At 45.7% G+C, this 274971-nt stretch overlaps 20 protein-coding genes and 1 long non-coding RNA gene across 49 annotated transcripts in view; 10 read left to right on the top strand and 11 right to left on the bottom strand.

Moving 5' to 3' along the window:
- Positions 1-32073: 32073 nt before the first annotated feature.
- Positions 32074-59568, bottom strand: F11r (F11 receptor). Its single transcript, XM_048356912.1, has 10 exons — positions 59400-59568; positions 36658-36726; positions 36383-36490; positions 36027-36173; positions 34448-34650; positions 34186-34288; positions 33968-34075; positions 33717-33729; positions 33145-33193; positions 32074-32990 (listed from the first exon to the last, which is right to left on the bottom strand). The coding sequence occupies exons 1-10, from the start codon at positions 59458-59460 to the stop codon at positions 32955-32957; spliced, it is 897 nt and encodes a 298-aa protein (XP_048212869.1). The 5' UTR covers positions 59461-59568; the 3' UTR covers positions 32074-32954.
- Positions 59569-68669: 9101 nt separating this feature from the next.
- Arhgap30 (Rho GTPase activating protein 30) lies at positions 68670-103486 on the bottom strand. Of its 2 annotated transcripts, XR_007212502.1 has the most exons (13): positions 103117-103486; positions 94807-94909; positions 91070-91214; positions 89557-89639; positions 89298-89405; positions 88297-88424; positions 87394-87568; positions 87211-87314; positions 87058-87135; positions 85892-86293; positions 84658-84923; positions 82528-84565; positions 68670-68681 (listed from the first exon to the last, which is right to left on the bottom strand). XR_007212502.1 is itself a non-coding variant. In XM_048356684.1 (12 exons), the coding sequence occupies exons 1-12, from the start codon at positions 103211-103213 to the stop codon at positions 82967-82969; spliced, it is 3288 nt and encodes a 1095-aa protein (XP_048212641.1). In that variant the 5' UTR covers positions 103214-103486; the 3' UTR covers positions 82223-82966. The 2 variants fall into 2 exon arrangements, 1 of the variants encoding a protein (XP_048212641.1); XM_048356684.1 differs by lacking the exon at positions 68670-68681 and having other exon boundaries at positions 82223-84565.
- Tstd1 (thiosulfate sulfurtransferase like domain containing 1) lies at positions 72876-74372 on the bottom strand. Its single transcript, XM_048356692.1, has 4 exons — positions 74135-74372; positions 73812-73934; positions 73156-73318; positions 72876-73063 (listed from the first exon to the last, which is right to left on the bottom strand). Exons 1-4 carry the CDS (start codon positions 74208-74210, stop codon positions 73012-73014), a joined length of 414 nt encoding a protein of 137 aa, XP_048212649.1. The 5' UTR covers positions 74211-74372; the 3' UTR covers positions 72876-73011.
- Usf1 (upstream transcription factor 1) lies at positions 74501-80931 on the bottom strand. Of its 6 annotated transcripts, none has more exons than XM_048356687.1 (11): positions 80606-80930; positions 78608-78764; positions 77829-77878; positions 77559-77668; positions 77118-77219; positions 76698-76893; positions 76388-76475; positions 76193-76251; positions 75943-76037; positions 75398-75526; positions 74501-75233 (listed from the first exon to the last, which is right to left on the bottom strand). In XM_048356687.1, exons 2-11 carry the CDS (start codon positions 78613-78615, stop codon positions 75144-75146), a joined length of 927 nt encoding a protein of 308 aa, XP_048212644.1. In that variant the 5' UTR covers positions 78616-78764; positions 80606-80930; the 3' UTR covers positions 74501-75143. The 6 variants fall into 6 exon arrangements, with proteins under 6 accessions (XP_048212644.1, XP_048212643.1, XP_048212642.1 ...); XM_048356686.1 differs by having other exon boundaries at positions 77559-77674; positions 80524-80923; XM_048356685.1 differs by having other exon boundaries at positions 77559-77674; positions 80606-80922.
- A 1319-nt stretch (positions 103487-104805) lies between the features above and the next one.
- Nectin4 (nectin cell adhesion molecule 4) lies at positions 104806-125561 on the bottom strand. Of its 2 annotated transcripts, XM_048356837.1 has the most exons (9): positions 125049-125561; positions 115306-115665; positions 111250-111540; positions 110186-110306; positions 108645-108793; positions 108238-108391; positions 107746-107821; positions 107241-107315; positions 104806-106894 (listed from the first exon to the last, which is right to left on the bottom strand). In XM_048356837.1, exons 1-9 carry the CDS (start codon positions 125122-125124, stop codon positions 106670-106672), a joined length of 1527 nt encoding a protein of 508 aa, XP_048212794.1. In that variant the 5' UTR covers positions 125125-125561; the 3' UTR covers positions 104806-106669. The 2 variants fall into 2 exon arrangements, with proteins under 2 accessions (XP_048212794.1, XP_048212795.1); XM_048356838.1 differs by lacking the exon at positions 107241-107315 and having other exon boundaries at positions 125049-125356.
- A 10353-nt stretch (positions 125562-135914) lies between these two features.
- On the top strand, positions 135915-137938 carry Klhdc9 (kelch domain containing 9). 2 transcript variants are annotated; one of them, XM_048358032.1, is made up of 4 exons: positions 135915-136578; positions 136837-136993; positions 137080-137278; positions 137527-137938. In XM_048358032.1, the coding sequence occupies exons 1-4, from the start codon at positions 136052-136054 to the stop codon at positions 137691-137693; spliced, it is 1050 nt and encodes a 349-aa protein (XP_048213989.1). In that variant the 5' UTR covers positions 135915-136051; the 3' UTR covers positions 137694-137938. The 2 variants fall into 2 exon arrangements, with proteins under 2 accessions (XP_048213989.1, XP_048213990.1); XM_048358033.1 differs by lacking the exon at positions 137527-137938 and having other exon boundaries at positions 136837-136998; positions 137066-137234.
- A 51-nt stretch (positions 137939-137989) lies between these two features.
- Pfdn2 (prefoldin subunit 2) lies at positions 137990-148190 on the bottom strand. Of its 2 annotated transcripts, XM_048358045.1 has the most exons (6): positions 148073-148190; positions 140495-140583; positions 140252-140375; positions 139319-139327; positions 139198-139237; positions 137990-138303 (listed from the first exon to the last, which is right to left on the bottom strand). In XM_048358045.1, the coding sequence occupies exons 1-6, from the start codon at positions 148145-148147 to the stop codon at positions 138230-138232; spliced, it is 411 nt and encodes a 136-aa protein (XP_048214002.1). In that variant the 5' UTR covers positions 148148-148190; the 3' UTR covers positions 137990-138229. The 2 variants fall into 2 exon arrangements, with proteins under 2 accessions (XP_048214002.1, XP_048214001.1); XM_048358044.1 differs by lacking the exons at positions 139198-139237; positions 139319-139327 and having other exon boundaries at positions 137990-138287; positions 148073-148189.
- A 17-nt stretch (positions 148191-148207) lies between these two features.
- Nit1 (nitrilase 1) lies at positions 148208-151316 on the top strand. Of its 5 annotated transcripts, none has more exons than XM_048358034.1 (7): positions 148208-148301; positions 148902-148997; positions 149212-149499; positions 149616-149719; positions 149896-150029; positions 150182-150307; positions 150783-151316. In XM_048358034.1, coding segments are annotated over exons 1-7 (1017 nt in total). In that variant the 5' UTR covers positions 148208-148299; the 3' UTR covers positions 151050-151316. The 5 variants fall into 5 exon arrangements, with proteins under 5 accessions (XP_048213991.1, XP_048213993.1, XP_048213994.1 ...); XM_048358036.1 differs by having other exon boundaries at positions 148215-148301; positions 148564-148997; XM_048358037.1 differs by having other exon boundaries at positions 148223-148288.
- Positions 151317-151925: 609 nt separating this feature from the next.
- On the bottom strand, positions 151926-166878 carry Dedd (death effector domain containing). 3 transcript variants are annotated; one of them, XM_048358040.1, is made up of 5 exons: positions 166645-166878; positions 154798-155186; positions 154293-154400; positions 153448-153594; positions 151926-152733 (listed from the first exon to the last, which is right to left on the bottom strand). In XM_048358040.1, exons 2-5 carry the CDS (start codon positions 155120-155122, stop codon positions 152357-152359), a joined length of 957 nt encoding a protein of 318 aa, XP_048213997.1. In that variant the 5' UTR covers positions 155123-155186; positions 166645-166878; the 3' UTR covers positions 151926-152356. The 3 variants fall into 3 exon arrangements, with proteins under 3 accessions (XP_048213997.1, XP_048213999.1, XP_048213998.1); XM_048358042.1 differs by lacking the exon at positions 166645-166878 and adding an exon at positions 166485-166565; XM_048358041.1 differs by lacking the exon at positions 166645-166878 and adding an exon at positions 164871-166176.
- A 345-nt stretch (positions 166879-167223) lies between these two features.
- On the top strand, positions 167224-180788 carry Ufc1 (ubiquitin-fold modifier conjugating enzyme 1). Its single transcript, XM_048358043.1, has 7 exons — positions 167224-167400; positions 176675-176797; positions 178907-178974; positions 179199-179262; positions 179554-179630; positions 180057-180147; positions 180346-180788. Exons 2-7 carry the CDS (start codon positions 176675-176677, stop codon positions 180424-180426), a joined length of 504 nt encoding a protein of 167 aa, XP_048214000.1. The 5' UTR covers positions 167224-167400; the 3' UTR covers positions 180427-180788.
- A 630-nt stretch (positions 180789-181418) lies between these two features.
- Positions 181419-187558, top strand: Usp21 (ubiquitin specific peptidase 21). Its single transcript, XM_048358031.1, has 13 exons — positions 181419-181588; positions 182396-183016; positions 183772-183831; positions 183984-184104; positions 184313-184424; positions 184614-184769; positions 185323-185387; positions 185675-185778; positions 185951-186037; positions 186411-186489; positions 186686-186793; positions 186880-186994; positions 187193-187558. Exons 2-13 carry the CDS (start codon positions 182417-182419, stop codon positions 187281-187283), a joined length of 1698 nt encoding a protein of 565 aa, XP_048213988.1. The 5' UTR covers positions 181419-181588; positions 182396-182416; the 3' UTR covers positions 187284-187558.
- A 782-nt stretch (positions 187559-188340) lies between these two features.
- On the top strand, positions 188341-192148 carry Ppox (protoporphyrinogen oxidase). 4 transcript variants are annotated; one of them, XM_048357010.1, is made up of 13 exons: positions 188341-188487; positions 188719-188813; positions 188922-189056; positions 189187-189302; positions 189459-189591; positions 189893-190037; positions 190155-190345; positions 190985-191045; positions 191153-191271; positions 191349-191459; positions 191559-191708; positions 191838-191880; positions 191964-192148. In XM_048357010.1, exons 2-13 carry the CDS (start codon positions 188727-188729, stop codon positions 192104-192106), a joined length of 1434 nt encoding a protein of 477 aa, XP_048212967.1. In that variant the 5' UTR covers positions 188341-188487; positions 188719-188726; the 3' UTR covers positions 192107-192148. The 4 variants fall into 4 exon arrangements, with proteins under 4 accessions (XP_048212967.1, XP_048212966.1, XP_048212968.1 ...); XM_048357009.1 differs by lacking the exon at positions 188341-188487 and adding an exon at positions 188514-188614; XM_048357011.1 differs by lacking the exons at positions 188341-188487; positions 188719-188813 and having other exon boundaries at positions 188923-189056; positions 189142-189302.
- Positions 192149-192243: 95 nt separating this feature from the next.
- B4galt3 (beta-1,4-galactosyltransferase 3) lies at positions 192244-199149 on the bottom strand. 8 transcript variants are annotated; one of them, XM_048357014.1, is made up of 9 exons: positions 199077-199149; positions 198741-198815; positions 198033-198175; positions 197393-197667; positions 196626-196861; positions 194895-195085; positions 194658-194780; positions 193147-193251; positions 192244-193030 (listed from the first exon to the last, which is right to left on the bottom strand). In XM_048357014.1, exons 4-9 carry the CDS (start codon positions 197652-197654, stop codon positions 192757-192759), a joined length of 1191 nt encoding a protein of 396 aa, XP_048212971.1. In that variant the 5' UTR covers positions 197655-197667; positions 198033-198175; positions 198741-198815; positions 199077-199149; the 3' UTR covers positions 192244-192756. The 8 variants fall into 8 exon arrangements, with proteins under 8 accessions (XP_048212971.1, XP_048212972.1, XP_048212974.1 ...); XM_048357015.1 differs by having other exon boundaries at positions 197393-197690; positions 198034-198175; XM_048357017.1 differs by having other exon boundaries at positions 197393-197690; positions 198033-198107.
- A 10476-nt stretch (positions 199150-209625) lies between these two features.
- Adamts4 (ADAM metallopeptidase with thrombospondin type 1 motif 4) lies at positions 209626-219375 on the bottom strand. The gene is made up of 9 exons (XM_048357629.1): positions 217248-219375; positions 215833-216156; positions 215483-215615; positions 214797-214967; positions 213568-213854; positions 213286-213472; positions 212479-212654; positions 211327-211502; positions 209626-210844 (listed from the first exon to the last, which is right to left on the bottom strand). The coding sequence occupies exons 1-9, from the start codon at positions 217914-217916 to the stop codon at positions 210418-210420; spliced, it is 2550 nt and encodes an 849-aa protein (XP_048213586.1). The 5' UTR covers positions 217917-219375; the 3' UTR covers positions 209626-210417.
- Positions 219376-221968: 2593 nt separating this feature from the next.
- Positions 221969-232678, top strand: Ndufs2 (NADH:ubiquinone oxidoreductase core subunit S2). Its single transcript, XM_048356515.1, has 14 exons — positions 221969-222126; positions 222748-222854; positions 224815-225005; positions 228546-228666; positions 228842-228954; positions 229189-229263; positions 229439-229516; positions 229789-229874; positions 230087-230206; positions 230873-231002; positions 231297-231392; positions 231553-231636; positions 232206-232263; positions 232447-232678. The coding sequence occupies exons 1-14, from the start codon at positions 222032-222034 to the stop codon at positions 232482-232484; spliced, it is 1392 nt and encodes a 463-aa protein (XP_048212472.1). The 5' UTR covers positions 221969-222031; the 3' UTR covers positions 232485-232678.
- A 407-nt stretch (positions 232679-233085) lies between these two features.
- Fcer1g (Fc epsilon receptor Ig) lies at positions 233086-236724 on the top strand. The gene is made up of 5 exons (XM_048356523.1): positions 233086-233242; positions 235302-235393; positions 235554-235589; positions 236005-236025; positions 236374-236724. Exons 1-5 carry the CDS (start codon positions 233194-233196, stop codon positions 236434-236436), a joined length of 261 nt encoding a protein of 86 aa, XP_048212480.1. The 5' UTR covers positions 233086-233193; the 3' UTR covers positions 236437-236724.
- A 4180-nt stretch (positions 236725-240904) lies between these two features.
- Apoa2 (apolipoprotein A2) lies at positions 240905-242134 on the bottom strand. The gene is made up of 4 exons (XM_048356521.1): positions 242066-242134; positions 241847-241933; positions 241453-241585; positions 240905-241126 (listed from the first exon to the last, which is right to left on the bottom strand). The coding sequence occupies exons 2-4, from the start codon at positions 241896-241898 to the stop codon at positions 241006-241008; spliced, it is 306 nt and encodes a 101-aa protein (XP_048212478.1). The 5' UTR covers positions 241899-241933; positions 242066-242134; the 3' UTR covers positions 240905-241005.
- A 2873-nt stretch (positions 242135-245007) lies between these two features.
- Positions 245008-249927, top strand: Tomm40l (translocase of outer mitochondrial membrane 40 like). 3 transcript variants are annotated; one of them, XM_048356520.1, is made up of 10 exons: positions 245008-245128; positions 245450-245599; positions 245882-245949; positions 246226-246318; positions 246624-246725; positions 246847-246952; positions 247514-247636; positions 247751-247827; positions 248071-248173; positions 248308-249927. In XM_048356520.1, exons 2-10 carry the CDS (start codon positions 245485-245487, stop codon positions 248445-248447), a joined length of 927 nt encoding a protein of 308 aa, XP_048212477.1. In that variant the 5' UTR covers positions 245008-245128; positions 245450-245484; the 3' UTR covers positions 248448-249927. The 3 variants fall into 3 exon arrangements, with proteins under 3 accessions (XP_048212477.1, XP_048212475.1, XP_048212476.1); XM_048356518.1 differs by having other exon boundaries at positions 245349-245599; XM_048356519.1 differs by lacking the exon at positions 245008-245128 and having other exon boundaries at positions 245136-245599.
- Positions 249172-255206, bottom strand: Nr1i3 (nuclear receptor subfamily 1 group I member 3). 2 transcript variants are annotated; one of them, XM_048356516.1, is made up of 9 exons: positions 255041-255206; positions 254739-254878; positions 254139-254269; positions 251627-251796; positions 251277-251416; positions 250897-251042; positions 250685-250801; positions 250401-250506; positions 249172-249301 (listed from the first exon to the last, which is right to left on the bottom strand). In XM_048356516.1, exons 2-9 carry the CDS (start codon positions 254843-254845, stop codon positions 249172-249174), a joined length of 1047 nt encoding a protein of 348 aa, XP_048212473.1. In that variant the 5' UTR covers positions 254846-254878; positions 255041-255206. The 2 variants fall into 2 exon arrangements, with proteins under 2 accessions (XP_048212473.1, XP_048212474.1); XM_048356517.1 differs by lacking the exon at positions 255041-255206 and having other exon boundaries at positions 250685-250826; positions 250889-251042; positions 254739-254911.
- Positions 255207-255347: 141 nt separating this feature from the next.
- LOC125359052 lies at positions 255348-257676 on the top strand. Its single transcript, XR_007212478.1, has 3 exons — positions 255348-255431; positions 255544-255548; positions 257453-257676. It is a non-coding gene; the product is annotated as an uncharacterized LOC125359052 (long non-coding RNA).
- Positions 257677-269100: 11424 nt separating this feature from the next.
- The window catches only part of Pcp4l1 (Purkinje cell protein 4 like 1), a 29329-nt gene continuing 23458 nt past the window's right edge, over positions 269101-274971 (top strand). Inside the window, exon 1 of the mRNA XM_048356524.1 lies at positions 269101-269320. Within this exon, the coding sequence (XP_048212481.1) occupies positions 269312-269320 (9 nt within the window). The 5' untranslated portion in view covers positions 269101-269311. The remainder of the gene's footprint in view (positions 269321-274971) is intronic.

Genomic DNA, 274971 nt, shown 5'->3' with positions numbered 1-274971 from the left:
TGTCCTCAGCTCTGGAAAAAAAAAAGATACTTATATTATATTATATTGCAGTTTAAGAATGTATTTTGATACCAAAAAGATTGTCCCATAATAAATGTTTGTTTTATAAAATTTTATTAATATTTATTTGCTACTTTTTCTTGTATATTTATTTAAGAATAACCCTCAATATCAATTTTAAAAATTCCTCTTCAACATACCAAAAATAGATGCTATTAACTTCTAATGACTTCTAATTATCTTCTAATGACATATATATATATATATATATATATACGTACATACACACACTCACACATATATAAAGAGGGCTAGGATGTAGTGCATTGGTAGAGCACTTGCCTAGCATGCTCAAGGTCCTGGGTAAAATTCCCAAAGCAATAAATAAACAAATATATCCTGGATTACTTACTTTTTATACAACTGTTGAACATTTTACTATTTTATTAAATATTTTTTAACAAAATTTTTTTTGTAATAGGATTTTTCTTTGCAGCCCAGACAGGCATTGAACTCACAATCATCCTGCCTCTGTTTCCTAAGTGCTAAGATTACAGGTGTGAACCACCAAAATCAGCTACAAACAAGACTTTAGCTACTAAATATTCAGTTACATAAATTCTTCGTAATTTTGTTAATCATCTCTTCATAATTAAGTCCATTGTTAAATTCCTTCCAAGTTTTCACTATAGTAAATAATGCTGCATCAAACAGTCTTACACATATATCTTTAGTTACACCTGTAATTATTGTTTGAGGCAAATTCCCAGAAGGGAAATTTCTAGGTAAAATAGTATGAATAGTTTTAAGCTGTCTATATTGTCCTTCTGATAACTTGTACTAACTTTTGTTTCCCCTAGCAGTGAATAAAAGAATCTGTTTCTTAAAAACTAGTCAGTGCTAGTGTATCAACAAGGATTATGTTTGGCTGCAAATAACAGAAATCCTTATCATAGTAGCTTAAGTGGGTCAGGGGATTATATAACCATAAAGGAAAATTTCCAGGACTCAAGTGATCCAACCCCTGTCTGGTAAGTGCAAGGCTTTAAATTCAAACCTTAGTGCCACAAACATATGTGTGCAAACATTTAAGAATTTTTTTTTCAAAAGAAATAGGTCAAACATACTACAGACAGCCAAACATCTCCAGGAGAATGTAAGCCAGCCCTCATAGCTGAATATGACACTGCTTTTATGAAATTTTGGAATTGTGAATAAGGAGGTATATATCTGTACTAACCTCATTGAACTGTTATAAAATCCAAAGAGAGATGAGGCACAGCCATTTGTACATCATAACACTGAGAGAACACTGATCATATCTAATTCTTTTTAAGTGTTTGGCTTGCCATCTGTTACTTAATCACAGACAGCATGGCATCAAAGGAAAGCCAGAGCCAGTCCTCCTGAAAATGCTTTGCATCAGATAGCCTTGCAGAGGTGGGAGGAGGACAGCGGGGTGAGGCAAAGAGAAGATCTGGAGAAGCCACTGCTTGCCCAAGATATGTTCTTCATGTAACAAAATGCCTAGTTTTAAGCCAGGCATCTCCATGCTTGGAAGGGTGAAGAGAAGAATCATGAGTTCAAGGCCGTCCTGAGCTGTATAGTAAAAACCTGTTTCAATAAATCAAACAAGGGAGCCAGGAAAGGTGACTCAAGTGGTAGACTATCTGACAAGCAAACCTGAGGTCCTGAATTCAAATCTCCTACCATTAGGAAAAAAAGGGGGGGCAAGGCACTGGTGGTTCACATCTGTAATTCTAGCTACTTGGGGGTAGAAACCTGGAGGACCATGGGACAAGGCTAGCCCAAGCAGAAACCTGATGACCCATTTCAAACACTGGATATAGTGGTGTGTGCAAGTCATTCTAGCTATGTGAGAAACATAAATAGGTGGATGATAGGCCAGGCAAACCAAAAAAAAAGGTGAAGGCAAAAGCCCTAGGAACATGGCTCAAATGATAGAGTGCCTGCCTGGCACATGACACTGAGTTCGATTCCTAATGCCACTCAAAATAAAAATTTTAATTGCCCTGTCCAGGAGTTACCAGTTTGTTCTTAAGTTTATTTTCCTTTACTACAAATTACCATAGCCATGGCAGCCCAAATACCTAGATATTTATCTGGATAAGTGTGTGTGTTATACATATATATGTATATATGTGTGTATTCATTTGTGTATATGTGTATATATATATATATATGTACATATCCAGATAACTATCTCTGTGTTTACACACGGAGAGAGGGAGTTTTAGCAAGAATTTGTTTTAGTATAATGGCTTAAAGAAGGGGTAAATAGAAAAAAGAAATATCTCCTGCTTCCCATACGAGACTGGGAATTAGACTTCCAAAAATTTTAATAGTAGTTCTGCAATATAAAAATTTTTAAAACTAAAGTGAAGCCAGGTGCTGGTGGCTTACGCCTGTAATACTAGCTACTCAGGAAGCTGAGATCTGAGGATTGCAGTTCAAAGCCAGCCAGGGCAGGCAATCTACTGCTAAGTCACATTCCCAGCCCCTTAATTTTTTTATTGTTATTGTAAAGGTGATATGCAGAGGGGTTACAGTTACATAAATCAAGTAATGAGCACATTTCTTTTTGAACAATGTCACCCCTTCCCTTGCTCTCTCCCAGTTTTTCCCTCCAGTCCTCATTTTCTTTTCTTTTGTTGGTTGTGGAGCTTGAACTCAGGGCCTTGGTTCTGTCCATGAACTTCTTTGTGTTCAAGGCTAACACACTACCACTTGAGCCACAGTGCCACTTCCGTTTTTTGAGTGCTTAATTGGAGATAAGAGTCTCATAGGGACTTTTCTGTCCGAGGTTGGCCTTGAACCACAATCCTCAGATCTCAGCCTCCTGAGTAGCTAGGATTACAGGCGTGAGTCACCTGCACCTGGCTTCGTTTTCAAGATAGTATCCAGTGATAGCCACTGCTGAAGTACCCATTCTTTTTTCTCTGATTTTTTATTGTTATTATAAAGATGATGTTCAGAGGGGTTACAGTTACATAACTCAGGTAAAAAGTACATTTCAGCCAGGCGCCAGTGGCTCACGCCTGTAATTCTAGCTACTCAGGAGGCTGAGCACAAAGACAGCTCAGGCAGGAAAGTCTGTAAGACTCTTCTCTCCAATTAACCACCAGAAAACCAGATATGGCACACTGTGGCTCAGGTGCACTAGCCTTGAGCTAAAGAGCTCAAGGACAGTGCCCAGCCCAGAGTTCAAGCCCCAGGACTGACAAAAAAAAAAAAAGAGTACTTTTTTTGGACAATGCCACCCCTTCCCTCACTCTTTCTCAGTTGAAATACCTTAAAGAAAAGGAAATCCAGATCTAAGAGGGCCTGTGAGCAGAACCACCACAAGGAGATGGACCCAGGAATAAAGGCCCAGAAGCAAGAAATGAAGCAAGACAATACAGCAGCCCCATTAGGAGAGCAAACTTTGACCTCCCCTTGGGGAAGTTCCATTTCCTCAATTGTTAAGTAAAGGTAGTAACACCTCTCAAGGGGCTATGGTGAGGATCAGATGGGATGGCTTATGAATAACAGTAAACTCTAAAACACTGCTGTGCTATCATTAACTTCAGTGAAGTTGTGGAACATACCATCTGCTCCCTAGTGCCTCCTCTCAGGCATCAAATAGGACACTCAGCCTACACATACTAAATGAAGAAAACCTCAATTACCTTCTTTATCCAATGGTTCCTTGCTGTAGGAGGATGAAGAGGGATGGGGAGGGAGAGGAACCTGGAGAAGTCCTCCCAAGGCCCTAGACTATCCTCTGAAGTTCAAAAAAGTGTCTGTTTCCAGGAACTGCTTATTGATCTTTACATTTCCTGATTAGTGCCAGACTTTCACCAAGATTGAGTTTGAGATTGGAATTTTTTAAATGTCATACATTGCTGGTAATAAAATGTTAAAGCCTGGCAGTGGTGGTTCATGCCTGTAATCCTACCTACCCCAGGAGACTAAGATCTGAAGGCTGGGGTTCAAAGCCAGCCCAGGCAGGGAAGTCCATGAGACTCTTTTCTCCAATTAACTACCAGAAAACCAGAAGTGGCTCAAAGTGGTAGAACATTAGCCTTGAGCCAAAGGGCTCAAGAACAGCACCTAGGCCCCAAGTTCAAAACCCACAACTGATAAAAAAAAAAAAGCTGCTATTCATTGTTCCATGTACAATGTTTGATCTTTACTAAGAAATTGTAAATTAACTCAAAAAACCAACCATATGGGCTAGGGTATAACTAGTATCAGAGCTCTGCATTGTGTGAGGCCTTGGGATTCCATCCCTAGTTCTGTGGACACAGACACACACAGCCATATACAGAAGATATCATCATTATCTCTCTGTCTGACACACACACACACACACACACACACACACACACACACAGCCATATACAGAAGATATTATTATTATCTCTCTGTCTGCCCCACACACACACAGCTATATACATTAGATATTATTATTATCTCTCTGTCTGCCTCTCTTTTGGCAAACTCACTCAGTTTGAACTCAGAACCCACAACTTGCTAGACAGACATTCTACCACTTAAATCACTGTTTTTTTGCTTTAGTTATTTTTCAGGTAGGATGCTGTGTTTTCAAGTGGGGTCTTGGTCTTTGTTGTGGCCAACCTCAGGCCAAGATCCTACCTATAGTCTCTCATAAAACTGGGATCCCACACAAGCTTATACTACCATACCTAGCTCATTGGTTGAAATAGGACCTTACTAACATTTTTCTTGGGCTGGCCTCTAACCATGAGTCTGCCAGTCTCCACCATCAGAGTAGCTGGCATTACAGGGATAAGCCATTGTTTCCAGATTTTACCATCTCTTCTTCAGGTAAAAGAACTGATGAAACTGGATGTATGAGGCTCACATCTGTAATCCTAGATACTCAGGAGGCTGAGATCTGAGGATCACAATTTGAAGCCATGAGTATATAGCACAGAGTGAGTCCATGTGTAGCATGTATGAGGCTCTGGGTTGGATTCCTGCCACTGGAGTGGGGGGTGGGGGGTGATAGGCAAAAACTAAAGCAGACATCTATCCAAAGAGTGATACACAAATTGCCAATAGGCACTCAAGGAGATGATAAACTCTATTAACTAGGCAAATGCACTTCCAAATTACACTGAAGTCAGATGCTAGTGGCACACATCTATCATAGCTACTCAGAAGGCTGAAATCTGAGGATCATGGTTCAAAGCCAGCCTGGGCAGGAAAGTTTGTGAGACTCTTATCACCAATTAATCACCAAAAAGCCAGAAGTAGATCGATGACTAAAGTAGTAGAATGCTAGCCTTTGAGCGAAAGAGCTCAGTCAGGGACAGCACTAAGACCCTGAGTTCAACTGGCAAAATAAATGAATGAATAATGAATGAATAAACCCTTCATTAAGCCCAGGCAGGCAAATCCATGGGACTATTATCTCCAACTAACTAGCAAAAACAGAGAAATGGAAATCTGGCTCAAGTGATAGAGTACCAGCCCTGAATGAAAAATCTAAGGGAGGGTGTCCAGACCCAGTATCGGCACACGCGCATGCCTGCACACACATGCACGCACGTGTGCGCACGCGTGCACACACACACACACAGCCTACACTCTGATGTCTATTATGAGGCATGGGAATAGGGGTGGGAAATAAAAGAAGAGCTGTGTGCTATGTGGATATAGAGAAACTAGAACATTTGTGCATTGCTGTAGTGATGTAAAAGTGTGCAAACTCTACAGAAAATAGTATGGTAGTTTCCAAAAAATTAAACAGAATTCCCAGCCAGAAACTGTGAGTATTGAAAGGAAGCAGAAAGTCAAACAGATATCTGTATATTCATGTTCATAGAAACATTTTTCACAACAGCTAAAAAACAGAAACCAGCCAAACACTCATCAACAAATGAATAAATAAATAAAATTTGATATGCATTCAATTGAACATTATTTAGACTTTAAAAAGGAAGAAAGCCAGACACAGTGGCTCTAGTCTGTAATCCTAGTTGATTGAGATGCAAGCTAATCCTGTGAAATCTCAGAGAGAAGACTAAGTTTTCCTCAGAGTATGTAGGTCAACGACTTAAGCCAGTGGATTTTTGTTTATTTGTTGTTTTGGAAGAATATTGGATTTTTTTAATATTCAATTTCTTAGTCTTTGGGGAATTGAACCCAGGGTTTTGAGCATGCTAGGCAATTGTATTGCCTCTTAGCTACATTATACATTAAAACATTCCTTTAACAAGTTTTGTTGGCTACCTTCTATGTGTCAGATACTGTGATCAGCACTGAAGATAGATAGAAAAAAAATTTGGTATGAAGGCTCAGTGGTTGTTCTGGGTTCAGTGCCAGAACAAAAAATAAAGAAAGGAAGAAAGAAAAAGAAAAATTGCAAGCAGAACCTTGGCTCCAAATAGTCATTTCAACTCCTTTCCTGTAGAAATACATTATAGGAAAAGAGAGTATTGCTTTTAAAAAGCCAAGCAGGGGTAGGGGCGCAACTCAGTGGTAGGACTCTTTCCTAACATGCTTGAGGCCCTAAATTTCATTACCATAACCACAAAAACTAGCTAAATAAAAATGACATTTAAACAAAAGGTAGTTTAAAAAAAAAACTTTAAAAATCACGAGATTCCTAGCCAGATGCCAGTGGTTCGTGCCTGTAATCCTGGCTACTCGGGAAGCTGAGAAAGGCTGGTTCAAGGCCAGCATGAGCAAAAAAGGTCTTAAGACCTCTCTCAACTCATAGCTAGCACAATGCCATATGCCTATCACTCTAGCTATAGAGGAGATCAGTACAATCATGATTTCAGGCTAGCCTGGACAGAAAACTTCAAAAGACTTCATCATAATAGAAGTTGGGTGGGGTGGCTCACACCTGTCATCCCAGCTTTCAGAAAAAGGCTAAAATAGGCAGATTGGTCCAGGCATGCCCCTGAGCAGGAAGCAAGACCCTATCTCAAAAATATCCAGTGCAAAAAAGAGCTGGAGACATGTCTATGCAGTAGAGCTATAGAGACTCTACTAATTTCAAACCTCAGTATTACCCCCCCCCAAAAAAAATCACTAGATTCTTAACTGACAGCAACAGTCATGTAAAGAAGTGAGAAATATTTTCTCAACCTTCAATCCTATTAAAGTTCACTGGAAGATCATTTAAGCATTTTATCACCAATGCTAATCTCTCCTAACCTAAGAGCTTGCACTTCTCCTACAACATGTTCTGTACACAAGTGTTTACTGACTATTTTCTATGAGTCAGATACCATAATAAGTGCCAGGGCATGAAGAGTAATAAAATATAATTCCTACATTGAAGGAGCTGAGATTTCTCTTCTTAATCACATCATCTAGTTCCCACAACCCAGCTGTCTCCCTAAATTGAATTGAAATAAATCTCCACGCTCTGCTTCCAACACCTTGTAGTAGCTACATGTTATATAAATCTATCTCACACCACCTGAAACAAAAATGGTGGAATTTATTAACCATTTAACTGAGTGGTCTGGCAATAGAGACAGGGTAGGATGAAGTAAGTACAAAGTTCAGGTGAACTTTATCTCCAGCTCTTCTCTCTTCTTCTTCTTCTTCTTCTTCTTCTTCTTCTTCTTCTTCTTCTTCTTCTTCTTCTTCTTCTTCTTCTTCTTCTTCTTTTATCCATTCTTTATTTGTGTACACAGGCTATCTCTCCATATGGTGGGGAGATGAGCCTGTGTTTCCCTGGCTGGGCTTCCCTGGGGAATCTACAGCAATGTCATAATGCAACGCTGTAATGATAGCAAGATTCTACCATCTTCCTGCAGGCAAATATGACAAGCTCTTAACTGAAACTCTTCACTCAACCCTGGTGCCAGAAGGATGCCACAGTGACCACACAGTACTGCACAGATCAGAGCCTCTGATCAAGCTGACCTCTTGGCTCCCACATTTTCCTAACAGAACATCACCACTAGAGTGGGAGAGAGAGGGAGAGGGAGGAAAGGAGGGAAGAAAAAAGAAAGAAAGGGAGGGAGGGAGGGAGGGAGGGAGGGAGGGAGGGAGGGAGGGAGGGAGGGAGGGAGGGAGGAAGAGAGAAAAAAGATTAATGGCCTCCATCCCCATATACTGACCTAAATAAACATATATCTCCAGACCTGTTGAACTCCATTGTAATCACTGTGTGCTAATCTTTTACCTGTAAGACCTGGTGTGGCGTAAACAGGATACAGGCACTCCAGGAAATGCTGACAATCGTAAATTTTAATAGTGATATATAAACCCAAACTGTATCTTTACAACCATTTAAGTTGTTATATCAGTTAAAATTGTACTTGAAGTCTGGCACCAGTGGCTCGCACCTGTAATAGGAGCTACAGAGAGGGGGTTGAAATCAGAGGATCACAGTTAAAAAGCCAACATAGACAGGAAATTCCATGAGACTCTTACCTCCAATTAACTACCAAAAAGCTGTGAGTGGAGCTGTGTCTAACATGGTAGAGCACTTGCCTTGAGCAAAAAACCTTAGGGATAATGCCCGGGCCCTGAGTTCAAGCCCCAGGACTAGCACGAACAAGTGCATGCATGCACACACGCGTGCGCACGCACCCACACACATTGTATTTGAGAGTTTCAGGATATAGCACCTGCTTAAAATGTACACAACCCTTGGTTCAATCCTTAGCACCAGAAGTAGGTAGACTATATTTGAACATTACTTATACAGATCCTTCTGTATACCTTCTAAATTCAGTCATGCTTTCTAAATTCAATTCTCATTATCTTGGCAAAAAACTTTAGGCATAAAACATACCACCTGAGAATGTTTTTATTGCCTATGCCAAGGTGTACCATCCCAAAAACACAAGGCCAAGATTTTCCTTCTATGTGCAGCACATGTGGTAAAGTGTGTAACACTAGTCTAGCAGGATTTGAAAAGGGAATATGAATAAAATCAAGTAAGATTGCATGAATGAACTGATGAATGAAACCACAGTACTTGCTTTGCCTCTTAGTAATTGCAACTCCTCTGCCTCCCTCAGACTTGATTTTCCAGCTGCAAGGAGAGAACAATGCTTATCTTACAGGATTATGAAGATGAATAAGCGAGGGTGTAAGTGAAAGTTCAGCTATAATGCTTTACACAAATCTAATTACTGCCACCTTTGGCATGGACAGCCACACTGCCATTTCCCTAACTGATCACGCTTGCTTCATCCTCACTCTCTGCCACATATCCTGTTCTCATCAGCAAATTACTTTTCAAACGCCTCCAGATTAAAATCACTCTTCAGATGAAAAACCTTGGGCAGCTCCCTTGTGCCTACTCGGCCAGAGAACCTTTAATTATCTGCTTGTAACTTCCCTCTGATCTCTATGACAGTTCCTAGGGCCAATCACACACCAACCTGGCGAGTACACCCGCCATCAGGGCTGTGAGGTCCCAGGCAAAAATTTACCCAGAGATGTCAGGAGTAACAGCATAAAGGGGTGCGTTGAAATGAATCAGGGAGGCGAAATTGAGGCATGGGGTAAAATAAGGACATAAGCCACATGATTTTAGGAGATTGGACTGATTAAATTATGCTGCCTTAACAAACTTCAAAAGTCCAATTAGCAAACAGGTTATGCAAAATCTGCCACTGCAGGTCTGTGTGACTTTCTACAGCAGTTGTGTTCCATGGAGTACAGTGATTGCTCCACAAATCTGTTTGGTTGCAGAAAGGACTTGAATGCCACATCTGAAGGATCACACCGGCTTTTCTTTGCTTTAGTTGGACATTTCAGTGGAATAAATCCATCTTACTCACAGTCCCTGTTGTCCAAAACTAGACAAAGTCCCTCACCCTAGTGCTCTTGTAATTAGGTGCTACCAAACATAGATGTGGTGGACATATTCTAAAGATGTTACCCATGATCTGCCTCTCCCCTATGGACACATACACACTTCCCATCAAGGAGTGGAGTCTATTTCTTTCTCCCTAAAGCTAGGCTGGCTGGGATTTGACCACCTTTGACCAATAGAATACATTGGAAAAGACTCAGGCCTAGCTTAGCGCTTAGGAAATGGTACAATAAGGTGAGGCTGGAAGATCATGATTTAGAGGGTAGCATGAGTTACATAGTGAGACCCTATTAAGAAAACAAAAGACCATGCTGGTGGCTCATGCCTGTAAATCCTACCTACTCAGGGAGCTGAGAGCTAAGGATCTCAATCTGAAGCTACCCTGGGCAGGAAAGTCCATGAGACTCATCTCCAAATAACCACCCCCCAAAAAAACATAAGTGGGGCTGTTACTTAAGTGGTAGAACACTAGCCTTGAGCAAAAAAGCTCAGGGGCAGTGCCCAGATCCTGAGTTCATGCTCTGGGACCAGGCGCATGTGCGGGCACACATGCATGTGCATACATGCACACACACATGCACACGCACACATACCCCTAAAGAAGGACCTGAGTTCAAACCCCAATACCAGCACAAAAAAAAAAAAATTAAAAGTATGGTACCAAGCATGCTGGGGATGTAGAGCTTTGGAGCACAGAAGTAGCTTTGTGGTAGAACACTTCTCTACTAAGCGTGTATAAGGTTCTGGCTTCAATCCCCAGCACCATAAATCAGTAAATAAATATGTTTTGTTTTGTTTTTTTTGCCAGTCTTGGGGTGTGGACTCAGGACCTGAGCACTGTCCCTGGCTTCTTCTTTTTGCTCAAGGCTAGCACTCTACCACTTGAGCCACAGCGCCACTTCTGGCTTTTTCTATATATGTGGTGCTGGGGAATTGAACCCAGGGCTTCATGTATACGAGGTGAGCACTTTACCACTAGGCCATATTCCCAGCCCCAATAAATATGTTTTAAAGAAAATAAAATTATATTTTCTGTTTAGCTTCTTAGAACTCAACCTCCAAGGCATAAGGAAATCCAAACTCTCACTGTCAGGCTGGGGAAAGGGGTGTTGTGTGATGAGACCCTGCAGGTGGAGGATAACCATGAAGAAGAAGGCAGATGGAGGAGAGCTGCAAAGACCTTGCCCAGTTCCCAGCCTAATGCAGTCACATGAGCGACCCAGCTGACAATGTGTTGCTCAGTCAATAAAGACAATGCAGAGAAATAATCCACTTGTCCACCAATTCGAGAAAATGGAAAAAATGTATATATATGGCAGGACTGGGACTGTAGCTCAGTGGTAGGGCCCATGCTTTGTATCTATGAGGCCCTGAATTTGATGCCCAGCACTAAGAAAAGAGAATGTAAGAAAACAGAAAAGGCAAGTTCATGCCAGGTTAAAGCAAGATAGATAGAGGAGGCAATAGAAAAATAATAATTCAAAAAATAGGGCTGGGAATATGGCCTAGTGGCAAGAGTGTTTGCCTCCTATACATGAAGCCCTGGGTTCAATTCCCCAGCACCACATATATAGAAAATGGCCAGAAGTGGTGCTATGGCTCAAGTGGCAGAGTGCTAGCCTTGAGCAAAAAGAAGCCAGGGACAGTGCTCAGGCCCTGAGTCCAAGGCCCAAGACTGGCAAAAAAAAAAAAAAAATTCAGGGCTGGGGATATGGCCTAGTGGCAAGAGTGCTTGTCTCGTATACTTGAAGCCCTGGGTTCAATTCCCCAGCACCACATATACAGAAAATGGCCAGAAGTGGTGCTGTGACTCAAAGTGGCAGAGTGCTAGCCTTGAGCAAAAAGAAGCCAGGGACAGTGCTCAGGCCCTGAGTCCAAGGCCCAGGACTGGCAAAAAAAAAAAATATTAAAAAATATTAAAAGGACCAGACTCAAAAATTAGAACCAAGTTGGGCACTAGTGGCTCACACCTGTAATCCTAGCTACTCAGAAGGCTGAGGTTTGAGGACTGTGGTTCAAAGCCAGCCTGGGCAGAAAAGACCCCATAAGACTCTTACCTCCAATTAACCACTCAAAACCTGGAAGTGGCTCAAAGTGGTAGGACACTAGCTTTGAACAAAAGAGCTCAAGGACAGTGCCCAGACCTTGAGTCAAGCTCCACAACAACAAAAAATTAGGATCACAAAGCAAGCTGAAAAACCAGAGCTGAAAGATACCTCTTTTTCTTTTTCTGTGCCAGTATTAGGACTTGAATTCAGGGCCTCTTGCTCTTAGTTGGCTTTTTCACTTCTATGCTGGTACTCTACCACTTAAGCCACACCTCCACTTCTGACTTTTATTTTTTTTATTAACTGGAGTTAAGAGTCTCATGGATTGAGAGTCTTACCATGCTGGCTTCAGACTGAAATCCTCAGATCTCAGCCCCCTGAATAGCTAGGAATGCAGTCATAAGCTCCTGTTAATTACAAAAATAGAGAAAACTTGGGCACTGGTGTCTCATGCCTGTAATCTTACCTATTCAGGAGGCTGAGATCTGAGGATTATGGTTCAGAGCCAGCCTAGACAGAAAAGTCCTCCTGAAACTCTTACCTCCAATTAACCACTCAAAAACTGGGAAGTGGCACTGTGGCTCACATGGTAGAGAGCTAGCCTTGAACACAGAGAGGCTCAGAGACAGCAGAGCACCCAGGCCCTGAGTTCAAGCCCCACAACTGACAAAAAGATAAATAAAGGGTCTCTGCATTGGCCTTTTCCTTTGAGATGGTAAGAAGCTGTAGAGACAGAAAAGTGAAGGGAATGTGTAGCAAAAGAGAATCTCAAAAGTCATCTATGGTCCCTGTATTAGGTCACATCTCTATGTTTTAGAATAATAAAGAGCACTCATCTTGGCCAATCAGAACCATGGTTTAATAATGATTAAGTGTTGCGAAATGACATGACATGACATGACCACATATGTGCTTGAACACATTCACCCTGCCTCTTGCCACCACTCCCTGGGTCACTGACAGGATACGTTTCCCTCTACTTTTATTCTGTTATACACAAATCATGGCTCAAACTTCTACATTATGAGGCTCTCCTTGTTGTGAGGCACCTTGAAATTCTTTTTGTGCATGGATCTCAAATTCCTGTGATTTTGCATTAAAACTGGGAAACTGTGGAGCCTTCACATGCCTTGTTGAGACAGCATTTGCCTTGCAGGTGTGATTCCTAGATTTGATCCCTAGCTCACACAACCCTAACCCTCACCCACCCACCCCACCCCTGCCAAAAAAACCTAGGTATTAGAATTTGCCACCCCAAATATGCCTCTTAGACTTAAAGATGTATTAAAAATTATGGGAGCCCATTGCTTTGGACTGAACTCCTTTGCTAGGCTGCCAAGAGACCAGATCAACCCCAATAAATGCCACATCAAACCGAAACTTTAAGGAAGCTGATAGACCTCAAAACAGACCAGTTTTTCCTGACAATAAGAGATTCCAACAGCCTGAGTCAGCAAAATAAGGAAGTACCCTGTGCACTAATCCTTACAACAAAGTAACCAGAAGTAGCTCAGGTTACCAGTCAAGTTTCTTCCCCATGTTACTGTTTCCTTGTTACCTCCTGCAGAGCCCACTGTTCTGCCCACTGCCAGCTGTAGCTCTCATTCTGTAGAGTAGAAACTGCCACAGGTCATGACTGGCAAACAGAAGCCAAGAAATTTCTCAATCCAGAGAATGGGAAAAGATGAAGAATTAAAACAAAATTAGTTATAGGTCCCATTGGCCCTGAGAGGAACACAAGGCCTCAACTATGGTAAGGAAGAATTGTATCACTGAGCTAGCCTGTGGGGACTTGTTCTTTTCCTTAGGATGTTTTAACCAGATCATTAGGAGAGACTGCCCTGTAAATAGAGTTTGAGTTACTCTTCTGAAAGGGAAATTCACATTCCCCAGAAGGAAATCTCCATCTGTGGAAAGCTCTTGCACTGGGCAACAGAGAGAGAAAGATAACCAAATCTCTAGACTCTTATCAACTGAGACATTCTGACTTAATCTGTACTGAAACCCTCACTCTTGTTCACCTGCCTTTCGTGGTTTTAGCACCATCCTTAGCCTCCCCACAAGGTCCTTTCTTCGATTCAGTGAAACAGGTACTTACAAGCTGCTTTTGCTGAAAAACACTGACTCCTTCCTTGGGCCTCTGAATTAAAGGAAAGCAGGATAAACACTAGGCATGCAGCCTCCATTTTGTATCTGTCTCCTTTGCTCTGTTAGCCATTCTGTCTTCTGTTTATGTCTTTGTTGCAGTCATTTGGGGATCCAAGAAGGACCAGACTGAGGGATTTACCAGAAACAAAGCTGCCTCCTACAGGGAAAGAACAGTAAAAAGAGCCTCTCTCCCAGATACACTGTAGATGATACCCTTCCTTGATTCCTATTTCCTTCTTAGTTCCAACCTTCCACAGCTACTTCTCCTGGGAGGTAATTAATGGTCACTTCCCAGTTAGGACTTCTCTCTAAGGGTAGATAAAGTCCAAGCCCATGATTAATTAAACAGTACTCTAAGCATTCTCACAGTGAGAACAAAGGAAGGTATTCTTTAGGAGAGGATCACAATAGCTCAATAACTACATGCACATGACCATATAAAATGATGTGTATGGAAATGAACTCCAAGAAATGGAAACAAGAGGTTTTCTTAGTGTACTATTTGCAGTTATTCCTTTTTCCCTTGTCTCCCTTCGGTTTATTCCCTTTTGTCATTGTTTTTATTTCTCTACCCTTTGTCTTGAATATAAGTTTATCTGATATGGGGAGGGGAAGGGGAATCATAGAAATAGTGGGACAAAAGGTGAACCAACTCAGCAGTGATACTCACTAGACACTGTGTTGGAAATGAACTTTACAACTTTGTGAGAAGAGAGGTTGGGAGGGGAAAAAGTGGGAAAAAATGAAGGAAGGGGTGACACTGTTCAAAAAGAAATGTACTCATTACCTGACTTATGTAACTGTAACTGCTCTGTACATTGCCTTTACAATAAAACCTAAGTTAAAAAATAATAAATAAAATAAAATTTAAAAAGAAAAAGTCCAGGCCAGTTCTAATCAAACTGAGACACCTCAGCCATGTCTACTTAGCTGACTTTTGTGCAAGAAACTTCTTCTTAAGGGTTCATGCATACTATCACATCTCATACTTATAATTAAAACCACAGGATGGCAACCTTGTACATGCTAGGATCCCTTCCAAAAACCTGCCAAGACAGAATCTCTCATTTCCCTAAGTTCAGCTACTATCATTACCGTGAACACCTCCCACACATCTAAACTGTAGAAAACTGCAATTTTCTTAACCACATTTGCTCTTGAGCCATCTAGCTCCTCTTTAAGAATGTCCATAAAGATGTACTTTCTCTTCTCTATTGAACTCCTTGCTTTGCCACTTCCCTGTGTGGGTCATGATTCAATTCTTTGTTGGAGACACCCAGAGTTTGGGATCTTCATATCCACCACCACTCACCAGTTACCAGTAACACTGTCTAAAAATAATGATTTTTTTGTTTTTGTTTTTTTGCCTGTCCTGGGTCTTGAACTCAGGGCCTAGGCACTGTCCCTGAGCTTCTTTTGCTCAAGGCTAGTGCTCTACCACTTGAGCCACAGTGCTACTTCCAGCTTTTTCTGTTTATGTGGTGCTGAGGAATCAAACCCAGGGTTTCATACATGCTAGGCAAGCACTCTGCCAGTAAGCCACATTCCCAGCCCCTGGAAATAATGATTCTTATGTAACTAAAACTTACCTGATGAACCTTGAGACAGATCACCTGTGACCTGTCATGTGTATCTGCCACAACACACCTATGATTTTAGGAACACATAACTCTCATTCCCTGCTCCCAATACTCCCTGTTTAACCTAAGGCCAATGTCTATATCCTGGAAGATAGTTGAAAATGTACTGGAGTGCTATCTCCCTATGGCTTCCATGTACAGTACTTTCTCTGTCCTTCACTCTTTATGTGGGCCTGGGGTTGAAAAGCTGGATTTCAGCATCAGATGAAGATGACATTTCAAATAATCTAGCTGGGCACCACTGACTGACTCACACCTGTAATCCTAGCTATTCAGGAGACTGATATCTGAGGATTATGGTTCAAAGACAGCCTAGGCAGGAAAATCTGTGAGACTCTTGTCTCCAACCAATCACCAAAAGAACAAGAAGTGGAGTTGTGGCTCAAATGGCAGACACATTTCCCAGATCCTAAGTTTTGCACCCAGCATCGGCACAAAAATAAAATTAAATAACCTGAATTAAAAATAAGTAAATTAATAAAGAACTTGAACTCAAAGCCTCTCTCTGTCATACATGCACAAAGTACATAGTCATATTTCACTTTCTGAGTTATGTGAGCAGCATGTTGGCTCCTGAAACTCACAGTTTCAGTTTCTTTTTTTTTTTTTTTTTTTTTTGGCCAGTCCTGGGCCTTGGACTCAGGGCCTGAGCACTGTCCCTGGCTTCTTCCCGCTCAAGGCTAGCACTCTGCCACTTGAGCCACAGCGCCGCTTCTGTATATGTGGTGCTGGGGAATCGAACCTAGGGCCTCGTGTATCCGAGGCAGGCACTCTTGCCACTAGGCTATATCCCCAGCCCCTATTTATTTATTTATTTATTTATTTTTGGCCAGTCCTGGTGCTTGGACTCAGGGCCTGAGCACTGTCCCTGGCTTCTTCTTGCTCAAGGCTAGCACTCTGCCACTTGAGCCACAGCGCCACTTCTGGCCATTTTCTATATATGTGGTGCTGGGGAATCGAACCCAGGGGCTCATGTATATGAGGCAAGCACTCTTGCCACTAGGCCATATCCCCAGCCACAGTTTCAGTTTCTAAGTTACTTTTTATGAGTTTCTATGGCTCCTCACCACCCTAAAATACTAAATGAAAATTTTCAAAAATAATTCTTGAGTGTCAAATGATATGCAGTTCTGAGTAGCATGGTGAAATCTCACCCCATCCTGCTTCTTTTTTTTTCTTCAAATTTTTATTATCAAACTCATGTACAGAGAGGTTACCCATCATGCTTCTTTCCGACAGAACCTGTAGCATTCACTCTATGTATACCACCTGCCTTGGGTTATTTAGCTATTGTCTAGATGGGCAGGGTGAGGCAGGATAGATGAGGGGAAATGAGACATGGTGAATAATTGCCAGAAATTCAAAATCTCAAGCTTAAAGCAATACAAGAGATATTCATCCACCTACTTCCCTTAAGACGAAGGGACCAAAGTCATTTTAGGAGAAAAGGAGGCAGGATAAAATAGGGGAAATGAGGTCTAGTGAAGGCAATTCAGAAACCAGATAGTGGGCTGGGAATGTGGCCTGGTGGTAGAGTGCTTTCCTAGCATGCATGAAACCCTGGGTTCAGTTACTCAGTACCACATAAACAGAAAAGGCCAAATGTGGCGCTGTGGTTCAAGTGGCAGAGTGCTAGCCTTGAGCAAAAGAAGTTCAGAGACAGTGCCCAGTGCCATCAAGCCCCAGCACTGACAAGAAAGAAAGAAAGAAAGAAAGAAAGAAAGAAAGAAAGAAAGAAAGAAAGAAAGAAAGAAACCAGGTAGTTAAAAACAGAAGCGCCACCTATGCTCCAAAGAAAAGCAACAAGATGTATCCCTTTCTGAGAGATGCATTTCTCACCCCAAGAATTAACTTTGGCAAAATGTATGTCTTCCGGAGAGAAAGGCTCCCCAAAAAACATGAGCAACTTCCTACCAAAAATGTCGACAACAGGTCACCTTCCTCATCTCAAGGACAAGCATCTGTTTTATGGCAGGATGCATTCTTACCTGGAAGAAATGCCCCGAAACATCCAGAAACTTAGAAAGTGTAACACTGGGAATGATTAGAGCACAACTTTGAAGTCAGACCTCCTGCCTTTACCACACACCCCTGATGCCAAAGAGCTGTGTCTCTCCTTTAGAACACCCACACTCTGTTGAAGTGTATCTCTGCCATTCTGTTTGTCTGTTTGTCTGCATGCATACTTGCTTGTTCATTTGCCTAGTCAATAAAGCTCTGCTACATTTTCTTACCATTGTGATATATCCAGAAATTCTTATTCAGCAATCAAAGTCAAGGACCCTAAATAAAGAGTCCCCACTTTTAGAGGGAAACTTCACGTACCTGCCCCCGCAGCTGGTGACAAGAGCAATTATGGTGTTGTTACAGTGCACAGACTCACTGACTGACACACATGGAAGCCAATACTATGGTGACCACACCCACCAGAAAGCAAATACTTGGGAGACAGGAGACTAAAGTTAGTCAGAAGAAAACCATTTTACAAAGGCCAGCACCATGGAAAGATGCCAGGAGGCTCTCGTCCCTCAAAAGACCATCTTTCAGAACTCATATATGAGAAAGAGCTTCTATTAGGAGAGAAAAAAGTATAGGAATAAGTAGGTAGGAAGACCATGTGCCGGACTAAGACCATGGGGTCTCAGTCATCTAGAACACATGGCTTTTTCTCTCACCTCCCTTACTCCACCCCCCCTCCCCTCCCCTTTTTTCCCTTCACCTCTCCTCTTCTTTCTCCTGGCCAAATAATTAAAATGGATCTCAACCTCCTAGGTCTAATTCCTGAAATTCTTTAGACACTTTTCTGCAAGCTAAACATCATAGTGGTTTGCATTCTTTGTGTTACTTGACATCCAAAATTGCAGTACTGGAAGAGAATTACACATTCTGATCTTATCTGAAAGCCACCAGATGTGAGAGGTGCTATAATTCTAAAGAAAGATTATTGGCTGTGGGTGTTTTCTCTCATGGGGAAAAACATGGCCTTCGTGGGTCCTGGCCTCTGTTATGTCACAGACTATACCACTCAAAAGGCCAGAATGTAGTATTGTATTTCTTTTTTGTTCAATGATGTTTTAAAATTATCAAACGCATCAGCCAACCAGAGATGAAAGAACTGAATGTCACAGAATAGGCTAAACTGTCTGCTCTCAAGTCTTTATTACAGTTGGTTTTCATCTTACAAATGTTTTAGTGTGTGTGTGTGTGTGTGTGTGTGTGTGTGTGTGTGTGTGTGTGCTGGTACTGGGGCTTAACTCAAGTCCTAGCTACTATTCCTTAGCCTTTTCACTCAAAGTTTGTCCTCTACCACTTGAGCTACTACTTCATTTCTAGCCTTTTGGTGGTTAATTGGAGATATAAGTCTTACAGACTTTCCTGCCTAGGCTGGCTCTGAACCACAATCCAATGCCCGGCTCAAGTTAAAATTGTGAAACACTATTTCTCTTTCCTACCTACACCAAATATAGCAGGATATTAAAGTCATTTAAAAAAAATTCTGGGGCTGGGAGTGTGGCTTAGTGGTAGAGTACTTGCCTAGCATGCATGAAGTCCTAGGTTTAATTCCTCAGTACCACATACCAGAAAAAGCCAGACGTGACACTGTGGCTCAAGTGGTAGAGTGCTAGCCTTGAGCAAAAGATGCTTAGGGACAGTGTCCAGGCCGAGTTCAAGTCCCAGGACTGGCAAAAAAAAAAAATCTACTTAATGGGGCTGGGAATATGGCCTAGTGGCAAGAGTGCCTCATATACATGAAGCCCTGGGTTCAATTCCCCAGCACCACATATATAGAAAAAGCCAGAAGTGGCACTGTGGCTCAAGTGGTAGAGTGCTAGCCTTGAGCAAAAAGAAGCCAGGGACAGTCAGTGCTCAGGCCCTGAGTCCAAGACTCAAGACTGGCAAAAAAAAAATCTATTTAAGGAAACATTGCTTGAATGTCCTGTGATTTCTGATCAATTTGTGTAGATATTCTTGCTACCAATAATTGCTGCCAGATTAGTCCTTTACTCTCTTGAAATTGTGGAACCAATAACAAGAAATATCAGTAGAGCTGTGAAGCAGATTTTTATTCTTGGCAAAGATTAGAAGAAGTGGGAGGTAAACAAGCTAACCAGTGTCTCAACTCTTGGGGGCAGGGGGTGGGGGTTACAGATCTAGAATAGAAGCAATGGGAAAGTGAGGGAAGAATATAAAGAAGAGAAATATTAGTGACTTTTCTGGGAATGGGTGAGGATTTTCCAGGAAAATGGGCCCAGCCTACTTCTGCTCCTTTTATGGCTTTCTATGACAATTATCAACAGTCAAGGCACCGGAGGGTATGTCATTTGGCATGCAGATGGAATTAGAACTTTACCTGAAGAGGAACTTCTAGCCTCCAGATATTTTGTCTGCCAAGATAAATAGGTCACCTACACAACACTCAAGGTAACAATCTTATTTTCCTAAGAAAGTGGTTTTTGTTTCTTATACTCTCTTTTTACCTAAATGACATTTTTCACATAGATCTCATAGAATGGATGCTATTTTATGTTCTCTCCTCTCTGTTTCTCTCTGTCTCTCTTTGTCTTTGAAACAGGGTCTCACTCTGGATCCTTGGCTGACTTGAAACTTGCTATTGAAATATGGATACTGGGTCTAACTGATGCCATCTTGGCAACATGGCAGATGATAGGGAATTGGGTCTAACCTGCACCATCTTGGCTTCTTGGTGGATGAAGGTGAAGTCCCACCCCCAGGTAATCAGTGTGTCTGAATTCCTAGAGGCAGGAGCAGGGACTTGGACAATAGGTTATTGGGCCAGTCCTGTGCCATGAACTTACAAAACTCTCGAGCTCCCTGTGACCCTGCCCTAACCATGACCCTATTTAGGCCCTGACAAGCTCAGCTGCCATTTTGTGCCATGCCTCATGTTTCCTGACACTCCTCAAGTCACCATGGCATTCCTCTTCAGCATTCCATTAGAGTTGATCAGATTTGCTGGTATTGTTGGTGTGCTTTTTCTTTGCTTTACTACCCTCATGTCTCAATTTTCTAACAGTGTTAAGTGTATTCAAGGCTGTAAGTTTTCTAGGGACATGTGTCTAGCTGCAGTTGCTGGCTTTCTAATAAAGACTCCTGATTCAACCTCTCAAAATGTGGCTTCTCTTGCTGGGGATATAGCCTAGTGGCAAGAGTGCCTGCCTCGGATACACAAGGCCCTAGGTTCGATTCCCCAGCACCACATATACAGAAAACGGCCAGAAGCGGCGCTGTGGCTCAAGTGGCAGAGTGCTAGCCTTGAGCGGGAAGAAGCCAGGGACAGTGCTTAGGCCCTGAGTCCAAGGCCCAGGACTGGCCAAAAAAAAAAAAAAAAAAAAAATGTGGCTTCTCTTTATCTCGTGATGATATTCCCATATAATACTGTGTAGGCTCACTTTGAATTTGGGATCCTTCTGCCTCAACTTTCTGAGTGCTGAGATTACAGGCTTTCACCACCACACTTGGCTTGCATTTTCCTTTTACTTAATAAGTATACAGTTTTGTCAAGAGTAAGACTATGTCAATGATGAATGGAAATATGGAGTAGCATCTAGATTATTTTTCCTGTACAAGTGAAAAGCATTCTCAGCAGGCTTCTTCCTGCAGTGGTATCAGTCCACTGGAGCTGCTATAACAAAACACAACAGACTCAGTGACTTCAACACCAATGACGGTTACTTTCTCATTTTCTCACTTTCTCTGGAAACTGTTGTTCAAGGTGTGGGCAGTTTGGGATCTCTGAGGCCGCTCTCCCTAGTTTGTAGCTGGGAACTTTCCTGTGCCTGCCAGTATTTGGCCCTTGATCTATATTGATAACTCTACCATACTGAATCAGAACTCACCGTAGTGACCTCACTTAACCTAACAAACTCCCTAAAGGGCCTAGCTCCAAATGTAGTCACATTTGAAGGTGCTGCTAGAGGTAGAACTGATAGGGATCCATAGAAAAGCAGTCAGGGAATTGAGGCCTAATCAACTTCAGATGACAGGACAAGCTGATAAATTTAAACCTGCCTGACAACTAAATGGGGGCAGAGGTCTACAAAAGAATGAAGAAATAAGACACCTGTTAAGTAAGATCAAAAGAGTGAAGAAATAAGGACTGGACACAAAGTATTTGGTGCCACAACCTTATATGGAACAGAAGGGAAACCTACCAGCCAGAAAGCCATCGTCAAGGACTCTTGTTTCTCCCTACTCAACCCAAGATCAATCTTTGTGATGAGGAAGATGGCGCAAGATGGATTGAAGTGTTGTTTCTCTAAGATCTCAGAGTCAGCTTACTGATTAAGTCTCCACCTGCTTACAATAATCTATTCAGTTTCTATTTCCCCAATGCTGTGTTGTTTTCCCAGTGTGATGTACAAATTCCTGCCCCAGTTGCAACAGTCTCATTACACTCCTTCTCCAAATGTGACACCCCCCCCCCCGGCCAATTACTGTAGTCCACCTAACACCTTCACCACACCTCCTTCTCTGAACTGATTCTACTCCCCAAATTCCCATGGTCCATGTAATGTGACCCATGTGACTGCCCATGTGACCCATGGAACTACCCCATACAATTTTGTTTAAATTCTGTCCACACCTGTGCCACGGGCCAGCCGCAGCAGTCGACAGGGTACCAAGAAGGAGTGTGGAGTCAGCTCAGGAGTGAGAGACGCAGAGTCAAAAGTGATGTAGTTAGTCTCTGGCCCAAATAGCTCAGAGGTCTTTATTTATACTATTTTTAAGCAGCAAAATGGTTACATAAAAGCATCTATTTTTTAAAGCAAGTATCTTTCATACATGACTCCAAGGTTTTTTTTTTATTTTCCAGTAAACTCTAATCAATCGTTTGCATATTGCTCAGCTGTCTATATTATTTTAACATATCCTGTCTGACTAGGCATTGGGTTTCTAACCACAATAAAGCTTCCATCAGAGGTGTGAAACATGTCTTTATCTTAAAGCTTGCAGTTTCTGCATTACTTTTTCTTTATCCTGCCAAATGCCAAGTGAATTAACCAAATATTTAACATGGTTAGTAATTGTAAAATCTCAAAGAGTTTCTCTCTTTTTGTAATTGTGTTTTAAAATTATCCTTTTACTTTACTGTCAGGTTTAAGATAGGCATAAGTACACCTTTTTTTTGTGGATATTCTCCTGCACACATTTCCTTCTTTAAGCACTATTGTTACTGTTTATCCATTATTCCTTTTTATATTAAGTCATTTGTGCACCATGGCTTTCCAAACCACCTTATTCTCTCCCAAATAGAAAGATTTGTGCATCTCACTGTTTTGCCATTAATCCTAACTTCCCTTTTTCCCTCATAGTCATAATATCCTGTTCAAAATCTTTCCAGGCTAGATGTGGTCAACAACCTAACTGCTGCTCCTGTGGGGGCCTTCCAAATCCTACTTCCTATCATATATGCCTCATAGAAGGGTCCCCCTATGGTGGGAATTAATGGTTTCTCCTTTGTGGACAGGGTTGTTGGGCTCCAAATACCAAGTCCAAATTTTGGGATTTAAAATGGTTTTTCTAGCCCTTAAAGCTAGGGGCATGGGAGGCTTATTGGACTCTGGGTCTTTCTCTTCATCACTAATAGATTTCTTTCTAAGTTGCTCATATAGCTCTCTTGCAGGTTTTTCCCCTTGCAGCAATCCTACGCTGTAACAGCTGCCATTTCCCCCACTGGTGAGGACGTAGTTATTTTTGTGTCTGTCACATAGTCATGCACTTTCTTCTCTACAATGCCCTTATCTCCCAGAAAATATGTTACAAATACAAATATACTAACTATAAAGCATGTCTTTAGCAACGCAAGGAGAAGTAGGAGAAGCAAACGCAGTCTCCACCCCGGGCCTTGCCTATGAGGCTTTTCCTCCCCCAGATCCATGTCAAACGATGGAAGGTGACTGGAGGCTCCTCAACACCAGTCCACTGCCGTTCCCTCCATTCGTGCTTGGAACAGCCCGGCAGGTCTGTCCCCCAATAAAGCCTTGGGCCGGTATTGGTTGCTCACCTCTCATTTCTTAGTCTCCCTGTAGCCTACCTGTGCTACATGCTCTTATTCTCTGCCATGTTTCTTTCCTAATAAACTTTCCTATTGCTTTTTAAATATTTTTATTGTCAAGGTATATGTAAGGTAGTGAGTATATTTCTTACCAAACTTTTTACCCCCTCTCTCATTTTTCTCCCACCTTCACTTCAGCCCCAGTTCCCCTTCTCCTATCACTTTTACTTATGTCTGAGTCTTGATTGAATTCTTCTCTTGCCAGACAGAAGAACCTGAGGTCACATTAATTGCCCTAAGTTTCTGATAAAGAACTTTAACATAAGGATTTATGAAGAATTCATGCTATAATGATGGTTTCAGTGATAAAATTTGCTACAACCTTGTATATATGAAAGGGAGAGAAAGAAACAAAGGAAGGAAGGAAGGAAGGAAGGAAGGAAGGAAGGAAGGAAGGAAGGAAGGAAGGAAGGAAGGAAGGAAGGAAGGGGAGGGAGGGAGGGAGGGAGGGAGGGAGGGAGGGGGAGAGCAAAGAGAAAAAGAGGAAGAGGAAATAAGAGGGAATTTTCCTCTTCTTTGTACTTTCCACCAAAGGACATTGGAAGAGGGTACTCCTTAACCTCATTAAAACTTGTTACTGTCCTCTCCCTTCCCCCGTATTTTCTATCACCCTGCTCCCTTACTCACCAGGATCCAATAATTGGGTGGACCACATCACCCAATAAAGGGCATTTCGTGAACTGTCACTGATTCTGGCTCAGCTCTCCATAATTCTGCATCTCAAAGTTCAGTCTGGGGGAGCTCTAAGGCAGGAGGACTGAGCATGGGGGTGTTGTGTCAGAAGGGCCAAGCTGACCAAGCCTGGGTTCTCAGGGCGGTGCAGGCTGGGGGTGCTGAGTACTTCCAGCGCTGCCACCGCCTCCCTTTGCCCCCTTTCCTGCCTGAGTCTTGAGGGAGCCTCCCTCTCATCCCTGGGAGATGGCACCTCCACATACTTTAACAATCTCCTCCAGGATTAGCTATGCAGCCTCCAAGAGCGAACAACCACCAGGGGTCCCCCTTTCTGCAGCCAAAGCAATGCGCAGCTAGGCTACACCCCAGAGCGTCCGCGTTCTTTCCCGGAAGGCCTGCCTGGCACAGGTGGGCGCAAGTTAGGGGCGAAGGGGCCAGCCTGAGCCCCAGGAGTGAGCACGGTGAGAAGTGAGCTCTCCATTTTCACAAACTTCAGCTCTAGAACCTGCTTTGGGGTGTGCCTCTCTCCTTCTTAGAGGTATTTTTAGTTGGAAGGAATTGACAGACATTAAAACTCTGTGGTTGCTGTAAGTTCTATTATTGGTCTTATTATTGTAGGGACTCAAACTGCCGTGGCTGCCGCTTTCCCTCATTGGCTAGCGCGCCCCGACGGAGCCACGCCCCCAGCCCCAAGCCGCTGTAAATTCTCTTCTCCTATCTCCACACTGCTTCTGACAAAGGATATCCAATTTTTTCTGCATTATTTTGTTGGTTAAGTTTGTTGTGAACTCTAAGAAGAGTTAATTCCTCCTTTTTAAATTGTTATTATAAAAAGTGATGTACAGAAGGGTTACAGTTACATACATCAGAAAGAGTACATTTCTTTTTGGACAATGTCACCGTTTCCCTCTCCCAGTTTTTTCCTCCCAACCCCACCCACACGTTATATAATTCAACAATGTCTTTGTTGCATTGTTTACCCTTTGTCCCTCCATTCCTGTGCCTCCTCTTACTCTCCCAAAGACAGATAAATGAACAAGACAAAAAGAAAAGACAACAGCAAAGAAAGACCTCCAGTTTCCATTTCCTACAGAACTTCATTTGAAATTCATTTTTGAAGCAGAATAGCTAGATTGGTGGACAAGGAAATTAAAATAAAATTTAAAAGCATAGTCATGTTGAAGCAAAGTAGATGAGACAGAAAATCTGTGTGTGTGTGTGTGTGTGTGTGTGTGTGTGTGTGCATGTGTGTCTACATGCATGTAGTGGCTTGAACTCAGGACCTGTGTGCTGTCTCTTAGCTTCTATGCTCAAGGTTGGTGCTCTACCACTTGAGCCACAGCTCCATTTCTGGCTTTTAGTGGTAATTGGAGTTAAGAGTCTCATGGACTTTTCTACCTGGGCTGTCTTCAAACTACGATCCTCAGAGCTCAGCCTCCTGAGTAGTAGAAGTACAGGAAGGAGCCACCAGTGCCCAGCCAAAAATAGCTTTTAAGCCACCTCTCACAGTGATAATGGCAGAGTTCTTGCCTAGCAAATGTAAGGTCCTGAGCTCAAGCCCCAATATAACCCAAAGAAAGGGAAAAAGGAAAAATGGGAGGAAAAAGAAGCTATTTCAAATCAAATACTAGAGATTTCCCTTGTCAAAATTTACAGTTGTACAGAATTTCATTGGGACATATCATAGTTAACTAAATCCATTTGCCATGTTTTATTTAGCTTCTACTATGTTGTGATTGTAAATAATCCTGCAACTAAATACCTTTGTGAGCATGTATTCTCATGTTGTTAGAGGTATATATCTTCAGGGCAAATACCTAGACGAGAGCTTGCCAGGTCAAATGTTGAATGTGTATGTAGTTTTGTTAAGATACTGCCAAATGGCCTTCCATCAGTTACATCTTTTTGTATTCCTTCCAACAATATGAGAATGCTTGTTTCTCTTACAGCCTTGGCAACAAGAATGATTCCCAAGTTTTTGAATTCCTGCCAATCAGATATGTGAGGTTATTTTTAACCCCTCATATTTAAGGAGCACCAGTAACTCCTGTTGAAAAAAAAAATCCCATGCCAGAGAGGTCTAGCACCACCTGGTGGTAGAGCATCTAAGTTGCCAGAAAAAAAAAATACCCTTTCTTCACAACTGTGCCTTTGTTTCTGATACTAGGTTGGAGGGACGGGGGGGGGGGGGTTAACAAGCATGTATGTGTACATATGTGTGTGTGCACCTGTTCTGGGGCTATAACTCAGGGCCTAGGTGCAGCCCCTTAACTTTAATTCAAGGCTAGTGCTCTACAACTTGAGCCACAGCTCTACTTTCTGCCTTTTGCTGGCTAATTGGAGAAAAGCATCTCATGGGCTTTCCTGCTGGCTGGCTTCAAATTGCAGTCCTTGGAGCTCAGCTTCTTGAAGAGCTAGAATTACAGGCATGAGCCACCTCTGCTACTGGGATTTGAATTCAGGGACTGGCACTACTATTCTACTAGAGCCACACCTCCAGCCACCTGCAGCTATGTCTTTGTGTTGATTTTCACTTACCTACTAAATTTGCAAACAAATCAACACTGTATCACCTCTTTTCTTTGGGTTGTACTATGACATTCCAAATTTGATGAAATGATGTTTTTTGCCTTGTCTGTGGAGGTCTACTGCAGGTTAGTCCAAAACAATGACTTTATGTCACAAACCCAGCCCGCAATTCCTGAATTCCAAATGAATACATTTATTTTGAACATTTGATTTGTTAGATTTTAGTACCAACAGGCTGGATAACAGCCTGGTGTTGACCAGACACTGAGTCCACCTTACCCCTCAGGTCCTTCCCCCTTCCAAGTGATAAGACCTTCACTCCTGCCTTTCTCCTAGACCAAGTCCTACTGCTCTCCTTTTCTGCAGCTATGACCAGCTAACTGGGGAGAGCACAAGTTTGTGAGACAAGTCTACTCAGCTAGAAAGACTTCCTGTGTGAAATGTAGGCAGTCCTCCTTAAGTAGTATCTGCATGCACACACACGCTTGGTGGGGCTTGAACTCAGGCCTGATGCACTGTCACTCCAGGCTGGCCCTCTACCACTTGAGCCAACACTGGCATTTTAATGGTTAACTGAAGACAAAAGAATCTTGCACTGGTCAGCCTGAGCTGGCTTCAAACTTTGATCCTCAGACCTCAGCCCTTCAAGTAGATGGGATTACAGGAGTGAACTACTGGTACCTGGCTTGGTCCATATTCTAATTTTCAAGTATTTAGACTTCTGTCTGGTGTTTTCTCTTGCTTTAGTCTTTTTTTTTTTAAGCTCCCTTTACTATTCAGATCACTTCTTCTGAGCTTGTTTATTATAGTCTTAACACTTGACATCTAAGGAAGAACTTAATGCCATCAACAGTATACTTTGTGTGGCAATTCTACATCATTTCTACTTTACATTAGTCGACCCAAACGCAGAATATTAGACTAAGAGCTCTGGAATCATTTCCACCTATCAAGATCTTTTTGAATTCTTGTTCTATAAATTGACGTCAGTCTCCCCATCTTCTTGTCACCCACAAATATGATGTGCTTTCTGGTTTCATCTGACAAAAATGCACTGTTTGTCCTTTATTCCAGAAGATGGCACTCATAGGCCCTCTAATCTGTTTTATTTTTCTTTTGTGGTGTTGGGAACCCTAAGGCTTTCTGCACACTAGGTAAAGGATCTCTCACTAAGCTACCTGGTGTCTTGGGCCCTCCATTTTGTCAAGAGCCTCATGTTTCATAGTCTGACTTGTAGATCCTAGGTTGGCAGACTCAAGTGAGAAAACCCTATTATTCTCAAAGTCCGCCCTCAAGCATTCTCACACCCATCTCTTTCAGGTCCCTCCTCTTCCTGTTCTCTTCCCATTCATGGGTGTTGAGCAAGACACCAGGTATCTAGCTTCTCCTCCCCAGCAGTCGTAATTCCAGATCTACCACTTGCCTACTATCCACACCACGAACTTGGGCAAGTTCCTTAGCATTTGTGCCTTTTTCCTATCTGAGAAGTAGGGTTACAAGTAGCAGTAGCAGTGCCTGGTATGTTAATGTTTGATTAAAAGAAAAAAGTTCCATCTTATTTTATTGTATCAAAGGGGGTAATAGAGTAGAGGAACTTGAGAACTAAAGTTGCTTGCTTACTAAATGCTTTTGAAGTTTAAGCTAAGATTTGTTTTAGTATAATAGACCCAAGTAAAGAGAAATAGGGGGAAAATGTTGCTCCCCCTAAAAGACCACCAAGAATTTTCTGATATAAATTGTGTTGTTTTGCCCTTCCTTCATCTTATTTATTTTTGGTTGGTTGTCCCATTTATTTATTCCCAGTGCTAGGGCTTGAACTTGGGGCCTTATACTCTCACTTGGCATATTTTCACTCAAGGCCAGCACTCTATCATGTGAGCCATACCTCCAAGTCTGGCTTTTTGGTGGTTAACTAGATAAGTCTCACACTTTCCTGCTTCTGTTGGCTTCCAACTATCATCCTCTCTCAGCCTCTTGAGTGGCTATTACAGACATGAGCCATGGGACCTGGTCATTCGTCTACTTTATGAAGCTGTTCTCATACACCACAGAACACTGTCCTCTCCTTGACAGTAGAGCTATTTCCCTCCACTTCCCCTCTCTCTGGCCTTCTCCTATTCTCACAAAACAGAAGCTGCAACGTTGTGCAGACCAGTTCTAGATATTCAGAGTAAGAGCATAGGTTGGGAGGGACATGCATGTGATGGGGATTTTCATTTTTCTTTCTTTTTCCTGGGGATCAAACCGAAGGCCTCACAACATTACTACTAGGCAGGCACTCTAGCACTGAATTAGACTACAACATTGGATGTGTTCATGTGATTTGTCACAATTATTACATCAAACTACCACACTAAAAAAAATAAAAGCCCTACATCCTTAACATCATTGTTTTATTCCAGATCATAGCAAGTTCTTGTCTCCAGGTAAATAACAATATCCATGAAATTCTTCCCTATCCTCCTCCATTCCATTCCCAAACATTCCTTTAACATATAATTTCTGAGTAGTTACCATGAAAGCACAAGCCAATGAAAGAAATAGCTAAATAAAAATGTTAATTTCAAAGCTGAGCAGGATGGTACATTCCTGCAATCCCAGAATTGGGAGGCTAAGGTACAAAGATCTAGAATTTGAGGACAGCCTTGGCTATGTGGTGAGATCCTGTCTCAAAAAAAAAAAAAAATACACATGTACAAACAAGTGCTGGTGACTCATGCCTGTAACATTATATACTCTGGAGGCTGAGATCTGAGGATTGTGGCTTAAAGCCATTCCAGGCAGTAAAGTCTATGAGACTCTATTTCCAGTTTACCACTAAAAGAGCCAAAAGTGGAACTGTAGTTCAAGTGGTAGAATACCAGCCTTTAGAGAAAAAGCTAAGGGATAGCACCTAGGCCCTGAGTTCAAGCCTTAGAACGCTCTCTCACTCACAAGTACACAAAAGTGGATGGATATATTGAAAGATATCCTAATCTCAATTTTTATAACTGTGAAGATTTTGAATGTCAAATCATCCTAAGAGCCCCGACTCTCTTAGTGTAGAACCTTATGATGTATAAATAAATTCACTTCTAAAAATAATTGGTGAATTTATCCAAAAAGAAATGTACTCGTGAGCCAGGCACTGGTGGCTCACTCCTGTAATCCTAGCTACTCAGGAGGCTGAGATCTGAGGATTGCAGTTCAAAGCCAGACTGGACAGGAAAGTCTATGAGACTCTTACCTCCAATTAACCACTAGAAAAACGGAACTGGTGCTGTGGTGCAAAGTGGTAGAGTGCTAGCCTGGAGCAAAAACAGCATCTGAGTTCCTTTGGGGAGTTAATCAAGCTGCACGACCAACAAAAGGAAAAAAAGAAATGTGTTATTTACTTAACTTATATAATTGTAACCCTTCTGTACATCACCTTTATAATAACAATTCTAAAAATTGAGGGGGAAGCAGTAACACTTTGGGTAGGGAAGGGAGGGAAAAACTGAAGAGAGTAAGGGAAGGGGTGACATTATCCAAAAAGAAATGTACTCATTTCCTGACTTACGTAACTGTAATTTGTCTGTGCATCATCTTAATAATAAATAAGCATTTACTACAAAACTTTCTTTCTGACATTTGAAAATGAAAGTCAACATGGTATTTCCCAATTCCAAGGCTATTATCTGACATACTCATCAAAAGTGGCTGAGTGACAAACTATTCTCCAGTCTACAGGAGCCATAAATCACTCATCCTCGGGGCCTTTAATCTCTCTGTTTCACCTTGTACTCCAACCCTAACACAGAACTGTAAACATTAAAAATCTCAGTCTTGGGCGTGGCTTAGTAGTAGAGTGCTTGCTTAGCATGCATGAAGCTCTGGGTTCAATTCCTCAGTACCACATAAACAGAAAAAGTCAGAAGTGGCGCTGTGGCTCAAGTGGTAGAGTGCTAGCCTTGAGCAAAAGCAGCTCAGGGACAGTGCCCAGGCCCTGAGCTTATGCCTCAGGACTGGCAAAAAAAAATAAATCTGTCTCACTGAACAGCTTTAAGTCCATGTGGATGTTATTATTGCCTCTGGGGGGGGGAAGTACTGGTGTGTGTCCTTCAACTAATGGTTTTATTCTTTCTTCCTTTTTAGATCCTTGATAGAAAACATAATTCAGTTAGGAATATTTAGGTAGGAATTCAAAATATGTCAAAATGGAATCTAGCATCTTCCAAAGTAATAAGCAAAGTCAAACACAGAACTCCCTTATTTGCCTTCTTGCTAGTTATTTAGCCTGGGTACTGGGCATGTTAGTACACACTTGTAATCCCAATACTAGGAAGGGTAAGGAAGGAGAATCATGAGTTCAAGGCCAGCTTGAGCTAGTGATGAGACCCTGCCTCAAAATAGATAGATTTGAGGAAATATGGTAGATGGAAAACTGAAATTTAAAGACACAAAAGGGTCCAAATGGGGAAACAAAAAGCAATGATAATCAGGCTAATATTGCCTACTCTAAACTACAATTAAAGTAATTCTTCAAATGTGAACACCCCCCCGCCCCCCGCAACTGCTGTCAATATAGCAGTTTCTTCTATGGTCACTGGACAGGAGGGGAGGCACTTTCTCTTTTCACTTGGTGGTATGGGCCAAGCAGAACCCCTAAGTATCTTAGGTGCCATCTTGCAGCAGAAGAAGGCCTGGCCTCGCCTCAGGAGGCTCTGGAATAAGCGTCTGAAGTCTAGAAGCCCTGCCTTGAGTAACAACCGAGAAGAAGCTAGGCACTGGTGGCCCACGCCTATAATTCTAGCTATAGAAAAGCCAGCCCAGAAAGGAAAGTCTGTGAGACTCTTATCTCCCCAAACCACCAAAAAGCCAGAACTAGAGCTACGGCTCAAGTGGTAAAGCGCTAGCATTCAGCACTTGAGCCACAACTCCCGCTTTCAGGTTTTTTTGGTGGTTAACTGGAGCTAAGAATCTCACAGACCTTACTGCCTGTTCTGGCTTCAAATTGTGATCCTCAAACCACTAATCAGCTTCCTGATTAGTTAGAATTACAGATGAGCCACTAGCACTTAGGAAGATATTTCCTTGTCTGTACAATAAAGGAACCTAAGAGACCTCCAGAAACCTCATTTCCCCACACACATTTCCCCCCACACAAAAGAAAGCTTTGACAAACCAAGTTTTTATTTATTTCCAGCAACATCCAGATAATACAAACACACAGAAACTCAATCTCATCAAAGAGGTAAGCCCTCCAACATACAACCCAATTTCAGCTATGACCACACATACACGCGCGTATACACACACGCACACAAACACTCACTTCACCACTCACACAGCTCAGCAAAGAGCCAAGAATAATACATACATCCCCACAGGCCTGCAGACATGTGCGAAGGATCTGCCTAGCTGCTTCAGCCAAGGGAAGGCTGATGGCTACTCCAGCTTTTTCTTGACTTGAGTGGTTTGAAATCTTTGCTCCTCATCTCCTGAATGCTTGACGGTGCTTTCCCATGTTCCTATGTACAGTCTGCTTGTGCTCAGGAGGATGGGGCAGAAGGTTCCTCGTGGTGCTCTTCATGGAGAGATGGAAGAGTGGGCTCCAGAGATGGAAGAGACAGTGTTGTCACCCAACTCTTCAGCCGCTCTTCTCTGCAGACCCCACTGGAGAATAGCCCGGACACCAGTCCTCATTACAGAAGGAGAGAGCCTAGTAATTAGGCTCAAACTCCTTATTCAACAGCCACTCACTACAGACCAAGTAGTGGTTTTCTCACTGTCTGCAGGCACACCCAGAACTCCTGCTTGATCCCACGCAGAGATGGGGGATGGGCGTTCTGAACAAGTCTCAGACCACTCAGCAGTGGCAAAAAGAAGGAAGGCACGCATTGCTGATGTTATTAAGAAAATCACATCCTAACTAAGACAAAGTGGGGATGGGGTTCTAAATAAAGGACACTGGAGGCATCCTGTGAAGGCACTGACATCAGGGGCCCGAGTCCAGTAGCACCTGAGTGTGACCAGCAGAGATGAGCTGAACCGGGTCACACCAGGAAGGATGAGGTCTGTTTGAATTCCCCCTGGGGAAATAAGAAAATACCCAGTTAACTCAATAGTGCTCTTTAGCTAATAAACCAAAAAAAAAAACAAAAAAAAAAACCCACATATAATAAACACAGCCTAAAAACTCTGGCTTTAGACAAGGCCTCCCTTCCCCAGGGCAAGCAAACTCACATCACTTCGAGCAGTCGGTTGGCTGTAAATCACCTTCTTAGTGGAAGCCCTGTGGACAAGCCAGGAGATGGAGGTGCTTAGACTCCTAGGTGTTCATTAACCCCGCCTTGTCAATCCTAGAGGCCAGAACTAAGAACTTTGGTAAAAGTTAAAGAGTGCTCGGTAGGAAAAGTGTGAGTAGAGGAAGACAACACAAGCTCAGGGTCAACAAGAAGAGAAATCCAGCTGGGTGCTAATGGCTCATGCCTATAACCCTAGCTACTCAAGGAGGCTGAGATACGATGATCCAAGTTCAAAGCCAACTTAGGCAGACAAGACTAGAGAGAGATTCTAATCTCTAATTAACCAGCAAGAAGCCAGAAGCAAAGCTATGGGTTCAAGTGGTAGAGTATCAGCCTTGAGCAAAAAAAGCTGAGGGATAGAACCCAGTCCCTGAGTTCAAGCCCCGGTACAGCAAGAAAAAAGAAAAAGAATAGAAATCAGCTCCACTTCCAACCCCCCCTCACCCCCGACACAGTTTCAAACCAGGCATCCATGTTCTTCAAAGAACCCCAGGGTAGCAGCTCACTCACCCTTTTTTTGCTCCTGAAAGAGAAAAAAAAAGAGACCATGTATTTTGGCAGGGTAGAATACATCATTGCATGAGTGGGTGGGAAACCGAATGACGGCACTTAATACAGACTTGATCAAGTCATCTGTGCTCCCTGGGAAGAGGGGGCCAGCACACAGGGCATAGTGTCAGAGTGCATATTCAGATGAACCCACAAACCATGCCCTGAACTGGGGTCAATACAAAGGAAAGCCTCCAAGGGCAAATACTTACTATAAAAGTAGCCTCGGCTGTAGGCAAACCAGATGCCAAAAATCAAGACTCCAAGGAGAATCAGTGTCACTAGGACAGCTGCCACAATGCCCCCCACATTCAGTTCCACTGTGAGACACAAACAAGACATCAGGGCCCTGGATGCCAGTGGCAGGATGAAAAGCAATCCCAATGCCACCCCAGCTCTGAGTTCAAGTTCCTGCCACACTGTCTCTCACCAGCTTCCATGTGTGCGGTATCCGACAGCATGGCCACCCCGTAGCCATTGCGTGCCTCACACTTGTATTCTCCAGTATCAGAGGCCGTTACAGGATCAAAGATCTGGAGGGAAAGAAAACAAATAGGCTTTTTGCTTAAAGAAGCCAAGTATCTATCTTTTATGTCTCCTAACCCTAAGTCCAAGTTCATTTGGCTGCTTGTTCCTCCTCCCCACCTTCAGGGACTCTAAATGTATGCCTTCCACCTTCCCTTCATTCATACCAGCTCCCCTGTGTCAGGATTCATGGTGTAGGAGGAGTTGCTGAAGGCACGGTTCTGGGTGGGATCCACAGGCATCTGTATCCCATTCCGGAACCAGTAGTATTGAGAAGGTGGGGATCCATCTTGTTCTGAGCAGGTCAGCACAGCCCGGTTCCCAATGGTGGCAGAGGAGGGGATGTCTATTGTAGGCTTGGACGGAGGCACTAGGGAGAGAAGGAAAGAAGGCACTGAACACATGGGCAAAGAGGGTCACATGAGTGTAAGTCACAGACTAAGATAACACCATATTTAATGAGCTCTAAAAATCTATCCAAGCTGGCGGTGGCTCATGCCTGTAAACCTAGCTACTCAGGAGGAGGACATCTGAAGATCATGGTTCAAAGCCAGGCAGGCAGGAAAATCCATAAGACTCTCATCTCCAATTAACCACCAGAAAACCAGAAGTGGCATTGTGGCTCAAATAGTAGAGCCTTGAACTGAAGAGCTCAGGGACAGTGCCCAGGCCCAGAGTTTAAGCCCCATGACTGACAAAATAAATAAATAGAATAAAATAATTTTATTTTAATCCATCTAGTCAGCTAGATGCTGGTGACTAAAACCTATAATCCTAAATACTCAGGAAGCTGAGATCTGAGGATCACAGTTCCAAGCCAGTCTGGGCAGGAAAGTCCATTAGACTTAGCTCCAATAAACTACTCAGCATCTCCAATAAACTTCTCAGAAAAAGCCAAGTGGCTCTATGGCTCAAGTGGTAGAGCATTAGCCGTAAACAAAAGGATCTCAGGGTCAGCGCCCAGGCCTTAAGTTCAATCTTCAGGACCAACACACACACACACACACACACACACACACACACACACACACACACAAATCGATCCACCCTCCCACCCCACTTTCTTTCTTTCTTTCTTTCTCTTTCTTTCTTTCTTTCTTTCTTTTTTTTTCTTGGTGCCAGTACTAGGGCTTAAACTCAGGGCCTGGGCACTATCCCCAAACTTCTTCTCACAAGGCTAGTGCTCTACTCTATGAGCCACAGCTCCACTTCTGGCTTGTTGGTGATTAATTGAAGATGAAAGTATCACTGATTTACCTGTCTGGGCTGGCTTCAAACAATGATCCTCAGATGACAGCCTGCTTAGTGTTTGGGATTACAGGCATGCAGCTAAGCATTTACTTGTCCTTACTCCTTAGTTCCCAATTGCCCAGGCTGTCACTCCCTGTCTGCTGGCTCTGCAAGCATTCTCACCATCAATAAGCTCTAAGCCTAGCGAAGTCTGCTACAAGTTGGCAGTGCTGGGGTTTGAACTCGGTGCTCTTCACTTGCTCAGCTTGCTTGCTTAGCAGGTGCTTTACCATTTGACCCAAGTCTTCAGCCTAGCTTTATGCTGGTTATTCTGGAGATGGAGTCATATAGACTTTTCTGCCCAGGCTGGATTTGAACTGCTTGAACTACAATCCACCAGATCTCAGACTGAGTATCTAGAATCTTAGGCATGAGCCACCAGCACCCAGCTGCTATGGATATTTTTTCAAGAAAGCAACCCCATTTAGGCCCACACAGAAGTCAGATGATACCTACCAACTACAAGGAGCTGGATGGTGACTTCCCCGTAGTTATTGCCATTGTCTTCAGTGACCATACAAGTATACATCCCACTGTCTTCCCGGGTCACAGATTTGAAGGTGATGCCACTTGGTGAGAAGGTAACTCGGTCCTCATAGGACGCTATCAGAAGGAAGCAGAGGCAAAGCCAGGGTGAACTAGAAAGCTAAGAGGTGCTGCTGAAAGTGACACCCAAGGTACAGGAGTGTTCCCCCCATCCCCTGCATAGAAAGTGAATGGGAAGGTGGTGGAGCCCTGAGCAGCCAGGGTGTGTGCTTTACCCCTGGAATTCAGGTGAGGACAATGGCCACATAGTCTGGAGGGAAACTTACCTGTGATCTTGCTGTTATAGCAAATGAGCCTGGTGGTATCACCTTGGACAAACTTCCACTCCACTCGAGGATTGGAGAACCCGGAGTAGGAGCAGGACAACTTGACGGCTGTCCAAAGGATCAAAAATGAGAGGGAGGAAGGAGCAGCGCACACCCCAGGCTGGGCTGCAGGTTCTTCCTGCCCCCTCCCCTCACGGGTCTGGGATCTGCTTGCCCTCACATCCACATCCACCCTGGCCCACCCTGCCCGCCCTCCGCAGTCCCACCCCACTCACAGTTATTCTGAGGAACTCGAACTAAAGTTTCAGAAGTGTACACTGTACCCTTGCCGAGCACCAGGGGATCTGCAGAAAAGAAAAAAGAATCCCATCAAAAGGGGACAGAGACCACCATAGAAAGGGAACAGACCCAGTGAAAGGGGCTGAAATCCTAAGGTGAAGAAAGAGCAGAGCCCTTCCCAGCTTAGTTCTCACTCTCTCTGGCTGTTATCCTAAAAATATTCTTAAAATGGATTTGGACCAAGGGTGAACAAAGGCAGCAGTGGTACCCATTAGACACTATGCTGAAAAAAAATGACTATACCTGTGGGTGGGGACAGGAGACAGTGAGGGAAGGGGTGATGTCCAAAAAGACATGTACTCAATGTACTCATTCCTGACTCATGGGACTGTAACCCCCTATACATCACCTTTACAATTACAATTCAAAAATAAAAAAATTTTTAAAGTGTTTGGTTGTGGGGCACTGAAGCCAGTCAGGGCAGGAAAGTCCATGAGACTTTTTTTTTTTTTTTTGCCAGTCCTGGGGCTTGAACTCAGGTCCTGAGCACTGTCTCTGGCTTCTTTTTGTTCAAGGCTAGTGCTCTACCACTTGAGCCACAGCCCCACTTCTGGCTTTTTCTGTTTATGTGGTACTGAGGAATCAAACCCAGGGCTCCATGCATGCTAGGCAAGCACTCTACAGCTAAGCCACATTCCCAGCCCCTCCATGAGACTTTTATCTCCAAGTAACCAGCAAAAAACAGTGGTTCAAGTAATAGAGCACTAGCCTTGAGTGGAAAAGCTAAGGGGAAGCCAGAAATGGTGGGACAAAGGGTGTACTAAAGTCAGCAGTGATACTTACTAAACACTGTGTTGAAAATGAACTTGGGAAAGAGTGGAATCATTAGGGAAAAAACTGGGAGAAAAGGAAAGAGGAGGTGACACTGTTCAAAAAGAAATGTACTCAATACCTGACTTACGTAACTGTAACCCCTCTGTACATCACATTTACAATAAAAATTTAAAAATAAAAAAACCCCAAAAAGTGTTACAGTAGTATGGCAGACCAATATTACTATCAATGGAAACAAGACATTGCTTTCAAATTTGCATTCTTTCATTTTTGCATTGTTTTCCTCTATAGCTCCAATAATCGAATTAAATTCCCATTTGTTCAAGGACAGCTTCCAGAAAGACATTTCATGGTTTCGAGAAAGCTTCTCAACAAGACTGCAGCCACTAGTTAAGACAGCCTTGGAAGGAAGCCAACAAGCTGAAGGCAAGATGAGGAGGGGAGGGGAGGACCTGTAATGAGGATAATAATAATTCTTGACATCTGTGGAACATTTGGTGCTTTTTAAAGAATTTTCACATATATTACATTTTGTTGATCCTTGGAACAAGCAGGACAAGTATTATCCTAATGTCATACAAAGAACTGAGAACAAAGGAAGTAAAGAAATGCACTAAGATCGCATAGCTGGCTCTGAGCTGGAGCTTGGATCATCACATTGGAATCTCCTACCTTGCCTCATATACATGAAGCCCTGGGTTCGATTCCTCAGCACCACATATATAGAAAAAAGCCGGAAGTGGCTCTGTGGCTCAAGAGGTAGAGTGCTAGCCTTGAGCAAAAAGAAGCCAGGGACAGTGCTCAGGCCCTGAGTCCACACCCCAGGACTGGCAACAAAAACAAAAACAAAAACAAAAAAACCCAAAAGGAGAATGAAGGTGGTATGGGATAGGGGCAAACAGCGAGAGTCAGAGGGCCAAATAAGTAATGGGGGATAGGCTTCAAGAAGTACAGAAAAAAAAAAAAACACAGAAGACAGAATGACACTGAGGCAGAAGAGGCCCAAATCTACCAAACTAAGATTAGTGATAGAAGTCAGCACCGAGGCTCACATCTACAATCACAGATAAAGGAAGCCGAGATCCAGAGGATCACAGCTCAAGTCCAGTCTAGGCAGTAAGCTGGGAGCAGTGGCAAGCACCTGTAGTCCTAGCTATGAGCATAGGAGTCTAAAATAATAGGATCACAGTGCAGACCAGGTACCAGGGCAAAATCACCAAAGATCTAAGAGATAATACAGTAATAGCTGTATTATATCTGCTATAGTAATAGCTGAAGGCCCTGCAGTTCAAAATCCCAGTACCAGTCAGGCATCAGAGGTTCAAGCTTGTAATCCTAGCTACTCAGGAGGCTAAGACCCAGAGGACTGAGTCTGGAAACAAGCCCAAGCAGAAAAGTCTGAAAGATTCCATCTTCAGTTAACCAGCAAAATGCTAGACTGGGGGCTCAAGTAGTAGAGTGAGCACCAGCTATCAACAAGAAAATGGAGGGAGAGTTTAGGATGTTGAGTTCAGGCTCTGGTACACATTCACCCCCACACACACACATACACACACACTCAATTTTACAATCACTTGATAGTGCTATAAATGTACACTTAGAGAATTTCCTCAAAGGCTGGGAATGTGGCTTGGTGGAAGAATGCTTGCCTAGCATGCATGAAGCCCTGGGTTCGATTCCTCAGCACTGCATACACAGAAAAAGCCAGAAGTGGTGCTGTGGCTCAAGTGGTAGAGTACTAGCCTTGAGCAAAAAGAAGCCAGAGACAGTACTCAGGCCCTGAGTTCAAGCCCCAGGACTGGCAAGAAAAATAAAAAGAAATGCCTCAAATTTAGATCAACTTTATGAAGTATGATTTTAATTGTAGATTTAAATAAATGCATAAACATGTATAATGCAAGTACACCTGTTAAATTCAAGAAAAATTTATTTTGTTTCAATTTTTACATAACTGAATATAGTCTATAGTCCCTAGGGGCCCTGAGGCTCTTCTTCATTTGAAATGTGATATAAATGGTCTCCAAAGTCCTTTAGCTTTCCTCCCCACCCCTCTTGGCACTGCTGTTTAGAGAATGCTTTTATGTATATTTATTTGTGTTAGTTGATATAACTATGAATTAGTCCAGATAAGCACTTTTTCTTTTTGTTAGTCATGGGGCTTGAACTCAGGGCCTGGGCACTGTTCCTGAGCTCTTGTGCTCAAGGCTCTACCACTTTGAGCCACAGCATCACTTTCCAGCTTTTGAGTGGCTAATCGTAGATAAGAGTCTCACCAAGACTTTTCTACCAGGGCCAGCTTTGAACCACGATCCTCAGCCTTCTGAGTAGCTAGGATTACAGGTATGAAAAAACAGCAACACTATTTCTCAGAAAGACCACTGATTTAGTAGAGATAAACTATTAATAAAATGTTACACTTGGGCTGGGGCTTAGTGGTAGAGTGCTTGCCTAGCATGCATGAAGCCCTCAGTACCACATAAACAGAAAAAGCCAGAAGTGGCACTGTGGCTCAAGTGGTAAAGTGCTAGCCTTGAGAAAAGGAAGCTCAGGAACAATGCTCTGACCCTGAATTCAAGCCCCAGGACTGGCAAAAAAAAAAAAAAGTTACTCTTAAGCCAGGCACCAGATTGGCTCACTGAGGATTATTGTTCCAAGCTAGTCCAGGCAGGAAAGTCCATGAGAATTTTAACTACAGTTAAAACACCAAAAATCCAGAAGTGGAGCTGTGGCTCAAGAGGAAGAGCAACTAGCCTTTTGCAAAAAAGTTCAGGACAGTGCTCAGGGCTGGAGTTTAAGCCCCAGGACCAGCACACACACTCTTAAAAATCAGGTTCAAGCTGGGCACTGGTGGTTCACTCCTATAATCCTAGCTACTCAGGAAGCTGAAATCTGAGAATCCAGGTTCAAAGCCCAGACAGGAAAGTCCATGAGACTCTTATCTCCAATTAGCCACCAGAAAACCAGAAGTGGCTCTGTAGCTCAAGTGGTAGAGTAGTAGCCTTGAGCTGAGGAGCTCAGGGACAGCACCAAGGCCAAGAGTTCAAGCCCCATGACTGACCAAAACAAAAAAAAAATCAGGTTCATTTTTGAGAGTGGAGGAAAGGGGTGACATTGTCCAAAAAGAAATGCACTCTTTACCTGACTTATGTAACTGTAACCCCTCTGTACATCACCTTTATAATAACAATGACTTTTTTTTAATTTGCAATTTGGTCAGGTGCCAGTAGCTCACACCTTTAATCCTAGCTGCTCAAGGGCTCAGATCTGAGGATCCTGGTTCAAAGCCAGCCAGGACAAACAAGCCCCCCCCCCCCCCAAATTGAAAGACTCTTATCCCTAGTTAGCCAGAAAAAAGCCAGGAATAGAAGTGTGGCTCAAGTGGTAGAACACCAGTCTTGAGAGAAAAAGCAAAAGGACAGAACCTAGGCCCTAAATTCAAGCCCAAGTACACGTACACAAATGTATATACACACACACACACACAGACACACACACATTTTGCAATTTGTATCTTGTGTGCACTATGATACTTGAAGCAGACTTCTCTTTAGGAATGAAAGACTTCCTGCCCCAGTGGCTGGGAGACTTGCCAAAAGAAGGCTCCCAGCTATGGGCCCTCAGTGAGGAGAGGCAGAACTTTGTTGTCTACAGGTATAGCCAAAACTCAATGTTCTATCTATGGAGGAAAATGTGAACTGGAAAGTCCCAGTTGTGTCTGCCAGCCTGGGACAATTCTGTTGAGCCTCTCCACAGCACCTAGTGGGCTAAGCTGAGGCTCTATTTGGGGCTACTGTGCATCTCAATCTCTCCCTCTGCCTACCTTTGTTTTCCTCTTCTCCTTTCCACAGGTACAGATCGGAGAGTGCTGCCTAATACATGTCTTGTCCGATAATTGATATCTCAGAGTAAGCTTCCCAAGAGCCCAAGCCCAACCTGTGACATCACCCAAATAAAGAGCAACATCTAATTAAACTAAGAACTAGCTTCTGAAGTACGCACTCATAAATCACAATGTAGAAATTTTATGGTTAGTCCTCTATTTCTCCTGACTTTGCCCCTAAAGTTCTTTTTTTAGTCCTCTGAGATCATCCTATGTAAAAACACATTCAGGAATTAAGAGCTGGGCTACAGACACATTCCTCTTCTCACTAATCCCAACTCTCATTACCTAACCTACTCTGGCCTATAAAAAATACAAGGACCTTCACCTCACTATCCACCCACCTCCACCTGAGGCAAGACTTCCTGTCTGCTGTGGCCCACCAGACCAATGCTCAAAAGCATCCTGTGACTATCATATCACCCCATGAGTCACAGCCTTCTTCCTAATTCACACCACAGCCATTCTGGACCACCCTCCCCTTCTCATTCCTGAACACACTTCTGTAACCAGAGTGCCTAAACTCAGATCCTAGCTCTGTGTGACCAAGGCAGGCCACTGAGCCAATTTGAACCCAATTTGTCCATCTAGAGATGACAACCATTCCTACATCCAAGTGAGGGTTAAACAAATTAACACAAATAAAATGCTTAGAACAGCCTGATCAATAGCAGCACCAAATAAGTGTAATCTTTTCTTTTATTGTGCCACTACAGAGACTTGAACTCAGGGCCTACCACTCTTTCTTGGCTTTTTTGCTCAAGGTTGGTGCTCTATCACATGAGCCACAGCTTCACTTTCCAGGTTTTTGCTGGTTAATTGGAAATAAGAGTTTCACAACCTTTTTTGCACAGCTGGCTTGAAACAAGATCCTCAGATCCTAGCGAGGATTACAAGTGTAAGCCACCATTGGCTGGCTATACTTTATTATCATCATCATCTACTTCTAGGCCTTTCTGTATATATATATATTTCTCATTTTTACTTTGAAGTTTTAATAACTTTTTTTTGGCACTAATGGAGCTTGAACTCAGGGCCTCAAGCTTGTTAGGTGTGGACTCTACCATTTAGACCAGACTCCTAGCCCTTCACCAAGATGTCTACATAAATAATAATATCGGAAGCATTCACTCCAGCCCACCAAACAGCCCCTCCTCTGACATCGTAATTGCCTCAAGAAGGCTGAGTTTCCTAGAGATTCTTTATGATTCTGTGGTTTATGGAAAGTGAGGGACTCTCCTTCCTGGAAAACCATTTATATGAGAGGAGCCTCTTTTCCTGCCCATTCTCCTCATTGATTTTATGTATTTTCCCTAGTTTCATAATACTCCCTTGTGGTGAACTCAGACCTATATTTGCTATATTATACAGACACATACAATGTCTTACTAATGCACATGTTAAACCAAAATAGAAGGAAATTTCATCTTTTCTACTGACTTATATTTTTTTTTATTTATTGTTGGTCATGGGCTTGAACTTGGCTGGACACTGTCCCTGAGTTCTTCAGCTCAAGGCTAGCACTCTACCATTTGAGCAAGAGTACCACTTCCAGTTTTCTGGTGGTTAATTGGAGGTAAGAGTCTCACGGACTTTCCTGCCCTTCCTGGGCTGGCTTTGAACCGCGATCCTCAGATCTCAGCCTCCTGAATAGCTAGGATTACAAACGTGAGCCACCGGCGTCCGGCTCACTTTTTTTTGCATTGAGTTGTGTGTGTGTGTGTGTGTGTGTGTGTGTGTGTGTGTGTGCACATGCATAGATGTGCATTCATGTGTGTACTGGGGCTTGAGGTCAGAACGTGGTACTCTCCATTATTTTTTCCACTCAGAGCTCAACCTCTACCACTTGAGACATAGCTCCACTTCTAGCTTTTTGCTGGTTAATTGGAGGTAAGGACTCACAGACTTGGAACTCTGATACCTAGATCTCAGCCTCTGGATTACCTAGGATTACAGGTAAGAACTGCTAGTGCCCAGCTGTTGGGGCCTTTTTTATTTGTGTTGTTTTGGGGTGTTTTTTGTGTGGTTTTTTTTTCCTGCCAGTCCTGGGCCTTGGGCTCAGGGCCTGAGCACTGTCCCTGGCTTCTTTTTGCTCAAGGCTAGCACTCTACCACTTGAGCCACAGCACCACTTCTGGCCATTTTCTATATACGTGGTGCTGAGGAATGGAACCCAGGGCTTCATGTATGTAAGGCAAGCATTCTTGCCACTAGGCCATATTCCCAGCCTACAATGGGTTCTTGAGTGCATTCTCCCCCTTTTCTCTTCATTCACCTGCCCCTTTACAATTGACCCCACCCCATCCCTTCCAAGTACCCACTTCCTGGTGTTTTATTTTGCTGAACTTTGATTTTTGCCATTCTAAGGAATTACACTATTTGAGATCTTTCTGAATCTACCATATTTCAGTTAATACATTTGTATACACTTGTATACCACCCAATGTATTTACTTATAAGTTTATAAGCTAAATCTAGCTTCCACCTATAAGGGAAATATGCATCCTTTGACTCTCTAAGCCTAACTTACTTCACTTAACATAATTTTTCCAGGTCTTATCAGTCTTTCTAATGGAAGAGGTAAAATCCCATTGTGTATATATACCACATTTTCTTGACGCATTCATCCACTAAGGGGCATCTAGGCTGATTCCATACCTTCCCTATGGCCAATAGTGCTGTAATAAACATGGTTGTGCTTGTGGTTTTACTGTATCTCAGTTTGTAATCTTTTGAGTAAATGCCCATGTATGGAATCGCTAGATCATAAGGCAGTTTTATGTTTATAGTTTTTTGAGGAACCTCCACACTGCTTTCCAGAGTAGTTGAACATGTTCACATTCCTATCAACAAAGTATTAGGGTTTCCTTTTGATTGCATCCTGGCCAGCATCTGTTATTGTTTGTTTTCTTGATAATGGCCATTCTAATTGTATCACTTCTATTTTGGGGGGAGGGAGAGCAGGTTAACTGGGGCTTGCACTGAGAGCCTTGCACACTCACTTGGCTTTTTATCCAAGGCTCGGCACTCTACCACTTGGACCATGTGAGAGACCAAAAATCCAAGCTGTGAGACAAGAAAGGTTTGGTAGTTTGGAAGGCCTTCTCCCAACATACTCTCGGAACACTGAGAGTTTCCTGGAAAGGTCAATCAGTCCTGGCTTAATGGGAATTCAGGTTTCTATCCTGGGTGTCGGTTAATTCCACCATAAACTGTGAGGGAGCTTGGGGGTAGACTAAGGTGTATGCAAATTGTTACTGTTTAGCTCTGGTGCCCAAGATGAGGAAGTCCTCTACCACTTGTATACAAAATATTGTCACATGTTGATGTTTACAACTTACTCTCTGAACATAGTTCCCTATATGAAACCAATAAAAACCTTGGTGAATGGAACCTTAGGATCTGAAGCTGGCAGAGGGCTAAAGGTCCCCTGTACCCCAAACCTCAATTCCACATTCCGGTCTCCATTACTGCCTTGCTCTTGGTCACAGTAGGTTATGGGACAGGTGACTGGTTGCAACAGAGCCATAACTCTACTTCTGGCTTTTTGCTGTTATACAAAGATAAGAATCTCAGTGCTGGGAGCTGGTGACTCATGCCTGTAATCTTAGCTACACCACAGGCTGAGATCTGAGGAAGCCAGACAGAGTAGGGCAGGAAAGTCTCACAAGATTCATCTCCAGGGCTGGGAATATGGCCTAGTGGCAAGAGTGCTTGCCCCGTATACATGAAGCCCTGGGTTCGATTCCCAAGCACCACATATACAGAAAATGGCCACAAGGGGCGCTGTGACTCAAGTGGCAGAGTGCTAGCCTTGAGCAAAAAGAAGCCAGGGACAGTGCTCAGGCCCTGAGTCCAAGGCCCAGGACTGGCAAAAAAAAAAAAAAAAGATTCATCTCCAATTAACCACACGGAGATGGGGCTGTAGCTCAAAGTGGTAGAGCTAGCCTTGAGCAAGAGATCAGGGACTCAGCCCTTGAGTTCAAGCCCCACAACTGACCAAAAAGAAAAAAAAAGTCTCAAGGACATTTTTGACTTAGCTGGCTTCAAATGCAATCCTCAGATCTCAGACTCCAGAGTAGCTAGGATTACAGACATGAGCCACCATGGCCAGTCACCCCATTTTCTTAACTGCTGAGGCAGACAGCAGTTAAGACACTTGCGGAATGACAATGAGTTGGTAGAGATTCAAACCAATACAGCCTGACTGTAGAGTCTTTTGCCACACTAAGGCCTTCCTACTGTAAAATTAAATGCTTTTTTCCCCCAATAAACTAAGAAAGTCCTAGCACTAGCTGGCCTGTGATGAACTTACCATTTTCTCACCCAGTCTACTGTTGCAATTTACATTACACAATACAAAAGTACTTGCACTGCCCTGAAAAGATGGCTATTTCACAATCTCAGCCTCAGTTCTGTTATTTCTGTGGTGGAGCACACTTTTCCCCTCTTTATCAGGCTGGTGCCTCTTCATCCAAATTATTTTCTGGGAAATGAACTACCACACCCCAGTCCTCACCCAGACAGTTTAAGGTTCTTTCCTGGACTCTCATTATCCCAAGCAAAACACTGTGAAAGCACTTCCCACATTACAATGACATCATTGTAAATGCATACGTCTTCCCTACCAGACAAAAAACCTCCAGGGAACAGAAATCATGTGTTCTTTATTATTCTAAGTACACAACCCTTAGCATAATGTGTAGTACAGGCTGACATGCTATAAATGTTTGCTGATCCATGTAGAATATTAACAAAGCAGGTCACAGCAGACTATCTACTTTAATATCTACTTGTTAAGATCTATCCAAAGATAAATTCAATTTTTAAACTGATGGATGAAGCATGGTCCAATGCAGAAAAAATAATCTGATTTAAAGACCAATTTCCTTAAAATTCTAATAGTCTCAGAGAGAGAAAAAGAGAGAAAGAAGGAGAGCGAGAGCAAGAGAGAGTGAGAGAGAGAGAAGGTGCAAGGTTTGAATTCAGGGCCTGGGCCTGTCCTTGAGCTTTTTTGTTCTAGACTAGCTAGCATTCTACCATTTGAACCACACCTACACTTCTAGCTTTTGGGGTAGTTAATTGGCAATAAGAGGGGCTGGGGATATGGCCTAGTGGCAAGAGTGCTTGCCTCATATACATGAGGCCCTGGGTTCGATTCCCCAGCACCACATATACAGAAAATGGCCAGAAGTGGCGCTGTGGCTCAAGTGGCAGAGTGCTAGCCTTGAGCAAAAAGAAGCCAGGGACAGTGCTCAGGCCCTGAGTCCAAGGCCCAGGACTGGCCAAAAAAAAAAAAATTGGCAATAAGAGTCTTGTGGGTTTTCCTGCCCCAGCTGGTTTCAAACCAAAATCCTCAGATCTCAGCCTCCGCAGTAGCTATTGTTAGCATTTCCCTAGCCTCAGGTCCTCAGCTCCTCCCAGTAGCCCCCAGATCCACCCATACCTAATGAGCCACTCCTACTCACTACCTACTTCCCCTTTACCCCCAGAGAGAGAAGCTGCCACCTGGATAAGGTGCAGACGCCATGTAGCTCCCTCTCCCGCCATGTAGCTCCCTCTCCCGTGGGAACTATGGCCCCACTAATAAACCTCCTTATGAACCTTCTTCTCCTGTCTGTGATTATCTCCACATGGTCCTCTGAGATGGCCGGGACCTATCCTTTCAGCTATGTTACAGGCAAGAATCACCAGTGTCCAGCTCCAGCATCTTTTTCTTCCCTCCATCATCTTTTTATAACTGTTCAAAGTTTATTTCCAGAAAAAAAAAATTATAGCCAGGCACTAGTGGCTCACACCTGTAATCCTAGCTACTCAGGAGGCCGAGATCTGAGGATCACAGTTCGAATACAGCCCAGGCAGGAGAGTCTGTGAGACTCTTATCTCCAATTAAACACCAGAAAATCAGAAGTGGTACTGTGGCTCAAGTGGTAGAACACTAACCTTGAGCAAAACTGATCAGGGAGAGCACCCAAGCCACCTAAGTTTAAGTTCCATGTCTGACCAAAAAAAAAAAAAAAAAAAAGGTTCTATTGATCCTTTCAAACTTAGTTTTATAACATTTTCTAACTGATTTTACATTTGCTTGCTTTAAAACAAAATTTAAGGGCCAGGAGTTTGGCCTACTGGTAGAGGGCTTGCCTAGCATGCACAAAGCCCTGGGTTCGATTCCTTGGTACCACAATTACAGGAAAAAACAGAAGTGGCACTGTGGCTCAAGTGGTAGAGTGCTAGCCTTAAGCAAAAAGAGCTCCAGGACAGTGCCCAGGCCCTGAGTTCAAGCCCCAGGACTGGCAATTCCCACTTGTTATTTTGTTAGGTATCTTTTATGACAGCAACATTTTATTTATTTATTTATTTATTTGCCAGTCCTGGGCCTTGGACTCAGTGCCTGAGCACTGTCCCTGGCTTCTTTTTGCTCAAGGCTAGTACTCTGCCACTTGAGCCACAGCGCCCCTTCCAGCCGTTTTTGATATATGTGGTGCTGGGGAATCGAACCTAGAGCTTCATGTATACGAGGCAAGCACTCTTGCCACTAGGCCATATTCCCAGCCCCCCCACTTGTTATTTTGTAAACGAGGTGATCTCTGCTCCTAAAACCTGACGGTAGGTGTTAGATGTATAATGTTAAGGCTGCTTTTCTGCATACAGGATGATTGTGCACAAACAACTATAGACCTCTAGAAGAGGGAACAGGGTCAAAAGTCAGGGAAAAAAAAAAAAAGCCAGGTAATGACTGGCAACCATTCATACCAATAATCCTAGCTGGTCAGTCAGGAAGCTGAGTCATTCAAAGCCAGCCTAGGCAGACAAATCTATGAGGCTCTTGTCTGCAATTAACCACCAACAAGCCAGAAGTAGAAGTGTGGCTCAAGTGGTAGAAAGCCAGGCTTGGGCAGAAAAGCCAAGCAAGAATACCAGGCCCTGAGTTCAAGCCCAAGTTACTGGAGCATGCGCACACATATACACAAAAGAAAGAAATGGACAAGTGGGGAGAAAGCACTAAAGCAAGTTCTAATGATGGTAACAAAAATTAGGAGCAAGCTATGATAGTCTGTACCAAGTCAATAGGAAGAAAGGATAGGAGTTGGGGAAGGGTTGGGGAAACCCATCAAGGACTCAGAGTAGTCACAGCACCACTTGGCCACTTAAGAGAAAAGCCAGTGCCAATAATAAGGTTTTTTTGTTTTGTTTTGTTTTTGCCAGTCCTGGGCTTGGACTCAGGGCCTGAGCACTGTCCCTGGCTTCTTTTTGCTCAAGGCTAACACTCTGCCACTTGAGCTACAGCGCCACTTCTGGCCGTTTTCTATATATGTGGTGCTGGGGAATCGATATCAGGGCTTCATGTATGTGAAGCAAGCACTCTTGCCACTAGGCCATATTCCCAGCCTGCCAATAATAAGTTTTATCATACTCATTAACTTGGAATTTCAAAACATAAAAACTTTTGCCCTCTTATCTCCAAAGCTCATGTCTGCATCCTTGATAAAGTTCTATTTGCTAGTAAAACTGATGGCTTATACTTGTAATCCTAGCTACTTGGGAGCTAAGAACAGGAGGATCATGATTTGAGGCCACTCTAGGCAGAAAAGCCCATGAGACTCCATCTCAGCAGAAGAAACTGGCCATGGTGCTAGGTGTGAGAACCAAGAAAGAGTGTAGCCCCCCAAACTCCTAGAAACAATAGGGCTTGTAATATTGCACTGTATCAGAGTTTACTCTTAGCTTCTATAATTCTATTTTGGTGACTCCATGCTAGAGGGCTGTACCCCAACCCGTGAGACTAGGTCCGCATGGTTTGACATTTAAAAATATATGTCATCCTTGTTCCTCTCTGTAAATAGGAAGCAACCATAGTAATGTATTGTGAAAACGATCATAGTAATAGGTTATAAAAATAACCATATTAGGTAGGTAGAAAAATGCCATGGTGACCTGTCAGTTTGGTTCACTTATGACTGAGTACTGGATTGTTTTAGCCCACTCATGCTTGCTTAGTTGATATTAGGGAAACATGATAACAATTGTTAAAATTGATATTAGGTCAGCCTGACTGCAAAATTCTGCTTCTGTAAACCACTTGCTTAACCCACTTACGACTTGCTCTTCCCCCTGCGTTAACCCCCTGCATCTTTGTTACATGACCACCTGCTGTAGAATGCATGGCTTCTACCTTTAAAAACCCAGCCCTGCAGTGGCTCATTGCTGTTCTTTACCATCCCAATGGTGGAGAGCAGATGTGCACACACAGATGATGATGATGATGATGATGATGATGATGATGATGATGATGATGAAAAAGATTCTTAGCCCAATTGACTAAGTGCTGGTTATTTGATTGTCATGAGTTAGAGTTCTGGGTGACCAGGATACTACACCATGTACCTATCATCCTAGCTATGACAGGAAGCTTAAAATAGGCACATTAAAGTCCTGGCATAGCCAGGCACCAGTGACTCCCACTTGTAAGCCAACCTGAGCAGAAAAGTATACTAGACTCCATCACGCCAATTAGCCAGCAAAAAGCTGGATTAGTAGTATGGCTCAAGAGGTAGAGTACTACTAGAAGAACAAAGCAAGCCAGTTCAAAGCCTGGAAATCAGATGAGTAAGAGCAGGGCTAGGGATGTGACTTAGTGGTAGAGTGCTTGCCTAGCATATATGAGGCCCTAGGTTTGATTCCTTGGTACCACAGAAACAAAAATACATAAAAGTAATGGGCTGGGAACATGGCTTAGTGGTAGAGTGTTGCCTAGCATGCATGAAGCCCTGGGTTCAATTCCTCAGTACAACATAAACAGAAAAAGCTGGAAGTGGCGCTGTGGCTCAAGTGATAGAGTGCTAGCCTTGAGCAAAAGAAAAAGAAGCTCAGAGATAGTAGCCAGGCCCTGAGTTCAAGCTCCAAGACTTGTGAAAAAAATAAAACAGATGAGTAAGAGCAAGGCCCTGAGTTCAAACATGATCATAACAAAAGGCATGATGACGGACTCATCTCCAATTAACCAGCAAAAAGCTGGAAGTGGATGGGGCAGGGAAGGTGGCTTAGTGGGTAGAGTGCTTGCCTAGCATGCATGAGGCCCTGGATTCGATTCTTCAGCACCACATATCCAACTAGAGTCAAGTTAAAAAAAAAAGGCTGGAAGTGGAGATACAGCTCAAGTAGTAGAGTACCAGCCTTGAATGAAAAAGCTAAGGAATAAGCAGCTAGGCCCTGAGTTCAAGCCCAATACCAGCACACACAAAAAGTAAACAGAAGGCATGAGAAAATGTCTGCATAATGAAAGGATCAACACAAGCCTTGAGGACCAGTACAAAGATTGCATCACACCCTTAATTCATCATATCTTCATTCCAACCACACATTACTGAGTGTGCCCAAGGAAATCATTGAATAATGACAGCAAACATGGTTTGTGGGTTTTTTTAATACTCACTACATATACTACTACAAGGCCTGTAGACATGTACGTCCTTTTAAATCTTGCAAAATACGGTAATATAGATACTAAGTTTGCTTTCATCTTACATATGAGTTAATAGATCACAGATGTTTAATGATTTGCTCAAGGTCACAAAGCTAGTAGATGGCAGAGTTAAGATTGTAATTAACCTAATCTACTTCCAGTATGTGATACTATATCAACTATCACAACTATGCCAAAACTAATAATACATAATGCCTTTCTCTTTTTAGCCTTAAGCTTTAAGTGGAAACATTCCCAAACATCTGAGAGAAAACATCCTAAAATGGCTTCTTTTATTTGTTCCCAATTGGCAGTCAGGAGCAGTACCCATGTGACACTTTATGATGAAATGATCATGATCATGTGAACAATAATCATTTCATCAAGCTTTACTCATAAGCTGTTGCAATACTTTCCCTTTACCTTACTATATCCCTATAGTTAAGTGGTTTTACTTGCTGGGCACCAGTAGCTCATGCCTGTAATCTTTGCTACTCAGGAGGCTGAGTTCTGAGGATCGTGGTTCAAAGCTAGCCCAAGTAGACAAATCCAAGAGACTCCTTTCTTCAAATAACAACCAAAAGGCCGGAAGTGGAGCTGTGGCTCAAGTGGTAGAATACTAGCCTTGAGCAAAAAAGCACAGGGACAGGCCCTGAGTTCAAGCCCCAGGACTGGCACGCATGTGCACACGCACACACACGAACTTTAAAGGTGAAATTAGGTAACAAGTGAGTAAGAAATGTGAGGTTATGACATCATCAAGATATTAGAGAGGCCTGGCATGAGCTCCAAAGGATAGAGGATTTAGGAAGCCTAAAGAAATCTTTATCAAGACATCATTTCAACAAATAAGCCAAATTTAATAGTTCATGCCTATACTTGCAGCTATGTGAGAGGCATAGGTAGGAGGAACACAGTCCAAGGCTCGCCCTAAGCACAGTCATGAGATCCTATGAGGAAAAACAATGAACTAGAGCAAAAAAGAACTACAGGTATGATTCAAGTGGTAGCAAATGTGAGGAGGGAAAAAAAAAGATCAGGAGCTGGTGGCTCACACCTGTAATCCTAGCTACTCAGGAGGTTGGGATCTACAGATCATGATCCAAAACCAGCCCAGGCAGGAACATCCATAAGACTCTTCAATTAACACCAGAAAACCAAAAGTGGCACTGTGGCTCAAAATGGTAGAGGGCTAACTTGAGCAAAGCTCAAGGACAGTTCTCAGGTCCTGAGTTCAAGCCCCACAACCAACAAAACAAACACAAAAATTCTGGAGAGCATATGTGAGTCTGATAAATTACAAGAAGAAAATGGGCAAAAGGAAGGCTGGGAATATGGCCTAGTGGCAAGAGTGCTTGCCTCATATACATGAAGCCCTGGGTTCGATTCCTCAGCACCACATATATAGAAAATGGCCAGAAGTGGCACTGTGGCTCAAGGGGCCGAGTGCTAGCCTTGAGTAAAAAGAAGCCAGGGACAGTGCTCAGGCCCTGAGTCCAAGCCCCAGGACTGACAAAAAAAAGAAAAAAGAAAGAAAAGAAAAGAAAAAGAAAATGGGCAGAAGGAAACCAGAGCCTAAGATAGTTTAGATGCTAAATGAGACCAACAATAAAAGGCAGAGGGAACCACTCAGGGGTGGGAGTACATAGAAGAGAAAATGAGTTTGAAAAAGAAAAGGGGGGATAGCAAGAAAATAAATCAGTAAAAATAACCACAAGGAATGAACAGCTAAATCATGTTTTCACAAGAGGCAAGACAGGTTTTCAAAAGAGAGTTGGTAGTGCACACTCCTTCCCCCTTCTTCAGGAAATACATGCCAAGATGTTCCACGAAGGCTTGAACCCTCAGACAGGGTTCACTGCACCCTATGTGTACTGTGTTTCCTCCTATACATACCTATGATCAAGTGTAATGTATAAATTAAAAACAAAAGGTTCACACCAGGCAGGTATGGAGGTGCACACCTCTAATTCCAGCACCTGGGAGGCAGACAGGCAGGAGGACCACAACCCAAGCCACATAATGAGACCCTGTCTCAACAAACAACAACAACAACAAAAAAAAAAAAAACCAGTAACTCATAATAAATGAGAACAATCTTAGCAATATACTATAATAAAAGTTTTTTCAGACTCATAGTGCTAGGAATGAGCTCCATAAAATTCATAGTGGCATATACCTTCAATCCTAGCTACTTGGGAGGCAGAGATCAAGAGAATCAAAGTTCAAGGACAGCGCCAGCAAAAAAAAAAAAAGAAAAAAGGAAGCTTTCAAAGTTGGGCATCAGTAGCTCACACCTATAATACTAGCTACTCTGGAGGCTCAGATCAGAGGATGGTGGTCCAAGGCCAGTGCAGATATATGTGTGTGTGTGTGTGTGTGTGTGTGTGTGCGTGCGCGCGCACGCGCACAAGACTCCACCTCTAATTAATAAGCAAAATGCCAGACTGGAGGCACAAGTGATAGAGTACCCGTCTGGCAAGCAAAAGCAAAGGCCCTGAGTTCAAGCCCCAGTACTGGGGAAGAAAACATGGAACCAAGAATAAGAAAACTATCCTATCAATCTGTAGTGCTGATATAATTCCTGGAAAACATTACGTATTTGAATATTTTTTTTAAAAAACGCATGTGGGGCTGGGAATACTCGCCTTGTATACATGAAGCCCTGGGTTCGATTCCTCAGCACCACATATATAGAAAACGGCCAGAAGTGGTGCTGTGGCTCAAGTGGCAGAGTACTAGCCTTGAGCAAAAAGAAGCCAGGGACAGTACTCAGGCCCTGAGTTCAAGGCCCAGGACTGGCAACAAAAACAAAACCAAACAAATAAAAAACTGCATGTGGCAAACTGTATTTTTCAAAATGATCATGTCAGACAGGGAGCATAGCTCAAATGGTAGAGCACTTGCCTGGAAACCATGAGGCCCTAGATCCAACCCTACCACTGGACAAAGGAGGGGTGGGTCATGCTTAGCCATGCATGTCTCCCCTCCTACATGCTTTAGAACTGAAAGGGAGACTAAATTCCCTCCCCTTGAAATTGAGGGCAGCAGGCTCCTGTGACTGCCAAAGAGGAGCAGCAGGAGTCACATAGACACAGAACACTCATATTAGTGTCTGATACACACTTTACCTTTCTTTTTCTTTTCTTTCCTTTTTTTAGCACAGACTCTCACTATGTAGCCCAGGCTGACCTGGAACTCAGATCCTCCAGCCTCAGACTCCTGGGTGCTAGGATACAGGTCTGAACCACTATGCCCAGCTTCAAAGTTACTTTCTTCCCCTGTATGCTCCCAAAACCTTTTGTGCCTTTTTCTTCTTTTGCCTCCCTCCCTCCCTTCCTTCTTTCCTTCCTTTTTGTGGCACTACTGGGGTTTGAACAAGACCTTGCACTTGCTAGGCAGGCATTTTTACCACTTGAATCACCCACATCCCCTGCCCTTTTTGCTTTGGTTATTTCTTTGGATAGCGTCCTCCATTTTGCCTGACCTGCACTGTAATCCATCTACTATGCCTCCCACTTACCAAGGACCATAAATTAGGCCTTAGTAAGTAAGATATGCTAATTTATCTCACAAGCTTTGGCCCATGCAATGTTAATCCTGCAATCTCTGCTGATGCTACAGGTGTGGCCTGCCACACCTTGCCTCATTTGGTGCTTTCTTGACAGACTTTGGCACTGCTCTGCATTCCACTCAGGGAACATATCTGGAGTTCCATAGGGATCTGAGAAATCACAGCATGGAATCCTCCCCAGCTCTTAGCTTGCACTTGCTTCACTAAACCTGTCCCCCTGACCCACACTGAGGTACTACTGGAAAAGGGGATCACAAAGGCTTGGAGACCTCCAGCACTGAACACAACCCACCAACAACTATGCCCTGGTTCCAACCCACAACAGAAAAGCTTCTTCCTTCCACCCTTTGTTTTCTCTGTATATCCTGTTAACAATTTGAATTTTCCTTAAGTTGCTTCTGCACTATGAGTTTGTTTGAACTTTTTTTTTTTTAATTAGGAAGGAAGGAAAAGGAGGGAAGCCAGCTAAGCAACTTCTTGGTTTTCACTAAGAATGGTATCCAAGTTTCCTATCCCGGTATATGAACTTGAGAGAACCCTTCCAACTGTAAAAGGCTCCCAAACCCACTAGCTTCCTATACCCAGTTTACCTACATGCTTTTACCAATACTCCAGCCTTCTCAGCTTCTGGCCCACAGCTGACTTTCACTGCAACCCCAAATCCCCAGCACAGTGCTTAGAATGGTCTGTGACATTAACAAATGAATTTGACATTACAACCATTCCCTGGACCTAAGGCTCCCATTTGCCCAGGCTCACCCATTCCTCCCTACCATATAACCCCCAGACTAAACCAAGCCCTATGGTTAGTTTACTGGTCTTAGTAAAGACCAGGAGACAATTAGGCCTAGGGAAGAGCCACAGCCGGGAGACACTTTCTGGACAATGGAATGGATCAGATACAGAACGTGCCTGTGAGTCCAACACCAGGCTGGACCATGTTTAAACAGCCACCATTGTGTTGGGTACACTCGGAGTGCAGGCAATGGAGCTGGCTGGGCCCTGTAACATGGTCAGCTAAAGGCTGTACAATAGAACAGGAGGGCTTTCACTTAGTCCCAACCTCCTGTTCCCTCAGCAGACTTTCCAGTTCTACCTGCTCAGCCCCCTCCCCGCATCTCCCCATTGCAAGGGAAGGTCATGCCTTCCCGCCCAGGCCTCACTCCAGGGACCTGGCATCAAACTTCCTGCTAGCCAGCTGCTTCCTCCTGTCCTACCCCCACACTGAAAAACAAATGACACCAGCTGGACTTTAGACAGAAACCCTGCTTATCGGGAATTCCCAGGCAGATGAAGTCTGGGTTTTCAGTGCCTGGAAAACCACAATATTGGCCACTCACACTGCTTCCCACAACCTTCTCACAGTGCAGAAAAAGTTCTTCCTCAATTTATCTTTGCCCTGGAACCCCGGAAAAAGGGAGTCAGTTTGAGTACAGAGATCCACCCCCAAGTTAATATTGAAAAGCAAGCTACTATTTCCTAATCTATCACAGAATGCGTAATATTTCAGTCTACCTTCAGGTAAAGTGTAGGTTGACACCTACCATGTCTATGAGTTGCCCTTTTGAACTCCAGCTGATTGGGGGACAGGGCTGTTAGAGTGAGTCTAAGGCTATAAGTCCTAAAATACCAGCATGAAAAACCTCCAGGATATGTTAGGGAAAATAAACAAGACACAATCTAATATATACACACACTTCCTGGTGTATAAAAAGAGAGAGGGAGGGCTGGGAATATGGCTTACTGGTAGAGTGCTTCCCTAACACGCTGAAGCCCTGGGTTTGATTCCTCAGTCACACACACACACACACACACACACACACACACACACACACACACACAGAAAAAGCCGGAAGTGGCACTGTGGCTCAAGTGGTAGAGTGCTAGCCTTGAGCAAGAGAAGAACAGGGACAGTGCCCAAGCCCTGAATTCAAGCCCCAGGACTGGCAAAAATAAATAAGGAAACTCTGTGTGTGTGTGTGTGTGTGTGTGTGTGTGTGTGTCTGTGTGTCTGTGTGTGTGTGTCTGTGTGTGTGTGTGATGTAACTGTACAGCAAAACACTCATCACAAAGGAGCTAAGGACTGAGGTAAACCCATTTCAGAGCCAAGAGAAACCTGCTGGAATCCCATCAGCACTCATTTCCGCCTTCCAGCGGTGCCACTCACTAGTTTCTAGCTCCAAGGGAACAATTACTTTGTGGAAGTAAAGGGAATGAAAGTAAAGGTGACTCACTCATCTGTCCTTTTGGTGGCAAGTCTCAAGATAGAAATGTTTCAAAGAGATTGAGTCAGAAACAGCAGGAAACACCAGGACTCAAGACTGAGAAACCCCACAGGTAAGTAAGGGAAGCAGTGAAAAGGTCAAGGTCCCAACCTGGGTTTGCCTTCCTTATGGTTATGAAAGTTAACCCATCTATCCACTAGCCACTGCATCTGTGCTAAGTAGAAATGCCTCTCCTGGCTGGGAGACAGCTGAACACTCTCTGTGTCTCTCTCTCATCCCCATACTGTGTTCTCACTTGGCTTTTTCCACTCAAGGATAGTGCTATATCATTTGAACCTTCTCTTCTGACATTTTGCTAGTTAATTAAAATTAAAGTGTCTCATGTACTTTTCTGCTGTGGCTGGCCCAAACCTTGATCTTGAAATCTCAGCCTCATGAGGAGCTAGGATTACAGGCATGAGCCACCAGCACCTGCCAGTATAGGGTCTTAGGTACAGATGTACTGTGGCTGACTAGTTTCATCTTTCCAAGTCCAAGTCTCCCAGTATGTCCTCCAATCTGGTGTGGACCCCTCCTCAATGACGTCAGAGCCCAATATGAAGGGCAGTCCTGAAGGGAAGGAAGAACACATGGGCAGCTTGTACATGCTTCACACTCAAAGCTTAAGAACGAGCTTCCACTCCTTCACTCTGCCATTTGGAACCTTCCTGCTTCCTCTGACCTGCTCTTTTGAGGACAGTATTCTTCCATCCTCACAAAATCCAAAGCTACCCAGCAATAACCTCTTCCTGAATATGGGATGTAGCTATTATCCCCATTGATCCTTATGACCAGAACAAGACAAGTATTATTACTTCTGTTTTATAGACGAAGAGACTAGCAACTAGCCCAAAGTCATAAACAAGGCAAATAAGGGAGACTCCAGTTGGGATGTCCTGACTCCCATTTCCATCCTCATTTGCACTAACCAAATCACTCCTCTTGTCTACAATTTAAAAGCTTCAAGGCCCTCTATAGCATGGTCATGTCACTTCCTCTGGACCCATTGTCTTTGCTGATCCTAAATCACTTCGGGATCCCTCTCAATTATTCTTTCTTGAGTCTTCAGTATGGAATACCACATGGGGCCAGAACATGACCAAGAGTGTCACTAGTACTTTTAAGATTTCGGCAGAAGAAAAATAGGCAAAGTAGGAAAAAAAAAAAAAAAGGGAAACTGAGGAAAGTGGGAAATGGATAGATAGAATGAAAAGGAAAAGTGAAAAGGAGGCAGAATCTGGTGTGAAAGAAAAAGAATTAAATGGCAAGACAATAGATTCTGAAGCAAATGGTTCTTGCGCCACAGTGTGCCTGAGACACTGGATCCAGGTGTAGAAACAAAAAAGAGAAGCAAAAAGCAAAGATAATCATAAAGGGGGAAGCACAGAAAATAGGGGGGGAAGAAAAGGCTTAGTTTCCAGGTTCCACCCTCTTGTCAGACAGGAAAAGTCATTTCCCTTCTTTAGACCCATTTCCTTATCTGGACAATACAGAGCATTTTAACTGCCGGTGGTCTAGTCCACTCCCAAGTATTTGTTTTTGTGTTAAGGGTCAAAGGAATGGCCTATTTGGGGTAAGGAATCTCCTTCTGCATTTCAAAAAAACACCACAAAATGAAGTGCCTTTCTAAGACACCAATGTTGATGGAATCCTAAAATAAAAACTGGAAGGGAAGCAGATTCACATAGAACACATTCTGTCACAACTATCCACTAAAGTGTGTGTACAAACAGTTCAGAATCAGACATAGCATGAAATCACCAGAAAATTAGACAGATAAATATACAGGTGCTGACACAGGTTGACTAAGGCCCAAACCAACTTTCCACACTCAGCCCCACACAAACACACCTAGAGCCACAGGCATGCCCCAGCAAGTGAGCCTCATTGTTCTATGGGAAAGGGAGTTTACAGAGGAAACAAGAAGTCCCATGCCCAGCCAGGGGGAGGGCAGGATTCTGGCTCTGAGGAAAGTCCAGCTAACTAATAGACCCATCCTCCCCTGGGGAAGAGTCACTGGGTCAACAACATTTCTTAAGGACTCCTCGGTCGTCATTCCAGAAAAGGAATTTTGAATTCTACTGTCGGGAGAAATTCCAGTTTCATTCCACTTCAGACTTTGCACCTGGCCACTTTGCCCAGAGCAAACCGGGGCACCCCAGAGATCCAAAGAAGCAAGAGACCCCACTTTGCAAAAGCCAGGGAAGATTTCCACCCCATCTCCCACCCCCACTCCCCACCAGCTTCCTCGGGCAATCCCTCAGGAGCCAGGAAAACTAAAGGGCGAGAGGCTCTGGCTGGCTCCTCTGGGTGGTCGGAGGGGCATGATGCCGGTCCCCAGATGGTGTGGAGGGGGGTGGAGTAGGCAGATGTGAGAAGGGTCCCAGCGCTCACGCCAGTAGTTGAAAGACTGGAACCAGCCCACCCCAGTTATTTTTGGTGTGTGTGCTAAAGGAGGGTAGCCCACTTTCGCAGGAGAGTTAGCTCCGGGTGTAAAGGGGGGGAGGGGGTCGCAAGTCACGGCGTGGGGGAGGGGAGCCAGCGACTCTCCCAGGCTGGGGGGAGGGGAAGGAATGGAAAGGAAAGATCCTAGGCAGGGGTGGAAGAGGACTGTGAGGGTGAGGCTGGTAGGACTTCTGGACTCCTCCCCACCCGCGGGCCTGGAGCCTGGGGTGCGCCTTCCTCCCACCTCGGACCTGACCTACTGGAACTCTGGGAACTTACACAGGATCATTGAAGTGAAGAAAAGGAACTGATTCCTCCCAGCTTTCGTCTGGGTCCCCATCACGATCAGATCCCGACAGGAAAAACAGCCGCCCGTGCCCTGGGAACCAGACAGCTTAACAACCTGCAGCGCCCGGACTAAAACTCCAGCCACCAGGTCTAGCCCCTCCCGGACCCTCCCTCTTCATCCGATTGGTCTGTTCTCTACCCTGTGCACATTCTGACGGGTTAAGAGAGCCGCCCATCAATTGAGTGAATCACCGCAGCCAGGTGCAGCCCTTCCCCTTACTCTTCACTGGGTCAGATCAACGCCTTTCCTGGATGCAGGCCTCCAATTGGCCCAGAAGACTGTCGCGTAGGGAAACGAATTCCTCACCTTAGGCAGGTAAGGGCTCCTTATTGGGCGGGTGGAGGCCCTAACGTAGGGACGTCGTGACTGGTTGGGTTCTAATCTGAAAAGCTGCCGACTGTACCACGCTAGGAGGAGGTTAGGAAAGGTTCTTGGGATGGGAATCTGCCTTGAGCCCTTAACTCGGAGTTGCTCTGGGGCCCACTGACCACCCTTCCCCGAGGGCCCTTTCTGGTTCCCAGGAAAACCTCATCCTCGACCTTATCTGAAAGCTCTCTTAGGGCCTTATCTGAGATCCTTATCTGAAAGCCTTATCTGAAAGCGCTGGAGGCGCGAATGTATGGAAAGTGTGAGACCGCAGCGTCGGGAGGAGATCCCTGCCCCCTACCACGAAACCCCAAACAGGACTGTCTGCACTGTAAATCCCAAACTGGACAGTTTGGACAATAAATCCCCAACCTGACAGGGCAAAGAAATTCCAAAGAAGAGTATCACACTAGAATGTATGGAAACCTAAAACGTCCCACATTCCCCGCACCTTGTTTCTCCGACCCTGCTCTGACCTCTGCAGCCAGGATTGAAGCCCGTCCCGGTTCTCTGCCTTCTTTCTCTACTTTTGTCCTCTTGATCTTTCTTAAAACACCTCGGGCCGTGGGACTCACTCATACTTCGCAGGTTGTGTTTTGTATCGTTTGTTTGATTAGAAATTGCTTGGTCCATTGCCTAGCCAGTGAAAAACACACATTATTATAAGAAGGTGGAAAGATACCCGGACAATACCGCCAAACCGGGTTCTCTGTCCACCCCACGAGCAACTTTTAAGGACTTTGAGAGAGCTGTGGGAGAGGAGGAAAGATCAACCACAGGGAAAGGAGCGCTCAAATCCTGAGTAGAAAAGGCTCAATTGTGTTAATTCAAGAACTTAATAGACGTACACACAACACACCCAGATAAGAGAAACTGATGTATACATGCTCTACAAACATCCCTAGCAGGTGGTGACTAAGTCCTATACACATATCTGATCTGCTAGCAGAGCCGTAAATGTCAGAATTATTTTTCTTCTCACTGTGACTAATGGTTAGGTACTGAGGATGACTCCTTTTTTTCTAGAGATAATGTTGCTATCCATGTTTACTGCTAATATTTATGTCATTAGACCCTTTGTGATTGAAATTTATGATCAGCATGTGTAGCTTCTATTTTACAGTAATTGTAATTATGCAAGTAAAAGTATACTCAAGTTGCTTGTGGAAAAAACTTATCATTGCAAGTGGAAACGTCACAATTTTTCATGGGGATGCAGGTACTAGGACTTGAACACCTCCTCTCGTGCTCCCAATAAAGCTTGTGCTCTACCATTTGAGCTACACCTCCACATTAAGCCTTTTGGTAGTTAATTGGAGATAAGAATCACAGACTTCTGCTTAGGCTAGCTTCAAACTAGAACCCTTCCTAGCCTCCTGAGAAGCTAGAATTACAGGCATGAGCCACCAGTCCTCTACTGAAAGGACACACTTTTGTCAAAAGGATGATTTCTGTTTAGCCTCTTTCACCTTTGTCATAATTCACATTTCATTCCTTGTTTACATCTCATGAGCCAAAATCCCACATCTGGTTCCGCCCAATTTAAAGCAGTGTTTATCAATCGATGATTGAGTGCTATAGAGAAATACAAATAAGTATAAAACACAGTCCCTGATGTCTGTTTACAACCTACTTCCACAGGAACCGAGACCTAAGTTAGGTAAAGGGAGAGGAAAGGAGGAGGGGAGGGGAGAGAAGGGAGGGGAGGGGAGAGAAGTGGTAGACAGATGAGAGGGGAAGGATGGGTAGTCATAATATTCAATGTACATATAAAAATGGAACCAGGTAACTTGAAGAGATGGGTGAGCTTCAGAAAAATGAGGGAGAGGGCTGGGGATATAGCCTAGTGGCAAGAGTGCCTGCCTCGGATACACGAGGCCCTAGGTTCGATTCCCCAGCACCACATACACAGAAAACGGCCAGAAGCGGCGCTGTGGCTCAAGTGGCAGAGTGCTAGCCTTGAGCGGGAAGAAGCCAGGGACAGTGCTCAGGCCCTGAGTCCAAGGCCCAGGACTGGCCAAAAAAAAAAATGAGGGAGAATAATGGAAGGGATGACATTGATCAAGAAATATATTGCACTCATAATATGTTGAACTGAAACCCCTTTGTACAACTAGAGATAATTTTAAAAATAAATTCTGGACCTGACTTATGTAACTGCACATCTTATCTATAATGTCAATAAAAAGGTAACAAATAAATAAATTTTAGAAAAAGAATAGAGGAGAGAAGAGCTTGGAAAAGGGCTCAATCATTGTAGACTGTAATTGTCAAAAGAAAAAAGAAAGAAACCTTCAAGATATGATAACCTGAAGAGGGCCTTAAAGAAACCCTAAGATTAGTAAAATTTTGACACCACTTAAGCAGTTAGAGCATTTGCACAGCACATCCCAGGCCCAAGATTTCAAATCCCAGGACTGAAAGATAAGTAATATATACAAGAAAAAGAAAAAAAGGAAAAGGAAAGAAACTCTCCTAAGATTGACCACATATTTTAGGTAGGAATCATCTTAGAGATCATTGGTGTCAACTTCTCAGTACTCTATGATAGATTTTTTTTTTTTTTTTAGTTTTGGTTGATTGGGTTTGTTTATTTTGAGATATGGTTTGACTGTATGGTAGGCTTAGCCTTCCAAATGCAAGTGCTAGAATTACAGACATGCACCATCACTCTCAGCTGGGTGTAACTTTTCCTTTGTTGTTCCAGGGCTGGGGATTGAACCCAGTAATCCTAGCTCCTCAAAAGGCTGAGATCTGAAGGTCATGATTTGGAGGCATCCCAGGGAAAGCAATCTGAGCAACACTTTATCTCTAGTGTGTGTGTGTGTGTGTGTGTCTGCGCACACATGCGTGTGCGCGCGTGCCAGTATTAGAGGTTAAACTCACGTTCAACCTTGGCTTTATCCAATCAAGGCTGGTGCTCTACCACTTCAGCCACAATTCTACTTGCCACTTTTTTTTTCTGCTGGTCCTGAGGCTTGAACCCAGGGCTCGGGCGCTGTCCATGAGCCTCTCCATGCTCAAAGCTAGTGCTCTACCATTTGAGCCACAGCACCACTTCTGGCTTTTTTGATAGTTTATTGAAGATAAGGATCTCATGGGGACTTTTCTACCTCAGCTGGCTTCAAACCAAGATCCTCAGCTCTTAACCTCCTGAGTAACTAGGATTACAGGCATGCGCCACCAGCACCTAGCTCACTTCACTCTTTTTAACTGGTGATAAGAATGTCATGAATTTTCCTGCCCAGACTGGCTTCAAACTGTGCTCCTTAGATCTCAGCCTACAGAGTAGTTAGGACCACAGATATGAGCCACCAGGCACCTGGCTCCTGTCTTCTATAGTCCTTTGAGAACGTAGAGTTTATCTGCAATGTAGCTAATTCTAGAAGGAATTATTCAACATCCCAGTTTTTTTAATAATGGGAGAGAGAGAGAGAGAGAGAGAGAGAGAGAGCACTCAGAGACATTCAGTCACCTTAACAAGGGGGAAGTGTGGTACAGTTGGTAGATTTGCTTGTGGGGAGATGATGGAAATTCAGTCTTGTTTCTAGTTTTTTCTTTCTTTATCACCCCTTCTACCACCACCCACTTTTGGCAGTGCTGGGGTTGAACTCAGGCTTGGTTCTTTCTAGGCAGGTGCTCTGCCTTTGAGCCATATCTTCAGCCCAGTGCGATTGCTTCTGTTCTCAGTGGAGAATGAAGTAAAGCAAGAAGCTAGAGATGCAGAGGGGAGAAGTAGAGGCTGAAAAGCAAAACACTAGGAAAGTATATTATGTATTTTGGACATAAACTTGAAGACATACCAATCAAACCAATGTGAATTTTATGCCAGCTGTTTAACCACAAGGATAGAGTTCAGTTGTGTTTGACCATCAGGCAATGGAGAACTTCAAGAATACTAAAGAAATAGACAAGAGAATGCCATTTGATTCATTCTCCCTATGCCTTCCAGAGCTTCTTTTTGCTAATATAAGCAATTACAAGAATAAGCTGGGTGCTGGTGGCTCACACCTGTAATCCTTAGCTACTCAGGAGGCTGAAATCTGAAGATCGTGGTTCATAGCTAGCTGGGGCAGAAAAGTCCCCATGAGACTCTTACCTCCAATAAATCACTCAAAAACTAGAAGTGGTGCTGTAGCTCAAATGGTAAAGCACTAGCCTTGAGCACAAAGAGGCTCAGGGACACAGCTCCCAGGCCCTGAGTTCAAGTTTCACAACCAACAAAAAGAAGAAGAAGAAGAAGAATATATCCAGGGCCAAGTGTAATCCTAGTCTGTAATCCTAGCTTCTCAGGAGGCTGAGATCTTAGGATCAAGCTTGAAGCCAGCCTGGGCATAAAAGCCTGACTTTTACCTCCAATTAACCAGCAAAAAGCAAGAAGTGGCCCAAGTGCTATGTCACCAGCCTTGACTGAAAAAGCCAAGTGAGACCACAAGGCACTGAGTTCAAGTGCCAGTACCAGCGCACACGTGCGCACACACACGCACACACACACACACCTTTCTTTTACAGAAGAGGTGGCATACTGTTTTCTTTAACCTCACAAACTCAAAGTATGTCTTAAAGCTCTTACATGAGGGGGCTGGGAATATGGCCTAGTGGTAAAATGCTCATCTCGTATACATGAAGCCCTGGGTTCAATTCCTCAGCACCACATATATAGAAAAAGCCGGAAGTGGCGCTGTGGCTCAAGTGGCAAAGTGCTAGCCTTGAGCAAAAAGAAGCCAGAGATAGTGCTCAGGCCCTGAGTTCAAGCCCCAGGACTGGCAGAAAAAAAAAAAAAAAGATCTTACATGAGGACATAAAGCTTCCTCATTCTTTTTTTTCTTCCCTGTGGGGCTTGAACTCAGAGCCTGTGTGCTGTCCTCGAGCTTTTTCACTCAAGTCTAACACTCTACCATTTTGAGCCACAATGCCACTTCTGGTTATCTGGTGGTTAATTGAAGATAAGAGTCTCGTGGGGGCTGTGAAGGTGGCTTAGTGGTAGATTGCTTCCTAGTATGCATGAAGCCTTGGGTTCAATTCCTCAGTATCACATAAACAGAAAAAGCCAGAAGTGGTGCCGTGGCTCAAGTGGTAGAGTGCTTGCCTTGAGCAAAAGGAACTCGGGGACAGGCTGGCATTGAACTTACTTTGTAGCCCAGACTGGTTTCAAATTCATGATCCTCCTGCTTATAGAAATATATCACCCAGCATGGCTGAACAATTTATAATCTGAATACTATCTTTTCATATGCTTTGCTTGTTTATCTTTATTGACATATAAATTAGTCAGCTTTTGTTTTATAATAAAATGCCTGGCACAGACTAGTTATGCAGAAGAGATTTATTTAGCTACCAAAAAGCATAGTGCTTGCATCTCAATTCTAGTGAGAGCCTTCACACATCATAGTAGTGGGCAAAGGTAGGAACAGATGCAACCAGGATGCATCTCAAGACTAAGTAGGGATAGGTTTCCTTATATTTTATTATTTTCTTTTATTGGTCATGGGACTTGAACTCAGGGCTTGGGCACTGGCTCTTAGCTTGTCCATTCAAGGCTATCACGCTGGTTTTCTGGTAGCTAATTGGAGATGAGTTGGTTTCATGGTTTGTGCCCCGGCTAGCTTCAAATCACAATCCTCACATCTCAGTCTCTTGAGTAGTTAGGATTATATACATTAGCCACCAGTGCCTGGTGGCCTCCTCCTTTTATAACAACCATTCCTGAGAACCACCAAGTGGTACAAGAGAACTACCTAATCCCCTTTGAGGGCCCCCAGTGACCTCCTACCTGGTTCCATACATTAATTATACAGAATGAGTTTTATTATTTTATTATGGCATTTTCATACATATGTATATAATGTCCAGTGTCATATTCACATCCCTTTTGTTACTCATTACTCTCCTGTATTCTCTCCCACATTGTCTCTGTGTCTCTCTCTCTCTCTCTCTCTCTCTCTCTCTCTCTCTCTCTCTCTCTCTCTCTCTCTCTCTCTCCCTGTCTCTGCAGTGCTGGGGTTTGATCTGGGGCCTCAAGATTGCAAGGAAGGTGCTTTACAGCTGATCCATACTTCTATCCTTTTCCTACCCCCACCTCTTCTTACAGGTCCACACAGCCTCCCAATACTGTCACCCTGATGACCAAATCTCCAAGACAGAGACTTGTGGGAGATACCAAAATCATAACCTAACCATCGCAAAATAGCTTTCTTTTTCTTTTTTTTAAAATCCATTTTCAAGTTTTTATATAGTCAAGAACTTAGTCTGACATGTATCATGAGTTGAAAATTGCTTCCCAGTGTGCTGTTTTTCCTTTGACCCTGTGGCATGTAAAAAAGAGAGGCATGCATGCACTGTAGAGAAGACCTGGTTTGTTTCATATGTTAATCAGCCTTTCTTTTAATGGCTTCTAAATTTTGGATCATAGTTAGAAATATTTCCACCAAAGCCAGACACCGGTAGTTCACACCTGTAACCCTAGATACTCAAGGTTGAGATCTGAGGATCAATGTTCAACACCAGCCCAGGCAGGGAAGTCCATGAGACTTCTGTTTTGTTTTATTTTGTTTTTTTTGCCAGTCCTGGTGCTTGAACTCAGGGCCTGAGCACTGTCCCTGGCTTCTTTTTGCTCAAGGCTAGCACTCTGCCACTTGAGCCACAGTGCCACTTCTGGCTTTTTTCTATATATGTGGTACTGAGGAATCGAACCCAGGGCTTCATGTATAGGAGACGAGCATTTTTCCACTAGGCCATATTCCCAGCCCCTCCATGAGACTTTTTATCTCCAATAAACTACCAGAAAACTGGAAGTAGGCTCAAAGTGATAAAGTACTAGCCTTGAGAGAAAAAGCTCAGGGATAACACCCAGGCCCTGAGTTCAAGCCCCATGACAGACCAAAAAAAAAAAAAAAAAGGAATACCTTCACCATTATTTTTTGCCAGTCCTGGGGCTTGAACTCAGGGGCCTGGGCCCAGGTCCAAAGTTCAAGCTCCAGGAGAAAACACACACACACACACACACACACACACACACACACACACACACGAGATCTATCCAGAAATGAGCATAACAGTTCTAAATTTGTATACATTTAATAATGTAGTCTCTTAATATAAAAACAGTAAAACAAGGGCTGGGGATATGGCCTAGTGGCAAGAGTGCTCACCTCATATACATGAAGCCCTGGGTTTAATTCCCCAGCACCATATATACAGAAAATGGCCAGAGGTGGCACTGTGGCTCAAGTGGCAGAGTGCTAGCCTTGAGCAAAAAGAAGGCAGTGCTCAAGCCCTGAGTCCAAGCCCCAGGACTGGCCAAAAAAAAAAAAAAAAAAAAATGTACTCATTACTTGGCTTGTGTAACTGTAACCCCTCAGTATATCGCCTCCATAATAACATTGTGTGTGTGTGTGTGTGTGTGTGTGTGTGTGTGTGTGCCAGTTGTGGAGCTTGAACTCAGGGCCTGCTTATTTTCCTCAAGGCTAGCATTCTACCATTAGAGCCACAGTGCAAACTCCCAGCTTTATCTATTAATGTGGTACTGAGGAATTGAACCCAGGGCTTCATGCACACTACGCAAGCAATCTACCTACCACTAAGCTACATTCTCAGCCCTATAATAACAATTTTTTTTTTTTTTTTTGGCCAGTCCTGGGCCTTGGACTCAGGGCCTGAGCACTGTCCCTGGCTTCCTTTTGCTCAAGGCTAGCACTCTGCCACTTGAGCCACAGCGCCACTTCTGGCCGTTTTCTATATATGTGGTGCTGGGGAATCGAACCCAGGGCCTCATGTATACGAGGCAGGCTCTCTTGCCACTAGGCCATATCCCCAGCCCCAGTATAATAACAAAATTTTTAAAAGCAAACTAAAAAAACAGAAGGGATAGTTGAAATACCTCGCAAGGAAGTGGTGCTGTGGCTCAAGTGTTACAGCACTTGCCTTGAGCTGAAGAGCTCAGGGACAGTGGCCAGGCCCAGAGTTCAAGCCCTAAAACCACAAACAACAACAACAACAACAAAAACCCAACAAAGTACCTCATAGAGGTGACCTCTGCTACATGTTCCCTGACTTACCTTTCTCTTTCCACAATAACATGGTTCAGGAGTATTATTTACAATTTTCTCCCTTCTATACCTACTGCCTGCCTCCTACATGTCAGAGTCTAGTTTCATTGTTTGCCATATAACAATAAAATAAGGCTTAAATATGGCTCAAGCCTATCACAGTCAAAGCCCTGAGTCCAAACCCTGGTACTTCTGGGAGCTTATGGCTCATGCCTATAATCCTAAACTACTCAGGAAGCTTAGATCTAAGGATCATGGTTCAAAGCCAGCTTTAGCAGAAAAGTCCAGGAAACTATTGTCTCTAATAATCAGCAAAAAGCCAAAAGTAGAGTTGTGGATCAAGTGATTGAGCACTAGCCTTGAGTACAAAAGTTCAGGGACAGCACCCCAGGCCCTGAGATTAAGCACCAGGACATGTACAAAAACAGAAAAAAAGAAAAAGCCAAACAGCATAGAAGGGCCCAGATTTCAAGCTCGAGTACCAGTACACACATGCATGCGCATGCGTGCATGTGCACACGCACGCACGCACACACACACACACACACACACACTCATTCTCATTTTCTTCTATTTTTTTCTTGCCTCAGCCTCCTAAATTCCGGGATTGCAAGTATATGCCACCATGCCCAGCTAGGCCCTCTCATTCTAAAGTGGAATGCAAATTATAATAGAGTCTAATAAGTTCTACAATAGAGGCATGTGCTTTAGTCAAGGTTGTATATGTTGTGTCCTTCATGGAATCCAGTTATATAATTCTATCTGCTATTTTTCTCCCTTCTCCTTGAATCTAAAAACCTTCTCAAAGAAAACAGCAATTCTCCTGCCAAATACATTCTTGCAATTCTTGTGAAATTTAGAGGGTATAAAGGACTGGAAGCTTCCCAAGCAGAGGAAATGATGAGTGAAGGCCTTGGATCAGAAAGGAATAGATTTGCTTTGCACAAAAAGGAGTAAAGACACTAAGGAAACCAGCCTGGGGAGGGCTGGCATGGGAGGAAAGAGTGCGAAGAGGGTAGCTGACACCAAATCTAGATTGCTCAAATGGCCAGGCTGAGACTAGGGCTTCAACCCCTGGGCAACAAGGACCTATTGTAAATTATCAACTCTGACTGATAAGATAAAAATGTTATTTTAAGATTGGGCTGGCAGCATTGCTTCGGAAAGGCTGGAAGATTCTGAAGGTTAGAAGGCTAGTGAGGCCCAATGAAGGTCTACTGAGAAGTCATGTTCAAGGGACTGGCAGTGGGAAACTAAAAGCCAGTTTCTGCCTTTATGGCAGTCACAATCAACTGGGAGAGACAAATGTAACAGGTATGATGTTTGGGTGTATAGTAAACACCATAAATACAGTAGAGTGAGGGGGGAAACCAACTCGGTATGGAAAGTAAGGCAGAAGATGGCAAGGTAAGTAAGCCATGCCTGCTGTAGTAGTTAGCTATGAGGAAAGGGAAAAAGAACTATTAAGGGCGAGGTAATGGATTGGAACCACCGATGGAGATTACAAACCAAATAGTTAATGAGGGAGAAAAAAGAATGTTCTGTCAACAATGATAAGAGGGCATGGTTATGTTGTGGGTCAGGTTCTAGGATTCTCTAACTCTCCTCTGTAAAACTGGAAGAAGCAAAAGGAGATGTTGACAGGCCAGAAAGAAGACTAGAAAACAAATTTTTGTTGATAGGAGATAGAAAACAGAGTGCTAGAAGCCAGGTGTAGTTGTGTACCTCTGTGATCCCAACCCTCCTGATAGGAGATCATGAGTTTGAGGCCTTTAGTAGTGAGACTGTCTCAAAACAAACAAGCAAGCAAACAAAAAGTGTTTGCTCAGGAAGGAGTAGGGTTGTGAGCAGGGATTGGGGGGGGGGGGGGTCTGGGGGAAAGTAAAGGAAGGGGTGAAATTGTCCAAAAAAAGAAATTACCTGACTTATAAAATGGTTGTCCCTCTGTACAAGACCTTAATAATTACAATAAAATTATTTTTAAGAAAAAAAAGAAAGGGAGTAGGGGTGGAATTGACTGCAAAGAGCAACTAGAAAAGAATTTTGAAGCTATGTGTGGTGGAATATTAGGATGCTAAGGCAAGAGGTAACTTCAGGCAGCCTGTGCTATATAGTAAAACCCAGACCCCCACACACACAAAAAAAAAAGACAGAAAGAAAGGATGGAAGGAAGAAAGAAAGAAAGAAAAGGTGAAAGAGGATTAGAGCGAAAAAAGGAAAAATCACTGAAGTTTCTGCTTGAGGTCTTGTTTAAGGAAGTAGTAACAAATATGCATTCTCAAAATTCACTATAGTAAAGCCGGTCATGGTGTCACACACCAGTAATCCTAGCACTCTTGATAGACTGAGGCAGGAGGATCACATTGGAATTGATCTTGGCCTACATAGCAAGACTCTGAGTTGAAGTGGGGCTTTGGCTCAAGTGGTAGAGCACTAGCCTTGAACACAAAGAGAGGCTCAGGGACATTGCCCAAACCCTGAGTTCAAGCCTTACAACTGACCAAAAAAAAAAGCCAACAACAAAAAAGGACAACAAAGGGAAAAAAGACAATGTTAATAAACAGACAACACCAGAACAAACAAACTTACATACATACACACATACTTACATACATATATATACATGTATGTATGTGTGTATGTGTGTGTTTTGAGCCATTACTGGCACTTGAACTCAAAGCCATGCAGTTTTACTCAGCTTTTTTTTTTTTTGCCAGTCCTGGGGCTTGAACTCAGGGCCCGAGTACTGTCCCTGGCCTCTTTTTGCTCAAAGCTAGCACTCTTCCACTTGAGCCAAAGCACCACTTCTGGCCGTTTTCTATATATGTGGTGCTGAGGAATCGAACCCAGGGCTTCATGTATACAAGGCAAGCACTCTTGCCACTAGGCCATATTCCCAGCCCTTACTCAGCTTTTTCCTCTTGAGCTTCTACTACTTGAGCCTCCATACCTTCAATTCCAGTTTTCTGCTAGTTAATTGGAGATAAGAGTCTCACAGACTTGTCTGCCTGGGATGGCCTTGAACTGAGATCCTCAGATCTCAGCATCCTGAGTAACTAGGGTTGTAGACATGAGCCACTGACACCCAATGAGGCTAGAAGCTGGAGACCCTAGGTGAGTGGACCACGTTTACAGATATGAGCTAGAATATAGCGGCTGAGACGATGGCTGTCTGCAGCCTAGAAGGCAGAGAGATAAGGAGAGAAAAAGCACGAAATGCAGAAAATATTTAAAAGAACTTGTGGAAACACTTAAAAAGTCAGAATTGTATCCTGAGTATCTAGGATTGCATGTATGAGCCACTGGTGCCTGGCTAGCCCTTGTTTTTCTTTCATTCAATTTTGTAATTGTTATTATAAATATAATATATGATGGGGTTACATTTCCATAAGTCAGGTAATGGGTACGTTTCTTTTTGGACAATATCACCCCTTCCTTCTCTCCCAGTTTTTCCTAACTAAATTTTGTAAAATAGGGTATAGAATCAGACAAGTGTTGATAAAAACACAGACCTGTTTAAAGTCCTTAGGAAGGGGTTCTCACACCTGCAATCCACATGGCTTCTGCATCATTAAGTCTCCTCACCTACAGACCTGGAGTTGCCTTTTCATTTCAACTCAATGACAGAAAGTGAGATTAAGGGTGAGGAGTTTTAGGTCATCTGGAATAGAGATGGGGAACCTTCCTTTTTCTGCCAAGGAAAATTGGTTATTTATAACATTATTCAAGGGCCATATTGAATTCATTACTATAGACATACAGCCACGAGTGGCCAACAAGTAGCTTACAAGAATCACGTCTATTCAGTCAAGTACCAAATGATTTCTTGAGTCATCTATAGCCTTCATGCCAGATGTTGCCACCTCTAGTCTAGAGAAATAAATGGCCACCTTTTTCTGTAAAGAGACAGTCCATCAGACTCTTATCTCCATTTAACCACCAGAAATGCTGCTGTGACTCAAAGTGGTAGAGCACTAACCTTGAGCTGAAGAGCTCAGAGACAGTGAGTGCCCAGGTCCCGAGTTCAAGCCCCATGACTGACTAAACAAACAGGGGCTGGGAATATGGCCCAGTGGCAAGAGTGCTCACCTCGCATACATGAAGCCCTGGGTTCGATTCCTCAGCACCACATATATAGAAAATGGCCAGAAGTCGCGCTGTGGCTCAAGTGGTAGAGTGCTAGCCTTGAGCAAAAAGAAGCCAGGGACAGTACTCAGGCCCTGAGTCCAAGGCCCAGAACTGGCAAAAACAAACAAACAAATAAATGAGCCACTTAGTAGAAACTTTGGGCTTTCAAGGGCATACAACCTGTCTCAAATAATCTTCCATTTCTGCACAAAAGCAGCCATGAGGAGCTGGGGATATGGCCTACTGGTAGAGTGCTTGCCTTGCATACATGAAGCCCTGGGTTCGACTCCTCAGCACCATATATATAGAAAAAAGCCAGAAGTGCCACTGTGGCTCAAGTGGCAGAGTGCTGGCCTTAAGCAAAAAGAAGCCAGAGACTGTGCTCAGGCCCTGAGTTCAAGCCCCAGGACTGGAAAAAAAAAAAAAAGCAGCCATGAATAGCATATAAAGTTTATGACACAGCTGGGAACAGTTTGCTGACCTCTTTTTCTTGCTTCTGACTGCATACTAAAACCACTGGGCAGGCCCATAAAATTATAGATGCCAAAGCTTCCTCCAGCCCTCACCTCCAATTCTGAGTTCTAAACCTCAAGATATCCCCACTCCCTTGTCTGTCTCCCAAGTAGCTGGGACTACATGCTACAACCCCCAGGTCCAAGCTTTTTTTTTAAACTATTTAGTGCTTCTGCTTGGTATCTGGACAGAAAAATCTTTCTGGAAGGCAATTGTGGTTGCTCAGGAAATTGCTAGAACTGGGGATGGAGAGAAATTAATGCTGGAAGGATAAATGACCCAAGGCTGAATGGAAGTTTAGATTGCCATTAGCAACATCTTTGATCCCCCTGACAAATGAAGAGCTTCCCATATTTTAATTAAATGCTCTTTATTTGATGCTCTTATGTGTAAGACACTATAAAGAACTGCCCAACCCAACAAGTCAGCCCTACCACCTGTAGTTAAGGTGGCTAATGGAAGTCGGGGACAATCAGCAAATCACCTTCTACCTGTCATTCTCAGACCATTCTTTGTAGGCCCCCACATAGTTTCGAGCTCTGTGAAGAAAAAGAGGGAAGAGGGAGGTGAGGAATAGATAGGTCCAGTAGGCAGTCCCTACTCACTTCCCTGCTAGTAAGGCTGCCCATACCCTATGTATCCAAGGCCCTGGGCCAGCTGCGTGGCCTGGAAGCCCCGCTTGCCCATCTGGCAGAAGAAAACAAGATTCTCATCTTCCAGCTTGGGCTTCTCCTCTAAGTACAAAGCCTGGAAAGTAGCTGGGTCCATCCGCAGAGCACTTTCCAACTCAGACACTGGGAGAAGATAAAATGGAAAGTGAGTTGTGGGGCTTTTAGGTTACGAAGTTGGGCCAAAAAGAGCTGTGAAACAAATCTCCAGGGTGGGGGGGGCCCAAAAAGGATAAGGTGACTACCTCCCACATCCATCCCAGCCTTTAGGACAAACAGCCTCCTTATGCAGGAAGTCAGCCAAATAATGTGAGCCACTTCCTGAGTCCAGAGGAGGGGGAAGGGATACAAACCAGGGCATCTAGCTCCAGAGATTAAGCATAAACTTCTGCAAGGCTGCCCCTCTCCTCACCACCTGCTTCTCCCCAAACTGGACAGGCCAGTTCTGCTGCCAAGATCAGCCTGTCATCAGCCCTTTTCTAGGAAAGCCGAGTTCTGGCTGCAGGGAAAGTGGGGTCTGGGTAACCAATGCCCTCCCCAGACCATCCTAAGGGAGGGCCCATTAGCTAGGTCCATCATGGCCGTGTGTGTGAGTGCACACGGATTCTTGCTCTCATACCAGGGATGTTGAGGGCGCCTGGGATGGTCCCAGCCGCTGCCTCCTCCCGAGATCGCACGTCGATGAGCCTGGCCCGGCCCGAGGCTAGGAGTAAACGGAGTTCAGGGAGCGAGACTGTGGGCACTGAAGAGGGTACACAGAACTTCAGAGAGGGACTAGGAAAGGGGACGTGCTGCCACCATGCCCCTTAGCAGGCAGCACTCCAGTCCCAGCTGTGTTGGGCATAACATCAACCACGCCTCTCCACTCCTCCCTCCACATACACCCCATTCACGCCCCTCCGAAAGCAGCCCAGGACCATGTCCTAGGTCTCTATCAGGTACCTCCAGTCATGGTGCGCACAGCAATTCTGAGTCCCAGGAATGCGGAGCCAACCCGCATGCTCAGTGCCCGCAACATCTCCCTTTCCCTCTCTAAGCCTCAGACCGGAACCGGAAGCAAAGGCACCGCCTCCCCCACTGCCCCACCGCACCTGTTGATTATGTTTCTAACACCAACCCACAGAATAAAACCTTAGAATTGCCTAAGACTGTCCAATGTGGGCCAGAAACGACGCACAGGTGCGGAGACTCAGGGTAATGAGTATAGGAGCAGTACCCCACCCTTAAGATAGCCTTATTGGTCAAAGAGTAAAAGGGCTTTCTCACTTTCAAGCCGGCACACAAAAGGAAGAAAGACTAAGACAACCATGGCTTGGAACAATTTTACTTAAAAAAAAAAAAAAAAAAAAAAAAGGAAGAAAGAAGAAAGAGCCACCCCCATCGGGGAAAGGCCCCAAGTGGGCCCCTGCCTGTTGTTCTCCCTGGCTTCAGAGACTTCTGCATAGGCCACAGCTGTTTGCTAGCCCAACTCTTCACAGAACAGCAGCCACTGTTAAGCATCCTTCCCCTACTTCTTGATTAAGTCTGCTCCCCACAGCCCTCCGATGCAATCTGAACCTCAAGCCCCAGCGAAAGGAAGAATCAATGGAAGCGCCAGAGTCCTGGGGCAAGCCAGAATGTCACCTGTCCACAGACCTCTCTGTTGGGCACACTACAAGAGCACAGGGCAGGCCCCCACTTCAGTGTGTCCAGTATCCATCATGGAGACAAGCCTGTGTGTTGTGCAGGAGGAACCCAGAGCCCAGGGACTGCATGGTGGCACAGGCAAGGCTGGAGGTGCATGTCCACACTGTGTCACACCACTGGCAGGCTGCCACACCACAGGGCCTTGGTTCAAACACATGCCTTCTGACTCCCCCAGTCCTATGCCAGAGGCAGGCAGCGAAGGAAAGGGGCGCTGTTGTTCCTGGGCTATCTGCAGTTCTCAGGCCCAAAGCCCCTGAGTCCCCAGTTAGTTGCTGTCATTCTTGATGACAACCTCTAATCCATGGTGCCGTAACTGAGCTCGGAGCAGCAGATTCTTGTTTTTAAGATCTTCCACCTGGACAAAGGAAAGTGGTAGTCAGGGGAATGGTACTGCCAAGCTGCTGAACTTAATCACATTTACTAGTAAGGAGGCAAGGGTGAAGTGCTCTCTACAGAATCCCAAACTGGGTCAGTGAACACAGGGTGGGCAAGGGGCCTATACTGGGTTAAAAGACTGACCTGCTGCCGAAGGACATCATTGTCCAGCTGCAGCTGATCTAGCCCTTGCAGTTCTTCAGACAACCGATGGTTACTCTGCCGAAGTTCCTGAATATAATCACAGGCTTTGGACAGAATTCCACCTTTACTCTGTAAGCAAAGTCAACATAGTTAAGTACTAAGTGGTAAGATATCAAGCTTGCTCTCCAAAAGTACATTCACACTTTAGATCTCATTTCCCTTCTGGATGGTGAGGTAACATCTCCCAAAAATATGGGAACCACAGAAAGAAATGAAAAGACTGGGCCAAGAGGAGTCTCAGTGCTAGAGCAACTGCCTTGAAAGATAAATCCTTGAGCTCAAACCCCAGTACCATAACCTCAGAGAGAGGGGTGGGGATGGAGAGAGGAAGAGAGGGAGAGAGGGAAAGAGGGAGAGGAAGGGGGAGAAGGGGGGGAGAGAAAGATGAAGACTACCACACATGACCCCACTCTCTACCATTTCTGGAACCAATACCAGGAGACAAAATTCAGGCCTCCTGCCCACTACCAGGGTCTTTCCATGACCTGGCCAGACTTGGTGCTCTCCATAGAGCAGTCTGGGATGATCTTGGACAGTTGCACAATCCAGTTGTTGATTTTGTCTCGGCGGCGGCGCTCCACTGTGGGCAAAGTAGAGGACAAACAAGGTGACAAACAAGTGAAAACACAGGCCCCAGAGTAAATTGACCAATGACAAATGCTTCTTCCCTCACACAGCATTGCTATCTCCAAAACTACTAGGCAGCTTTTGGCTTCACACCTGCATAGTACCTACCTTCATTATGCTGAGCTCTGCGTTTCTCATCCCGAGTTGTCCGGGGAGCTTCTGATTTCCTGACAACAGAGCCCAGGGTAGCCAGAGTGAACAAAGTTCAAAAAGTAAAACTGGAGTTTGGGTTGAGGAATTACCTAAGATTTAGCAGGTATTAAGATCACTCATGGTAAGTGAGAAAAAGCAAGGGTCACTCACGGGGAATAAGGGTGGGTCCTGGGGGCAATTGAGCGCTGGCTCCCTCCCTGCAATACTTCTTGTGGTGACATCATCACAAAGAACTGACCTGTGAATATGTGGAGTGGGTTCTGTCAAAACTGGGGACAAGGAACCTCACCAAGTCCCTGGGACCCTTCACTGAAAAGAACATGCTCCTCCCTCCTGCTAATAGGGCAGCCCCAGACTCATTGTATGCCCAGATCTTAGCCATAACTAAGGGTCATGTGGGTCATGGCCTTCAGCCATGTCCCACAGCCCCTCCAAGGAATATCCTCATGCAATAGCTCACCAGTGCTGGGAGGAGTTGCCTGCCCCAGGAGGGCCTCTGAGCCCTGGGTAGTAACAACAGCAGCTGTACTCCCAGATGTGGCGCCCCCTGCCCCATCTCCCACTGCCGTGCTGGGGAAGTAAGTGTAGTGCGTCTCAGCAGCTGAGCCCTCAGTGTCAACTGCATCATCACTGGTAAATGCACCCTGGATCACCGCCTGGGAAGGGGAAAAAAAACAGACACTTCTTTCCTTGGTTTCACTCTGCAGGAGAACCTTCCAGACAGAGGAGGAAAAGAAAAACTTTCAGAAAGAGAAAGCTTAGTGCCTTTGGTCAAGGCAGCCCAAGAGGCCTCACCACTTCTAGTTTTACCCCCATCCTATTGGTTCCCTTCTTCCTCTCGCTCAAAGCTCTAGTCTCCACCCCACCCATGCCCTGGTACCTGGGTCATGGATTGAGTGGCAGGGTAGCCACTGATGGCACCAGTGCCCTCAGTCTGGCCATCCAGCTGCCCCTCAGACACCTGGATCACCCTGTACATCACCTAGAAGCAGACAGGAAAGGGGCAGGGTGGGCAGGGAAAGATAGAAGAAAAGAATAAATGCTGAGAATTCTAGGGACACTCATTGTTTCACTTGAATTGAGTGCCCAAACCAAAGTCCTTCAGAGACACAGATTCAACCATTCTCCCTTCCTTCCCCATACTGAGGCTTCAGAATTACACCCCACCAATCTCTCCTCCAAACATCCTAATATCCCTCCACCCCAATAGTCCACATTTTCACCTCATGCTCCAAGCCAGGTCTCCCCAACACATGTTCAAATACCTCCCTCAGTCCCAACCCCAGATTAACACCTGCAGCCACCTGGCCCCCTCCCTTACCTGGCCCCCATTCTCAGTTCGGAAGACGTACTTGACGTTGGGGTCAGGGAAGGTGGCAGCTGACTGGATACTAGCGATTGCTACACTGGTTGGGTCTTCCCCAGTAGCCACTGCACCTTAAAAGAACCACAGAAAGCCTGTGACTTTACTGCCTTTCCCCCTCTCTTTTCCTTGCATGTCATTTAGAAGAAACATGATGCAGAGTAGATTGGCTGGTCAAGGAGGGATGCCATGACGGGCTCTTGGTTTTGGTCCTGGCTCAATATTCACCTTCCTGAATCTGCACTGTCCCCTCTTCCGTTTCAGCTGTTTTCTGCTGCCTGTTTGTGACAAAAAAATAAAATAAAATGAAATAAAATAAAATAAAGGGGGAAGGAGGAAAGGAGGGATAGGGGCTGATTGGAACATATTGTTAGCATGTGTAGAAATGTAACAATTAAATTCTGCTCTGTTCAACTACTGCGAGCTAATTAAAAAAAAAATTTTTTTTTTTTTTTTTTTGGCCAGTCCTGGGGCTTGGACTCAGGGCCTGAGCACTGTCCCTGGCTTCTTTTTTTTTGCTCAAGGCTAGCACTCTGCCACTTGAGCCACAGTGCCACTTCTGGCCATTTTCTGTATATGTGGTGCTGGGGAATTGAACCCAGGACCTAATGTATATGAGGCAAGCACTCTTGCCACTAGGCCATATCCCCAGCCCCTAATTAAAATATTAAATTAAAAAAAGAAAAAAGATGTGACTTAGAAATCACTGGTCCAGTAACATATGGCTCCCAAACAGATTTTGGGTTAGGTTAAAATACAACTAGTATTCACTGAGTGTTTACCACATACATAGGCACTAAGCCATAAGTACTTAACATGCACTACTTTAATACTAATAACTAATATTTCCCCCATTTTATACATGAGGAAGACAAATCACACAGCTGTTAAGTGATGGAGCTGGGACCTGATCCAGTCTACTTGGCTCCAGAGCTAGTACTCCTAGCTACTTTGCATTCGCCCAGGCCACCCCTTTCCCATGCTACACTCTAAGCTCTATCACTTACCCCTTCATCTCTCTGAGAGGGGGCACATCCAAGGAAGTAGTCCTTCTACGGAGGTCTTCGTATCTCCTGTCTCACAGTCCTGGTTGCTAAGTTCTTGTAGAAATCTCAGCTTTTGCAGCAGGTCTAGGGAACTGAATGGTTTCCCTGGTTCTAGAACCTAGACTCCATGAAGACAGAGCCAAGAAAAGAATACAATCATCTAAACGGGACAATTGTCTCCTCTTGTTCCGATACTGCAGGATAGGCCTAAAGCAACTCTACAAATAGTTCTTTGTCCTCTATTATCACTCCAAATCCTGGTGAACAGGGAATAACTATACTAAGAAACAACATATTTTTGATGGATTATTATGGCTACTATGAATTATTAGTAAAATTATAATGATCTGTCATAACAGCAACTTCATGGGGATTAGGAAGGAACCATGTTTGACCACGAGTATAAAAAAACTCAGGGTCGTGAACACTGATTTTTCTTCCATCTTCTCAGATACAGTACAGCAAGCAATCTCTGGTCTCCAATCTAGGAAAGGAGAACTTGGAAGTTCATTGCCACGCAGAAACTATCCCTAATCACAAAACCTAGACTTTAGCCTCTGTGCCTTATACTACTGACAGGGCTCTTGTTTGGGATATATAGGATTTGTTATAACATCACATGTTAAAGACACTAAAACCTCTGCAAAACATATTCTGGCCCTCTTTATTTTAATTCATCTAGCTTTCCTGTAGAGCAATATAGTTGCTAAAAATGTTGCCATGACAACTGTGACTGAGCCTCAGGAGGAAGGGAAAAAACTCTAAGCTCATGGTACAGAAGTAGAAAAGACAATGGGAGAGAAATCCATGTACAAGATACCTGCCTCAGGTCCCTGACCGTATACAGGAAAGGAAGAAAAAAGAAAAGAAAGGGCTAGGCGGACGAACGCCTTCTAAACAAGCACTACAACGCAGTAAAATTATCCCAACCCGGAAGGAATAATCTTTTTTTGTGAGGTCTTTTCTACATAAGGTTCTCCAAACCGTTCTTACCTCAGGAAAATCTGAAGTAGATAAAGCTAGGCCAAGCCGGTGGCCAAGGAAAACGACAACATAAATAAGGAACTAAAAGTGAAACCGCCCATGGGAAGTAACGCTGCAAGGTGATCCCAGCCCCTAAGAGGAAGTAGTATCTATATTTGGGGACCACTTAGGTGGCCACCTCCGTGCTCATCAAGGCTGGCCCCACAGCATGCAGGGGAGCAGAGGGAGGGAGGCCGCGCGTGGGGGTGGCGGGGGTGGCGGGAGGGGAGTAATGAAAGACGAGGCACCGAAGGCAGCTTCTACCGCCCACAGCTGTCAGCCGGACGCAGCCTCCGAGGCCCCCCAGCACTGGGGCCAGACGACTTACTTAAACCTTAGCTGGCTATCCGGAAGCATTTCCTGAGCACGAAGAATGTGACATAGAAACCGGGAGGGGATGTTGTGTTTTGCACGCTCAAGCAAGGACAGCGAGCCCAGCAAGTGCCCTGGCTAAGTCTGGACACAAAGGGGAGATGGAAATCAAGTGTGAAAGAATCCGGGGCGCCCGGCCCTGGCCTGAGCATGAGGCGTCTCCCGGGCAGGCCCACTGACCAGTAAGTCCTCCCGGAGCGGAGAGCCCCCCGACCGGCCGCACGAGCTGGGGAGCCCGCCCCGTGACCCCGGCGGCCCCGCCGCGCCTGCCCCGCGCCCCAGCTGCTCCGCTGAGGAGGCAGGAGTGGACGGACGTCCGAGGCTGAGGGGCCCGGGGCTGCGGCCCGGCGCGGCGCAGGGCGGGAGGGCGGCGGGGGAAGCGCCCCGGCTCCCGGAGCGAGGTCGGCCCACAAAGCGGGCCAGGCACTCCCCCATCCCCAAAACAAAGGCTTCCTCCCCGCCACCCCCAGGAATTCCCTAACCTGAAAAGCTGGGACAAAACCCAGACGGCTCCGCCTCGGTGGTTCTCAGCGTGTCCAGACTCCTGTCGGGCCCGACACTCACCCGTCAAGGCCGCTTCAGCTACAGATTTGCCCTGACTGCGTTCTCCCTCTCCGGACCGGAGAATCGCCATAGACAGCTGCTCATGCGCACTCGCGAACGGAGGCCATGTTGGTGAGGGGCGGAAGTGCCTCTCGACTAGACCCGCCTACTCCTGATCTCTGAGCTGCCCCACTTCCGCTCGCTCCTTCTTGATCCCGGCTGAAAGACTACTAGGTTACAAACACTAACCTGGAGGTTATTACTCAAGTTTCAGCTAGAACAAGAAGGGGGAAAAAAGACAGACTTTTTCTTCCATCTTGTGTTAGGACAGTCCTTTTATGGTTATAGAAAAAGGGAGTAAGAAAAGCCAACTTCGAGATCAAGGGAGGCACGGGGGACGGGGACGCCATCTTTAAGAAGGGATACTTGGAAGCCATCTTGGATCAGGGCATCATTTTGAAAGGTTTCAATGTGAAGATGAAGATACATTATAGCACGAGTAGATCTAAACATGTTTCTTTGTTACTAGCATCAGCAGTTACTCATCCAAAGACCCTTGAGCTTCCAGTCTTTTTTCCTAGGCTCACATTTTTTGAAGGATCTGGATTCACATTCTTTTCATATAGGATCTACTCTTAATGGGTTTGGAGTCATATCGAATTTTAAGTATTCAGACTCCAGGGCCATTCAAACCCTGCTTTCAAACCTACTTCTCTTCTTTCTTTTAAATTAGCATACATTAGTTTACAAGGGGGGGATTCATTGTGAACATTGCCACACATTTGCATTTTTTTTTGGCCAGTCCTGGGCCTTGGACTCAGGGCCTGAGCACTGTCCCTGGCTTCTTCCCGCTCAAGGCTGGCACTCTGCCACTTGAGCCACAGCGCCGCTTCTGGCCGTTTTCTGTATATGTGGTGCTGGGGAATCGAACCTAGGGCCTCGTGTATCCGAGGCAGGCAGTCTTGCCACTAGGCTATATCCCCAGCCCACATTTGCACATTTTTTGGCAAGCATTTTTACTTAATTGAGCCTTTGTTTTCTCATCTGTGAAAGGGAGATATTACCAACTCTACTGAATTTGTTGTGCCAAGTCGCAAGACCACCCCCAAGAAGACCACCGAGATTTAGACACTCCGAAATGCAAAAGCAAGGCAAGGCTTTATTTAACGAGCTGCCAACTCGGGCCTCGTCCTACCCACCGACACAGCGGAGGTTAGGAGGGAGCCCCGAGCTGTGATTACACAGGGCTTATAAAGGCAAAGAACAAGGTTACAACAATCAGCTGTGCAAGCAAGATTAGAACACAGGTACAAATCTGATTGGCTCAGGGTTCGATTCTAAAATGGGGTTCACGTGGTGGGGCCTGACTTCAAAGTCTGGCACCTCAAATTTGTATGGAGGTTAAATAATACCAAGTGCAATTTTTATGCACTTGGAAGCCTAACCCAGTTCCTAACACAAATGAGCATTATGTAAATATGTTTCTCTTCCCCATTTCCTAACCACCATGAACCCAGCTCTAGTTTCTACCCACAGGTCGCCATGACAACAGCTGAGGAAGAGCACCCAAACAAGGAGATAGAAAAAACAAAAACAGAACATTATCACTCAAGATGTTAATAATAAGTCCCCACACTATTTAAATGTAAAAATACAACTTTTATTCTGACACAACCACTTTTACTAGGGTGAGACATATGATCCCAGCTTGTATGGCTAAGCAGTGCCTCTACCTGAGTGAGGTCATTACCTTTTCTAAAATGAAACCAAGTTATTCCAAAGGAAAAAGGAAAGGCCAAGATTTATATAAGAACCTCTTTTGCAAGGTGCTTGGAGGCAAAGGGTGGGACTAGCCTCTTCAACAAACACCCAGGGCTGTCATGAGCTATGTGTTTCTCCTAATCTAGAGCTAAGATGGTCAGGAGGTTTGCAGGGGTCTAAACAGAACAAGGATGTAAACTTCTGTAAGTATTCATGTAATGCAAGGCTCTGTTATGGTCCTGTGTTTCCCACTTCTATCATGGGCTCCTATGAAGAGAGGGCCTCAGAAGAGGGCAGGCACTTGATTGGAATTCCCCATCCATTATTCATTCTGAGAAACCTCCTAAGTTTTCTGCCTACCCTATGTCCCTTTGACCACAATTTATGGGCATAAGAGCTCATTGGCTTTCTTGGGAATCTCCTGTATGAGATAAGTGCTTCTGTCTGAGACAAGCTCAGATGGACCCACCCAGGCAGTGACTCCTATAGTCAAAAAAAGGAAGTAACTTAGGGAGCAGGGGTTTGCTGCAATTGCTCAGGTTGCAGAAGAGACAGCTAGTGTGGGACCCCAGAGATCTACCATAACTTACTGGTACCCTTTGCCCAGTACTTTGATCTTAATCACAGTTCCTCACCTTTCCCCACATTAGCCTGTGTTTCAAATGCATATGATCGGCGCTGGGGGGACAAAAGGGAGACAGGGGGCTGGGGTTCTCTAGGGGGTAAACTAAGCCTACTCCGGGATCCAGACTCTTCTGTGCCTTCAGGTGGTAGTTCCAGACCGCTAAGAGGCAGAGGAGAATGGGCAGGGATCAGGCTACAGGGCGCCGTTCTGGGGATGAGGTTATAGTTCCCACCCCCAGTACAGGTCTGGGTCCTCCGAACTCCCTGAGCTTCAGTCTTCTGGCGGTCTCGGGCCAGTGCCACAGCAGCATCAAAGGAAAGACTGCCTCCATTCCTCCAAGCCCGGGAACCCCGAGCTCTTTCCCCAAGAGTTCCATCAAGCCGGCCAGGCCTTGGACATGGGTTTGCAGGTGCCACATGGATCTTACTACTCATTGCACTGGGCATCTTGGCAAACTGAGGCTTAGGGGGCACTACAGGCACGGAGCGGACCTGCTGGACCTGAACCAAAGTAGAAGCCAGGCGCATGCCCACACCACCAGCTAAGCTAAAGGGACAGGGAATCAGATCACAGCATTGAGGAATGGGTTGTCCTTCATGCTCCATCTCCTCTGGCTGTAGAACTGCCTGTTCCATCTCAGAAGAATGTGTGTTGACCTCTTTGGCACCATCAACCTCCAAGGACTCTACACCTGGCTCTTCAGAGAGGGCTCTCTCTCTTAAATTGTTCTCTCCAGCCCTTTGATCTCCTTCAGACCCATCTCTACTTTCTCTTTTCTGACTGACCTCCCCTTCTCTTTCAGCTGCTTCTTCTGGGCTTCTGTTGTCTTCATCATGTCCTTGGTCATTGCTTGCCTTGTCGTTCCCATTCTCCTTGTGTCCTTGGATCTCATCCTTCCTGCCTCCCTCTGCCTCTTGTTTGTCAATAACTTCCCAATTCTCTTCAGCAACCAGATATTTCTGGACCCCATACTCTGGGTCCCTTCCAGTTTCCACTGGAACTTCCTGTCCTCCTTGCTTATCTTCTCTCTCACTGTCCCTTTCCTTCTCCTTGTCTGTATTCTGTTCTCTTCTTGGCTCTTCTACACCCTTAGCTGTCTCTATACTTTCAACTTCCTGATCTTTAGGCTTCTCTTCTGTGACCTCTATCTCTTCCTTACTCTCTTCATCTAAACTGACCATCATCTCTTGGCTTCCTCCAGCCTCCTCTCCTTCATCAGTCTCTACATCTTCCATCTCAGTCTCTGGAATTCCCTCAGTCTTTTTCCTGTTGTGCAATCCACTTCCAGGCTCAGCCTCCTTATCCTCCCCACCCTCCCAGGATGCCCATTCTTCTTCAGATTGTCCTGGAGCTTGTCTTCCACAACCTGCTGCCTCTTCCTCCAGACTCCCTGTACTCTCCTGAGTTGGAGGTTTGGGCTCCAGAAGGGGACTTAGATCATCATAGGCACTCAAGAAGACTTCCTCCCCATTTTCCTCCTCTACATCAGGCCTAGGGCCAACAGAGTCCACGGAACAGCAGCTGGGAGCTAGGACATATGGTGCATCATCCAGAGACAGGTCATCCAAGGGTGGCTCCACAGAGAACTCCTCCACCTGTGAATACAGCATTGTGGCTCAGGACCAGGTAGCCATGCCTACCTTTTGGATTCCATATCACCCTCAAACCCAGCATAGCACCTTCTTACCTGAGACCCAACTCCCAGGAGCTCCTCCAGGTAGCCCATCCCAGAGTCTTCCTCTCCAGGAGAGAAGGATGCTCCTGCTGCTTCTCCTTTGGCCATCATCCCATCCTCTGCCCCCACCCACTCAGGCTCTGAGATGCTCAAGTCCTCTAGGAAGGAGAAGGAATCCTGCACCTCCTGGGACAAGGAGTCCTCCAAGGCAGGAGTCATGTCCACTGTGCCTGGGTCAGCCAGAGGACCTGGAGCTGGTCTTGCCTCTGATTTCTGATCTGTTGAGAGAGAAGTAGTCCTGGAAATACAAAAGTCAAAGCCAGCCCTGCTGTCTTCCTATGCAGCTCTTCCTAGCATTGATATGATAATGGCCCAATATTCTCAACATAGATAATCCACAGGGCTCATTTTCTCAAACCAATATCCCTATCTACTGGCTTATAGCTACATATATTGAGTATTGGCTAAGTGCCAATCACTGTACTCTACATTTTCCAATGGATTTTCTTACTTTCCCTACAAAATATAATGTTGTATCAGGTATTGGCCTCATTTTACATCGAATGTAATTGAGGGTCATAAAGATTAAGCAATTTATCTAGAGTCATCCTGTTAATAGTTGTCCCAACCAAAATTTGAACCCAAGTCTAGTTAACTCCATAGCCCATGTTGTTATCCTCTATCATATGTTTCCTCAGGACTTCTTGTTAATAATACTTTGGGAACAGGAATCAGAGGAAAAGATCAGGTCCAAGCTCTACCTATTTCTACCTAAATTGATAGCAAATTACTTAACCTAGTCTTAGACTCCACCGCTAAGTATCACAACAGTACCTATGCCATAAGATTATGAGAAAATGTGTTCCCTTGGCACACAGTAAGCCTTCAGTAAGTTTTAGTTGTTAGTATTAATGTTACAACAATTATTGCCATCATTTATCAGATAATCCCAAACTGTCCTGATTGAGTCCCTGCTAGCTACATCTGACACAGACCCCTATGCTTGGGGACATCAGTGAGATGAAGGCTGTTAGAGAGCCTTCTGTCTGTGGGCTTCACACAACCTGAAAAGATTACTAGATTCAGCAACCCTAAGTCCAGGGAAGAAGCTGAATCCCAGATCCTCCCCACCCCCCAAATCCTAATGACTGAAGCCTATGACCCTCCCAGGCTGTACCTCAGCATCATAACTTCAACCTAAAATTCTAGCTCCCTTTCTAGTTCTGGATAATTCCTGAGTCCTCACCTGGGGGGCCAGGACCAAGGCCAGGACCAGGGCCAGGACCAGAGGCAGGGCTTGGTCGGGGCTGTAGGGCTGGGCATTCAAGGCCACGAGTGAGCCTGGCCAAGGAGACATTAGAGATGATGTTTGGAGGCATGCTGAGGATAGAGGTGATGTGCGATGGGAGGTTGATATTGTAAGGTTCTGAGATGTGGACACCAACACAGCGCTCTGCACGGCTGCTGCCTCCAGCCCGGATGGCTGATCGCCCAGCCTGTGGTGTGCCTGGTTCAGAGTTCTTGCCACCCAGTGCTTCTACTTCAGATTCCTGTTCACCCTCAGCTGCCTCCATAGAATCATTTTCCAAGCTCTCAGATAGCAGTGAGTCAGGCTGGGAACAACTGGAGCCCACCAGTCCCTCTGGCCCTGTGGAAGAGAGGAAGAAAGCCAGGTAGTCAATAGCCTCAGGTGCAAGGGGCCTAGACTCCTCAGGGAGCCTCTATGGAATGCTTTCTGATTTCTTGGGCCTCAGAGACAGACAATCTGGAAGACACCAAGCCAATTTCTCTTGGCTACTACTCAAATCCTCTAACCCAGCTAACAGATCAAAGTTCACCCCATTATGCATACTTAGGGAACCCCCTTTCTCCCTGCAGATATGATCAGTTGTCATCACTACCATATATATACACAGCCCACACAGTCTCTTCATATACACTCATGAACATTAAAGAACATAAAATAAATAAATAAGTAAACACCCATGAACATATCTATAGAATACACAATAGATCCATCACTGTAAACTTGGCATCTATTAATGTGGCTGACATATAATGGGTATTCCTTAAATATATTTTTTATTTTATTGAAAATCCTGGGGCTTGAACTCAGGGCCTGGACACTATCCTTGAGCTCTTATTGCTCAAGGCTACCATTCTACCACTTGAGCCACAGCACCACTTCTGGTTTTTCCTTTGTATAGGGTACCAAGGAATTGAACCCAGGGCTTCATGCATGCTAAGCACCACTAGCCAAACTCCTGGCCCATACTTAAATATTTTTGAAATAACTGACCACACACACACACACACACACACACACACTAGTTATTGACATACACAAGCCTATGCTGTTGCTTTCACAGCACATATGGGAATACACCCCCAGGAGCACACGCCTATACTTACCATCATTGGCTCCAGCTGCAGCACTCAATGAGTCCATACTCTTGGCTGGCCGCAGAGTCCCTTTAGTGGATTTGTCCTCTGTAAGACAGGCATGTGTGTAGAACCAGGGTCTTGCACCTCTTTGGCAGAATTCCCCCATGTCTCAAGACTTACCCCTGTCTTCAGCCCCCCGTGGAAGTTTACGCTTTGTTTCATGGCCAGAGCGACCCAGATTGAAGATAGATCTCCACTTTCTGACCTTCAAAGATCCCTTCCTCCTGCAAATGATGGAGAAATAATTGATAATGAGAACCTGGTGGTCAGCACAGAAATAGAAGACCCTAGAAGAGATCTTACTTGTGTTCTGCAATCTCGATGATAGTATGGTATGGCCGTATCTGTGGGGGCCCATCACCAGCCTGCAGAACACTAGGCAGGGGGTAGGGTAGAGACCTGGGCATGAGATCCTCAGGGCTGCCTGACACTCGGGCTCCTGGAAGACACTGCCATCCGATCTCCACCTCTCCATCACCTAGAAACAGAAAATGAACTGACTAGCTAAGAGAGGACATCAGGTACCAAACCCTTCATCTTTTCTCACCAGTTACCAAGCATAGTAGTTTGTATACCTGGTATATATTCAGAAGTGCCTGGAGATAGTCTCTCCTTGTCCAGTTCCTCAAGAGGTGTTCTCATGAACAAAGAGGACCAGGATATTCCAGGACTTTGGCCTGGTGGTCTGGGGATGCGTATGAGCCTTGGGAGCTGGGTTATGATTCAGAAGTCAAGCTGTGCCCTGGACTGACAGCAGAAGAAGCCTGCACTCAAGTTCTGGCTGCATTATTATCTTTCCAGAGCCCCCATAACTTTTTTTTTTTTTGGTTGGTCATGGGGCTTGAACTCAGGGCCTATGTGCTGTCCCTGAGCTTTTTTGCTCAAGGATAGCACTCTGCCACTTTGAGCCACAGCACCACTTCTGGTTTCCTGCTGGTTAATTGGAGATAAGAGTCTTATGGACCTTCCTGCTAGCTTCCAACCTCAATATTTAGATCTCAGCCTCTGAGTAGCTAGGATTACAGGTGTGAGATACCAGCACCTGACTTTCCAGAGCCTTTTCTACATGATCATTACCAATAGCTCTCTATGGGACTATTTACCCATCAGAAAACTTGGAAAGCCAAAGTAGTTGATCTTTGAGGCTCTCTTTAATTCTGACATGATACCCCAGAGTGGTGATTTGTGGGTAGGCAGGACACTGACCAGAGAGGGCAGCACCTCCAAAGAGCTGGTCCACATGGGTGAGGATGAACTCGACGACAATGGACTGCACACGCACCTCCATGAAGGCTGCTGTCCCATTGAAGCCTGAAGCCTCGATGTCTTTAGACCTGTGGAGTTGAAGAGTTATTCTCCCCCAAGTCCCACCACACTTTTCAATCTAAACTATTCCTACAATAGTTCCATTCTCCCACTTGCTGGTCTTTAACTCCATCTCCACATCTTAAGTTGTGGGTGTGATTGAAGTTTCAAAAGCCATGTCCTGCTGAGCACCAATGCCTCATGTCTGTAATCCTAGTTAGTCAGGGGGCTGACATCTGAGGATCATGGTTCAAAGCCATCCAAGGCAGAAAACCTCATGAGACTCTTATCTCCAGTTAACCAGAAAAAAAAAAAAACTGGAAGTAGAAATGTGACTTAAGTTGCAATGTGCCATCCTTGAGCCAAAAAAAGCTAAGGTACAGAGCCTAGGCCCCAAGTTCAAGCCCCAGCAGCAGTACAAAAAAGAAAAAGGCCTCTTCTTCTAGGAAGCCATCTCAGACATAGTCCTTAGGAATAATCTCTGCTTTCTTTGTATACTTCCTTTTACTGAGATACAGGGCAGGCTATGAGAATGGTTTACTTCATAGTGTTTTGTACATGTGTGACACACAGCTAGGTTCTCCACTAGATTATAAGACATTTATTTGCTCAACAAATATTTGGCAAGGACCTATCATGTCTGACCCCTAAGCTCAGCTACAATGTAGAAAAACACAAAGGCCTTGTCCTCAGGGACTTATCTCAGAGAAGGCTCAAATGTGTGATCCCCATCCCACTCAATGGGAATTCGGAACCTCCTTTACTCAGTGAGTTTCACAAGACTTCCCTACACCCCTCTCCAGTGTAGCCACACAGCCACACCCATCCTGCTACATCTTGCTACAGTGAGATTAGGCTAATCTTTCCCAGCCTTCCTGCCCACTCCTCATACACACACCCACCTCAGCAGGTTGGGGGCCCATACGATGGCCAAGTTGCGGGCATGCATGTTGGTCTGGGCACTGAATGAGGCCATGTACACCAAGTGTCTCATGAGGAACTCCAGAGTTCTGTAGAAAGAAGGACGGGAATGCACAGGGAATACCTGGGGCTGGAGTCAGACTGGGACCTGGTGGCTGGCAGGGAGATGAGCAAGGCTCTAGTACAGAGATTGGCTAATAGGCTGGGATGGGATGGGAAAATAGGAAGAGCTCTACTTACCTGTAGTTTGGAGCAGGGAGTTCTCGAAGCACCTCAAGGATCTTGACCAAGCGTTCAGGTTCTAATTGCACTGCCACAGACTCCTGATTGCAGTCAGGGGCACAGAGTCAATAATGGAACTCCACTCCACACCCCTCCTCCTCAGAACCCCAAGCTCAATAAACCCTTAGGAATCATCTTTGCTGTACTCCACACTGCCTCCACCTGGATCTTCAGGGCATAGAAAAGAGAGAGCTCATGCCTTAGCACAGGTTTGTACTCCAAGGAGACGGAGCCAGAAGGATTTGAATTCAGGGCTTCATATAAAAAAAAAAACTCTCTTAATATAAATAAATTAATTCATTTTAAAAGGGGGTCCTGGGGCATGTAGCTTAGTTGTAAGTGCTTGCCTAGTATGTGCAAAGCCCTGAGTTCAATCCTTAGAACTGGCCAAAAGAGAGAGAGAGGGGAGGAGAAGGAAGAGGACGGGGGCGGGGGGGGGGGAGGAGTTTAAAATTTGAAGCCCCAAAAGATAGCAGCTGAATCTTGGTTATACCACTTACTAGTTTTATGACTTTGGGGGATTTAATGTCGCTCCCTGCCTCAGTGCCCTCACTTGGTGTGGCTCTGGCGGAGGGACACCTCAGTGGTCCCACCCTACAGGTGTCCCAAAGCCCCCAGACTTGCTTCAAGGTGTTCAGGAAGGCCTACATCTACCCAGGCTAGCCTTCATGAACTTGAGAAGTGCTGCTGCTGTTCAAATTCTCTAAATAGTGTTGTGCTCAATTAAATACCTTAAAAGAAAAGAAAAAGCAGAGTTTTGCTATGTTGTCCAGACCAGTTACAAACTCCTGGATTCACGCAATCTCTTTGTTTCAGCCTCCCAAGTAGCTGGGACCTATTTTTAAAATGTTACTTATAGGGAAAGCAAAGGAAGGGGTGACATTGTCAAAAAAAAGGAAAATGGGCTCATTACCTGACTTATGAAATGGTAACCCCTCTGTACAACACTTTAATAATAACAATAAAATTATATATAAAAGAACAAAAGTACAATTTTTAAAAAGCATTACTCAGTTCAGGATACAATTTTCATCTTGTGTTTTATGGTGCAAAAGCTGTCTGACATACAATTACAGTTAATGGAGGAGTTGCCTAGAAAAACTAGCAATTTTCAAAAAAGTGTAGGGAAGCAATTTCTTAAGTGTGAGGAAGCTCTGGTCTAGGTACTTTCCAAAGCCTGCCAGCTCTGACAATCTGGCCTCTCCCTCCCCAAGTCTTCCCACCACACTGTGTGCTGTCTGTAGGGCTTAGGGGTAGAACCCAGACAAGGCAGAATGAAGAGAGGAGGGACAGGGTGGGTGTGGGGTCACAGAGTTTTAGGAGAGAAGGGCTCTTTCCCTCAGTAATGCTTTACTGTGGCCCCGCTTGTTCAGAATCCCTAAGATTACAGCTGTTCTATGTTATGTCTGGATGTCGGACAGGAGTGGCTGTCCCTGAGCCCCATCTCCCACCCCTCTGTCCCTCAACTCACAGCAAATTTGTCATAGAGTCGGTAAGTGAGCAGGGGATCTGGCAGTTCTCTGAAATAGGCCTTGCACAAGGAAGAGACGCAATGAATGTCCTGGAGGAAAACATCCCGTCGCAGGTCTGGCTTCCGCTCTGCCTCAAACTCCTGCCTGGGGAGGTGCAGCGTAGTCAGGAGTGGTAGAGAGAGGGTCAGGGGCATTATGGGAAGAAGTGGGAGCTATAAAGATGAGCTTCAGACAGGGTTATTGATCAACATGTGTGGAACTGAAGGAGAATGTTTGGCTACAAATATACACATACATATATGTGGGTGTACATATATGTATATGTGCTTAAATATGACACCAAGAGCACAAGCAAGAAAAACAATTGATAAATTGAACATCCAACCAACCTTGAACAAAAAAATCCAAGCAAGAATGTGAGGCTTTGAGTTTAAGTCCTAGTACTGGTATGCGCATGCCAAGCGCGCACGCACACACACAGACACACAGACACACAGACACAGTGAAGACACCCACAGAATGGGAGGCAATATTTAACAATCATATGTCTGAGTAGAGTCTAGTATTCAGGACATTTAAAGAACTTTCCTTGTAACTCAACATTGAAAAATAAACAAAAAGAAACACCAAGCTGGGGATGGTGCAAACCTATAAATCCAGAACTTGGGAAGCTAAGGCAGGAAAATTGTGGGTTTGAGATCAGCCTGGCCTATATAAGGAGACTCTATCTCAAAAAGCCAAAAACAGTTTTCCCCTAGTGAGCAAAGGATTTAAATGGCATTTGTCTAAAGAAGAAATACAAATGGGCTTATTAGCCCATGAAAAGATATTCCATATCATTAGCTCCTAGGAAGACAAAAGTATAAGTCGCAACAAAGTATCATATCATTAGCTACTAGGGACTATAAAATGCAAATCACAATGAGGTATCAGTTCACACCCACTAGGATGGCTACAAATCAAAAAGATATAGTAACAACTGTTGGCAGGGATGTGGAGAAACTGGAAATTTTGTATCAGCTGACTCAGACATAAATGATACAGCTGTTACAGAAAAAGCAGGCAGTTACTTAGAAAGTTCAGCACAAAGTTACCATGTGATCCAGCTTTTCTACTCAGAGGTATATACTCCGAAGAACTGAAAATAAATGTCACAAAAACTTGTGCATGTTTGTAGAGGGATTATTCTAATAGCTAAATTGTAGAGACAAGCCAGGTAGCCATCAACTAATGACTGTAACTATACAATGGGATAGTATTCAGCCAGAGAAAAATGGAAGGCTGGGAACATGGCTCAAGTAGTAGAGCACCTGCCTAGAAAGTGGGAATCCCTGAATCTGAACCCCAGTATCCCCAGTATCATCTTTTTTTCTTTTTTTTTTCTTTTTTTGCCAGTCCTGGGCCTTGGACTCAGGGCCTGAGCACTGTCCCTGGCTTCTTTTTGCTCAAGGCTAGCACTCTGCCACTTGAGCCACAGCTCCACTTCTGGCCATTTTCCAAATATGTGGCACTGGGGAATCGAACCCAGGGCTTTATGTATACAAGGCAAGCACTCTTGCTACTAGGCCATATTCCCAGCCCCCTAGTATCACCTTCAAAGGGAGGGAAAGAGGGAAACAGGGAAGGAGATAAAAAGGGAAAGGAGGGAGGGGAGAGGGAGGGGGTAGAAGGGAGGAGGGAGAGAAGAAATGCTGGTGCGTGTTACACCACACATAAACCTTAGGACTGGGGTGTGGCTCAAGTGCTAGAGTGCCTGCCGAACAAGCTTGAGCTTCAGTCCAATCTGTAGCTAGCAAAACAACAACAAAAACCCCAACAAACATGAACCTTGAGAAAAACTTTCTAAGAGAGTTAGATGTACAAATGTACATATTATATCATTTCCATGAAATCTCCAAAATAGACAAGTCTTTAGAAACAGAAAGTCGATTAATGGTTTCCCAGAACTAGAAGGGAAATGAATTCAGTTACTGCTAATGGCTACAGGGTTTCTTTTGGAGATACTGAAATATTTTGGAATTTGATAGTGGTGACGCTGGAACAATATTGTGAATATATTTTTTTAAGCCCACTGACTTGTACTTTTTCTTTCTCCAGTACTGAGGTTTGAACTTAAGATCTTGAATTTGCAGGCAGTTACCCCAGTCCGTTTTTGCTGTAGGTATTTTTTTGAAAAGTGGTTCCATTTTGTTCCTTGATCCTCTTACAAAGGCCTCTTATGTAGCATGCATGGCAATGCTGTTTTTATTGACTGAGATGAGATGGGTGTCTTACAAACTTTTTGCCCAAGCTGGCTTCAAACCATTATCTTCCCAATCTCAAAAAATTAGGATTACAGGAATAAGCCACTATTGGCTTGACTTGTAATTTTTTGCTTAGTTTGTGTTCATTTGTCTTTTGTTATATGCTGGTACTGGAGCTTGAGTTCAAGGTCTGGATAACATCTCTGTCTATTCCCTCAAAGCTGGTCCTCTACTGCTAGAACTGCAGCCCCACTTCCGGCTTTTTTTTTTTTTTTTAGTGTGGGGAGTAGTTAATTGAAGATACAAATCTTAGGGACTTTCCTGCATGGGCTGACTTTGAACCACAAACCTCAGATCTCAGTTTCCTGAATAGCTAAGCTTATAAACATAAGCTGACACTACCCAGATGTTTTGTTTAATTTCTTTAGTTTGTTGGAGGTATTGATTTTGAACTCAGGCCTTGAACTTATTCAGCTTGCTTGCTCAGCTGGCACTCTACCACTTGAACTATGCCCCCAATCCTGCTTTTCACTGATTATTTTGTAGATGGAGTCTTATAGACATTTTTGTCTGGCTAGCTTTGAATCTTGATCCTCCAGATCTCAGCCTCCTGAGTAACAAGGATTGCAGGTGTGACTTGTAAGTTCTTAGCTTGACTTTATTTTTTATTTTTGCCAGTCCTGTGGCTTGAATGAAGGGCCTGAGCACTGTCTCTGGCTTCTTTTTGCTCAAAACTAGAACTCTACCACTTTGGCCATTTCTGGGTTTTTCTGTATATGTGGTGCTGAGGAATCGAACTCAGGGCTTCATGTATGCTACGCAAGCACTCTACCACTAAGCCACATTCTGAGCCCTATTTTTAATTTTAATTAAATTAATTAAATTTTTTTTTGCGGGCCTGAGACTTGAACTCTGGGCCTGGGACCTCTCCCTAAGCTTTTATGCTCAAGGCTAGTACTCTACAACTTGTGCTACATCTCCACTTCTGTCTGTGTGTGTGTGTGTGTGTGTGTGTGTGTGTGTAATTGGAAATAAGAATCTCTTGGACTTTTTATCTCCAGCTGACTTCAAATAGCAATCTTCAAATCTCAGCCTCCTGAGTAACTAGGATGACAGGCATGAGCCATCAGTGCCTGACTTTGACTTATATATTTTTAAATGATGAATGTTCGGGCTGGAGATATGGATCAGGTGGTAGAATGCTTGCCTAGCAAGTGCAAGTCCCTTAGTTTGAACCCCACTATCATCAAATAAGGGTGGTTATGTATATGTGGGAGTGGAATGGTCTATGTGGTACTCTGTGTTGGGAGAGTAGAGCCTGCGATTTCCCCTTTGCCTGAGGAGACATTAGCACCCCTCCCTTGAACAATATCTAGCATCCTGCTTCCTTTTGCCCCTTCACCTCCCTCTTCTCTGCTCTCCCCAGCATCTCTTATTGTGGGTCTTTTGGCTCCCTGATCTCTAAGCCACAGAGCCCTCCCACTCTGACTCACCGGAGCTTCTGGATGTTAGAAGAGACCCCTGAGAGGCGGTAGATCCCGTCCACTACTCCATATTCCTCCACAAACTCTGCACAGCTCCTTAGAACCTGGGGTACTAGGGACAGACATAGGCAAAGAAAAAAAAATCAGCAAGTTTGAGAGGCTAGAAACTATAGAGGGTCTGAAAAATATGTGTCATGGAAGAGGGTTCAGGGAAATTGAGGGCAAAGCTTATGGAATAAAGCTTGTCAGCAAGGTTATTGCAAAGCCGTCAACTCAGTTGCCAATCTCTGAACAGCATCTCTTACCCCTTTGGTCCTAGAGCATAGGCATAAACCCCTGCAGTGCCTCTTCACATTGCCCATTCCTTCCAGTTCTGCACTTTTAGAACTGAAATTTGTCTTCTGTAATTACTCGTTGCTACTCCAGAATTTTTTTTGTTTTGTTTTTTTGCCAGTCCTGGGGCTTGGATTCAGGTCCTGAGCATTGTCCCTGGCTTCTTTTTTTTGCTCAAGGCTAGTGCTCTACCACTTGAGCCACAGTGCCACTTCTGGCCATTTTCTGTATATGTGGTGCTAGGGAATTGAACCCAGGGCTTCATGTATACAAGGCAAGCACTCTTGCCACTAGGCCATATTCCCAGCCCTACTCCAGAATTTTTAAAGGGGACAGCAATCTGGGAAGGCAAGGTCAAGGACTGGTCCTCAAAGTGCATTTATATAACTAGTGTTCTACTTAAAATGAAAGAATATTAGTTCTCCCAATCAAAATGGGCCAAACTGAAAGGAATAATTCTGAGGCACCCCCACCCCAAATTAGGTAAGAAAGCTGTGGCTATTTGTTCTAACAGGAAAGTACAAGACATAGTGTCGACCTTCAAATGGATCAATTCAGAGGAGAAACATGTGTGACCAGCACTATGTGAACTACTGTAAGCATGTGCTATTATTTAGTCTTGTAAATTATATCTTCTAGTCACATTTTATGAAAAGGAAAACTAAGACTCAAGAAAGAAATAGCTGAGCCAGTAGTTCATGCCTGTAATCCTAGCTACTTAGTAGGCTGAGATCTTAAGATTACCAGACAAGAAATTCCTTGTGATTCTTGTCTCCAATTAACCACCAGAAGAAAGCTGGAAGGGGAGATGTAGGTCAAGTAGTAGAGCATTAGCCTTGAGCACCAAAACCTCAGGGATGGTGCTCAGACCAAGAGTTAAAGTCCCAGGACTAACACCAAAAAAGAGGAGGGGCTGGGAATGTGGCTTAGTGGTGGAGTGCTTGCAGAGCACGTGAGAAGCCCTGGGTTCCTCAGTACCACATAAACAGAAAAAGCCAGAGGTGAGGCTGTGGATCAAGTGGTAGAGTGCTAGCCTTGAGCAAAAAGTGAGCTCAGAGACAGTGCCCAGACCCTGAGTTCAAGTCACAGGATTGGCAAAAAAAAAAAAAAAGAAAGAAAGGAGGCAAAGGAAAAGGGGGGAGGGGAGGAATACTGTCCCGCAGTATACAGCTAGAGCCAGGATTCAAATCCAAGAGTGAATAAAGCTCTGTTCTCTCTCCTGACCCTCTCTGTAAGCTCCTTAAGGACAAGATCAAAATGTGCTTCATCTTTGTGTTCCTCATTTCTGACACGTGTCAGACGTGACAGAGCTTCCAAAACAGTAGTGGAATCCTAGCTCCAAAAGGTCACGTAGTTACTGTTCCAATCACTTCCTGCTTTAAAGCTTTTCTTACACAATACACACCTAGCCCCACCCTACCCAAATATGCATTGCTTCCTTTACAGATAAGGAATAAAATAGAAACTCTTCAGCCAAGCACTGGTGGCCCATGCTAGCTACTCAGGAGGCTGAGACCTAAGTATCCCAGTTCAAAACTAGCCCAGGCAAGAAAGTCCACGAGATGCTTATCTCAAATTAACCACCACCCCCCCAAAAGGAAGATAGAGCTGTGGCTCAAGTAGTAGAGTGCCAGCCTTGAGCCGAAAAGCTAAGGGGTAGTGCTCAAGTTCTGAGTTCAAGCCCAAGTACTAGCAAAAAATCAAAACAAAGCAAAACCCTCCTCTGTCTGATATATAAGAACTAGATCCAGCTGCCATACAATTCTCAGCTCTAGTCAATTCCTTGACAAATCCTGCACTCCAGCCTTCTGCAAGTCCATGAAACCACTGGCCATTACTGTCAATTGTATTGACTGGAGGTGTGGTTCAAGTGGAAGAGTGCCAGTAGTGAGCAAGCAAGCCAAGCAAGAGCTCTAGACCCTGAGTTCAAACTCTGGTAATGGCGGGGAGAGGGAAGGGGACATAATTTTGTTTCTGGGTTTTATTTTGTTTTTGAGAAAAAGTCTTGCTAGGCAGCACAGGTTGTCCTAGAACTAAATATGTAGACCAACATGGCTTCAAACTCAAAATCCTCCGACCTTACCTCCCAAGTGATGGGATTACAGATATGGTTTATGGAGCCCAGAAACATTAGCTCTTAGGAGTGGATTAAATCTATGTGACTGAGGAGAGAGTGTCCATACAGAAACATGCTCATCACTTACACTCATCATCACTGTAACCCTTCTGTATATCACCTTTATAATAATAAAAATTTTCAGAAGAGCCTGGGAATGTGGTTTGGTGGCAGAATGCTTGCCTAGCATGCATGAAGCCCTGGGTTTGATTCTTCAGTACCATATAAACAGGAAAGGCTGGAAGTGGCACTGTGGCTCAAGTGGTAGAGTGCTAGCCTTGAGCAAAAGAAGCCAGGGACAGTTCCCAGGCCCCGAGTTCAAGCTCCAGGACTGGCAAAACATTTTTTTAGAATAAAATTTTTAAAGTATATAAAATCTTGTGGGACTGGATTATGTCTCCCAAGAATGGGTTGTTATAAGTAAGGCCACACCAGGCACTTGGTATCTTCTTTATGCAGCTATGTCCTTTTCCAGTTTCCTAACATGATTTCACCAGGGGGCCCTTGTAAGGATGCTAGAACTGCTATTTGGACCCTCCATCCACTAGAACTGTGAACCAAATAAACTTCTTTACATTGTAAGTTATTCAGTCCAGGTATTTTGCTCTAAATGGCCTAACAGCCAGGGACCTGTAGCTCACAGCTATAATCCTAGCTACTCAGGAGGCTAGGGTCTGATGACCCAGGTTTGAAGCCAGTTACCCAGTAAAGACTGTGGATTCTTATTTCCAATTAATCACCAAAAGCCAAAAGTGGGTCTGTGGCTCAAGTGGTAGAGGGTTAGCCTTCAGCAAACAAAAGCTTAGAGACAGCTCCCAGCCCCAATTTCAGCCCCAATTTCAAGCCCCAGGACTAACACCAAAAGTAAGATAAAATGAAATAAAAATAGACTAAGACACTTACAATGCCTTTCCCCCCTGACTCTGCCTGGTAAACTCCTATGCATTCTTCAAAAAATATCTCAAACATCAACTCTTCATTGGGCACAGTGGTATATACTGTAGTCCTAGCTACTTAACAGACAGAAGTAATAGATTCATTTGAGCCCAGGAGTTTAGGACTTTCCAGGGCAACATTATGAGACAAGACATTAAAGAAAACAAAATATCTCAAAGAAAACAAAACATCATCTCTTAATTCTGATCCTTTGCTTATAGTTCCCACAGTTACTTGGCTTTATGTTTTATACCACTTAATATACTTCGTTATAATTAGTTTCTTTAGCACCTACACCTCCTGACAATGAGTTGCACCCTCGAAGTAGTTGGCACAGAAATGAAATAGACCAGGTACTCAATAAATATTAAAAGACTTGGTGAATTAAGCCAGGTGCTTGGGGGTCATGTGTGTAATCCTACTTACTTATGATGCTAAGACCCGGAGGACAAAGGTTTCAAGCCAGTCCAGGCAGAAAAGTCTATAAGATTCCATATCCAAAGTAACCAGCAAAAAGTCAAGTTAAGAGGTGTGGATCAAATGGTAGAGTGCCAGCTGAGCAGGCAAGCAAGCTGAGGTAGAATGTTAGGAGCCATACAAGAGAGAAAAAGAAAAAGCTGGTGTTAGTGGCTCATGCCTGTTATCCTAGCCTCTCAGAAGGCTGAGATCTGAGAATCACAGTTCAAAGCCAGCTCAACAGGAAATTCCATGACACTCTTATCTCCAATTAAGTGCCAGAAAACCAGAAGTGGCACTGTGGCTCAAAGTGATAGAGCCCTAGCCTTGAACAAAAAAGCTCAGAGACAGTTCAAGCTCTATGACCAAAAAAAAAGACAGTGAATTGATCAGTTATAAGAATCACTAACATCCCTTGGAGATTTAGTAAAGAATATTGTTTATTGCCTATGATAAAATTTTGGTTCCTATTAACTGGGACTCACCAGAGAAATCCCTCTCATGTGTCAGAGTAAGAAAAGGCTGTTTCTTCTAAATTACGTATCTTTTTCTTATAGGTCTTATGAATGTTGAATTATTAAACTTACCTTTTAAAGCTCTAAAAAGTTCAGAGCTCATCTCTAGGAACTACACAGAACCACCTGATATGTGTGTGTGTGTGTGTGTGTGTGTGTGTGTGTGTGTGTGTGTGTATTTCTAGGTGCTGATCTGGATTTCCACTCAGTTTAATTTCTTCAGATTTTTATGGGGGGAGGGACAGGGGAGGGACTAGTACTCGGGCATGAACTCATGGCCTTAGTGTTGTCCCTAAGCTTTTTTGCCCACACATGGCTCTCTACCTGTTGAGCTAAAGCTCCACCTCCAACTTTTTGTTGTTGTTGTTTTGTTTTGTTTTATTTTAATTTTTGCCAGTCATTGGGGCTTGGACTCAGGGCCTGAGCACTGTCCCTGGCTTCCTTTTTGCTCAAAACTAGCACTCTACCACTTGAGCCACAGCACCACTTCCAGCCTTTTCTGTTTATGTGGTGCTGAGGAATCAAACCCAGGGCTTCATGCATGCAAGGCAAGCACTCTACTGCTAAACCATATTGCCAGCCCTACCCCCAGCTTTTTAGTGGTTAATTGGAGACAAAAGTCTCACAGACCTAAAATCATAATCCTCCAATCTCAGCCTCCTGAGTAGCTAGTATTACAGGCATGAGCTATGGGTACCTGGCTTTCACCACTATTTTACAGTTCTTATCATATGACCTAGCTTTCAGACCCTTCACACACCTACCCATCACAGCCAGACTTAAGTGAGGCAAGAACAGCATGGAGGATGCAAATTTAAGTAAGTCCTCACTGTCAAGACTGTGTGAGTGCTAACAGCATACACATCTGGTCCTGACAGGGAGCATCTTCTTTAGAGTAAGTCACCTGACGCACAGCATGACCTGAGTGAGTGGTTTTTTTAAACTTTGCACCTTCATCTCCTTTCTTTCCTCACTCTGCTCCCAGTTCACAGTCCAAGCCCTCAGTATCTGCTTTCATGTGCCAGGATCTCTCTGCCTTCAGGTTCTTAGCACGGAATGCATAGCTCCAACAGGCCCTCCTTGTTGCTCCTCTACCTTGAGTACCTAAAGCTATATCAACTCTTTTGACAACTATATTACTCTGCTAACTCATATATGGTCAGTCATTACCTAAACCCTAAGTCTTTGTCACAGGAGCAACAACCAAATCAGATCTTTCCTTGTCACTTGATTTTGGACCTCCAGAATCATCTTTTTTTCTTTTCTTTTTGTGTTTGAACTCAAGGCCTCATGCTTTGCTAGCTTGCTTGCTTAGCTGGCACTCTACTACCTGAGCCATGCCTCCAGCTCAACTTTTTTGTCAGTCCTGGGGCTTGAACTCTGGGCCTCGGTGTTATCCCTGAGTTCTTTTTGCCCAAGACTAGCACTCCACCACTTTGAGCCACTGTGCCACTTTCAGTTTTCTGGTGGTTAATTGGAGATAAGAGTCTCATAGACTTTCCTGCCTGAACTGGCCTTGAACCACGATCCTCAGATCTCAGCCTTGAGTAGTTAGGATTACAGGTATGAGCCACCATCACCTGGCTCAGCTCAGCTTTTTGATGATTATTTTGGAGATACAGTCTCATAGACTCTCTGGCCAGGCTGGCTTTGAACCAAGATCCTCCAGGTCTCAGCCTCCAGAGTAGCTAGCTTTACAGTATGAGTCATAAGTACCCAGCTGAGAATTGACTTGCAATGATCACTGCAAGGGCTTAAGGAGTCAACCATAAAAGGAAATGAACCAGGAGATGGGGGAAAAGATAAGAGAGTAGTCAGCAAAATGGGAGAGTTGGGAGGATATAGATCAGAGAGATGAGGTCAGAGATATGTTAGAGATGAACAAAGTTGGAGTGATGGAGTCAACAAAAAAAAAGACACCAAGGATATGGGCCTGGTAGTAAGGAGGAGGATCTAAAGCTTAGGGACCTGATGAAAAGCAAAAGCTCAATGCCTCTGGTACTTAAGAAAGAAAGAGGGGCTGGGGATATGGCTTAGTGGCAAGAGTTCTTGCCTCGTATACTTGAAGCCCTGGCTTTAATTCCCCAGCACCACACATACAGAAAACGGCCAGAAGTGGCGCTGTGGCTCAAGTGGCCGAGTGCTAGCCTTGAGCAAAAAGAAGCCAGGAACAGTGCTCAGGCCCTGAGTCCAAGTCCCAGGACTGGCCCAAAAAAAAAAGAAAGAAAGTCATTTTGGGGCAAAGAACTTGGAGAGAAGGCTGAGATGGAGCAAGGTGAGGATGGGGGAAGTCAAAAGGATCAGGGAGTATCAGTGCATCAGCAATCGATCTCCCTGGTCTGGGCTTCCATTTTCTTGCTGGGTCTTGGGCTAAAGAGAGAAGTCATTACCAACTTCTGTGTATCCTACCACTTCCCACCTCTCTGTATCAGGAACTATGGGAGAAAGGGCTGTATCTAGCACTTCAACTCTAGTACACAAAATCTATCCCTCCATCCATAGACTCAGATGAAGTTCTAGTGAGGGGTGAGGTTCTTCTCACTCACTCTAGAGTTCACCTGGGATCATGATCCAGCAATCACATGTTTATCCCTTCTGAAGAGCATGTACTTTACCTGCTAGGAATGCAGATGGTGGCCAGGAGGGTCATAAGGAGTGGGGTCTGGACTGTTTGTGGGTCCCTGTGTTTCCAAGATAGCACTGGAGATGGGAGCCACAGGAAAGGACAGTGCCAAGATGAGGAGGCTGGACTGAGAATTGCCGAGAGCTAAGAGAATAGCATCCATTAAATCATCAAGTCCTTGGCCAAGAATCATCATGAAGAGAAGAATCAATGTAAAGAAGCCCTCTGAGACAGCCATGTCAAGTCCACTTGGCCCAATGAGAAGCAGAAGGTGCAAAGCAACCATCTCAGCTGTTTAACACTATGTTCTTTGGGGCCTAGACCTTTCCTTCATAGAGGCCAGTGAAGATGGGAGCCTTCTGGAGGGAGAGAAAAGGGGAAGGAGATATCTGGCGATGCTAGGGCGGGCCTAAGAGCAGGAAGTGAGCTGGGAACCACCATCACCCTCCCTCTACTGTAAGCATCACAGCCAGAACAGAGAAGGGGACAAAGAGGAAATGACAGATTGGGTGGGGAGGGCTGGAGCTGGGGGGATAATTATGCCCTTCTCTGTAAGGACCTTGGTATTTCAAAACCAAACTGGGCTGGATAGTCAATATACCCAATGTTTTTGAGTGACTGTTGATGGCAGAAACAGTAGTAAAGCCCAGTGTCGTACCTGGTTCTGCAGGCTTCCAAGCCCACTCCAAGGCAGCTGAGGGAACTCCGCTGTCCTCATACCCACCCTCCTTTGCAACTCCCCCCTCCCTCCGCTTCAAATCCAACCTGAAGCCAGCTCTCTCAATCACCACATGTCCCCCTGTTTTAGCAGCTTTTCTCCTAGCCCTTCACCTTAAACCTCTATCTCCTCTGCAGAGAGACTGAAGGCCATCTCCACCACCCCACAATCTCTTCTGGGCCAGATGGTAGAGGGGCCAGGTCCTTGGTCCTGGGTGCTCTTCTCCAGCTAGGATGCCTCCTTCATCCCCCAAACTCCATCTTCAGACCTCCTAGGGCCTCTTCTGTCTCCTTCATTCATACCCAGGACAGTCTACTATCCCTTCAGCCACTCCTCTCTTGACCGTATCACTTCCTCCCTCTCCCGTCCCCAGTCACTTCTATCTACCTCTCCTAAGTTTCCAGACTCTCCATCTTCTCCCCTCAGTGCTCACATTCTCATCCCCTCAGCCACCTATCCCCCGAGAAGTTACACAAGGGAGCCACTCTTTCTTCTTTGGGGCACATTTCCTGTCTAGTGACCCTAGGCCAACTAGAAGTTGCTTCCGCCCATCAGACCAGATCAGACTGGAGAAGCATGGTGCCCACCCACACCCACCACAGCTCCGAGTTGGATTCCTTACCCTCCTGGCCCGAGTGCTGCAGGTGATCCTGCAGGTCACACCCAAACACCCGTTCCTTGTTATTGCCCTTCTTCTTGCCTTTCTGCCGAGACTTCATGGCCGGAGCCCCAGGATTCTGGCCTAGCCGCCTCTGTCTCCTGAGACCTTTGCCCTAGTAGGCCCCCATGGGATCCCAGCCAGATGGCTGTGGGGGCCTGGCCTGAGCCCAGTGAGAGGGAAGGGCTCCACACTGGGGGTTGAGGGTGGCCTGGGCAACCGGCAGCAACTCAACTCCAGCCTCTGGGGCCCCAGCCACACGGAAGTGGCTATAAAGAGGAAGCTATGAGGACCCTGGCATGAAGCTGTGTCTCGTGGCCCGGCCAGGCACTCGCCCTTCTAGCCTCGCTCAACTCCCAGGGGGCAGGAAGCTGTGCAGCTCCTCAAACCCACTTCCTGTTAGAGCATCTTTGCAACCACAGAGCCTGGGGTGGGGGAGGTACTGACACTCACATCCTCATCCATTCTGGGACTTCATTCATTGGTCAAAGGAAGGTGATGTCAGAGCTTTGGGGTGGGACAATGGTGCCTGGGGCATGATCAGGTAACCAAAAACCAGAATTCTTGGGTCCAACAAGGAGACCTGTGGTGCCTGGGAGCAGGGTGGAGCAGAGTTAAGCAAAGCAGACCCAGGAGGAAAATACCAGGTCTCTGGTGGGATGAACTAGTCTCAACCAAGCCACACTGAGCCTCGGTTTTCACCCACTTGAAAATGAAGGATGCAGACTAAATGATTTAGTCTTCTAGCTCTAACAATCTGTAGAACTCATTTAACTGGAGTTTCAGTTTCTTTATCTAAAAATAAAAGCATATTGCTGTTTACTTCACACATAGCTCTCGGTAGAGGGGGCAATACTGGGGCTTGAACTCATGACCTGGGTTCCTTAGTTTTCACTCAAAGTTAACAGTCTACCACTTGAGCCATAGTTCCACTTGCTGCTTTTTGTTAATTAATTAGAAATCAGGGTCTCATGGATTTTTCCAACCTAAGTTGGCTGTGAACTATGATCCTCAGATCTCAGCTTCCTGAGTAGTTAGGATTACAGGCATGAGACACTGACACCCAGCTCAACAAATCACTTTTTGTGTTTCTCCAATAAAATAAAGGACTTCTGATACTTTCTGAACTAAAGCTTCGTTTCTCCCAGAAGAGAGCAATGCTTTTTTTTTTTTTTTTTTTTGCCAGTCCTGGGGCTTGGACTCAGGGCCTGAGCACTGTCCCTGGCTTCTTTTTTTTTTTTTTTTTTTTTTTTTGCTCAAGGCTAGCACTCTGCCACTTGAGCCACAGCGCCACTTCTGGCTGTTTTCTGTATATGTAGTGCTGGGTAATTGAACCCAGGGTTTCATATATCAGAGGCAAGCACTCTTTGCCACTAGGCCATATCCCCAGCCCCTTAGCAATGCACTTCTACCCCCAGTGCCCTCAGATCAATGAAGACCTTCTGGAAACTGTTCTTCCCCCTTTTCCTTCCCTGACATGCTCGGGAGCACAAGCAGGTTAAGTATGGAGACAGAACACATGGTACCCTGGGCTAATACATTCAAAGGCAAGACAGGAACCAGACAGAACAGGTTTTGTCTGTTTATTTAAAAACAGAATAACATTTTATGTACAAATATGCACATATTTACACAAAATGTACATACTAGGATCTTAGATCTTTGGGTTCCACAAAGACCTTGGTTGGCTGGGGAACAGAATCAGAAAGCCTGTCTTTCAGTTCATAAATCCAGCAGATTTCAGCTCATGCAGGATTTAGGCACTAAATATCACTATTCTGGCTGATTAGATTTGGGTAGGCCAAAGAAAAATAAACATCTAACCCCAGCCTCTACCCAGAGAAATGGCCAGAAGAACTCCAAATGAATGATTTGGAAATTCCTGGGAAAAGGAGACATCCTCACCCCTACACCTCCTTCCCCTCACCTGAACTCCTACTGTCCCTTGATCTGTGATCAGTACCCTCTCTCCCCTATGCCACAATTCCAGAAGTCCTTTTCACCAACTCCCCAAGGGACCACAAACAAGTATGAATACATGTGAGAGCCTGGAAATCCAAGCTGTGAGACCCCAAAAGTGTTGGAAGTTTGGAATGCTTTCTCCCAACATACTCTGAGTTTCTTAGAAAGGTCAATCGTCCAGATTTAAAGGGAACTCAGACTTCTATCCTGGGTGTGGGCTAACTGTGTGGAAGCCTGAGGGTAGACTTAAGTTTATGCAAATGCTAAACTATTTACTGTTTCACTCTCCTTCCAAAATAAGAAAGTCACCTACTACTTGTGTACAAAACATTGTCACATATAGAAGTTTGTACCTTACTTCCTAGCACAAGACCAACAAAAGCCTTGATTTAATGGAGCCTTGGGATCTGAAGCTGGAGGAAGGATAAAGGTCCCCTGGCACCCCAAACCTCAGTTCCACCGTCCAGTCTCCATTATTACATTGCTCCCAGTTGTGGCAGATTAAGGAGCATGCAGTGGCGGGTTGCAACAAATAACAACTAAAAATCAGATGAAGTTAGGGAAAGGAGTCACTTCAGCCAAGCACCTTCCCTGTCCTCCCTTAGGTCAAGAGGCTCACATCACTGGTTCCAGATTCTTCTAGCTATCAGGCTCACTCCCAAGGGGCTTCCTGGATGAAGATGTTTTAGAAGAAGGAACATCTTTCATAACCATAGGAATCAATCCATGGGTTGAAGTGTTGAAGTCTTGCTTTGCTGAAAGCCTATGTAGGCTGGCCTTGCTTAAGCAAACCAAGTACAAGCCAGATAAACCAAAAGTTGTTCTGTTTTGTTTCAGTCTCTCATTAAGGGAGTCAGAATAGTACTCTGAACGCTCCTGGTGAAGATTTATTTACAGAAACTATATACATGCAGCAGGCCCACCAGCCACCAGAGGGCGGAGGGCTTCTTGTGTAACAGTCCAAGCTACCCCTGGGTGGCAGCTCCACATGCCCCGCAGCTCCCAAGTGGTGAGAATCTTGCTCCCCCACTTTGGAGGCCAGATTCCAGCTCCAGCTATGCCCGCACACCTGGATCTGGCCCACAGTCTCCACCTCTCATCTCCAATTTCTGCATCACTAATACTGCTCTGGGGTCTGAGAAAAATACCTGCACTTGCAGGCAGAGGTCACACACAGCCACGCGGCATACAAACCAAAGCCTGACAGTGTTCCATACGCAGCCATCCAAATCCTGTCACACACACACACCACCACTCATTCAGACTGTAACATGACAGTATGATATACACTATGGACAGTTACCCTCTCCCATACACACACAGCAAACATTCAAACACAAATACATGCACATAGTGACCTGCACACATGATGGGAGGTGATCAAAGAGTAGGGCACTCCCGATGAACAGAAGGGTTGGAGAAAAAGGTTGAGCAGTCAGTGGAGTGGGAAGCATCTTCCTCAAGAAATATAGGCATTTAAGGAGGTTCCCCAAGATGAGCTGAAATCCCCATGTCAGCAGAAGGAGCCAGGCCGAGGGAGGGAGGCAGGCCTGGGTCAGACCAGGTGCCCCCGCCCATTGATGTAGATGCCATTGCCGGTGGGCTTGGCTCGAAGGGTCCCATTCTCCTGAACAAAATGGTTCATGGCCTGTTTGATGCCTTCATCACGATCTTCCTCCTCCTCTCCCCGCCCAGAACCTGGAGAGAGCAGCTCAGTCTGTGTTTCTATCTCCCTCACTGTGGTCAGCGTGGAGTAACTGCGACCTTCAGGCTCTTCACTCTGGAGACCAAGGGCAAAGGACAAGTCAGGAACCAAGACAGGGCAGTCAGACACAGACACAGTGGGGTATGACTGGGTAATGATGGGGTCAGAGGTCAGGCAAAGCAGGGGTGTGATTGTTGCAAAGGCATAGGGGCTTAGAGATCAGGGGCCAGGAATTTGTGTTAGGCTTGGGGAAGGGTAAATAAAAATGGAAGGCAAGCAAGAGGTGCAGGGATGAGCCACATTAACCAGGGCTGAGGCTCGAGGGACTGGTAGTTAAGGGGGCTGCTGACACACCACATCTAGGACCAGGAGTGGGGCCTAAGGAGATTGGTGGGGACACCGGTGGGGCCGGGGGCCTCACCATCACAGAGCAGCTACTGTTGTCCTTGAGACTATCAGGGTGGCCCTCGGCTCTCAGCCCTACACTCTCCTCCGGCTGCAGGCCCAGGACATGGGGGAGGAGTTAGAACAGAGCTCAGCCTCTTCCCTCAGCCTCTTTATCTCATACCCTCCACCAGCCTCCTCCTTAGTCACTTTACCCCCAACCCCACAAGCCCATTCTCTCCCTAACACAAATATCCTCATTCCCCCACCCCAATCCCACCCTGACACCAGAGCTAATGGTAGATTCACAGAGCAGCTGCCAGGCCAGAGCTAAAGGAGGCCTTCAGAGGAACTGTAGCAGACCCAAAGTAGCTACATGCCTCCACCCCCCCCCCACACCCCTCACCCCCCAAGCCCTGGCCCCAGCCCAGCCCCAGCTATGACTCATGATCAGCCAGATTCAGTGGACAACTGTGCTCCTGGTCTGCAGAGGAGTCCAGGCACAAGAAAACCCCACACATGCACCCAACCTTGGCACACACCTGGCTCCTGGGATCTGAGTGATGGGAATGCAGTCTCCGGATGGAGTTCTCCCGGGTCAAGGTCAACTCTTCTTCACTGGGAAAGACACCCCTTGTCAGGAGTTGAGGGTAGTGGTAGCCTCCCAGGGTAAGCCCAGCCTGGCTAAGCCTATGTGAAGTGGCTGGAGGGTGTAGGTGGCTGAACGGAACTAGCCCTGCAAGTGTAGGTGTGTGACTGTAGATGGCAGTGTGGCCAAGAAGCATGTGTGTCAGTGTGCAGAGTAGGTGAAACCAGGATTTGTGATCCTCATTCAAGCAGTATGGTTCCCTCCACCCAGCTATGGTCCCAGAAGCCTCTCTCACTTCCCAAGACTCTAACCCCCTCTGTTCTGTAAGCTCTTCAATAGGAGCTAGCTCCTCTCTTTTCATTCTGCTCAGTGCTAGCTCACCTCCAGTTTGCTTCCTCCTCATTCCCAGCTCAGTCTTACCTCCCCCAGAGCAGCCAGTACTCACTATTTCTGGGTCATCTGCTGGGCCTTGCGCCGATGGTATCGGGACATGAGTACCACCACCACTACCAGGAGGCAGAACAGGAGTGCGGCGATCACACCCACCACCACCACTGAGGCCGACACTAGGTCCACCTGCTGCCCTGGGTCCTGAGGGTCTGCTGGAGACAGGCCACTGTTTGAGGTCCATGTCCAGATCTCTGATCCACCCTCGATTACATCCCATTCCCCACACCCCCACCATCCACTTAACTTGAACTCTGTAAACTATACCAACCAACACCCCTGAATAAATACTTCCCAAATTCCTTCTGCCAGTCTTGCCTTCTGTTGCCTTCCCCCACACCCCTGTCTCTGTCCCCCCACCCCCAGCTCTGGGTCCAGGGCCAAGATCCCTTGTCTTTGACTTACCAAGAACATCCACAGTGACCTGAGAAGCCCTCGAGGAGAACTCATTGCTGACATGGCAAACGTAGATGCCACTGTGCTCGGTAGTCAACTGGGGAAAGCCCAGAGTGTCCCCTTCCACTCGCACCCCACTGGGCAGAGGCCCATCCAGCCTAGAGGACAGGGAAGCTGAAGGGTGCCGACTGGGGCGGCTGAGGCTGCCACCACCCAACATGCCTGAGCAGATATCCACCCCCCCTCCCACATGACGTCACCCAGAGCCGCCGGCTGTTCCCACGGTGCCCCACCCTCCCCCAGACAGGTCTAGGCAGAGGCCCCTTCTCCCTGCTTCCCTGCCTGACCCGGGCACCCCCACACACATTCGGGGAAGATCCACACGCGTGCCATCCCACATGCTCCCAAAAGGCATCACGTCATCCCTCACTGGGTACCAGATATACACGCTATAAAGTCCACACAATAGACCGCTGTGCTCCTAGCTGGGCTCCGAGGCACTAAGAAAATGTGACTGTCTGCTTCAACATCCAAGATGCCGCAGGACAGCGATAGGAACCTAGCCTCAGGTACAAGCCACACACATTGCTCATGTGTCCACATGTAAGAACATGTCTATCACATACATGTGGACTCTAACTCTCCCTGAGTCTTTGGACATCTCAGAGCCTGGAAAAAAGCCAAGGACTCTTGAGGGAACTGACAGAAGTGCGTGGGTGTTTTTGAGGTGCTCGCAATATTGCGGTTACAGGAGTGTTGGTGTAGCAATATATACAGTCATCTGTCTTTTTGTCTCATGCATTTTTGGGATTTACATCAATCTATGAAATAGTAACAATTGAAAAATTAGGGGAGAAACCAAAATTGTATCCGTTTATTCTCTATCAGCAACCATGTGGCTGGATACTGGTGGCTCACGCTTGTAATTCTAGCTGCTTAAGAGGTTGAGATCTGAGGACCAAAGTTTAAAAACAGCCCTGGCAGGAAAGTCTATGAGACTGCAATTAACCAGCAAAAAGCTGGAAGTGCAGGCATGACTCAAGTGGTAGAGTGCCAGTCTTGAGCAAAAAAGCTAAGGGAGAGCATGAGGCCCTGAGTTCAACCCTAGTGTGGGCACAAACATAAGGAATTAATTAAAAACATCTATCCTAGATTCTCTTAGACAAGCCAATATTTGATTTGGTTTGGTTTGGTTTGGGGCCAGTCCTGAGGGCTTGGAACTCAGCGCCTGAGCGCTGCTCCTGGCTTCTTTTTGCTCAAGGCTAGCACTCTACCTCTTGAGCCACAGCACCACTTCTGGCTTTTTCTGTGTATGTGGTGCTGAGGAATCGAACCTAGGCCTTCATGCATGCTAGGCAAGCACTCTATCGCTAAGCCACATTCTCAGCCCCAAGCCAATATTCAGTAACCATATATTTTTTGTACTAGTCTGAACAGTACCCTAACTTATCGAGAGTCCAGAACATATAGGCCCAGACCATAGTAAGTACATCCTGGCCTTGAGAGGGAAGGACCCTAGTCCTAGGCTAGCCCCTCCCACAGACTCTTACCGTGTCCAGTTGTATGAAGGAGGCGGCTGCCCTTCACTCAGGCACTTGAGCATAGCTCCTTCTCTGCCAACTTGCCACAGCTTTTGGTCCTCAAGGCCCCTCACAGAGGCCTCAGTAAGAACTAGGATGGGAGGTGGGAGGGAAAAACCAGTGAATGATGCCATTAATCATGTGGTTCCTCAAGGGTTTCCCACAGTCCCTGCTGCACCCTGCCAAAACAGCCTCCCTTTGCCCTTCACCATCCTACTCATCCGCTACTAAACCTAGCCTGGGCCCCCTCATGGATAGCTCTTGGCCATGTGGTTCCCTCTTCTCTCTAAGACAAGTCTATATTGATTTATTTGTGCCACGGACCCACAGTTACCTCAGGGTTAATGATGTGTCACACTTTTTCTGGGTCTTCTCTGGTGTCCAGCATAGCACTAGTCATAGAACAGGTGCTCAATAAATGGTGCTGGATTCTTTGAAGACTTAATAATCCCAGTAGTTCATTTGTTTCTTTAGTAAACATTTGTTGAAGACCTACTTTGTGCCAAATGCTAGCATAATTTCAGCATGAAGTCTAATGCTAGGAATACAGGAGCTCTATAACCATAGCCTATGATTTAAGCTCTGTGTGAGATGCTTTGCATTCATGGCTGTTAATTCCCATCAAAATCCTGTAAAGTTGATATAATTACACTCATTTTGCTGATGAAGAAAATGAAGCCTAACAAGATTAAATAACAGCTGGTAAACAGCCGAATACGGGCTTGTCCCAAGTCTGTTGCTAAACCCTAAACTACGTAATTTGCAAAATGCTTTCAATTCCATGTTGATAGTTGATTCGTCCAACAATGCTGTGAAGCAAGACCTTCTCCTCTGTAAAGACAGAGAGAGTGAAGCACAATGATTTGCCAAAGTCATCTGACATGGAGCTCCAGGTCTTCTAACTTTAGATTACTGCCTTCTTGAGCACTATAGCTTCCAGGACCCAGGTGGTCAGCCTAGCATGGCTCAGGGTCACAGGGTGTCTCTACAGTTCTTTCGGAACCCAGGGAAAGCATAGGCATTCAAGTACTTACAGGCCACTTGAAGGGTATGAGTGATCCTTTGGTTTTGGAGCAGGCCAGGGTGGGACACCACGCAGGTAAGTGGCTGCCCGTTCATGCTGCGACTAGGCACCAGGTGGAACTCTGATGTGACTGCAGCTGAGCGGGAGTGCTTGAAGGAGCGGCTGGATGTTGTGCCTTTGACCTCTGTGTCCCAGGTCACATTGGGGGCAGGGCTACCCTCAGCAGTACAGGAAGCTGCCAACGTCAGACCCTGGCCCTCTTCTAGTGGTGGACCGGGATTCAGTGAGGGCAAGGGAGGCACTGTGGATGGGGAAGGCGAGGAGGTCACAGATCTGCACAACCTCGGTCAGAAGGCCCCACTCAATCCCCTTTTCTTCTGTTTTTTGTTTGTTTGTTTGTTTGTTTGTTTTTGTTTCCCCCCTCGATAAAGGCACCAGGCAAGTTAGAATTTCAGTCAGGCACCAGTGGTTCATACCTGAAATCCTAGCTACTCAGGAGGCTGAGATCTGAGGATGGCAATTTAAAGCTTGCCTTAGCAGAAAAGCCCGTGACACTCTTTATCACCAATTAACCAGCAAAAAGCCAGGATGTGAAGGTATGGCTTAAGTGGCAGAGTGCCAGCCTTGTGTGAAAAAACTAAGCAAGAGTGTCATGCCCTGAGTTCAAGTCTCAGTACTGATATGTATATACACACACATACATACACACACACACACACACACACACACACACAGAATTAGAATTTCATGTGTGCTAGGAAAATGGAGGAGAAAGGAAGGAAACAGGGTGGACTCAATCTTCCACAGATGAGGACTGTTTATTGAAGAACAGCAAGTGGCAGCAACCTTCCCATGGGATCGGAGGTGTGCAAGGAGGTAAGGTTGCAGTTGGGCTTTGGTGGGGTCTGAGCAAGGACACAGAGGTTACTTGAGTTCAATATAGGAGAGGTGACTGCAGGTGTGGGCAGAGAATAGGGTAAGTATAATGATAACTGACTCCCTTATCCAAGGTCTCAAGCTTTTTAATGTTCAAACAACTATCTGGCTTGCCTTGATGGTTTGACCTCAGCCAGTTCCCAGTTCTCTGTTCAATCTCTTAATCCTTTCCTGGTCTCACAGCTTGGCCTCAGAGTTCCCTACAAGTTAGGCCCACAGTGGAATGTTTAGGTTGGATTGCCTTGCCTGCATCAAGCCTGTCCGTGCATACCTGGTATTTTGCCTGACATCCATAGGCCCCTGGGATAATAGGGTAGGGGTCAATCCTTCAATGTGACTTTTGTCCATTGTTTAAATGTTTTACAGTGGCATGGGTCATTTTTTTTTAAAAAATAAAAATAATGAAGTAATTTAAAAACAAATTAGATTTTATCTACGTAATAATAACAGCCACCATTTAGTAAGCACTTACCATGTGTCACCTATTACATTAAATACTTTACAAATGTTATCTCATTTAATTCTGTCAACATACCAGTGAGGTGGGTATTATTATCTCTGTTTTTCAGAGGAGGAAACTAAAGCTCAGGAAGGATAAATGACTTGTTCCAGGTCATCAGTTTTATAATGATAAAGCCTAGATTCACACTCAGGGTTGTTTCTTTTTGTCATTGTTGTATGCATGTGCATTTTTTTTCCAGTCCTGGGGCTTGAACTCAGGGCTTCAGCACTGTCCCTGAGTGAGCTTTTTTTGCTTAAGGCTATCACTCTACCACTTGAGCCACAGTGCCACTTCTGGCTTTTTCTGTTTATGTGCTACTGAGGAATCATGCATGCTAAGCAAGCACTCTACCACTAAGCCACATTCCCAGCCCATGTGTTAATTTTTTTGGTTTTGTTTTGGGGTTTGTTGGGTTTTTTGTTTGTTTGTTTGTTTGTTTGCCAGTTCTGGGGCTTGAACTCAGGGCCTGAGCACTGTCCCTGGCTTCTTTTTGCTCAAGGCTAGCACCGTACCACTTGAGCCATAGCACCACTTCTGGCTTTTTTCTATATATGTGGTGCTGAGGAATCGAACCCAGGGCTTCATGTATGAGAGGCAAGCACTCTATCACTAGGCCACATGCCCAGCCCCCATGTGTTAATTTTTTTTTTTTTTTGGCCAGTTCTAGGCCATGAACTCAGGGCCTGAGCACTGTCCCTGGCTTCTTTTTTGCTCAAGGCTAGCACTCTGCCACTTGAGCCACATCGCCACTTCTGGCCATTTTCTGTATATGTGGTGCTGAGGAATCAAACCCAGGGCCTCATGTATACGAGGCAAGCATCTTGCCACTAGGCCATATTCCCAGCCCCCATGTGTTAATTTTTGAGATAAGCCCATGTAGCCCACAGCAGCCTCAAAGTCTCCATTCTCTTATCCCTGTTTCCTGAGATTATAGGCAAACATCACTGTATCCAGCTATTTTACACTCAAGGTTTTTTGTTTGTTTGTTTTGTTTTGTTTTGGCCAGTCCAGGGGCTTAAACTCAGGGCCTGGGCATTGTCTCTGGCTTCTTTTTGTTCAAGGCTAGCACTCTACCACTTGAGCTACAGCACCAACAGCTTTTTCTGTTTATGTGGTGCTGAGGAATTGAATCCATGCTTCATGCATGCTAGGCAAGCACTCCACTGCTAAGCCACATTCCCAGCCCTCAAGTTGTTGGGGTTTTTTTCCTGCTCCCATCTGATGCTACTAACTTACATGGGACAAAGGGAAACTATAAAGGCCTTTTATTCTAACTTTAAAATGGAAAAGATAGCAAGGCGCTGATGGCTCATGCCTTAACTCTACTTAGGAGGCTGAGATCTGAGGGTCAAGGTTGAAGGCAGCCTGGACAGGAAAGTCTCTAAGATTCTTGTCTCCAATTAACCACTAAAACTCTGGAAGGGAAGCTGAGGCAGCAGCAACCTTGAGCAAAACAGCCAAGTGAAAGGCCCTGAGATCAAGCCCCAGGTACAGGCACACACAAAAAGAGGAAAAGACAACCAGACCACGTGCACCCTTAGTCCAAAGTAGAGGCATTTAAGACCTCAAATCCCATTCACTGAAGGTCCAACAACAAAGAAGGTATTAGCCTAGTTGGTCATGTATGACCACACTACAGGACAAAGCCTGATGTGCCCATAGGAGCCCTACGTTTTAAACCACTCATCCCAGGATGAGGATGGAGGCATTGGATTACATTTTTGGTGGAACTTGGAAAACAGACTTGGGTGGAGAATAACGTAGATAGTCAAGACTTTAAACGACTGTGAGGCAAAAGAGAGACTAAGCTAATGCTCTATTGCTTGAAAGAACAAAATGAACACAGAGAAGGGCTGAGAATGTGGTTTAGTGCTTGCCTAGCATGCATGAAGACAGAAGAATTTAGCTCATCATTTTTTAGGTTACCTGTACAGAATTCATATGTGTGTGTATACTACTAGTACTGGGTCTTGAACTCAAGAAACTCAGGACCTAGGAGCTGTCCCTTAGCATTTTTTGCTTTTTTTTTTTTTTCTTTGCCAATCCTGGGGCTTGAACTCAGGGCCTGGGCACTGTCCCTGAGCTTCTTTTGCTCAAAGCTAGCATTTTGCCACTTGAGCTATAGTGCCACTTCTGGCTTTATCTGATTATGTGATAGTGAGGAATCAAACCCAGGGCTTCATACATGCTAAGCAAGCACTCTACTGAGAAGTCACATTCTCAGCCCCCTTAGCTTTTTTGCTTCAGGATGGTGCTCTGTCACTTGAGCCACAGCTCTAATTCTGGGTTCTTGTTTTTTCTTTTGTTTTGATTGCTGGTTAATTGTGATTTCTCAGCCATTCCTGCCCCAGCTGGCCACAATTCTCAGATCTCAGCCTCCTGAGTAGCTAGGATTACAGGTGCGAGTTCCCAGCCTCAGAATTTCTGATCAGGTGGGAGGATGAACTGCAGGGTCCTTTCTCACCCCTGCAGGACCCCATCTGCCTCTGTCCCATCTATCTCCATTGACCCATGTCTGCTCCTTCTGCCTCCAGTCTCTCCCTCGAACCCCCCATAGCCCAGCTCAGGGTAGCTTGGCACACCCAGCAGCCCCCCCCCCACCACCGTGCCCACCCCCATCCCACTTACCTAGTACTCGGAGCCGCAGCTGCGCTTGGAAGCTGCCCGAAGGGAAGGTGCTGACTCGGCACTGGTACTCGCCCTCGTCCCCCTGTACGGCGTTGCGCAGGAGCACGGAGCCGTCCAGAGGGTCCCGTGGGGGCGGTGGTTGCTCCACGCGGCCCTTGTAGGCTGCGCTCACGTGAAGTCCATACTCAGAGTTCAGTAGTGCCAGCTCCCGAGTGCCCTCGTTCGCGTCCACTCGAGCCCAGGCCACCTGCCCGACTCGCTCCTCCGGGTCTCCACGGTAGAAGCATGGCAGCTTTGCATCCTGGCCTAGCACGACGGTCACCAATTCGGAGGTCTCCAGCTCACCTGCGAGAGACCGGCCTGCAGGGGGGCAGACAAGAGCAGCCAGGATGAGGGGCTGGGGCCAGAGCAGGGGGGGTCACTTTCATAAGGGTAATGACAGCCAAGGCAGCCGGAACTCGGGGAGCATTTTATGCTTGCAAAGCGCATTCTCTTCATTACCTCATTAGATCCACAAAACATTCCCAAGAGGTAGGCGTTATTATCGCCATTTAGCAGATGAGGAAACTGAGACCCAGGGAGAGGAAGTGGCTTGCCTAAGGCCACACGGAGGATTTATGGAAGATCACACCCTCTTCCAGTCCAGGATTGTATCTTGAGCTGTGGCAGGTGGGAGGCTATAACAAAACCAGAGACCCAGCCTCTGCCCTTGGGGAGCTCCTAGTCCTCAGGGAAATGGAATTTAGACACACAGAAACCAGAAAAACCATGGATACACTTTCACAGGAGGCTCAACCTGCTGAAAGGATAAAACAGAATGCTGCCAAGAAGTGTGGCAGGAAGCGCCCATAAGATTTCAGGACTGGTGGTATCTGGGATGGGGCACATAGAGTGGGAAGGGTCCATCCCAGGAGGCGCTTTAGAACATTCTTTTCATGACTTGAAGATGAGAGACCTAGATTCCCAGAGAGATGGCGGTATTCCATGTGGGAGGAATGGCATGAACTGAGGCTCAGAGGCAGGAATGAGCAAGTCACTGAAGATAGAAAGGGCCCAGGTCAGAGGTCCAGAGAGATGAGGTCAGTGTAGACACAATGAAGGGTCAGAATGGTGAGCCAGAATCAGAGGACCAAAAGTGAATGAGCAATATGAAGCTTTCAAGGATTTTGGAATCAGATATATCCCATCACACAACCTTATCTGGATCCACTCCCTTCCCTCATGGAACCTGAGGTCTGTTCAGGAGAAAGAGATAGAGACAGATGTGAAAACATGCAACAATGACTTTTCTTCCATTTTCATTGTTTGGCAAAGGATCCCAGCTGGCCTCAAACTTGGAATCCTTTTGCCTCAGCATCCCAAGAACCGAGATTACAGACATGTGCTACCACACCAGGCTTACAATGATGGTTTCTGATGTAATGCATTGCTAGCCAGTTGTGAAATGGGGTGGCCAATTGTGGAATAGGGCAGACATTTGGGGTCCCAAGTCATGTAGGTGGGCCTTATACTTATGTTGAGTAGGATTGGGAACTTGGAGAAACCTAGAAAGACATTCCAAGCCAGGCACCGGTGGCTCATACCTTATAATCCTAGCTACCTTGTAATCCTAAATTGAGGTCTGAGAATGTGAAGCCAGCCCAGGCAGACAAATCAGAGAGACTACTCAATTAACCAGCAAAAAGCCTGGAGTAGAAATGTGGTTTAAGTGGTAGAGCACCAGCCTTGAGCTGGGAAAAGCCAAGGGAGAGCTCAAGGCCCCAATTTCAAGCCCATGATTGGCACACATGCATACACACACACACACACACACACACACACACACACACACACACACACAGAGTCCAGGCTCTAGGTATAGGATCAAAGTGAGTAAAGTAAGGAAGTGGAGAGGTTGGCTAGGTCAGGAAGCAGAGAGTAGAGGACCTGTTAGGAAAAGAACCCAATCTAAGGCAGGTTGTATGTGTGTTGAGCAGGAGTGGAAAATATGGCTGGGGTAGGGTGGGGCCAAATGGCTCAGGGCCTTCCATGCCAGGCAAAGGAATTCAGATCTGGTCAAGAGGAAATGGAGAGTCATAGAAGGTGTTTTTTTTTTTTTTTCTTTGCCAGTCCTGGGGCTTGGACTCAGGGCCTGAACACTGTCCCTGGCTTCCTTTTGCTCAAGGTTAGCACTCTACCACTTGAGCCACAGCGCCACTTCTGGCTTTTTCTGTTTATGTGGTGCTGAGGAATTGAACCCAGGGCTTCACGCATGCTAGGCAAGCACTCTACTGCTAAACCATATTCCCAGCCCCTCATAGAAGGTTCTTTAGCCAATGACTGGAGTGAGGCAAGTGGCAGCATGCAGTTTGATCAGAAAGGAAGCAAATCGAGGCCCAGAAAGTCATCAAGAAACTGCAGCTGCAGCCCTGGCATAATGGTACTGGGACAGAGAGGAGGGAATGGCTCCTGGGGGAAATTTGATTGGGATTTTGGTCATTGACTATAGAGAAGGAGAGAGATGAAGAATCAGGAAAACTCAAGGACAACTAGATTTCCAGGATGGGTCACTTTGGGGTGGGCAATCAGGGTCTGAGGAAACTCATGGTAGAGAAGAACTCGACATCAAATCATAGGGCCAGGGATTAGGTAAGAGTGGAAGGAAGGGTGTTTGGGGTCACAAGAGCTCCTTGCTTTGGAATGTATATTCCAGCAACTCCCAATGGGTTGTAGTTAGTCCCGGCCTCTGCACAGTACCTTACACACCCTGTTATTCCTCACCTTTGCTCACATTGTACCCCTGCCTGGAATGCCCTCCTCCCTATGTCTAGTAGCTCCTACTCATCATTGTCTGGAGAACTCCTACTCATGTCTTAATACTCTGTGTAGACATCACTTCCTCCTAGAGTCCTCCCTCCCTGCCCCACCTTAGACAGTCTTGGGTGTCCCTCTGTTCTCCTCTAATACCCTGCTTCCCCCCCCCCCCATCATAGAACTTTAACCCATAGATGGTGTTTGCTATTTTCTTGTCTGCCTCCTCCACTAGATTGAGCCCCATAAGAGTGAAAACTGGATCACACATCACCTGTGGAAGCATGATTTCTGATTTCATGCTCAGTGGTGTGTGGTCTCCATTATTGATGCTCAATGAATGTTTATTCCCTGAACAATGAAGGAATGAGGGAGATGGCAGAAGAAGAAAAAGAGAGAATGAGAAGGAATGGTCAGTCCTTGGTAAGTGGAAAAGGAGGGTATTAATGTGGCAACCTTGTGGTGGAGGAAAGATAGGCTAGCTTTTTGGGTTCACTGCCAAAAGAATCATCTCTTAACTAGACAGAGGAAGAAAGGAGTGATTGAAAGAGGTAGGCACATAGCCTTGGTAGAAACTGAAGCTTGGAGTGGAGCAATGAGTTCCACCGAGGCAAAAGAAGGGTCCTGTGGTCCTGCTGCAAAAAGTAGAAGAAGGGAGGATACAGCTAGTAGCTGGGAGGGCCCAGACTGGACAGGACAGACCTGCAGGGCTAGATACCATGGCCCTGACCTGCCTAAGCTGATGTTGGTCCCACCCAGCCCAGCCTGGGAGTCCAGCTTACCACCTGCACCCTTCCCAGGCACCTCCTTCTGGTCCTAAAGGGAGCAGGGCTGCTACAGAAGGGTTTGAGGTAGAGGCTCTCCAGTAAACCATCTGCTCCAAATTCGTGTATCCACTGGGCACTGGTGGCTCACACCTGTAATCCTAGCTATTCAAAGAGTCTCACAGACTCTTATCCCCAGTTAACCACCAAAAAGCTGGAAGTGGAGCTGTGGCTCAAGTGGTAGAGCCTTGGGCAAAAGAGTTCAGGAACAGCACCCAAGGTCTGAACTCAAGCCCCATGACTGGCACAAAAAATAAATAATTAACAACAACTAATACTGGCATCCATGTAGGTTACAGAGATCTGGAGCCCAGCCCCATGGGGACCACTCAAGTCCTTCTAAGGACGATTTCTGAGAAAATGTCAGGTGACATACTTCTCATCTGCAACTATCCCTCTACTTGCCAACAAATGAACTGTATTCTCCTCTCAAAAAGAAAAAGGAAAACAGAAATACTTCTCAGTACACAGCAGGAATTGGGGTATCTGGCATATGCAAGCCCCAATCCTCCACATCTCTACCTACAAGTCCAGGATCCCCACTTCCAAAGGACAAGCCCAAGCTTCATAGAATGAGAAACCCAACAAAACAGGAAAATCTCTCTTGGATCTCTCCCCCATTTTCCTAAACCCACTATTCAGAAAGAGCATCTATGACTGAGGCCACACCCTCCTCCAATCCTCTACAGTTGTCCCCTAAGCTGCACAATAAGAAAAGAGAAACTCGAGGTCTAGTGTCCTCTGCCGGGTCTACATGGACCCAGGAAGCCTGGCTCCCAGGCCAGGGCAGGCCAGGACTGCCTCCTCCTCTCCCCCACCCAGTGCCTGCCTGGCGTCAGCATGATGATGTCACCAGACTGAAGGAGACACACCGCCTGCCTGGTGAGGTCACCCTGCGGGCATGTGGTAGCCAGGCCAGGCCAAGCCCACGGACCCTTCTGCTACAAATTGTTTGCTGAGGCTGGTGGACTCTAACAAGCTGGGCACTCCTCCCGTGACTCGCCTTACCCCTCCTCCCAGGAGCACCAGGACGCTGGTCAAGAGCCTTGGTGACTCAGAAGCCGCCACACAGCAGCAGGCCTAGCCACAGCCGCCACCACCTTGCGCAAGGGAAAGAACAGGCCTGACTGGCCAGACGGGATCCCTGCCCTCAGCCTCCCCCACCCCTTGCCAGGCCCCTTCAGGCCTCTTTGGGGCCCTTCCCTTTGTGTACCCCGCCCGCTCCCCAGACAGGCCCTCCATTCCTGGCTTGGGCTGGCTGGTTGGACCCCACCCTGTACCTGAGTCCCTATTTTACTTTCTGTGTAGAGCCTGGCCTCTGGTCTCAGGAGAAACTGAGGCTGGCACCTGCAGACACCCAACCAGTCAGTATTTGGGGATGGGAGGAAAGAGCGCCTTTCTTTATGAGGGGCGTTTATCCACTGGCATCCTCTGCTGGCACCTACAGGGGTTCACGTAGGGGTGCTAGAGGGGAGAAAGGAGTAAAGATGAGTCCTGTGTCTCCATGTGTGGGCGTGCTTGAATGAGGACCTGGCCAGTCTTTCGAGTACACATGCATGTGAGATTGTCTCCTTTCCTCCCATGAGCTTGGGGGTGTTTCATGTCTTATCTTCAGGGGAGTTTATGTACTTACTTTTCTATGCCTAGAGGGAAGACCTGTGTGTTGCTATGTGTGAACATGGATGCATGCACCATTGCATGTGTGTCTCACACCCTCTGTGTGCAAGGTGTGCATTCCTGTCCTGCAGAACTCTGCATGCATAGTAACTATGTTCATGTTGTTTATCTTGGCTTCCGCGTGTGTGTATCTTGACTGCTCTTGGTCAGTGGCCTATGGCTCGGAGCCTTTGCTTGTATCGAGAGCATTGCTTGTGCACCCTTCCTCTCCTCACCCTGAGACTTGAGGGCAGATCATCTCAGGCTCAACATGGAGGTACCCAGAGATGAGGTCACTGCCCCTCCAGGTGATGGGAAATTGCCACCAAGCCTCCTCCACAGAACAAAACAAAAACTCCCTCTCTTCGGCTCCTCAGGTTCCTACAAAGGGAATCCCTTCCCACCCACCCCACCAACCACACCCTTGGGCCCCCTAGCACCTCTGGCCCCCCAAGGAGGCCTCTCCCTGGGAATCTGTCAGGACTCTGTTGCTTGCCACCACCAGAAAAACCAGCTCTAGCTCCAGGCCTGGGGTAAGGGCTGTCTGGTATGGGGTGGCGGGGAGTAGAGGGAGTAGCAGTCTGCCTGGGCCCAAGGGGAGGGGTCTAAATATGTAGGGTCTCATTCTCCTTTGTTAACTCTTACCTTCCCTTACTCATGGCATCAGCTACACCAGAAAGGGCTAGAATGTGTGGGTAGTTCAGTATAGGAAACATCCTGAGTGAGAAGGACCTAAGCACTCCATCCAGGACATCATTAACAACCCAGCCAACCCCTTTTGGTCCCCCCTTGTTGCCACAACCTTGACCTTTGACTTTGAAATCCAGAAGACTCCATCTGCCTTCATCTAGCTCCCTCACTTACCCCACATTGTCCTAAGCCCCCTAGCTTAGTGAGAGCTTCCCAACCCGGGCAAAGCGCCCACCCGCAGATTAGTGTCTGAGGAGGGGGGCCACACCAATGAGAGACAGATAGAGAGAGAGAGAGGAGCACAATGGGGGAGGACAGGCCTTGAGGCATCCAGCTTTGGCCCAGACACAGCTCCCAGCAGAGATAAGCCCCCTAAACCCCCCCTGGAGCCAGTCTGAGCCCCGCTGAGTCACCATAACAGCCACACTGTGGGTGGGAGACCCAGAATTCAGCTTCTCTCAAACTCCTGAGATCCTCTCACCTCTTATTTTGTCTTCCCCCTCCCCACTCTGACCAACTCTGCCCCACCCCAAATCACAGCCTTAACCCCAGCTCTCAGGACATAAGAGTTTTAAGTGGAAGTTGGGGCCAGCCAAAAAACTATGGGAAAATCTCTTGAGGTCATAGACCCCCTGGTGGCTTCTGTTTCAGGGAAAGTGTGATCCCCCTGTCTTCCCTCAGCCTCAAGCTTTCCTCTAAGAGGCAGGGAGCTGAGTCCTTTCTGGTACCTCTACTCCCCTCTCTCCCCTCTCCCCTTGCTCCTTTTTCTTATGCTTGAACTCGAGGGGAGGTGGGGGAGCCTGGGTGCTGTCCCTTGGCTTCTTTTGTTCAAGGCTAGTGCTCTATTACTTGGGTCACACATTCACTTTGCTTTTTTTGGTGGTGAATTGGAGATAAGAGTCTCACAGACTTTCCTGTTTAGGCTGGCTTCAAATCATGATCCTCAGATCTCAACCTCCTGAGTAACTAGGATGACAGGGGACAGCCCCATGCGTTCAGCTCCTCTATTGCTCTCTTGACTCAGTTCTCCACCTTATCCCCATCCCTTCCTTCTGCCTAGACTTTGTGGTCAATTCAAGAGCATATGTTAGAGACCGGAAGATTCTGAGGCTGTGGTCCAGAAGATGGACCGTGTCAAGTTCATCAACTGCTATCTCTGTGGCTGAGGATTTTTTCAGCACCCTGGAACACTAGGACGAAACCAGGGTCACTGGGGCCAAGGACTTCAGGTTCTAGTTCTCACCACTTGGGCAGTGTAGCAAACCTCTCTTTCTGGCTTCTCTGGATTTGGGTTGGTACTACAGGAAAGGGCCTGCCCCCCTCTGTAATCAGGAGTAGAAAAGCAAGGATGGGGCTCCTCCCTTTTTAGGAAACCAACCTCAGAAAGAAAAGTGGTGGTAAGTCTCGTAAGACAGAGCTCAGAATTCAAAGAACAGATCACCTCGGGTTCTGCAGGGCTCTCTGGGTCCATACAAAGAACTAGAGACTAAGATCCTACTGGAGAGTATTTTTCAGATTTGGGTCCCTCAGCCCCAAGGCAGAAGATGGGGGAGGGAGAAGGGATGGGACCTCACCCGGAAACTCAACCCATTAAGGAGAGACAAAGAGCTGTGGTGTTCAAGGCACCTCCCCAGACTGGGCTTCTCTCCCTGTCAGGGGTGGGGCAGGGCCTTGGAGCTCAGATCTCTAAGGATCCAGAAATTGGTTGGGGGAGATCTGTGTGAATTTACAGTAGGGCCTGGGAGGCAGTATCCTGGAGAACAGAGTCCTTTCAGCTGTTCTAAATCTCGACCCTATGGGCTGGACAATCAAAGAGTTATAGTATTTCAGAACCAGAAACTCTGAAGAGACTACCTAGTAGTAGTTCTTGGTCTACTGAAGATGACTTTCTTAGTTGCACAAAGCCACCTAACAAATTAATAACAGTAATGGGATCAGTACCCAAGGCTGTGTTCAGATACATGAAATATTCCAGGATCCCAGAACCACTAAGAAGATGCTTTACACACAGAGGAGACAGAATGGGGGTGGGACCATCTGATGCTTAGGCTGAGAACCTGAGATTTTAGTCACAATGGATCCTGGAGAGAAGCTCTCAGCTCTGTGCAGGTTGTGCCAACAGCAGAAGAAGTAAAGTGGTGCCTTGCAAAGTAACAGCTTCCTGAGCAACCCTGGATCCAGACTTTCCTCTCCCAAAGCTCCTCTCTGTCAGGCCCTGAGTGAAGTAAGGGGTAATTTCCCTAAGTAGAAGGGGGGCTCATTTACCCTTGGTTGTACTTCTCCTGGAAAGAAGTGCTCCATTATGGAAAAGGAAAGTAGGGATCAGGTCTTACTCCCCATTGCACTACCAGCACCTAGTACTCTAGTTGTCCCTGGCTGTGCATTCAATTATTCTATTCTTTAATGAATGAGGAATCAGGAGATTAAGACAACTAACCCTGGTCATGCTTCTAACACTGAGTAATCTTGCAGATCTCAGCTGCCTATCTGTTTCTCTGTTTTCCCATCTGGAAAACAAAGGAGTTGGAATGGTGATCTCTTTGATCCCTTCCAAGTCCTGAGACAGCATGATTCCATTCTTCAGGTGTGGGTAGATCCTACAGGAAAGTGCCTGCTGGGTTCCTTAGCTGAACAGACAGGCCCCACCCTCTTAGCAAGTAAGAAGGGCTGTCTGGAAGAATGAGAATAGGAGACAGGAAGATGGTGAAATGGCAAAGGTAGGAGTTCGGTATTCTGACACTGGAAGCTAGGCTGATGACCGTTCCATTTAATGACCAGAATGAGGGTAGCCACTGGGTCCTGCCAGTGCCTTGAGAATCGCAGCAAGGTGCTACCAGACAACAGGCTTGCTACTGACCTGGGATTGAGGATCTGATTTTTCTGTCCAGATAGGCCCTCCATCTTCCCAAGGAGAAAGATTCCTCATTGCCTGGAAATAGCCTACAACATCCCATCATGGTCTCATCATACACATATGTGCATTATCTTCTTCACTGTGAAGATTACAAATCCCTATAATTTATATCTGCTCTCTATACATTAGATAGGCAGGAAGTAAAGTGTACTCCAAAGCATTTAACTGGCAAAAAAGGGGGATAGAAGAGGAACAAAGAAAGATCATGCCCTATCTAGAAGGAACCCTTCCCTAAGCCCCTAGCCATTTAAATAACCCCTATAGCTACTGTGACATCTAATTGTGTGTGTGCCCAGGGAAAGAGGCCAGAGCAACAGGCATTCTCAGCTTTCCCGTAATCTGCCAACTGGCACTTGAGTCTTGATGCCCTAGAATATCTTGAAAAGAAGAGAAAGAGAAAGACATGCCCACCCACTCCCAGGACTCAGACTTCCTGCACCTGATGGCTGCCGAGACAGCTCAACCCTGAGTCAGCCCCAGCCCTAGGGAGTCCTTCTGGAGTCCAGCAAGGGAAGCCAAGGAGCCTCCTGTACCCCTGGGGGAGAGCAAGGTCCTTCAGTTCCATCTCTCTGCCCACTGGGTCACTGTATCTATTCTCCCATAGTTAGCCCTAGGCCTAGGCAATGCTTTGGCAAAGACAGTTAGGGACCCTAACATGAGTAGCCTGCCTGGAGGCTGAGATAGGAGCTGACAGGGAAGAGCTACGCTTCATCTCATAGATGGAGCAGGAGAAAGAGATTGGCTTCTCTCTCTAGAGCTCAAGGAAGTAGAATGCTTGTGTGTATGTGTGTGTGCATGCATGTTTGTCTGTGGCGTCTGTCCTGGGTTGGGCTCAGAAGCAAGGTCCTGATAGTTCAGGCAAATCCTACCTGTAAAGGATGTCAGGAACAGCAGCAGCAGCCAGGCTTCAGGCCCCCACATCTCGGCTCCCAGGGACAGGGGCATTGGTTGAAAGGCAGACCTGCCAGTGGTTCTGAAGTTCCACCAGTTCTCCCTGGGAGCCGCCTCTAGAGCTGGATCAGGCACTGACCCAGAAGGCAAGAAGCCTTGGAGCTCTGGGCACTGGTACCTGCTATCCTGCTTCGGCCTCCACTAGGGGAACCTGGCCCCGCTGTACCCACCCAGCCGTGGCTACCCCAAGAAGCCGTGATCGGGAGCGCCGAGCTCCCCCAGAGCTGCTTCCCACGCCGTGGCCAACAACGAAGGCAGAAACCTGGGAACCTGCTCAGCAGGTCAGAACAGGTGCGTCTCCGGGGGCTGGGCCTGGCACAGAGAGGAGTCTCCGCAGCCACCGCCCCCACGGCCTGGGCTAGCTAATGGGCGCCAGGGAGGGAGGGAAGGAGGGAAGGACCTGGGTGGGAGCCTAGGATCCCATCCTCAGCTCTGAGCTTTATCTGCAAGTGTGTGTGGAAGGGACTGTAAAGGGAGAGGCAAGGGTGGGGGGTTGGGAGGACCAGAGTGTCTTAAAGAGGGAGGCACCAGGCCTGGCCAGGATCAACAGGGGCAAGGCTCTGGTGGGTGGAAAGGAACCCAAGTATCTCACACCCCAATCAGGCTTGATGCTTCCTGAGAGATTTGACCAATTCCCTGATCTCCTAAAGGGGCCCACCTTTTTTTTTTTTTTTTTTTTTTTTGCTGGTCCTAGGGCTTAAACTCATAGCTTGGACACTATCCCTGAGCCTTTCTGTGCTCAAAGCTAGCACTCTACCACTTAAGCCACAGTGTCACTACCGGCTTTTTCTGTTTATGTGGTGCTGAGGAATCCAACCCAGGGCTTCATGCATGCTAGGCAAGCACTAAACACTCTACCACTAAGCCACATTCCCAACCTGGGGTCTACCTTTTGAACCCCAGAATCAGAAAAGGACCAGGACTGAAGAAGATCTTGCCCTGATAGCCCATGTATTTCTTTTTTCAGAGACTTAGGAAACACACAACACAGTATCATGGTTTGCTCAGACACCTGTATCCCTGAGGCAGAGTTCTAGTTCAAAGACCCCTGAGAAAGAACCTAAAGCAATTCTTTTTTGCCTTATTCATGTATAGGTTAGCCAAAGGGCTCTCCAAAAAGAATAAGGCCTAGGGCTGAGAATGTGGCTTGCCTAGCATGCATGAAGCCCTGGGTTCAACTCCTCAGTATCACCTAAACAGAAAAAGCCAGAAGTGGGGCTGTGGCTCAAGTGGTAGAGCTCTAGCCTTGAGCACAGAGAGGCTCAGGGACAGAGCCCAAGCCCTGAGTTCAAGTCCCAGGACCAGAAAAAAGAAAGAAGAAGGCCTATAGATTCCTGGCTTCCCTTTCATAGCTCTGTCTCTTCAACACCTTACACCTTGTTATCTGGCTAGTAATACCAAAAGAGTATTGGCATAACCAGAGTGTAAGGGTTTTTCTGTTTTGTTTTTGGATTTTTTTTTCTCCCCTCATTTTACTCTAGGGTGATGGAGCAGACCACAGGTCTGAACTTTGCAAGGACAATCTTGATTTCAAACACTGTGTCACTGAACTCCTATAAGTATATTTCTAGTTATCCAACCATGTGTTTCCATTTTGGATAACACAAAACCTTATTGACCTACCTGAGATAGCCAGAGGAAGGGGGTATATTCTGAACTTCCCAAAAACTTAGTGAAGAGCAAGATCTCTGGTACAACTTAAACAAATAAACAACACACATATACACACACAAACAAACAAAAACAGGTAAATGCTGGGTGTGGTGACTCAAGCCTGTAAGCCTTGCTACTTGGAAGGTAGAGATAAGGACAGATCAAGGCCAGCTAAAGGAACAAATTTTCTCAACTAATGGCTAGGTATAGTGGCACACTCCTATTATTCCAGCTATAGGTGAAGCAAAATGGTTGGGCACTGTTATGTACATCTGTCATCCCTAGTGACATGAAGAAACACAAGTCGGAAGACCACAACCTGGGCTGGCCTTGGCATAAAGTCAGACCCTATCTTGAAACTAACCAACATGGAAGTGGAGATGTGGATCAAGTGGTAGAACACCAGCCTTGAGTGAAAAAGCCAAGCAACAGTGTAAGACCTTGGGGCTGGGAATATGGTCTAGTGGCAAGAATGCTTGCTTCTTATACGTGAAGCCCTAGGTTCAATTCCTCAGTACCACATATATAGAAAAGGCCAGAAGTGGCGCTGTGGCTCAAGTTGGCAGAGTGCTAGCATTGAGCAAAAAGAAGCCAGGGACAGTAGTGCTCAGGCCCTGAGTTCAACCCCAGGATTGCGAAAAAAAAGAGAGAGACCTTGAGTTCAATTCTCAAAAAAAGAAAAAAGAAAAGAAAAGAAAGGAGGAAAGAGATGGAAAGGGAGAAAAGAGAAGAGGTGGAAGAGAAAGACAAGAAAGCAGGCAAATCTAAAGACAGATGTGGAAAAAGAAGTGAGGGAAAGTAACTAGGACCTTGTGCATACAAGCTCTGTAATACTGAGCCACATCCTCAGCCCCTTACCTTCAAATCTTATTCATCTTTCAAAAGAAACCTCAAATGCCACATCTCCCATGAAGTCTTCTGGGCTCCTCCCACTCAAAATTAATCTTTCTCTCTTCTATTCTTCCTCAGCCCTTGCTAGTCCTTTTATTATAGCTTATGCACTCATAATTTGTGCACATCTTATCTGCTTAATTAAATTGTAAGCTTTAATTCAAGAAACATTGATTGAAGCCTGCTGTGTGCCAGGGATTCAGTAAATGTGTTAAATTGAGGGACAGGACAAGAACTCCTTGAAAGCTGGGTTTGTTTTATAATCTTGTCTCAATCATTCATGCTAGGACAGTTTACAGCACCTAATGGGAACTTAATGCATTTTTGTTGAAAGCCTAAATTTCTGAATAAATGAGTGCCAGTATGGAGAAAGTGGTAAGATTGGGTCAGAAGGTAGAAATCCCAACTGATTGTGTTTCTGTCCTGAACCTAGGTTATGATGTAGACTTTAGTCCTGCCTCTAGACAATGACCCCATCTCTGGCACTAAATTCCAACTCTCAGCAGTGACCATGGCAATGACCTCTTCTTGAAGGGCTATTTCCTGCAAGCCAGGGGCATATTCAAGGGCCAGGCTGGATGCCAAAGCTGCCAAGTTTCTCTCCACCCCCACTTTGGCAAACCCCTTCCCCTCTTCGATTCAGATCCCCACCTGTGCCAGAGAAACAGCCCCACCCCGATGCTGCTTTGAGATCCAGTGGGGCAGGGGTGGGGTAGGGCCGGGGGAAAAGGAGGGGAGCATCCTGTGTTATAATTATAATTATCACACCTTGGATCCTATCACCTGCTTTCAGAGGAGCTCTTTTCCTTCCCACGGATTCACCCCTCCAGGTACAGGAAACCATAGGAGAAACTGAGGCATGGGGATGAGAAAGCAATTGGATCACAAGCTGAGTATTCAGTTGCTTTGGCGTTTCCATTCACAATATACTCCTTCAAAATGCTATCAATCAGAGTGTTTCATCCCAAATCTAGGAATATGAAACACTAAAGGCAAGTAGAACTCACCAGACGTAGTATGAAGAGGTAGTATAGCCATACCCACGACTTTATGAGTATATTCAAATCCTGGTAAACACCACAGCCTTGAAATGGAGGCTAAGTCCACCATTGAGAGTGAATACAAGGGTCAGACAGCCAATCGGGTCTTCGATTAAGCTAGAGATCTCTCTTCATCAAACAATTTTTTTTTGTCAGTTGTGCAGTTGTAGGGCTTGAACTTAGGGTCTGGGCACTGTCCCTGAGCCTCTTTTTGCTCAATGCTAATGCTCTACCACTTGAGCCACAGTACCACTTCTACTTTTTGAGTGGTTTATTGGAGATAAGAGTCTCACAGACTTTCCTGCCTAAGTTGGCTTCCAACCAGGATCCTCAGATCCTAGCCTCCTGAATGGCTAGGATTATAGGTATGAGCCACCAGCACCTGGGAAACAAATTTGTGTGGGGGGGGGGGGGTGTGCGCGTGTGCACCAGTTCTGGGGCTTGAACTCAGGGCCTGAGTTCAAGGTCAGGACTCTGACCTTTTGTGCTCAAGGCTAGCACTCCACCACTTGAGCAACAGCTCCACTTCTGCCTTTTCAGTGGTCAATTGAATATAAGTCTCACAGACTTTCCTGCCCTGGCTAGCTTCGAACTGTTATTCTCAGATCTCAGCCTCCTTAGTGTGGATTACAGGCATGAACCACTGGTACATGACATTTAACACATTTCATGGCCTAAATCTCTCTGTGTCCTCATTCCCTCAATCCTATATGCCTTGCAGGATACTCCAGGGAACCAGGCCTTTCCTATCCTGTTTCTGGGATGAAGCCTAGGGAAGCAAAATTCCAGATCAGGGTTCTGGAAGAAAATTGGTTGAGGAACTTTTCTAGAGTAGTGTCTGATATCCTGGGCTCAGTTCTTTCTTCTAAACTGAATTGCAATTCTCTTCATGCCTCACTACCTACCCTCCTCCCACCCACATTCTGGGCCTTGAGAATGGTAACAATTCAAGCCACAGTGGCATCTTTAGCATGTATATGTTTCTGTCTGGCATCACTGTTTGCATGCCTACATGTGTGCATTCATTCAGCAGGTATTTCATGAGTACCACATTGTGTCAGGCTCAAGGGAAATGATGGAGATATAGGACACATGGCACCTGCCCTCAAGTAGCACTCAACTAGAAGTCAGACACATAAAGAACTGTAATGCACTATATCCCAATCACCTGTATTTACTATGTATCTCTCCATGTAAACATTATGGATAAGCATGGGGCTGCTCTGTGTGCATAACTGCAAATGCTCATTATTTGAATGTGTCCAAGCATCCGCTTAAACCCATCTCTGTCTCCATGACAGGATGCACACCTAAGTCAAACCGGTTGGAGTGGGTTGTGCAGGAATTTTTGTTTGTGTCAATGGGACTTGAAGTGAGTCAGGGAGGGACAAGAATGGGTGGAGTGGAGTGGGGGAGAAGAGTGAGAGTGAGGGTCAGATTGAGTGAGCGGGGGAGGGAGGGAGTGGGTCAAGGTGGGAAGGGCCTAGGGGTGGGGTGTCATCAGAAGGATGGATTAGGGGCAAGAGTAAATAAGAGAGCTCCTTAGTGAGTAATATCTTGTTTACAGTAAGGTCTCAGGTCAGAGAATAGTTACCTGCTGCCCAAGAGACCCTTGGGCTTTGGGAGAGAGAAGGATGAATAATAAATCAGAACGCAACTAGTTAGGAGCATGGGTGTGGATGAAATGGTTGTGATCCATTTCTGTTCATCCAGTCTCTCACTGTGATAAGCTGTAAATAAATTGCTCATTGCCTTGGTTCCTGCAGAAAGGTATTGGGGAGATAACTGACAAGGTGAGAGATGACTGATATGGAAACTTGATTCCATCCCTAGGACTGACGCCACAGCAGACAGATTCACATTCACTCCTATTACTTCTCCCTAGGACATTCCCGCCCACGGAGATGTCAGGCAAGGCCTTATACAGAAAACAGGTACTGCAACAGATTCTCCCCCTCTGAGTAGTATTTCTTTTTTTTCCTTGTATATATATATTTGCCAGTCCTATGGTTTGAACTCAGGGCCTGGGCACTGTCCTTGAGCTTCTTTTGCTCAAGGCTAGCACTCTACCACTTGAACCACAGCACCACTTCCAGCTTTTTCTGTTTATGTGGTACTGAGGAATTGAACTCAGGGCTTCATGCATGCTAGGCAAGTACTCTACCACTAAGCTACATTCCCAGTCCCTGAATAACATTTCTTTTGCTCTCCTCCACTGGAGTTTCACTGTGCCCAGTATTAGGATGGTAACATCTTGTTTTCCAGGATATTCCATGTGCAGTGTTGTTCTGTTCTGCCAATCCTGCAAGCCCATTGGTTCCCCAATACCCAGCCCCATCCTTTAATGACAACAATGTTTCCTGGTTGCCTAACAACATCCCTTCCAGCTCAAGGGGCTGGGTTTGCTCATTCCTAGAGGGTTCTAAAGCTAGAGTGAGCCGTTCAGAAGAAGAAGGGGCTGCACAGAAGGTATGTTTGGATTATTTCTCAATAGGCCCAGTTGTGTGCAGAGCTCCTCCTCCTTGTTCTCACCAAGTTTCTATAAACACACCACCACTAAATCAGGGACCAAAACAAGAGTTAAGAGACAAAAGCCTTTGTTATATTTCCCTGTGTCTCTGAGAGGGCTGGCACTTTTAGAAAGCTCTTGGAAGGGCTGGGAAGATGGCCTAGTGGCAAGAGTGCTTGACTCCTATACATGAAACCCTGGGTTCGATTCCCCAGCACCACATATATAAAAGATGGCCAGAAGTGGCGCTGTGGCTCAAGTGGCAGAGTGCTAGCCTTGAGCAAAAAGAAGCCAGGGACAGTGCTCAGGCCCTGAGTCCAAGGCCCAGGACTGGTACCATACAAGAGTAAAAGCCCTCCTGGGACTCTCAATCCTTCAAGTGATGACATTTGTGGCATAGATGCAGCAATGAAAAAAGGTAAGTGGGGGGTCCTAGGGTGAGGTAATGAGGTAATGGATTCCACTAAGGGCCTCAGGCTCTGATTGCCTCCATTCTACCTGTCCCCACACCCAACCACAGGAAGAGGAACCACAGAGATTCTCCCTGTTGGGCAATAAAGTTGCAGACCCCAGAAGTCACCCTGACCCACCTTCCTGCTTCACCTTGAAGATTTCCCAAGCTTCAGTTTCTCCTTTAGTTCCAAAAGTGGTATAAAAGAAGGGAAGCCAGGCTGAAGATGTGGCTTAGTGGTAGAGTGCTTGCCTAGCATGCATGAAATCCTGGGTTCAATTCCTCAGTAGTACATTCAAGTGGTAGAGTGCTAGCCTTGAACAAAAGAAGCTCAGGGACAGTGCCCAGGCCCTGAGTTCAAGCAAAAAGGGTGGGGGAGGGAAGCCAGGTGCCAGTGGTTCATTCCTTTAATCCTAGCTACTCAAGAAGCTGGGACCTGAGGATTTCAGTTCAAAGCTAACCAGGACAGAAAAAAATCTGTGAGATTCTTATCTCCAATTAACCAGCAAAAAGCTGGAAGTAGAGGTTATAGCTCAAGTGGTAGAGCATCAGTATTGAGAAAAAAAAAACTAAAAGAGATAAGCTGAGTGCTAGTGGTTCATGTCTATAATACTAGCTACTCAGGAGGCTGAAACCTAAGGATGATGGTTTGAAGCCAGCTCAGGCAGGAAAGTCCATAAGACTCAACTCTAATAAACTACCAAAAAGCTGAAAGTGGAGCTGTGGCTCAAGTAGTCGAGGACTAGCCTTCATCAAAAGAAGCTTAGGGACAGCACACAGGCCCTGATTTCAAGCCCCAGGACCAGCACCAAAAAACAAAACAAACAAAAATCCACCCCCAAACAGTATAAAAGTCCATGATAATTAGCAAGGCCTGAAGCACTTGTCCATACACTATAAGGAAAGGATAGAAGAACAAAGACTGCATCAACCTTTTCTTGCCAATATACTTCTGTTCCTGAGTTCAGGCCTCCATGCACTGAGGTCTCAAGGGAAACTGCTCCTCTCTGAAACTTGCTCAAGTCCACATCAATAATCAAGACTTAGACTTTACCCACTACTACTATAGTTCTAGAATGCACCTAAAGAGAAGTGTAACCACTCCTGGAAAGAGCCAAAACTCCTTGCTGGAAAGTCAATGGGGGTAGGGGTTGGGTGGGAAGGCCAATAACTTAGAGAGAGAAAAACACAAATTAGAAACAGTGAGAAACAGATGGCAACTTAGAGAAAGAAAAATACATTTAAAAAAATCCCAAATCCAAAACAACAACAAAAAAACCCCAGCCAATCATGGGGACTCATATCTGTAATCTCAACCCCTTCTCAGGCTGAGGTGGAAGAATTACAAATTTGAAGGCGACCTGGGCTATATGGCAAGTTCCATGCTGGCCAAAGCTATGTATGACGCAAGTATGAGTCTAGCCTGGATAACTTAGTGTGTGTGTGTGTGTGTGTGTGTGTGTGTGTGTATAATATATATATATATATATATATATATATATATATATATACAGTATGTATGTTAAAAAAAAAAGAACTAGTGAGGGCTGGGAATATGGCCTAGTGGTAGAGTGCTTGCCTCATATACATAGGCCCTGGGTTCGATTCCTCAGCACCACATATATAGAAAAAACCAGAAGTGGCACTGTGGCTCAAGTGGTAGAGTGCTAGCCTTGAGCAAAAAGAAGCCAAGGGCAGTGCTCAGGCCCTGAGTTCAAGCCCCAGGACCGGCAAAAATAAAAAAAGAACTAGTGATATGTTCAAGGGGTACAGTACCCACCTTTTCCAAAATATGGGTTTTTGTCATGCTAATCAGAGGAGGTATCAGTTCTATGCATCCTCCCCTCCCCCCCCCCAATCTAGAATTAGCATAGCAATGGATAGCCACCTGTTGCTTCCAGAAGAATGGAGGAGGTACAGAACTGGAGGGATTGTGTGAGGTACCATGTCTAGGTAAGCTCTCTACTGTAAAGGACTCAAAGACAAGAGTCAAAACTGGAAGGAAAAGGAACATAATGCTGGGAGAAAAGCTAAAAGACCCCTGGAGTGGAGAGTTCCTATTTCTCTTGAGTAGAGGCAGGAAATAAGAAACTGTCTGAACAGCCAAAAACAAGTAAAAGCAAGAACCCAAAATGGGTACTTGAGCAATAAATTTTATCAAAATGACCCCATCACCCAAGCAGCTCCTTACCTCCTCCTAAGAGTATGTCAGATCTCAAGTCTAGCTGTTGGGAGGTGAGCCAATAGGAAACTTTAGGGAAAATACTGGCTTTCAGATTTCAGTCAAGCAAATTAGAAGTTAGTTGGATTTTGTTTGTTTGCTTGCTTAAGGGATTAAAAAAAAAAAACATGATCTTGAAAAACTGAGGATCTTTGCTATAAGAGGAAGGGAAAACTAATTTGGTGTGAAAAGATATTTGAGGCTATTGCTGAATCTCAGCTCTAAGATTCAAGTGAGGAACAACCATTCAGTTACCAGACTGTGGTTAACAATTTTGCCTTTTTGTTGTTGTTGGTGGTGGTTGTAGGGCTTGAAGTCAGGGCCTGGGTGCTGCCCCTGAGCCTTGTTGTTGTCAAGGCTAGCTCTACCACTTGAGCCACAGCACCACTTCGAGCTTTTTCTGAGTAGTTTATTGGAAAGAGTCCCGTGGGGACTTTCCTGCCTGGGCTAGCTTCAAACCACAGCCCTCAGACCTCAGCCTCCTGAGTAGCTAGGATTACAGGCATGAGCCACTGGCACCCAGCTCAGTTGTGCCTTCTTGCCCATACCCTCTTCATTCTGTTTTCTCTGAAGACCCAGTTGGAATGAGGAAGGGGAAAGCTCTGCTATGCTGTTAGCCCTCTGAATCACAGCCCATTTCTACTGAAGTCTTGGCCACTCTCTATGACCTCAATTTCTCAGGTCTAATGAGGAGCAAGTCCAAGTATAGAAACCAGAGGCAAAAGGAACAGTCACCCTTCCCACTTACAGTCCAGCTCTTCGGCACACATATCCTATTTCTGCCCCACCCCAGCTGGCCAGGGGTAGAAATATGTCTGCATTTCTTCCTGCAGCTGAAGCTAATCAGCCTGGATCTAGGCCTCTTGACTTTTCACTTGCTCTTGGAGGGACAGAGTTAAGAAGTTCACGGTCCTGGCTTGGATAAAACGGAGGGACAGCAATCTGTTTTTCTCACCCTTACCCCACTTCACCTCAACTAGCTTCTAAGGCTGGGCAGCTTCTGCCCTGCACTTTATCAGAAGAAACTCCCTACATCCTTAAGCCTAAATTACAGATGCCATAATGCCTCCATTTCTTTGTGTTATGTGAGCCTAACAAGACAGGATACAACTTTAATTTTTTTTTTTCTCTTTCTAGGTATCCTTCAACTCAACCAAGAGAAAGCATGTATGTGGCATGCAAACACACACCCCCTGTGTAAGTGTAGGCTGAGATCACACCCTGAAAAACTGGATTATACTACCCTCTAGTGGCTAGAGCTAAAAGTGCTCTCCCAGTCCGAACCTTTGAGGCCTATACTACCGGAAAGCCTAATCTAAGGGATGAAGTGATAGCACTTTCACTTTTTTTTTTCCTCTCTCAGTCGTGGGGCTTGAACTCTTGGCCTGGGCTCTGTCCTTGATCTCTTCAGCTCAAGGCAAGTACTCCATCACTTGAGCCACAGCGCCATTTCCGGTTTTCTGGTGGTTTTTGAACCACGATCCTCAGACCTGAGCCTCCTGAGTAGCTAGGATTACAGGCGTGAGCCACCAGCGCCCGGCGCGACAACGCTTTTTGCAAATGAAAAAGCAAAGGATGTCCAGAGCGAGAAAGACAGTTGAGGCTACAGGAAAGGCTACAGACTCCAAGGCCGCTGTGTGGTCCATTTCCACTTCCTCACCCTGATTTGTCTCTGCTTCCTACCTCTCCCCAGGGGAAGTTCGTCCAAGTTAGAAACCCTGGAGCCCTGCTTAGAGCAACACCCTCACCTCAGTTGTCAAGAACACAAATTGGCTGGCAGCTGAGATAACAGAAGCTCTTCTGAGGAACAGGCTTCGCTCTCATTTTCTGAGCTTAGCAATGTTTTCAGATTTTTATTGGCTGCGCACATCCCCCTTAGTTTGGGTGTGGACAATAATCTACCGTGTGTGATTCAGGGTAGCAATCCAGGACTCCCGTCTCCACGGTAACCGGTGCTTTGCGACCTTCCGTTTGCAACGGTCGTGCTGCATTGGTTGCTCGGCAACAGCTTGAGGCAGTGATGGTGGGGTGGAGCCAGGCTGCTGTTCTGGAGGGGGAGGTTCGCAGGGAAGCCCACTGAAGGCAAGGTACCTGGCCTGGCATTTAGGGGTGAGCCTCAGGACGCAAACCCTGCTGCCCCACTCCTCCAGGGGCCCATGGCAGTGGCGGTGCCTTCGGGTCGGGTGGGGGGCTCGGGCTGGGCCTGGAGGCCAGTGGCGCGGGACGAGCTTCTGGCTCGGGCCTTCCATTCATGCACCGAACTGCAGGGACGGTTCTATCTGGTAGGGGGTCTCCTAGCAGGAGGAGCGAGGGAGCCCAGCAGCGATACTGTGATTTTCGACCCGGCTGGTGGCCAGGCCGTGCGACTGGAAGCCCCGGGCGGCCCCCCGCGCAGTCACCATGATGCGGCACCCGTGGGCGGGCGTTGGCTTTGTGTGGTGGGCGGCTGGGACGGGTCGCGCCGCTTGACCACAGTGGCCGCACTGGACACAGAGCGCGGAGAATGGGAGGCCTGGACAGCCTCCTCCAGCAACTGCCCCCCTGCTGGCCTCAGCAGCCACACCTGCACTCGCCTCTCGGATGGAGAACTGCGGGTGGCCGGCCGGGAGGGGGGAGTCCGAACTCAGCGACGCTATGGAAGTATCTACTCGTTAAAGCTGAATCCTGGCGCCCGCACCTATTGGTATGGCACCCCCTTGCCAAAACATCTCACCCTCCTTTCGTCTACACTTTTGAAAAGCAGAAGCTAAAAATGTTTTCAGGCAGTTGATCTACATCCTTCTTCCCAGAATCCACCACGGTCGGTCTAAGAGATGAACTCTATTACCCTCCCGGTGATCTCCCCCATGACCTGCTTTTTATCTTCAGCAAGGGATGTGGGAGAAGGGCAATACATTTCCCAGAACCTAACACTCAGTCCTGAATTTCTGCATATCCACAGCTACAAGGAAGAAGGCCATACAGTTTCTCGCTCAGGTCACTGTGCTGCCCTGCTTCAAACGGCTGGGCCCCACCCAGGGCATCAGCTATTGCTCTTTGGGGGTTGCAACTCAACTGAACCAGAAGTAGCTGGACGATGGAATCATGGGAAGATTAAGGTATTAGTATTCCTAACTTGCTAGTGTGAAAGGGTGCTGAAATTGTGATTACCAAATCCCTTCATGCAATTCTTTCTTTCTCCAAGGAGGAATCATCAGCTGCTCCTCACCTAACCGAACAACTTGCAAAGCTTGTAAGCAGCGGGCAGGGATCCCGGCAGGGACCACAGGGATTGCGGCATCATTCATGTTCTGTAGTGGGGCCTTTTGCTGTGCTATTTGGTGGAGAAAGTCTAACTAAAGCCAGAGACACCGTCTGCAATGACCTCTACATCTATGATACCCGTGAGAGCTAGAAAATTGGTTGAAGGGGGGCGGGGAGGCATGGTGGGAGACAGAACCTAAAGACTGTAGAACAAGTAAATCCGGGCAAGGGAAAAGGAAGTATTGAACACAAGCTAAATGAGTACACAGAATATTAAACATCTGGAGAAATCCAGAAATCAAATGAAAAAAATGGGCATTTGGTCATGTGAGTGCCATGGGTGAAAGTATGTCCACCTCAATAACCAACATCCACCCCTACCCAACAGGCAAGTCTCCTTCTCTGTGGTTCCACTTTCCCTGTGCAGACCGTGGACTGAAACGGATGGGCCATCGCACCTGCCTTTGGAATGATCAACTTTACCTGGTTGGGGGTTTTGGTGAGGATGGCAGAACAGCTAGCCCACAGGTTTGCATCCTGGACCTCTTAATATAAACAATAGTGTCCAGTCATACCTCCAAGCCTCTGTTTTGTTGCAATCCCATAAGGCATTATCAGAGCTATCAATCTCACTTCAAATGCTTATTAAATTTCAAATTGAGCGTCAACATTTATCTGAATCTTTTAGGGGGGAAGATAGCAAATAAATAGAGATCTTTATTTGCAAGGAAAGGACAAAGTATGGATTTTTTCTGATATTGTGAGCTGTGAACCTGGTGAACACAAAACCCACATGTTCTTCCCCTGAAACAATTTCCACCCCTAAGTAGGAGAAAGTTCCAGGCTACAGCTAACCATTCTGACCAAAACATTTAATTAACAAAAAAATATTACAATAGTAGAGAAAATAATAATAATAACAATAAAGAGAAGTGGGAGTCAGGGTAAAAATAAATGCAGAGGCCTTGGTTCCTAGGAGACCAATACTCCAGCTGAGCTGGCCTTAGCCCCAGACCCTTCTGAGGTTTCCTTGGCTGCTGGCTTCTCATCTTCCCCCATAAGACGAATGTTGTGTTTTTCCCGGAATTCATTTAGTTCTTTTCCCTTTGCCTGAAGTTGCTGTGACAATGTCTCAATGATCTTCTGTATCTAGAGGGCAAGGAACAGAGATTAAATAATGATATAAAGTCTCCCTCCCCACCCCCTAGAATAACTAGGGTTGGGGGATATGAAGAGATGACATTTCTAACTTTACCTATGAGGAAAATTAATAGTGGAGTCCAGGCACTAATGGGATTCCTTTCTGAGAACAATGATTTATAAAACTTAAGACACGTAGGAATCATGTGTGCTGCTTATTTTTAAAACCTTACCTCTAAGGCTCTGACTCAATGGATTCAGGAGAGTCCAGAAAGTTGCACTTAAAACTAGTTCCTCTCAGTCAGGCACTGTTGGTTCACACCTGTAACCCTAGCTACTCAGGAGGCTGAGTTTTAAGGATTGCAGTTCAAAGCTAGCATGGGCAGTAAAATCTGTGAGACTCATTCCTCCTATTAACCACAAAAAGCCAGAGGTGGAGCTATGGGTCAAGTGGTAGAGTGCTAACTTGACCACAAAAAAAGCTCAGGGATAGGCTGGGAATAGAGCTTGCCTTGCATGCATGAAGCCCTGGGTTCAATTCCTCACCACCATATAAACAGAAAAAGCTGGAAGAGGCACTGTGGCTCAAGAGGTAGAGTGCTAGCCTTGAGCAAAAAGAAGCCAGGGACAGTACTCAGGCCCTGAGTCCAAGCCCCAGGACTGACAAAATTTTTTTTAAAAATAAAAAAAACTTAGGGACAGAGTCTAGCCCCGGAGTTCAAACCCTAGGACTGGGGAAAAACAAAACTAGTTTCTTCTCTACAGTCTGTACTTTCACTTCTAAATAAATTTGCTGTCTGCTTAAAATAAGTAATAAAATACAACTAGTTCTTGATCTGAACATATAGCTTAGTGGGAGCATAGCATGTATAAGATCCTAAGTTTGATCTCCACGTGACTTTATATATATATATATATATATTTGGTGGTGGTACTAGGGTTTGAACTCTGGCCTCACCCTTGCTAAGTAGGAGCTCTACAATTTGAGCCACTCCACTAGCACTTATTTGCGTTGGTTATTTTCAGTCTTGTTTTATGACTGGACTGGCCTGGACTGAGATCCTATTTGTGTCTTATCACTAGGATGGCATGTATATGCCATTGTACCCAACCATTATGCTTACTCTATAACTTAGGATGACAGGCATGTATGACTAGGCCCCAGCCATTGGTTGAAGTCTTGAATGCTTCCTCTTTAAAAAAAAAAAATTGCTCAGCCTGGCCTCAAGTCACAATCCCCTGTTCTTTAGCTCCTCGCCCTAGATGACCATCTGGCTCTTCATGTTATTTCTGTGTGTGTGCATGTACGTGTGTGTGTGTGTGTGTGTGTATTTGCTCCACGGTTACATTACTACTTAGGCCATGCCTTCAGCAGGGTTTCTTGCCAGTTATTTTGGAGGTGGAGTCACATAGACTTTTCTGCAGAATAGCCAGGATTACAGGCATGAGCCATTGATGGCTACTTCAGGTAATTTTTTAATTTTTTTTTTTGCCAGTCCTGGGGCCTGAACTCAGGGCTTGAGCACTGTCCCTGGCTTCTTTTTGCTCAAGGCTAGCACTCTACCACTTGAGCCACAGCGCCACTTCTGGCTTTTTCTATATATGTGGTGCTGAGGAATCGAACCCTGGGCCTCATGTATATGAGGCAAGCACTCTACCACTAGGCCATATTCCCAGCCCTTACTTCAGGTAATTTTGATGTAGGTATCAATAGGCTATGTGAGAAAGACTGCTCTATCCCTCACCAAATCAACCACATCAAAGAGACCCTGGAGGGGCATATACCCAACGACTCCTTGTTCAAGAAGTTGGATTTGGCATAGTGTAAAGGGCTTAGATTTACAGGCTATTTATATTATCTTTGATATAGGTTTCCATACAGATTTTCTTGTGTCATATTCCTTATATCTCTGTCCACCACTTCTTCCTTATCCTTTGTCACCCAAAGCCTCTACTCAGGGAATCTTGCTTACCTGTTCCTTGTTATTCTCTAAGGCAGGCAGCACCTCTTTGACAGTCCGCTCTACCAGCACACCTCCAACCATGCGGAAGCACTTCCGAGTTTCATCAACTTCTTTCAGTGTATCAATCACTAAGCTGGGGTAGGAGGACAAGACAGGAAAGACATCAGAACTCAGTTTCACTCTACTGTAACCCTCCCTCACAAAATGGCCCATGCAACCTTTCTATTGTTTGTTTTTCTCTGATTTTCTCACCTATGCTCATTCAACTCCATCTCCAGCTCAGCTGCTTTGGAAGCCAGGCCCCGTTGCTCCTGCCGAAGGCGATTGAAGCCAGCAATTACCTAAGAAGATATGAGAGATGAGAAAGTGGAAATAACAGAGTACTGACAACACACGAGGGTGGCAGGTTTTACAAAGGCACATTAGTGAATGCATACCTACCTTGGAAAAGGAGAACACAACTTCATAATTTCTTCTTTTGGTTTGTAAGGAATTCCATTCTATAATAAGCAAATGCTGAATGCCTACTATGTGTGAGATATTTACTAGGCACTAGAGGTATACAACAGAATAGATTTGGCCTCTGGCTTATAGCTTGTATTTTTTTATAAAGAAGAGCTGGGAATGTAGTTTAGTGGTATAACACTTTCTGGCATGTAGAATGCCCTATGTTAAATCCCTAGCACTACAAACCAACCAACCAACCAACCAACGTTGGGTTACAGAGCCATTGTAGTACCTACAGGGAAGCCTAAGCTTGTAGACTTTCAGGGATGTAAGAAAGGGCCTTATAATGAGTAGTTTGGTGCTAGAGCATAGCTCAGTAGTAGAAAGCAGGTTTAGTATTCTAGAAGTAATGAGTTCAATCAATACAAGAGTAATCCTAACTCAGTTATGTTTAGTATTCCATCTTTGGGGAACTGCAACTCCTTACTTGTGGGGGGAGGAGGGGAGTTGGGAAGACAGAAGGCCATAGGTTAAGTATGCACTCTTCCACTAAGTTAGAAGTCACAGCCAAAAGTCTTGCTAACAATAACAGCTTAATAACATTAAGATCAATAACATCTTGTTTTCTCCATTCTTTTTTTTTTTTTTTTTTTTTGATGGTACCAGTCCTGGGGCTTGAACTCAGGGCCTGGGCACTGTATCAGCTTTTTTGCTCAAGACTAGTATTCTACTATGTGAGTCACTTCTGGCTTTTTGGCAGTTAACTAGAGATACGAGTTTCAAGGACTTTCCTGAGCAGACTAGCTTTGAACTGCGATCCTCAGATATCAGCCTCCTGAGCAGCTAGGATAACACAGGTATAAGCCACCCCAGTACCCAAGCTTCCTCTGCTTCTTGAGTGGCTGGGATTATAGGAAGGTAGTACCCTGCCTGGTTCCAACCCACTTCATATTGTCTTGTCTGTAATAACTAAACTATTGGTCATCCAATTATCCTATCAAAGATTTTCAATGTTCTTCTACCTATCTGCATAATCTATCTGCCTTTTTTTAGTTTTCAGTCTTCTTGAAACTCTTTTTAGTAGTATAGTAAAATAGAAAGAACTCAAACTTGTTTTTATCTAAATTCTACTCCCAGTATTGCTGCTGTGACTCAGTTACTTCTTTATTTTCTTCATTTATAAAAAGAACTAATATACAACAGGACAGTTTCTAAGCACTGATATTACTGTTGATGTGATAACAATATCTGAAATGTAGAAGTGGTGACAGAACTAGAAACTGAATACAAACTAAAAGTTTTGAAATAATGCTGAAAAAAGATTATTCCAATAGAGCTCGATAGTACATATCTATAATTCCAACACTTCAAACAGAGGGGGATCACAAGTTCCAGACCAGCTGGGTTACAAAGCAAAACTATGCAAGGAAAAAAAAAAAGACTGAACTGCCATATTGCCATTAATAGCATTTTAGGCCATTCTACTGAGGGCTTAAAAAATGACAAGATGACTAGGAAGCCTAGAACTCTGGAATTTCTCAGAGATGACTTAAGTAGTTCTAAGTAGAATATCAGAAAGAGGACTGGAGGTTTGGCTCAGTGTTACAGGGCTTGACCTGGATTCAGTTCTCAGCAACTCCATTCCTTCCCCCAATCCCCTCAAAAACAAACAAACAAAAAAAAAAAACACACACACACAAAAGAGAATAATGGCAGAATGATAGAAATAAAAGATGTAAAGGTCATTTTGATGAGGTCTAAGACATAAAGATTATAACCTACATCAAGTAGCTCATGCTTGTAGTTCTGACTAATTATGAGGCTGGAAATCAGAAAGATCATGAACAAGATCAGCTCAGGCAAAAAAATAAAAAGGACGGACATAGTGGCATGCACCTGTCATTCCAGTTGCTTGAGGTGCACAAATAGGAAGATGGAGATCCAGGTAAAGCAAAAAAATGAGTCCCTTAAAAAAAAAAAAAAAAAAAAAAAAGACTGGAACCAGGTACCAGTGGGCTCATGCCTGTAATCCTAGCTACTCAGGAGGCTGAAATCTGAGGATCCTGGTTCAAAACCAGCATGGGCAGAAAAGTCTGTGAGATTCTTACCTCAAATTAACCACAAAAAGCTAGGCGTAGGGACTGGGAATATGGCCCAGTGGTAAAGTGCTTGCCTTGTATACATGAAGCCCTGAGTTCGATTCCTCAGCGCCACATATATAGGAAAAGCCAGAAGTGGCGCTGTGGCTCAAGAGTGCTAGCCTTGAACATAAAGAAGCCAGGGACAGTGCTCAGGCCCTGAGTTCAAGCCCCAGGACTGGCAAAACAAAAGCCAGGAGTAGAACTGTGGGTCAAATGGTAGAGTGCTAGACTTGAGCATAAAAGTTTAGGGATAGCTCCAAGGCCCAGAGTTCAAGCTCCAGGACTGGAAAAAAGAAGGCTGAAGCATGGCTCAAGTGGTAGAGCACCTACCTAGCAAGTTCAAGGCTCTGAGTTCAAATCCCACAACAACCAGAAACAGAGTGAAAACATGTCAAAAAATGAGGCCATGGGCTGGGAATATGGCCTAGTGGTAAAGTCCTTGCCTCGTATGCCTGAAGCCCTGGGTTCGATTCCCCAAGCACCACATATATAGAAAAAGCCAGAAGTGGCGCGGTGGCTCAAGAGGCAGAGTGCTAGCCTTGAGCAAAAAGAAGCTAGGGACAGTGGTCAGGCCCTGAGTTCAAGCCCCAGTACTGGCAACAAAAGCAAAAAATGAGGCCAAGCAACTATATGCCAACAAGCTTGTGTTAGTACAGGTAACAGGTAGGTGCTACTCATCATACAAGAGAAAAATGACTCTGCAAACATTTCATATATTTTAGAAGTTGAACCTGCCATCACAGGTTCAGAATACTAAGTTTTTTGTTGTTGTTTTTTGTTTTTGTTTTACCAGTCCTGGAGCTTGAACTCAGGGCCTGAGCACTGTCCCTGGCCTCTTTTTGCTCAAGGCTAGCACTCTGCCACTTGAGCCACAGCACCACTTCTGGCCTTTTGTTTTGTTTTGTTTTTTGTTGCCAGTCCTGGGGCGTGGACTCAGGGCCTGAGCACTGTCCCTGGCTTCTTTTTGCTCAAGGCTAGTACTCTACCTCTTGAGCCACAGCTCCACTTGTGGCTTTTTCCTATATATGTGGTGCTGAGGAATCCAACCCAGGGCTTCATTATACGAGGCGAGCACTTTACCACTAGGCCATATTCCCAGCCCCTGGCCTTTTTTTATATCACTGCCTAGGGCCGCCTCCTGCCTAATCCCTGCATCCCACAAGCTCTACCTATGGCTCAGATAGCTTCATATACGGTTGTACTGCAGTTCGAGAGGGCACAAGCAGTACCTTGGCAGTGTCCACACCCTTGTAGGGCTAATTCTGCAATTGAGCTGGAAAGGCATATGTGCCTCTGCCTAAATTAAAAGGATGCAATATTTCTGTCCAGGCAGAAACTTGCTGTAGGGGTAGAGCTGCCACTGAGACACTGTCCCACAAGCAGTCATCATGATCCCTGAATAGTAGAGCAGCATAGTGTGCAATATCTGCCTGGTGAAAGTGTCAGAAACCAGTGTGCAATCTAACCCAGAAACACAAAGCATGGACAGATGCCACTGATGCCATAGAGGTGGGACTACCCAATGTTTCGAAGGTCTAATCTCCACTCTAGAGTTTCCAGAAGTTACACATGGGAGTAAAAAATATGAAATCTTAAAATTTAATTGGACATGGACAGGCTCTTTTCATTTTATAGGCTCAAAAATGAGACTAAGTTTTTGAATTCACGTTAAAACAAGTTAAGACTTTGGGACTATTTGGGACAGCATAATTGCATTTTGTATCATAAAAACCTGAATTTTAGAAGGGTTGAAAAGTTTGTTCCCTCTGAAACTCATGTTGAACTTTCTTTGTGTGTGTGAGTCAGTAACCAGGGCTTGAACTCTTTCTTGCTCACAGCTGGTTAATTGGAAATAGAATCTTTTTGGTGTTTTTTTTTAAATTGGTCATTCCTGGGGCTTGAACTCAGGGTCTGGGTACTGTCCCTGAGCTTCTTTTGCTCAAGGCTAGTGCTCTACCACTTAAGCCACAATGCCACTTCTGACTTTTTCTGTGTATGTGGTGCTGAGGAATCAAACCCAGGGCTTCATATATGCAAGGCAAGCACTCTACCACTAAGCCACATTCCCAGCCCTGGAAATAGAATCTTACAGACTTTTCTGTCTGGGCTGGCTCTGAACCTCTATTCTCCAAGTCTGACTCTACAGAGTAGGATTACAGGTATGAGTCACTAGCACCTGACCTCATGTTGAACTTTGACTGCTATTGTGGCAGGACTTTTAAAAGATGAGTAGCATACTGGTAATCAATGAAGATGAAGCAAGAAGATCATGACTTTGAGGGCTACCTGGGCTATACTTTCAGAACTAGAAGGGGGATCAAGTGGTAGACTGCCAACCATGAGTGAAAAGGCTGAGAGTTTGAGGCTCTGAGTTCAAGTGCCAGTACCAGCACGCACAAAGGTAGAGAAGACAGGGACTAGGCCATAGTACCATTCTTGTAGGAATGGGTTAGTTGTCATGAGAACAGGAAATTTGACTGTTCCTTGTGTGTTCTTCCTTCTTCAAGTGCTTACTTGCCCTTTCACCTTCTGCCATATAACGATGCCACTGCTAGATGATGCATGAAACTCCTAACCTTCAGAACCTGAGCCAAATTCTTTCCCTTATAAATTACCTAGCATCTGGTATTTTATAGCAACAGAAGATGGATATAATCACACACACACACATTAAGGTGGTACAGGGGGCCTTTCAAAGAGATACACTCCTAAAGAGTAAAAATACTACTTTTATGGTAGGATTATGGCTAATTTATTTCCTACATTTTATTATCTCCTTGTTCTCTACACTTCTTACAATAAAATGGGGTGAGTTCTTTTTTTGTTTTGTTTTTTTTTTTCACTTATGCAGCTTGAACTCTGGGCCTGGGAGCTGTCCCTGAGCTCTTCAGCTCAAGGCTAGCGCTCTATACTTGAGCCACAGCACCTTTTCGGGTTTTCTGGTGGTTAATTGGAGATAAGTCTCCCGGACTTTCCTCCCCTGGCTGGCTTGAAACCGTGATCCTCAGATCTCAGCCTTCAAAGAGTTACGATTAAAGGTGTAAGCCACTGGTGCCCAGCCAAATATATTGGGGTGTTTTTTTCTTTTTGGTAACAAGAAAACAATAATATTATATATGTATGTATGTGTATGTGTATATATATATATATATATATATATCATGTGTGACTCCCTTACTGTTTACACTTAAAAAGCCCCAAGGGACTGCGATTGTGGCTTAGTGGTAGAGTGCTTGCCTAGTATGCATCAGGCCCTGGGTTCAATTCCTCGGAACCACCTAAACAACAACAACAAAAAGCCCCAAATTCTTTGCCACATACTCAAAGACTTCTATGACCATATTTAACTTGCTTTAAGAACCACATCTAGCCTTGAGCTGAAGAGCTCAGGAACAGTGCCCTGGCCCAGAGTTCAAGCCAACAACAACAACAACAACAAAAAGGAACCATGTCTTTTAAGTGAAGTAAGCCAAGCTCAGAGACAAACAGCGCATGTTTTCTCTCCTATGAGAAGCTAGATCTAATATACATTAGAACATGGTAAATTATACAGGACTCTAGACATTCACACACAGTTAGACCAAAGGAGGATATTCCTAGGCAAGAAACACAATAGTGAAATGCCTATATGCATCTGATTGTGTAAAACAGCATTTATTGAAATGAATTCTAGGAAATGGAAACCCAGGTGTGTTTTTTTCTTTGTTACTGTTTTTTTTCTTTTTGTGTTGTTCACTTATCTGTTTTTAGGAAAATAAGGGTGGCACAGAAATGGAGGGACAAAGGATGAACAAATGCAGCAGTGGTACTCACTAGACACTATGTTGCAAATGAACTATTCAACCTGTGGGTGGGAATGGGAGGGAAAAACTGGGAGAAGGGGTGACATTGTCCAAAAAGAAATCATTACTTGATTTCTGTAGCTGTAACCTCTCTGTCACCTTTATAATAATAATTTTGAAAAGGTCATGGAAAAGAAAAATACTCCGTTCTACCTTATGTTTTAGCTAAATCAATCAGTTGCTAAACTTCATGTCAATCTATGCTTTCCCCCATCTCTTCCTTTTCTTGTGTGCCAATACCGGTTCCCTCATCTCTTCCTCTTCCTTTTCTTATGTGGGCGGCAATACAGGGACTTGAGTTCAAGAGCTTGAGCTTTTTCACTCAAGACTGTTATAGCTGGAGCCAAAGCTTTACTTCTGGCTTTTTGCTAGTTATCTGAAGAGTCTCATGGACTTCCTGCTCAGGCTGGCTTTGAACTGTGATGCCCTTGAATCTGAGCCCTTTCAATAGCTAGGATAACAGGTGACAATAATCCACACCCAGCCCACACTATGCTCTTTGACAGTAGCATTTTAGAACTCCATATGCATATACCTTTGCATGTATTAATTGCTCAACAAACAACAGATAAATATATCTATAATTAAAATAACTGTTGTCCAACTTTCTTTCCCCCGGTGGCAGGAATGAAAGCGAAGATTTCGGGCACGCTAGCAATCAATCTACCAAGGGCCTATACCTCATCGGTTTTCAGTTCTATTATGTAAATTTATCCACACTGACCCCACGATTAACAATCCACATCTACCATACTACTAAGGGCTTTCTGGTTCATTTGTCAGATGTTTCCCAACATTAAGGAACTGAGGGAAAAGAAAATGCGGGTTAGAAAAGGGTTGGGGGGGGGGGGTCTCTCAAGAAGCGTAATGACTCCTGAACAACAACAAAAAAACTATGCAGACCACCACATAACTGGTCGAGTATGTGAGTCACGTGGCTCTGCAGAATGTCGGCGATTGTCAACGTGGTTTCAGGTCACGTTAACGGACCACACGGGGCCAGCTCCCAGAGTCGTTATTAGCTGCCATGTCCAACTCGGCCCGGTTTAAGGTGCTGAGGAGAGGTAAGGGAACGACGACCCATCTCCCTTCAGACCTGGGCGGCGGGTTCCCTGTCTCCCAGAGCCTTTCCCACACGTGGGTTCCCCCAACACCCAGGGGCGTGACTCACACTTACCTCCCCCCCTACACACACACACACACACACACACACACACACACACACACCGGCCTATTCCGCCACCAACCTCCCCACCCCCGGGCTTCGTCAAGGATCCTCCCCCTCGGAGCGGCCACGCAAATGTGACTCTGGAGTAAAGACCAGCACAAGTCACAAGTCCCCTTTCTCGCCTCGACTCCAGACCCAGTAAGGTGCCCATCTTCAACTCTCGACTCCTCACCTGCTCGGCCGACACCGCCCCCTTGCCCGCACCGCTCCCGCCGCTCTTGCCGAGTCGACCGCTGCCGTCCGCCATCTTCGCCGCCTGCTGGGTTTCCGGTCTGCGCAGAGCAGGCCCGCCTTGCGTCACATCCGGTCTTGTAGTCACCGCCCACTCGCCCGGGTGACTGGCTTCAGGCTGTTCTGCGCCGCGGATCGGATCCTGCGAATGCTTTGGGTTGTATCTTCATGTAGGACCTGCTCTCTATCCCTCCGGTTGCGGTGATATCCACCTGCTGTGCTTTGATTTGTGCAACAGAGATTTCCCCCCACCGCAGGGAGAGACGGGGAAAGAATGGTTGGGGGGCGGAATGGGTTAGGAGGGGGGAGTCGCAGGTTGGGATCGGGTCATGTGTCCCCCCATGTCCATGTTGTGGGGCGAGAGGGGGCTACGAACAAGGATGAGCCTCAGAGATTTTGATGTAAGCGAGAATATATGCTTCGAGTCAATAGGACTGTGCGAGTGCACCGTCGAGAAGACAGGCGTAGGGAAACGAGGAAAGTTACCAAAGGTGACTTTTGAACTGCGGAAACGTTTGGCCGAGGGAAGGGCTTCAGTTTATTGTAAGATCGCTTATAAGTTGAGATATTCAGACGCCGAGCGTTGTCCTTTCCCCCTTAGTCCACATTATGATTTTCTCTCCCTACCCCTTAATTAGTAAGTTATTTTTGACACTTTAGGGGTGGGAGGGCAGAGCCCTGATTCTCCCTCAAAATGAAGGGAAAAGTCACAGAATCCTAGAAAATTATTGCTTGAAGGGCTTGGTGTCCTGATTTCTCACCTTCCTCAGGCTGGGCTTTACCACCAGGCCTTCTCACCAACTCCTGTCCCTTCTGTGTCCTGGATTCCGGATACCTCGACTCTCAGTACTTTGTGCTCAGCCCAGGTAACATTTTGCTTTGTTTTCAGTGCCTAGCACATAGTAAATGCTCTATCTTTGTTAACTAGATAGTAGGAAACAAAGGTGTTAGCCATCACAGAACAGTTAAAAGAGCCCCAGTAGCTCTGTGTTAGTATGCCGAATCGGGGCAAAATAGAAGTCCAACTTCCCGCCTCTCCATTTGAGGCCCTATCATTAAACTTGGGTCTCTCCATGCTAGGAAATTTGAGAATCTTGCCTGTGTCATTCATAGGCCCAGAGCCATGGCTATCTCCAGTTCCTCCTGGGAGCTGCCCCTGGTGGCTGTGTGCCAGGTAACATCAACACCAGACAAGCAACAGAACTTTAAAACATGTGCTGAGCTGGTTCGAGAAGCTGCCAGATTGGGTGCTTGCCTGGCTTTCCTGCCGGAGGCATTTGACTTCATTGCTCGGGACCCTACAGAGACACTCCATCTTTCTGAGCCACTGGATGGGAACCTTTTGAGCCAATATACCCAGCTTGCCAGGTATCAGGAAGTTTGGGGGAGAGGCAAAATCTTTGTTGAACACTGTTGCTGGGTTGCCAGATATAAGGGTAGAGCCTTGAGACAAGTTGTCAGTGTCCCCTCCTCCCTTTCACCAGGGAATGTGGACTCTGGCTGTCCTTGGGTGGTTTCCATGAGCGAGGCCAAGACTGGGAACAGACAAAGAAAATCTACAATTGTCATGTGCTTCTAAACAACAAGGGTAAGATGTCTTAAGCCCTGTAGTTTGCCTCTTCCAGGCTCTTCCTTCTAAACTCAAGATTCCCAGAATTGTTCTCTACTCTTATTTCCTTAGCATGTTTTATCTCCCCCACCCCCAGGAGAAGAGCTAAGCCTGGCTTCTAGTGTACTTGCACTCATTTCTTCTCCATCTTCTAGGATCAGTAGTAGCCACTTACAGGAAGACACATCTGTGTGATGTAGAGATTCCAGGACAGGGGCCTATGCGTGAAAGCAACTCTACCATGCCTGGGCCTAGTCTTGAGTCACCTATCAGCACACCAGCAGGCAAGGTGGGAATTGGAAAAGGATGAAAATGGGAGAGGAAAAAGAGGGGAGTAGGAATATCCTGTGTGGAGGATAGAAAACCCTGACTGGGATACTGGAGGTAATAGAACTATGACAATGAGGACAGGGAGTCTAAGTAGGCTGTTTTTCATTTCAGATTGGTCTAGCTATCTGTTATGACATGCGGTTCCCCGAACTTTCTCTGGCATTGGCTCAAGCCGGAGCAGAAATACTTACCTATCCTTCAGCTTTTGGATCTGTTACAGGCCCAGCCCACTGGGAGGTAAGAGGATGCCTCTTCAAAACCTAAGGGCAGCCAGGCACTGGTGGTTCATGCCTGTAATCCTAGCTACTTAGGAGGCTGACATCTGAGGATCCCAGTTCAAAGCCAGCCTAGGCAGAAAAGTCTTAATCTCCAATTAACCACCAGAAAACCGGAAATGGAGCTGTAGCTCAAAGTGGTAGAGCACTAGCCTTGAGCACAAGAAGCTCAGGGACAGTGGCCAAGCACTGACTTCAAGCCTCATGACCCACAAGCTTTAACCTCATTCTCTCATTCCGTCCAGTTGATTTTCCTCCCACCTAGTGGGAAAATTAATTCCCCAGATAGTTGCCATTCATAGTCATTAATGTAATTTGTTCCCTAATAGTAATTTGTTACCAAAATGGTCACAATAGGCAAATCTGTGGTACCAACTTCCTGTTGCTTCTCCAGTAGTTGTCCCATGTACTCGAGTGACCAAACATCTCATCCTCAGGTATTACTGCGGGCACGTGCCATTGAAACCCAGTGCTATGTGGTAGCAGCAGCACAGTGTGGACGCCATCATGAGTCAAGAGCAAGTTATGGCCACAGCATGGTGGTGGATCCCTGGGGAACGGTGGTGGCCCGCTGTTCTGAGGGGCCAGGCCTCTGTCTTGCCCGAATCAACCTCAACTATCTGCGACAGATACGCCAACATCTGCCTGTGTTCCAGCATCGCAGGCCTGACCTCTATGGCAATCTGGGTTACCCACTGTCTTAAGGTTTTTGACTTGAGACCTCTATTGTGAGGTGGTGCTGCTATGATTTGTAGGCAGGACCCAAACACAGCTCCCCTCAATCAGAGAACCTTAAGCCATCTTAGTAGAACACAAACTCAACTTCTTGAGAAGGAAAACTTTGAGCTGAGCTCAGATTTCAGTTTCAGAAAAGTGTAATTTTATATAGTCACTGTTTATTTCATGAAAACTGAAAAGTTATGCTGAGGGCTGAGCAGCACTGGAATTGTAAAAATAATAATCACAATGTCTGTGTCTGGACATCTCTTTTGGGAGCTGGAAGGGTGGTATTGTACCTGCTGTACAAGGTCCAGTTCTAGGTCTCCTGGCTCACTCAACATGCCTCCCTACCTAAAAAAAGAAAAAGTGCAACACTCAGTGCATTTCCTAGCCCCATTCTCCCAAGTATGAGAGTGGGAATAGGGGTAGAGGAGGGAGAAGGGAAAAAGGAGGAATTGATACTGAATTATTTTACTTTCTCTTATAGTGCCCTTTGCCCAAGCCAGAAGCAGAAGGGCTTGAACATAGTGTCACACTCCCCCTTCCCCTGTTCAGAGGGAGTGTATTTTAGTCAGCAGCTTTTACTCCATCCACTGTATGGAACCCATCACAGATGGGAGGGATATGCTGACCTTAATCCTCTTATCTGTTACTTCCTTGAAGAGGGTTTGACAGAGAGGAAAAAGGAAGAAACCATACCAGGCAGCAGTTGCAAGCCATGGAATGGAGGAAAGGCAGAGAGGAGCAGCACCAGAGGCCAGGAGAGAGTGGAAAGGGCCACAGCTTGTTTAAAAAAAAAAAATTCTGTAATTTGGAAGAAGGTGGTAATTGATTTCCAAAATACACTTTAGAGTCCCACCTTCCACACAGCTTCCTTACTCACAGCCCTTTGGTTTTTCAGACAAAATTTTAAGAGCCCTCTTAAAGCCAGAAGTATTGAATACCCCCTCAATGCACCCAAAAGCAGTGTTGACTTCAATCCCTTACAAAGACTATGATCTATAGACTTGGCTTCTCCCTATACATTTGTCTTACGGCTCAGTGGTAAGGTGGCTGTAGAGACGCACATTAGGGGATAAGTGGAAACAGGAAATAGGGGAAGCCCAGGCACATGGGTGCAGGGAGGGGTGGGGAACACCACTTCCACTTTCCTTTGTCTTTTCCTTTAAAAAGAAAAAAAAAAGGCAGGGGTGTGATTGGTTGGAAGGGTAGAGAACAAACCCCAGAACAGTATATAAGCTCCAGAGGTGGGTGTTGGGAACAGTCCCCAGAGAAGTGAGGAGGGGAAAGGTCAGGGCAGTGCTTGAAGCATCAAGTTCCTCAGGAGTTTCTGTCGGCCCAGCTCATAGTCCTCCTCGTCCACATTCACCAGCAGCTTGATGGCTTCATGGCCCACAGCTTGCTTGAGGGAGTCTGTGATGAAGACACCTTTAAGTGCCTCTAATAATGAGCCATTGATGTAGTCGCGCCAGAATGCGTCGAGGTAGGTGAGCTCAGAGAACTTGATGTCACAGATGATGGAGCCCAGGTCCCGGGACTTGAGGATAGTGTTGGCCTGGTTAAAGCGCTCAAATTGGCGCTCAAGTGGGTCCTGCTTGTTAGAGAAGACATTGCCCTGCAGAGCAGTTTCATGTTGGCAGTATTCAGCCCGAACCCGCAGTCTGATGTCTGTGATAGGAACAGAAGAGGTTACAGTGGGGAATGAGTTTACAATTCATATTTGAAAATCTGGAAAGAACAGCAAAGTAGCAGTCTATTGTCAGCTCCTCTGTTTCCCAGAACTAGCTAATTCTACCCCACCCCCAACACACACACACACCCGTCCTGGGCCTTGAACTCTGGGCACTGTCCCTAATTTCCTTTTGCTCAAGGATAGCACTCTACCACTTGAGCTACAACACCACTTCTGGCTTTTTCTGTGATTAATTGGAGGTAAGAGTCTCATGGACTTTCTTGCCTGGGCTGGTTTTGAACCACAACCCTCAGATCTCAGCCTCCTGAGTCCCTAGGACTATAGGCATGAGCCACCAACACCCAGCTTAGTTTTAGTTTGTTTGTTTTTTAATGCATCTCTGAATTCCTGTGTGAATTCAGGAGGTTCCCTTAAATGGGATGTATCTGGGTCAGCCCTATTCCCATCACTCACAACCAACACTTTCATAGTAAGAAATATTTTCCTAATTAACAAGTAAGTTCATTTTAATACTCTACCATCCTATATCAGCATCCCACAATGAAGGAATCTTCCCAGCAACTATAAACTATTCAACTTTACTTTGCAAACACAAAGAACCTGGCACTGAATAGCACAGACTATCCAGTGTCCTGGCAATTTGTATTTTCTCTCAGGCCTACACCTCTGAAACCCTTGAACTTCCTCACCACACGTCTGCTTTTCCTTGGGATCTGGTGTCACTGACTTCCGGCGTTTTCGCTGGCTCCCAAGTGTAGCTCTCCCTCTGGCTGGCCGCTTACTACACATCTGAGGACCCGAAGTGGGACAGCACACCACAGGATAGTGGGGAGGCACTAATCAGAAGGCAAAATGGGAGAAAACAGTAGAGTAAAAGCAAAAATCCAAATACTTCTCTTGGAATTCAGACTTAGCTCTAAAAGTGGTATCAATAATGTGGCAACCTCAGGCTTGGGATTGGTTTAGTGGAGAACAGTACTTGCCTAGCATTCATGAGGACCTGGGTTTGATCCCCAGCATCACACATATACACACACACAAAAAAGCTGTGCTAGCCTGGCCCAGTCACTCACACCTGCAACCCTAGCTACTCAGGAGGCTGAGATTTGAGAATCACAATTCAAAACCATTGAGGACAGGAAAGTCTGTGAGACTCTTATCTCCAATAAGCCACTAAAAAAAAAAAAAAAAAGCCAGAAGTGGAGTTGCTCAAGTGGTAGAGTGCTAGCCTTGAACTGTTAAAAGTTCAGAGATAGCACCCAGGCACCAAAAAAAAAAAGCTGTGCCTGATGTGCTAGACTGCAAGTTCATGGCCAGCCTGGGCTATAGCAAGACTATCATGAGACAAAACGTGACCTGAAAGGAGGACACAATGTGAGAACAAAGACCAGACTTAGGGGAAGCACTAACACTTCACCTGATTTTTTTTTTTTTTTTGTGGTAGATAAGGGGAAACAACATCCATTCATTCACTTAAGCTTGGTAAGCCAGAAATGCTTGATTATAAACACTTGTAATAATAGTATCTTCTTACCTGTTTTAGAGGGCTGGGGAGACCTTGGTTCTGGATCACTGAGGGTTCTAGGGGTCACATAGCGAATGGATGTCTCCTCCAGATACTTGTCTACAAGATCAGGGCACACTGTAGGGGAATAAAGAGTCATTCAAGAGAAAAAATACAGGGCTGGGAATGTGGTTTAGTGGTAGAGTGCTTGCCTAGCATGCATGAAGCCCTGGGTTTGATTCCTCAGTACCATATAAACAAAAAAGCCAGAAGTAGAGCTATGACTCAAGTAGTCGAGTGCTAGCCTTGAGGAAAAGAAGCTCAGGGACAGTGCCCGGGCCCTGAGTTCAAGCTCCAGGACTGGCAAAAAAAAAGAAAGGAAAATACACCCCTTTTCTCACAAGGCCTCGTAACTTATTCTCCTAAGTACTCTTCAGGGTTAAGGCCTCCTCCCTCTTAAATTCCTATGCTGTTCACTTCTGGTCTCTCCTAACTGTATCTTGATTCAAGTCCCCAGACCCCAATAAGCCCATACCAGCCCGTCTCTTCTTGAGGGTGACATAGGGTAGCAGATCATGGCGAGTGATGATGCGCAGCAGCTGCAGCACCTGGCGAAAGTTACTCTCATCACAGCGGCCCTGGCGCTCCAATGCCAATAAGAAGTCACGTCCATTTCGGATGAGTCCACGTTCGTGGTCATCAATAACATCAACAAAGAGAAAGGAAAGCACTCGTACATCTCTGTGTGTCAGGTGTGTGCCCACAATGTCAAACATACGGTGCAGGCTATAGAGCCCATGCTCCTGTTCACCACGCTCTTCTGGCCACACCTGGCTTGCCTGTCGTTTTAGGCCCGCCATGCTGGGGGCTCAGGGACAGAATCCTTTCCAGAATCCCTGCTCAGCAGATGCAATCCCCAGGATACTGTAAGGACAGAATGAGAAGTTTAGAGACACTCATTGATGGCAACTAGTCTAATCCCAATATTCCCAACATGATGCCTGACACAGTTCACTGCTTAGTACACGCTTGTTAAGTACTTTTAATTTTTTGCCAATCCTGGGGCTTGAATGTAGGACCTAGGCACTGTCCCTGAGATTTTTGCTCAAAGCTAGCACTTTACCACTTGAGCCACCTCCAACTTTATGGAAGCTCATTGGAGATAGTCTCACATACTTTCTTGCCCAGGCTGGCTTTGAACAGTGATACTCAGATCTCAGACTAATTAGCTAGGATTACAGGCATGGGCCACTGACACCTGGCAATACTTTTTTTTTTTTTTTGCCAGTCCTGGGGCTTAAACTCAGGGCCTGAGCACTGTCCCTGTCTTCTTTTTGCTCAAGGCTGTAGCACTCTGCCACTTGAGCCACAGCGCCACTTCCGGCTTTTGCTATATATGTGGTGCTGAGGAATTGAACCCAGGGCTTCATGTATACGAGGTGAGCATTTCCACTAGGCCATATTCCCAGCCCCCGAGGCAATACTTTTAAAGTATTAATGTATTGCATGGCACTCAAGGCTGGTGCTTTACCACTTCAGCCACACCTCTACTTCTGGCTTTTTGCTGGTTCACTGGAGATAAAGAGTCTTACAGGCTTTCCTGCCCAGGATTGACTTTGAACCTTAATCCTGAGATCTCAGCCTCCTGAGTAGCTAGGATTATAGGTATGAGCCACTGGCGCCTGGCTTTAAAGTGTACATTTAACAAAACAAACCATAGCCAGGTGCCCGTGGCTCATACCTGTAATCCTAATGATTCAGGAGGCTGAGATCTGAGCCAGCCAGTGTAGAAAGTCCCCTTGAGACTCTTATCTCCAATTAATCACTCAGAAACCAGAAGAGGAGCGGAGGCTCAAAATGGCAGAGCACCAGCCTTAAGCAAAAAGAACTTGGGGACAAAACCCAGGCCAAGTTCAAGTCCCACAACCAAAACAACAAGAACACCCTAAAACTCTCCATACTCAACAAATAATTCCATACTCAACAAATAATTCTCGAATTCTAGATTCTACTGGAGAAATACAGACATTTCCCCTAAATGAAAACACTGTATGCAATTTCAGGCTACACATTCAGACAAAGTTGCCATTACATATAACCTTAATTGGCTCCTCGTGCCCCAAAACACTTTATGTGGTCCCTTGGAAATTGTTATTCTTGGGCTGGGGATATAGCCTAGTGGCAAGAGTGCCTGCCTCGGATACACGAGGCCCTAGGTTCGATTCCCCAGCACCACATATACAGAAAACGGCCAGAAGCGGCGCTGTGGCTCAAGTGGCAGAGTAGCTGCTAGCCTTGAGTGGGAAGAAGCCAGGGACAGTGCTCAGGCCCTGAGTCCAAGGCCCAGGACTGGCCAAAAAAAACCCCAAAAATTGTTATTCTCCCCTTCAGCCAGTTATTTCTTTTTTTTGGGGGGGGGGGGAGGGGGGGGGGCCAGTCCTGGGCCTTAAACTGAGGGCCTGAGCACTGTCCCTGGCTTCTCTTTGCTCAAGGCTAGCACTCTACCACTTGAGCCACAGCGCCACTTCTGGCCCTTTCTACATATGTGGTGCTGAGGAATAAAACCCAGGGCTTCATGTATACGAGGCAAGCACTCTTGCCACTAGGCCACATTCCCAGCCCCTAGTTCATTTCTTAACTCCACGCAAAATTGGAAGAATTAGAGAATTCACTCTTTTAATATAGAGCTGAATTGGATGAATTTAGGGAAAAACAGTAGGGAAACAAAATATTTAGTAAGAAATACTTTAGATTCTGTATTATTAATTAGTTGTTCAGCTGAGAGTTTGAGCAAGTCACTTAACTTCAAAGTCTCAGTGCCCTTATCTATAAAGCAGAGATGGAAATATCTACTTTCATAGTTGTAAGAATCCAATGAGTGAGCTAAGATGGGTCACACCTGTAATCCTAATGACTCAGAAGGTATGAGCTGAGGATCAAGGTTTAAACCCAGTCCAGGCGGAAAAGTCAAGACTTTTACTGCCAACTTACTGGCAAAAAGCCCGAAGTGGAGGTGTGGCTCAAGTGGTAGGGTACCAGCTTCATGTGAAAAAGCCAAGGAAGAGTGCCAGGCCCTGAATTCAAGCCCCAATACTAGCACACGCACAGACGTGCATTTGCAGGCACACACAAATACAGCTTATAAATATTCTTATCCTGTTTCCAAGACTCATCCCTCTAAAATCTATCCTTGTTTTTCTTACAATCCAACCAATCCCAGAAACAAAACTGCTCAGAGGTTAACTAATAATACTCAACAAAAATTTGCAGGGGGGCTGGGAATATGGCCTAGTGGCAAGGGTGCTTGCCTTGCATACATGAAGCCCTGAGTTCAATTCCCCAGCACCACATATATAGAAAACGGCCAGAAGTGGCACTGTCGCTCAAGTGGCAGAGTGCTAGCCTTGAGCAAAAAGAAGCCAGGGACAGTGCTCAGGCCCTGAGTCCAAGCCCAGGACTGGCAAAAAAAAAAAATAATAATAATTTGCAGGGGGCTGGGAATATGGCCTAGTGGCAAGAGTTCTTGCCTCATATACATGAAGCCCTGGGTTCGATTCCTAGGCACCACATATATAGAAAAGGGCAGAAGTGGTGCTGTCGCTCAAGTGGCAGAGTACTAGCCTTGAACAAAAAGAAGCAAGGGACAGTGCTCAGGCCCTGAGTCCAAGCTCTAGGACTGGCCAAAATTTTAAATTTAAATTTAAAAAATTGCAGGTTAAGGGCTGGGAATATGGCCTAGTGGCAAGAGAGCTTGCTTCATATACATGAAGCCCTAGGTTCGATTCCTCAGCACCACATATATAGAAAATGGCCAGAAGTGGCGCTGTGGCTCAAGTGGCAGAGTGCTAGCCTTGAGCAAAAGGAAGCCAGGGACAGTGCTCAGGCCCTGAGTTCAAGGCCCAGGACTGGCAAAAATAAAATAAAATTTAAAAAATCGCAGGTTAAAATCAACACTAAATTCCTACACTGAGTATTCTTTTTTTTTTTTGCCAGTCCTGGGCCTTGGACTCCGGGCCTGAGCACTGTCCCTGGCTTCTCTTTGCTCAAGGCTAGCACTCTGCCACTTGAGTCACAGCGCCACTTCTGGCCATTTTCTGTATATGTGGTGCTGGGGAATTGAACCCAGGGCTTCAAGTATATGAGGCAAGCGCTCTTGCCACTAGGCCATATCCCCAGCCCTACACTGAGTATTCTTATTCTATGCTGTAGCCTCAATATCTCCACACCATTTGGATATACCAATACCTTCCTCATGGATGTAATTTACCAAGCCCTAGTCAAGAAACAACCACAGCTTATATTCATTTCATAACTTGGCATGAGTCACAAAGTTCTTCCATCATCTTATGTAGTGTTAATGACCAGCCATCAACCAAGTGTTCAGTCTAACCATTTTCTCCCTTACTGTATTCATACTTAATGTCCTATGAGATGGTACCACCCAAATACTGTTCTCTCCTCTGATGGCAACCTCTAATCATCCAATCAATTCTAAATTACTGATGCTACCATAAATTCTATTTATCTCTCTTCCTTCCTCCCTTCGTCCCTTCCTCCATCCCTCCCTCCCTCCCTTCCTTCCTTTCCCAGTCCTGGGGCTTGAACTCAGGGCCTGGGCACTATCCCTGAGCTTCTTTGCTCAAGGCTAGCCCTCTACCACTTAAGCTACAGTGCCACTTCCAACTTTATGTGGTAATGAGGAATTGAACCCAGGGCTTCTTGCATGCTAGAAATGCACTCTACCACTAAGCCACATTCCCAGCCTAAATATTCCTTAAATGTATCCTCTTTTCATCACCATTGTTCAGATTCTAGTAACTGTTCCTAGTACTATTCGCCTCACTTAAGAGTTCTCCCTAGCATCAATCTTTTTTGAAAGCAGCACAGGTTGTTTGAACTCAGGGCTTCTAGAAACACTACTAAGCCATGCCTCCGGGTTTTCATTTGTTTGTTTTTGAGATAGGGTTTAATTATATAAACCAAGTTGTGTTTTTTTCATTCCTCCTGCCTCAGCCTCTTACTATTCTGGGATTACAGACAAATGCCACCAACCTTAACCCCACCTACATCCCTGTCCCATATCTACTCATAAAATGCACAACTGGAGCTGTGGATTCAGTCTCTGCAGTAGGATGCTTTCCTATTATATACCAAATTGTAGATTCAGTCCCTAGCACCACAACAGTAAAACTGAAATACCCACATCACTTTCCTGTCTAAGACCAATCTCTAGCGCTCTCTGTGTAAGAATACTAAATGTTGTATACTGCATACCCAGCATCCCAAGATTAGCCCATTTTTCAATGTCCCCTCCTAACACATCCCACTTTTTACTCTTTATCATTATCGGTTTTATTTTCTAATATTGCCAGTTTGTTTATAGTTCACACACATCATAGAATTCACCTCTCTCTCTCTCTCTCTATCATTATTATTTTTTTTTTTTTGCCAGTCCTGGGGCTTGGACTCAGGGCCTGAGGACTGTCCCTGAGCTTCCCTTTGCTCAAGGCTAGTGCTCTATCAATTGAGCCACAGCACCACTTCTGGGTTTTTCTGTTTATGTGGTGCTAAAGAATCGAACCCATGGCTTCATGCATGCTAGGCAAGCACTCTACCGCTAAGCCACATTCCCAGCCCCCTACAGTTCACTTTTCTACACCTTTCTTCAGGCTATTCCCTTTGTCTGAATGTCCCTCTCCTGTATTCCACACCCCCATAACCACCCTTTTTCAGATAGCCAACTCCTATTCATCCTGCAAGTCAGCTCAGATGCTGTCTTCAAAGTGCAATTCTCTACACCCCACAAGGCTGGGTTAAGTTGTGCTCTTGTGGAACCCTGTGCATATTGCCTTTGTATCAGTATACTAAAATTACTTATTTATCATCCCACTAAATCCTGTATAATGTATGGGGATGGACTTATTTATCTTCATCGTCAAATTTATCTTCATATTCCTAGTAGTGGATACATCTTGTACTTAAAGAACTATTGTTGAACCGAGTTTCATCTCCAAGAGATCACCACAATAATTTAAAAACAAATTCACGGAAGTCTAATAGTGGCAAGACCACAGTAAAAACAGACATATGGCTAGGTGCTGGTGGCTCACGACTATAATCCTAACTAACTACTCAGGAGGATGAGATCTGAGGATCACTGTTCAAAGCCAACTCAGGCATGAAAGTCTGTAAGATTCTTTATCTCCAATTCACCACCCCAAAACCAGAAGTGGAGGGGCTGGGAATATGGCCTAGTAGCAAGAGAGCTTGCCTCGTATACATTAGGCCCTGGGTTCGATTCCCCAGCACCACATATACAGAAAACGGCCAGAAGTGGCGCTGTGGCTCAAGTGGCAGAGTGCTAGCCTTGAGCAAAAGGAAGCCAGGGACAGTGCTCAGGCCCTGAGTCAGGACTGGCCAAAAAAAACAACAATAAAAAAAACAAAACCAGAAGTGGAGCTGTGCCTCAAAGTGTTAGAGCACTATCCTTGAGCTCAGGGACAGTGCCCAGGCCCTTAGTTCAAGCCCCATGACAAAAAAACAAACAAATAAAAAAGACCTGATACATGTTGCCATGCATATAACTATCCAGAGGTATCTCAACCAGAGAACTACATATACCAGATGTTCAGCGAACTTGAGATGGAAGCACAGAGACATGCCTCCTTTCAAAAGGGGAGGTCTACCTTGAAATCACTCAACTCAGACCATGGGTTCTGATATGTGAAAAGGAAATATAACCCATAACCCACAGATGGTTTTGTTTTGGTGCTGGGACTGGGGCTTGAGCTCAGGAATTGGGCTCTCCCTTGGCTTTTTCACTCAAGGCCAACACTCTGCCACATGAACCACAGCACCAGCTCTTAGTTAACTGGAGATAAGTCTTTTGGATTTGTCTGCCAGGGCTAGTTGTGAATGGAGATCCTTAGATCTTAAGACTCCTGAGTGCTAGGATTATAGACATGAGCCACCAGTGCTAAAAAGGAAATAAACCAAATATAGTTTTGGGAACCCAGATACTCTGTGCAAAGCATGGGAAATAGTTTGGAAAACACCTTTTCAGCTACACTGGATTTTCCCCATATCGAATCTCTCTCACTTTTATCCACTGCTGCCACTGAGTACCAATGGAGGTGCTAAAGGAAAATAACTCATAGCAGGCAACACATAGTAGGCAACAAGAGAAAACTGAGCTTTCTAAGAGCAATAATCTGGAAAGATTGTTTTTTTCCTAGCACTAGGTCTTGAATTCTTTGGGGTTGTGTGCGTGCGTGCGTGTTTGTGTTTATGTGTGTGTGTGTGTGTGTGTGTGTTTTGCCAGTCCTGGGGCTTGGACTCCGGGCCTAGGCACTGTCCCTGGCTTCTTTTTAATCAAGGCCTGCACTCTACTTAAGCCACAGTACCACTTCCGATGTTTTCTGTTTATGTGGTGCTGAGGAATCAAACCCAGGGCTTCATACATGCTAGGCAAGCACTCTACCACTACGACACATTCCCAGCCATAGGGCCTTGAATTGTTGCCCAGCTTTTTTGCTCACAGATGGTACTCTACCACTTGGGCCACACCTCTAGTTCCAGCTTTTTTGCTGGTTAATTGGACATAAAGAGTTTCAAAGATTTGCCTGCCCTGGCTAGCTCCAATCCTCAATCCTTGCTTTTCAGCCTCCTGAGTAGCTAGGATTATAGGCATGATCCACTAGTGCCAGCTGCAGTCACTTGATTGTGATGCCTATACAGAGGGGGGTTCCAGCATGTAATGAAGGAAGGGGTGCTCCTAAATATCCCATAATGTATAGTTCCCCCAAAAATTATCTGGCCCAAAAGATCAATAATGCTGAGGATGAGAAACCCTCTTCTGGGTGGAACATGATGAAGGGTCAAAAGTGAAAGAATGAATGTCACTTTCCACATGGGTCTGGAGAAGGAAGATGTTAGGTCTTTCTAACCTAAACCCATCAAACAATCTTCCAGAAGAAAGGCCAGTCAAACATAGGTTCATTCAACTAGCACAAAGGAATTCCATCTCATTCCAGCCTTGGGGTCCAGAATCACCTGCAGCTGAGATTCAGGTGAACAGCAGTGGTAAGCACACACTTCCTTCTGGCCCATCCCAGGAGGTCTACTTTGACCTAGTTCATTCCAGAGTTCTATGGAAATAAGACTGCTCCTAAGCCTCTGAGCCTTTTTTCTTCTTCCTGCTTTTCTTTTCTCCCTCTTTTGATGGTATTGAGAAATTAAACTCAGAATTCTCAGAGCCATTTACCTGAAACTAATAGACTCTTCCTTGTGAATCTACTAGTCAAGACTTCTATGCTGCTTATTCAATGAAACCAAACAAGCAGAAGTAGCTTGTTGGCTGGGGATATGGCCTAGTGGCAAGAGTGCCTGCCTCATATACTTGAGGCCCTGGGTTCGATTCCCCAGCACCACATATACAGAAAATGGCCAGAAGTGGTGCTGTGGCTCAAGTGGCAGAGTGCTACCCTTGAGCAAAAAGAAGCCAGGGACAGTGAGTGCTCAGGCCGTGAGTCCAAGCCCCAGGACTGGCCAAAAAAAAAAAGAAAAGAAGTAGCTTGTTAGTATGCCAGCTACTGAGGAAGCTGAGATCTGGGGAAGATGGTTCAAAGCCTGCCTAGGAAGGAAGCCCATGAGACCACTAAAAAGCAGAAAATGGAGCTGTGCCTCAAGTGGTACGGTGCTAATTTTAAGCCAAAAAAAACCCAAAAAAAACTCTGGGACAGTGCCCAGGCCCCACTGGCACACATGCACATACAAACACAAAAGCAAGCAAAAGCAAAAGTTTCCCGAGGCCAGTTCTTGAGAGAAATATCAGGAGGCTGTCATCCAAGCTAATAAGCATCCCTCCCCACTTAATTATCATCTAGGACTGGGAGTAAACTCATTCAGCAACCCCAGATGGGGGTTCTAGAAATCTTTCAGATTTCTAGACCAATTTCCTCTTAAAACAAGTAAAGCAAGTAAAGCAGTAAAGCAAGGAAGCCTAAAATATAGTAATCCTCGATTATCAGTATTCAAGTTGTAAGAATGTTCTCCTCTAAACAAAAGAATAGAAATAAGCAGTCCTGGTATCTCCAACGCTGCCAGATACTAAAAGACAAACACTATAGTAAACAGTGTCTAAATCTCACTGGATGGTTTGCCTGTACTTGAGATATTAACATATGAGTTTCTTCTCTGTAATTTCATAACAATATTTATTTGGGGGCTGGGGATATAGCCTAGTGGCAAGAGTGCCTGCCTCGGATACACGAGGCCCTAGGGTCGATTCCCCAGCACCACATATACAGAAAACGGCCAGAAGCGGCGCTGTGGCTCAGGTGGCAGAGTGCTAGCCTTGAGCGGGAAGAAGCCAGGGACAGTGCTCAGGCCCTGAGTCCAAGGCCCAGGACTGGCCAAAAAAAAAAAAAAAAAAAAAAAAAAAAACAATATTTATTTGAATAAATTTATGTATTTTGTGGAATTCTAATGGGATTTTGTTATTGTTGTTTTCCTTTAGAAAACTCTAAAGTAGGGGCTAGGAATGTGGCTTAGTGGTAGAGTGCTTGCCTAGCACTGCATGAAGCCCTGGGTTTGATTCCTCAGTACCACATACACAGAAAAGCTGCACATACACAGAAGTCTGCACTGTGGCTCAAGTGGTAGAGTGCTAGCTTTGAGCAAAAGAACCTCAGGGGCAGTGCCTAGGCCCTGAGTTCAAACCCCAGGACTGGCAAAAAAAGAAAGAAAAGTCTATGTTATTAGCTAAGTGCCAGTGAGAATCTATTTGTACCCATAGATTTCTTCCTGACTGGACATTCTCTGTTGAGTTTCCAAGATCAAGCAGTACAGTATCAACTCATCCAGAAGTGATAACTGTAACTTTTTGAGGTACTCTTTCTCAGTTCTGATGACAACTTGAAGAAATTTTAAAAATATATATGTCTTGAAATTAAAATGGTGGTCTAGTTTCTTCCTAACAAGGTATCTGTATCTCCATAAGAGAAACTAAACATATTTCACACTCAGAAATATTTAGAGGAAAGTCAGGTGGAAGAACTTAAGGAGTGATGTCTTAAAACTGCAAGTGAAAAAAACCACATGGAAAATCTTAAAGATAGCTAAGAGTATAGAGTGTGTCACACTAGGACTGGGAAAAGGTAAAAAAAAAAAAAAAGATCTGGAAGTCAGAGTTACAACGTATGTATTCAAAAGATTCCAGGAACTCTAAACCATTGAGAGAGTAAAGCTTCCAATGGAATGAAGGTGCGTGCCTCTTCTAACCTCCACCTGCATCATTTACTACACAATGTACAAGACTACAACTTTCCATATGTTAAAAATGTTAGAGCAAAGAAGACTGAACAATAACAAACTAAAGCTAGGAACTTCTAAGACACCCAGTTTCCGCTCTCTTTTCTCTCCTCTCCAGTTACCCAAAGAGATCAACTGCAACATATCTTAATGCACTCAAAATGGGTGAATGAAGACTCATTTTTTCTGGCATCTACCCCATTACTGAACTCAAACCCAATACATTTCTCATGCTATTTCCCTTCCATCCTATTGTTTACAAATACTTTTTAAAAATATACAAACTTCCAGACTTACCTCTGCAAGAAACTTAATTTCCCAAGTCTCTTCCTAGCACAAGTTTCAAAGCCAGCAGAAAAACAAAAATAAAGGGGGAAGTCAAACTTCAAGTTTTATTTTAAACCTCGAGGGCCCACAGTTAGTCATTCTCAGTGGCAAAAAATTCAGAGAGAAGCCTGAAGCTTCACACTGATCCACTCCAAGCTAAACATGGGAATCCACCCACAACACAATCCCCAAGTTTCCCTACCTCTCAACAAGCCATTTAACAAATAATATCAACTCCAAGAATTTCCAGTCTCAACAACTGATGGCAAGAAAGACCTTTGTCCCAGAGTCAATAATTTCTGGAAAACCCTTTGTCACCTAATACTGTCTCACTTTCCTTAGGTACTAATTCCATCTATTTTGTTACAATGCTAAGGCTGACTTTCATCATCAGAGGGTACTGAGTGGGAGGAAAGTGAGTGCAGCTAAAGAAAGCACTTTTTCCCCATCATTTCTCTTATGACAGCAGAACTTACTACTTAGACCACGAAAACAAAATACACACTGGGGCAGCATCCACTCACACATTTCAGTAAAGTTATTTTTCATTGACCTTCTTTCTCCTAGCCCTTAAAACGTTAAAAAAAAAAAAAAAGAAGAAGGATCTGTAAACTAAAGCATTTAATTAGCCTGTCTTAGCTGCCAGCCTGTTTTCCTCCTGAGACTTCCAGAGCCTCTACCTTGGTATATAAGATTCCCAAATAGCCATGATTCTTTTCCCAGTCTTGTGTTGCTAACTGCTACAAACCAGAAAAGTCCTTTACTCCTTAACACCAGTTTCCCTGTTCTCCCTTTTGTAACCAGGAAGAAAAAAGGGGGGGGAGGGGGAGCAGTAAGCTAGAGAGCTTTTTGGAAAGCAAATCTAGTTGAACCTTCATTCAACCCCAATTCTCCAAACCCACATGATCATTCCTTCTGCCCTTCCCACCCCATTAAAAGCTAAGGGCCTGGCAAATAGAATTGGCTGCAACTGATGCTGCTTAACTCTGCTCCCTCCTTCCTTTCCACCCGGGAAAGGGAAACCCCCGAGCCCTCATCACCGGGTGCAGCTCCACTTGTCCTCCCTGCCATCCCATTCCCCTTCCTCCCAAACTTTCCTCCCAGGCTCCCACTTTCTCCCTTCCCTCGTCACACCGGCACACTCTCTCGCTCCATTCCTCTAAACCTTCCTGCCTTGCCTCCTTCCATCCAAATTCTTCCCGAGGCCCTTCCCCCTCCCACTTCCAATTTTAACACTTTTAAAACCTCCCTCCACGAAACGTCTTTCAGTCCCAGTCTCACCTTCTCCCACCTCGTCACAACAGCCTCGCCAGAGTCCCGTCCTCCCTCCAGCCACGCACCCACGAGCCCCTTCCCCTTCACACCCCCAGCTCCTCGCTCGGACTCCGGCCCCAGCCCCTTTCCATTCGCCAGATCGCAGCCCCACTGCCCACACCTCGGCCCTCTCCGGAGACCTCTGGCCTGGTCCAGCCGGGCCCTTGTTTACGCCCCTCCCCGTACCCCGACTCCCCCGTCCGGACCCCTGCCCTCTCCCGCAGTTGCCATCTCCCCTGCACGCCCCCCTCGGCGGCTCCCTGCCCCCACCTCGCCGCGTCCCGTCACCTCCCTCTCTGGAGGTTCTCAGGCTGGACGTCGCCACCGCCTCCCCCTCCACTTTCCTTCCCCAAGCCCTTTGCGGCCCCGCCCGGCCCCGCCCCGTCCCGCTCGACTCCCCCTCCCCACCCCGGCCGCCCCGCTGCCTCACTCTCGGCTCAGGCTCGGCGCCGCCATGTTGGATCCATCCGCGCCGCTCGCTCTCCCGGGCCTGTGTGTCTCCCGGCGTCGCATCCGGGCTCCGGCCGCCGCTGCCGCCGCCGCTGCCGCCGCGGGCGTGGGGGAGGGGAGAGGCGGGCGGGGGCGGCCGCGTCCTGAGCAGCGCCTCCCGGAACCCGGCCGGTTAGTGGCGGCTTCGAGACCATAGTGAGGCATGAGTCGGAGTAGCCATGCTAGGTGAGGGCAGCCGGGCAGCGACATTAAGCGGGCAGTGGGTAGCTTCACTTGGGGAAGAGAGAACGGGGATTGGCAGCCATCTTGCTTTGGGGCAAGCTGGCAACGCAGGTTTTCCTTAACGACGGCTCGGGGAGGGGGAGGTAATATGGAGCTGGGGGTGGAGGGAGGGAAGCATTCTTCGCTGTGTAAGCGGCGGTGGCGTCAGAGCTGCCCGATGGCGACTTCCAGACCCACTGAGATACTGGGAAGGCAGCCATGATGCATGAGGGCGGAATAGCGCGGGCGTCGGATTGGCTCGTGAACCTGGGTGAAAGTTCAAAATCTGGATTTGACCTTTGCTCTGAGCTTCCTGGTCACCCGGACATTCCGTAAACGCGGACCCGGGCGCCGAAAGCGCTTCCCCGACCGTCTCCCTTGGAAGTCATTCCTCCGGCGTTTGCCTTCGGAACACCGACTTCCTGCAGGAAGTGTCGCCCGAGCCGAATCGCCCTGGGAATCGGATTGGGCTGGGGTGAGGGTGGCGGGGCGCGGCGGGTGGCGGGGTTCGCCGTCACCCGGTGGAGCTGTCAACCGCCAGGTGTTGAGGAGGTAATGCTTCTGGCCTGAGAGCATAGGGAGGGGCCTGATTGCGCAAAGCCTTGTAAATTGATTTTGTCCCGAGGGCAGTGAAGAGGCTTTTGAAGGGTCTAAACTGTGGTGTGAACAATTATATTTGCATTCTAGAAAGATCCCTGCTGCTGGCTTGGCGCGGCTGTGGGGCGCGGGCGTGTTGGCGCGCGCCGGTCAGTCCTGTTACTCCGGCTTGGGAAAAGTGGGGGAAGCGGATGGAGTGTTGTTGAGAGGTGCGGGCTTAGCATATGTAAAGGTCTTAGGTGCAGCCCCCGGAGAGCGAGACCGCAAAGTGGAGGATGGGATGGGAAGGACAGAGTTTAGAGATGAGGACAGTTGTAAAGCTTGTATCCAGGGAAGAGACGTGATGTGTACCTTCCAAAATGGGGGGTGCGGATAGCGAGATCGATTGGATTAGGGAATAGGAACATTATGGCATGGACAACTGGGCCTTACGGATGCTATTTCCTCTAGTCTGGGGGAAGATAATGGTCTTAGGGTGCCTGTGGAATGTCCAGTGGGCAAGTGAATGTTAAATGATGTGTATAGGGGACGCGAAAGGTTTTAGGTGTGTCTGTGTGCACCTAGCTAGCTGTAGAAGCCGTCAAAGTGGGTAAGATGGCCTAGAGAGCAGGATATATATAGCATGGCATAAGGGAAAGAAACTGAAAAGAGGACTGAGAATGAGCAGGCAAAAAGAAAACTAGACGGAGCCGGGCAATCACGATCATGGCTCACGCCTGTAATCCTAGCTACTCTGGAGGCTGAGATCTGAGGATTGAGTCAAAGCCAGCCCAGGCGGTAAAATCTTCCAGACTCTTAACTCCAATTAACCACCAGAAAACCGGAAGTGGCCCTGTGGCTCAAATGGTAAAGCATTAGTATTTGAGGGACCGGGTGGGGGTGGGAATCAGGGACATTGCCCAGGCCCTAAGTTCAAGCCCTGTGACCACCACCACTAACAACAAAAAGTTCTAGTAAGGAAGAATAGAGAATGCTTAGAAGCAGAATACAGGCATCAGGGAGAGCTGAATGACTTCCAAGAACTAGTGAGATGCTTTTTCAGCTCAGAAGGGATAGGAAGTGATGTAAAGACATGTGACACTTCTAGTAACACAGTCTACATGAGGTTCCCTGTCTCCTCTGCTGCAGCCAAGTCTAATTGCTAACTGCCTCCACTTCCTGGACTCTAATTCTCAACTACCTGTAATTCCACTTACTGCTCCTGTTTTTATTCTCTAATCAATACACTACATCTGCATCTGTGTCAACTCTGCATGCACATTGCTCCTCAGCTTCACCAGAATTGATACATTCTTACACCAAATATTCTCTTAAGGAAGTATTCTATTACATAAACTTGAGGGTAGGGATGGAATGGAAGGGAGAAAATGGAGAACAGTGAGTGGAAGGGGTGATCCTGATCAAGATGAGTTGTACTCAACCTGACTTACAGAATTGTAACCTTTGTACTATTAGTAGATAACAGTTTGAATAAAGAAAAATGTGTTCTGTGTTGAGGCTGGAGGTGTGTCTCAAATGGTAGAGTTACTTGCCAGGAGCCTGTGGGTCACGCCTATAATCCTAGCTACTCAGGAGGCTGAGATCTGAGGATCGAGGTTCAAAGCCAGCCCAGGCAGGAAAATCTGTGAGACTTATCTCCAGTTAACCACCAGAAAATGAAGAGGTTCTATGGCTCAAGTGGTAGAGCACTAGCCTTGAGCTGAAGAGCTCAGGGATGGCGCCCAGGCCTAGAATTCAAGCCCCATGACCGACAACAAATAAAAGTTAAAGTACTTGACCAATATGCCCCAAGTCCCTGGGTTTGATCCCCAGCACCCCCCCCCCCATAGGTATTTAGATCTAGGCTGGCAGAATGGCTCAAGTACTAAAGTCCCTGCCTAGCAAACATGAGACCTTGAGTTTAAACCCTGTACCACACAAAAAAACAAACACCACTAATCTATATCCTATTAGCAGCCTATTGAGGGCCTCTACTACTTGGTTCCCACTAACTCTTAACTCCTCTAGTTACTAATTTAGAAACCAAGCATCATACTGGAACCTCCACATCCAGTATGATGCCTGGGTTCATACCTAGTCATAATCCCTATTGGTGTATTCTGGAGCCTGAATAGAAATAGAAAAGCCATTCATTTGCTGAATCCTAGTAGTCTGCCATCCAAAAGTCCTCAATCCAGCTCTGACCCTCACTAATGTGACTTGGGAATTTCCTTAACCTAAGTTTTTCTCATCTGTGAAAAGGGAAATGTGACACCTCTTGATAATTGTTTCTTGTACATGTGTGCCCATGTGCATACACGTGCATTCATGCTTACGTTTGTTCATGCACATGGTCATACTAGGGCTTAAACTCAAGGCTTGACACTCTTGCTTGGCTTTTCACTCTAGGCTGGCCCTCTACCATTTGAACTACTCTCCTCCCACCTTAAATTTTTTCTAGTTAAGAGGAGATAAGAGCCTTAGGGAGTTTTCTGCCTGGGATGACTTTTAATTTCAATTCTCAGATTTTAGCCTTCTTTATCATTACAGGCATAAGCTACTGGCACCCAGCAGCTTTGATCATTGTTCTAATTATTATATTAAGTAATGTATATGAGATGTTATAGCTGGGTGCCAGTGTCTCACACCTGTACTCCTAGCTACTCGGGAGGCTGAGATCTGAAGACTGGGGTTCTAAGCCAGTGCGGGCAGAAAAGTCCCTATCAGGGCTGGGAATGTGCCTTAGTGGTAGAGTGCTTACCTAGCATGTATGAAGCCCTGGATTCGGTTCCCCAGTACCACATAAACAGAAAAAGCCTGAAGTGAAGCTGTGACTCAAGTGGTGGGTTCTAGCCTTGAGCAAAAGAAGCTCAGGGACAGAGCCCAGGCCCTGAGTTCAACTCCCAGGACCAGGAAAAAAGAAATGTTACTGCAGACCTTAGTGCTTGGTAAATATTACTTAATATTTATTTTATAAATACATAACAGATTGACCAAGTTTCAGCAAAATAGCAGGCTCTCTACTGCCCTCATGTGGACAACTTTTTCCAAGTCACTGGTTTTTTAATTGGTCTCAGCAAATCCATATTAGCTCATTTTTCTTTGGTTCAATTAAGTAAAAATGTCCTCTACCTTTCTCAAATAACATCAGAAAAACTTAATTTTTTTGTAAATAAGATACACCATATGCCTTTCTCTAAATGGCATATAGATTCTTCAAGTCTGTTAATCTGGTAAGGCTAGCAAGAAAGGTCATTTATTCATTTGTTTCAATGAATGTTAAGCATTTACTAATGACTGGGACTGTGATAGATATAAGATAAAACACAGTGGAACAAAACAGATGGACGAATAGGCGCTATTGGTTCATACTTATAATCCTTGCTACTCAGGAGTCTGAGATCTGAGGATCCTGGTTCAAAGCTACCTTGGGCAGGAAAGCCCATGAGACTTATCGCCAGTTAACCACCAGAAACCCAGAAGTATAATTGTGGCTCAAAGTGGTAAAGTGCTAGCCTTGAACAAAAGAGCTTAGGGACAGTGTCTAGGCCCTGAGTTCAAGCCCAAGACACCACCAACAACAACAAAAACAGATGGTCCACATCTTTATGGAACCTATGGTTCGTGGATTGACAATTACTAAGGAAATAAAGCAGCAAATATAATTCTAAGTTGAGATAGTTGTTATAAAGGAAATAACACTATGACAGGAAAAAATGAGTGATGAGAGAGAAAGTTGCACTTGAGGAGGTAAAATGGAGTCTGCAGCCCAGACGATGAAGAAGCCATCATTCTGGTAAGTAGAAGGAATATTCTTGGCTGAGTGAAAGATAACTTTAGAAAGTCCTAAAGAAGCAAAAGGATTACAACTTGGGAGGACTAAATTATAATGGAATGAACAATCGGAAGGGCTTCTGGTCTTTTTTTTTTTTTTATCTCACAACCTACAATTGGTCTTTAATAACCATTTAGAATTTTACTAAGAATTAGTAACATTAGTTATTGGTTTCCAGAATTCATGATGAGGAACTTTCCTCGTTGAAAATATGGGCATTTGCATTGTTTTGGTTTTCTCAGATTATATGAAGGGGATACAACCTAATAGTTCTGATTTCTGGAATTCTGTGTGTCCAAGCCCATGACTCTAAATTCATTTAAAACACTTGAGTCCTGAAAGTTTTTGATTTTTTTGCTGGGCTTTAAGCTTGGGGTCTTAAGCTTACAAACAGGCACTCTACCTCTTGAGCCATACCTGGCCTTTTTTTGTTTTAGTTATTTTTCAGGCAGTGTGTCATGGTTTGCCCTTCATAGCCTCCGACCACAATCCTACATACAGCCTCCCATCTTGCTGGGATCACAGGCATGCTTCCCATGTAGCTAGTATTATAGGTGTGAGCCACCACCCATGGCCCTAAAGTACAATATTTTGTGTGTCTGCCAGTCCAGGGACTTAGACTCAGGGCTTGAACACTGTCCCTGAGGCTTTTTTACAATCTCAAGGATTGCCAGGTGTCAGTGGGTCATACCTGTAATCCTAGCTACCCGGGAGGTCGAGATCTGAGGATCACAGTTCAGAGCCAGACAGGGCAGGAAAGTCTGTGAGACTCTTATCTCCAATTAGCCACCAGAATACTGGAAGTGGTGCTGTGGCTCAAGTGGCAGAATGATAGCCTTGAGCTGAAGAGCTTAGGGACAGCATCTAGGCCCAGAATTCAAACCCCAGAACCCGTACCAAAAAAAAAAAACAAAAAACAAATAAAAATTAAACACAGTGTCCATAGTTTCAAAGTCTCCCTCAAAGAGTCCTGTGCACAGTCAGCCTATTAAAGACAGGGAATTGAACTGTTCATATATGTTCTTGAAGCTTTACTGTGCTTGATACTAGTCTCTCCTTGTGTTTTTCAGAAACAGATTCAATAATGACTACTCTCACCCCACCCCACTAACCTCTCAGATCCCTAGTGTTGATTTCATATTGGCCTGGAGATGGTATAAAGGCATATTGGTTGATTAAGGATATGTCTTCTAAAGCAAGATTATGCTTGGAATTGAATACCAAGCCTATCATAGTTACTGAGTGATAGGGCTTCTTCTCTTTGAACCTCAAGGTGCTTCAGTTGTTTCAAATGCAGTTGAAATAATAAAAGTAAGCTGAGCACTGGTGGCTCATGCCTGTAATCCTAGCTACTCAGGAAACTAAGATCTGAGGATCATGGCTCCAAGCCAGCCTGAGCAGAAAAGTCCCCATGAGACTCTTATCTCCACTTAACCACTGGAAAACTGGAAGTGGCGCTGTGGCTCATCATGGTAGAGCGCTGGCCTTGAGCAAAGTGCTTAGGGACATTGCTCAGGCCCCAAGTTCAAGTCTCACAACTGACAAATAACAGAATAATGAAAGTATCCACACTAGAGCTGTTAGCAGTATTCACGCTGCTACTCTATGTAAAATGTAAAACAGTGCCTAGTCCCTAGTTACCACTTTATAAATTTTAGTATTGTTTTCTTTACCAAGTGATTCTAATTCCCATAGCATTGTGAATCCAATTCCCATAGCATTACAAAGACTAACCTATAATTTACAGTAATTCTTTGTTGAAGTCTCCAGGATAATTAAAGACATTAACAAGAACAAAAAATTCCAATTGGCTCCTCATCACACTGAAAGAGGGGCTCAGCAGTGGCTGTTTTCTCTAATCCATAATCTTTTTCTTTAATGCAGTATTTATTTCTCTTTCAGTCCCAATTGCTGCCCTTTCCATGATGATTGATGATAGGACTTTCAACTATTTTCAGGGGCTTTGACATACATTCAAGTGTACCACTTCACCAAATGACAGGAATATCATAAACATCTGCTTATAAGTGAACTCTTCCTCTGAAAAAAGGAAAAGGTGAACCTTTGCCTTTTAGCGTTTTTAATTTTACCTTCTGATCTCCCCTGAGAATTACTTTAAAACAACAAGTTAAACTCACTACTTAAAAATAAACACTCTTAGCTAGGCATATGGGACACATCCCATAATCACAGTACTCAGGAGGCACAGGCTAGAGCATCATGAGTTTGAAGCCAATATGGACTACACAGTGAGTTCAAAACCAAATTGGGCTACCTGTCAAAATAACCAAAACTAACAAAAAACATGTTTTTCTAGGAAAAACATGAGTTGGTGGCTCACACCTGTGATTCTAGCCTAGACTCAGGAGACTGAGATCTGAGGAATGTGGTTTGAAGCCAGCCCAGGCAGGAAAGTTTGTGAGACTCGTATCGCCAATCAACTACAAAAAAATAAGCCAGAAGTAAAGCTCTGGCTTAAGTGGTAGCCTGCTAGTTTTGAACAAAAGAAGCTCAGAGACATCACCCAGGCCCTGAGTTCAAGCTCCAGGACTGGCAAAAAAAAACAAAAGAACTAATGACATTTATTTGAATGTCATCCCCAAATCCTGTTATATAAATTATGGCATTACAGTAATTCCATGTTATTTTCCTTTTAATAGTGAGAAAATGCACAGTTAAAGTAACTGTACAGTGTTATGACATAAATGATAAAACCTCATTCTAAATTTCTTTACTCTGAACCATACCACAGTGGCCACACCTAAAATGAAATAAATCTTTATCCTGAGACATGATTTTCAGGAGTAATAGTAGAAAGCTTTGTCTTAGCTGTATCTAATATCTATATCTGGTGGGCTTTGAACTCAGGATCTTGTACTTGGTAGGCAGGTGCTCTACCATTTGAGCTACACCATAGCCTCAATAACCACTGTTTTGTTTTGTCAGTCCTAGAGACTGGCCTCAGGGCCTGAGCACTGTCCTTGAGCTTCCCTTTGCTCAAGGCTAGCTAGCACTTTACCTCTTGAGCCACAGCGCCACTTCCAGCTTTTTCTGCTTATGTGGTGCCGAGGAATCCAACCTAGGGCTTCATGCATGCTAGGCAAGCACTCTACCACTAAGGTACATTCCCAGCCCCAGCCACTGTTTTGTTTTTGCCAGTCTTGAGGCTTGAACTCAGATGTCCTTAGCTTTTTTTTTTTTTTTGCCTAGACCTTGGATTCAGGGCCTGAGCACTGTCCCTGGCTTCTTTTTGCTCAAGGCTAGCACTCTGCCACTTGAGCCATAGCACCACTTCTGGCCATTTTCTATATATGTAGTGCTGGGGAATTGAACTCAGGGCTTCATGTATACGAGGCAAGCACTCTTGCCACTAGGCCATATTCCCAACCCCATCCTTGGCTTTTTTTTTTTTTTTTTTTTTTTGCTCAAAGCTAGCACTCTACCACTTGAGCAACTATACCACTCCAGCCTTTTCTGTTTATGTGGTGCTGAGGAATCAAACCCAGGGCTTTGTGCATGCAAGGCAAGCACTCTACTGTTAAGACATATTCCCAGCCCCTATAGCCACTGTTTTTATGAAAGAGATGTATATAACATCCTGATAAATTACATGACCTCCTGATAAATGACAAAACCCATACTATCATCTCAAGAGAAAAAGGCATTAAACAAATATTTATGACTTTTTTTTTGGTCAGTCAGAGGGCTTGAACTCTAGGCTTGGATGCTATCCCTCAGCAATTTTGCTCAAGGCCAGTACTCTACTACTTTAAGCCATAGCACCACTTCTGGTTTTCTGATGTTTAACTGGAGGTCTCATGGACTTTCCTACCTTGGCTGGCTTTGAACCGTGATCCTCAGATCTCAGGCCTCCTAAGGATTACAGACATGAGCCACTAGAGTCTGCCCATTAATGATTTTTTAAAAATTCTCAACATAAAAACACACAAAAAAAAAATACAGTTAAAAAAAAAAACCCCAACCAGGGGGCTGGGGATATAGCCTAGTGGCAAGCGTGCCTGCGTGCCTGCCTGCCTCGGATACACGAGGCCCTAGGTTCGATTCCCCAGCACCACATATACAGAAAACGGCCAGCAGCGGCGCTGTGGCTCAAGTGGCAGAGTGCTAGCCTTGAGCGGGAAGAAGCCAGGGACAGTGCTCAGGCCCTGAGTCCAAGGTCCAAGACTGGCCAAAAAAAAAAAAAAAAAAAAAAAACCCAACCAGGGCTGGGATGTAGCTCAGTGGCAAAGCGCTTGCCTAGCAAGTGCAACGTCCTGGGTTCGATCCCCAGTAACAAAAAAACACACACACAAAAAAAATACAGTTAAAAAAAAAATTCTCAACATACAAGGAATTAATGGGATCTTCCTCAATGGAAAGAGGTTATTTCTTTCTGTATAAAATAACACCCTCCCCACAAGTGGGTAACTTGAATGGAGGGAAGGAATGTCATCGTATTTGATATATACACTATGTAGAAAATGAAATACGCAACCTTTGGGCAGGGACAGGAGAGGGAAAATAAGAGAGAAGGAGGCGGTAACATCCAAGGATCAGTGAATTGTAAGCCCTTTGTACAACTCCTGTTTTGTGGCCAGTCCTGGGGTTGAACTCAGGGCCTGAGCACTGTCCCTGGCTTCTTTTTGCTCAAGGCTAGCACTCTGCCACTTGAGCCACAGCGCCACTTCTGGCTTTTTTCTATATATGTGGTGCTGAGGAATCGAACCCAGGGCTTCATGTATATGAGGCAAGCACTCCTGCCACTAGGCCACATCCCCAGGCCCCCTTTGTACAACTCCTTAATGATAATAATAATATAAACCAAGGGTCTAACTTGAAAAAAAAATTATCCCCCCTTCTCGGCCAGTTTCTTTCCCCTCTCCCTCCTTCTGTGGGTAGTCCTGACTTGAACTCAGAGCCTGTGCCCGAGGCTAGTGCTCTACCACTTGAGCCACAGCGCCACTTCTGGCTTCTGGGTAGTTGGTTGGAGACGGGAGCTAGGATTACAGGCGTGAGCCTCCTGTGCTGGTTTCGTGATAGGATTTTCTGAGATTGCTTCTCTGAGCATGAACGGAAGTCACTCTACGAATTATCTCTCTGGTGATTTAGTGGTAGAAGCCGTGTTCAGGAAGGAACATTCTGTTTCTTTTCTATTCTTTCCCACGCACACGCAAGCGGGTGGCAAATCTGTCTCTGCTACAAGAAAATAGAGAACATTCACTGAAGTTTAAAAAAAAAAACAACGGAACTCTTCACCTTCCCACAGTAAAGATGGCGGCGCCCTGAGTGTAAGTGGCTATAGCGCCACTTCCGCATTTCTCTTCTGCCCTGGACAAAGATGGCGGACGAGGCCACCCGGCGGGTCGTGTCTGAAATTCCGGTGCTGAAGACTAACGCCGGACCTCGAGATCGGGAGTTGTGGGTGCAGCGACTCAAGGAGGAATACCAGTCCCTTATCCGGGTCAGTTGTGCTCCTGTGGTCAACTGCGTTGCCAAAGGAGCTGCGGGGAGTCGGGTGTCCTCGGGAATAGTCTCCGGGTGGAAGCCGTTTCCGGTTTTTAAATGTAACATAAATGTAAAGGCATGAAACGTTTGTGGGGCTGGGGGGATTGTGGAGTAGTAATGATGGGGAGGAGGCAGAGTTCACTTTAAAATTATACCAACGCTTGACCTTGTGCGCAGAACCAGCAGTGTTTGAGGGTTACATCTCCCTGGAAGGTGACGTGTCTTTTGGGCTCCAGGTGTATGCTGTAGTGGATGTACCGGAGGTGGTTAAAAATACTCAGGTCCTAAGTACTAGCGCATCTCTGCCCCCTACTTCACCCTTCACGAAAGAGCTGCATGTTAGGGCTGTACTTTTTAAGATGTTAGTTGTAGAGGGTGGAGCTCGTAGTTAAGAAATGAGCCATCTTCTTGACAAATTGACTATGGAAAGAGAAGAAAATTTATCTTTGTAGTGGCCCTGCATTTATATATCACCCCTAGAACCTGGAGAGGGATACAAGGCCAAAAAAGGTGGCTCCTCCCTAGGTAAAGAAACATCATTATACAGTGTTAGTGGAATAGGTAGGGTGTTTACACAGCAAAAAGCGATACCTAGATCAGCTTGTGTTTGGTCAGGAAGGCTTCGTAGAAGTGGTTACCCTTGAGACATGAGGATAAACATAAATTTGCCTGATATAAGAGTAGGAAAGGGCTGGGAATGTGACTTAGCGGCAGAGTTCTTGCCTAGCATGCATGAAGCCCTGGGTTCGATTCCTCAGCACCACATAAACAGAAAAAGCCAGAAGTGGAGCTGTGTCTCAAAAGTAGAGTGCTAGCCTTGGGCAAAGGAAGCCAGGGACAGTGCTCAGGCCCTGAGTCCCAAACCCCAGGACTGGCAAAAAAAAGGAAAAAAAAGTAGGAAAAAATACTCAAGGCACTAAGACATGCTAGCAAAGGCATGTAAACTAGTAACAATATGGTGTGTATAAACAAAGCATTAAGTGTGGGGCAGGGAGTGGTAAATAGGCTGGGGAAAAGGTTTGAAAACTTGAGTGTTATTGTGAAGCTTTGGGATACCTTTAAAGGATTTTAAGCAGGAGGAATGGTTAAGGTTTGGGTTTAAATCATTCACAATGGCATTAGAGAGAAAAATATAATCAACAGGGAGGGATAAAAGCTTGAAGGTAGGAGACAAGCTAAGAGATTGCCATTAATCCTAGTGCAAGATGGTTATCTAAACTAGGCAGTTGTAATGGGGACAGAAAGGAGAGTTACAGAAGATAAAATCAGCAGAACATGAAGAATTTCTTGGGTAAAGGCGAGGGAATATGAAAGATTATTGTCCAGCTTTTGGTTTGGGTGACACAACCACCTGAGACTGAATATGCAAAAAGACAACAAGGGGCTGGGAATATAGCTCAGTGGTAGAGTGCTTTCCTGGCATGCATGAAGCCCTGGGTTCAAATACTCAGTACCACATACACAGAAAAAGTCAGAAGCAGCATTGTAGCTCAAGTGGCAGAGAGCCTGGAGCAAAAGAAGCTCAACAAAAGAAGTTAGGCCCTAAGCTCAAGCCCCAGGGCTGTCAAAAAAAAGACAAGGAGGTCTGAAGAAATAGTATAAATTCCAGGTCAAAGTGCTGTGTTTCAGTTAGACAAAGGCAAAAGTTTGAACTTACAGTTTAATACTCAAGCATTAAGTTCTAATACAAGATCTGAACTAAAGATAAAGACTTGGGAATCGTTAATGCCTGGGTGCTAATGGAAACTAGCACTACTAGGGCTTCTCCAGGAAAGGAATAGCCATAAAACAAATTATGAGATCAGTGCAGACATTAAGGGAAGTGAGAAAAGAACCCAGAAAATATTGCTCAAAATTTTGTGTCTGCTAAGCTGGGTGGAACCCAGGCATTCTATTCACTGCAGACAAGCCCCAACTTACCACTGTCACCTTTTCTTCTGCTTTGCTTATATCAGAAAATTGGATAAACATGCTAAGAAAGAAAGTAATCACATTTTGCTTCCAAAGGGAGTGGGCTTCCCTTAGCCTTGATTCCCTCCTCACATATCTCATTTTTTGCTTTCAGTATGTGGAGAACAACAAGAACGCAGACAATGATTGGTTTCGACTGGAGTCCAACAAGGAAGGGACCCGGTAGGCAGACCCTCCTGGGAGTTTTGAAGTGGAAGCCTTACCTGGCTTCAACAATTTGGCTTCCCAAAGCCCATGGCCAGAGCTGCCATGCATTGTGTTACTACATCTACTTTCATAGCTCTAGTGCTACCCCATAACTCTTATAGTTTAGAGGCCTTAACCAAGACTTCATTTAAGTATGAGGAGAATGGGATAATTGGAGTAAGGTTTCATCTTTGTTACAGGTGGTTTGGAAAATGCTGGTACATCCATGACCTCCTCAAATATGAGTTTGACATCGAGTTTGACGTGAGTGTGATGGAGTGGGAAATATGAAGGTTAGTAGAAGGGGCTAAATTAGGTGATTGTTAACCAGCTAACCTGTCTTGATGGATACAAAGAAAACTTTAAAATGGGTAGGGCAAGCTGTTTGAAGCCAGCAAATGTTATTACTAGTCTCTTTGTCCAGAATGCTGACATGTACATACTGTTTCGGAAGTTTGCTAAACATTTTAGTTCACCAAAGAAATGTGTATTTGATTAGATTAGTTCCTTTCTATTCTGATTCTCTGTTTTATGAAAGCTTTATAATTCCCCCAGATTCCTATCACGTATCCCACTACTGCTCCAGAAATTGCAGTACCTGAGCTCGATGGAAAAACAGCAAAGATGTACAGGTAGGACAGAAAAGATGAGAAAGAACTTCAGGGAATAACTCAAGAGGCAGACAATTTTCCCAAAGTATGCTGCCTTCCCTCTACCAAGCCTGAACATAGCACTTGGCTAACTTTCTTCTTAGTTGTTCTTTATTTTTTTCCTCCAGTCATGGGGCTTGAACTCAGGGCCTGAGCTCTTTCACTTGTGTCTAAGAGTCTACCACTTTGAGCCATAGCGCCACTTCCAATTTTCTGTTAGTTAACAGGACATCACAGTCTCACAGACTTTCCTGCCTGAGTTGGATTTAAACCATAGCCTCAGATCTCAGCCCCCTGAGTAGCTAGGATTACAGGCATGGACCTACTAATTTTCCTGTGCTTTTAATAGTCTATTGGACATTATGATAAAATTTGCATTTCAACATCTTCCCCTTGTCCTTCTCATAGGGGTGGCAAAATATGCCTGACTGATCACTTCAAACCTTTGTGGGCCAGGAATGTGCCCAAGTTTGGACTAGCTCATCTCATGGCTCTTGGGGTAAGTTTTGTATATTTGGTATATGAGGTGTAGAGGGAGTGTTCAGCTCTTGAGCAGTACAAGAAAAGTAGCTAAGATTAAACAAGGAATAAGAGTGTTGTTCCTTGGACATGTTCTCCCAGGATCTCTCCAGGAAGGAGTTTCTGATGGAACAAGAGGCATTGATGGGGTGGTAATAGGCTCTCCCTTGTATTGCAGCTGGGTCCATGGCTGGCAGTGGAAATCCCTGATCTGATTCAGAAAGGCGTGATCCAGCACAAAGAGAAATGCAACCAATGAAGGATCAAGTCACTGAGACAGGACAAAAGGACCTTTGTCCCTCAGGCTGTCTGTGTTCCTGTTTTCTTGTGCATCACTTTTTCTCATTTGGCTGCCTTCCCCTCCCCCCCCCCAATTCTGGTGGTTAGGAAGAAGCTGCAACAGACATTGCTGTGGCTAAAACCCAACAAGTGTTGCCACTGAGTTTCTACATTAGGATGCACAGGGTGGGGAAAGATTTGAGTCTTCAAACACCAAGAGACAGTTTATATCCCTTCCCCCATGGAAACCTCAGTCTTGCAGGCATAGGTGTAATTGACAATGAGTGCATAGCCTTTTTGGTTTCTGGAGACAACCCATCAATAAAAGCTGCTTCCTGTCATTGCCTGTGGTTCTCATTGGTGGCTATCTTGGTGAGCAGGCTTACACCGGAGCCACATGAACTACATTGGTTGGGAGGAAGGAACAAACGGATGCCTCTTGGTTAGGAACTGCAGTGTCAATGAAAGAAAATCTGACTGCTCTATGTGCTGCTGCTGCCATCTGCCTTTGTCCTTTAGTAGTGAGCCAAACTCTACTGTTTGAGCCTGTTTGGAGCTTGAACAATAGTTTGGCAGGTCTAGCATTTCCTACCCTCGAAGGATCCTCCCTTCTCTCTGCTCTCCACTGGTCTGCAGGCAGGACCTAGGCCTGCAGCTTGTCGCGCTGGCATCCCAACGGGCTGTGAAGGATCTGTGCTGCAAACCTCTCGGCCACTCTTCGGTTGTCAGATCTACGTCCCTATGTGCCACAGGACGGATGTCAGGAGCCCAGCCCTGAAGGATTTGCTTTGGAGCTTTGGTTTAAAGACCACCCTGGGAAGGGCTGGGAACTAGCGGTTCTAAAGTTGGCTGCGTTTCCATGGTGTCGGCCGTGGAGCCGTGGGGGCGGGCTCACGCAAGCGCCGAGGAGGTGGGTGGGAGGAGTCTGAGCGTGGGTGCGCAGGCGCTTTGAAAGACGGCGAAGCCGGTGGCCAGTGGCCGGGCGGGACCAACAAAGATGGCGGCGGCCCTTGCGGCGGGAGCGACCTGGGAAACAGCTGCGGCTAAAGCTGCAGCCGGGCCCGCGGGGGGGCTGCACGGGGGCATGAGGGGGTGGCCTTGAGCGGGAGCCTGGCCTCCCCCGCCGCCTCGCCGGGGGACAGGTACGGGCAGGGGTGCTGTGGCGGGGTGGGGTGGCTGAGCGGAGGGAGAACTGCTCCAGACCCCAGAGGGCTTCTTCGTAAAAGCCTAGGCTCGCGGGCCAGCAGGGCCTGGGAGAACTGGGCTGGAGGAGCGGCGTTCCCACACCGCCGGGAATAAGCCGCCGGACCCGTAGCCAATCAGCGGCCTTGGCCTTTCTGCCCTCGAGGGGGGCGGATCCGGGTAGAGCCTTGCTGTGGTGGGAGAGGTGCAGAGATTAGGGGTCAAGGAATTATTCGTCCTCTCTCCCTGGCTGTTGCCCCCTTGAGTCCCAAGACCATGAGAGAGCTCGGAGGTGGGGGAGGGAATGGATTGCAAATTACCCATTCAGTCCCCTTCATTTTCAGCACTTAGGGCCAGTGCTTTGAGATTGAAATACTGTCTTTGGGGTTGTTATCCTTGCATCTACACTTCTGTTTGACCACAAGTCCAGGGCACATCGTACTTGACTAGCTGACCCTTGTTACGAGTTTATGTATTACAAAGATAGCTGAGATTGTGACTGTCCATCACTGGCTTGTCAGTGTATTTTACAGGGAGGAAATGGGGGGGGGGGTGCTAGAAAGGGTCAAAGTCATTAGCTACTATCGTTCATTTATTGAAGAAAAGCTAAGCATTTTCTTTGTGCTAAGCATTTATGCTAGATACCAGAGATACAATAACTGACGTGATAGATATATTCTTTCCTGCAAAAGATATAGTAGCTAGTATGGTGGGTCTAGGGTCTTGCCTCCATCCAGAACTCGAATGCTGACCCTCTCTTTTCTCAGTTCCAGCCTGCAGTGTCCACAATGCCCCAGGCTTCTGAGCACCGCCTGGGCCGGACCCGAGAGCCACCTATCAATGTCCAGCCTCGAGTGGGATCCAAGCTACCATTTGCTCCCAGGGCCCGCAGCAAGGAGCGGCGCAGCCCAGCTCCTGGATCAAACCCCATGTTACGACCTCTGCCTCCCCGGCCAGGTCCCCCGGATGAACGGCTCAAGAAACTGGAGCTTGGACGGGGACGGACCTCATGCCCTCGTCCCAGAGGGCCCCTTCGGGCAGACCATGGGGTTCCCCTGCCTGGTTCACCACCCCCAACAGTGGCCCTGCCTCTCCCATCCCGGACCAACTTAGCCCGTTCCAAGTCTGTGAGCAGTGGGGACCTGCGGCCAATGGGGATTGCCTTGGGAGGGCACCGTGGCACTGGAGACCTGGGGGCTGCACTGAGTCGATTAGCACTCCGACCTGAGCCACCCACTCTGAGGCGTAGCACTTCTCTTCGTCGTCTTGGGGGCTTTCCTGGACCCCCTACCCTGCTCAGCATACGGACAGAGCCTCCTCCGTCTCATGGCTCCTTCCACATGATATCTGCCCGACCCTCTGAGCCTTTCTACTCTGATGACAAGATGGTGAGGACTTGCCAGCACACATGTCTTTCCATATTCATGTACCTCCATGCCTCCAGTTTTCTTGACATAATGGCTTTTCTGCCCCCCCCCCCCAATTCCTCATTACACCAGTGGGTTGTCTTTTCTCCCTTATTTTGGGGGCTTTTTAGCCCCTTTTCTGGGTTGTCTGTGAGTCCCCATCTGGGTGTGCCATTTCAGTCCCTAGGGGATTAACTTGACTATTTAGAATTCTTTGGGTCTCCCAGGCCCTTCCTTTCCCTTACTGTACCTTCTCTCCTAGGACTCTGCCTAGGCCTAATTAATCTCTGGAGCTGAAGAAGGGAGGGCTCAGAACATCTGAGCTAATGTGGTTGCCCATTTCCTGAGCTAAGTGAGCTAGGCTGATCGCAGTTGCAGCCAGCAGGAGAGGGTGCAGGAAAGGGCCACGGGGGCCGGAGGGGGCTTTGGGGGCAGCAAGGTGGGGGTAGGGAGTAGCTGGGCAACCATGCCAGTGCTTGGGGAGTTGCCCCTGGAGCTGCAACGCCGGCTAGCTGGGCAGAGGAGTAAGTGGGGGATAGGTGTGACAGCCATGGCTGAGTCGGTGGTACACTCAGCTGTGATGGGCTTACTGCTTATGGCCAGCGAGGTAGGAAGACCAATGAGGGAAAGGGGAGAGTTTGGGCAGATATGGGGTAGGGGAGGTAGTGAGCAGCATGCTACTGTAAAGTGCCAGGTAGGGTATATGGGAACCTGCTGACTGTATTCTGACTTTCCAGGCTCATCACACACTGCTTCTGGGCTCTGGTCATGTTGGTCTCCGAAATCTAGGAAATACAGTAAGCCATTTCCTTGGCCTTCCTCTGTAAAAGGAATACGAGATGGTGCTGGGAGTGGGGAGAAACTGTATATTTGGGGAAGGCACGTAAAAGGAGAGACTCCCTGGGCACTTGTCCGGAGAGATAACTGCAATGTCTCCACTGCTTCCTAGTGCTTCCTGAACGCTGTGCTACAGTGTTTAAGCAGCACCCGGCCTCTTCGAGACTTCTGTCTGAGAAGAGACTACCGGCAAGAGGTGCCTGGAGGAGGCCGAGCCCAAGAGCTTACTGAAGGTGGGTTGACAGTTCCTGCTCCCCTGTTGCCTATCCCCTGACCCCTTCCTTGGAGGTGCATCTGCCTGTGTGTATGGCTCCAAACCCTTCTATCTGACAGGCATTTTCTTAGCATCTCCTTTTCTAGAGATTGTTTACTGCTGAGCTTCCTCTTGCTTGCCTTGCAGACATTAACCTTTGTTTCCCTTCCCCACTTCCACCCCAACAGCTTTTGCAGATGTGATTGGTGCTCTCTGGCACCCTGACTCCTGTGAAGCTGTGAATCCTACTCGATTCCGAGCGGTCTTCCAGAAATATGTTCCCTCCTTCTCTGGATACAGGTGGGAGAGCTGGAGCATATGTTTTCTCTCTTACTATGTCTTGGGGTAGGGCCAGGCAGGAGCCCTGGTAGCATTGTTCTGAACCTGGAGATGTTTTCCATCTAGGAGGTAGGGACACGTGTCTGAGCAGAGGACAGTGTTTGTAGACTGAGAGGGGGACAGTTGTCTATATTATCTGTCTGGCTACAGCCAGCAGGATGCCCAAGAGTTCCTGAAGCTTCTCATGGAGCGGCTACACCTTGAAATCAACCGACGAGGCCGCCGGGCTCCACCAATTCTGACCAATGGTCCAGCTCCTTCTCCACCTCGCCGAGGAGGGGCTCTGCTAGAAGAATCTGAGTTAAGGTAATGGTTGCCCCCTATCCCTTTTTTTTCCAGTCATCCTTCAAGAACAAAGCTAGTCAACATTGGAGATGTACGGTCTGTTGAAACACTTGAGCATAGAAACTGGTTTGAGAAGCAGTATAGAAGCCGAAGAAAGCAAGGAGGAGGAGGGAAGCTGGGGTGTACAGATGGAGGCAGAAGACAGTGCTAAGGATTTTATCAAATCAAGGGAGAGGGATAATTAATGTGCAATAAAGTACACAAAAAAAGGCTTGAAGCCAAGTGGAGAAACAGTATGTTCTTCCCTGTGTACATTCCTTTTTCTCTCACTTTGAATTTTCCTAGATGGTTTCCTGAAGCATTACTACTTTGACTTTAGAAAAATAGGGAAGGGGATTTGGTAGTTCATTAGAACAATTGCCTATCAAGTGCAAAGCCCTGAGTTCAGTCCTTAGCTCTGCACAAAACAAGGGTATCCGATGAGTGGGATATAAGTACTGATCTTGTCAGGAGTATTGGGGTTGCCCAATTCTGTGTCTCATGAATGTTCCTCACTTCCCTTGATCGGTGGTAGTGATGATGACCGAGCCAACCTAATGTGGAAGCGTTACCTGGAGCGAGAAGACAGCAAGATTGTGGGTATGGAATGGGTGAAACAATGGGGAAAGTAAGAGTGTGTGTCTATGTGTGTGTGTGTGTGTGTGTGTGTCTGTGTGTGTGTATGTGGTTTAGGAGATAAAAAACAATTATACTATCAAGGAGAATAGGAAAAAGAATGGATGATGATTGTGGAATGGTGTGGAGAGTTTGGTAGAAGTTTTGTTGATAAAGGAGGGTCAAGCAAAGGGATGGAAAGAGACAGGATTCCAAAAAAGCATCTCTCGCATCCAGTAATGACTTTTTTCTGTCCTTTTGCTTCTGCCTAGACTTGTTTGTGGGCCAGTTGAAAAGCTGTCTCAAGTGCCAGGCCTGTGGGTATCGCTCCACAACCTTCGAGGTTTTTTGTGACCTGTCCCTGCCCATCCCCAAGGTGGGATTCTAGAGGATTCTGGGGGAACATAGGTTATATGGCCAAACCTTACCAACCTCCAGAGTGTGGGTGGGGATGCTCTGGGTCTCTAGAGCAGAACTGAAGCCTGGGTTGATTAAGAAGAGCTGGAAATTCAGAATGTGCTGACCCTTACTTACACTTTCCCCCCCAGAAAGGATTTGCTGGGGGCAAAGTGTCTCTGCGGGATTGTTTCAGCCTTTTCACCAAGGAAGAAGAGCTAGAATCGGAAAATGCCCCAGTATGTAGAGGTTCACAAGGGATATAATAAGGGTGGGAGACCTGGGTGAAACCTTATATAAATAAAAGGGTGGGATATAAATAAAAGGAATGTGGCTTAGTGGTAGAGTGCTTGCCTAGCATGCATGAAGCCCTGGGCTCGATTCCTCAGTACCACATAAAAAGAAAAAGCCAGAAGTGATGCTGTGACTCAAGTGGTAGAGTGCTAGCCTTGAGCAAAATGAAGCCAAGGACAGTGCCCAGGCCCTGAGTTCAAACCCCGGGACTGGCAAAAAAAAAGGGGGGGGCGGGGGCGGGTTATACATGTTTTCTCAGTATGGGGAACAATTAGGTGTTTAGGTTTGTGCTGGAAACTTTACTTGGTATTTATTTAGGTATGTGACCGATGTCGGCAGAAAACGCGAAGCACCAAAAAGTTGACAGTACAAAGATTCCCCAGAATCCTTGTGCTCCATATCCTAATCTTCAAATTCTTATTTCTCTGAAGATATCTCCCATACATTCTTTCTTCACATTCATTGAGTTTTCCTTGGGAAAAGGCAGCCACCCTATCTTTCCCTACCATCTCCTGGTGTGTTTTGGGGGGAGGGAAGAGATCATATATTTATAGAGATGCTCTACTCTTAAGTGCTCCTTAACCAGGGATTAGATCTGAACCGATTTTCCACTTCCCGAGGCTCCATCAAGAAAAGTTCAGTAGGTGTCGACTTCCCACTGCAGCGACTGAGCCTAGGGGACTTTGCCAGTGACAAAGCCGGTGAGTCTGGTGGGTAAGCCCTAAAGAGCCTCAGGAAGGTGGAGCACAGCTCTGATTGTGGCAATTGATAATTTCTAATTCCACAGGAAGCCCTGTATACCAACTGTATGCCCTTTGCAACCACTCGGGCAGCGTCCATTATGGCCACTACACAGCCCTGTGCCGGTGTCAGACTGGTTGGCATGTCTACAATGACTCTCGGTGAGAACAGCCTCCCAGTCAACTGTCCCACTTCACTGCAGCCCTGACTCTTTCCCCTTTTATGCTAGCACCAGGAGCACAGAGTGCCTAGTAAAGGAGAAGTGTTGGTCTCTCCTGATGGCTTCCTCCGAAGTTGCATCTGGGGGGGAGAAAGGGATATACAGAGATGACCACAACTTCTTTCCTATCTCTTTCTAGTGTCTCCCCTGTCAGTGAAAATCAGGTGGCATCCAGTGAGGGCTACGTGCTGTTCTATCAACTGATGCAGGAGCCACCCCGGTGCCTGTGACATCCCCTTCAGCCCTGGCACCTGTGAAACCCTCTCAACACCCTTAAGTCCCAAGGCTCCCCATTTACCTCAGAGACGTCTATTTTTGTGTCTTTTTAATCGGGGAGGGGGAGGAGGTGGTTGTAGCTCTCATTATTTTTTTTATTAAAAGGTATCCTACCTGGAGGCTCCCTTGTCTCCCAACCCCATGTACAGAGCTCACCAGGCCCATGCCGTGTACAGCCCCCAGGCCCTCTGCAGTCTCACTTTTTTGTGAATAAATTTGTTAAGAAAAAGTGATGTCGTTTATTTATATTTGTGTTTAGGGATTGCAGAACAGAACTGGGTCTAGTGGAGTCTTTGTAAGACTGGTTCCATCTCTGAGCAGGTGGGGGCGCTATCATTCGGTGGGCAGTGGGGAGGGGTGCTGACAAGTAGGATGCCCAAACAGTGAAGATTATGGGAGAAGGAAGGCTAACTTGAGTCATGAAGCTGCGGGGACGCAGAAACTATAGAGTGCGAGCACTGGTGTGCCGAGTTTTGCCAGAGATGGGGGCTGCCCCTCGAGGGTGCGACACCCGAGAACCCCTGTTGACAAACATTGGGTACGTTGCCGGGCGTCCCTAGTTCCCGTAGGCCCCGTCTGTTGCTAACACCAAGGAGCTGTTTATGGAGCAGCCTCCCCGCGGACTGGCCTCCAGTGTCCCGATCTGCTCTCCCTACAACCAAAGCTCCCGGGGCCCTCCCTCCAGGGCTCTAACCCTAGCTGGGCTCAGGAAACTTGAGCTGGGGAATGCAGACTCCCGGAATCAGTCTTGCATGCAGTCAAACTGGGAAGACAGTGGCGGCTACGGGGATTCACTCATACTTGGCACCCAACTGGTTAATCTGCTCTACAGATTGACTCTTAGCTTTTACGGTGGCTCCGCCCCATAGGGTCACTGCCAGTTCAGCATTTTCATTGGTGAATGTGATCCGGGACTTTCCAGGACCCGCCAATCCAGAAGCAGGAATGAAAGGCTTTGGCACGTGCCGCGGGAGTAGAGTGGACGGCGAGCGGGAGAGACCGCTAGGGCTGGGGGCGGGGGTAAAGCACTGGCTGAGCTCCTTCCCCTCCCGAGTGCCGGAAACCCAACTCCTCCGAATTCTAGCCTGCTGTGGCCCCGTGATCCTGCCCCAGGCAGATAGCGTGGGCGGGGCCCTTATCTGCAAACTCTGGAACCAGGCCTCAGCTTCTACTTCCTTTTCTCTCATTTTCTCTCTTCCCCAGCTCCCGGGTGGGTGCTGGCTTCTGGGTGAAGAACATTAATCTGCCAACACTGACTTGCTCTGCCTTAGTTTCCCCTAAATCAGTGAGTGGCGGACCGAGGCGGGCCGAAGGAACGGGGAACTCCCCCAACTTCTGAAGCTGAGGATACCATGTGATCTGATGGTTCGCGTCCTGCTCTTTCTCCAGGCTTTCCAATGGGCCGGACGGTGGTGGTGCTTGGTGGAGGTATCAGTGGCTTGGCTGCCAGTTACCACCTGAGTCGAGCCCCCTGTCCCCCTAAGGTGAGTACCCTATTCATACCAGAGGTAGTAGCATCCTTTAACACTCTTACATTTCCAGCAAAAGCTGGAGGAACACACCTCTTCAGTGTCTCTCCCCTTTGTCGCCAGGTGGTTCTAGTGGAGGGCAGCAAGCGTTTAGGAGGCTGGATCCGCTCAATCCGAGGGCCTGATGGTGCCATCTTTGAACTTGGACCTCGGGGAATTAGGCCTGCTGGAGCCCTGGGCGCCCGGACCCTGCTCCTGGTGAGCGACTTGTGGGGTTTGTAGGGAAGGTTGCAGAAAGGACTTCCACAAAATGGGGTAGATTTGAGGGGAGTATGTGGTTCAGCTTTTTCCTTAGTTTCTCCTCTTCCCGATGACATGTGAAGAGCAGGTTTCTGAGCTTGGCCTGGACTCAGAAGTGTTGCCTGTTCGCGGAGACCATCCAGCTGCCCGGAACAGGTTCCTGTATGTTGATGGCGCCCTGCACCCTCTACCCACTGGCCTCAGGTAACAAGACCCTCCTACTGTAATCCATTCTTAAATCCTTTCCATTTCTTCATCCCTGTCAGTCAGCCTTCCCAGCAAAAGGGGGCCAAATGAATGAAAATGACCGCCTGGAGTTGGGAAGGTAATTTTCTCTTCATTATGCCTTCCTCCATGCAGGGGGCTACTCCGCCCTTCACCCCCCTTCTCCAAACCTCTGTTTTGGGCTGGGCTGAGGGATTTGATGAAGCCCAGGGGCAAAGAGCCTGATGAGACTGTGCACAGTTTTGCCCAGCGCCGCCTTGGACCTGAGGTGACACTACTCAGAGGCCTCAAACCTCTCCCCTTGAACCAGCTGCAGAGCCCCTTCCTCACACTTACCCCCAAGGGTTCTTCTGTATTATTTCATGATCCCTCTTCATATCACTGGAATCTCCAGAAGTTAGTATTGAGAGTTAAAACAAATGCTTTCTCCTCTTTCTTAGTCTTCTGTTAAGAGTAGGAAGACCCCGAACTTAAGCCCTCCCCCCACCAGCATTCCCTACCAACAAAAGGGGCAATGGTAATTGGTGTAGTTTATTCCTTGACCTTTCATTCCCAATCTCACCCTTAAGGTGGCATCTCTAGCTATGGACAGTCTCTGCCGTGGAGTATTTGCAGGCAACAGCCGTGAGCTTAGCATCAGGTCCTGCTTTCCCAGTCTCTTTCAAGCTGAGCAAACCCATCGTTCTGTAATACTGGGCCTCCTGCTGGGGGCAGGTAAGGAGAGGATTGGTTTAAAGTTATTAAGGTCTGCCAAATTGAAGGGCTGGGCTGGTGGGGGTAGGGGTAGGAGGAGTTGCATTATCTTGATGTTCTTTGCTTCCTCCTCTGCAGGTCAGAGGCCACAGCTGGACTCAGCACTTGTTCGCCAGGCTCGTGCTGAACGCTGGAGCCAGTGGTCACTTCGTGGAGGGCTGGAGATGTTGCCTCAGGCTCTTGACACCCATCTGACTGGTAGAGGGGTCAGTGTTCTCAGAGGCCAGCCAGTCAGTGGGCTCAGCCTCCAGGCAGAAGGGCGCTGGAAGGTAGGTGACCCCTCTGGAGGGTAATGAACCCATGTTATTCTTACCATCACTGTCTTAAGTCGTTTAATCAGGCCAGGGCTGATAGCACTAGTTCCTCATTGTTTTTAAGCCTTTAGAAGTTAAGGCATTCTCAAAGTTCTGAGGCCTTATTTGTGCACCTTCTTCAAATACCCCAAGGTACAAATCTTACAATAGTAGTAGTACTTGTGCATAGCTCAAGAATAGGGAAAGAGGGGCTGGGGATATAGCCTAGTGGCAAGAGTGCCTGCCTCGGATACACGAGGCCCTAGGTTCGATTCCCCAGCACCACATATGCAGAAAACGGCCAGAAGCGGCGCTGTGGCTCAAGTGGCAGAGTGCTAGCCTTGAGCGGGAAGAAGCCAGGGACAGTGCTCAGGCCCTGAGTCCAAGGCCCAGGACTGGCCAAAAAAAAAAAAAAAAAAAAAAAGAATAGGGAAAGAACCAACCTGAGTGAACATTCCAAACTACTCATTAATGATTTTTGTGTACATGATATTCTCTCCAACACCCTATCTTTCCTATCACTTGGGTTCCGAGGAAATTGACAGTGAAGAAGCAAGTCCCATGTTACTCATGAAGTTCTCATTATTACTCTTTCAAATATCCTCATCCTCCCAGGTGTATCTAGGGGACAGCAGTCTGGAGGCTGACCACATTATTAGCGCCATTCCAGCTTCAGGTAATGGCTGATCCCATCATCTCCCCAATCATTAAGAATGAGTATAATCCTCAAGAGAGCTGACAAAACTAGGAATGTATCTTGAATCAGTCCTGTCTGGTCTTCAGTGCTCAGCAAGCTGCTTCCTGCTGAGGCTGAACCACTGGCTCGTGTCCTAAGTACCATCACTGCTGTGTCTGTAGCCGTAGTGAATCTACAGTACCAAGGAGCGCATCTACCTGTCCAGGTATGACACTGAGAGGAATGGGAAATGGGCTCTGCTGGAACCCTTCCCTTCTAATATGCAGATTTCTTTCTTCCCAGGGATTTGGACATTTGGTGCCATCCTCAGAAGACTCGAGTGTCCTGGGAATTGTGTATGACTCAGTTGCATTCCCAGAGCAAGATGGGAAACCCTCAGGCCTCAGAGTGACTGTGAGAAGAGGATACTTTGCCTAGTGGGATTTTCAAAGGGCTCCTCTATGCCCCAGTGTAGACAAGACCAGACTGGTCAGTGCTATGTTCCCTTCGTAGGTCATGTTGGGAGGTTCCTGGTTACAGAAGCTGGAGGCTAGTGGCTGTGTCTTATCTCAGGAGCTGTTCCAACGGCAGGCACAGGAAGCAGCTGCAACACAACTGGGACTTAAGGACCCACCAAGTCACTGTTTGGTCCATCTACACAAAGTGAGTTGAGAAAAATTTCCATAATTTCTCCACTGTAGAACTTAAAAGGAGGGACTGGTAATATTTATGATGTCAACCAAGGCCTGATAAATCAGGAATGAATTTTCTCTGCATCTTCTTTCTCCTCAGCACTGCATCCCCCAGTACACATTAGGCCACTGGCAAAAACTGGGTAAGTTGAGAATACAATTGGGCAGAAGAAAGCTAAGTAAATCGGACCCAAGCTGTAACATTCCTTTGGTCCTTTCCTTCCAGAGTCAGCCATGCAATTCCTGACTGCTCGGAAGTTGCCACTAACTCTGGCTGGAGCCTCCTATGAGGGAGTTGCTGTCAATGACTGTATAGAGAGTGGGCGCCAGGCAGCAGTCACTGTCCTGGGCACAGAGCCCAACAGCTGATCACCGACTTCCACTCATGGAAATAAACGTTGCTGGAGCTGAGCTTGCTCTCACTGTTCTTTCACCTATAAGCATGAGGGTAGAGATGGGATCCAAGAAGATAAAGTGTGCCTGTGATGCAGAAAGCAAAAGCAGAAGCGAGACAAAGTCCTTTATTAGAAAATATATCAAAATCCTGGCCCTCTGAGCCAGGACCAGAAGAGGGAGCTACTCCAACACTTGGCATAAAGTGCCCAGAGAAGGGCTTCCTTCACCAGACAGCTTCCTTGGAACCATAAATAGAATAAATATTCACAGAGGTCCCAGGGGAAGCCAGATCACTCTTCTTGGAAGTGATCTCTATGGAAGAGGAAGGGGCTTGGGACCCAGCCCTGCTCCTACCCCAGGGACAAGGGACTCCCAGGAGTCATCACATAAAATCATGACATCAAGAATTCACAGTCATAAGCTCTGGCAGGTGGCCCTAGAAAAAGGGACTGCCAAGTCTAGAGGAGCCCAGCTCCAGTCCAGCAGTGAAGAGAGGCCCCTGGCCCCTAGCATAGCACTAGAGCTCAGTTCTCCCACACTTCTCTGAGAGGAGTGAGGAGCTGAGGGTGGGGAGAATACAATCCCTTTGATTCAGTTTCATGATTAAGGTGGGCAAGGAGGAGTCAGTGTGAACCACGGGGGACTGTGTGGTTGGCAGTAGGCAGAGGGCCAGGCCTAGCTGGGGGCCGGCGCTGCAGCATCTCTTGACGGAAGGCTTGGGAGGAACCAGGTGGGTAACGAGGACCAGAGGGAGCACGAGGACCCCGGGGATCAGTCCCAATGTCTGCTGTGACATTTGTATACAGAGGACCCAGCTCTCGAGCCAGCAATCTGTATGTCAGTGAGTTCATTCCATCTTGTGTCCAGGAATTCTGGGTACGGACCAGGAGGTCAAATCTGAGGGTTAGAAGTTGGAAACTAAGACGCAGAAAGGAATAGACAGGAATCTGAACTCTTTGGGGGTAAGAAGTTTCCTGAGAATACAGTAAAAATTCCCAGGTAGCTCTCCCTACCTGTGGGGATTTTCCTCATTGCCCTTATCTCCTCGGTGCTTCACCATCTTATAGTGTCCCACAGATGTGGGAGGCCGAGAGATCTTCATACCAGCCAGACGCACCCTAAAGGAAAAGTGAGAGGCTCTTGGAGGATCCGGCATGGAGGAAAGCTTCTGGCAAGTGTATAAAAAAAGCCAGCAAAGAAGGGGCAGCATGTTTCTGTACACAAAGAACAATGACTACTGGTTAAAGCAAAACATTTTAAAGTGCCATATAGAGAAGGCAGGAGAAAATCAAACAGGAAGAAGGATATAGATGAAGGGAATGTAAAAGCTCCATATATCCAAATTGGCAGGGCCCAGAGCCAGGCACCCTGGGGCCTTTTTTTTTTTTTTTGGCCAGTCCTGGGCCTTGGACTCAGGGCCTAAGCACTGTCCCTGGCTTCTTTTTGCTCAAGGCTAGCACTCTACCACTTGAGCCACAGCGCTACTTCTGGCCATTTTCTATATACGTGGTGCTGGGGAATTGAACCCAGGGTTTCATGTATACAAGGCGAGCACTCTTGCCACTAGGCCATATTCCCAGCCCCACCCCGGGACATTTAAACAATTGTTAGAGAGTTTGGTTTGTATCTACTATGTTTGCTTCTCTCAGGACTTGCTCTTGCCGTCTGAGAAGGACAGGAAAAAGAGCCATTTTGTCAAAAGGATAGGACATGATTGGGAGTTGCAGTTCCAAACTCGGCACATTTCCCCCCCATTTTTGGTGCCAAGAACCAAACCTAGGATCTTGCACATGCTAAGCACACACTCTACCACCGAGCTGAACAGACCAGTAATTCATACTTAGAATTAAAGGCTATAACACCTCTATAACACCTCTCCCTAGTAGCACATCATTTCTTGTGTGTGTTTTTCATGGACACAAGTAATCAGGACTTTAAATCCTAATACTGACAGACAAAAGCAAGGAGTAAAGATAGCCTAGGAAGAAACTGAAAGAATATGTGCATTTGGAATTTGCTGAGTACTTTACATGCCCACATCCCCAAAAAGATGAGAATCCACAGATTCCCAATCCCAGTGGATACAACAGAGGCAATAAATCCAGCATGCCAAGCCTGGTATTCACACCACATATAAAACTGGGTCAAATGACGCTGAAGGTCAGAATGTTTCACACGCTAAAAAATGAGTTGGTATCATGCCAATGGCACTGGCCAGTTTTTTTTTTTCAAGTGGTCTGGCTACATGGAGCAGATCCTCTATCCTCATAGGAGTATCAGGATGCAAGCCTATCAGATGGCAGGACTAAACCAGTCCCTAAGACATTCTCCAGCCCTGGAAACCCATGACAATATTTCCTATAGCTAACTAGGTCTAGAAAAATAACATGACAGAATGAACAGAAAGCAGCACACAAAGCCTGACCTGAGTAGACTAAAAAAGACTAAGGGAAAGGAATATGCCCAACGTAGGACAAAAAGACTAGCCAGGGATAGGGACAAAAGCAGTAGCAGGAAATCTGACCTGGTAGCAATGTCGTCGTCCTCACCACCCCAGCCCCAGTATTCATTGGGGAAGCCATTCATCTTCAGGTATTGGTCAGGAGTGAGCGCTGAGACCCCTCCAAAGTACTGAGGGTATGGAAGGCTAGGGAGAGAAAGATCCTTGCAATGCACAAATCTTGGAGACATCCCTACCCATAACCCCTGGGCTCTCCTTCCATCATCTCCACACTTCCCAGAACCCTTCCATGCCCTCTACCTGTATCCAAACTTGTTCATGGCAACAGCTACATGGCGGGGTCCCCGGGGGTCACACACATACAGATTGTGGTCATTTTCTGGCAGGAGATCTACATCATGCAAGAACAGACAGTCCCACTCTTCGTCACGAAGGGCCTCCCGCACCCCAACGTTCAGTAGCTTTGCCCTGTTAAATGTTCCATTTCCAGCCTAGAAGAGAATGGACAAGGACTATAGACAGCATGGATGAGCAGGATCTGAAGTATAAACATGCAAAGGGGAGTCTATGTGGAATGAAAGGCAAGGAAAGTAAAGAGAAAGACAAACTATCTTTTTCATTTAGCTAGTCAAAATTATTTTTTTGCATGTCAGCATATGCTTGACATTTAGGTGCTGCTGTTTTAGCATTTCATAACAATCATGTAGAAAGTGTGGTATATTATCTGCTGGCTGGGAATGTGGCTTACTGGTAGAATGCTTGCCTAGCATGCATGAAGCCCTGGGATTGATTCTTCAGTACTGTATAAACAGAAAAGGCTGGAAGTGGCATTGTGGTTCAAATGGTGGAGTACCAGTCTTGAGTAAAAGAAGTTCAGAGACAGTGTCCAAGCCCTGAGTTTAAGTCCCAAGACTGAGGGGGGGGGGGGGCGGTGCGTGGTAATATTATCTGTTGTTTCTTGCCTTTATTTTAGAGGGGTTAAATAATCTTTTCCTTTTTTGGTAGTACTGGAATTTGAACTTGACTTCATGCTAGGCAGGTACTCTGCCACTTGAACCGTGCCTCTATCCTTTTTCACTTTATTTTTTTAGATAAAGTCTCACATTATTTGCCCAGGCCACCCTGGACCACAATCCTCCTATTTGTTTATTTATTTATTTACTTATTTAGGTTGGTCATGTGGCTTAAACTCTGGGCCTAGGTATTGTCCCTGAGCTCTTCAGCTCAAGGCTAGTGCTCTAACACTTTGAGCCACAGGACCACTTCCACAATCCTCCTATTTATAACTCAAACACAACTGGGATTACAAACCTGCACCACTATTCCCAGGTGATACAATAAGGGTTTTGATAACTTTTTGCCCACTCTGGCCTTAAACCTTGATCCTCCTGATCTCTGCCTCCCAAGCAGCTGAGATTACAGGCATGAGCCTCCAAGCCTAGCTTAAAGGGTTAAATACCTTGCTCACCCTTCTGTATAACACCTTAGTAACAACAATGAAATTATATTTTAAAATACCTTGTTTAATGTCACACATGACACAAGTTATAGAGTTAGAATTTTAGCCCTCTGCCAGATTCCAAATTTGCATAAGCCACTAAACAAAAGAAAAATCATAGATGACATGGGACATTGAGAGGAAAAAACCTTAAACAGAATAAGGAGAACAAGGAAGAACAAGGCCAGGGGCTTTACTTCCCACTCTGCCCTCTTAACAATGATTCTGGGTACCCAATAGGTGAGAGTGAAGTGGCATTTATTTGCAGCTTCTTAACATGAAAGAAAGAGTAAGGTGCAGGGGCTGAGATTATGATCTATTGGTAAAGTGCTTGCCTCATATACATGAAGCCCTAGGTTCGATTCCTCAGCACCACATACATAGAAAAAGCTGGAGGTGGCGCTGTGGCTCAAGTGGTAGAGTGCTAGCCTTGAGCAAAAAGAAGCCAGTGACAGTGCTCGGGCCCTGACTGAGCAAACAACAAAAGAGGACTGGCAAAAAAAGCAAAAGAGAAAGGTGTACATGGAAAGTACCTGGTGGATGACATAGATGCCATAAGCAAGCTGCTGGCGCTGCAGGAAGGGGTGTAAATGGTAGAGCAGCAGACGAAGGTGGTGCTCCCGGGCACGATGGGGCACAATAATGGCTGTTCGGGAGCGGGGTTCACACCCTGCAGGGCGGTACCGGCCCCCTGGTTCCACCCGGGGATTCCGCTCTACAATCTCTGCTAGTGATGGCACTGGGCTAAAGGATACCGACACAGGGCCCACTGTTGGGAAAGGAATGATAAGTTCAGGCGGATTGGAGGGAAAAGGTGAAAAGAATGAACAGTAGGGCCTGGGAATACATCTGGCCCTGACACTCTGGCCCTGAGCTTAGATTCCCCCAGGGCTCATTCAGAAACTTCACAAGCTTTGGGTTTCCTCTTATTGAGACAGCTGCTCAAAGCCTGGAAGGAGCAGACTACTCACATGACATACCTTCTGAATTAAGGGTTCTACAACTTTCTGGTTTGAAGCTAAAGTTGGGAGAGGAAGAGAACATGGCTTCCAACTAGCTAATTAAGCCAGGGTGCATCTACAAAGGGAATAATTCCTAGCCTGAGGCAGGAAAAACCCATAAATAAGCAAGCAATAGAAGACTGTGACTCAAATCAGAGCCTAAACTCTAATTCAGAATCCATTCTTTCTCTACCTCAGCCCAATTTCAGCGTACATTAATCTACATCCCACTCTGTGACTGTCCAATATACCCTGCCCTCTATACCTTGTCATTTCTTTCAACTTCCTTTTGTACTCACCTAAAAGAGGAGACCGTTCAGGACAGTAGGGCAGAGCTTGAGGAACTAGAGGACCCCCTGGGGCTACAGGGGCCCCAGGCAGATGACTGAGGTTACTGTAGACATCCCGGGGATGAGAATAGTCAAATGTTGGCCCCTGATCTCTGCCAAATAGGGCACTAAGACTTCGGAAGCCCCCTAGTGACAGGTACATCATGACAGCCAGCTGGGAGCCCACAAGCAGGGCCAGGGTACAGGGCCTCTCCAGCAGCCTCCGCAACATCCTGACTTGAGGTCTGAGGAGGGAGAGAGGAGAGTTCTGGGAGGAGGCAAGAAGACAGCGAGCCAGCAGGGAGATTAGCAGGTCAGAAATGAAGAGGGTGCCAGGGCACACCGGCAAAACAGGCAGAGAACAAAGTCATAGAAATAAACACACAGGTGTACAATCAGTCACACAAGGAAAGGAAATACCTAGAATGTAACCACCAGTAGCTCAAACACCTGTCACTTCCAGCCTGTTTCATTTCCATACACCCCCCCAATCACTCCTACCATCTATACTCAGTCCCCACCCCTAAGAATTCTTTCATCATTTAAGTTCCATGTCCATCTCACAAGTCTCTGATGTCCCTCCAGTCTTAAAGAGGGGAAGAAGACTCACCTAGGTTCAAGCTGTCTTCTTCCGGACAGTGGGGGCTCCAGGGGGTTCCGGGGGTACACCGATGTGAGGCATTATCTAGAATTGGAAATGTCACAAAGGAGAGGGAGGCTCCATCCAGCTCCTCATAGCAAATCTGGTACCAGCTGGAACAGAAGTGGTCAAGGATAGTCAGACACGTGCATGTAGAAATCAATGTTCGGATGGCTGGGGGTGTGGTTTAAGTGGTATAGTACCTAATTCGAACCCCAGCATCACCACACACAAAACAATAATAAATCGAGACAAAACTAGTTTTCCCTCAGGGGAAGTGAGGGAAAGTGTTTGGAAAGAAGAGGAGTGCAGAAGACACTAGTTACTGGGCCTTTCTTCCCTGGCTACTCTGGAATGAGTGTGACTGTGTGGGGTCGGTACTTAACCCCCAATCGCAATAGAACGGATTCGTTTTAGGAAGTGGGAACAGTACAGCAAGTAGGGGTGTTATTTCCCCCCACCCTGAAAACCCGTTGAAGAGACAAGACAGTCATGACAGGACCTTGGAGTGGCCTCAGGAGAAGTCAGGGCGAAGTAGGAGACAGGCTCTTTCTGGTCTTCACGAGCCAGGGAGCTTGCTCGGCAGGTGCAGGGAGCGTGACCACCTGGGAGCTACAAGCCGACAGCCCCTAAGGGCTGTCGGGAGCAGGGCGGGGGGGGGAGGGGGGCGTCCTTTACCTTTCTACCTTTCCAGGTTCGAATGCGGGTGGGGAGGAGGGCGCCTGCCGGTCAGGGGTGCCTGCGCGGACTCACCTGGAGGGGCGTGGCCAGAGATGTTCAGGGGGATTAGCACCCCGTTCTTTCGGAGCACGCCCATTTCATCCCTCTCCCTCCGACCCCTCCTCCCTTGCCTGGCCCTGCAAAATGAGCCCGCCCGGCCCCCATCCACCCTTCTACGCGGGACCCCCATCCCCATTCAAGCTTTTCTCTAGCTTTACCCCAAACTTCTCACCTCTCGACCACCCGAGCCGTTCTCCCAGGCTTCTCCCCCCTCACGGTCCTCAGTTTACATACCTGGTGGGTTTCCAGTCGTCACCGCCGCCCCGACAGCCGGGCAGGAACAGCGGCCGCCATCTTGGAAGCGGGCGCCACGGGGCGTGGCCTTGCGTCACGGAGGAGGGCTCTGGGGGCGTGGCCAGGCCGGGGGAGCGCTGCCTGCAGCAGGTCCCAGCCGGAGTGCGGCCGGGGTTCCAGGATCCCACCTCTCAGATAACGACAGCAGTTCAAATCCTCCTTTTGCGCTAGGACTGAAGCTAGAGTTTCTGCTGCTTCCGACGACCTCACTCACCCCAGGGAGTAGGCTGAGCCCTTCTCCTGAGTGTTATTGGCGCCCCCTGCAACCTATTGTACCATTTTATTTTATTTTTATTTTTGTCAGTCGTAGGGTTTGAACTCTGGGCCTGGCTGCTGTCCCTGAGTTCTTCGGCTCAAGGCTAGTGCTCTACCACTTGAGCCACAGCGCCATCTCCATTTTTTTTTTCTGGTGGTTAATTGGAGATTAGAGTCTCACAGACTTCCCTGCCCTGGCTGGCTTTGAACCGCCATCCTTCGAGTAGCTAGGTAGTGCCATTTTAAATCACGATTCTTTCACGCTCAGGCTACAGGGTTGCCGACTACCGTAGCACAACTTTGTATCCCCATGCTTAAAATGGACACAGTTAGTAAAACAGAAATGTTGAGTGTGGAGAGAAACACAGTATCTGCTTTAATGGAAGACTGTGTTTCCATAGATATTGGCATAAAACGGAAGCTACATTATGTGTGATTGTTTCTCCATGGCTTCCTCTCCCGCTAGCATATACATGTGTGTATGTATGTATATATATGTGTGTGTGTATGTGTGTACGTATACACACACACACACACACATCTCCACCAAAAAGCCAGAAGTGACTTGAGCTGTGGCTCAAAAGGTAGAGTGCCAGCCTTGAGTAAAAAACCTAAGTGAGGGCTGGGAATGTGGCCTAGTGGCAAGAGCGCTTGCCTCGTATACATGAAGCCTGGGTTCGATTCCTCAGTACCACATATATAGAAGTGGCACTGTGGCTCAAGTGGCAGAGTGCTAGCCTTGAGCAAAAAGAAGCCAGGGACAGTGCTCAGGCCCTGAGGCCAAGGCCCAGGACTGACAAAAAAAAAAAAAAAAAAAGCTAAGTGACAGTGCCCAGGTCCTGAGTTAAAGCCTCAGTAAACGCAGCATCAAAAAAAACCAAAAAAAGTAATTGTTCATGCTGAGGAAACAATAAGAGACCTGAATTACTCAGTGTCTACCCCAGAAAGTTCATGGTCTCTTGTGCGTGTGTGAAGGAAGGAAAAGATGTAAATCATGTAGTGTGATAAATATGATAACCCAGAAATGACACCTCATTCATACGTGGCAATTCCCGGAAGGCTTTCTAAAAATAGCAACGAGCTAATGGGCAAACCTGCCTATAATAAGTCATGCTTTATACGATTCTGTTTTTAGTGAGTTTAGTGAGAATTGTTTTATAATTCATATGGATAAATAATCTGCATACAAATTATTTCCTGTCTGGAATAGGTCCACTTCCTCCTTCCTAATTTGAGGAGAAAAATAACTCCATATTCTTATTCATTTTTGTATTTCTAATCTGTAAATGTGTGTGTTCTCTATTTTGTTTTATGTCAGTGATATTTGACAGTTCCTTCACAAGTAAACATGCATTCAGTTCTTTCTTCCTAAACAAACTTTAGACAGGCTCCTCTTTTTTTTTTTGCCAGTCCTGGGGTTTGGACTCAGGGCCTGAGCACTGTCCCTGGCTTCTTTTTGCTCAAGGCTAGCACTCTGCCACTAGAGCCACAGTGCTACTTCTGGTCATTTTCTCTATATGTGGTGCTGGGGAATTGAACCCAGGGCTTCATGTATGGGAGGCAAGCACTCTTGCCACTAGGCCATATTCCCAGCACCTTAGCCCTCTTTTTAACTAGATCATATCCTTGAGTCCTACCTTTGGCTTGCTTAGACACTGTTAGCAAGAATCCTGCCAAACCAGATAAGCAGGAGCCTCTCTTCTCTTCCCGCCCCACCCCTTGTTATCTGGTCACTCTTTTCCAGCCTTCAGCAAGAATTCTGTTAAGTCTGTTTAGCAAGAATCCTTCTACCCTAGATGTAATTTTCCTTCCATAGCTAGACTCTTTATTGTCTAATCCCCACTGTCCTTACCTATCAGAATTTGAGTTTGTTGGGTCTTCTGCTTTCCCCTCTTCTTCTTCCTTCTCCCCCAATAGTGTGTGTGTGTGTGTGTGTGTGTGTGTGTGTGTGTGTGTGTGTGTGTGTGTGTGTGCTGGTCCTGGGGCTTGAACTCAAGGTCTGGGTGCTGTCTCTGAGCTTCTTGTGTTCAGGATTAGTGCCCTACCACTTTAAGCCACAGCTCCATTTGTTTGATTTTGGTTTTTGCCAGTCCTGGGCCTTGGACTCAGGGCCTGAGCACTATCCCTGGCTTCTTTTTGCTCAAGGCTAGCACTCTACCACTTGAGACACAGCGCCACTTCTGGCCTTTTTGTATATATATGGTGCTGAGGAATCGAACCCAGGGCTTCATATATATAAGGCAAGCACTCTTGCCACTAGGCCATATTCCCAGCCCCATTTCCAGCTTTTTGGTAGTTAATTGGAGATAAGAATTTCATGGACTTTCCTGCCTGGACTGGCTTTGAGTTATGATACTCACTCAGATCTTCACCTCCTGAGTAGCCAAGATGACAGGTATGAGGCACCAATGCCAGCTCTTTTAAAGTCTTTCTTACTATTTTTTTTTTTTTTTTGGCCAGTCCTGGGCCTTGGACTCAGGGCCTGAGCACTGTCCCTGGCTTCTTCCCGCTCAAGGCTAGCACTCTGCCACTTGAGCCACAGCGCCGCTTCTGTATATGTGGTGCTGGGGAATCGAACCTAGGGCCTCGCGTATCCGAGGCACTCTTGCCACTAGGCTATATCCCCAGCCCCCTTTCCTACTATTTTAACAGCTGTCTGAATAAGTTCTTTAGAAATACGATGATGATGATGATGATGATGATGATGATGATGATGATGATGATGTTAAGCTGGGCATAATTGCATGCACTTGTAACTACTTGTAAGGAGGGTCAGGAGTTCCAGGCCAGCCTGGGATATATAGTGAGACCCTATCTCAACTAACACACACACACACACACACACACACACACACACACACACACACCAGAAAAGAATAACAACAAAAGAACATGATTAGGAGTGAATCAATTTCTTGGACTTTGGTTCTGAGTTGGAAGAGATGTTACAAAAAGTTGTGATTGGAGATGTGGCTCAGTTGGTAGAGTGCTAGCCAATGAGTGAATCTATCAGCTACCCAGTTTGTTTTGTTTTGTTTTGTTGCCAGTCCTGGGGCTTGAACTCAGGGCCTGAGCACTATCCCTGGCTTCTTTTTGCTCAAGGACAGCACTCTACCACTTGAGCCACAGTGCCACTTCCAGCTTTTTCTATATATGTGGTGCTGAGGAATGGAATCCAGGGCTTCATGTATACAAAGTGAGCACTTTACCACTAGGCCATATTCCCAGCCCTCAGGTACCCAGTTTGAGCCCTGGTCTCAAACCAAAAAAAAAAAAAAAAAAAAAAGTGAAGAGTTGGAAGAGGGGATAAAAGGCTTTGTTACAAAAGGAGAGAAAGAAGGTTAAGTCATAATTTTTACCTTTTTCTGAAAATTATCTTTTTGGGAGGGGTCTCAACCTAAGGCCTTATGCTCATGTGTGGCTTTTTCACTCAAAGCTAGCACTCTACAACTTGATCTTTCTGGCCTTTTGCTGGTTAATCATAGTCTCATCATAGTCTCTTGTACTTTTCTTCTCCTTGGGCTGATTTCAAACCTCATTCCTCAGATCTCTCAGCCTCCTGAGTAGCTAGGATTACAGGCATGTGCCACCAGCACCCATCAGCTATTCTCTTTTAATAGATGACCATTGTTCTAAGTAGAGGAAACCATCTGGAAATGAGAGGTATGGCTTAAGTGATAAGACCTTGGGTTCAATTCTGACTATCTGAAAAGAAGAGAGAGAGGGAGGGTGGGGATCTGAAAATGAGAAAGAACTTAGAAAATTTGGCTAGACAACAGAATGAGCCTGTATGCATAAATACCCTGTTCAACCACACCACCAAACCAACAAACAAATAAATGAGTTTGGTTTTTATCCCAAGGACAAGAAGGTGTTAAAATTTTCTGAACTGGAGTGCTGTAATCAGAACTTCCTTCCTGTGGAAATCTGGATTATTGTAACATTTTTTTTTATCTCAGAGATAGAAAGAGATACTTTAAAAACTTTTGGGAGAAGGCTGGGAATGTGGCTTAGGGGTAGAGTGATTTACTACTGAGTTCGAAGCCCTGGGTTCGATTCCTTAGCACCACATAAACAGGAAGTGGTGCTGTGGCTGAAGAGATAGAGTGCTAGCCTTGAGCAAAAAGAAGCCAGGGACAATGCTCAGTTCCTGAGTCTAAGCCCCAGGACTGGCAAAAAAACAAAAAACAAAAAAAACCCCACAACTTTTGGGAGGCAAACAGGACTTGATGACTGGATGTGCTAAATTGCTGAGTTAGAGGACTCTAAGATGACTATTGGATTTCTTTCTTGGATCTATAGATAGTAGTGCTTTTGTTGGTTGCTGCTGTGATTCAAACCCAGGGCCTTGGGTGTGCTAGGTAAGCACTCTACCACTGTGCTACATCTCCCCAATGGTGCTATTTAATGAGAAACAAAACTTTGGAAGAGCGACATTTATGAGGAGAAGTAGAGACAACAACATGTGGACTTAATGAGTTTGAGGTAACTGTGGAGACTCAAAGTGAGATAATACTGGGTTTGAATGCAATACCAGCTTTAAAACACATTTGCTTTGTGACTGAGCAATATGCTCCCTGGGTTTCAACTATAAAGTGAGTCTCATCCTAAGAGGTTTTAGATAATTATCAAGAACTATAGAAAAGTCCTAGCAGGCAGCAGCAGATCTTCAACACATCTAAACGGCTAGCACACAATGCAAACTGAGTAAAAGCTCTGATTTGTAAAGGAACTTAATTGTAGAAGTAAAGACAGATCATGTACAGAGATCAATGAAATATGGTTCTCCCACAGGGCAACAACAGGAAGCCTTAAAATATGTGGATCACAGCTTGGGGTGGGAAACAAGACTTGATCCTAAAAATAACCAGTGGAAAAAGAGAACTGGAGGCTTTGCTCAGTATCCCTCCAGCCAAGGCAGCACAAGGCCTTGTGTTCAAACCCCTAGTTCAACCAAAAAATTCTCAACCATAATCTTTGTTCTTTTGTTTTTTTGAGACAGTCTACCTGTATAGCCCAAGCTGGTCTTGAACTCACCATCCTCCTGCCTCCTGTCTCCATGTCCCAAGTGCTAGGATTCCAGGCATGCATCACCACACCTAGTTTTTGACCCTCACTTTCTTCTGTAAATTCTCTGAGGACAGGATCTGTATATTCCCTATTAGTCCCTGAATGTAACCAAGGATATTTGGACCAAATTTGACAAAAATTTCATTTTAGACCTGACTTAGACAGTTCCTTGGTATCATTTTTTTTTTTTTTTTGACTAAGGGAAAGAGAATCAGCACACACTGACCACTTTGGAAGGCAGAGACCATACCAAGCCTTTCCACTGTGATATGTTTTAACAACCTCACCCAAAGTCAGATAGTAACCCAATTTTCAGATGAGAAAAGCAAGATTCACAGAGATCGTGACTTGAGTAAATCATTACACGTAAGTGAACAGTGTCCTTCCCAAAAGTATGATTACATCAGTTTACAACCCAATGTTGTGTGTGTGTGTGCGTGTGTGTGAGCAGCTGTCTCTAGTGTTTATTTTCATCTGCATTGTAAAGAGAGTTTGCTGGTATGCCTCAATGAAGTTGGATGTAAATATAAAATGTGTGTTACTGTTTGTGTGGGTTTATGGGGCCTGTTGCTAGTTGTCCAAAGTCTATAAGGATGCTTAAACCTACTTCCTCCCCTCCCTTTCCTTCCCAAAGCTATGTAACTACTCTGGGCCTGTCCCCATATAAGGCTGTGTCTGGGGAAGTTGTTCAGTATTGTTGTTCCCCCTTCTCCTCTGAACCCCCCCTCCTAACATCCCCTGCCCTGCCCCCTTTCTGAATGTTTTTAGAACTGGTGGTTTCCTCCAGCTGTCAGCTGGTTACTCTTGCTGCCAATGATTTTGGCTACTTCCCAGCAACATTCAATGGAGAAGGTATTTGATTGGCTTAGAAGCATCCTCTTAGCCAATAGAATATAAATACATTAAAATCCATTTACTTGCCTCTTCCTCCCCCACAAGCCCTGACCAATGAGATGCTGCTGTTGTTATTTTCTCACTTACTGACAATTTGGTATTTTAGAAAACAAAATACTATAGTACTATGTAGAGATTAAAGAAATGAGACTAGAAGTGGAGTAGAAACATCAATACCCATTCCACCGTAGTCTCCAGAAACCCTGGCTCTCCCATCTCCATCCATAAAAGTAGTGGTGGAACAAATGCCTAGATTCCCTCTGCTCTAACCATGGAAGCAGAGAATTTCAGAGGCCAGACGAATATAAAGAAATGGGCCAGAGCTGGGAATATGGCCTAGTGGCAAGAGTGCTTGCCTCATATACATGAAGCCCTGGGTTCGATTCCCCAGCACCACATATATAGAGAACGGCCAGCAGTGGCGCTGTGGCTCAAGTGGCAGAGTGCTAGCCTTGAGCAAAAACAAGCCAGGGGCAGTGCTCAGACCCTGAGTCCAAGGCCCAGGACTGGCAAAAAAAAGAAAGAAAGAAGGAAAGAAAGAAAGGAAGGAAGGAAGGAAGGAAGAAAGGAAGGAAGAAAGAAAGAAAGAAAGAAAGAAAGAAAGAAAGAAAGAAAGAAAGAAAGAAAGAAAGAAAGAAAGAAAGAAAGAAAGAAAGAAAGGGGCCAGGCCAGATGTTGGTGGCTCAATCCTATAATCCTAGCTACTCAGGAAGAGGCTGAGATCTGAGGATCATAGTTCAAAACCAGCTCAGGCAGGAAAGTCCATGAGACTCTTAACTCTAATTAACTGCCAAAAAATCGGAAGTGGTACTGTGGTTCAAGTGATAGAGCACTAGCCTTGAGCTAAAGAGCTCAGGGACAGTGCCTGGGCCTAGAGTTCAAGCCCCAGGACTGACCAAAGGAAAAAAAAAAAAAAAAAAAAGGAAATGGGCCCAATTCCATCAGTTTCAGTCTCTTTCCTCAACTCTAACATACTTTCATACATAACACATGCCATCTCATAAAGTGGTAGTACAAACTCTGCTTTAACTTCTCTAAGGAGACGCTTACTCCTTTGTCAATCACTGATGCTTTTATCTTGTTTTATTTTTCCTTTCTTCTGGTGCTATCACTGGGCTTTACACTCAGGACATCACACTTTCATTTGGTCTTTTCTGCTCAAGGCTGGCAACACTCTGCTCCTTGAGTCTCCCCTCCACTTGCAGTGTTTGCTGGTTAATTGGAGATAAGAAGCTCAGGGATCTTTCTACCCACGTTGTCTTTGAACAGTGAACCTCAGATCTCAGCTACTTGATTAAGTAGCATTATAAATATAAGCTACCAATGTTAGGCTTACTACTGCTGCCTTCTCCTCCTTCCCTGCCCCGGCTCTTCTTTACACCTTTAAGACCAGATTCTCAGATTCACTGCCTCCTTTCTTCCTGGTTCCTGTTCTTGCTCATTTGTATACCTCATGAAGGCTAGTAAATTGGGGAGCAGAGCTCATCTTGGTTCTTTCAGGAAGGTAAGAAGGTTTGGTTTTTTTTAGGAGGGGGGTGTTATTTTGTTATTTATTTATTTATTTATTTATTTTGCTAGTCCTGGGGCCTGAACGCAGGGCCTGAGCACTGTCCCTGGCTTCTTTTTGCTCAAGGCTAGCACTCTACCACTTGAGCCACAGCACCACTTCTGTCTTTTTCTATATATGTGGTGCTGCGGAATCGAGCCCAGGGCTTCATGTATACAAGGCAAGCACTCTACCATTAGGCCGTGTTCCCAGCCTGTAAGAAGGTTCTTGTAGCCCCAGGAAGAACTTGTTGGAATCTTGACTTTGAGGTATTATGTGCAGCCATATCTTGGGTCTGGGAGGGGGAGATCATTCTAGAAAGGAGTCAGCCTTTACCTCAGGGCTGAGATACTCATAATAAGTTCTCTTTGAAGAGCTAGCTTTTTTCTGCACCCCCTTTCACTGTATGCTCCCAGCAACTAATATATACATCTGATCACAGGTAGCTTCTAAGCTCAGTCTCTTTCTGGGGGGGAAAAAAAATCTTTGTCAGTAATAATTCTTTCTGGTGAGCAAAACTGTTCTTCTTAAGATCAAATATATATGGAAATGATTTATAAAGTGTGAATTGCCAAGAGCATTAAAGAAACTTGAAAAGAGCTATCTTAATTACTTGCTCCTTAGGACTCAACCAAGTGTCACCCTCCTTAACTCTGATAGTCCATTAATTCTAGGGCCCAATCTCTGAAGTTCATTTTGCCCTTATTTTATTATTCCTTGTATTGTCTCATTGTTTCGCATTGGGGGAAGAGTGTACAACCTCCTCCTGAATGCAATCGGTTTACTTGCCTCCATAATGACTTGTCATTAAGCTTGCCATGAGCTCTGCTTACTGTACCATGAGCTCATACTACTAAGGTCCATAACCGTATTAGTCATGGCCCCATTCTGCTATCTAGATTAAGCAGTTGGATGTCACTCTGGCCTCATTCCACTCTGATCCTATCTCCTCCAGCCTGGTTTTAGGAAGGCCACAGGACATACCAGGGGTCAAGCACAAGAATGGAGACACGTATACCAGAGAGAGGTGTGTGGATAATTCTTTGCTTACTGATAAAAAGGGAGCAGACACTGTTCTGGGTGGTGTAAAGTACGGGCACTGTGTAAGGATTTGCCTGGTTTAGAACTTGATTAGTTCCAGAGCATGTAGCACACATAAATGCTACAACCTGTACATCTGCCTTTTTGCTCCCTAAGCCCTTCTGTACAACCAACTTACCCATATTTGACATCCCAGGAGGGGCTACATTGGAAAAGTCAGTTCTCTTTGGTTCTCACATTCTCCCTTCTTTTATCACTGCCTCCATATTTGGCCTGTTCCTTAGTTACGAGTGGTCTTTCTGCTTCTGCCCCTCAAAACTCCAACTTTTTACAGGCTCTCCCCAGCCTGTTTGTACCTCCTTGTGCTACCTATGACACACATGCAGGATTCCTCAGGCTCTGTGTGTGTGTGTGTGCGCGCGCGTGTGCATGCACTCTGGTCCCAGAGCTTGAAATCAGGGCCTGGAGGCTGATCCTGAGTTTTGTGCTCCAGTTGAGCAACAGCTCCACTTCCAGATTTTTCTGGTTAATTGGAGATAAAAGTCTCATGGATTTTCCTGCTGAGCTGGCTTAGAACCTTAATCCTCAGATCTCAGCTTCCTGTGTATCTAGGATTCTAGTTACAAGCCACTGGGGCTGGCTGCACAGGTATATTTTCAAGCAAAACCTTCTTCTCACACAAAAACGTAGGGCTATTCTAGAGCCCTACTCTCTTTCCTGTATTCTGCCACCACTGAACACCTGGCTCCCCTCACCTCAGACCTTTCTTCCTTGCTTCCTCTACATGCCTCTCCCCAACCCACATCCTGTTCTTCTTGAACTTCATTCAAATTTTACCTCTTGAACTAAATCTGCTGGGTTTACATTGGTTGATTTTAGAGACCTTGCCCTAGTCACTCCCTAGTCATAAAGCTAACTGCTTACCATCTCAAAATATTAAAACTTTGGCTCTCAGAACAACTCTGTGGGAACAGATACTATTAGTCTCATTTAAGAGGCTACAACAATGACTTACCCAGCACCACCCAGTAAATAAGATGCTGAATATCAGCTTAAATTCAGACCCCTCAGCTTTTGTTCCAGGGCTCTTTCTACAACAGTCTTCTCCAACCCCTTTTGACAATCAGTCTTAAACCTATCAACAAAGCACTTGTTTGTATTAAAGTAGTTGCTCTTGTTTTTTCTTTTCTTTTTTCTTTCCTTCTTTTTCTGTCTTTTTTTTTTCCAGTCCTGCGGCCTGAACTCAAGGCCTGAGCATTGTCCTTGGCTTCATTTTGCTCAAGGCTAGCACTCTACCACTTGAGTCACAGCACCACTTCTGGATTTTCCTATATATGTGGTGCTGAGGAATCAAACCCAGGACCTCATGTATGCGAGGCAAGCACTTTACCACTAGGCCATATTCCCAGCCTGCTCTTATTTTTACACCTCCATGTTCTTGTCAACTAGGCTTGCCTAGCATTTTTGTGTCTCCTTCATGTGATTGGCAGCCTACAGAGGAGAGGGAGATAATTTCCTTTCTCTGGTAGCCCCTTCAGAATCCAGGAAGAGTTCTGTCAAAGGAACTGAGCCTAGAGGTAAGGTAGATAATCCTTACTTGGATCTTTGACACCTTTAAGTGCAGTGCAGACCTAATGAAGGGTGGGTGGAGATGATAATAACCAAGAGCAGCACCCATTTGTTGTGCACTTATGGAGTGCTAGTTCTTTATTTACATCATTCAGTCCTTATAACCACAAATTCCTAAGCGAGATACTATTACTAGCAAATTAGAAAACATACTCAGAGATATGGAGCCAAGGTGCAATCCACATCTGTCTGACTCCAAAAGGAGAATATAAATAACATAATTCAATTTATATTTTAAAAAGTGATAATTCCTCACTCCCTGAAGGCCCTGCCTACCCTTGACTCTCCCTTTCCCAGTAAATTTTATTCACAGAAAGGAGAGCAAGGCAAGTTGTACCTCATTCATAAGTAGTTTCTCGCTCTTTCTCTCATACACACACACACACACACACACACACACACACACACACACACCCCACTTATGCTTATCATTCTCTCCCTAGACTTCCTAGCCAGGGTGGGACTATAAGGGGTAGGAATCCATTTTCCTAGGACTCTAGTCCTTATCCCCTTCCCAGGTGCTAAATAAAAATGAATAAATATTAAATACAAATGGGGCTCAGGACCCATCCTCCTCTCCCCCTCCTTCCTGTGACCCGCAGGGCCGAGGGGGCAGTTTACATTGGGGACTGTCTCCTAGCCCCTTCCATCCACCAACCCATCACTGCCTCTCTGGGCAGGAAACCTGGGCAGGGCCAGCCTGCTCTTTAGGACAGAGAGGAATGGCGGGACTCATTCCCAGCACTCCTCACTGTATCTGAGTCTGAGGCAGCTGCAGAAGCCCCCTCATTCTCCCTGCTAAGTTTGAGGCCCGGGTGCCCAGAAAGGGCATCCGGGATGGAGGGGTTATTTCCTGCCTGCCCAGGGGCGCCGCCGAAGTATCTCCAGGATCTGTGCTCGTCGGTGCTGCCAGTCCTGGGGTGGAGGACGTGGCGTTGAAAGGGCTGGCCGGGGAACAAAGAAGCTATATCGGACCCGTGCATTCTGTGCATTACCAGCTACCAGGACTTGCAGCATCAAAGGCTGAGCCAGCGGCCCATGGCCTGACAGTGTCTCAGAGGCCGCAGTGGCCCCACTGTAGCGCAGGCTGACTGCCCCAGGCAGTACCACGTCTGTGGCTGAGGGCATCAGTGTGTATTCACCATTAAGAGCATAGGAGCCATCTTCGAGCTTCAGGGCCAGGTAGATGCTCCGGACACTAGGGCCCCCCTGCTGGCGAACAAGGATATGGGTGGCTCCAGCAGGAATAGTGACCACACTATTGTATCCATACCTGTGCAGAAAAAGTAGATAAGGCACTTAGCATCTCCTGAATCTCTCCTTCCCTCCAGCTTTGTGCTGTGTTTGATGTGTGTGTGTGTGTGTGTGTGTGTGTGTGTGTGTGTGTGTCTATCTCCTCAAACCTAGGTTGAACTGTACAGCCCAGATCACAGCTACATGCAAATGTGCCCTTTTCCTTCCTATCACTGGATATTTATTTACATTTTTACCTCTTATTGAAGTGCCCTTCTAGCCCCCCCCCCCACTTCCTAGTGCCTGTTTAATTTCTACTCTTCTAGTTCAGGGGTCATCTCACAAGAGGTCTCCCCTGATACCCATAGGGGCTCTCTCACCCCACCCTGTGCCACCTTTGGCTGAACATACGGGACAGTTTACTGTCTAATCATCCATCTCCCTTCTGGACTAGAAATAATGTTGAGTCACATCTGTATCCCTAGGATCCAGAAAAGCACCCAGAAAAATAAATGTAGTAACCTGAATTTTCGGAAGGTGCCTGACTGCTTGCTGCAGCCAGAACCATCCCCACCACACACCATACACTTGTCAAACTTCTTTTTGGAGCCAATGATGTGGTCGCAGCCAGCATGGATGCAGCGGCCCTGGACACAGACTGAGGTGCTGTCTGGGGAGCAGGGGGTCCCATCTACTACCTGAGGAAAAGAGAAGGGGAACTGTAAAAGGATTCTTCCTAAGGCAGGAGGGCTTGGTAAACTAAACAGATGCAGGTCTGCTCAGGGAAAGGGAGTCAGAAAAGATGGATAAGAGATGGGAATGCTGTAAAAAATGAGATCCACCCTGTAGTGACAATACTAATTTTAAAAGTTTCCATTTTCAGAGTACTGAATGTGAATCAGGCAGTGTATTAAATGTTTGATAAACATGAAACGAAATTTCACAACTTATTTTAAAGGTTTCTAGAGATAAAACTCTGAAGTTTGGAAAATCCTGGTACTTGTTCAAAGGTGGTCATTTCAGGTAATTTCAACACCAAACCTTTAGTTAAATGGTAATGATATCAGATGGACACTAGAGGGCAGAATTCTCTCAGGGCAGAGGAAAAAGAAGGAAGCCAAATGATGCTGCTGGGACTTGTTTTTCTTTCTGGAGCTTTCAACAGAGGCAGTGGCCAGATGTCAATCTATGGGAAGACTGTCCATTGAGACACTGACTGTACATGAATTAAATAAGGCCATAATTGTAATGTGAAAAGTAGAGTCAAGAACTTATTCAAACGATCACACAATGGCATTTTTACCATGCAGGTCCCATCAGAAAAGTTAGATGGACTAGGGAATGTGGATTGTATGTAGGATGAGCTTCATTTTGTATTGGATTATCATCATAATGATAATAATAATTATATTATAGTACAAGATGAAGGGGCAGCAAGAGATAGGGAAACAGAATAGGCTAGAACAGCCTTACAGGCCAATTATTGAGAGTCTGGTGTTTGTTTTCCAAATACCTCATACCCAGGGACAGATAAGTTTGAGTGGACCTTAGGGCTAGAGTGGCATGGTTGTGGGAATGCTAGCAATGGTGCCATTTTGGAGTCTTTTTGCCATCAGAAAGCAGAGAAATGTACTAATGTGAGCATAAATAGAACTTGGGGCTTCCGGGCCTCACCCGTGGTTCTAGCACATAGTAGTAGCCCAGTGCCCGGGCCTGGCAGGTGAGTTTGCATTGGTCTTGGGGGGCTACACCTGTGTAGCGAGGGACCCAATCCATGGGACCTGGGAAGTTCTTGAAGAGGTCAGTGCGGTGATTGTAGGCAGCACATTGCTCCTCACGGAAGGTCAGTGCTGTAGGGGTAAAAGGAACAATCAGAACCCATCCCTCCCTTCTCACATTGTCCCACAAACCACTCCTTCCTAGACTCAGAGAACCTTAGACTTCATCTAAGAAATTTCTCTCCTCCATTGACTTCTAGGGACAGCATTAAAAGATTAAAGTTGGGGGAGTGAGAATATTGAAGGGGGTGACACTGATCAAGATGCCATTGTATTCATAAACCACTTCTTTTTTTATTTTATTTTTTTGCCAGTCATGGGGCTTGAACTTAGGGCCTGGATGCTGTCCCCAAGCTCTTTTTGGCTCAAGGCTACTGCTCTAACACTTTGAGCCATGGCATTCAAAAAACTTCTGGTTTTCTGGTGATTAATTGGAGATAAGAATCTCATAGATTTTCCTGTCACAGCAGGCTTCAAACCATGACCCTCAGATCTTAGTCTCTTGAGTAGCTAGGATTACAGGCATGAGCTACCAGCACCTGGCTAAGCGACTTTGTTTAATACCACTTCCTTTGTACAACTACTTAAATATAATAACCCTTCCAGCAGCAGGGGTGAGCAACACCTTAGTCCAACACTCAAGGGCGAGACCTTCCTGTTCTGTCTTCCCTTCCCAAGGGATGCCATGCTCCCCACTCCTCACCTGTGCCTGTTGGGCAGTTCTTTGTGTTGCAGGAACGGAAACGGGTACGACGGCCTTCACAGTACTTGCCACCATTCCGGGGCACAGGCTTTGTGCAGTCTCGAGATGAGAACTGGACACCACCCCCACAACTCCGAGAGCAGTCACCCCATGGTCCCCAGGAACCCCAGCCACCAGCCTGTGGAACCTGCAGAGGCACAGAATAGAAGAATGGGCTAAGTACACTCTATCCTAGGCCTAGGGCTAACTCCCTTAACTCTCAACCCCTTCCCTGGATCTCACATTGAAGTCTTTAAGCCGATCCACGTGGAGGCAGCGGCCACCCATGCAGGCCTGTGCAGGTCCACAGGGGGTACCATCAGCCCAGGGCGAGTGCTTGGTCTGGCATATAGCATGGCCATTGAGGTGACCAGAGCACCAGAGAGCAGCACAGGGTGGTGGCAGCTGTGGACAATGGTGGGAGTCAGGCCCGAAGGTCAGTTGGCACTGGCGGTCAGCATCATAGTCCTTGCCAGGAAAAGTCACAGGCAGATGCAAGGGAGCCTCTGGCTTGTCTAAGAGACAGTGCCCTGAGAAGGGATTTGAGGCACAAAGTCAGCAAGGGCCTAAAGAGAACATTCTGGATTGCTAGTTGAAAAGTTAGGCTCTTTGGGGTTTGGAGATCCTAGGGGAGGGAAAAATCTTAGGGTTGTATGAGATTTTAAATAGCAACTACACTTAGTTGGATGCTAACTATGTGATGAGCATTAGCTGAATGCCTGTCCAGCACAATCTTATTTAATCACGGCAAAATACCTATAAGGTAGTTGACATTTGTATACCTAATTTATCTATCAGCTACAAAAAGGTGAAGTAACTTAGGTCACACACCTGCATATGTCTAAAGAGCAAAAATCTTCCCACCTGTTCTTTCCCACCACAGAATTTTTGTGCATATGTGCTGTCACTCAGCTTTTTCACTCAAGGCAGCTATTCTGTTACTTGGACCACAGCTCCACTTCTGGCTTTTAGCTGGCTCATTGGAGATAAGAGTCTTATAGACTTTCCAGCCTTTCCTGGCTTCAAACCAGGATCCTCAGATCTCAGCCTCTGCTGTAGCTAGGATTACAGGCTTGAGTCTCTGGCACCTGGATCACTACAGAAAGTTTGAGTCTGCTTCTCATTGCGAACTCTGCCCAAAGGCCATCATCCTGCTGTTCTTGTACACTTCGTTGAGTAACAAGGTAGTTGGCTCCTTCATAGCCAGCCTATTCCAGGGTTGGCCAGTTCTAGTCTTTCAAAGCTCTAGTCTGATTCTACCAAGCCAAAATTTGCCTGCTTTGGTTGCAGTACCCATTCTGGTAGGAAGGGGGAACCATACAAAGACAGCGGCGATTGTCACCCTGTCCCACACAGTAGAGAAAGCACACTTGGAGGAGTCAACACAGCTTTTGGAAAATGTGGAGGAAGTGAGGGTAGAGTGGGGGGACAGGAAGTGACTCCTGAACAGGGAAAGGTCAGTGTCATATTACCGTAGCCGTTGTCTAGGAAGTCAGTGATGAAGTGGGCACTGCAGGGGGACCACGGTTCCTCAGGATCCACATGAGCCATGACAGGAGCCATGACATGGTGGGAGGTACTCCCAAGCCCATTCAAACTGACGCATGGCTTGGAGTTGTCATGGAGCATGTTGAAGACATGGCCTGTGAGAAAAGAAGTCCTGCTAGTGTCCAAGGGTCTTATTTCGATGCCCTAAGGGCGTTACCTCATGAGTCTGGTTGCAACTATGGACATTCAGCCCTTTCTGGTGTGTGGAGGGTCCCTCAATATGTAGTCCTTAGTTATTCTTTGTTCTGCCCTCTAAAGAGAAGACCCTTCTCTATTTATTTTTCAGTTCAGCCAACATTCCCAATCCTGAACCCCTATTGTCTGATTGAATCCCCCTCCAAACACATTTATACATGTACCTTTATGCAATTTAGAGTAAATTTCCACATACAATCCTATTTAATAGAAAACTTACACTTGTGTAGGCCTACAGCAGAGGATTATAGCCCTAGATTCAGGCCTGAATAGGAGGAAGAAGCATCTTGGGACTTCCATTTGCACCCTGGTAAGCTCAATAGCTCCTGTTCTCCACTCATCCCAGGTAGCTCTCTATTCCACTCCAGGTGTCCCATAGCTCCCTGCCCTCCTCCCCCCCCCCCCACCACCTTACCCAGTTCATGAGCAGCAGTGAAGGCAGACTGGAGCCCATCATCCTCCACAATAGCACAGCTCCGAGCTGGGTCACACACAGTGCCCACATCAGCCATACCCAGTGTGTCACAAGTGGAGACCCCACACAGATCCTGCAGAAAGCATTACAGAAGATGCATAGAAAGCCAAGATACCTGGCTAATGATCCACATTAGTGGAGATCAAGGCTCTAAGTACCCAGCACTGTCAGGGCACAGATAGCCACACAGCAATATGGCTGGGGCCAGGCACCATTTCTGTCACAATCCATGTAATGGTGCATGTTGGGATGGTGCAGTGTCTAGCCTGTGGTGCCGACTGGTGCCTCACCTGACGAGTAAACAAAATGGCTGTGTCAAAGTGGTCAGGGTCTGAGTCCTCAGGAGTGTTGAGGCCCCGCTGCCAAGCACAGAAGCTGCGTAGGGTCTGGGCTGCACTGGGTCCCACTTGGGGTCCTTCCTCGCCGGACCCCAGAATCACTAGCCGAGTCACCACCAAGCTGACAGGGTTGCGAATGCTTGGGTGCTTGAAGGCCTTGGCTGCCGCCGCCATAACTGTCAACAGGTAGCGTTTTAGTCCTGTACCATGAAATGCTGCCATCTTGTCATCTGCTACCACCAGGGTCTCCACAAATCTACTCAGGGAAGCAAAACGCTGGAGAGAAAAAGGGAGAGGAGGATCCTGAAATAGCTTCCCAGACCCATGCCTGGCTTCTTCCCTCCCTCACTTCCTGGGTCTGGAACTCAGTAGAGCCAGCTGGACTTACCCCACAAAATTCCTGAAGGGGCAGGGTCCTCCCTCCCCCACCCTGTCCCAGGCCCTCTGAGGTAAGAAAATCTGAGAGATCAGCTGTTGGTCTGAGAGAGGGAGGAAAAAACTATGCTACATCTCAGGGCTGTGTGGGCCCCAAAGTTAAAAAAACAGCTGGGCCAGCTTCCAGGAGGAGCCTTTGGGGTCTCCCAGGCCTAAGTTTCGCTGGGGCCTGTGGGACCAGGGTTAGAGGGTTAGGCTGCAACGTGTCTGCCCTGTGCGGTTGGAGGAACAATTCAGTCAGCAGCTAGGGCCAGGGCCAGATCTCAGCGTGGCGGGTGTGGAGGGAGCAGCGTCTGGTCTGGATTAAAGCTAGAAAGGGAGGAGGGGAAAGGAAGGAAAGAGTGGGGAGACCTAGGAGTGGGAGGGAGGAAAGAATGGAGTCTCAAGCAGCCTTGCCGTCAGTCCACAATGTGGCAAGGGGATTGACCAGAAGGAGGTATGGGATGCCTTTCCTTCCTTGCTCAGCCCTCTTCTGGTTTGCAATTTGCCAAAACAGCTTTAAAGACAGCATCAGAAGCCAGAAGCCAATCCCTTGGGCCTCAAACCTCACTCTTGGAGCTGGGGGGTGTGGGTGAAAACCATTGGGGCAGAGAAGAGAGCCAAGGCTAAGGTTTTGTTAGGAAAGCTTTATAGCTGGATACTATGCCAGTAGGGGATGTCAATAGCCAAGCAGGAGAAGGGGGCGGGGGAGGAAGGGAAAGGCCATTTCAGTCTAGAGCATCTGACCCACCTCGGAGAAACCTTAGAGCAGCTTGGTGGTCTGGCTGGAAGAGCTAAAGCAGAGAGAGGCCAGAGACTTTGCAAGAAAGGCAGGCAGAGGGTAGGCAGCAGAGTAGCCAGAAGTAGAAGTAGGTGGAGAGAGGATGAATAGGGGTCAGTAGGACAGCCATGGTGGGAGGACATTGCAGGACACAGACTCCAGGGCTGCTTACCTTGGCTCTTCGGGGATTGGTGCTGGGGCTCCCAAGAGGAGCCTTGACGCTGCACATGGGACCCTGGTCGCTAGCAGGACTTTTCCGACGTAAGATGTGAGCACCAGGCCCCCCAGCAGAGTTAGGAGTGCCACCCTCCAGGGGCTGAAGGTGGAGTTCAGCTCCTCGGTACTGCAATACCCCTAGAAGGGCTCCGCCATCCCAGTGCAGAGATGCCACTGACTCCGGATCTCCATTGATGGTGCCTGTCAGGTAGGTACCTGGCTCTGCTCCACCCAGCAGCTCAGGTGCTTGGCCCAGGTACTGCACAGTCAGCCCCTCGACCTGCACTCCTGGGTCCTGCTCCAGCTCAAGTAGTAGCATCTCTCCAAAGGCTGGCAAGCGGATTGACAGTCTGGCAGGGGAGCCAGAACCAGGCAGGACACTGCCATTGAGCTTCTCTGGAAACACGATCTCCTCCTCCCGGGGGAGGGGGCTGGCTGGCCAGGCTGAGGGCAGGAGGGAGGCCAGCAGCATCAGAAGCAGCCACAGTGGCAGGCGGAGAGGCACCGAGGGAAGCAGCAGGCAGAACTGGGCTATTGGCAGCCAGCGCCCCGCCAAGCCCCTCCTGGGATGTAAGCCCATCCAGGGCAAGACACCGGTGCTCCAGCTGGGAGGGACTGAGGCCATTTGGGGCACAAAGTCCTCCACACCCTAGCTGTGGAAAGCTCCTCTCAAAAGCCTGGGGACTTGGACTCGTGCCAAGGTTAGAGACAGAGTTTTCAGAGGGGTTGGAGGCAGGCAGAGAAGTTAGAGAAAACTTAACCCTTAGGGAAGGTGCCCAGGGATGTCTCCTCCAAACTCTCCTCCTGTGCCCTCCTCTCCCAGATCTTTGTCTCTTCCTGTGTCTTCCACAGCTTCTTCGTTCTCTCCCTCTGTACAACCGTCTGGCTTCACCTCCGTGCCTGTCCTCTCTGCCCCCTTGTGCTGTGCCTGTCTCTGTTTCTCTCTCTCTCTCTCTCTCTCTCTCTCTCTCCCCCCCCCTCTTTCTCTCTCCCCACCCCTGTCTCTCCTCTGTCTCTCTGTGTCTGTGCCTCTGTGAGTTCTCCCAAGCTTCTCTCCCCACCAGCTCTTTTAAGCTTCCCAGAGTTTCTATGATTGGCTGATCTGTATGCTACTCAGCTGGGAGCTCTGTCAGTGGGACTCTGATGTATCATTGCTTCCCAAAATCTAGTTTTTGTTTTCTTTAAAAAAAAAAAGGGGGGGGTAGTGGTAGTGGTGGATTTGCCCAGGGGAGGGAAATCTAGCAGCCGGATGGATCATGGGCACAGAGCCAGTTGATGACATAGCTTTTTTCCAAATCCCACAGTCAGGCCTCAGCTGTCTCTTTTTGGTAGGACAGAGCTCCAGGGGAGATAGAGAGGGAAAGGGAATGGCCAACACACAGATAGGATCCTGTCCTGGGAGAATCCCTGTTCCTGTCCAACTTGTCCTCCCTCACGTTGCCCTCTGCCTCAAAAGCTGATTTCCAGGGCAGAGGGGACTGAATAGCTTCCTGGTCAAAAGAGGGCAGGGAATAGGGAAAGCACAAAGAGGGAAGAACAAAGAAAGTAGGTAGCTGAAAGCAGGCAAGATGAGTCTATAATTTGCACCTATTTGAGAAGTAGAGTAAGGAAGATTTCAAGTTCAAGACCAGCTCAGGCTAAGGTAGTAGAACTCCTTATCTTAAAAATAAAACAGAAACCAAAGGGCTAGTAGGGTCATGGCTCAAGTGGTAGAGGCTAGCAAGTTTATTTAACACCTTGGGTTTAATCTCCACTATTGAACAAAAGAAAGAGGGAGGAGGGAGGAAGGGAGGAAAGGAGAGAGGTAATAAAAGATAATTTGACATGGCTCATGATAGGACCAAGCCTGGAGAAAAAAGGAGCCTGAGAGACAGGAAGTAGAGAGAGGTTAGCGAGTTTGTTTTCCAAAAATCGTTGACTCTGGCGGAATGGACATATGGAGGAGGTAGACAGCCAGGCAGGAGAGTTAACAACTTTTCTTTTTATTGTTGTTTGTACTGGTCCTGGGACTTGAACTCAGGGATTTAGCACTGTCCTTGAGCTTTATGCTCAAGGCTAGTGCTCTACCACTTGAGCCACAGCTCCACTTCTGCAACTTCTTAGTGGTTAATTGGAGATGAGTCTCAGGAAAGGGGAGGGGGGAAAAGTCTCAGGAACTGTCTTACACAAGCTGGCTTTGAACTGTGATACTCAGATCTTAGCCTCTGGAGTTGCTACCACTATCAGTGTGTGTAAGCCACCTGTGCTCCAGTCAACTTTTCCTTCTAGAGAAGGGGAATCCAAGGTAGTGTCTCCTCCAAGGTCACTTTTTCTCCCTCAGGATTCCCTTTCTTGAGATACTATTACCCTTGTTCCCTCTAAAGTCTGGAAGAGCCTTTCAACTTCAAGGTTTCCCCTTTTCACTTCCTGATTCTCCAATTCTCTGGCTCAGCTCCTAGTAGCTTCCCCTACGGTCTTGGACCTTCTACCCACTCCCAACCATCTTACCTCTTTCTTTCCTATATACACATCTGCCAACCTTACATCAGTCAGCCTCTAGCACAGGAAAGACTTGTTGTCTCAGGAACCCAAAAGTAACCAGGAACAATTTCTGGCCCCACCTTGTCCTGAGGACTCAGGAGTTACTGGAATATCTAGCAATCTCTGACTTTTCTTTCTTTCTTCAAGGGGTGGGGAGAGAGCAGAGGCAGCATTTAAGGGTACTGGGAGAAACATGAGTTGAGTCCCTAAGGTGAGGGGAGTGGCTGATGAGAATGGGAGGTGTTAGAAAAAGGAAGCAAATGATTTCTTTGGTTCTCCATTGGTCTCAGAAAATAGGTATTAGGGTGGATTCTAAAGGCAAGGAAGGGTCAGAAGAGGGGTAATTCCTGCCCACCCCACCCCATGGCCACTGGTTTCCCCAGGAAATCCCCAGGAAAGAGTGTGCAGTGAGTAGGTCCTTCCCTTTCCCAGAGGGGGACCACCTTTCCCTGCCTCCATTCTCTAATTCACCTTCTGCCTTGTCACCTCCTGTCCCTATATCATATCCGGCAGAATACTTCCTTTCCTCTTCCCTTCCTGCTCAGGTCACTAATACCCTGGTGCCCACCATTTCCTGCATCACCTTCTCTATTGTGACTACCAGGCATCCTTCTTGACCCACCATATGCACTGAACCACCGTGGTCCTAAGTGGAGGGGGCTGAGGTTTGAGAAGTCAAGACAAAAGATGTGAAACCAGAGGGGACCGGGACAAGAGGAGCTATCACCAGATGCCCCTTTCCATCCCCCAACTGAGATGAGGACAAAGGGGGTGACTAAGCAGTGAAAGACAAAGGGCCTTAGAGTGGCAGCAACAGTGTGTATGTGTGTGGGTGTGGGTGTTGGCAGCCTGGAGAAGGCACAAAAGATGTAGTGTCCTGAGCAGCCCCCTAGGAGCCTTCATTCCAGTCCCAGCTCAAGCTGCTCCCAGGGATAGGCAGCTCAAAGTTTATCCTGATTTCTCCTAGGCTGTATTAGGGCAAATAAACGTAGTCCCCATCTCCCATCACCACCACATTTACTTAAAACAATAGAGGGTGAGAAGGCATAGAAAAAGAATGGGGGATGTGAATGGTAAGGGGACCAAGCCTCTGTCCTTGCCTGTTCTAGGTCCTGGTCAGTTCCCACAGCCAGGGATCTGGCCCCACCCTTTGGTATGGTTCCCATTAGGTCAATTTTCAAGCTAGAAGTCTGGCTTTCTCCTCTTTGGAGCTAAGAATGCTCGTTGCCACTCCCCTAGTCTGCCTGCTCCACCCTGCTACACTGCTGGTGGGCTGTGTCCCAGGGATCCTGTCCAGGGGAAGATTGGGGGAAAGCCTCTTTCCAATCTCAGGGTGGGAAAATTATACAAATGGGTGGGTGGCCAGGCTGGGCTTGGAGAGAGACCGAACCTGCCCTCAGGGCAAGACAGCTTTTTGTCCAAACCAAATTGGGATCAGAATTCTGGCGCTCTTGTTTCTTCTCTGTTGGTCACTACTGAGGAGGACTGTGGCAGGAAAACATGAAGGAAAAAGAGAATAAGCAGACGGAAGTGGGCTATGAGACATCTCTTGAAAGGCGCTTCCTGGGTCGGGGATTCTGATGGTCTGGAAGGCTGGTGGATATGGGTCACCCTACCCCACCGCTGCTGGGGTGACTCCTGGCACCCTCCTCTACCATGGTGGCAGTGGTGTCTACTCTTTTTTGTTTTGGCGGGAGGTCTCAGACACGCCCAAATTGGGTTCCCTACACCCCCGCCCCCCATCCCGACTCAGAACATCTGGAAATGAGCTCTTTGGGGTTCCCTGACAGGGAGGTAATTGACTCACAAAGACGGGCATCTCCAGAAGGGGAGGGCTCAGAAACAGTCAGAAAACAGGCCTACGGCAGGAAGCTGCCCGAGGCATGAGGGAGGCGTGCGCCCGGGACAGGCCAACAGACCCGAGCGCAAAGCGACACCGCCACCGGCTGGAGCTGTGAGGTTTCTTTTACTCGCGCCTAGAAATTCCAAGCAAGCGCGGTGGGAAGAACCGCCCTCAGTAAAGATGAACGCTGCCACCGTTGTTTTAAGCGTAAGTGAAGCCGAGTTGCAGAACCCGGATGTTGTCAGGTTTGCGGTAGGCGGCTCTGCCAGTTTCCAAGATGGCGTACCCATTGTATTAGGCCAAGAGAAGCCCACAAGGAGGCGCGCGGGAGTCACTTCCGCCCGCTTCTCCTTCTCGCGGTCTGCAGCCGGGGTAAGATGGCGGCACTGAGGGCTGCCCAAGGTCTTCGGAACCTCGGGACCCAGGTGCTGCGGCCCGGGGCTAGGCTCCAACTGCCGGTTCAGCCCAGCAGGTGAGACAGAGGGTAGCCCTCGATATGTCCTCCCCAAGTTCTCCTCTCTAATCTGAGGACACTCCACGGGCCATGCTAACCACTAGGAAAGAATGACCCAGGCCTGCGACCCTCCCTGATTTCTCAGGTTCCCCGATGCCGAGGAAGGGAAGGGGCTCTCCCATTCTGCCAGCAGTGTAGTCCCTGGCATGGGGATCCCGCCCCTCAGCTGTAGTGATTTGCGTGCACCTCTTCTGTTATACCTGAGCCGAGCTCAACTGAAAGACCTGACTGGTATCTCTATCCTACTACTCTTCTTCTGTCTCTCACTTCCTGTCTTTAGCCCCTTCCTCTTTCTCACTGTCTCTTAGCCTCCACGTCCAACTCCCCCCCTCCCCCACCTGACAATCATCTTACGTTGACCTTGAGTAAACACCTTGCTTACGTTCATATTCACCTGGATGGCAATATGAATATGAAAATATGAAAGAGCTTGTATCCCCAACTTAGCAAATATTAACTCGTATCAGTGACTTGGCATGAAAGGGGTCCAGGACATTATTCCTTGAGCTCATTTGAGCATGAATGGGAATAGAGGAACCAAGTAGGAGCTTTATCTAGGATCTATCTTTAACTCCTCAGAGGGGCTCGGCAATGGCAGCCAGATGTGGAATGGGCAAAGCAGTTTTCAGGACCTGTCATGTACCCCACCAAAGAAACAGCCCACTGGAAGCCTCCCCCTTGGAATGGTAAGTGCCTAGAGCTGCTACTTCAAACCAAACCAGTCCCTGCTCCTAGCCAATTTTTAAGTGCCTTTAAGTCTTCTTTGTCTCAAGTTTTTCCTGTTTTCTTCATTTACCACTCAATTCAAAAAACATAATAAAAGTTACAATAGTAGATATTTGTTAAGCAGAAAAGGAAAAGAAAGGCATTACCAAAAAAAAAAAAAAAGTAGGCCCCATACAGTACCAAAAAGCCCTTATTAAATTTAAATATTTGGGTTCAAGTTTCCTGGTTTAATATATTTCTGTTTCTCTCTTTGGACAAGGTGGTTTTTTTCATTGATGAAACCCCTTTGAGTACAAACTTTGTTCCCATCAAAAGTAGATCATCCTCTCCACTTTTTACTTTTGACCAATGATACCCATTTCTCCTAAGGAATGAAATTTTCAGACATCTCAGTCTTTTTTTTTTTCTCTTGCCCTCCATATCTTACTGATGGAGTAAATCATCAAACCATGTAGATTCTTTTATAATGTTTCATAGCTGGTCATTTCCCTTTCCATTTTCATTGCTATTAGTCTTCAGATTTATGTCATATTAGATCTCAGCTTTGTGTGTGTGTCAATGCATGTGTGCCAGTTCTGGTGTTTGACCTTGGCCTGGGTGCTGTCCCAACACTTACAACATTTTTCTGCCTTGTGGGAAGTCCTAATAAAATTTTCACAGGGGGCTGGGATATGGCCTAATGGCAAGATTGCTTGCCTCATGAAGCCCTGGGTTCGATTCCTCAGCACCACATATATAGAAAAGGCCAGAAGTGGCGCTGTGGCTCAAGTGGCAGAGTGCTAGCCTTGAGCAAAAAGAAGCCAGGGACAGTGCTCAGACCCTGAGTCCAAGCCCCATGACAGGCAAAAAAAAAAGAAAAAAGAAAAAAGTTTTTTTCACAGATATTTTACCACCTTGCTTCTAAGATTTCACCTGTATTGATTACCAAACCTGGAAGTGCCTTTCTTTCCTTTACCTATCTGAGAATCATTATGTACATTTAAGAACCATTTCAGATGCTACTACTTACATGAAGTCTTCACAGTGCTCATTCTGTTAGGTATTTAGTGGCCTAAGTATTTCTTCCTTTAAGTATTTAGTGGTTAAGCCACTTACTTAGTAACTTAGTAAATTTGACCCATTACTAGTTTTTCATATGAACTATTTCCCAAACTAAAGTGTAAGCTTCTTGGTATTAGTGAGCATTAAGTATATGTTTCTTGGCTGGTTGCCATCAGATATATTCATCAGGTACTATTATAATAGTAGCTAAGAGTATGTAGAACTTGGAACTAAGCAGGCTGAATTCAAATCCTGGTTCTGCCACTTACTTTGTTCTGTGATCCTGGAGAAGTTATTTGAGCTCTCTAGTCTCAGCATCTAATAAAATGGGAACAATATTAGTATCTACTATGGAATAGTTGTTTTGAGAATTGAATCAATTAAAATAAGTGTTTGTAGTAGTAACTGTCACATAATGAGGGCTATAAAATTACCTGTAATGGTAATTATTATTTTCTATATGTGTGTGCTTGAACTTGAGGCCTGGATGCTTTCCCTTCCCTTTTTCACTCAAGCCTAGTGCTATACCACTTGATCCACAGCTCCATTTCCAGACTTTTCCTGCTCAGGCTAGAATTGATCTTCGATCCTCAGATCTCAGCCTTTTGAGTAGTTAGGATCACAGGCATAAGCCACTGGTGCCTGCCTGTAATGGTAATTACTATTGAAAAAGTTCTAGGTGCGATTCATAGTCCTCTCATCAAAAAGTTCACTTCTACCCTTTTCTCCTTTAATGGTCATCTTCCTAGTTACTTGGAGATGAGGAAATTAACAAGGTAGGAATGATGAGATGGGAAGTCTGTAGAGAGAGGCTTAGCTCCTTGCTGTCTCTTGTGGGTTCCCAAGAGAATTACCATTTGGCTATTTCCCACTTCCCAGATGTAGACCCTCCAAAGGACATAGTAGTGAAGAACCTGACCTTGAACTTTGGGCCCCAGCATCCAGCAGCCCATGGAGTCCTGCGACTAGTGATGGAACTGAGTGGAGAGAGTGTGCGAAAGTGTGACCCTCACGTCGGGCTTCTTCATCGTGGCACTGAAAAGCTCATTGAATACAAGACCTATCTTCAGGTATAGGGTGAACCAGGGCCTATTGATGGGATCTGAGTATTAGCCTTGGACCTTACAGGTTTACTTAATGCAGAACTTTAGAGGAGGAGGGAGTTGTATCCATGGAAGCTACTGGTATAGACTTGGTTGAGAGGATAGTTGAGATATAAAGAGGTGCACGAGTCCTTTTTATTTAACTTATCTAGTAGCAATGCTTGGCAGCAGAAACCACACTCCCAGCTTTTGTTTCCTTCTTTCTTTTTTTGTCCAGTTCTGGGTTTTGAACTCAGGGACTGGCACTGCCCTGAGCTTCTTTTGTCCAAAGCTAGCACTCTACCACTTGAGCCACAGCACCACTTCTGGCTTTTTTTTTTCTGTATATGTGTTACTGAGGAATTGAACCCAGGGCTTCATGTATATGAGGCAAGCACTGTACTACTAGGCCATATTCCCAGCCCCTCTGACTGATTTTTGACCAGCTCCTTTACTATTTCTGTAGTGCCTCAGTTTTCTTGCTCTTGTGCTAGTGCGTCTTCTAAGGGCAAAGAAAGAAAAAAGAGATGTCAGCTCTCTAGGGTTACCAGTGGATTCTTGTATCTTCCAGATGTCTTAAGTTTTGTTTCGAAATACTCAATGAGTCAGAGTGACTGGGAGGAGATTTGTAGCAGTTTGCCACTTTTCAGAACTGTGTGACCCAAATAGTGGTCAGATTTGAAGGAAATGGATCTAGGGTAGGAATCTGAGGTTTTTCTCATTGTCATAAAGAAGAGTCCTGAAAATAAGATCGTGGAATTAGGATTTAGATCCAGCCCAGTGTTGGAATGAACAGAATATAGTTCCCCAGGGAATCTAAGCAGTGATGGAAGTTCCCACATTCACAAGTTAAATCCTGTAACAGTAACATCACAGTGACATCAGAACAAGAACAGACTGTTACAGTATCAACGTCACAGTGACATCAGAGCAAGAACAGACTGTTCCAGTGAGAGACATCTTAGCTCCACCTACTTCCTGAAAGCTAGAATGTAACCAAGAAAGCTTGGGTGGAACTTTCTTGTCATTCTGTTTGTCTGTTCCTGATAGGAGAAACATTCTATGTGGGGCTGTCTTCCTTAAGTCCCTCACTCCTAGATACTCAACTAATTACCCTTCTTTAATATCTTAGTTTTAAGAGTTTGAAAAGTGAGAGGCTTAAAAGTTTAGTTTGATAGAGCTGTCACTCTAATGAGAGTGATAATAGACTGGATGCAGCTTCTAATGTTAAATTTTCAAATTGGTTTTGTTGGTTGTAGGGCTTGAATTCAAGGCCTGGGCATTGACCCTGAGCTCTTTTGCTCAAGGCTAGTTAGTGCCTTTGAGCCACAGTTCCAGTTCTGGTTTTCTGGTGGTTAATTGGAGATGAGAGTCTCACTGACTTTCCTGCCCAGGTTTGCCTTGAACCGTGAGCCTCAGATCTCAGGCTCCTGAGTAGCTAGGTTTACAGGTGTGAGCCATGAGTGCCTGACTTAGAAATTTTTTGAGCCAATTGTTGAACATTTTTGTGAAAAATTAAATTGTATGTAATGTTTTGTGTTTGGTCTTTTTTTCAAGTTTATGACTTAGGGATTTGGAATGTGGCTTAGTTGTAGAATGCTTGCCTGCCATGCATGAAGCCCTGCGTTCAATTCCTCAGTACCACATAAATAGAAAAAGCTGGAAGTGGTGCTGTGGCACAAGTGGTAGAGTACTAGCCTTAATATTCAAGACTACATGTATCTAAGTACTATGTAGGAAAGTGTGTCATAAGTGGTAAGCAAAAAAGCTAAGGGATAGTACCTAGGCTCTGAGTTTAAGCCTCAGTACTAGCACAAACAAAAAAAATTACTTAGTACCCCTTGATATGTATAAATTTTGGTTTTAGTTTTGGCTGGGAATGGGGTTCAGGTGGTGAGTACTTGAATCCAAACCCCATTCTGCCTCCCTTCAAGTTTTTTTTTTTTTTAATTTAACTACTCCAAATTCATCACTTTTTTTTTTCTTTTTGCCAGTCCTGGGCCTTGGACTCAGGGCCTGAGCACTGTTCCTGGCTTTTTGCTCAAGGCTAGCGCTCTGCCACTTGAGCCACAGAGCCACTTCTGGCCATTTTCTATATATGTGGTGCTGGGGAATTGAACCCAGGGCTTCATGTATACGAGGCGAGCACTCTTGCCACCAGGCCATATTCCAAGCCCCGCCCCCCCTTTTTTTTGTCTGTCATGGGGCTTGAACTCTGGGCCTGAGCGCTGTCCCTGAGCTCTTCAGCTCAAGGCTACCACTCTACCACTTGAGTCAAAGTGCCACTTCCAGATTTCTGGTGGTTAGTTGGAGGTAATAGTCTCATGAACTTTCCTGCCTGGGCTGGCTTTGAACCATGATCCTCAGATCTCAGCTTCCTGAGTAGCTAGTATTACAGGCATGAGCCACCGGCTCCCTGACACTTTGTTTTGTTTTGGTTTTTTTTGGCCAGTCCTGGGCCTTGGACTCAGGGCCTGAGCACTGTTCCTGGCTTTTTGCTCAAGGCTAGCGCTCTGCCACTTGAGCCACAGCGCCACTTCTGGCCGTTTTCTGTATATGTGGTGCTGGGGAATTGAACCCAGGGCCCCATGTATACGAGGCCAGCTCTCTCGCCATTAGGCCATATCCCCAGCCCCTCCCTGACACTTTCTTGTTATTATATTTTCTTTTTTTTTTTTTATATTGGTCATGGGTTTTGAACTGAGGCATGGCCTGGGTGCTGTTTCTGAGCTCTTTTTGCTCAAGCTAGCACTCTACCACTTTGAGCCTCAGTTCCACTTCCAGTTTTCTGGATAAAAGTCTCATAGACTTTCCTGCCTGGGCTATCTTTGAACCATGGTCTTCAGATCTCAGTCTCCTGAGTAGCTAGGATTATAGGTATGAGCCACCAGGACCCAGCTATATTTTCTTTTGCTAGGCCTTGAGGCTTTTTTTTTTGTCCCAGTACTTAGGGCCTGAGAACTATGTTTAAGCTTTTGTGTTTAGGGCTAGTGCTCTGCATTTTGAGCCAAGGCACCATTTCTGGCCTTTTGGCAGTTAATTGGAGATAAGAGTCTCATGGACTTTCCCTGCCTGGCTTTAAACCACTATCCTCAGCTCCTCAGCCTCCAGTTTACAGGCATAAGCCACCAACACCCGGCTGGCATTTATTTTTTTACTCTATCTGTATCTGTGTAGTGTGTAATGATGTGTTTTGCTTCTGGTGTTGTGTTCAATTACATGTCATTAGCTTAACATTAGCCATATGGGGAGTATTTTCACCAGGGAAACTGGCCAACATGATGAATCAGGGTTTTTCCCTCATTTTGGAGAGCTAGTTGTTTTTTTTTAAAGGATTTACCAGCATAACCTTGGTTACTGGGATATTTCATTCTGCCTTGCTGGAGCTCCTGAGAGTAGGATGGCTCGGGTAATACCGACTTCCAATGCCCACTGAAAGGAAGGGTTCTTTCTGCAAGGCAGACTATGAGCTTCTATTCCTGTTAGATATAACGTAGATTCCTGTTTTGTTTTGTTTTGTTTTTCCAGGCCCTTCCATACTTTGACCGGCTAGACTATGTGTCTATGATGTGTAACGAACAGGCTTATTCACTAGCTGTGGAGAAGTTACTAAACATCCAGCCTCCTCCTCGTGCACAGTGGATCCGAGGTATTTTCTGTCCCTTTATTCCTGCCTCCCACTGTGAGCATAGCACAGTGACTTCCATATCTTAGCAGCACTGAACCCATCACTTAGCATTCAGAACCTAGGCTCTGCCCAAACTGCGCTTCAGAAAGAGTTCTTGCTCCTCTGATGTTCTCCTCTTGTTTTCACCCCTTCACAGTGCTGTTTGGAGAAATCACACGTATCTTGAATCATATCATGGCTGTGACCACACATGCCCTGGACATTGGTGCCATGACCCCTTTCTTCTGGATGTTTGAAGAACGGGAGAAGGTATGAAGGGGAGGCAAAGTTAGGAATAGAGAAGGATGCATAGAAAGAGAGGGTGTACAGACAAGATCTTTAAAAAGGAAAGAGAAATCACTGAGGCCATTTAACTTGGATTATATTCTTAAGAATTCCTATTAGGAGGGTTTTATTGGGTACAAGAAGGCAAACGTGGGGCAATGGTCCACCCTGTTGTTGGATTTAGGATTTTGTCACTAATTCCAAGTTTGTCCTAACAAGATGTTTGAGTTCTATGAGCGAGTGTCTGGAGCCCGAATGCATGCTGCTTATGTCCGACCAGGAGGCGTGCACCAGGTGAGTGAACTCCCCTCCCTCTGAATTTCCAGACCAGGCTCCTTTCCTGTATGGCCACTGGAGGGCAGTGCTGGTTGCTGGAAACTACACTGTACTCTTGGGGGGAGGGGTGCTGAACTGGCTGGCCTTAGTGGAGGTTATGCTGTACACTGAATCACCTTCATCTGGCTTCTAGGATTTACCCCTTGGGCTTATGGATGACATTTATGAATTTTCTAAGAACTTCTCTCTTCGGATTGATGAAGTGGAGGAAGTAAGATGCATGTCAGTTTGAAAAATTTGTTGGGCTGAGGAAATGTCTCAAGTGGTAGAATGCTTATGAGAGGCCCTGGGTTCAATCCCCAGTTATCAAGGGTGGGTGGAAAAAAGGAAGAAAAAAGAGAGGGAGGGAGGGAAAAAATGAAAAACCTCTTTTTTTACCCTGAAAAAAGGGTTACAAGTTTTTAATTCCTATTTGTAAAGATCTATAAAGGTGTTGAAGAGTGTTTTTAGGAGTATTAACATACCAGTTTTTGTGATCAATAGATGCTTACCAACAATAGGATCTGGCGAAATCGGACAGTCGACATTGGAGTTATATCAGCAGAAGATGCACTTAACTATGGATTTAGGTGGGAGAATGCAGTTTCTTTCCTTAGGGGAAGGGGTGGGAGTGGGGAGTTATAACCCAATATCTTGTTTTCCAAGAATGCTTGAAAGACATTGCCATACCCACAGTTTGTATCTTATTCCCATAGTAGGTGGAGGAATAGTGGAGATAAAGAATTAGTGTCTTATTTCACGTTTTGTGGAGTGTGGCTCTTGTATCTGTCATACCCCACAGTGGAGTTATGCTTCGAGGATCAGGCATTCACTGGGACCTACGGAAGACCCAGCCCTATGATGTTTATGACCAAGTCGAGTTTGATGTTCCTATTGGTTCTAGAGGAGACTGCTATGATCGGTAAGGACCAAATCATTTTTCAGCTAGTTTAGTTTGTTGTCCTTGCCTTTGTTTTCTCTTTGCCCTTTCTTTTCTGTACTTTCCAGTATCTGTGGGAGCTCATGTAATACATTGAACTGGGCTAGAGGTAAAACTCAGGGTGGGACAATGCTTAGCATTTATAAGGCTATGAGTTGCCCATATGCGACATCTTATTTTACCTTATGTCATTCTTGTCTTGGATAGAACTGGTTTGGGGTGCCCTTTAGCTGGGGGGGCGGGGCGGGAAAAACTAGTGTAAAAGTTAGGAATTAGTCTGTTAAAAGTGGTTGACACTAGATTCTGCCTGACCCAGAGCTCATTCCAGTAGATTCCAAGCTTCAGATTCTACTTTTTGTTTACTGACTCGGTAGGATTTGCCACCGTTATTCTTGTTGTTTGTTTTTCCACTTGACTCCCACAATCCAAAAACTGTTCAAGAGGGAAATACAACAAGCCATGGTCTGAGAAAATAAGAAGAGGATTTGAGGAAGGCCCCAACAGTAGAATCAAAGTACTACAGGGTTTATATGAGCAAGCAAGCCAAATATAGCCAAGCTTTGAAGTTAGCCAAAGGGCATCTTCCTATCCCCATACCTGCTCCTCGTCCTGCTCTTCTTTTACTCAGTCTGCTATCATCCACTTCAGGTACCTGTGTCGGGTAGAGGAGATGCGTCAGTCCCTTCGAATCATCTTACAATGTCTGAACAAGATGCCTCCTGGAGAGATTAAGGTTGATGATGCCAAAGTGTCTCCACCTAAGCGAGCGGAGATGAAGGTTGGCTGCAGCGAAAGGGAAGGGAGATGGGATATTAGAAAGGGACCCAATGGCAGGAAGATGTGTGCTTAGATTAAGTACTATTCAGTTTTCCTTTTTTCATAGAAGTCACTCTATAAGATCTGTATCTCTCATAGTTCTCTCTCCTTTTCTCTTTTAACTTGTGTCTCTCAGCGTACTGAATTGCATGTGGCTTTTTAGTCACTGAGTATTGAGATTACTTTCAGTGCCGGGGAAGGCCTAAGGACAGAACTTGGATCTGGTTCCCTGATGCTCCTTTTTTCCTCCCCTCAGACTTCCATGGAGTCATTAATTCACCACTTTAAGCTGTACACAGAGGGTTACCAAGTTCCCCCGGGAGCCACATACACTGCCATTGAGGCCCCTAAGGTAAGGAAAAGACTGGATATGGAGTGAGTAGCTGGAGATACACATTCAACAAAATGTTCCCTCACCGGTAACAGAGAGGATGTGAGGGCAAAAAGAGAGTCTTTGTTGGCATGGAAGAGTATTCTATCTGTTAATGAGGTATCCAACCTTCTTCTGACAGGGAGAGTTTGGAGTGTACCTGGTGTCTGATGGCAGCAGCCGACCATATCGGTGTAAGATTAAGGCTCCAGGTTTTGCCCACCTGGTAAGAACCAGCCAATCCCATTGATTCCCACTTCAGTATATTAATCCTATAATTTATTGCCTTGGTTGAGGAGTTTGTTTTGTTTTGTTTGTGGTTTCATTTTTATGAGACAGGATATTACTGGGTAGCCCTGGCTGCCCTCCAGCTCATCCTCCCAAGTTCTGGGAATAAAGGCATAAACCACTATGCTTGCATCTTGGTTGAGTTTCATTATTTTGGGTGTTCGGGGTTTTTTTTTTTTTGTGCTGATCCTGGAGTGTGAACTCAGGGCCAGTGCGCTATCCCTCATTGTTTTTTGCTCAAGACTGGCACTCTTATCACGTGAGCCACAGCCCTACTTCCAGCTTTTTTTGTGACTAATTAGAGATAAGAGTCTCACAGACTTTCCTGCCAGGCTGGCTTTGAACCTTGATCCTTTGAACCTTGATCCTCATGTTTCAGCCTTCTGAGTTGCTAGGATTACAGGCACAAGCCACTGGTATCCAGCTCTTGGTTGAGGTTTTTATGAGTTCTTCCTTTATCTACTCTGCAGATCTTTGCTAACACTGTTGCTATCCCTGTCTCTATAGGCTGGTTTGGACAAGATGTCGAAGGGGCACATGTTGGCAGATGTCGTTGCCATCATAGGTATGAGGCCTATTGTGTAGTAAACAAGGAGTTTGGGACTCTGGTTGGGGAAAGAAATTGAACACATGCAATTTAGTGTAGACTTTATCTTGTACTCAAGGCCGCAGTCTCTTCAACGCAATAATGAGTTCTGAATCTTTGGTGACACCAATTTTTTTTTTTTTTCTCTGTACTCTGACCTAGGTACCCAGGATATTGTGTTTGGAGAAATAGATCGGTGAGCAGGGGAACAGCATTGGAACAGCATCTGTGGAGACTGTTCGTCATTGGAAAGTGTGTGTGTGTGTGTGTGTGTGTGTGTGTGTGTGTGTGTGTGTACGTACATGTGTATCCACTTAACTGTACACAGGTTTCTGTGCATGTACCAGGAAAGGAGAAATTATAATAAATTAGCCGTCTTGCGGCCCTTATGCACTACCTTCTGTTGTATCTTTCTTGGTGCCTTGTTATTTTTTATATTTCCGTTAGACTTAGTCTTAGCATTTTTTTTCCTGTTCTTTTTGTATTTATCCAAATCAGTAAACCCCTCAAGTGAAGACTTGAGTACAAAGTTCCAGGCAGGAAGAAATGTCTATATTGGGGTCTGAGGAAATCTTTGAGGACAGTTCATCACAGATGTCTCTGTACATGGGTAGAGTGAAAGATGGTGGGTGGATAGCCTATTGTAGGCATGTACATCTCATTCTGTGGAATATGAGGCTGGTCATTACAGGCTGAGGCTTGGAGCCGGAATCTCCCAGCTCTCCTAGTTGGCTCTTCCGGGAGCCGCCCCATCTGTAGTGCAGGAAGGGGAAGGGGCCAGAGTGTGGTGGAAGGCGTGGCAGGAAGGGGGGAACTCTGTGGTCAGGGAACTGCTTGCTGAGCTCAGCTGCATAGAGCTGTCAGAGCGTCCGATCCCCAGCTCACAGTCCCTCCGGCCTCCTGCCCAAGATGATTCCAGCAGTGGTCCTACTTTTACTTCTTTTGGTTGAACAAGCAGGTAAGATAGTTTGGTAAGGATTGGCGAGCTGGGCTCCAGGGTAGAAATCAAAGGTTTATTTCAGTGGGCCGAGTCAGGAACAGAAGCAGAAAGGCTAATAATGTGAGGCAGGTGGTCATGACTGAGGCTGGTTCTATCCTTCCCTAGTCCCCACCCTTTCCAACACCAATTACTAGCAAGTATCAGTTTGGCAGGGAAAAGGTCGTTTGGAAAAAGGCTGGTCTGGGAAAGCATTTCTGATCAACATTACCCATGAAGTGTCTTTGGTCTCTGTTGGGAGCTAATCTCCAGCTAGTAAAACTGACTTGGCAAGGCAGAGGCCTCTCTTTGGGTTTGTAAGAGAGGAGGGGGAGTCAAGATTCACAGATAAGATTAATTTTTCTAGGGGTCATCTATTACATTAGTCATCAACAACTAACAGGAGAGTGGGAGACTTAAAGCTCCCAGTTTATGGACCTTAACATCAGTGAAGAAATAAGAGGCAGAAATAGCCCTAGTAGCTCCAATATTATAGGTTGTTCTAAGAACTCTTGCATTGAAGCTGGAGTTGTATAAGCCCTGTGGTCAATCCTAAGTACCAAAGAAAGAACAGAAAGGAAAAAAAAAATCCAGGTATTGGTGGCTCACACCTATAATCCTAGCTACCCAGGAGGCTGAGATCTGAGAATTGAGGTTCAAAGTTCAAAGCCAGTCCATGCATGAGACTTTTATTACCAATTAGCTGCCAGAAGAAGCTGGAAGTAGAGCTGTGGTTCAAGTGGTAGAGTGCTAGCCTTGAGCACAAAAGCTCAGAGGGCCTACACCCTGAATTCAAGCCCCAGGACTGACACAAGAAAAAAGAAAAAAAAAAAATCTTATGTTTTGCTTACTGTGGGTTGTTTGTGCCTGGAGAGTATTTGTATTTTTAAGGGGATTTGTTGCAGATGGGTGTTGGGGAGGAGGGGATTGGTAATCTAGGGAACTGGGAAATTGAAAGAGAATGCATTGGGAGAAGTTCTACCAGACCATCTGAGAAGGTGGAGAAAAGATTGGGTGAATGTGTTGCCTGTTGCACAAGAGAGGAGGAGGGAGACCAGGGCATTAGGGAATAAAGCAAAGCACAAGGTTTCAAGGTAAAAGACCTAGATTGAGTTTCAGCTCTGAATGAGTTAGTTTTTTCCAAGTGCTGGGTTTCATCATTCATAAAATAGTGATGATGATGGTATTTCTCCTCACAGAGTAGTTTTGAGATTTACACAATATTGTGTGTGAAAATATTATAGAATAAAAGTATTTTTTCTAGTGTTGTATTTGACTCATGTTAGTCACATGCACCCCATCAGACTTGATAAAGGCCCAGAGCCTGTGTGATTTTAAAAATTGCCCCAAACTTCCCCTGTCAGAGGTTTGGGGTGAGTAATGGGACAAAGTAGCAGGAAGAAGAATTTACATTTTGGATTTTGTTTGTGATCATTCCCTTGGGCTGTGGTCAGTGCCCCAGCATGAAGTACAAATGTATCTTATATGGCATAGGAAAATGGGTCCTTTTTTATTTTGCATATTTAAGGGACGAAAGACAGAAGTAAAGTTGAGAAGATGACCAGTAATAGAGTAATTGCCTTCCCTCCCTTCCCCAGCTCACATCCTTCCTGTCCAGCCCTCAGCCACAGGTCACAGGACTTAGCAGAAAGACACTTTGTGGTTTCTTCACTGAAATTTGCCACTGCCTCTCTCTCTCCTCACCCGCTTTGGGCTGAGGTTTTAGTCTCAGTCCACTGAAGTCAGATGGGCCTCTGAGGTGGATGAAGTGCTCAGTGGTGCTAAAGAGAGGTTGGGGCTGAGACAGATGCCTTCAACTCTACTGCATTTAAGTCCCACCATAACAGGACCCTTCACACATCCTGTCCTGCAGCTGTCCTAGGGTACAAAAGAGAAGGGAAAGGTAAGTGAAATAAGAGTCCACTGAGGAAGACAGTTTCTTTCCTTAGAAGGCTTCCCTCCAGGTCCCATCCTCTCTCTTTGAGCCCCATCCCTCTCTTTCCCATGTCCCTGACGCCTTGGGTACCCTCTGTCCCCTCAGCGGCCCTGGGAGAGCCTCAGCTCTGCTACATCCTGGATGCCATCCTGTTTTTGTATGGTATTGTCCTCACCCTGCTCTACTGTCGACTCAAGGTAAGGCAGGTTAGGGTGAGGGCTAAAAGGAGAAATGAGAGGGTGAAGACAGCATGGATTGGAGGAAGAGGAATAAAAGGGGCTCTGCCACAACATTTGGAGGGAAGGTGGATGAACCTCTCACGTCCCCTTTACTGATTAAGACCTTTCTCCCATTCAGATCCAGGTGCGAAAGGCAGCTATAGCCAGCTATGAGGTATGTCGCTTCCACACCTGGGCATCAACAAGTTTTCAGGCTCTTAGCCATTCCGGGGCTAGAGGCTTGCATCTGAGGCCTCTAGGAGGGCAGGTGTCTTAGATTCTGATCACATTCAGCTCAGAGGCCCCTCTCTCCTCTCAGCCTACCCATCCTGCCACTTAGCCATGTTGCAAGTACAGTATTCAGCAAGTGACAGGGGGGAAAAATCAAGCATAGTGACAAAGCATACATGAGAGAGTTGTTGTGTGGAGAAATGCATATTCTGTGCCAGAGCAATCATGAGGACACTGTAGTCTAAGGGAGCTAAACCTAACCCTAACCCTAACCCAGGTACTTCTTGGATGGGAAAGGGGTGCTGAGGGGCCTTTAAGGAAGTGTGGGTCTCTAATACCTTTTCCTTTCATCTCTACAGAAGTCAGAGGCCTTGTATACGGTGAGTCAACCTGCTCTCTCCAACCAGGGGTCAGCAGAAGACTATTTAGTATGTGTGTGGGGGCTTGAACTCTGGGCTTGGACTCTGTCCCTTCACTTTTTCACTCAAGGCTGGTTCTCTACCACTTGAGCCACAGCTCTACTTCTGGCTATTTGGAGGTTAGCTGAAGATAAGAGGACATTTCTCAGATCTCAACCTCCTGAGTAGCTAGGATTATAGGCATGAGCCCTGGTGCCTTGCAATAATGGGGTTTTGAATGACTTTCAGAGGGGGTAGGATCTATGTGGTGATAGTAGGGTGCTGGTGTTGGGCTCAAGCTCCTGATCATCCTTTGACTCTCACTTTCAGGGCCTGAACACCCCAACCCAGGATCCATATGAGACTCTGAAGCATGAGAAACCATCCCAGTAGCCTTAGAACAATTGTCCTTGGTCACATCTTTCTTCTAGTTATCCTCCCAGCCCTCATGGCTGGCATTACATAATCCTATACACCGTTTAAACCAGCTGAACATACCCCCAAAATGATGATAAACCCCAAGCTAATATATGCTAGCGATTCCTCTTTTCCTGTTAAAGATTTAAGCTTGGATGCTGTTTATTTTCTAAGCTCACGCTCTTGCTTCAACTCTTTCTCCTTTCCCATTCCCAACTCCCACTAAACAATGGAAAGGGTGTACCTCAATAAAGCTGTCCCAGCCTATATTTCAGTCATTTGTTCATTTGTTGTCTACTTACTTAGCCTCTACTAAGCATGAGGCTGGATACTAAATATGTAGCTGTCTTTTGTGTGTGCTGGTTCTGGGGCTTGAACTCAGGGCCTGAATACTGCCCCTCAGCTTTTATGCCCAAGGTTTGCTCTCTACTTGAGTCACAGGTCCTCTTTCAGCTTTCTTTGGGTGGTTAATTGGAGGTAAGAATCTCATGAGCTGGGTGCCTGTGGCTCATACCTGTAATCCTAACTACTCAGGAGGCTGGGATGTGAGGATTGTGGTTCAAAGCCCAGCCTGGGCAGAAGAGTCCGTGAGACTCTTATCAAAATAAACTACTCAGAAAAAGCTGGAAGTGGCACTGTGGCTCAAGTGGTAGAGCACCCACACCCTGAATTCAAGCCCCAGGACTGGCAGAAGAAGAAGAAGAAGAAGAAGAAGAAGAAGAAGAAGAAGAAGAAGAAGAAGAAGAAGAAGAAGAAGAAGAAGAAGAAGAAGAAGAAGAAGAAGAAGAAGAAGAAGAAGAAGGGGAGGGGGAGGGGGAGGGGAGGGGGAGGGGGAGGGGGAGGGGGAGGGGGAGGGGGAGGGGGAGGGGGAGGGAGGAGGGAGGAGGGGGAGGGAGGAGGAGGAGGAGGAGGAGGAGGAGGAGGAGGAGGAGGAGGAGGAGGAGGAGGAGGAGGAGGGTCTCATGGACTTTCCTGTCCAGGCTAGCTTTGAACCACAATCCCAAGTTTCTAACTCTGAAAACTATGATTACAGGTCTGAGCCACTGTCACCAGCTTTGAATATATAGTTTTGAGTATGGCAAACTCAGCTCCTGGTATCACACAACTCACAGTGGATTTCAATCCACACAAATCCAGTGGATTTCAAGGCTGCTTTGATCAATTGAATGCTGACTGTGTCTGGGAGAGGGGTGAGACCTTTGACCCATAGGTACTCAGGGATGCAGCTGGAGCAGGGAGTATACTGGATGACACTCCCTTAACTCCCACTCTGTGTTAGGAATGTAGGCATCCTCTGGGATATTAGAACTTACAAAATGACTTCCATACTTAATGGGACCTTCCGCGTAAACAAATGAACTGGGGTTGGGTTGTGGGGAAACCTGTGTGTAATCCTAAAGTGTTACCCCACATATAGATATGGAAGCAATCATAGCTGCAAACCTAAACATGCAGAAAGGATGAGTTGACAAGAGACTGTGTGAAACCCCCAGTGGAAGGGTTTCTATTTGTTGTTTCTTTTTGCACCAGTACTCAGGGTTCATTTTTCTTTTTCTTTTTTTTTTTTTTTTGGCCAGTCCTAGTCCTTGGACTCAGGGCCTGAGCACTGTCCCAGGCTTCTTTTTGCTCAAGGCTAGAGCTGTGCCACTTGAGCCACAGTACCACATCTGCCCATTTTCTATATATGTGATGCTGGGGAATCGAACCCAGGGCTTCATGTATATGAGGCAAGCACTCTTACCCCTAGGCCATATTCCCAGCCCACTTCTGGCTTTTTTTTGCTGGTTAGTTGGAGATAAGCATGCCTTGGACTTTTCTGCTTGGCCTGGCTTTGAACTTGGATCCTCAGTTCTCAGCCCCCTGAGTAGCTAGGATTACAGGTGTGAGCCACTAGTGCCCGGCTTAATGGAACATTTTATGAAAGCATTGAATTTTCAGGGAACTCTTGGACAAGAGGGACCTTACAGAGCCAGCTAGGAATTAGAGGTGGGGAAGAAAAAAGGAAATAAGCTGGGTTTCGATCAAAGGTCCTATCCCTGAAACACAAAGCAGGGGAGGGAGCAAGGAATCCTCTGCCAGTTCGTGCCCTGTTTCCATCGCTGCCAGGAAACTCTGCCTGGAAGCATTTAAGACCTTCTCAGATGCCTCCAGTTCTACCTCTGACCTAGCAGTCCTTCCAGAGCTGCTCTACAGTGTTCAAGACTACCCCTGGCAACCCCTGCTGGATAGTCATTGATGCTGCCTAGGGACTTACACTATTCAAATGATTTTTCAGCCAGTTGTACTATTTAATTGGCTCACTCAGGCTCTTTGAAATTAATTTACCTGTCCAAGGTCATCTTGCAAGTGAGGTAGAGATTTCTTAGTCTCTGAAATTTTTGCCACACAAGTAGAAAAAAAGTAGATATTTTGAAAGAAAATGGGAGATGAATGATTGTGAACAGTGAGTCTTAACAGACACTTGGTGTGGTTTCTTTGCAACTCACCCCCACCCATATGCCTCTGGACTGAGGTTTTGGTCTCAGCCCAGTGAACTCAAATGAAGTGTTCAATGGTGCTTGACTAAAGAGGTTGATTAAAATATGGGAGACATTGGAGCCATCTCCAGTCTCTGGGGAAGGAGGAGATAATTTTAGATGAGTTACAAGAAATGAGCCAGAGTAGGGAAGTAACTCTTTTAAAGTTGGAAGGCTGAGGATAACACTTAAGAGTATTTGCCTAGTATACATGAAATTCTGAGTTCAGGTCCCAGTATTGTAAATAAAGTGAGAACAGATTTTTATTGGAAATGCTTTATTTTTTTTTCATGTCCTGCATTTCGGGATTATGCACCTCTCCCCATTAATCCGACCAGAAATCCATCCATTTTTATTTAATCAGCACAGCTCCCAGAATTTTTCTAGTCCCACCTGTCTTCCAAGTTAGAAATTGGTCAGGCCTTTAAATGGCTACCATGCCTACAAGTTCCAAGGTCTAGAATGGCTACCATGCAAGTTCTATGAATACAGCAAGGTCTATGGATAATGGTGGGGAGGGGCTTCTCCACACAGGTTCCAAATCAGAGAGTGTTTAGATTTTGAAAACATTAAAAAAATTATCTTTAAGTAGTTGTATAAAAGAGTTTAAATTTAACTTGTCAATTTCTGAGTATAATGCTTTTTTTTTTTTTTGGCCAGTCCTAGGGCTTGGACTCAGGGCCTAAGCACTGTCCCTGGCTTCTTTTTACTCAAAGCTAGCACTCTACCACTTTGAGCCACAGCGCTACTTCTGGCTTTTTCTGTTTATGTGGTGCTGAGGAATCGAAGCCAGGGCTTCATGCATGCTAGGCAAGCACTCTACCACTAAGCCACATTACCAGCCCTAGAGATTTTTTTATGTGTGTGTTGATATTGGGGTTTGAACTCAGGGCCTGGATACTGTCCCTTAGCTCGTTCCACTCAGTGCTGGCACTCTGTCACTTGAGCCATAGCTCCTCTCTCAACTTTTTGGTAGTTAATTGGAGACTTTCCTATCCAGGCTGATTTTGAACCACAGTCCTCAGGTCTCAGCCTCCTGAGTAGCTAGCATTAGAAGCATGAGCCACTGGGGCCAGATTCAAATCAGAGGGTGTGTGTGTATGTTGCCAGTTATGGGGCTTGAACTCAGGGCCTGGGCTCTGTCCCTCAGCTAGCCCTCTACCATTTGACCCATGAAGCCACTTCCAGGTTTTTCCGAGTAGTTTTATTGAAGATAAGAGTCTCACAGACTTTCCTGCCCAGACTGGCTTTGAACTTCAAACCTCAGATCTTAGCCTCCTGGGTAGCTAGGATTACAGGTGTGAGCCACAGGCACCCAGCAAATCAGAAGTTTTGGTTGGAGGAACTACAGTAATTTGGGGAATAGGCTATGGGCTCATTTTTTTCTCTTCATAAAATGGTGAAAAGGAAATTTTTGCACAATGCCTTCATTTCTAGTAACTCAGAAAGTTTAGAAATTCATTTTATAAATCCATGATATCTTTTTTTTTGCCAATCCTGGGGCTTGGACTCAGGGCCTGAGCACTGCCCATGGCTTCTTTTTGCTCAAGGCTAGCACTCTACCACTTGAACCACAGCGACATTTCTGACACTTTGGTTTTTTCTGTTTATATGGTGCTGAGGAATTGAGCCCAGGGCTTCATGTACACAAGGCAACTGCACTAGGCCATATTCCCAGCCCCCATCGATGATATCTTTTGTAGTTTCCTACACTGTAGGGAAGCTGCAGAGTAGTTCCCTGGGCTTGGGGGGGGAAATCACAGGCACCTCTACTCTGTCAATTCTATCATTTATCTCTTCCCCTCCGCCTCCCCCCCACCCCCACCAATCCCTTCTCCTTTTAGCAGATTTATCTTGTTCCTTCCTCCTTCCCCTCCCCCACTCTGCTACTTCTCCCAGTCACCCAAACACATGAGGCTCAGTTTGACTCCTTCCGCATTTATTGTAGAAAATGGGGAGTAGGGAGGGAGGAGGGCTCTAGGCCTGGCCAGTAGGTATTCTAGAATTGAAAGACAAGAATCTGGATGTCTCACTGGGTGACAGGCTCTGGTTTTTTTGGCTCCATGAAACTGCTAAAGAAGGTAAACAGATCAGCTCCAGCCTTCTTGACCAGGGGTGTCAGCTGTTCATGTGTCTTTTCAATGTAAGCCCTGGATAGGGAAGGGATCAGAGGTTAGTGTGAGAGACTCTGATCACTCTAAGGGGCTTTGGAGGCCATGAGGAATGATGTTGCTCTCCAAACTGTAGACCTTTTGGTCCATCTTGGCAAAACAAAGCCCCTAAGAGGAAGTAGCCTTCTACAAGGCAGAGAAACAGATTCTAGAGACTGGAATTCAAGGCCCAATTCCCACTGCCCCTATCTGTTCATAAAGGTTCACGGGAGCTTTATTTCTGAGTTCAGTTTGTGAGACGGATCACCTTTCTTCCCTTGATTTATGGTCCCATAACCCTTGAGCCCCATTTTTCTGATACTTACCGGGCTTGGGCCTGAAGCTCTGTGCCCTTGGCCTTCTCCACCAGGTCCTTGCCATAGTTGGTCATGGTCTGGAGGTAATGGGTGAACAGGCTCTGCAGACTGGTCTCCTCTGCTTGTCTCCGAACCATAGCCCCTGTGCACACACATGCACTCTTTTCTCAGCTGGGTCCCCAGCAATGACTCCTAGCCTCCTGCCACATCTCTGTCAGGACCCATTTCAACTCTCAACCCTCTCCCCAGATCCAGCCAGGTCTGTTTCCTGGACTCTAGAGAAGTGATCCTTTTCCTTTGAGCTCTTTAGTTGCCTGATTTGGGCATTAGAGCACAAAAAGATGGGACTCCCAGCACCTTCTTTGTTTTGGGGGGCAGGGGTCCTCCTCTCCATGTCACATACCTTCAAGGCTACAGACAGCCAGGAGCAGCACAGTGATTGCAAGCAACTTCATGGTAGTAACAGAGGAAAGGTGACCTAGGAACAGTGCTGATGGTGGGAAAGGACAGTGAAGCCAAGGAGCTTCCACTGCTCCCCAGGAATAAACACCCATCCCAACCTGGTTCTCTCCCTTTCCACAATTAAAGCCCCATCCTCTTTACATGCGGACCCCCACCATACCTAGTCAGTGTCTCTGTCCTCCACGTCTATTCCTGGCCTATCTGGAGAGGCAAAAGCTATATACTTGTCTCCTTCTCCACCCCCATCAGGTGACAGAGACTGTGGGGAGGTCCAGCAGGGCGGGGATCAAGTTGGAATAAACAAATTGAAAAACATGGGGGAGGAGAGGACAATCAATGGAGGACTAATGCAATATTGTCAGAGAGAGGGCTTATAGGACTTGGTGAAGACTGAGAGCATGTTCTGGGTCTGTTTAAGATTTGTTCTTTTGAGATTTTGTTAGAGTTCTTAGATTTGTACATAGTAAATTAGCAAGATTCGCAGTTCTCACTCTCTCTCCTCTCTTTCCTTTTCTCTGTGTGCTGGTTCTGGGACTTGAACTCGGGGCCTAGGTGCTGTTCCTTAGCTTTTCCGCTCAAGGCTATCACTCTACAATTCCAGTTCTGGCTTTCTGGTAGTTAATTTGAGATAAGAGTCTCATAGACTTCTCAACCCAAGCTGGTTTTGAACCATGATCCTCAGATCTCAGCCTACTGAGTAGCTAGGATTGGGAACCACCATGAGCCACTGACACTCAGCTTCTAATTATTTCTCTGTAAAGTTCTAACATGAAATCATCAACTCTGGTATTTTTATTTTATTATGGGTAGATTTTATCTCTCCAACCTTACCTCCCCTCACTGTAACTTGGAAGAGAGGGTAGATGGGAATAGAAGAAAGGAAAAAAGTTAAAATCAGGGGCAGTGGGGAAGAGAATTGGTGGTAGGGGTGTCAGGGTCAGGGTCAGAGGACAGGTATAGACTCTGTCCCTTTTTGAGTTAATATGTAATGAGATGAAGAGAAAACATGAGAGCCCAGAATGGACCTCCTGGGTGCTGAACAGTGAGTATACCCTACCCCCAATAAAACAAACTCAGGAAACAGCCTCTGCCCTCCCTAGCAACCAGAGAATTCTGGCAGGAAAAGAGGTGAGGAAAAGGCTTCTGCTAGGATAAAGGTTAAAGGTACCTGGTCATTTGACCTTTCTTATCAGACTTGCTGATGGTCAGCCAATATTGAATCAACAGGGGCAATAGTTCCCCTGTGATGAAGGTCTTAGTACTTGTTTCAGCCCTAATTGTGAAGGAGAGAAGAGATACATTCCTCAGACCCAACAGACTGAGGTGGGATCAACTAAGGAGCTATCAGATGTATATGTATATATCTTTCACCCTTTTGACCCCACAGCTAACTTCTTGGACATTCCTAAGAGATGGAGTGTGTGGAAGCTGATGTGAGAGAGAGCAACTAAAGACCAAGAAACCTTACTCCATTTCCAACTATTTCCTTAGTGGTGCACACAGAGTTTGAGGGTCACTCTATTGCTTGGCCTCTATCTCTGGGGGTAGAAAGCATTTGTGGGCTGGAATTTTATTTCTAAGATTTCATTTGTCAGCTCTGCCTGGAGCCTCAGAGAAGGAAGCATTCACAACAGAGGGCAGATGTTTCAGCAACTAGTTCTGTCCATAACCAGCTTTTCTACTTACAAGCTTCCTAGTCTACCAAGAGGGTAAACACAGAAGATGGGGGCTCACACCTATTATCCTAGCTTCTCAGGAGACTGAGATCTGAGGATCATGATTTGAAGTCAGCCTGGTCAGGAAAGTCCATAAGACTCATATCTCCAATTAACTACCAAACTACCAAAACCTGGAACTGGAGCTCAAGTGGTAGGGTATTCCCTGGAGTGTTAGCTCAGGGACAGTACCCAGGCCCTGAGTTCAAGCCCCAGGACCTGTGTGCATGCACAAGTACACACACACACACACACACACACACACACACACACACAGAGCAGGTGAACTCAGTTGCAGAACTCCAGAGGAACATACAGAGTCTGTGTCCTAGAGGAGAGCTGTATAATGGATGGCCGTGAGAGTTCCCTAGCAGTTCTTTCTATAGGGGAAAAGGGTAATATGAACAAAGTCTTCAAGGTCATTCCCTTACTCACCCTTCACAAAATCCAAATCTCCAGGCTGTAGTTTTGAAACCAAGCACTTAGATCCCAAGCCCAAAGTCCAGGAGTCCAGGTCTGGCTACTTTGTCTCTATATGCCAAATAAAGAGACATAGTGAAAAAAAGAAAATAGAAATATTATATTGTTGCTATGGGAAGACAGCACTTCAGTACATCTTCAAAGATGCAGACCTTGGCTTCAGGTTAAATAAGGAGAGTTGTGGATAGGGAGTAAGAAAGTTATGCATGATTAAAACAGTCCTAGGTCTCAGGTATGGCCTGTTTGATTGTTAGCTTAGTCTCTGTCCTTGGAGGAGTTCCAGGGAAACTCTTTATTACTGGAACAGAATAGGAACAAAGTGATCTCCTGAATTTTTGGCTGTTCCCTTTAAGATGGTAAGAAGAAAAGAAGAAGATATTGCTAGTTTGAGGGGCAGTAGTTTGCCTTTCACACAAGATGGTTGTTAATGAATCTGATCTTTCTTGGAGGCCATGACTACAAAGTTGACTGCAGCAGAGAATATCTCAGATCGAAGGGCACAGATTCAAAGTTGGGAGACTTTTAGTTTACGGGGTTCAGAAAAAGCAGCTTTTAAGTAGCCCCTCACTTTGCTTTTTGCACAGTGGAAGGAGCTTCAGTGATTACAGAGACCAGATGCTCCCTCTAGTGTCAGTATTTTTGCAAGTTTATCTCAGCCTTGGAGAGGAGGCTGGGCAGGCTACCTTAGCAAAGCCTGCTACTTGTCTAAAAAAATCACCAATCAGGTCGCAGTCTCAGCAGGGCGTTGTTGAAACTCGTCGGCCACAATCCCTGCCACTCTTTTGCATGCTCCGCTCCCATTGGACACTAGGAAATCAAGATGTCTTTTTTATTCATCGATTGGGCGGGGCCAAATCAAGGAAAGGTTGGGGCTTTCATAGCTTTCTTTGCCCGGTCTCAAAATGGCGCTCTTGGCCACGCCGAGAATGCAGCGTGAAGCTGCATTCTGCCATCACTTAAGATGGCTGCCCCCATCAAGATGACCGGGGTGTGCCGAAGGGAAAGGGGCAACAGGATGATCTGAGATGGTAAGTGTTACTGTTTCATTGCATACTTTCCCTTGGGCCGTGGGAACGAAGAGCTGAGAGACTAGGAAACTAGGAGGAGGCCGTAGTGTGGGTCAGGATTGGATAATGGGAGAAAGGGCAGGGGAGACAGGTGGGGGTGAGGGATCAAAGATTGGGCAGGAGTGTGACTGGGGTTCAGTATCCCCACCGGTGCTCCCTCCTCCAACTCTTTCTCTTCCAGGTCTAGCATGAGGACCATGTGGAAGTTTCTGAAATTGGGGAGCTTGCTGATGGGCGGTGGGGCTCGTGGAGGGTAGACGGAGCACTAGAATATATTCCCAGGCTGACACCGGCCCCTCCCTGTCCTCCGGACTGAAATGGGGAACACGCTGGGCCTGGCGCCTATGGGGACTTTTCCCCGCCGGAGCCCCCGCCGAGAGGAACCTCTGCCTAACCCTGGGAGCTTCGATGAGCTACATCGACTATGCAAAGGTGAGAACTTGGCATTTGGGTGGCTCAAGTTAAAGGGACAGAGGAGAGGAGGGTCTTGAATGCAGAAATTCAGTGGTGGGAGCAGGAAAGGGGACCTGACACCTGGGGCATCCGGTGTCAGGGAGGGTCAGGTGCGCAAATGAAGTGAAATATTTTGATGCAGCACTTGAAAAGGAGGTCAGTTCCTCCAGTGCTTCATATGGGGTTGAAAGGGCAGACTACCCCTTTGGGGCATGGATTCCTTGTCTGTGCTTATGCCTTCCCTCCTCCTATCCTGTTCAGATGTGTTCCCAGTACAAATGGAGGGAGTGAAGCTCGTTGTCAACAAGGTTCTGAGCAGCCATTTCCAGGTGCTTCCACTTTTCTGGCCTCTTCCTTGCCTGTCCCAAATCGTTCCCTTTCCTTTATATTCCAGCCTTATCCAGGCTATTTGGGACAAATGGGGAGGGGGGGTTCTTTATCTTCCTTATCTGTGGGACTTGTTCCTTTAACTCTGGTGACCCTTTGCATATGTTGTAATATTTGGAAATCTTAAGATCCCCTAGATGAGGAGACGGTGGAGGTTGGGATGGGGAATTGAAATGAAGTTGCAATGTTCTCACCTCCAATGATTCCTCTTTCCTCAGGTGGCTCATACTGTGCACATGAGTGCCCTGTCCTTGCCAGGCTATCACCTCCATGCGGCCTATGCAGGAGACTGGCAGCTTAGCCCCACAGAGGTGAGAGCTCCACCATAACTCAATCATCTCCTTAAAATCCCACCTGGGTCTTGAGGAGAAAATGTGTGTGTGTGTGTGTGTGTGTGTGTGTGTGTGTCTATGTGTATTATGAGAAAGAATGGGTAGTAATAGGATTCTCTGTTTCATTTCTGAAAGGAAGAGGGTAGAGAAACATTTTTGTGTAGATGCCAGACTGTCTTTGTGCCTCCACTAGGGGGCGCTGGATAACGTTAATGAATTCTCCTAGTAATTGAGTTTAGGCAGATGGATGCAACCCCGCTCAACCTGTCTACACTCTTCAACAGGTGTTCCCCACTGTGGTAGGAGATATGGATAGCAGTGGCAGTCTCAACGCCCAGGTCCTGCTTCTGTTGGCAGAGCGGCTTCGAGCTAAGGCTGTCTTTCAGGTGATCCACAGTTTCTGTCTCCATCCACTGAGGCAGGTCAGGGTTTCCTGACCTGAGCTCCCCAGGAGAAGGAGTAACGGCAAGAAAGAAGGAGATTTTATTTCTTGCTCTCCCCACCCAGACACAGCAGGCCAAGTTCCTGACATGGCAATTTGATGGCGAGTATCGAGGAGATGACTACACAGCTACTCTGACCCTAGGAAATCCTGACCTGATTGGAGAATCAGGTGAGGAACTGCAATAGAGTCCTTTTGATCTTATTTGTCCATTTGCTAACTTTGGCCATACATCTTTTTTTTTTTTTTTTTTCTTGTCAGTCCTGGGGCTTGCAAATTCAGGGCCTGGGCACTGTCCCTGGGCTTCTTTTGCTCAAGGATAACACTCTACCACTTGAGCCACAGCACCACTTCTAGCTTTTTTTTCTCCTGTGTATGTGGTGCTGAGGAATTGAACCCAGGGCTTCATGCATGCTAGGCAAGTACTCTACCACTAAGCCACATTCCCAGTCCTCTCCCCCCTGTTTTGAAGGCTTCATTTCATTTTATTTATTTATTGTCAGTCATGGGGCTTGCACTCAGGGCTTCCGCACTCTCCCTGAGCTCTTCAGCCCAAGGCTAGTGCTCTACCACTTGAGCCACAGTGCCACTTCCCATTCATCTTAAATTGTATAGTTTGGAGACCAGAAAAGGGGTTTCTTGGGCAGGCTGGGTTGGGGATTGCTGGGGGTGAGGGAGCAGGCTTGATTCTTGTCTCTATGACTAATTCCATGTCTCTCCACTCCTTCACAGTGATCATGGTTGCTCACTTCCTACAGAGCCTCACTCATCGGCTGGTACTGGGAGGAGAGCTCGTTTATCACCGGAGACCAGGTGAAGAGGGAGCCATCTTGACTCTGGCTGGAAAGTATTCAGGTATGGGGCAAAGTGGAATAGGGATGAGGATAAGCAATTATGGAATTTTCTGGAATTCCTGGCTAGTGTCCTATTATGGTAATGCTCCTTTCTCCTATACTTTTTCCTCCCTAGCTGTACACTGGGTAGCTACATTGAATGTGGGATCTGGTGGGGCCCATGCAAGTTATTACCACAGGGCAAATGAACAGGTAAGATTGTTGATGTCATCCCTTACCTTAGTAAGTCAGTCATAAACTTTTTTTTTCTAGTCCTGGGGCTTGAACTCTGATAATCTTTTGTCTTGTCAAGCCTCTCTAGACTCTGCTGCTCTGATATTCTTCCTACTCAAAGTATACATATCCATTCATGCATTCATTCTGCTCATCACATGTCAAGATCCCTTTATTTTTCACTGAGATGGATTTTCCCCTTACCCTGTCTCTGTTACTTAGGTTCAAGTTGGAGTGGAGTTTGAGGCAAATACAAGACTACAGGATACAACCTTCTCCTTTGGTTACCACCTGACTTTGCCCCAGGCCAACATGGTGTTTAGAGGTGAGGGTTCTTTGGACCACATTTGGAAGTGGTGAGGGATTTGGGGATAGAGGGAGGAAAGCTCTGCCTATATCCACTAACTCCTTCCACTAAGCCTTGTTAAGTAACCTAGTCAATGTTCTCTTCCCTGACAGGCTTGGTGGATAGTAATTGGTGTGTAGGTGCTGTGCTGGAAAAGAAGATGCCCCCACTTCCTGTCACCCTTGCCCTTGGAGCTTTCCTCAATCACTGGCGCAACAGATTCCATTGTGGCTTCAGCATCACTGTGGGCTGAGGTTGTCCCAGAGCCAGCCCCCACAGCAGCTGGAACCTCTGAGTCAGGGTGCCCTAGGGCCAGAGACTAGGCCCCTCTCCAAAGCCCACCTTGCTGGGTGACTTCTAGGTCCCAGAAGCAGAGTGGGGGGACAGGACCATGTCCTCAGAACTGGAGCTGACAGAAGGTCAGTTGATGAGGCTGTGGTTTGAGGATCCACATCTTCTACCAGCTGCACTATCATCTTCCATGTGCTCTTGTGGCTCTGGACTAAAGGAGAAGGATTAAGGTGTATGGCTGGCTAAATTTGCCCCCTTACTTCCTTCTTTATTTTCCGTTGGATCAAGGCTCCTAACCTTTCCTCTACAGAGCAAAAAAGTCTACATGGGATTAGCTCCCCATCCTGCTTTCCCATCTCAGAGTCTGTTAAAACTGAGGAAGTAGGGTTGAAGGGCTAAATATTTGGCCCTATAAAACGGGACCCACCCATTCCCAGAAGGAGTTTTACCTCTTAAACCCTGAGGCTTCCTCCTTCACCATCTTCTGTGCTTCCTCACCTTTCTCCCCATGATCACCCTCCTTCCCTCCCAAGTTTCCCCCATGATTGCATGAAGAGGCATTTATTAGTCTTTGCATTGCAAGCACTGAGCTCTTTTTGTATTGGTTCCAATATATGGTCCCAGCAGTTTCTGCTTTCTAGTCCAGTGTGTCCCAGGTGGGTTGGAGATGGAAGCAAGCATGGGTCTCAGCTGCAGATCTCCTGGAGAAGTGGCATCATAGCAAGCAGTCCCTGGATGCGCTGGATTTGGAACCAGTAAGCATTGTTAAGGCTCCGGAGCTCTGCTAACAGGCCCATCAGCTTTGCATACAGAAACCTTTGGAGGAAGCAGTGGGATCCCCATGGAAAAAGAAGAGAAAGAAGGCAGCTGAGAGTCTTGTCCTAAGGTTCTGTTCCCTTGTATTGTCCCTCAGTGAAGCTAAGTCTGAGCGTTAAAAAAAAAAAAATCATAGCTTGACAAGACAAATTTACTGAAGATTCCAAAGGTCCCCAAGGGGTCCTCTGACATTGTTTTCTCACTCCATTCCCAGTTTTTCCTGAACCTCGAGTTTAGAAGGCCAAGTATGAAGAAAGCCCCAGATTTGTCAGAATTTTAACTGTGTAGAATTTGAGGGTCTATCTAACCTTCTAGAACTTGTCTTAGAAGGTGTGTGTGTTCTGTGGTATAAAGTGCCCCCATTTTAGCAAACTCACTCATTGAGGAATGAGCCACACAAGTGACACATTGCTCAGAGCATGGATAGATCTTAGTCTACTGAACCAAGAGCAGAGTTTGGCCATGAAACTGTAAGTGATCATAATTTCAAGGAAAATGAAAACATACAAGGAATTGGCTCAATGGAGAGAGAAGGAAGGGCCAAAGAAGAAGAGTGAACAAGACTTTAAAAAATCTATGTTATTGGGCTGGGAATGTGGCTTAGTCGTGGAGTGCTTGCCTAGCACGCATGAAGCCCTGGGTTCGATTCCTCAGTACCATATAAATGAAAAAAGAAAAGCTGGAAGTGGGGCTGTGGCTCAAGTGGTAGAGCACTAGCCTTGAGCAAAAAGAAGCTCCGGGATAGTTCCCAGGCCCTGAGTTCAAGCCCCAGGACTGGCAAAAAAAAAACTCTGTTATTCTGGAGATGTTGGAGTAGGGCGGTGATGGGTATCATCAATCTCAGGAATGCTATTAGACAAAGCTTGTTCTACTACTTTGCATCTCTACTGAATAAAAAAATCTGGAAAATGTGAGATGAAACAGTAGTAATAGCAATTTGCATCCTGGATGTGTGTGTGTGATGGGCATGGCCAGAGTGAAGGAACAAGAAACCTGGGTTCCCAAAGGAAAATATAGCTTAAGAAATCATCCTAAGGTCAGTGCTTCCCTTATCTCTTCTTTTCCAGTGCAACCTTCAAGCCCCCAGCATCTCCCTTACCGATTTCCAGGCCTTAGCTGTTGTTTCTTGATGTAGCTCTCCAGAGTCAGTGCCATCTCCTCTTGCAGCTGATCAATCTCTTCTCTTTGGGTAACTCCGGGCCGGTCTGTAAGATAACACAGGGAGCTGAAAGGGACAAGGCTGGTGGGAGGAGAATGTCCAGCGGCTGAGGATGGTATATAGACCATTCTGTAGGTTTGAAGGCTAGATGGCTGGGGATGGTCGGATTCAAGGAGCTTGGGGAAAGGTGGGACCAGAGTTCCTGGGCTTTGGGAGATGCTCACCAGGAGAGAAGAGGGCCATGGCAGCCATGAGTAAATACTCTGGCTCCTGGAGTTGCAGTCGCTTCAGTGTCCCATGGAAATGAAATAATAACTCTATAAATTCTTCCTGGAATCCCGCTGTTGGAAATATTGTGCTTAGGATCTCCAGGTTCCCCTACCACATCCCATACCTCAAGGATACTTGCCCTCTTCCTGTGCTAGCACCCTCTCACCATGGGTTCCATCTTCCATTGTATAGCGAAGAGGTCCACAGAAGAAGTTTTGTGTTTGAAGACAGAAAGTAGTATTGAGTAAGATTTGACTCATTTCTACAGCAGCTCCCTTGAGAAGGGAGATTTGATCTTCTATGGACAGGGATCTATTGAGAACAGGAAACAGACATTTTAGACTCCAACCGGAACTTCAGAGAGGGTAAGGGAGCTTCTGGTCCTGGGTGGTGCACTTAAAAACAAGCCTTGGCAGTCAAGACTTGGTGCTTAAAAAATTTGGAAGATATGTTAACGTGATCTGTGAGTTTTTGGGGAGAGGATTAGGGGTTGGTGTGTAATTTGTGAAACATTTACTTCCTGAAAGATGAGGGGAGCCCACTCACCGGAAGGGGGGTAGCTCCTTGGTAAACTTGATGATTTGCTGTACCATGAAAGTGTTGATATCTGCAAAGTGTGCAAGCAGAGGCAGCACAGGGGCCAAGGTGGTCAAGGGCTGGTGATGGATGAATAGGTAAGCTGGAGGCTACAGAGAGCAGAGCATGAGGGTGAGAAGCCCTGGCCCTAGACTTTTCCTGTAGGCCTTGCCAGCCTTATTTTCCAAGGGTTCTTTGTTGAATACCCTGGCCAGGCTGGGGTTTTCTCTTTTGGTTCATGGCATACAGCTCTCTCCCTCAGTTTACTTCTTTGGGAACCCTTTTGGTTATGTTCCAACCCAAATCCTGTAAGTGCTCACCCTGAAATGCACAAACTGGTCAAACATGGTGCTCATGTGGCGAGTGTGAGCTCCCAGGAGGATCTGGACCAGCTCTTTCTGTTCCTTACTCAGTTGTATAGGTGTTTGCTGTCCCCTCCGCTGCGCCTGCCTTGCTCGTCGCAATGCCAGGGCTTCTGCTGACAGTATCACTGTGTCAAACAAGAAATATGACAAAATGATTGATGTCAACACAGAACACTCTTCTGACAGTCCTTGAGGGCTCCTTGCTGCCATGCATGAGGAAGGATTGGGGAGAGGAGGAGAGTTCCTGAGGCTTCCTTGAATTTGGCTGAACTAGAGGCTGCAGGTGGTAGGGGATTCCTGCACACTTCCAGCAACCTGAGTTATCTGTGACTCATTACCTTAGGAAACAATGCGCTGTAGGAAAACAGGGAAGTATGGAGAATAAAGTGGGAAAGGTACAAGAAGAAGCTGGGTGCAGTGGCACATGCGTGTACTAGCATATGGAAGGCTAATGTAGGAAGATTGTGAGCTTGAGGGAAGCCTGGTTTACACAAAATGAGTCAAGACCAGCCTGGGCTGATGAGATTCTACCTCAAAAGGAGGCAGGGAAAGAAGGAGAGGGCTGGGGGGAATGTGTTTGCATTTGGCTTCTGGGGGTCATTACACTGAAGAAGATCTTCGGGGCTGGGAATATGGCCTAGTGGCAAGAGTGCTTGCCTCCTATACATGAGGCCCTGGGTTCGATTCCTCAGCACCACATATACAGAAAATGGCCAGAAGTGGCGCTGTGGCTCAAGTGGCAGAGTGCTAGCCTTGAGCAAAAAAGAAGCCAAGGACAGTGCTCAGGCCCTGAGTTCACGACCTAGAACTGGAAAAAAAAAGAAGAAGAAGAAGAAGAAGAAGAAGATCTTCATACTTAGAATACCACCTTGTTTATATAGCATGATAAGTTCAAAGGTTTTGAGGTTAAGGTTAGATTTTCTTAGATAAAACTACCTTGTAGTGGATAGGGTGAAGATCTTTCCTTTTCCCTTTTTTTTTGTTGTTCCACTCAAGGCTGGCACTCTATAGGGCACAGCTCCACTTCTGGTTGTTTTGTTTTGTTTTTGGTGGTTACTTGGATATAAGTCTCCCAGACTTTTCTGTCTTGGTTGGCTTCAAGCCATGATCCTCAGATCTCAGCTTCCTAGGATTATAGGTTTGAGTCACTGATGGCCAGTGGGGTTTGTATCTTTCAGAGATAGAAACAAGCTTAGATTCCAGGGGCAGTACCAAGGTTGTAAAATAAGTGATATGGACTGGGTTCAAACAATGATTTTTTGGTTTCTACAGTTTCTAATAATGTAATAGGGAATAAGCCAGAGTTTGAAAGTCAGACAGACTTGAGTTTTTTAAGTTTGATAGTGTATATATGCAATTATCTTATTTTTATTGGCATACATTAGTTTTACAAGAAAGGGGTTCACTGTGACATTTTCACACATGTATGTGATGTATCCCAATCAACCTCAACCCCCTCTATCATTCTCTAGTTCCCCTCCCCCTTTTTGAAACAATTTCAACTGGTTTCAAGGTTTCATTGTTCTATTTTCATACATACAAGTTACTTTGACTCCTATTTCCAGTAGGTCCCTTGACAAAAGCTGGAAGGGGTGCTGTAGCTTCAAGTGGTAGAGGGCAAGCCTTCAACAAAAGAAGCTCAGGGAAAGTGCCTAGCTCCTGAGTTCAAGTCCTGGGACTGGCAAAAAAAGAAAAAGAAAGAAAAGAAGGAAGGCAGGAAGGAAGGAAAGAGAGAGAAGGAAGGAAAGAGAACAGAATAGAAAGAAAGGAAGGAAGAAAAAAAGAATAGAGGAAGGAAGGGAAGAAAGAAAAGAAAAAAAGAAAAAAAGAAAGAAAGAAAGAAAGGAAGAAAGGAAGGAAGGAAGAAAAGATGTCTAGGGGAAGGGCATTTCAGGTACAGGGTCTGGCAACTGTGAAAGTCTTAAGGAAGTGTGCTTGTGTTCAAAGATGGCAATGAAGTTAGTGTGTCCAGAATGTATTCAGCAAGGGTAAAGGGAAATAAGGTCTGAAAGGTATGCAGAAGTCAATCTATGAGATCATGTACTTTAAGAGAGATAGGAGCTGTAGGAGGTTTGAATAGAAGAATGACATAATCTAGTTTAATCTAGTTGAGTGCCAATGGTTCATGCATGTAATCCTAGCTACTCAGGAGGCCGAGATCTGAGGAACACAGTTCAATTCCAGCTCAGGCAGGACAATCTGAGAATCTTCTCTTCTCTAGACCATCAAAATCTAGAATTCGAGCTGTGGCTCAAGCAGTAGAGTGCCAGTTTTGGGCAAAACAACAACAACAACAAACCTAAAGGACAGTGCCTAGGCCTTGAGTTCAAGCCTCAGTGCTGGCATAAAAATAAATAAAAAGAGAAAGAATAGTGACATAGCTAAAGAGTTCCTGCTCTGTGAAAGTGTGCTATGGTGAACAGAGAAAGAATCAATAAGTTATTGGGATGGTGAGGGACCAACTCACTGTCTTTCCTCATGCCAGCATTTAAACACTTCTGCAACCTGCAGGCTGGGCAGTGGCGCCTCTGGGCCTTGTTAACCTCACAGTTTCCAGCAAAGGGGCAGATGGGACCAGTGCTTTTGCTCACTGTTCGTCTGTGAAAGAGAGAGAGACATGATTAGGACCTGGGATGGCAGTGAGCAGGCAAGTATGTATGTAGGACTGAGAGAATGTGAGCTAAAGGACTTGGGAATCTGGTGACACTGGCTAATCTGAGCTGTGCCCCAAGATTCTCAGGACTAGGCATAATACATCTTAAGAATTTTCTTGAGGACACAGGACACTCAAAAATCATAGTTGATGTAATACTAGCTTGTTTCTTTGCAGGTAGTAGATTGTGTCCATAGCTTCCTATTATGCCACTGGTTTATATAGAGTATTGTGGTTAGGAAGAGATAGGATGTTAGCCACAAGGTAGTTAGACTTGGTTACAGGAGTAGTTGGACAAGCCTAGGTGCTTGCCAGGGTTTAAAGGCTGACTGATAGGAGTTACATGGGGGTGGGGGTGGGAGGTAGAGAGGGTAGGGAGGAGAGGATTGTTTCTATTGGGGAGAAGGTTCTCACCTGAAAAAACCCTTGCAGCCCTCACAAGTCAAAGCATGGAAATGATAGCCCGTGGCTCGGTCTCCACATACCACACAGTTCCTTGGTTCATCTTCACTACTTGCCATGACTTCAGGTTTTAGGATGGTTGTCACAGACACCTGGGTATGAGAGAAGAAAGTGAGATCTAGGCCACATTTTTCCCTCTTCTCTCTCTTCTTTAGAGTCTCTTCTCATATCTGCCCTGCACCTATGCCTTGGCATTGTCTATACTAGCAGCAAGAAAGATGCTTTTCATCTCTGGTCCCAAATTGATTTCCTACCTGATCCTCTTAGGCAACATGTCAACACAGGCCACAGAATCTGGTGTGGAATGGCTTTCGCCAAGCTCCCACGTTGGCTCTGCTTTTCTTTTGATCTCAAGGGTGCCAGGCTCTGAGTATGTAGAATACAAGAGACATGTGTTGCTTGTAGCCTCCAGGTGCTTTTAGTGCCCTGTGTAGGCAGGGCACAGACTCTGGACCTAGGGCAAAGAACTGGGTGGGAGGTTTTCCCAGCATGCCCAAGCTACTGGCTAGTGGCACAAGGGGAGGTGCTGTGGTAGGTGGGGACCTCATGACTGAGTAGAAGCTGCTCCTAATCAGATTCATAGAGGTTCTCCCTACTGCTGAGCTGCAGGCTAGATCTGCAGCCTCTTTTGTACACTGATCCTAGGTAAACTGAGAAAAGAGAGATGGGGAGAGACAACACACTTTTTTTTCGCATGCAGCATGTCTGTAATAAAAGGAAAGGCATAATGATTGTGCCAGGCTCCCAAAAAAGGAAGTGTGTGTGTGTGTGTGTGTGTGTGTGTGTGTGTGTGTGTGTGCATGCCGGTAATGAGGCTTGAACTCAGGGCCTGGGCAATATCCCTGCAATTTTTTTTGCCCAAGGCTAACACTCTACTGCTTGAGCTACAGTTTTACTTCAGAGTTTGGGGCAGTTAATTAGAGATAAGAGTCTCAAAGACATTCCTGCCTGGGCTGGCTTCAAACCCTGATTCTTATATCTCAGCCTCTGAACTAGGATTATAGGTGTGAGTCACTGGTGTCTGGCTTGCTCTGATTATTTTTGATATGGATTTCCAATTTTGCCTGGTACAAGCCATGCCTCTAGTTCAGCATTTTGCTGACTAATTGGAAATGGTTTTTGGCAAGGGTGGCTTCCAACTGTGGTCGGCCAGATCCCAGCTTCTTAAGTAGGTAGAAGTACAGGTATGAGTCACCGGCACTGCCTGAACTATTAAAAAAAATTTTTAATGACTTTATTTAAAGAGCTTAGCTTTTTTTTTTCTTTACTGTCAAAGTGAAGTACAGAGGGGTTACAGTTTCATATGTAAGGCAGTAAGTACATTTCTTTTTTTTTTTTACCAGTCCTGGGCCTTAGACTCGGGGCCTGAGCACTGTCACTGGCTTCTTTTTGCTCAAGGCTAGCACTCTGCCACTTGAGCCACAGCGCCACTTCTGGCCATTTTGTATATATGTGGTGCTGGGGGATCAAACCCAGGGCTTCATGTATAGGAGGCAAGCACTCTTGCCAGTAGGCCATATTCCTAGCCTGAACTATTAAATTTTTATTGTTGGTTTTTGTGCCGATCCTGAGACTTAAACTCTGGACTTGTGTCTCTGAGTTTTATATCTCAAAGCTAGCACTCTGCTACTTCTGGGTTTTTTGGGTAGTTAATTGGAGATCAGGGTCTCACAGACTTTCTTGCTCCAGCTGCCTTCGAGCCACAATCCTCAGATCTCAGCTTCCTGATAGCTAGGATTACAGCACTGGCATCCAACTTAAATTAAAAAAAAACTAATTAGCATACATTAGCTGTATAAAGGGAGATTTCATTGTAACATTTTCATGCATAGTTACAATATAATCAACCCCCTATATCATTCTTCCTTACTTCTCTCCCCTTTCTCTAATGTAATTTCAAGAGGTTTCATTGTTCTATTTTCATACTTGCCAACAATCTTTTTTTTTTTAAACCATATCTATCTCCTTTCACTCTTTACTTAAAAGGAAATAAACTCAGCGGGGTACTGGTGGCTCACGCCTGTAATCCTAGCTACTCAGGAGGCTAAGGATCACAGTTTGAAGCCAAGAATGGGCAGGAAAGTCCACAAGACTCTTATCTTCAATTATCCACCAGAAAATCATAAGTGGAGCTGTGGCTCAAAGTGGTAGAGTGATAGCCCCGAGCAGAAAAGCTCAGGGACAGTGTCCAGGCTCTGAGTTTAAGCCCTATGACTGACCAAAAAAAAAAAAAAAAAAAAAGGAAATAAACTCTAAATTGTGTCACAAAGAATATATTTATACATCTATTTGTGTATATATGTGTGTATATATATGCATAGTACTACCTAAGAGTCTCTACCTGTGTTAACCTTTTTTAGAAGGTAATGGCATTATTTTATGGAGGAGAAAACTGAGACTTGGACATATTAAGTAACTTGTACAAGGGCCCAACATACCAACTAATTATTAGATTACTTTACAAATGTCATACAGATATCTCAAATTCAGTGTGTCTAAAACGGAGCACATATATATCCCCACAAACTAAATTCTGTATGATCAAACTTGATAACTATCCTGGTCTGAGACCGTGGAAATAGCATGGGCATTGCAGTTACACAGGCTTGGGTTTAAATTCTGCCTCTGGCTTTTGCTAGCTGAATTACTCTTGCTCTTTTCCTAAGTGACATCACCAGGACCCCAGCTGCATGGGACTCTGGACATCAGATTTAATCATGAGGGATCAACCTTTGGCCTGTGAAGGGGTACTTGCTCTTCTTAGGTCAGCACTGAATATTTAGAGGAGAGGCCAGATGGAAGAAGTTGTTCTAGCCTAGGGTTGCCCTTTCACTGAAGTTTAACAATTACACTGGGCTGGGTTCTTGGAGAAGTCCTTGCAATTCTTTGAGATAGGTGTGTATTAGGGATAGACCCTTTGAGATTGCTCTTTACAGAAATGTTCCTCTGTTTGTTTTAGTTTAGGACCTCTTCTATCGAGGTGACTGGGAATGGAATCTGCTTCAGGATATCCCTGGCCTCCATGATGAACAGGCTTACAGAGTTAACTGATATATATGTATATATATATATATATATATATATATATACCTTTTTTTTTTTTCCTGGTCCTAGGGCTTGAACTCCAGGCCTGGGCACTGTCCCTAAGCTTTTCTACTCAAGGCTAGTGTTCTACCACTTGAACCACAGCTCCATTTCTGGCTTTATTTGGTGGTTAAAGAGATAAGAGTCTCATGGACTTAACTGCCCAGGCTGGATTTAAACTGCAGTCCTCAGATCTCAGCCTCCTGAGTAACTAGGATTATAGGAATCAGGCACTGGCACCTAGCTTTAATTGGTATTTTTACCCTCTTCCAACACATCTATTTCAGACCAGGGTCTGGAAAACACCAATGTTGGTTGTAGTCTGGGGTTTAAGCACTCTGAATTTTAATTCTATTTACTAGAAACATATTATACATATTACATAATGTTACATATTATGTTACACATATTACATAAAATAATATGTGTAAAATTCTTGAACCATGTTTGGATCCTAGAAAGGATCATTATCTTACCTTTTTCTTTTCCTCACTCTCCACTACCTTCTCTCAGATATCAAGACACAAGATGGGTCATGTAGCCTCTTTGGCTCTCCCTCACTTCCTAAAAATGACCAGAAGTCATGACTTGTCATTGCTGTCTCTTGACCTCTAAACACCCACTACTTATTAGCTGAGTTCATTTTTCACTCATCACTGCAGTTAGGCTATTAAATTATTCTCCCTACTCTCAGCTCATCTCCTTCCAACCCATCCTCCATGCTGGCTGTTGCTATTTCTAAAATGCAAATTTGATCATGTCTCTCCCCTGCTTAAAATTCTTCATTTGCTTGCCATCACCTTCAGGGAAAAAAAAAAAAATCCAATCTCTTTAGCATGTTACACAAAGTCCTTTGTGAGCTGGCCTCTATTTATCACTTTGTCCCCTTCTGTTCTATCCCTACTTCTCTCCTCTGACCTAGTACATTGCATTTGGCTCTAGATGTGCTTAAACATTTAGCGTTCCCTGCACACTCTGTGCTCACTCACTTCAGAACATCTGCCCTTGTTCTGTCTGGTACAAAAGTCCCCATCCCTCTTCCAGAGGAACTCTCCTCCCCTGGTCTCCGTGATCCTTTGGCCCTTGAGGTCCCAATGCAGTAGATCACCTTTGGGAATCCAAAGATTAGAATATACCAATGCTCACAAGTGTACCATGGCATTCCCCATATTGCTGACTGACACTTATCACATGGCAAACAATTCTCTGCTTCTCTCTGACTCTGTTTCTCAACTGTGGGTGGCTAAAGTCAAGGACTGCATTTATTTTTCTTTCTTTTGGTGACAGGGCCTAGCTTCTAATTCATAAACCTTTTGCAGTACAGGTTAAAACATTTGGTTTCTTTTCTTTCTTTCTTTCTTTTTTTTTTCCAGTCCTGGGCCTTGGACTCAGGGCCTGAGCACTGTCCCTGGCTTCCTTTTGCTCAAGGCTAGCACTCTGCCACTTGAGCCACAGCGCCACTTCTGGCTGTTTTCTGTATATGTGGTGCTGGGGAATCGAACCCAGGGCCTCATGTATACGAGGCAAGCTCTCTTGCCACTAGGCCATATCTCCAGCCCCAGGTTAAAACATTTGGTTAATGGCTGTGCCTTTTATTTTTTTGGATCTTTAATTTTTTGTTTCTTTGTTTTTGGGTGGTACTGAGGCTTGAACTCAGGGTCTTAAGGCTGCTAGGCAAGTGCTCTGCCACTTGAGCCATGTATTTGAACCTTCTTGCTTTAGTTATTTTTTCAGATAGGGTCTTGCATTTTTGCTAGGGATGTGACACCAGTCTTTATCCTCCTATCTAGACCTCTTATATAGCTGAGATAACAAATGTGAAACCACTATGCCTAGCTTACTTGTTGAGATGGGGGTCTTGCTAACTTTTTTCAGGGGAGGGCATCCTGAGATCCTGAACTGCAGTTTTCCTAATCACTGTCTCCCGAGTAGTTGGGATTACAGGTGTGTGCCACCATCCCAGCTCTGGCTCCTTAAGGTTTTAAATACTTCTGGCACCCATGATAAATATTTATGACAGAATAAATGGGACAGAATATGAATTAAGATCTTATTCCAAACTCATGTTTCTTTCCATATGTAATCAAGGCAATTATTTGTGACATAGGTGTTGAACACATGCATTCATTTGTTCAAGAAATATTTAATAGGTATTTCATGTGAATCATCTGATACATTCTTATTTTCTTTTTAACTGTTGCCTCATGACTGTCCTTTGCTGTCCCGACTCTGGCTGGATTCCAACTAATCTTCAGTCTGCTTTATGACTTGGCTCTGACTTCTGAACTGTTGCTACATTTGTTCCTTCCAGCCATGTTTGTATTTGATATTGGCCAACCTAACTCACCTGTTCATTGAGCCAGATTTCTAGCCTGGGCCTGCTCTAGCCTATTTAGCCCGACAGGTGCTGGCACAAATGCTTCTTTGAACAGGAACAGGTCTTTTCATTTGAACCTTGTAATATGATTTTAATCTTTCTTTAAATTCACCAGTGAGTTCCCATGATCTGTTGAAGTCAATTGACTTTCTATTATGCTTCTCCCAATTAATCTCCCCACTGCTTTTGAATCCCTGACAACCACATTCTCTTCTGAAATGTATTCTCTCTAACCTCTATGCTGGCAAAATGCCTTACATAAAAATACCCATTCTTTGTTCTTCGTCAATCTGTCTGTCTTTCTGGCCATCTATGCATCCATCCATCTATCTCCATTTCCCACCCCTGGTGTTGGAGACCTAACCCAGGGCCTTCCTTGCACATATTAGGGCAGCAACTAGCTAGTTAGCTATAGCCCAACCTTTCCCCCTTCCATCTATATTGTAATAACTTTCTTTTCTTTCTCCTCCAATGGATTCTCTTTTTTTCTTAAGCCATGGATAGAAACAGCTGTGTTTTTCTCCCTACAAGGTTCATTTTCAACTTTGTTGCTCTTCTTTCCCTCTGTACTTCCCTAATAGTTTTACAAGGCTCTGGGTGAAAGTAAAGAAAAGCTACATTGCAGTTTGTATAGTACAATTATATTCTATACAAATGTATACTTTATGTTTTTGTTATTTTTTCTTTTTATTCTCATCTTTGTTGTGTGAATATCTTCCAAATCTCTAGTTCTAATGGAATCTTGCTATTCTTAGTAGTCATGCGCACGTGTGTGCAAATGTGTGTGTGCACTCATGTGCATGAGCACCGATATTTGGGTTTGAACTCAGGTCTTCATGCTCTTCTTAGTGCTCTACCACTTGAGCCACAGTGCTACTTCTGGCTTTTCCTGAGTAGGTTATTGGAGATAAGAGTCTCATCAACTTTTCTGCCTGGGCTGGCTTTGAACCATGATCTTCAGATCTCAGCCTCGAGTAGCTAGGATCACAGGTGTGAGCCACCAACTGGCACCTGGCTTCTCAGGCTCTTTGCTTGGTTGTTTTTGAAGTCCTCATACTTTTGCTGGACTTTTTGTATCATATCTGGCATTCTACCACATAAGCCATGCCTCCAATTCAACTTTTTTTGCTGGTTAATTGGAAAGTCCCAAGGATTGTTTGTCCTGGCTGGTTTTGAACCATGATCTCAGATTCCTGAGTAGCAAGGATTACAGATATGAGCCACTGGTGCTTGGCATCACTTTTGATGCCTCCTCTTTGGAGATGCTGGGGTTTGAATTCATGGCCCTGTGCATGCTAGGTAGGTGAGCAACCAATCCTGTTGCCTCCTTATGTTAAATTTCATTCAAGTCCTTTTTTCTGGACTCTTCTCACACTTTCCAAGCCTTCTATCACAATATCTATAACAAAGCTTCATGTTCACATGACCGTCTCTCCCCTACTGAATACTTTGCCTCCCAAGTACTGGGATTATAAGTGAACACTACCATGCCTGTTTATTCATTCATTTATTTATTTGTTATTTATTCATTTATTTATTTTCTCCCTTTCTTTCTCTCACCTCCCACCTCCCTCATTCCACGGCTGGGATGGAACCCAGAGCTTTGGGCATGCTAGGCAAGTGCTCTACCAGAGTTACACATCTCTAGTCCTTTTTCTGCCAGTTGTGGAGCTTGAACTCAAGGCCTGAGCACTGTCCCTGGCTTCTTTTTTGCTCAAGGCTAGCACTCTATCTCTTAAGTCAGTTTCTGTTTATGTGGTGCTGAGGAATCAAACCCAGGGCTTTGTGCCTGCTAAACAGGCAGTCTACTGCTAAGCCACATTCCCAGCCCCTTATGTTTTGTTTTTTTTAAATTGTCCCTTTTTCTTCTACTCAACCAGGCTCTTATACTTTGAACAGCTGTAGTCTCACCATCTTGGCCTTCCTGCTCTTAGTCTTTGTTTGGTCAACTCAGTCCTGTGTCCCATGCAAGAACAATCTAGAAATGTTATATGTAGGAAGGCTTAAACTCTTTATTCTGATATCCAGGATCCTTCCATATCTCCTGGAACTTCTCCATCATAAACCAGAATCTTCTTTTATAACCATATGTCTGAGAGATCCATCTTCTCTTCTTTCCCGTCTCCCTTCCTCTGTTTGTCTACCTTCTACCTCTCCTTTAAGGCTCAACTTAAATCTTAGCTTTCTCAGAAAGCTTTTGACTCTTTTGGTCCTAGATGACGTCTTTCTTCTTTGGCCTGTTACCATGTATTATTATATAATTTATTATTGAAGTGTATTTGAACATTTAATTATCTATGTTAAGAATTGGCAATTTATGGTCTATGAGCCAAATCTGATTTTCTGCATTAATACTTAAAAATAAGAATATTTTGTAACACATGAAAATTATATGAAATTCAAACTTCAGTACCCACAAATAAAGCTTTATTAAAACATAACCATCCTTACTTGTGTACATATTGTCTATGGCTGTTTTCTTTCTTTCTTCCTTTCCTTCTTTCTCTTTCTTCCTTCCTTCCTTTCTTCCTTCCTTCTCCCCTCCTTCCTGTGTTCTTTCTTTCCTTCCTTTTTGGTGCAGGGCTTGAATTCAGGGCCTAGGTACTAACTAGTTTTGAGCAAAAAGAGTTCCACTTCTGGTTTTCTGGTGGTTAATTGGAGATAAGAGTCTCATGGACTTTCCTGTCTGGGCTGGCTTCAAACAGTGATCCTTATCACAGTACCTCAACAGCTATGTACACATGATTATATAAGATGAGGATAAGCAAAAAGAACTCCAAGAGAAGGACACAGGAGGATTCTATTGTCGTTATGTTTCATGTTTTAGGTGAATTTCCTTTGGCGTACCACACGTGGTTACTGTATATGATTTTGGTACACTGGATATTGTATATATGCTTACCAGAACTAGGGAAGGGAAAGAAAAATGAGGAAGGGTGTAACAAGTATGATAAGAAATGTACTCACTACCTTATTATGTAACTGTACCCCTCTGCACATCACCTTGCCAATAAAATTTAATTAAAAAAAAACTGTGATCCTTAGATCTCAACTTCCTCAGTAGCTACAATTTCAGGCATGAGCCACCAGCACTTAGCTGGCTCTATGACTGTTTTCAAGCTATACCCAGAGATAGAGCATGCATAGTTCACAAAACTTCAAATTTGATTATTATAAGAAAAGCTCACTCCTTGATCTGGAATCTTCAATTATCTTTATTATCTTTTCATAGCTATTTAAGAACTTTGGGGAGCTTGATTTTCCTAAAGTCAATCTTTTAAATGCTAATTAGCTGTTCGTTGGAAAGGTGGAAGAAGACAGAATAGGTGTAGGTGTAGAGGAGTAGGAGCTCGCTTGGTTGGAAATTGAGAAACTCAGGCAGCTAGATTCCCATGGAAGGAGAGTCAGAGGATCTCAGATAAGGGACAATAGGTGATCTTTTTAAAAATTATTTATTTATTTAATTTTTTTTGCCAGTCCTGGGGCTTAAACTCAGGGCCTGGGCACTGTCCCTGAGCTTCTTTTCCTCAAGGCTAGTACTCTACCACTTGAGCCACAGAACCACTTTTAGCATTTTCTGTTTATGTGGTACTGAGGAATTGAACCTAGGGCTTCATGCATGCAAGGCAAAGCACTCAGCCATTAAGCCACATTCCCAGCCCCGATCATTTTTTAAAATTTAATTCTATTGTCAAGGTGATGTACAGAGGGGTTACAGTACATATGTAAGGTAGTGAGTACATTTCTTGTCAAACTTGTTACTCCCTCCTTCATTTTTCTCCCACCTTTCCTCCCTCCCAGCCCCCTCCCCCAGTTGTACAGTTAATTTCTAATATACTGTCTTGTGAGTTATGGCTGTTGCATTGGTTAACCCTTTATTCTTTGTCTCACCATTTTGATGTTCCCCCTTCCCTTCCCTAATTCAGACAAATGTACAGTGAGGCGATCTTTTTTCCATCTTCTCCTTTTCTGACCCAACAGAGGAAATGTAAATGCACAGAGCATTTAGCTAGAGAAAAGTTAGCTATTTCAGGTCTTCCATGTTTCTCATTGTTGAGAAGAGGGTAATTCTGATCTCCCAGAACTATTGAATGACAAAGACAAGGTCAGCTATTAGGGACTATTTATAAAAAGTCAAAAAAGTTAAAAAGGTGTGAAACTGCTAAAACTGAAAGTATTCACCCTTAGGTGACTGAAACAGTAGAAACAGTTATGCAATGCCCAGAGATGTACTAAAGACATGAACATTTAAAAGATTTCCTTAAAAAATAAATGAAACCCTCTGTACATCACCTTTATAATAGCAATAAAAATAGTAATTTTACTAAGAAAGGAAAGAATAGGGGCTGGGGATATAGCCTAGTGGCAAGAGTGCCTGCCTCGGATACACGAGGCCCTAGGTTCGATTCCCCAGCACCACATATACAGAAAACGGCCAGAAGCGGCGCTGTGGCTCAAGTGGCAGAGTGCTAGCCTTGAGCAGGAATAAGCCAGGGACAGTGCTCAGGCCCTGAGTCCAAGGCCCAGGACTGGCCAAAAAAAAAAAAAAGAAAAAAAAAGAAAGGAAAGAATAGAAATGAAAGCAGGCATGGTGCCACATATCTATAATCCCAGCATTTGGGAGACTGAATCACAGTCAGATTTTGAGACCAGTTTGAGACTCTATCTAAAAACAACAACAAACAACAACAGCCAGCTTCACCGGTCACACCTATAATCCTAGCTACTCTAAAGCTGAGATCTGAAGATCAGGGTTCAAAGCCAACTCTGGCAAAAAAAAAAAGTCCATGAGCTCTCTCCCTTCTCTCTGGCCATGGATCATCTTGGCCACAGGCCAGCAGTTCGGTAATAAACTTTCTCTCCTGCCTGAATACCACGTGGTGTTCTCCTTTACTGGCTACCTACTTAAAAAAACCTAACATATATGGTGCCGTGACTCGGATAGGGCTTAAGAGTCAGGACAGGCGGAATTCCCCTCTATTTTTCTCCTTTTTCTGGGAGTATCCCCAGTCCTGATGGCCCTTTTTCCATGAACCAAACTGCTGCAAGACTCCACATGGCACTTTTCACTAATACCATTGCTGGCCTCCACACCCACTTCCACCTCCACACCACTTGTCTACCCTGGTGAGTGAAACTGCTGCTGCTCCGTCTGCTGCTTCTGCTGCTTCTGCCGCTTCTGCCTGCTGCTTCTGCCCGGTAAGCTCATCCACTCACCAGGCGCCTCCCTCCTGTGCTTTTTGGGTTTTGCATCACAGTCACACCTGAGCCAGGACACTGCTAGCATGCCTCTTGACAGTGCAATGAGGCCTGCTTGAAATACTCGCAAAGATACAGTTTTTGCCACTGCAATGGTAAATGGTTAGAAGTCACTTATATTCAGGCTCTCTCTCTCTTTTCCTCTCTTTCTCTTCCTTTTTCTCCCTCTCTGTCTCATCTTCCTGCTTACTTGCTTACTGTATAAAATTCCCAAGTCGTACCATCGTTGTGTGCCTTGCTCACAAAGCTGCCTCTTTTCACAGACCTCCGAAACTGAGGCTTGACCACCAATGTGCTTTGTCAGCAAAGATATCTAAAAGTTCTTTTCTCTAGCATTGGCCACGTAGTGGATATTGGGTTTAACAGGCATCAGCTCAGGCGCCATTATGCCATGCCACGTGTTCTCTATTAGTGTGTTTGTATCCTCCTGCCACCCCCCCCCCGAACATGGCATCCCACTAGAGTTTATCAAAATATGGTTTCTACATTTTATAATCTGAAAATTGTTGTTTGCTAGCAAAATTGTTTTTCTAACCGACAACGTGGTTCTAAAATATTGGACAAAAAATGTCATTTACTATTGGAATTCCGAAAGTCTACTGCTGAAATTCATTTTTGCATGCTGTAACTATGTGCACAGTGTGTATGTGTGTTCCATGTGTGTATGTATGTGTAAACGTCATTTGTTAGTATGTCCATCTAGCTATATATCTGTGCTAAAACTCATCACATCTACTGAGTTTTGTCATTGCAGAATTCTGGCAAGTATTTGGTCAGTTCTTGACAAGGTACAGGTAAGCTCTAGTTCCCTTGGTCTCCTTGTTGTTTTAATTGGAAATCAAAAGGGCTTTTGTGGCAAAGACTCCTTGGATTGCAGTTCGAAGCCAGCCCGGGCTGAAAATCTCTCTCATACTCCATCTCCCAACTAACCAGTGAAGAGCCAGGCTGGAAGCATGGCTGAAGAGACTTATCTCTTACCAGTCAAATGCTGGAAGTGGAGCTCAAGTGGTAGAGTACTAGCCTCGAGCAGAAGTGCTCAGGGACAGTGCCCAGGCCCTGAGTTCAAATCCTGTGAATGCCAATGAGGGCAAGCCATCCCAGCAACAAGCACCTAGACCACTGGGACTCAGCCAGTTCCAGGAACAAGTATCATGGAGTGGAGTAAGAGGAAAATGATCGCATCCAAAATGGAGTTACTTTGTCTCACCCTTTCAAAATTAATCAGACCCGGGGGATCAAGAGATAGTAGCTTGTCCATCTAATGTCCATACCTGAGTATAAGAACTAGCCAAGTCACCCAATTTTTAATTTTGTGCCCTAAGCCCTTCCTTTTGCCTTAATATTTTTTTTGCCCAGCCCCTGCCTCATGAGACTTCTTCCAGGCTTCATTCAAGGACCGGCATCTACCACCAAGGGACCCTGCTGCTCACCTTCTCCAGGATGGGCCACATTTCTGCCTTTTACCCCTAATGCCGACGCCCCTTGCCAGCAGGAAGCAGCCAGAGAGAGTCTTCGCCCTTTTTCATAACTATTAAAAGGCTGGAATGTTAGGTCCTCTCCCTGAGGGCTCCATGTAGATGCCCCCACCTCATTAAGTCTCCACCCAGTTACCTGGGTAACCTGCAGACTTGGAGGCAGTTACCTCCCCTTTCCCTGAGGTCACATCCTAATTTACCTGGCCACACCCCTTGCCCCTGCCCTAGATATAAGGCAGGGCTGGGTGGGGGGTCTCTCTCTCTCTCCTTTCTCTCTGGCCATGGATCATCTTGGCTACAGGCCAGCAGTTCGGTAATAAACTTTCTCTCCTGCCTGGAAAAAAAAAAAAAAAAGTCCATGAGACTCTTATCTCCAAGTAAGCTCCAGAAAGCTGGAAGTGGGACAGTGGCTCAAAGAGGTAGAGTGCTAGCTTTAAGCAAAAGATCTCAGGGACAGTGCTTAGGCCCAGAGTTCAAGCCCCAAGACCAACAACAACCAAAAAAAAAAAAAAAAAAAGGCAAAAATAGTAACTAAAGTTATCAGAAAGTTTGACTTGTTTGACTTGTATTTTTTTGTCTTATTTCCTAACCATTTTTCTTAAAAATTACATAGCATTGTAACTATTTTGTAAAGCACAATTTATTGGAATATATATACATATGTATATACATACATATATAAATAAATTAGTTTATGAACTTCATGTTTTCACATCTGCTCTCTTCACTCAGGTAGACTGCACTCAACTAGTTTGGTACTCAAACATGGACCACCAGTGCTTACCTGACTCGCAGGAAGAGGCAAGCAAGCCTCTTGGAGAGAAGATTGGCATGTTTTATTAGCAACAATAGGTTATAAAGTATGTCTCTTTTTCTTTTCTTTTCTTTTTCCTCCAGTACTGGGCATTATAAGCACTTTACTGCTGGAGCCACATTCTCACTCCTCAGTCTTTTTTTGCTTTTTAGTTTGTTTTTCAGATAGGGCAAGCCTCAGTCCCATGGTTCTCCTCCTCCCAAGTAACTGAGATTACAGGTATATTAAGCCACACCCAGCTTGTTTTTGAGATACTCTCCTGAAGTTTTGCTCAAGTTGCTTTTGAACTTCAATCCTCCGATCTCCGTGTCCCCAGTAACTGAAATTACAGTTGAATATAACCACATAGGGCTTTAAAAATAATTGTTATTATAGATAATGTACAGCGGGTTTACAGTTACATAAGTCAGGTAAAAAGTACATTTCTTTTTGGAAAGTGTCACCCTTTCCCTCACTTAAAAAAAATCTTAAACAGCTTCCTAACTATGGCACTGGCTTGGTGAAGGACATATTTGACTGAATGACAATGCAATTATAAATTAACTTTTGAGGGAATCCCATTACTTATTCAAGTGAACCTTATCATTTTGGAGAGATTTTTGTTTTTCTTTGCTTTCAATGGGAGGGAGGACTTGATGAATCCTAAATGTCTTCCAATTCTTAAGATCATGATCTAACTCCAACAGGCACTTAAGTTTTCCCATTCCTTGCCACAGAGCACTGGCCATTTGTTCCAATCTCTGCCTTTCCCATCTTCTCTTTCTCCTCTGCCACGTTCCCTTCTTTCTTATGCTCTCTCTCTCTGAAGTGGTTCTCTATTCAGATCGTCATCCTACTATTAAATCTAAGGCCTCCTTGCCTGCTAGGCAAGAGTTCTACCATTGAGTTACATCCCCAACTGCTAACTAAAATCTGCTACATCTTGGCTTTCACCCTTCCATTCACTGGTTCTTGTTCATGAGAATCCTTTTGAGTTTTACCAGGCTCTTCTTCCTTCTCTTTGTCAATCTCACACTCCTTCCTCCCCTCTCTCCCTGTCCCTCCTTCCTCTCCTCGCTCATTGCTTTCCCCACTTCATCTGCGGTGCTCTCCTTACCCCCCAACTGTCTCCCCCTCCTTCGCGCTCTGTCTATCTTATCCTAGTTTGGAAATGCAGCAGATCTCTGCGGTTGCCACCATTGGGTCCAAGGGGCTGTCACTCAATGGTAGGAAGAGTTTCTATTGGTTGGATTGGAGGCGGGTACCGGAGCTGACTATAAAACCTGGGTCTGGCCGAGGTGCGCCGAGCAGCTCTTGACAGGACGGGGTCAACCGGGGACCCCTGGCGGTGATCTGAACGGGGAAAGCCCGGGGGTGCAGGAACTGAAGCCGCGGCTCTCTGCACGAATTCTCCCTTTGAGGTCAACCCCTGGTTGCCCGAGTTCCCCACAACTCTCCACCGCCGTCCACGCATCCCCGAGGGCCCCTCTCCTCACCTGCGCTTGCCGCGCCCAGTGCGCCCTGTCCGGCCGCCGCGATGAGCGAGGTGAGCGGCGCGGTTCGGGGGTCCCCGGCGCTCTGGGCGAGGGGCTGCGGAGGGAAGGAGGCTGCGGCTCGGCATCCCAGGGAGGCGAGGGAGAGCGCGGCACCTCGGAGATTCTCGGGAGTGGGGTGGGGGTGCCACCTCTGGGAAAGCTCCCACCTAAGGGAAGCTGTTGGGTGGGAGGTGCTTGCAGACTCCCAGCTGTGGATGGCGTTTATGGGGTGACTGGCACCAGCTGCAGAGGAGAGATTGCTTTCTCAGCCGATAAGCCCTCTCCTTGGGGTGCTGCTCTCAGCCTCTGTTTTACTGCCCCATGTCATTCGGCTTCCCTCACTGCTGTCGCTTTGCTTGGGGTGTATTGTCCTGCACACCTTAGCAAGTAGCCAACAAGAATTCCAGCCCCTGGCCGGCAGGCATGGCTGGCCACGTTTCCTTCACTCACTCAATCAGGAACGTTGTGGGCCAGATCAGTGCTGGTATTCTCAAATCCGGAAGGACAGGCTTGTCCAGCTCCTGGGGGAGATGTCCCCTCTAAGAGCAGAACTCCGTCCGCAGGGCTTGTCACCTCAGGCAGGCTCCATGGTGTTTACTGGAGCCAGACCCAGACCCTTAACTGATTTGCTCTTTTCAAAGAACACTGTCCATGGTGGGGGCTTAAGCAAAGACTTTGGAAAGACCTCATACTCTGAAACAAAGATTGTGCTTTACACCAAGTGAAGTCAGTCTGGACAGTGGCACCACAAGCTTGCTCAACCCTCCCCCTCCTCCCTTCCTAGGACACAGATCCTAGTATTCGGTACAACTTCTCAGCTATAAACCAGACCCCAGCTCTACTATTCACTAACTGTGTGGCCTTATGAAAATTACAAAACTTTTCTATGCTTCAACTTTTTAATCTGTAAAGTGGGGATGATAACTGATAGTCCTAATGATTAAATGAGATTAAAGCATATGCAGAATATTTTGAAGAGTACTCAGCACAGTTAGCTATTGTCTCTGAATGTGTGTGAGTTTCCAGTTAGGGTATTACAGAAAACTAATGCAAGAATTCCCAAGGACAGCTGGAGATGTAGCTCAGTGGTAGGGTACTTGCTTGGCATGCATAAGGCCTTAGGTTCAATCCTCAGAATTGGGTGTGTGTGTGTGGGGAATCCCCGGGAGCCTGGATCCCAGTTTATATAGTAAAGATGAAGATTTTCAGCAGGAATTCTGCTGGTTGCTATCAAAAGTTGCCACCTAGGGAGTCTATTAGTGCCAACTGTTATGTTGTCTTGGTTGCCATGTTCACTAAGTTTATCCTGGAAAATTCAGCTGGTTTGGTGGGCAGAGGAAACAAAGTGGTTTCCAGTTGTGGCTGTGACCATGGCAATCTTTTAGAAAAGAAAAAAAAAAAAAAAAGGATCCAACTTCTCTCTTCTTGCAGCTCTAACATGAGAAGATATTTTCTTTGCCTTCTTTCCACTGAGGGCCAGGGTTCAAACCACTCCTCTCCACCCCAGAGTTTCTAAATCTGAGAGTTTTAATCCAAGCTACCCCCTGGGAATTTATTCCAAGGCTGTGCCAACATAAAGAGTTGTGGTTAGTCTGTGCTTTGGGGGAGGAGTGCCTGGTCCTTCTGTAGGACATACTACTGGTATTAGATGGAGAGACAAAGCTGTTTCATGGCAAGGAAAACAATTTCGTGCTGACTGGGGAAGTTTTGGGGTCCTTCCTGATAGCAGTTAGAGTCAATCAGGGACTCAGCATTGTGATGAGAGTAGGACCCTTGGAAAGGGACTAACTCAGTATATGCAAGACTGGCCAGCCTCCTAGGTTGTCAGAGCAAACTGGTTCTAACTGACAATTTAGCTATCAAAGCTGCCTCCTAATACGGAGTTGAGCTTGGCTTCAGGGATGAGTACTTATAATATCCCAAAGCAACCACCTGGCTGCTCATAGAGACCAGCTGTTTCTGAACCACATCCCCAAGGGGTCTCTGCCTCCCCAGAGGCCAAGACCCAGCCTGTTTTCTTCCTCTTGTAAAAACCATGATAAAAGCGGAAGTGTTGTCCAGAGCTCTGGAGCTCTAAAGCTCTAGAGACACCAAATTACTTCATTTCTCTAGCTCAGTCCCATGAGTCTCCTCTCTCAGGCAGATGTGCCCAGGCCAGGAAAGCCCTGTACACCCTGAATCTTATGTAAGTTTCATGTTCCCCACCTGCTTATTTTCTTGCTTCAGAGAAACTACACAAAACGCGAGGATTTGGGATGTCTTTAACAGAGCCCATTTCAATTAAAGAACAAAGGCAGGGCGGGGGAGGGGGCCTCTAGACCTAGAGCAACCAAAAATACAGGGGTTCTAACGAGAGTGCTGAGGAGACTCAAGCTCTGCTTTACCTTGGTGGCTTTTTGCTGTCACTCAGTACTGCAGCAGAGCATTTTCCAGTGAGTGCATGTGCGCTGGTGCGCAGAGGAGCTGCAGGGACTCATCCCAGCTTGTCTGCATTCACAGCTGCCGGCAGCATTTGATTGCTGTGAATCACAGTCTATTTCCTATAGTTTAGAAACTTTCCCTTAGTTCCAATGAAGGATGGGAATAGGAGATGCTTTCACTCCCTGAGGTTTTTTTTTTCTATAATCCCCTTTTATGCAGGGAAGCTGGGGGCCTGAAGCAGAATTTCACACTCTTCTCTAATTTTCTTCTGTGAGGAATTTAGCTAGAGAAATCTTTTGGTCCAGCAGTTATTCTGCTGAAATGGGAGTTATGGATTACTGGTGACAAGCCTCGTGTCAAGCCTGAATTTTGATTGGCAAAGGCTGGAACAAGGGACAGAGCAATTATTAGGGAAGATATTAGAACTGATACTCCAGCCTTTATTAACATGCTTGCTGTTTTCTTACCTAATGGGAATGGGGATCAAATTTTCTTTTCAGTGCATAGCTGTCTTTATCTGCAACCTTCCCTCAGTAGAAGTTCAGTTAGAGTGATATGTCTTTTATGTCTTCTGTAAGCTAGTTGTTAGGGAACCTGGTTAGGGGACTTGGAGAAAATCCAAGTTTCTCTCTCTTTCAATTCTTATTATTATAGTTAGGTTAGACATACAACATAAAAGAGATAGATACTTGTTATTGGAATACCTTCTATCTCTGCAAACATCTGTCTTCCAAAGGAAGGAAACCAGAAGTTGGTTATCAAACTTGCTCATCATCCTGTTCTTGGTCACCTAGTTAGCGTGGTGACTTGAGCTGTTCGATTGGGACTTCCACATGGTTTAAAAAAAAAAAAAAGAGGCAGGTGGTTGATTACCTCAAGAGACTGAGATCTGAGGATTGTGGTTTGAAGCCAGTCCAATCAGGTATGTCTGTGAGATTCTTACCTCAATTAGCCACCGAGAAGCTGAAAGTGGGGATGTGGTTCAAGTGGTAGAGCACTAACTAGCCTTGAGCAAAGAAGTTGAGGGACAGCACCCAGGCTGCAAGTTCAAATCCCAGGATCAGCACACACACACACACACACACACACACACACACACACACACACTACCACCACCACCAACACCACCAACACCACCAACACCAACAACAAAAACAGAAGATTTTGTCATTCCATGACCTGGAAATTTAGATCACTCTCCCAAGTGATAGTTGTGATCAATTACCTCTTACAATGTCAAGTTTCTATGGGATGGGCAACCATAACTAATGCCACCAGAGTCCAACAACACAAACCTGATGCATCTTTTATGTCAGCTTGTAGGAGTTTTAACTGATGGAAGTGAGGGAGATTGGGTTGCAGGTAAGAGGAAGAAGTTAAACAAAAAATTTCCACTTTGAAGTGGTGTTACTGCTAAATGCTTCCCTTTGCATTCCTTCTACTTTTTCTATATTTCCAGTCTTTCACAAGTTTATTTTATCATAGTAAAAGCTTTGTTCTTCAAAAATTCTTCAAGATGGAAAGACATACGTCTTCCAACAGGATAACTTTAAAATAAAATATGAAGAACATTTTAGTGATTATTTTAGATTTGTTGAAGAGCCCTAAGTCTTCTCAATGAAGCTTTTTGAGAATTGGTTCCAGAAGGGGACAAGTGAGGGAGAGTGAGGAAGGTGGTGAGTCTAATCAAGGCACATTATATGCATGTATGGATATGTAAAAATGAGCAACTGAGGCTAATAAAATATTTTTAAAAACTCAAATCTTCTAGGTCTTATCTTCTTAATTTACAGCTAAAGAAACTGAGACCCTTTGGGGCTGCGGATATGGCCTAGTGGCAAGAGTGCCTGCCTCATATACATGAGGCCCTGGGTTCGATTCCCCAGCACCACATATACAGAAAATGGCCAGAAGTGGCACTGTGGCTCAAGTGGCAGAGTGCTAGCCTTGAGCAAAAAGAAGCCAGGGACAGTGCTCAGACCCAGAGTCCAAACCCCAGGACTGGCCAAAAAAAACAAAACAAAACAAAACAAAACAAGAAACTGAGACCCAAAATTTGAATAAGTTCACACAGTACTAAAAACAAGACTAGGGCACAGCACTGCTGGTTTCTAATCCCCCAAAAGAACTATCCTTAGGAACCCTTCAGCTTGCTGTCCCAGAGAATATAAAGTGATTTTTTTTTTTTTTTTGCCAGTCATGGGGCTTGAACTCAGGGCCTGAGCACTGTCCCTGGTTTCTTTTTGCTCAAGGCTAGCACTCTGCCAACTTGAGCCACAGTGTGGCTTCTGGCCTTTTCTATATATGTGGTGCTGAGGAATTGAACCTAGGGCTTCCTATATCCCAGGCAAGAACTCTTGCCACTAGGCCAAATTCCCAGCCAAGGGATTTTGATGTACATGCAGTTTGTGTGTGTGTGTGTGTGTGTGTGATAATTGGGATGGAACTCAAGGTCTTTCACCAGCTTGGCAAACAATTCACTACCAAGCTATGTACTCAGTCACTCTTTCTCTCTCTCTGATGCTGGTTCTTGAGCTTGATTAGGGGCCTGGGTGCTGTTCCTGAGCTGTTTTTGTTCAAGGCTCACAGTCTATCACTTGAGCCACAGCTCCACTTTCATCTTTTTGGTGATTAAGTGGAGGTGAAAATTGCATGGGATTTCCTGCCTCGATTGGCTTTGAACTGTGATCTTCAAATCTAATCCTCCTGAGTAGCTAGGATTACAGGTGTGAGCCACCAGAGCCTGGTTTCAACCCTATTTATTCTCATTTTGAGACAAATTCTCACTAAGTTGCCCAGGTTGGCCTCAACTTGCAATCCTTTTGCTGTCACCTCTTTAGTAGGAGAGATTACACAAATGTGTCAACACACCTGGCTACTTGAAGCGTAATGAATTAATTATATAAGCTTCTTATAAGAAATATAAGAAGTATGATTTAATAAACACTGAACAAGAGGGGAGAGAGTGATGAGAGATCTACATGGGCTAATATTTATCAGTAGCGTACATTTTGTAGAATACTAGTCAGAATAGGTAATATTCATCCAGTCACCTTGAAAATGGATGTGATGAATATACTGGCGTAGGTAAGGTGATAGGCATGCAAGCAAAGGGAAGCCTGGAGACCCTCCTTTCCTATGTTCTTAGTTTCTGATGGCCACCATTGAATCCCATAATTATAGAGCATCAAAGAAAAGTGATCAGTTTTCTGAAATCTAACATACTTCTTTGAGAACAATT

The sequence above is a fragment of the Perognathus longimembris genome, chromosome 11 (assembly GCF_023159225.1).
Source record: "Perognathus longimembris pacificus isolate PPM17 chromosome 11, ASM2315922v1, whole genome shotgun sequence".
NCBI classification, from domain to species: Eukaryota; Metazoa; Chordata; class Mammalia; order Rodentia; family Heteromyidae; genus Perognathus; species Perognathus longimembris.
This window is presented reverse-complemented; position numbering and strand designations above follow the sequence as displayed.

What these genes read in the sequence shown, in the direction of transcription:
- F11r (XM_048356912.1), bottom strand. Translation starts at nt 59,460, where the DNA reads ATGGGGACCCAGACGAAAGCTGGGAGGAATCAGTTCCTTTTCTTCACT. An exon ending in TCGAGTTCCTCAGAATAACT is followed by an intron (nt 36,491 to 36,657) that starts GTGAGTGGGGTG and finishes TCCTTTGGACAG; the next exon opens with CCGTCAAGTTGTCCTGCTCC. An exon ending in AACCGACTGCTCGAAGTGAT is followed by an intron (nt 32,991 to 33,144) that starts GTGAGTTTGCTT and finishes TTATTTCCCCAG; the next exon opens with GGGGAATTCAAACAGACCTC.
- Tstd1 (XM_048356692.1), bottom strand. Translation starts at nt 74,210, where the DNA reads ATGTTGCGGGCACTGAGCATGCGGGTTGGCTCCGCATTCCTGGGACTC. An exon ending in TGTGCGCACCATGACTGGAG is followed by an intron (nt 73,935 to 74,134) that starts GTACCTGATAGA and finishes TACCCTCTTCAG; the next exon opens with TGCCCACAGTCTCGCTCCCT. An exon ending in AGGCGCCCTCAACATCCCTG is followed by an intron (nt 73,319 to 73,811) that starts GTATGAGAGCAA and finishes ATCTTCTCCCAG; the next exon opens with TGTCTGAGTTGGAAAGTGCT.
- Usf1 (XM_048356686.1), bottom strand. An exon ending in AGGACCCACCCTTATTCCCC is followed by an intron (nt 76,252 to 76,387) that starts GTGAGTGACCCT and finishes CTCTGTTGTCAG; the next exon opens with GAAATCAGAAGCTCCCCGGA. An exon ending in AGAGCACCAAGTCTGGCCAG is followed by an intron (nt 75,527 to 75,942) that starts GTCATGGAAAGA and finishes CTTTGCTTACAG; the next exon opens with AGTAAAGGTGGAATTCTGTC.
- Arhgap30 (XM_048356684.1), bottom strand. Translation starts at nt 103,213, where the DNA reads ATGAAGTCTCGGCAGAAAGGCAAGAAGAAGGGCAATAACAAGGAACGG. An exon ending in TCTAACATCCAGAAGCTCCG is followed by an intron (nt 91,215 to 94,806) that starts GTGAGTCAGAGT and finishes GCACCTCCCCAG; the next exon opens with GCAGGAGTTTGAGGCAGAGC. An exon ending in GACTCTATGACAAATTTGCT is followed by an intron (nt 89,640 to 91,069) that starts GTGAGTTGAGGG and finishes GACTGCAATCAG; the next exon opens with GAGTCTGTGGCAGTGCAATT.
- Nectin4 (XM_048356837.1), bottom strand. Translation starts at nt 125,124, where the DNA reads ATGCCCCTGTCCCTGGGAGCCGAGATGTGGGGGCCTGAAGCCTGGCTG. An exon ending in GCTGCGGCTCCGAGTACTAG is followed by an intron (nt 111,541 to 115,305) that starts GTAAGTGGGATG and finishes CCCCATCCACAG; the next exon opens with TGCCTCCCTTGCCCTCACTG. An exon ending in CAGCAGATGACCCAGAAATA is followed by an intron (nt 107,822 to 108,237) that starts GTGAGTACTGGC and finishes TGTCTTTCCCAG; the next exon opens with TGAAGAAGAGTTGACCTTGA.
- Klhdc9 (XM_048358032.1), top strand. Translation starts at nt 136,052, where the DNA reads ATGGCAGTGGCGGTGCCTTCGGGTCGGGTGGGGGGCTCGGGCTGGGCC. An exon ending in GGAATCATGGGAAGATTAAG is followed by an intron (nt 136,994 to 137,079) that starts GTATTAGTATTC and finishes TCTTTCTCCAAG; the next exon opens with GAGGAATCATCAGCTGCTCC. An exon ending in CCTCTACATCTATGATACCC is followed by an intron (nt 137,279 to 137,526) that starts GTGAGAGCTAGA and finishes CCTACCCAACAG; the next exon opens with GCAAGTCTCCTTCTCTGTGG.
- Pfdn2 (XM_048358044.1), bottom strand. Translation starts at nt 148,147, where the DNA reads ATGGCGGACGGCAGCGGTCGACTCGGCAAGAGCGGCGGGAGCGGTGCG. An exon ending in ATGGAGTTGAATGAGCATAG is followed by an intron (nt 140,376 to 140,494) that starts GTGAGAAAATCA and finishes CTCCTACCCCAG; the next exon opens with CTTAGTGATTGATACACTGA. An exon ending in TAGAGAATAACAAGGAACAG is followed by an intron (nt 138,288 to 140,251) that starts GTAAGCAAGATT and finishes CTTGCCCTCTAG; the next exon opens with ATACAGAAGATCATTGAGAC.
- Nit1 (XM_048358034.1), top strand. An exon ending in CAATATACCCAGCTTGCCAG is followed by an intron (nt 149,500 to 149,615) that starts GTATCAGGAAGT and finishes CCCTTTCACCAG; the next exon opens with GGAATGTGGACTCTGGCTGT. An exon ending in TCAGCACACCAGCAGGCAAG is followed by an intron (nt 150,030 to 150,181) that starts GTGGGAATTGGA and finishes TTTTCATTTCAG; the next exon opens with ATTGGTCTAGCTATCTGTTA.
- Dedd (XM_048358040.1), bottom strand. Translation starts at nt 155,122, where the DNA reads ATGGCGGGCCTAAAACGACAGGCAAGCCAGGTGTGGCCAGAAGAGCGT. An exon ending in CCTCAAGAAGAGACGGGCTG is followed by an intron (nt 154,401 to 154,797) that starts GTATGGGCTTAT and finishes ATTCCCCTACAG; the next exon opens with TGTGCCCTGATCTTGTAGAC. An exon ending in TCCCCAGCCCTCTAAAACAG is followed by an intron (nt 153,595 to 154,292) that starts GTAAGAAGATAC and finishes CCTTCTGATTAG; the next exon opens with TGCCTCCCCACTATCCTGTG.
- Ufc1 (XM_048358043.1), top strand. Translation starts at nt 176,675, where the DNA reads ATGGCGGACGAGGCCACCCGGCGGGTCGTGTCTGAAATTCCGGTGCTG. An exon ending in TCCAACAAGGAAGGGACCCG is followed by an intron (nt 178,975 to 179,198) that starts GTAGGCAGACCC and finishes TCTTTGTTACAG; the next exon opens with GTGGTTTGGAAAATGCTGGT. An exon ending in AGTTTGACATCGAGTTTGAC is followed by an intron (nt 179,263 to 179,553) that starts GTGAGTGTGATG and finishes TAATTCCCCCAG; the next exon opens with ATTCCTATCACGTATCCCAC.
- Usp21 (XM_048358031.1), top strand. Translation starts at nt 182,417, where the DNA reads ATGCCCCAGGCTTCTGAGCACCGCCTGGGCCGGACCCGAGAGCCACCT. An exon ending in CCCCAGAATCCTTGTGCTCC is followed by an intron (nt 186,490 to 186,685) that starts ATATCCTAATCT and finishes ACCAGGGATTAG; the next exon opens with ATCTGAACCGATTTTCCACT. An exon ending in CATGTCTACAATGACTCTCG is followed by an intron (nt 186,995 to 187,192) that starts GTGAGAACAGCC and finishes ATCTCTTTCTAG; the next exon opens with TGTCTCCCCTGTCAGTGAAA.
- Ppox (XM_048357010.1), top strand. Translation starts at nt 188,727, where the DNA reads ATGGGCCGGACGGTGGTGGTGCTTGGTGGAGGTATCAGTGGCTTGGCT. An exon ending in AGGCAGAAGGGCGCTGGAAG is followed by an intron (nt 190,346 to 190,984) that starts GTAGGTGACCCC and finishes TCATCCTCCCAG; the next exon opens with GTGTATCTAGGGGACAGCAG. An exon ending in GTTTGGTCCATCTACACAAA is followed by an intron (nt 191,709 to 191,837) that starts GTGAGTTGAGAA and finishes CTTTCTCCTCAG; the next exon opens with CACTGCATCCCCCAGTACAC.
- B4galt3 (XM_048357014.1), bottom strand. Translation starts at nt 197,654, where the DNA reads ATGTTGCGGAGGCTGCTGGAGAGGCCCTGTACCCTGGCCCTGCTTGTG. An exon ending in ATGAACAAGTTTGGATACAG is followed by an intron (nt 194,781 to 194,894) that starts GTAGAGGGCATG and finishes TTCTCTCCCTAG; the next exon opens with CCTTCCATACCCTCAGTACT. An exon ending in GACGACGACATTGCTACCAG is followed by an intron (nt 193,252 to 194,657) that starts GTCAGATTTCCT and finishes CTTTTCCTTTAG; the next exon opens with GGTGCGTCTGGCTGGTATGA.
- Adamts4 (XM_048357629.1), bottom strand. Translation starts at nt 217,916, where the DNA reads ATGGCCTCAGTCCCTCCCAGCTGGAGCACCGGTGTCTTGCCCTGGATG. An exon ending in CCAATCCCCGAAGAGCCAAG is followed by an intron (nt 216,157 to 217,247) that starts GTAAGCAGCCCT and finishes TTTTCTCTCCAG; the next exon opens with CGTTTTGCTTCCCTGAGTAG. An exon ending in CTTCCTAGACAACGGCTACG is followed by an intron (nt 213,855 to 214,796) that starts GTAATATGACAC and finishes ATCCCTTCTCAG; the next exon opens with GGCACTGTCTCTTAGACAAG.
- Ndufs2 (XM_048356515.1), top strand. Translation starts at nt 222,032, where the DNA reads ATGGCGGCACTGAGGGCTGCCCAAGGTCTTCGGAACCTCGGGACCCAG. An exon ending in GGATTGATGAAGTGGAGGAA is followed by an intron (nt 229,517 to 229,788) that starts GTAAGATGCATG and finishes TGTGATCAATAG; the next exon opens with ATGCTTACCAACAATAGGAT. An exon ending in CTAAGCGAGCGGAGATGAAG is followed by an intron (nt 231,003 to 231,296) that starts GTTGGCTGCAGC and finishes TCCTCCCCTCAG; the next exon opens with ACTTCCATGGAGTCATTAAT.
- Fcer1g (XM_048356523.1), top strand. Translation starts at nt 233,194, where the DNA reads ATGATTCCAGCAGTGGTCCTACTTTTACTTCTTTTGGTTGAACAAGCA. An exon ending in TCTTTTGGTTGAACAAGCAG is followed by an intron (nt 233,243 to 235,301) that starts GTAAGATAGTTT and finishes CTGTCCCCTCAG; the next exon opens with CGGCCCTGGGAGAGCCTCAG. An exon ending in TGCTCTACTGTCGACTCAAG is followed by an intron (nt 235,394 to 235,553) that starts GTAAGGCAGGTT and finishes TCTCCCATTCAG; the next exon opens with ATCCAGGTGCGAAAGGCAGC.
- Apoa2 (XM_048356521.1), bottom strand. Translation starts at nt 241,898, where the DNA reads ATGAAGTTGCTTGCAATCACTGTGCTGCTCCTGGCTGTCTGTAGCCTT. An exon ending in GGCTGTCTGTAGCCTTGAAG is followed by an intron (nt 241,586 to 241,846) that starts GTATGTGACATG and finishes GTGTGTGCACAG; the next exon opens with GGGCTATGGTTCGGAGACAA. An exon ending in GAGCTTCAGGCCCAAGCCCG is followed by an intron (nt 241,127 to 241,452) that starts GTAAGTATCAGA and finishes TTCCCTATCCAG; the next exon opens with GGCTTACATTGAAAAGACAC.
- Tomm40l (XM_048356520.1), top strand. Translation starts at nt 245,485, where the DNA reads ATGGGGAACACGCTGGGCCTGGCGCCTATGGGGACTTTTCCCCGCCGG. An exon ending in GGCAGCTTAGCCCCACAGAG is followed by an intron (nt 246,319 to 246,623) that starts GTGAGAGCTCCA and finishes ACTCTTCAACAG; the next exon opens with GTGTTCCCCACTGTGGTAGG. An exon ending in GGCCAACATGGTGTTTAGAG is followed by an intron (nt 248,174 to 248,307) that starts GTGAGGGTTCTT and finishes CTTCCCTGACAG; the next exon opens with GCTTGGTGGATAGTAATTGG.
- Nr1i3 (XM_048356517.1), bottom strand. Translation starts at nt 254,845, where the DNA reads ATGGCAAGTAGTGAAGATGAACCAAGGAACTGTGTGGTATGTGGAGAC. An exon ending in ACCAGTTTGTGCATTTCAGG is followed by an intron (nt 251,417 to 251,626) that starts GTGAGCACTTAC and finishes TGCTCTCTGTAG; the next exon opens with CCTCCAGCTTACCTATTCAT. An exon ending in CATGGCCCTCTTCTCTCCTG is followed by an intron (nt 250,507 to 250,684) that starts GTGAGCATCTCC and finishes GTTATCTTACAG; the next exon opens with ACCGGCCCGGAGTTACCCAA.